The sequence below is a fragment of the Molothrus ater genome, chromosome 1, assembly GCF_012460135.2.
Source record: "Molothrus ater isolate BHLD 08-10-18 breed brown headed cowbird chromosome 1, BPBGC_Mater_1.1, whole genome shotgun sequence".
Classification (NCBI taxonomy): domain Eukaryota; kingdom Metazoa; phylum Chordata; class Aves; order Passeriformes; family Icteridae; genus Molothrus; species Molothrus ater.
The window spans coordinates 105,184,856-105,430,141 of NC_050478.2; the positions used below are offsets into that span (position 1 = coordinate 105,184,856).

General features: G+C 41.1%; 5 protein-coding genes and 3 long non-coding RNA genes across 10 annotated transcripts; 4 read left to right on the forward strand and 4 right to left on the reverse strand.

The window, feature by feature from the left end:
• The first annotated feature begins 8,124 nt into the window (after positions 1-8,124).
• LOC118684188 (uncharacterized) lies at positions 8,125-12,319 on the forward strand. The gene is made up of 3 exons (XR_004979785.1): positions 8,125-8,245; positions 8,476-8,654; positions 10,215-12,319. It is a non-coding gene; the product is annotated as an uncharacterized LOC118684188 (long non-coding RNA).
• Positions 12,320-19,739: 7,420 nt separating this feature from the next.
• On the reverse strand, positions 19,740-28,217 carry TYMS (thymidylate synthetase). Its single transcript, XM_036378949.2, has 7 exons — positions 28,011-28,217; positions 27,622-27,695; positions 26,201-26,375; positions 24,007-24,108; positions 22,632-22,807; positions 21,217-21,288; positions 19,740-20,327 (listed from the first exon to the last, which is right to left on the reverse strand). The coding sequence occupies exons 1-7, from the start codon at positions 28,180-28,182 to the stop codon at positions 20,190-20,192; spliced, it is 909 nt and encodes a 302-aa protein (XP_036234842.1). The 5' UTR covers positions 28,183-28,217; the 3' UTR covers positions 19,740-20,189.
• A 2,155-nt stretch (positions 28,218-30,372) lies between these two features.
• Positions 30,373-45,151, reverse strand: CLUL1 (clusterin like 1). Its single transcript, XM_054517085.1, has 8 exons — positions 45,049-45,151; positions 43,542-43,690; positions 41,695-41,862; positions 39,258-39,708; positions 37,862-37,999; positions 33,580-33,794; positions 32,306-32,476; positions 30,373-30,519 (listed from the first exon to the last, which is right to left on the reverse strand). Exons 1-7 carry the CDS (start codon positions 45,149-45,151, stop codon positions 32,309-32,311), a joined length of 1,392 nt encoding a protein of 463 aa, XP_054373060.1. The 3' UTR covers positions 30,373-30,519; positions 32,306-32,308.
• Positions 37,838-47,527, forward strand: LOC129046920 (uncharacterized). The gene is made up of 3 exons (XR_008508772.1): positions 37,838-39,768; positions 43,216-43,377; positions 44,896-47,527. It is a non-coding gene; the product is annotated as an uncharacterized LOC129046920 (long non-coding RNA).
• Positions 47,528-90,166: 42,639 nt separating this feature from the next.
• Positions 90,167-186,922, forward strand: COLEC12 (collectin subfamily member 12). Its single transcript, XM_036399234.2, has 10 exons — positions 90,167-90,291; positions 101,696-101,746; positions 167,643-167,765; positions 173,916-174,014; positions 176,521-177,567; positions 178,992-179,480; positions 179,604-179,740; positions 180,480-180,589; positions 182,272-182,417; positions 183,596-186,922. Exons 1-10 carry the CDS (start codon positions 90,285-90,287, stop codon positions 183,613-183,615), a joined length of 2,229 nt encoding a protein of 742 aa, XP_036255127.1. The 5' UTR covers positions 90,167-90,284; the 3' UTR covers positions 183,616-186,922.
• LOC118696887 (uncharacterized) lies at positions 170,406-204,145 on the reverse strand. Of its 2 annotated transcripts, XR_004981695.1 has the most exons (6): positions 203,999-204,145; positions 202,942-202,999; positions 192,355-195,982; positions 190,522-190,599; positions 176,244-176,374; positions 170,406-172,642 (listed from the first exon to the last, which is right to left on the reverse strand). It is a non-coding gene; the product is annotated as an uncharacterized LOC118696887 (long non-coding RNA). The 2 variants fall into 2 exon arrangements; XR_004981696.1 differs by lacking the exon at positions 192,355-195,982 and having other exon boundaries at positions 170,406-172,184.
• Positions 204,146-204,211: 66 nt separating this feature from the next.
• THOC1 (THO complex subunit 1) lies at positions 204,212-222,743 on the forward strand. Its single transcript, XM_036397236.2, has 21 exons — positions 204,212-204,293; positions 205,378-205,451; positions 205,561-205,621; positions 206,532-206,598; positions 207,659-207,777; positions 208,446-208,494; positions 208,991-209,086; positions 209,350-209,432; positions 209,923-209,996; positions 210,602-210,710; positions 211,794-211,925; positions 212,305-212,405; positions 213,664-213,730; positions 213,900-213,950; positions 214,584-214,654; positions 215,909-216,004; positions 216,283-216,348; positions 218,296-218,379; positions 218,603-218,750; positions 220,291-220,369; positions 222,291-222,743. Exons 1-21 carry the CDS (start codon positions 204,246-204,248, stop codon positions 222,584-222,586), a joined length of 1,971 nt encoding a protein of 656 aa, XP_036253129.1. The 5' UTR covers positions 204,212-204,245; the 3' UTR covers positions 222,587-222,743.
• Positions 222,744-224,466: 1,723 nt separating this feature from the next.
• USP14 (ubiquitin specific peptidase 14) lies at positions 224,467-243,389 on the reverse strand. 2 transcript variants are annotated; one of them, XM_036397249.2, is made up of 16 exons: positions 243,289-243,389; positions 240,675-240,820; positions 240,120-240,152; positions 238,565-238,669; positions 236,857-236,960; positions 234,785-234,843; positions 232,794-232,924; positions 232,419-232,505; positions 231,606-231,685; positions 229,966-230,080; positions 228,557-228,622; positions 228,180-228,272; positions 227,048-227,176; positions 226,046-226,106; positions 225,321-225,428; positions 224,467-225,192 (listed from the first exon to the last, which is right to left on the reverse strand). In XM_036397249.2, the coding sequence occupies exons 1-16, from the start codon at positions 243,302-243,304 to the stop codon at positions 225,041-225,043; spliced, it is 1,485 nt and encodes a 494-aa protein (XP_036253142.1). In that variant the 5' UTR covers positions 243,305-243,389; the 3' UTR covers positions 224,467-225,040. The 2 variants fall into 2 exon arrangements, with proteins under 2 accessions (XP_036253142.1, XP_036253151.1); XM_036397258.2 differs by having other exon boundaries at positions 232,425-232,505; positions 243,289-243,388.
• Positions 243,390-245,286: the final 1,897 nt, after the last annotated feature.

Here is a 245,286-nt window from a genome sequence, read left to right on the forward strand (position 1 = left end):
CTTCTTTCTCCCTTAGCATAGGGGAGGAAAAGGGGGTGAGTGGGATAGAAGGATGGAGGCAAGCAGCTGAAGTACCACACTTCATCACTGGGCAGAGGGAAGCAGGCTGAGGGGTGTGGCATGGCAGATGTCATATGTTCTTGTCTCTGTCATATTTTGAAAAGGAGGTAGAAATGCAGGGGAACTGAAGAGCATCTGTTCCCTTGTGCACAGTGGAAATGGAGCAAGGCTAATGCCAAGTGCTGCTTCTGTTCTCTCTGGTAACTCTGGGCAGCTCACCCTAGCTGGTTTCTAGCAGATCGACTTCATATTAGTTGAGGAGTCCCAAGCATTGTTTTGCTCTCAGAAATTTCTAAGAATGAACCTTGATCAGCTCTTAGCAAATTAAAAAAAAAAAAATCCACAAAATCAGCAAAAAGATACTGAGAGCCTGACAAGAGAGTTACTGGCCCCTGGACCCCAAATAGACAGCATATCAGACTCTGGGAGGTAGTTTAGCATTCATTTCCTAGTGAATGTATGTGAATGTAGGATTTTCTGTCAGGTTTCCCTCCTCTCCATGTCTCCTCTCCATATGGTGTGCCTAAGAACTTTACAGAGTTCAGACATTACCCATAGGACCCATGTTCTTCTCTGGTCCTGCTCTTTGAGCTTATTTTCTTTGTTAGTTCTGCATGCAAACGTGCTTTCTGTAGGTAGTACATTGATAATATTTTTTTAACATTCTCTTTAAAGGCATAGGTTTTGTCAAGTTGTAACAACCACTGTTTTTGGGGTATAAAGTATTTCTTTTTTGTGTATTTTTACAGAACACTGTCCATCTTCTCTTAGAATTTAATTTACTGTAGGCAAGGAGAAACGTGTTGGCCATTGTGTTGTTTTTGTTTTTTTCTTAAAGACAGGACAGATACCCAGTTAAACTCAGCAGGGTCTAGAAACAGACTGGAGATCTAAAAGGGAAACCTGAATACAAGCAGTCTTGATGAATTAGTCATGTACCAACTGGAAAGCTGACTGCTGTGAAAGCATTCCTTTCTTTAATCAAAAAGTTACTGCCAGTAGGAGCACTTCCTTTGTGCCCTGCTGCTAGGTTATTGAGTCTCTAGCTGAGGCTGCTGGTAAGTACATACTGGGAAATGGATAAATCTGGGCATTTTACCTTTGCTCCTGAAAATCCATCCCAGGCATGTAACGATGCACCTTTTTTCCTGCACCTCCACAGGTGCCAGCTGCTGGATTCACCATTCATTCAATACCTCTTCCCACACATTTATTAAACACATTTATTCACATTTGGGGCAGTCTTCCAGGGGCTAAATGATTGTTGATCCTTCTCTTGGCTTCAGTGTTTGGCAGTGCCAGGGGTGTATTTGCTGAAGTAAGGAAGGGTAAGGAAGCATTTCTGCTCTTTCAAAAACAATATATGATAAATCTCAGTTCAGTCTGACTGCTATGATAAAAGTACCACATGTGAAGAAAACATCTAATCATTTGACTGCTTCTTCATGAGAACAGTGAGGACTTTTCCCTGCTTCTCCAGCAAGGGTAGAAAATGCCACTCAGGGGCAGCTCATGGTGTGCTGTGGAAAAGGGAGTGACCATGTTAAATTGCAGCCCCTGTTTAGTCCTGCCAAGGGGCCAAGTCAGGGGTTCTGTCCTTCCAGAGAGTTCCCAGGAAAAGGCAAGAGTGTTGGTTCACATTCCTAAGAGTGAAAGCTGGTGACTAGATGACTTGGGTTCCTTAGGTGGCCCCTATCCACCTTCCTCTCCTCTCAGTTCTAGCCAGGGTATTTACAACCAATCAGCTTTTATTTCTCCATTGTGGCTGTGCAGTAAAAGCATGGACATATGAGAATTCACAGGTTGGTGTTTTCTCTTTTTAAGTAAAGGGTGCCTGGCAAATTAAGCAGCTTTATAAGAGCAAGGTTAGATCTGTACCCCTTCACTGGAGTTTTGATTTTGTTTTGTATTATCCTCTTCATTTCTGGAATGACTCTGTCTTTCAAAATGGCTTATGACTACCACAAATGTATATTATTTCCATTGTGCTAAAAGATTAGAAGTGCAATAGAAACAATTTCCAAATTTACATTTTAGTCTAGTGTCACTTGTTAAAGTGACTGCATCAAAATCTGTCCATTGAATTTTCTTGACATCTTTATCAAAGAACTGCCATTTGCAAGGAGAGGATTTTTTTTTTTCCACATGGAAGTGAAGTTCAATCAATTGCCTCAATGAGTTAAGGGTTATAATGAGCAGATTACAAGTAGGCTAAATATGAGCTCTGGCGCCACTGTCATTAGAATGGCCCCAGCCTGTTCAGACTGCTACTAAGTGTTCTGGAGAGCAAGTGTGTATATACTTAGCAATAGATATGCCCCTGATTTCAATTGATCAGTAAAGTAGGAAGAATGACCCCTTTTTCAACCTGGAGATGACAAAGAGCAGTCAGGAGGATAGTGGGATGGATATCCACTATGAAAGGTCAGCCTATCTTGTGGAAATGCTCTTGATCTATTGACGAAATAGCTTGGGTTTCATTTGTTCTTTGTTCCAAGACAGACACTGTTATGCCAGGCAATAAACAGAAATCTACTGAGGGGCAGCACCTCTCCCAGGGGTTTCCAAGGCAGTTACCATCTTGCCCAACAACCCTTATTGCCTAATACATAGCATTTCTCACACGCTCTCAAACAAATGAGATCAGTGTCATTATCTCTGTCATTATACTTTATCAAGAGGAAAAGGAGTGTTTTGACTCCTCCAGGGTCAAATTGAAGACCATGATCAAGCAGCATCCAGAATCTAGCATCTGATCAATTGAACATTTCCTTTCAGATGGGCAACTTTTAGCATCATCTACCGACTTTGGCCCCTGGTCCTGAGCTTGGAGAAGAAAAGCTGCAGTAATTTCCCATTATTGTTCACAATGGACACCTGAGCTACTAAAAAAAAAAAAGCCAACAAGAGAGAAACTTGTATAAAACCTGTGGGCCCAGTCCTGCACAGCAGTTTGGCTGCCACAAAGCCAGTGTACCAATTACATTATGAAGACAGCCTGGAGTGTGGATCTCTAGCCTGAGGTTTGCCCAGTGGTCCTGGATGCAGCTAGCCACCTTTCAGACAGCCCACATGTGGGTCAGTGCTGGACCTTGGCCTCTGAGAAAGGCAGTGACAATGTGTCAATGAGATCTGCCTTCCCAGGTCACTGAGCTGCCACATCTCAGACACATGACCAGGGGGCAGGAGGTTTTTGTTAGGCAGTTTGGACAGGACACAGCTTCTGTGACTGTTCCACAAGCACTGTCCAGTGAGCACATTCACGAGTTTCCCTACAGTTCTTATTGCTCCCTTCTTGTATCTTGGTGTGGGTTCCAGACATCACTGGTTTGCAGCCGTCCCCTTTCAGCCCTAGACCATAGAATGAGCACTTCCTTCTTTGCTATTCCAGTCTGTTTCACTGACACTTCAAATATGTCAAAACCCTCTAAGCACTCAGCAGAACACCCACAAAACCTCTGGCTTGATGATATCATGCCTTTTCCTCCTTCAATCTACCTCTGCAATTATTTCTCACAGAAGTAATTTCTCACAGGAATGTCTCATTTGTTGTTTGGTTTTCTAATTCACTTAGGATCTAGAAAGTACGTACTCAGTTATTTTAAGCTTCTTTAGGAACAAACCATTATCTTTAGTCATCCTAAGACTTGAGCCTGTGTATCACCTGGTTTGTTGTAAGATGCTGAAATCCCTCCCTGTTGTCACGGGTGAAATGTGCATAGTACAACCTGCCTAGATACATAAATGACCTCAGGCACTGGAGTACATGATTCATCACATCCAAGAGAAGTGGGATGGGATGTTGTTCCCAAAATGCAGGTGGGAACAGCAGAGGAACTGAGACACAGGCAAGGAAAATGTCTTAGCCAGAATCACGCAAAGTTCTCACAAAACTATTTCAGGCATCAGTTACTCGTACCTCAAGCAAATATCTTAAGCAGGGGAGAACTCACAGAGCTGGAATCACTGTCTCTTAGCTCTCAAGACTGAATATTCCATGCTGCTGAAGAAAATGATGGCTGGCACAAGGCTTATGCTCTGTCTGTTCTTTCTCTGACACTCTGCAGTTTGCTGAAGAAGATTGGCATGCGGTTTACCCTGGCAAACCCTTTGCTCAGAATAAATGTTGACATTGAGTAGTGGTATGTGGGACTGGAAAGAAACAATTCTGGTATAGCCCTGAGTCTTGGGGACTTGAAACAGCTGGAGCACAACTGCCATTACCTCACTGCCAGAAACAGAATGCCTTATGAGGAAATGAGAACTTGAACATGACTGCAAGTACCAAAACAACTCAGGGAGATGCAGCAGTGGCTGGAAAGACATGGTATGTAAAGGCTGCATAATTTGAAGAAAAGCTGTTTTCCTCACAGCCTCTGTCCCCTTAACAGTGTTTTGGACTGCCAGTCCACGGTGGCTGTTTTCTTCCTCTGTGGAGTGGGAGGTGATACAAAATAACTTTCATCTTGAAAGCCCTTTTTGACTATTATTATTTTTTGAGGAAAGGGTAAGCATCTGGAAACAGGAAGTATAAGATGAAACATGGCCACTCAGTGGCCACCCAGGTCTGGGCACAAAATGAATGGCTCCATGCTGATACTTCAACTTCAGAGACTGTCTGAAAAGGCTAATTCTCAAAGTACCAGCTGAGGAAAGGGCCCACAGTCCTTCTGTTATAGGCATTTGGATGTAATGAGGCAGTAAATTCGGCTATGTTTGGCAGTCATATGTGCTGTCAAGGCTTTCTTTATTCATGTGGTCAATAGAGACAGGGGAGAAATTGTCAACAACTTTGAAAGCTTCTCCAGAGAGCTTACCAGTAACAGGCAACTCTGCTGTAAGACACGTTTTAGGGTGCTGTTGTGAAAAGGATTGTAACAAACGTAAGTTGTGAATTTTCACAGAATAATTCCATTTGCATTCTTAGAAATTGGGAACACGTGGTTCTCAGACAAGCCAGTGTGAAAGTGACCGGGCAGAATTCTAGGGAGGTATTTTATACAAGTTGCACATTTCTTCACCTTCTCTTTTTTTTGTAATTTTTAACCAATATGAGTTGGTTTGGGTTTTTTTTCCCAGTATCAGTGACTTTTCCCCTTGCTGTGTTATCAACAGTGCAGTCTTTTAAACCATGGGGAACAAAATATCATTTAACAGAAGCTGTGAGTATCAAACCACTGAGGATGACACTGAGGGCTCAACATCTTTTTGTTCAGTAGATTGGACCAGAGAAGGGCGCTGTCCACCTGGCTATAGCTACTGTCTTGAAAGTTCTCTGGGCCAAACAAGAGGGAAAGGTGATGCCCATGGGACCTCAATGTAAGAATGCTCATTAACTGAGAGAAATCCTGGTTGCCCTCATTTGCATGTGGTCTTGATCTTGAAATAATCTATACACATGATTGGCTTTAAAATATCAAATAAAATAGTCATTGCTGAGTTCTTGGAGACTCTGCCCATGCTTAATTTTTGCAGGATGGAAAATTGAGGCCACTGCACAGTGCTTAGTGGTGGAATTGGTCAGAACATTGCAGAGTAATTTTGTAGAGCTCTGGCATTTCTGAAAGAAAATATTTTTGCTGAGTCCTGTTTCTTTGTACATCCTTCTCTTGATTTCATCTTTTTTACTCACATATTTTAATCTGAGATTTTCACCTTTTAGCCAGTTCCCTACTGAATATGCTGTTGATCTGGGAGCCAAATCTTGCATACTTAACATTTTGCTATTTATTAAAAACAGCCTTTTAGGGGAGTGTTGTGCCGTAAAGACAGCCTTGTTAGAAAGGAAAATTAGTGAACGAAAGATATGTCTGCTCAAAAAAAGACTGACATAGAAAGAGCTCCCTGGAATTGCGAGCCTGGGGTCCAACCCTGTGAACTAGTGAAAAACATCCTTGAAAAGTGCAGCTGGCCTCTTTGAAGTGCAGCTGAGGTACCTAGAAACCAGAAACACCCACAGATACCACTGATAAGCACCAAACAAGGAGACTGTAACAACAATTTGTCACGTGAAGGTGGAAAACAGTCTGAAAAAAATAATAGCTCTGAAGGAACAGATGACAGGAATCCACAATTGTCTGTGAAAAATAGAAATTAAACAGGATCTATTGGCTGCCCAATGTCCCGCTCCCCTTTATGACTATGTGCTATTAAACCACCTTACATTTATCCAAAATTGAGCCTGAGAACTTCTTGGTTGAATCCCACACAACCTTTCTATAAGCATTTGGGCTCTCCCCAGGGACAGCTGGCTAAAAAAAAAGAGTCTGTGATATGGATCATTTTGGAAATGGGACTCTATCAGTTCTCTAACTCTCTGTCTCCTCCTGTCTTTCAGGAAGGGTTGGTCCCCCAGGTTGTTCCCACATTTTTCCCTCCTGTTCCCACCAGAGATGGTTTTGCTGCTTTTGAAATCTGGCTCATTCACTTCATATCAATAGCATAAATATTAATATAAGTAATCATAAAAATTTCTGCTGTTGTGTCATTGATAAATTTGCTTCATTCATGATAAACAGTAATCTAAAATAGTATATAACTGCTTGGCTGCTGCTGTCATTGGTTGTAGCACAGTACTGATTCATGTCATTGTTAATTGATACCATGCTCTTGTTTGATAATATATATTATTGATGGCAGATATTAATTTGTAATAACTTGATATATGATATTAATTTGTAATAACTTGATATATATTCATTCTTATTCATTTTATTAACCATAGATATGTTTTCCAGTGGCAACTTTTGTCATATTTGTGGTAATCTGTAATAAAGGAAAGAAATTTAGTGGGCAAAGCTTTCATGTCCTCATGAATTACAGACTCTCACAAATCCACAGTCATTATCTCTCCACACCTTTTCTAATAATCACTCTTCCAATACTGCTTCCATAATGAAATCAGGTTAAGAAGGATACTGAATCCCTAATGATTTTCAGGAGAAAGTGTCAAATGTTCTTGCTCGGTATTGAGAACCATTTTGCTTTTGTGTCAGGAATTAACTTTGCACGCCAAATATAAATGTTACTTGCATTTTGTGATATTTCATCATGAAGAAAAAAGGTGTTATGGCACCACTGTGGCTCCAGTTATTTAATTTGTTTTGTTTTCTAGTTTATGTGAAAGTTACAGGTCGACATGGTCAGAAAGTCTAAAGGGACTGGGCCCTATTAGAAGGGTACATGTTTTACCTGGCGTCCAAACTAAAATGGTCTTACAGCTCATTTCAGAAGCTGTGTCACTGGCAGGGAGTGCTGCTTTCTGCCCAGAGAAGTCCTTCCCCTCCAACATGCCCTCTTCCAGTGTCTGCTCTCATGCAGAGATGCAAACCAGCCCCTCTCCGGGGCAGGCTCTACAGCTTGTCTTTGCCCTCCCTTGTATCACAGCCAGTGAGGACTGATGTCTGCAGCTACAGGAAGCTGAGTATTTAAAGAATGTGCTTTAATCTGTAGGTCCTTGTTTAGGGTTTGGACAAGAAGATGCTTTTCTTTAAGTCTGGATAACTGGGAGTTTGTTTTCATTTTTTTAATGGCTGGGGGCTTTTTCACAAAAGCAACTCCTTACTGAAAACTACAAACTTGGTAATTTAATTGCCTGTGCTACCATGGTCTGCTAGTAAATGCTTAGCCTTCATGTATTGATCTGTTTGCTGAAGTGATCAGTCATTCTGGGGAAGAATTCACTTCAGTATTAAGATCTAAAAGATCCTTTTCTAAAATAACTAGATATTTCCTTTTCTGAGAGCAGGAGGTATGAGAATAGGGGTGCTTCTCTGTTTAAATTTGACAGCTAAAATAGTGTGACTTGACTTTCCTGTTTAATCTTTCACTCCTGCTTGGATAGAGTTTAAAAAGAAGCTGAAAAGGGCTTTTTATCAACTACTCACAGCCATGAAATTAGGCAAACTCACATTTGGCAGCACAACACAAGCTGATGAGGGAGGGGGGTGTGAAGGTTTAGAATATCTGCTGTTTCAACTCCCTGATTGCTTCAGAAAAACGGGGAAAAGATTGACAGCCTCTCAGCTGACTAGCATTACTTAATCTTTTTTTCATCATACTGTTTTATCATGCTATGGGGATTTTTTTATTTTATATGTCATGCTTGAAGGAGGCTGCCAGCATTTGCTATTCTGCATGGAATACAGATAGATTACTGGTGTGCTACCAGAGGAGGAAGCTTGTGGTAAGTCATCTTTCCTTCAAAGCTGGAGTTTTGGTACCCTCCATTTTCCCAGTCCTGGACTTGTCTCATCAGTTTTGATGGGAGTAACCTGTCAGGAACACACCATCAGCCTGTGAGACTGACAGGCTGGAGGAACAATTGTAATGATGAAACCTGGAGTGTAAGGAGAATTTGATCCAATGTGTAATTTGATTCAGTGTAATTTGATATTCATTCTTGTTCCCCTACAGAAATACTCCAAAATAGTCTGCTTGGGAAAAAAAGAAAGGTGTGAGCTTAAATACATCTGCACCTGATGGAAACAGTTTCTTTGCATCTCTTAGAAAGTGGGAAGGGGACTGTGTGAGATGAAGCCTGTTGTTTGCTGGCATCTTCTTGTGTTTCCCAGGAGTACAGTGTCAAACAGCAGGTTTGTGCCACAGTGGTGATGTTTTGCCATGTAACTCTTTGCATTGGGTTAGCAAGGAGCTTGTGCTGATCTCAGCTTCTTCCAAGGATTTATCTGCTTTGCAGTTCTTTTGCAATAAAATAGCTAAGGAGAAGAGGGAAGGGCTTATTTGGCCAAAGCGATCTATTTGATTAAAATGCCAGGTTTTGGGAAAATGTAAAGAAGTAAAAACATCTCCAATCCTTCAGTTTTCCCAAATAACATTCTTTGATGCATTATTTAACAAAATAATATGCTGTTGACTAAAATACAGCCTGATTTATAATTATTCTTATCTGCTTCAGAACAGAAAATGTTGAAGTATGGATATCTGGCTTATTCAGGATCCTATTTCTGGCTAGAACCAGACCAGCAGTTAAAACAGGCTTGAATGTTCAATTTTACAGCCATAAGATTTTAAATAGTATGTGAAGTGGGAAATGCTAACAGATGACGATCAATTCTCACTGCTTGCTCCTAAACACTTACAAGTTTTGCTGGACTGACTGAAAATCTATCATTGGCATTTGGAGAGGTAGAAAAGTGGGCTTAATAGCATTTCAGTGATTTTCCCAGTTAGGCAGAGTGTTCATGAATGAAGATGTATCCATGGAAGTAACATAGAAATGGAAATTTCTTTGTTGGTATATTGTGTGCAACAGTGAGTTTGCACAGCTACAGCTGTTGTTGGTTTATGCAAGGGGCTTATGCACAAAGGGATTCTCAGGGGAGTGCTACAAATTAACCAAAAGTATGATCATTAGGAGTGTTAATGAAAGTACATGAAATCCGTGCTTGGATGGATACATTGAGAAGCACGGTACCCTTATCCTGTGATAACTTCATGGATGAGAAATGAGGATATCTTCTTCAGAGTCAACATGAACCTCAAAATTTGATAAGTGCTGGTTTAATCTAGAAATTCTGGTTGCCATCACTTTGAGGGATACTCTGGAACTGTCAGTAGCAGAGGGCCCTTGGCTTCCTTCATAAACAGCATCCCTATTGCCAGAGAGAGCTGCACGTGCCTGACTCCCTGTCTCAGTTCATTGGTGTCAGATCAAGTTATTATAGCTGGTATTTTTCCTTCGTAAAATATACACCTTGGTATACCTAGAAATACTGTTGCCAAGTTATGGGGTGTTCATACCTGGATTAGAAAAATGTATTATTTGTTACAGTTAGCTGGGATGAGGGGTTTGGTTCAGCTGTATGTTACTGATATATCTGATCTCATTTTCTGATAGTTTCTTCTAGCTACTTCTGAGGAAGAAATAAAAAGCCTATTCTAATTACATGTAAATTAATATTATTCTAGATGCAGTGTGGTGGAGTTATTTGGAGATGTATAATCAATTGATCTAACTTTGCTTGCAGTTGCACACACAGGCCTTGAGAGAAGGCTGGATAATGTACAGTAAATGCTTGAATTGGGTGTTCTACTTCTGTGTTTTATGCTTTGAAAGGACAAACTGGGCTTAGTCTAACTCTTGCAGGTCTGTGACACAGGCAGTGATGACTTTGCTTCTGTATCTCACCCAGACACTCCCCCCTTCCACTACTGCATAATGCTGCATTGCAGGAAAACAGGAGTGGTGCTTTTGGGAAAGCTGAGGGCTGATCACCAGTGGAGATTAACGCGCTTCCGCTGACTTACAAAACGCCATCGCCGTTTGTGTCCAGAGTAGGATGAAGCTCACTCACACGGGAGGAGAAGTACCAGGAAGTTCTTTCTGTAAGACGGTCATGCTATGATTGTAAAATCAACTTTATGGATTCCACTTTATGGCCCCATTAATCATTCAGAAGTGATCTATTTCATGTTCCCAGTATGCATATACGTTCAAAGTAAAAGTGGGTGATTATTACAGGTAGATATTTACAGACTGAGATCTATGCAAGAAATGACTGGCCAGACAAAATAATTGTGAATATCACTTTTTGCTACTATACTGTTATTTTCTATTTAAAACCTTTAGATTAAATATCTCTTAGATGCATTTATTGACAAATATTGGGTTTTTCCTTCTTCAAATCCTGAATAATGATATCAACAAATGTTGACATATTTCAACAAACAGCAATATTGGATATGACTGAAGTAGATGTATTACTATTTCAACCTGTATTTCTGTGCCAGAAATTTGAGTCTGCGGGGGAGCCCCACTACCAGGATTGTCTTCTAAAAGATTTAAAGTGGCTTTTATATCCAGAGAGGCTTCCAGAGTAAAGCCTGTTTTTTTTTAACGGATATTTGGCCAAAAATAAACTGGAAAAGAAGTTATTCAAACTAAAATATTTGAGTGAAAATGAAAAAGTAGATGGAAGTCACTCATTTTTATTTTGAAAGGTTACTTTGCTGACTGCTGTGGGTCAGATTCTTTGCCCCATATGTTCACTGACACACTACAGCTGCTGACCTACTCTGGGTGCTGCAGTGCAGCACAAAGCTTTCATGGGATGCCATAAATCATGGAATTCTGAACCAGGAACTCTGTCAATATAGAATGGCAAGGACCTGAAGAGCCTGCAGAGGAATTATGATGTAATTTTCAGATGATTCATTTTTTATAGAAAAAAAATTTCCCTTGTGTGGGAGAGAAATGCTGCTTCAAAAACTCATCTTACTTAAACTTATGCTTTTTTTTTTTTTTTGTCAGGAAGCTTTTCTGCTGAAAATTTCAGGCAGCCATGTCCATGTTTCAGGGTGCTTTACTTAAATATATGCTGCCAAAGATATACTCATTCCCACAGAAGACTGCTCTACTTCCTACAGGTCCTGATCTGCTTAGTTTGAACCTAGTCTGGATATTGACATAGTCATTGCAACACTGCATAAGTATAGCCAAAAGTACAATATAGACAGAACAGCAATTCCAACTTTTCATTTGCTTTCTATTTCCTGAATTTCTACCACTTCATAAAGATTTTGCAGTTTGTCAGGAAAAAATAGCTCTCTAGAAACCCTCACTGTATTTGATTCTTATTTTTCTTATCCCAGATGCTGAATGCAAAGCAAAATGGGAAATAAAGGAAGCAATACAGTGGGTCACTGAACCAGCTGGGTTTAAACCCTCATGTATTAAGAAGCCAACTTTTCTGAATGAGGATATACATATCCAGATGGGACATGCAACTGTTTCAAAGCTTGGAGGTTTAATATTTTATTTCAATAATACTACAGTGACTCCAGTACTGATGTAATGTTGATACTGTTCCTTCACATATTCAGAGTTCAGTTCGAACTAGTGATTCAGAATACTATTAAATGTGTTTGCTACAGGATCTTAATACATATTCTGCACCTGTATTCCCTTAAGTTTAAATAAATAGCTCCATTCTAAAAAAATGTAAAAGGACTGCATTGCTTGCATAAGGAAGGCAGCCAGCATTAAGTATGAAATGGGAATGGACTTTTTGTTTTTTAAATGTGTGGTTTCCAGTGAATTTGGAAGTTTGGTTCAGAATTTGTGTTCCCAACATGCTATACTTAGCAGCACTGTTAAAACCCCAGATCTACTGTATGTGTATTTCTTTACTGTGTGTGCTGCACACACCCTGTTATATAATTCTTTACATTGCTTGTGGAAAAGAGAAAGCAGAAAAAAAATCAATAAAAAGTTTTATAACATGTGTTACATTTTCTATGAAACACATAGAAAACAGTGTCCTGTTATTCCATCCTTTGCACTACTGAGCAACTCCACTGGGAATTTGGAAAACCAGAAGCAAGTCTGGAATGTTTATTTCCTTGAAGGTCTTAACAGTGCTAGGAATTGGTGCAGTAACCAGAGAACATGTGACTATATGTGTAAGTGCTTTGAGCTTTTTCCTAATTACTGTTTGCTTAATGAATCTACTGCATAACCGTTGGAGCAGGTGCCAAAACTCCTTTGTGTGAAGTTAAACACTAAAGCTGAAAATTACTTGGTCTCTATTTCAGCTGTTCCCTACCAAGGCTGCCTTCACCTTATCCACCTTATCTCCCTGGTTCATTCTTCCCTCGTGCAATTTCTGTGAACAACCTGGAAACATCTGGGGTTTTTTTTTCACTATTATTATGAAAGTAATTGGTAAAATTTCATATTCCTACATCAGTGAGAACATGAAAGAATGCATCCTGTGATTGCACATATGAAGGGTAGAGAAGCAAGGTACAAAGATGAAGTCCATGCTGCTCTGTGAGCAAACTGCAGGTCCATGAGACAGCCTGGATAACACCTGCAGAGCAGTGCAGGATGGACAATGTGATCTGTAGAGCACTGAAGGGCTGATGAAGCTGATATCCCCTGTAGCCCAAGGATGATTACCCAGCTCCCATTTTCATTTTGCTCTGTAGGTTTGGTGCTCCAGCCAGTGTTTGGCTGAAGCAAAACACTGCACAGCAGTGCACGTGTAGACATGACTCTGCAGTGGCTATATGAAAGAGCGGGGTTTAGAGGGGAGAGGTTCCAGGCTCCTCTAATTGCACCAACTCTATTTGTGCTGCCCTAACTCAGCTGTAAATATCAGCATTCTAGCAAATCATGCTGTCATCCTCTCAGTGGTACCAGTGGCACTGCCAGGGGTGCAGGAGGGTTGGTGAGCCAGGAGCATGGCTGGCAGGGCAGGTCTGAGGGAACAGCCAGAGCTGGGAAGGTTACCAGACAAGGTTATGCTGCCAAGACAGCTCTGAGGGCAAGCTCTGTCCCAGTGACAGGGACCAGGATCAGACAGAGCCCAGGGACTGCCAGCCTGTCCGTGGTGATGAAGTCAGGCCCAGCTCAGGCAGGGCTCAGCCTGTGGTTCAGGGCCCAGAGCAGTGAGGTCCATGGCTCTGCACAGCTGCCATCACAGCTGGGGTAGCTCAGGCAGGGACTGGGGCCATGTCCTGAGCTGAGGTGGGTCTGAGGGCAGGGTTGACAGGGGAGGGCCTTTCAGTGAGGCTGGGCAGGGCCAGCAGGGCTGCTCCTGCCTGGAACTCCCTCCCAGACAGATGTATCCGCTCATCCAAAAGAGAAGTGGGCTCTGATGAGATTCCTCTGAAGGGGAATTCAGTTGCTGTGGGGTGTAGGGGCCATTTCAGGGGACACAGAACCAGGGCAGGAACACAGAAATGGAAAAGGGATGAGGATTGTTGGAGCCAGGCAGGAGGCTCAGGCAGACCCTGTATAGCCCCAGAGCCCTAGCAGGCTTATGGGTGGGGGTCAAGTGGGGATTCTCAGATGGCCCCTGAAGATCATCAAGTGCCCCTTGTGAGGGGGTCAGTCAGACTCAGTGTTTGGGCAAGGCCTGCGCTGTGGGAGGGTGTGCTGGTTTTGGCTGTGCTGGAGTTCATTTTTTCACAGTGGCTAGGGAAGGGATGTGTTTTGGATTTGTGCTGAACACAGGGTTGATAATATAGAAATATTTTTGTTATTGCTGAGCAGGGCTTGTGCAAAGCCAAGGCCTTTTCTGCTTTTCATACTGCTATGCTGGCAAGGGAGTTGGGCCTGCCTGGGAGTTTGGGAGGAGACATGGCTGGGACAGCTGACCCAAACTGACCAAAGGGATATTCCAGACCATGTGGTGTCATGCCCAGTGTATGAAGGAGGGGAAGAAGGAGGAAGGGGAATATTTGGAATGGTGACAATTGTCTTTCCAAGAAATCATTATGTGTAATGGGGCCCTGTTCTCCTGGAGATAGCTGAACACCTGCCTACCCATGGGAAGCACTGAATTCATTCATTCCTTGTTTTGCTTTGTTTGTGTACACAGCTTTTGCTTTCCCCATTAAACTGTCTATATCGCAAACCATGAATTTTCCAGCTTTTTCCCTTCCAATCCCACCCCCGGCACTGATGGTGGGGTTGCTTGGGGCTAGGTTGCTGGCTGGGGTTAAACCCTAACAGAGGGTGAGAGCCCAGAGTCAGGCCAGGTTTGTAGGGCCAGCTCTTGTGCAGCTGCAGGCCTGGCTCTGCTGGCTTAGGGCTTGGGGCAGCCTGAGAGCCTGGCAGGCAGGATGCCACAGGGGTCAGCTGCTCCCAAGGACTGGGAGTTATCGGGGAGCCCCATGGGGGCAGCAGTCCTCCCAGCCAAGCTTGTCCCACCTCCAGGGGTGGCAGGGGACAATGAGGTGGCCCCAGCCTCCTCTCCCTGGGGATGGGGATGAGTAGAGGCCAGGAGTGAGGAGAACCATGGTCAGACATGGCCCGGGGTGTGTCCAGCCAGGATGGGGTGTAGTTCCATGGCCAGACACATCCACAGCTGTACCACAGCTGGAGGCAGGTACACCTGCCATGCAACCCAGGTAGAAACTAAGGCACATGGGCAGAAGGTGTGAGCCCCAGGTGAGACTGGTCATGGTGAGGCCTGTCAGTGCACTCAGTGCCCTGTCTGGCCTTAGGAGGAATTTGTCTGGTAGATGTGCAGCTATTTTAAAAGATGAAACCTGTCCTTTCCCCCAAGGAAACTCATTGCTAGCATTAGTAGTAAGTCACTGCCATCGGCTATATTTAAATACTTTTTGCATGGAATATTTTTAATGAGTACAAATACCAGAACTAACTCCCAGATATATCATAAATAGCAAGGTGCCAGCAGGCAGGCTGAAAGGTATCAACCTTTCAGAATACCAGTGTCCAGATTAAAGTAAATTGGTTTTTATTGCACCCATCTCTTTGTCAAGTATTGACACCAAATCTACAGAGCCAAACAATGTGAATTAACAAATTCTTGGTTCTCTGCAGCAACTGGAAGCAACAGTGATGACATTAGCATAATTTCTCTGCTGCCAGTTTCTCATGCCAAGCCCTGCTATAAAAATATTTAATCTTACTTCTCCCTCTCAGCTGTTGTCTACCAGTAAATAGGACACTTTATTTGCAGAGGGGAGTGTTTTATAATGAATATCTAGTAGCATGGGTTTGAATTACCATTTAGTATAGCCTTGCTTTACAAATTAAAGGCCAGTCCTGAATTTTGGCTCTACTGGATGTTTTCTATGGCCTTTCTCTTCTTTTCACCATAGCATCTGAGAACCACATAAACATTTAATGTATTTATCCAGAGAATTCCCATGTGAATAAGGCGAATACAATTATCTGTACTAGAAACACGGGAAATTAATATGAGGCCTGAAATGACAGAAAAACTTAGTCCAGCTCCAGACAGGAAATCTGTAGCACAGCTAGAAATTGAATCCTGACTGTTATCCAAGTGTATCCCAGCTACAAGGCCATCTCTCATCTGGCTGGACTGGTGTCCAGGAGGAAGAATGATTTCCTACAGCAGAGTAACTGCTATTTCCCTTTAGCTGCCTCAAAATGGGAATAGCTGCTCATTCACATAGGCAAGCACATCCCAAAGCTGCAGTCCCAGGCATGCTGAATCCTGTCCCCAGAGTGCCCCTAGTTCCTGCCTGTGCACACAGTTGGGTGGCCAGAGGGGTGTGAGTTGGCTCCCAAAGGAGTCTGCATGCTAAAAAGATTTTAAGGGAGTGTGTGAAGCAATTATCTGGGAGAGCTGCCCAATCAGTTTGTGTGGGCATTACATAATATTTGGGACAATGTATTTGTCTCGCTACAAGCTCGGTGTGCCCTTGTGCACGCTAAGCCCGTGTCCGTGGCCTGGAATGGAGCAGCCATTTTCACTTGGCATTTTCACTTCACTTTCACTTACAGGATTCAACATCTAGTTAAGTGGCACTAATTTCCAAACTCAGTCCAGTACAACAATGCCCTTTGGCACACACTGATTTTTATTCAGTGTACCTCAGTTCATTGTGTCAAGTGTAGTGTTCTTGACATTACAAGTATAAGCTGATTTTTAATACTGACAACATCCTTGAGGTTCATTCAAATTGTCATGTGATCTCTCATTTAAATTTAAATTATTTGGATTTATAGAGACACACAGGAGGGACACTGTACAAATGCTTTTGTATGAGTTGCCAGCAGCTCTTATAATATGTTAATTTGGGAGTCTCCAGGTCTTAACTTTCCATTTTCTCCTTTCCACCGCCACAACACAGTGATATTTAAATATCTTCTACAAGCCAGGGCCTTGAGTTGTCTCCAAATTGACAGCTGCAGGCTGGGAAGTGTGAATGAAAGCTTGTCTGTGCTGCTGATGGCCAAAAAGTTCCAGAGAAAGGCTCTGCAAAATGCAGCAGCAATGAGAAAATCTTTCTCTCCCCATGTTTCAAAGCAGTCTGATTAGTTTCTTCAGCTGTCATGACTGTGATTTCTGAGCGTAAGCTTGTGTGCACTGCTGTAATTTTTGTTGTTTCATGTTGTGCACCGAAAGGCTTTGCATGTCCCAGTGTGGCAGTCATCTCTAGTTTGGATTTGAGGGTCTTTGTCAATTAGTCCAGCACTTGATCACATTTGATCATATCCAAGTATCTGAAAGGCTTGAAAACAGGTTAGTTATATAAAAAAATTCTGGTAACAACTGACTGTGGTGATCACTCTTTTTTTTTTTTTCTTAAAAAACATCTTGCTACATGGTGGTCACAGCACGTATTGGTGTTGTTACCCCACAAGCTCACCTTCCTGTGGGTTGCAAAGGGAAGTTAGAAGGGTGGGTGAAACTTCTAGCAGGTGGATGTGAACTGTTTGTGGTTTTAATAAAAGCACTTGAAACCTGGGCTGCATTCCACATTCAGACACTTCACAGGTGCCAGTCACTATGGTGACAAACACACCAAGTCAGGCTCATTAGAAGACTTGATTTTGATGGCTGATCAGATGGATGTTTGTCTCATAAATTCAGCAGCTCTTCTTTTCTGACCCTTCATCTACCATAATCAGATAACTAATATTCTTTGTGGAACTGCAGTAAGGCAAATTTTGCAACGTACCATAACACGTCAGAAATAGAGTGGGTTACAAAACTCGTCTAAGAAGGTGGAATGTAGCAGACATTTGATCAAAGTGGTAAGACATTTCATTGCTATCTCTGAGTTGTTGAATGGCCCTTGGAAAGTGGAGAAATGATACAAGGATACATCTCTTGAAAGTATCAAGTAATGTCCCATGTTTTGTCTAAAATACTGCTCTGAATATGGCCTGTGGTCATAGCAGTCATCTTTGCAGCATGAGCAGTGTCCATATTCTGCAAATCAAAATTCCTTGAGTACCTCCTGTTTAGCTCCATATATTAAAATTATTTGAATATTCATATTTTTTCATGAAAGCCCCTAGAATTCTGATACCTACAAATTTTAAAATGTATTTTTATTTTTACTCACATTAAAGTGTGCTGTTGAAATGTTTTTTACATCTTTCTGATCTTTTGAGCACCGTAAACTTTCTTGGTCTTCAAGGTACAAGCTTTACTCCAACTGCTATTGGTAGTAAATTGTGCTGATAAAGGGAAACAGTGAAGTTGTAATTAATTCCTATACTAAAAACAAGGAACTCTTCCAGAGCTATAGAGACTGCTCTGCTTATGTATGCTATGTATGTCCATACACCTAACTCCTCTGCAATTTATGAAGTAAATGATTCCCATTCTGAATTCTTCTCTTGGCTAGGTATTCCTGTCCTGGATAACCAGTGAGACTGCTAATTCCCACTAGTAAAGCCCTGAGGCCAGCTTTATTTCACATCCTGTCTGGCTACGCTTGCTAAAATGTCCTGCAGAATCCACCTTATCTGCAGTGTTACATAAAGTGGATTCCAGCAAAAGGAACTTTCCTAGCTAAGTGTAGGCAGAACTGTTAAGTGAATGTGCAGCTTAATCTGTTTCCTTGTACTTTAGAGGGCTGTAGGAACACTCAAGAATCTTTAATTTATAAAAGTGTGCGCATGGTAAGAAGTGGCTGACAACCTATAGCTGGGACATACCATGAATGGAAAGATAACACCTGGACCATCTGAAGTAGAATAGACTAGTGTGACTTTAGAATATCAGACTAGTAGAGCTGAGATGAAGTTTATTAGGAGGAGCATGTGGCAAAGCTCTCAAGTGTGGTAACTGCTGCTACTACCTGTGAGTTCAGGAATTTGAGAGAAGACCCAAGTGTGTGTTCTACTGCAGGTTGGCTACTGAGCATCCATTTAATTCAGCCTCAGAAAAGGATGAGTTGAGGTTTGACCATTCCAAGCTTCTCACAGGATCTAAGCTGAAAGAGCTGTCTGATCATCTCTCTTCACAAATAATGCACTACAGTGTATATTAAGATACCTTTCTAATAAGCAGTGGTCGCTTTACATTTGGTGTGCTTACAACAGGAAGAGATTTTTTTTGTGCAATCTTCTTGTGTTGGGCTAAATGTCAGGAAAGGAGAATCACTTTTTGTGCTACAAAAAAATTAGTCTCAATATCAGTGATCAGTAGAAGTAAAATGATTATAATGGCATATGCAAATAATTTGTATGAAGTATGATTTTCAAAGTTTTAATGAGTTTGGTTTAAGAAAGATTCAGCGGTCCTCTTATGTGGGCCCCTGAATGAAAGCCCTGATTATTATTAAATTCTTAGAATTACCTGAAATTGTACACTTTTCCAATATTTACCAGTTTATTGACTTTAAAATTTAATTCAAAAAATTACTATGCATTTTTTACATGTTCAAATATGTACTGCCTATCCTATGAATATCAACCACGTAACTACTCACTATTAAATTGCTGAAGAGGAATTAAATGTGCTACTGCAGAAGGTACAAGGATAAGGAGACTTGAAAGCTGAATTCTGCTAGAATTTAATTCATGAACTCCATTGCTAAAAATACTATGATCTCTAGGTTTTACTGCTCCAGGCTGCAAAATTAGTCCATATGTTTGTGGGATCTGGTTTTAAATTATGACAGACAGCTGATTACTAATATTATCCGGTAACCTCTGTTTAACTGCAACTATCTTTGATTTATATCAAATTAGTAATTTATGTAGGGTTGAGGAATAAAAAAAAAAAATGCTGCTACAGAGACATTATGTAGAGATTGCAGTTCCAGCAAGGTTCCATTAAAATCTTATGTCTTCCTGATAGTTCATCTGTGAAGACTATGGGAAGTCTGTTTTTCCTGGCCAGATGTTACCCTCCAAGACATTTTGCTTTCCAACCCTTTTTTACTACTAACTATAAAAAACCACACCAGAATTAAATATGCATCATGCCTTCCAGAAGATTTTTTAAAAAAAGCTTTATTAAACATACACTCTTTAGAATATATTTAACAATTTCTTCCACCCTGAAGAAATCCTCAATCACACACAGAATTTCTTATTTTCAGCACCAAATCAAGCATGTAAGCCCATGCTACTCACACACAGTAGCTGAATGGTAACAGAAATAGCCACTGGCACCTGAAACAACGTGTAGAAAAGCAGCTCTCTAACAACTTAAAACTGGGTTAACATCTGCATGGCATATCAGGAATAATCACCTGTCCTGTACAACTACAGGGAGCAGCACTGGAAGCAAATCTGGTCTGTGACTATTTAACAATAAAGCAAATACCTTTTGAAGTATACAAAAGCCCCACCACTTCAGAGAAACTAAGTTGCTTAGGTACATTTCCACATTAATATTTAATGCTGGTTTATAGCATCAGACAGCCATCTCCATTTTAATAGGTGGATGAGGATTATAATCTTCAATCTGGAAGTCTTCTGCCTTGAAGTCGCTGATGTCTTTAATCTCACAAAGAATTCTGAGTTTGGGGAAAGGTCTTGGCTCCCTCTGAAGCTGAAATAAAAGCAAGCTTACTGTATAAAGCTAATACTTGAAAGCAGAGACTCTGTGTTCTCAATCTCAAATCAGATTACACTATGCTGGTTTTCCCTTCCCACCAAGAAGACTTACACTCAGAAAAAAAAAATTGAAGAAAATTCCAAGACACTTAGATAGAATCTACCTTAGTATTTTCACAGGGAGCAGTAGCATCAATTTCAGGTGAATTCCCTGATCATCCAAATGCACTGCAAGTACTTTCAGATGGCAAATAAATTCTGGTGGTTATAGATTATATTCGTTCCAGGGGAAATTAAATTGGAAAATCTGACCCAAACATGCAGCAAATATTCTACAGCTTCTCACTTCTCATTGTTAAGTCTGAATCAATAAATACTTTTCTGGATGGTTTTGAACCATACCAATAATGAGGACATTCAGTTCAAGCTTAGTCTAATCAAATCAAACACTGATTTTATCCTACTGCAACAAATTACTTCCTGAAGAAAATATAGCCTTTCTCAGCCAAATAGTATTACTGATTAACTCTGTGAATTTTAAGTGATCCTTTTCTGATATATTACAAAGACATTTATTTGTATTATTGGGACTAGGTGGAATTATGGAATTATTTTTGAAGTTAAAAGTGCAGATTCTGGCTCTCTAACTTGGTTTTAGAACAGTACACAGATGTACATTTCAATCATGCTTGTATTGTATTTCTGTTTGCAAACAGAAATGCAGTTGAACAGATGTTGAACAGTTGAACAGTTATTAGAATAGAAATGGGAAAAAAAGCCACAAAAATTAATATCTGCAAAAAGGATATTTAAAATATCAAGGTAATTGATATTTTAAATCAAGGCACTGTGGAAGATAATAGGATAGAGTACAAAGTACTTACTTGGACTTTTAGAGGTTCCACATGGTTCAGATATATGTGAGCATCTCCTAAGGTGTGTATGAACTCTCCAGGCTGAGAAGAATGAAGAATACATGTGGTTTTCAAACAGTCAGGTTCTAAGAAAGCAAAACATTACAATGCTTACAGTATTGATTCTCAGCACCTGGCTAGTGTGGAATTGCTGCTCCTTGAGAGATGTGAAGGGCACAAATTTCTCTGACTAATGCATAATTAATGGAAAATATAATGAAATTTCCACTAGCTTATCAAAACATTTATCTTTCAAATCCTGCTATGACAGTAGCTTTAGTAAATGAATGGAGCCATACTGATCTGCCCACTGACACAGAAACAGGTGCAGCAGTGACATCCAGCTTTTCCAGTCCACTTCTAGTAAGTACAACTCGCCAAAGCTGGCTTCAGAGCAGCTGCTTCAGCCACCACTAAACAGCAGTGGAGCTGTCAGGCACAGGCAAGCACCCAGAGCTTGCAGGTTCTTTGACTTAGCAACCCCTGAGCAATGGAATTTCACATGGGGAAGTTTCATCAGCTCTTTTACTGGCCTCTGACCAATGTTGATCAGCCCCCAGATGTGTTACACTGAAAACCACCAAAGCCATGAGAGGAAGTGGCTGAGAGGTGACAGCTGGACGTAACGTTAAACTTCACATTTTTTAGTAGCTTGGACTAATTTCTGTCGTTGCTGTGAAGTCTGATTTCTTCCCTATTGCCCTGTTTTAAGAAGTTCCACTTCATGTTGCTGGTGGCAGGAGGATTAGGCACTGAAGGCCTTTCTAGTATAATTTTTTACATGCCCTAAAGGAAAGGGGTTTTCCCTTATACAAGACCATCGTGCATTTAAGTTTCTCTGCCAAATTACAAAATACAGCTCTGAAGTCAGGGCAGGGAGCTACTTGAGCACATATTACCACTCATCTACATGTAAGCATCTACAGTAAGGAATCAAAGAAATGCACAGCTGAAGTTAGATTAGTTATAGCTGGAAGTTAGATGGACAGATTATCCAAATTAGAACCTTGACAGCAACTGCTGAGCTACTGCTCACTTCAATAAACACACACTACAAAATCTCATCACTTGTATATTACTACCCCATGAGGACAAGCACTCAGTTGAGATTTCTAAGACTAGTGAACAGGTCAGTCTTGACAGATTCGAGGAATGAAAGAATTTTCTGCTTAACCTGAATTTTACAATTCTTACCTTGCTGATTCTAACTGCCCATACAAACCAGACGCAATTCACATAATTTCACAGGGCTCTCTTTACAAGCATTTCAGCAAGATTTCAAACAGTATGCTCATTCCAGTTTTTCTTGGACAAGACATGAAGAGCCTTATCTTTTAGTCCCTCATTTCTCAGACAAGAATAAATTAAATTATTAAATAGCCTACCTTCAGCCCTGTGACATGGGCAATCATGTATGTAAGCAGTGAATAGCTGGCAATATTAAAAGGCACTCCAAGTCCCATGTCTCCAGACCTCTGATAGAGTTGGCAAGACAATTCACCATTTAGAACATAGAACTGGCAAAGGGCATGGCATGGAGGCAAAGCCATCAGGGAAATATCTAGGAATTGAAGTACAGAAGGTGAGGTGGGGGAGAAAACAGTAACAGCATTAGTGTGTTATGAATGTAGAAGATGCAAAACTTAAACAACCATGTAATGACATACAGTAGAGTGCCAACTGCACTGCCATTCTGTTGCTTTTTCTCTTGTTTATAAGCACATGCTGCTCAAGCAATTAAGTCCGTGGCATGACAAGCTGTCTCCTGGGTTGTATGACCAGAAAGTCATAAACAGATATTCCACAGAACAGACTTATGCCATAATGTTGCACAGCAGTTTGTTTCTACTCACCTTGGTTAGGCAGCTGAATTCCCTAAAGGAAGACATTAAGACTAAAATTAAGCATATACCCTAAAGCAAATTCCAACTGCTGCATCTTACTCTCTTCCCATTGCAATGTGTTTGTTGAGATATAAAAGTAATGATCATTTAAAAAAAAGCAGAAACCAGAAGATCTGATGGTTTTTCTATGCTTAAAAAGTGCAGAGAGTAAAATTACAGCTTGGCAAGGAAAACTTTCACCAGATATTTTCTGAGAATGTTTAGCCTTGAAAATAACAGCAATAGCATGTGGCATACCCTTTTCACACAACAGTGGAAAATGCTGTGTGATTTTTTTGGAGCACAGGTCTATCACTGGTGAAAGTTAAACATTCTCTTGCAGTAGCTCTTGTTTAGAAGTCCCTACAGAGTGAATGGATATCTATGTATAAATAGACCCTATCATTTGTATGATACAGGTTCACCATATGATCCCATGTTCAAGGAAAAGATTACAACACAAATAATATTTTTGTTCTCTAGTTTTAAGGGTTAAGTTTACAAGAGATTACATGACTAAAAGCCAGACACATTGCTTTAATATAGTTTTTATGGTTTGGGTTTTTTACCTTTTTAAAATAAGAGTTACTGTCTTGAATAGACTGTATGTCAAAGACACTGGTGTATCCCTCATTTTAACCAAGAGAGAAAAACTTTGAAGAAACGGTTCATTATTTTTGAGGTCTGAACATGAGGATAAAGTAGAAAGAGAATCAAGATTATAACTCCTGACCATTTTTACTGCACTCCTGGTAGTTTTATAAAGAATGAACAAGGACACAGAATGGAACTGACTGTTGACATGGGAACTGAACATAATTTAGCACACAGCAATATAATGTGCAACCCCATTCACTTTATGCCAGCTGTTGAATACCTTTGGGATTCCAAGCACACATAATGATTCTTCTGTCATCTGGATTGGTTTTGATCGTTTCAATCACTTTTTGCAACTGATCAACTCCTTGGTTGGAGTAATCTGAAGAAATAGAACAAATAAGATCTAAACCAGACAGATTCAAGCCATGATACTTTTTATCACCCAGCCCATGTCCCACTGAAAAGTGATACCCAAACGACAACCTCTGAAGATTTTATTGCAACTTTGAAACTGATCAATAAGTTGGCACCATCCAAACATAGACTGTTCTTGGTCCTTCTTAGGATGCTCCTAATTGTAAAATTGTAAAATTCTCATGATGATATTTCTGTGTGTCCCCTCAATTCTTTTGCGTGCTTTGAGTACCTTTAGCACCCACTGAAATAGGACCATTCCTATTTATTCCATTTTCAACCACTTGATTTAAGACCAACTAAAAATTCTGTATAATCACTAAACCCCAAGAAACAGAAGCTGCAATACAAAAAACTAGCAGGACAAATATTTTATCAGTCATGATGACTTGTTACCTAAATAGGACAAAAGCTGTACTGGAATGGACAAAATATTACAACCTAGTTAAGTCACAATATTTAGACTGATTTGCTTATTGCATTTCTGGATTAAAATGTCTTTCTAAACATTCAATTTGCATGCTACAGTGCTCCTTCTTATACAGAAAAAAAATTATGCCCAGACCAGTGTGCCAGCATTCTTTACACATTCAAAAGTAGAGAGTTTTTGACAGATGAATAAATGCATCCATCTAGCACTCTCAAGGTCATATATGAAAACTAAATTTACATAGCATTTAGCTCCAGAAAGGAACCTTAATCATGTGTAGCACAGGATATTACATTTCACCCAATGACACAGGCTGAATTTTAGGCTCAATACCAGTTATAGAAGACATTTTCTGAAATTAACTGACTATTAGAATGGATTTCAGAATAAAAAAGTCATTAGTTGTTAATCATTGTTCTGACTCATGCCAGTCAATCAGCATGGCTGGTAACTACTTTTTTCTAATAACTCTTTGCAGCAACACCAAATTATGGTTACAGGGAGACCCAAGCTGGCAAACAAGGTAGTAATACACAATTAGCATCTCAGGGAACTCTTCTGCCAGCAGTACCGTGCCAGAAGCCTTGTCAAATGGTTATGTTAATTCCTGAAGCCACTTACCTATCCATTAGTAATGCAACTTAAGGAAATCTGTTTGTGAGGAAAACTATGGGAATTTATCTTGTTCTTTTTTTCCATGCTATGTTGTGCCTTAGACTTTTTAAGATGAGAAACTGTAAGTTTTCAGATTTGCCAGTTCACAATTTGCATCATTTGTGTTACCATAAAAATGTATTCTGCCAGTGGCCAACGTGCCAATACTAAGTCTAATATCAGCAATTCATGTGAGCTGCAATTTGAGGCTGTATTGAAAACAAAACAAAAAACCAAGAAACCTCACCTAGATAACTAACCATGTTGTTAATCCACGTTAAAAAAGAATCCCACCAGATAGTGACAATCTGATTTTTGATACCTTTTTCTTAATGGCAAAAGCATTTTCTATAACCTCTCTTTCAGAGACTTGGAAAAGAGGAATCAATACATTTGAGAGTCAGTTTAATAAACCACTGAAAATACCAACAGGTACTGCATCACATCACAACTTGTTGCAGCTGTTCTGCCCACAGCACCATCAGCTGTGGAAACACCCTACTTTGTTCCAGATGCAGAACAGAAAAATCTTTCTCTTCACTGCCACCAGTGAATGCAGTATACTGATGCCAGTTCTTCCCAGCACAACAATTTCATGGACCCTGCACTAGTAAACAGAGATGGCAGCCTGTGTTCTGTTATCAAATGGAGCTAGCTCGGGTTTCTGGACTGCAGCACACACATCCTTCCAGCTATCAGCACCCACATCTGCTCTAGGTAACAGAGTAACAGTGTGTGCCTTGTGACTCATCTGTTCCACAAATACCAAACTATAGTATACAAAACTACATCTTTCAGGATAATTTAAGATTGAGTAAAGAAGAAAAGTTAAATTAACTCTCTCAAACACTCTTTATTCTGGCTATCAGCTTGCTCTGTATGGTTAAGAACATTCCATTCCACACAGGCTTCTGGAAGTGATGTGTCACAGCTGTCTCACTGAGCACTCAAGACTGTATTTGAATGTGATTACCTGTATGCATATCTTTGTATTCTGCTCCAAAATGCCTCCACTGGAAACCATACACTGGTCCCAAATCACCCTCCTCTCTGGTGCTGAAACCCTGCTTATCCAGGAACTCACGTGACCCATTAGCATCCCAAATCTTCACACCTTTTGCAGAGAGCTCTTTGGCATTTGTAGAACCCTACAAAACACAGTGAGAAGTCTGCATCCTAACTCCAACAGAGAGGGCATGATTTAGAACAGTTGTATTAAGTTTGCTAGTCCACAGTATTTCTCCACTCATAAAGGATGAACAGTGTAATTATTGTACTGCATGAGGTCCTTGCACACGGACAGAACTAAACTTGTGAGCAACACACTGGGATGGAGTTTGAAGTGCCATGCTGCTGTTGTTTAACTCAGGATTCTCACACTTTGTGAATGCACAAACAGCCTCAAGTTCAGCTGTGGAATGTCATTTCATATTTGCAATGAACAAGATGTTACTTTACAGATTGATGAAAATAGGCTAACAAAAAGTGTATGGCCTAAGCACAGCCTTTTCCAAGCCACCTATAATAAGCTTAAGGTCTTAAAAATCCTTTTGTTAAAATGAAAAAAATGAGAAAATAACCCAGAAAAATGTCACTGAATCCTGTAAGATGTCCAAATCAGCACACTCAAAAATCCAACACAGAAATTATGCTGGTTTGGGGAGTGTCTAGTCTTTTACATAAAAAAACAAACAATCCCCCCCCCCACCGCCAAAACAAACAAAAACAAAACCAAACAAAACTAAAAGCTTTTAAAAAATCAATTTGTATTTGAGTCCTGCTATCTAGCAAATACTTATGTAAATTCTCCCATACTTGCACAATATCACAACAGAGAAAGCAACACTTACATTGTAATGAACTAACTATAGTTGAATTTTATTATACTAGGTACAGCTATTTGCTCTATTAGATCTCATTTTTTTGCTATTAAAAAGTCTAGCATTTACATCAGTCTTACTTCACCTGTGGTTCCATACTGCTTGTTTCTGTTCAAATCAAGCTACCTCAATATTAAAAAGCAGATCATTAAATTGCTTACTAGCTGTCTCATATTATTATTTCTGATTAAAACACAAAGAAAAGAGACTGCATTAGACTTTACAGCTGTGGAGTATCTTCAAATTAGTCCAAGCCCTCACTACTTCAAATTTTCTCTCTTAAGAAGAAAAGAAACTGTTCTGATTGCACTGGTAGCAATAGTCTGTACTAAATAGCAGAATGTCTTGAAGATAATGGCCTTCCATGTGTGGTCACAGTATTAGGGAGTTGCACTTGTGTAATAGGAATAGAAGCATCTGGAGTTACCCAAATGCCTTAATCCACTGCCCAGCAGTTGGTTCTGTTTATGCCACTCTCAGGCCCACCACCCACAGAGACCCCCAAATACCGAACCTTGATGAACCACAGCAGCTCCTCCAGCACTCCCTTCCAGAACACCCTCTTCGTTGTCAGCAGTGGAAACTGATCTGGAAAAGAGTTCCACAGTGTCAGCGGGGACCAGCCATTGCCAGGGTGAACAGACTTTCCCCACACAGAGCGCAATGCCACCGCCTGACATTGTGAGGGTGGGATATGAAATAAGGAGTTAGGACGTGTAGCTCCCATGGTCAGAACCCTCTGGGAGGTGGGAGGGAGTGGGACAGGCCCGGCGTGTGAGACCCCCACACTCAGCTCGGCTCAGGGCAGGGGCAGGGAGCAGGGACAGGGAGCAGGCAGCAGGAGCAGGGGCAGGAGCACGGGGAGGGAGCAAGCTCAGGGGCCGGGGTCCCGGCGGTGCCCACCTCTGAGGCTGTACCGCGCCTGCATGCCGAACACGGAGATGGTGCCGGTGCCGGTGCGATCCTCTCTCCGGTGGCCGTGCTGCAGGATGTGCCGCACCTGCTGCAGGTACTGCTGCTCGCCGGGCTCCGGGCAGGCGGCGGAGCCGCTCAGCAGCTCCCCGTCGGCGGGCATGGCTAGCGAGCGGCTTCTGAGCTCCGGATGCGCTCCTCTCCCGAGCCCGCCAAAGCCCGGAGTTCCCGCCAAAGCAAGCTCGGAGTTCCCGCCAAACGGTGCCGAGGGGCGGGCGGGGCGGAGCGGCACCACCGCCACCTCCTCCTTCGGCCGCCCCCTTCCCTATCCCCCTCCCTTTCCACTTCCAGTCCCCGAGGGTCCTCGGCGCAGCCGTATCCGCCGCCGCCCGCCTGCTGTGGTCCTGCACGGAGCTGCTCCCCCATGAGGGAGGGCTGGCCCGAGCCAGTGCCCGAGCCCGAACCACACCGGCTCCTTTAGGTTGGATATCAGGAAGAGTTCCTTCACAGAGAGGTTGATCACATATCAGAATGGGCTGCCCTGGGGGGTGGTGGAGCCCCCGTCCCTGGAGGTGTTGAGGAAAGAGGTGGTGGCACGTAGTGCCGTGTTCTAGCAGACAGGATGGTGTTCTGTCCAAGGTTGAACCCAGTGAGCTTAGATGAGCTTAAGCCTTTTTGTACTTGATTGACTGTGTGATTCTGTGACTTTGTTTTGCTCTAGTGGCACCATAAGCTCTCTCCAGGCTCATCCCGTGCTGGAAAGTCTTGTTGACATTGTCATCTTTCTCCCTCTCTCTGCAGCCTCAGGCACCCCATTTCGGAGCTGAACAAGACCAAGGCCTTCAGCTGGGCCTGGCAGGCCACGCGCATCTGGCACTGGATCCCCCCAGCTGGGATATCCCAAAGCCCCTGTGCCAGCCTCCCTTGTCTCCCCTGCTGTGGTGGCCCTGCAGTGCCATGCCCCATGCACAGCTCACCTCCCACGTCCAGCAGTGTCACCCTGACCTGAGCTTCCAAAGCCATGTTCCTTTCATGCCATGTCATGTCATCAGCTGCCTGCTTCATATTTTATTGGCACATTTGCTGCTCACTAAGGGTACTCCTCGTCACTTGAGTTTATCGTGTCTCATCATGTTCATCTCAGCTTCTCCCATGTCCCAGTGTCATTTTGCATCCCGACCAGTGTCTGATGGCAATTGTTCCCAACATGGTGTCCTCTGAAAGCTTTCTATGTGTAATCTCTGCTAGTCAGAAGACACTGATTCTTCTCTGAATATTTAATCATTAGTATCTCCTGGAAGTCAAGAGTTTCCTAAGAGTCACTTATCTCTGAGATAAAGACCATCTTTCTGACAAGTGACATGTTTATGTTATGTTATGACTGATAATCTCTCGTGATTAGGAGCCTGAAATACAGGTATATATGATGGAAGCTAAGGACCATAGAGGACTGTGGATTAGAAAATGCTACCTTTCTTTGCAGCAGGCAGAAAATAATCTTTTCCATGAATTAAAAGAGTAAAATAATTTTTTTTCTCATATAAATTTATGTACTTGTTGTGTATGTATAGAAGTAAAGGAAAACATAAAGTGTAAGTAGGGTGTATCAGATATGAGCAGTTTTTCTCTGCTCATATCTGATAAAGATGTTTTTGTACACTTTGAAATAAGCATACTTCATTTAGCAGAGCTACAGTTGGAAACAGTGCATATACCTGTGTGCAAAAAATGGTTATAAAAGCTTTGCATGGCAAATGATACCAAATCACCTAGAGCTCTGCTTCTAGCTTAGAGATGTATCAGTACTTAACCTTTATTATAATTTACAAATACCATTGAAAGGTGATGTGTATAATTTAGGGAGAAACAAGCTTCTTTACTGATAAAGGCTTTTAATTAATTAAGAAATAAACTCCAGAGGCAGACTACTGTTTGTAAGAAATGCCAAAGGCAGAACTTACTCATTAGTGCATATTCAGATAAGTCATTTAATGTACACAATAAGCATCAAAAGCAACTGGAAGAAAAATTGAATATTTTCATTGCAAAATAATATGCTACATGCAGATGGAAATCTGGTTGATTCAGACTTAGCTGAATGTGCGACATCTGTAAGGATCAGTCTTGAAAAGGCTTGAGAATGTGCTTGAATGTAAGTATACAAATAGAAATTACTTACATGCTTACAGTTGATTATGTCCTTAAATCTTTGCATAACCAGAGCCATAGCTTGTTATCAAAGATTACCTTACTGGCAACATAAATAACATTTTATTTATATAAACTAATATTGAAATAGATTTGGTTTGGAGTTTGAGTTTAAAGATTTCTACAGTCTTTGGTTGATAGCTTATATGTCACAGTATTTACTAAGCAATATTTTATTTATATGCAACTATTTTAACCATAGAAATTTAACACTTAGCTATGTTGAGCATAGGGGTAGTTCAACTAAGGAGCATATACTTTATTTCAGGAAGAAAGAATTCACACTTCTTTCCTAGGAGGAAAAAAAAAAAGAAAGATTATACATTTTGGTTTTGAATGGAGAAAAATATGTTAGAAAAGTAAGTAGATGTGGAATGTACAGTGTCCTGCTATAGAAACATGCATAACATAAAAACCAGACAGAAAAACTTTTCTTTTTCTCTCCCTTTCTGTTCTTATAGATCTGTTCAGTTTTCTTTTATAGTTTTAACTCTTTTTTATCCATTACATTTTCATGTACTCTAAGGCTTGTGCAAACTGAATGGTGTGATTTTGAAATCAACACTGCTTACTTTTCCCAGGTATTAAATGGGTATACAAGATATGCCCACAGGAAAAATCAGACTAAGATTCAGGCTAAAAATCATCATCAAACTACAGAAATAATTATTGCCATTATCAGGTCCTGAAGATTAGTATTCCATAATCTGAAAGAGTATTTATCATTTATATTTACAACTGCATATAAATTACAGAGAATTTTGAAGAAAAAATGTAGAGAAAGTGTGGGAGAATTTATTTCAGATGTTTATAAATATCAACATGTAATTTCACCAATGTTTACCTAAGCAAAGTACATAGTTTATTCTGTCTAAATTATGCAGCCCACCTCAGCCTCTCTGGTGGGAGTGATTTCTTTCATCTGCTCAAAAAGGGTGCCTCTGACCTCAAAAGAATAAGCAGATTTAATACAAAATGCTGAAATCTTCTTCATCTACTTTGTTAACATTGAATGCTCTTTCCCTGAGACTTCTCTTTGTGTGCAGGTCATGCTTCAATTGCTCAGTTGGAGAAATCAGCTATGACCTAAAGAGAAACTATGTCCAAATCTGGTCCTTCTCAGGAGATCTGGGGACACTGCAGTGATTTGCCTGAAAGTCTCATGTGTTTTGTGGCTCAGTTCCCCTGGAAGAGACAACTCACTCACAACAGAGGCCACTAAAGCTGTGCATCCCAGAGTCCCCTTGGAAGGGAAACACAGGGAAGAGTGGTTTACAAGTTTCACAGTAGTGTGATGCCACCTAAAGCCATTCCATCTTTCCTGGAAAGTCCCTGTGGGATTAGAGAATATGAAGCATTTGTCCTCCCTGCCTCTCTGCCTGGTTCTTCCTTCCTCTTCTTGAAATGTCTTAAACAAGGAGAGAGACTTCTTGTGTGTCCTTTTTGCAAAAAGGATTGAAGCCCATGAACAGGATCTTTCTGTGCATGATCCTGCAAGTTCAACTGCAGCCTCTATTAATAAACACTGCTAATCTGAGCAGCGTGCTGCTAATGCAGAATGTTATGGCAAGACAGCCCTTCCAAGTCCTGGTGGTGATTCTCACTTTGCCCTCCTTTATCATCAAAAATAATATGAGCATGCTCTCAAACACTACTGAAAATTTAAAAAAAACCCAAAAAACATAATGAATAGTGGTAATTCCAGTCCATTCATGATGAATGAACACAAAGACATGGTTTTCAATGCCAAGACACTGGACTGTGGTTGTGAGGCAATTCTTTTGTGAAGAAATATTTATTATCACATTACCTCATCCCAGCTGTTACTTAAAGATTGGGGGTTTCACAGATATATAAGTCAAATCATGTAATATCATCGTGTCTGTGTCTTGCAGGCAAGAACATTGAGTGTTTGTTTGTGTTTTCCATAATGGTTGTATTTTTCTCAATGTGTTCTTTCTGAGAAGGCAGTCTTGTATACACCATGAATGAATCTTGTTTCAACTAAAGTTTATTGCAATGTAAACACCTCTTATGAAGAAGTGTGTTCTCTGTGAAAGCAGAAAGAATGAACTTACCACTTAAAAATTCTGCTTATACAATTGGAGTGCTTTCCCAGCTATGTATTCGATGAACTCAGGACTCTTGGGATCTAAGTTGGGAGGAACTTTAATGGTGAAAGTAGGTGAAGTCAGAACATTCACATCTACCACAGTTTCATCTTTACTGGAGGGATCCCCAGGTACCACCTAGAAGAGATCGGTGCTTTAGACACCACAAACTGCTGTGTGCTTTCAGTTTTGTTTATACCTGCTGTGCCCACTCTCTTTAACAGGGGAAAATTAAATAGGGGAATATTTTAGACTTGCCTACTTTCTTTAAATTGCTTTCTTCTGAAAAGACAGTGGGTGTCTGAATTTATGTAGGTGGTGGAAAGAGCTGACATGGCACTGCCAAGACCATATTAAAGAACTGCATGTTAATATTTATATCATGAGCTACATCTATAAAGAGCTTCTGTTCTCCTAATGAAAACTTCTGAGCTGTCCCACTAAGTTCAATACAACATTTGTATGATTGAATTTATTCATTCCTGTGTGTTTTTCTAAATCAGACTTAGTTCTGTAGCTTTATTTTCCGAGAACAGATATCTCAGACTCAGTTGGGAAAATGTGCCTGTCTCCTGTTCCTATTTTTGCTTTTTTTTGGTGGATTGTACCATCATTTTGCATAAATTTCTGGTAGTAATAGTAGTAATTCACTATATATGAGTGGATTTCTGAGTTAGAAGAGAGAAAAAGATATGTCCCTTGCCCAGGAAAATGGATTGAATTTACTTTGGATGTATCTTTGTGTGTGAGACACAATTAATCATTATGTATTTACTGAAATATTGACAAATGCTGTCAAGCGTGTGCAGCTTCCACTGCAAAAATCTGTATAACATTTGCCTTCTTTGAACTTTGGAATATGTAGGTACAGACACAGACAGCTAGACATTCATCGATCTCATGTGGATGTGTCAGTGACCGGTGCAGTGCAGTTTATCTGTGAAGGTAATCTGAGGCCAGTCAAAGCTGCTAGTGTCAATTTACTCTTACAGACAGTGATTCAGGTTAGCCTGTCAGCCATCCATCACACCAAAAGGATTTAGAGGAAAATAGTTTCTAATCTCAGGAGTTTCAGCTCATTGAGGGATTACCAAGCACACACAAATTCAAGATGAGTAGGAAAGTCATGTTGTAAAGCCAAACATTGCATATGTATCAACATCCACAGCCCCCAGGAACATAAACATGAGCAAAATGCAGTTTAAAGGCAGCAATAGCTCCCTTCAGAAGACAACCCTTACCTTTACTACGTTGAAAATGTTTTCTGGTCCAATGGTCATGTTGGATAACTCAGATACCCACCCAAACCTTTCTTTCATTTTGTTCAGCAAGTAGGAAGTGTCCTCCGTGTGATGCCGAACCACCTGGAGAATCTGCTCGTACTGTTCCCCTGAGAGATTAACCAGCTTAAAGGCTTCATCAAACTTTATGTGCAGCTCAGGAACGTTTGGGCAATCTGTTAGAAAAGACAGTGTTATGTCTTGTTCTTCATCTTTTCTGTCTGATGAAATGAAAACTGTAAAAAAAGCCTAGGGAGGAGGCGTGGTTTGGATGGGTCTTTAAATAATGCTGAAAAAAAGGGAGAATAATTTTTGCTTACTGATTATGGTAGATTTAGTTTAGACTCAATGACTAAATGAATGCATTATGCCATTTGTTGTATTAAAGTCTTTTATCAAGTTTATATCATATAATACATAAGGTTTATATAATATTTCATGACAATAGGTTTTTTGTTAATGCTAAATAAGATCTGGTAAATTTTACATATAGCAACTTCATAGTCTTCTTATATGTGATGGGTTCTTTTATTGGCTCATATTCCATTATGAATCTATCCCAGGTATATAGACTGCAAGGCAGGGGCTGAGGGAGCAAAGTTCCTTCCACTGTAAGAGATGGTTAAGTCCACATGAGGAACCTTAACCTATCTAAGTCTGTGGGACCTGATGAGTCCAGAGGGAATTGGTTGATGTAGCCACTCTCCATGATATTTGAAAAGTCATGGAAGAGCGGTGAAGTCTCTGGTGACTAGGAAAATGGAAATATTTCACTGATTTTTTGAAAAAGGGTTGTAAGAAGGACCCTGAGGACTACCACTCCATCAGCCTCACTCTGTGCCTGAAAAGATTGTGGAGCAGATCCTCAAGAAGCTCTGCTAAGGCTCATGGAAGATAGGGAGGTGATTTGGAACAGCCAGCAGAGCTTCACCAAGGGCAAGTCCTGCCTGACAAGTCAGTGGCTTCCTATGATGGAAGATGAACAGATTGAGAGCAGCCCTGCCAAGAAAGACTTTGGGGGGTGCTGGTGGATGAGAAGCTGGATATGAACTGGCCATGTGTGCTCACAGCCCAGAAAGCCAAACACATCCTGGGCTGCATCAAAAGAATCATGGTCAGCGGGTTGAGGGAGGTGATTTTGCCCCCCTACTCTTCTCTCATAAGACCCCTGAAGTACTTCATCCAGGTGTGGATCCCTGTATTGGTTTGGCACAGCCTGGTTTTAGGTAGCAGGGGGGCCACAAAGATGGCTCCTGTGAGAAGGTGCTGGAAGCTTCCCACCATGTCTGGCAGATCCAGAGTTGATGGCTCTGAAGATGGCCATAACTGGACCAACAAGAGAGGTTGTTAATGCCTCTGTGATGACATATTTAAGAAGAAAATAAAAACAAACTCACGGGATTTTCCTTCTAGTCAGAGAAGAGGAGGAGGTGAGAACATGTGAAGGAAACAACATGGAGACACCCAGGTCGGTGGAGAAGGAGGGGGAGAAGGTGCTCCAGGCGCTGGAACTGAGATTCCTTTGCAGGCTGTGGTGAGACCAAGGTAAGCAGCTGTGCCCCTGCAGCCTTGGGGATCCATGGGGGATGCAGAGATCCTCCCACAGCCTGTGGGGATCCATGGGGGATGCAGAGATCCACCCTCAGCCCTTGGGGATCCACGGGGGATACAGAGATCCACCCAAAGCCCATGGGGATCCATGGGGGATGCAGAGATCCACCACAGCCCATGGGGATCCACGGGGGATGCAGAGATCCTCCCACAGACCATGGGGATCCACAGGGGATGCAGAGATCCATCCACAGCCCATGGGGATCCATGGGGGATGCAGAGATCCACCCAGAGCCTGTGGGGATCCATGGGGGATACAGAGATCCACCTACAGCCCATGGGGATCCATGGGGGATGCAGAGATCCATCCACAGCCCATGGGGATCCACAGGGGATACAGAGATCCATCCACAGCCCATGGGGATCCATGGGGGATGCAGAGATCCATCCACAGCCCATGAGGATCCATGGGGGATACAGGGATCCACCCAGAGCCCGTGGGGGACGGTGCCCATGCTGGAGCAGGTGGATGCCTGGAGGAGGCTGTGATCCAGTGGGAGACCTGGTGGAGAGAGAAGGCCCCTGCTCCCAGTCTGGAGCAGCCTGTCCTTGGAGGACTGCACCCCGTGGGAAGAGAGCCAAGCCACAGCAGTTTTGGGAGGATTGTCTGCCCATGGGAGGAGTTCACACTGCAGCAGGTGCAGTATGGCTGCTGCTCATGAGAGTGGACCCACACCAGAGAATTTAATGGAGAACCTGTCTGCCATGGGAGGGACCCCACGGCCTCACAGGGGAAGGACTCCTCTCCCAGAGCAGAAGGAAAATCTCAGTGATGAACTAGCCAAACCCCCATGGCCTGCACTGTTGGTGGAAAGGAGGGAGGGGCTGGGGGGAGATGTTTTAAGGGCTTATTTTACTTCTCATTACCCTCCTCTGATTCTGTTAGTAATAAATTTCACTTTGCAACAAAATTTGAGCCTTTTTTGGCCTTTAAATATTTCTCCCAGTCCTTATCTCACTCATGAAACCTTCATTAATTTTCTTTTTCCTCCTTTGCCCATCCATGGCAGGGGAGGGTGAGCGAGCGACTCTCGTGGATGCCTGGCATTGGGCCATTGTCAAACCACAACAACTCCTCAGCACAGAATGGCATGGACCTGTTGGAGCAAGTCCAGAGGAGAGCCATGAAAACTGTTAGAGGCTGGGAGCACCTCTCCTATTTGTTAGGATAGGCCGAGAGAGCTGGCGTTATTCAGCCTGGAGAAGAGAAGACTCTGGGGACACTTATTGTGGCCTTTGAATAAAATCTGTGACCATCAGCTACTGATGGGTGCCTGTAAGAAAGATGGGGACAAGAGGTAATCATTTTGAATTGAAAGAGGGTGGATTTAAATGATATGTAAGCAAGAAGTTCTTACAATAAGTGTGGGGAAACACTGGAACAAGTTGCCCAGAGAGCAGGTGGATGTCCCATCCCTAGAAACATTCAAGGTCAGATTGTGTGGGGCTCTGAGCAACATGATCTAGATGAAGATGTCCCTGCTGATTTCTGGGGCGTTGGTCATCTAGACCAAGGTCCCTTTAACCCCAAAATTATTATATGATTCTATGATAGAGGTTATAACAAGAAAGCCTGTATTCTTGTTGAGTGTTAAGACCTAATATTTATCTTACAATAGCTAGATAGTACACTAGCACCGTCTGCCACAAATTCAGAACTGAAGATTGCTGGTATTTTCTTTACTAAAATATGGATTTAAACAAGAAAATTTTCTATGCAATAATTTCTCTGTAAAAATTCAGTTTCTGTTCTGTCAAATTGGATTATCAAGGGGCACCTTCAAGCTGATGGTACAGTAACAAACTGGTATCTTTAATACATGGGTGTAGATAAAAAGATAAGTGGTCAGATATTCTTTTAAAAGTGTTTCATTGTTCATTAATGTTTGCCCCACTGGAAATATTCTGAAGACATTTACGTTTAAGCATTAGGTTTAATGCTTAAATGCTCTTAGATTTTAAGATCAAAATAATTCTGGAAAGACAGGTATGTTATGCTGCAGTGGGAGTCCTGACTGGCAGTTCTAGGGGATCAGTCTGAAGGTATTTCAGGTGCCCATGGATGGTGCCGACAGAGCTCTGCCATCTCCTTATATACTGCCATGAAGTCCCTTTTTTGTCCTTCATGTCAGTTCTAGCTGCAGACAGGGTTCAACAAAAAGTAATTACAGGCTCTTCAGCACTTGCTTTCATTGCGAGGAGCTGAATGATACCTGAGGTTACACCTGCTTGTCAGCAGGAGAAGCGACTGTCAGGAGTTTGAGCTTCTCCTCACTTTCTGCTCAGCACTGCTGCACCCAGGCAGGATAGACTGCTGCCTGACATCTTGCTTCTCTGCAGGATTGCAGCTCTAACAAAATACTGATATACTTTGTTACAGGCTGTGGGACGTCTCTGGATCACCAGCGGTATGTTAAGAACTGAGCTATACTGACACTCTGTGGAGACAGTGGGGAAAGCTAATTAAATCATCTGGAATGAGGAGGAATGGTTACTGTAGCCGTGGTTACAGTATAAACTCAGTGACTATGTTAAATGTTAATTCCAGTAGAAAATTAAAACCTCAAAATCTATAAACCAGTAATCAATGCATTACAGAGAAAAAAAAAAAAAAAGGAAAATAGTTATTTACCATGCAAAAGATTGTCTTGACATTTCTGGCATCTCTCATGGAACTGCGGGCATCCAGAGGAGTTCTCCCGGAGCTCCCTGCACTGAAGTCTCTGGCGCCCTGACACAATTTTTGAAAACATGCCACTTCTTTCAGGATCTAGAATGAAGTCATAATATTTTTAGACTGCTGTTAAACTTAGTGTCTTTATAAGTATGCATTCATTACCGAGCCTGAGTGCTAGAATATAATTTCTTGTCCTTAACCCAAAGTATTTTGCATAAATCCCCTTCCCTACCCCTCCACTTCCCCTCCGCCCCAAAAAAAGGAAAAGGAATAAATTATTAAAAAGTAGAAGTCAAGAGAAGATTCAAATAATATTTTCTTTCAGGGAATTCAAGCTTTAGTATATTCCTTTATAAAGACTTAGGAGTGTATTCCTCAGACATAACCAAAAATTGCTAATACTATTACACATTATTTCTACAACATGTGAGTTCTGGTAATATCTTTTTGACCCTTAGAAGTCAAGATGTTTCATAATCACATACAGTTACATGAGAACACAGTACCAAGACTGTTTCTGAGGTAGCAGGGCTTATGATATAGAGAAAAATTTAAATTTAAAATTAAATTTAAAAACACTGTTCAAGAGTCACTTAACTTTGTATTTCCTGATGATCATGTAATGTTTATGTCACCTGCCACTCAGAGTTATGGCATGTGCTCACTTTGATTTCCCTGTAGACAAGGACCAGCATGTATTTGTCCTGTTTGCAATTGTCAAATATGAGGCTTATTTGTATTCTAAAAGTCAGCCATGATCCTTTTCCTTCACTGAGTGTCATCACCAATGGTATGCCCAGAATTTTCTGGTCACTGGAAAACCTGATGGCTAGTCTTTGATTAGCTGGTATTTGATTGTCAGATTACATTGCTGTTGTAGCCTGAAACAGCACTTGCAGCTGTCAAGCTGAAGTTAGCATCATTTGGCAAGGGCAGGGATATGCCTTGACATCTCACAGAATTACCCTAATTTTTTAGAATTGGTGACCATGTCAATAAGAGATTATACAAATCATATCTTGACAAATGCTGAGATTAAATCTGTCAGTCAGCCTTATGAAAACCTGCATCCACCCTGAATTTAAATGCTCCTGAGGAGCTCCTGCAAATGCTTTGAGAATTGCCATGAAAATCAGGCTGCATAGGACCCCTAAGTCCCCCTGCAACATTTCTCTGAGATTTCTAGGTGACTTCTATTTGTTCATTTATCTGATAGCTATCCTTGACCCATAGCCTCCAGAGTTTCCTTATGTATCTCACACTCATACTGGAAACTGCATGATTCGCTGTAGTTTAGCCATCCCAAGGGAGTTGATGTCATTGACAGTGCAGTCAATTTTCATCTTCTAACACTTGCCTTTGATTTGTTCTGGCACATCTCTTCTGTAATCTCTGTATTCATCAAACACGTCGGTGATCACCTCGCTGACACCTTCGAACACTGTCCTACTGAAATCAAAAACTATCTGTAAGAAGCCAGGCATGCCCCAGCCTCTCTGGGAGCCTTCAGTTCTGGTGGGGACCTCAGGTAAAGCTGGCATACTGGGGGACTCACTCAGCTCCAGGTCAGACATGAAATAAGTCTGAAAAGACTGGTCAAATTCTTTTTGCATGTGCTTGAAAAAAATGAAACTTCTGTCAAATATTAAGCCCACATCGGATAATAGCTGGCTAAATAAATCTTCCATCTTTACTAGCTGGGTATCCTCTTTCTCAGGCTTTTCATTATTCTGGATGTCTCTTCCTTGCTCCTCATGAAAAGTAAATATGAGTGGAGGTATTTTCCTCAAAAAATCTTCAACCTGTGTATAAGAAGGAGAGAGATGAGGAGGCAGACAAGTTATCAATTTCTCATCTCTCAGGTAAGTGTCTCTAATTTTTGTCTTTCAAATACTCAAAGAAACAATGCCCTCTTAATACCTGCCAACACAGCATATTCTCTGAAATAATTTAAGACACTAGACCCCAAAGAGGAGAAGTGTGTTCAATCTAAATCATTAGTTCCAAATCAGATCTGGAGTAAAAATCCTGCCAGTTGCCCTTTAATCTGTGGGGGCTCAAAGTTATTGTCAGCATTTGAGTTTCTTCCAACAGACAGCTTGGACTTTATGTTGTAAAGATGTGAGATGCATTTCTGTCTGCTTATGTGCGGTGTAGCGAGCAGAAGGTGATTGTTCTCACCTTGATTTGTAAAAAGCCTGCCCTGTCTCACCCCCGGGCAAATCCTCATGTCCTTGTGTGGATGGAAACCAGAAAAATCAATAAAGCAGTGGCTCTGAGTCCATGGTTTTATCATGTAAGAGGCCAGGTGTCAATTCTGCTATCACAGAGTTCCAGTTCCTGGGTCTCGGCCACTGGTTCCCTGCTCCCCACTCTGATGCACTACTTTGGCCTGAGCCAATGGAATGGCTTTTTGAGCTACACTCCATGGCATTAGAAAATGGGCAAGGGTTAAGAAGCACCTTGCTAAAACACACATATATGGATATAGATAGATATCTATAGACAGTTATGCATATAGATAAAGACAGTTAAATATATTAATTTAAAAAAAACACAAAAACAAAAAACAAATAATCAGCTTGATCTGACCACTAGTGCAGCTTAGAGGGTAGGTGAAGTGTGAAACAGCACTGCAGGAGCAGCCTAAGCCAGCATTGCTCCTGCTGTCTGTGTGTCCTCAGCTACAGCTATCATCTTTTCTTTTCTTTCTTTTTTTTTTTTTTTTGATAACTTTGGTCATAACACAGCTCTTACTTTGAGTGCTTCAAGTAAACCAAATAACTGATGGGGGACATTACCAAGAGGGTCAAAGATGGGGACAATGCAGTATATAACTTTTACTGCAGTAATTGCAGCATCTACAGACTCTTGAAAATCCAAAACATTTATATGAGCTACACATGAGTGATACCTAAAAAGCTAAAAGTATCACAAATAGTTTTAAATTTAATATCTCCCACATTTTAACCTGAATTATTTTAAGAATATGCACAAATATTAAACACCTGTGCTCTAAACCCTGCCTGAAACACCACATTTAATGTTTAAGTTATTGTATTTTTCAGTGCATGGGAGGGGTGAAAGCAAGAGAATCTGGCTGACATTTTAGTAGCAGCAATTACAGTTTTGCTTCAGAAGTTTGTTGCACTTAAAACGTATGCCCAAACAAAGAAATGTGATTACAATTGTTAAATTTTGTAGTAATAAAGGGCCCAGACAGGAAACCAGATTTTCTTTCTAGTAGAATTAGGGGAATCTCCTTTGTTGACAGATTCCTTTATTATAAGAGGTTAAGCCTTTTAAAGTTTTGTTTGTTACTTAAGGAATTTATTTAAGATAAATATAGGAAAGAATGATGTAATAATTAGGTGATTTTTTCCCCCATGTAATTTTGCTAACTACATCTACACTTTTAACTTTGCTGATTTTCAGACAGACCATAAAGAATCTATGTGATATTTTTCACAAACAGTTATCGAGCATCTTAGTGCAAGTCCCACTGTGAGAGAAAACATTTTATATCTGGAATGAGTCTGTTGGAGCCAGGGGAGTCATCAGTTTCCATGGAATCTTGCCAGGGTGCAACTGAACTCATTTTGGCTCAGCATTCTATGACCATAATCACATGTAATCTCTACCATATAACTTCATATTTCCAGACTCTCCAAATGAAATTAATTTTAGTAAGCTGATATAACTGGCAGACCTAAGTATTGAGAAAATAAGATGTGCTGTCTCTTTGGATGAACTCAAGAGTGTTCTCCAGATGCAAAGTTTCCTCCTACCTTTCTCTTAAAGGTTGACACACCATGTTTGCAAGTTGTATAATATCTCATGCAGGTACTTTCTAAACATGATTCACATTCATCCCATAGATTTTTCAAGGATACTTGACATTGTCTTTCCTCTTCTTCCAGTCTTGCCTTTACTTCATCCATGAGTCTCAAGGCTTGCTAAGTAAGGAAAAAGATTCAGTTGAGGGCAATTTTCAGATTAGCATTCTAAGTACCTAACCCAGTGTTCATCACTCATTTTGCCTATTTATGGCTCCTTTTTTTGCTAATCCCTAACCACTAGACTAGGTTGCCTTCTCAGCTGCAATCACATATGGAGGGAACTGAAAATTGAAAACCTTTTCTTTATAGGATTTTTCTGATGTTGTTCTCTCAGGGCACACAGCCTACAGAAACAAATGGATCTCTACAGACTACCAGGATTTTTGATGTTAAGAAAAAAACTCACACATCATTCTGTATAAGAATTCAGCCTCCCCCATGGTCATGTGTTCAACTCGTGTTATTTTTGCTCCATATCATCTGAACAGTATTCATCTGTCCCACAAATAGTCCTTTTCTGTTGCCTTTCTCTACCTTTAAGGGATTGATATTTCATGAGGGTAGGTCCTTGCCATAAAGTCTGTCTAATGCAGAAATATTTAAAAGTGTAGCATCTCTGCTGTTTGTGAGTGTACTAATCAAAAGGCTGTAGTAAGTGGATTTTTTCCTGCTCTTGTGGAAGTGTGAGGCACTCCTTCCATACTGAAGGGCAACAAAATGCATTTCACAATGCTGTTTCTATTTGCTTCATCAGTTAGGGCATGAAGCTGAGCAGATCAGAAGCAGCATTTTTGGAATAGACTTGACAATGGAAAGCGAAAATTTCTTTCTATTCAAAATTAATAAAGTGGATTACACATCATTATTTTCTCTCTCCAGTTGCAACATATTTCAATAGTTTTTGTTTCCAAACAATGTTCCAAGTTATCTCTAAGTATGACAGAAACCTTTTAATTGATGGGGCTTATTCCTTTTTGTCAGCATTCCAATAGGGAAGAGACTCACATAAAAGAAAACTTCCGTCAGAATGTGCTTGATGGAGAAAATAACGGCAGTTTTCATAATCTATGTTCAGTTATTTTCTGATCTTTCTAATACATTTATTCAGTGTTTTATGAACTCTCACTGTGGATTTGAGTCCTGTGTAAATGAAATCATCCAGTAAGATCTAACAAGAGTGTTGACTGTGGGAGTGCACTGGTGTTCCTTAAGATGTCAGAAAGCTATCAGGTACTTTTTTAGTTTAACTACCAGATGTTGGGCCAGGAGGGAATTTTCCTTCAACTTTGTTGAAACAAAGTTAGGATATTTATGGTATTTTTTAAATGTAGAGTAAATCTCTGTTTCTTCAGATCATCTGAGCACATGGCTCTGAGCCTAGGCATTGCACTAAGACATTGGAAATTTCCCTGATTCACTGTACTTTCTTTAGAGCACATTATCATTTGTGGCTTTGATACTCTCCTGCAGGTCTGAAGTTTGCAAAGCAAGCTGGAGAACCTCTTGTGGCCCCAGGAGTATAGAGACATGGAGGGCAGAGCTGCTGGACCTTCTGCACAGAACACTGTTCTACAGTGGCCTGCAGTTGCCTTGGTGTGAATTCAGTGAAGAAGGGGTTTTTATAAACAAGCAGTATGTGCAATTTTCCTCTGCTAGTGAGACAAAGGGGCAAAAGCAGATTGTGCCTCAATCCTGTGACTGCATGAAAAGATATACACTGCTTGTTTTGTACATAGAGTTTGGTTTACATTCTTCCCAGAATAAACATAAAACCCCCACAAATGCATTTATGTTACCTGTTTTTCTTCACTGCTCTTCTTCAAGGTTTTCATCAGATCTATGTGCTTATCTTCATTTCTTTCCATCATAATTTTCATCTGCTTAATACCAATCAAAGCTTTCTTTACCTCTTCATCTACATACTTCTCTCCAACTTCAGATAATTCTAAAAAAAGCCAAATTATACAGTGACTTAATCAGATTTTAACACTATTGCAAATTGTCATGCACTGATGATGGAGAATGAAATAGCTCTGTGTTTCCCTACAGTGGCAGAGCCAAATCTGAGATAGCGAATGCTGGGTGACGCTCAGCCAAGACAATTTCCATCAGAGAAGAATCTGGCCCAGAGCTTTTGCAAGGATCAGCTGTATGTAACTCAAAAGATATATTCAACTGTCCCACTGCTGAATACTGAATCCCAGAACAATTGGGGCTGGTACCTTTGGAGATCATTGAGTCTGCTCCCTTCCCCTCACTCAAAGCATGGTCAACTGCATCAGGTTGCACAGGACATCGCCCTGGGTTTTGAATATATCCAAGGATCAGTCATCAGTTTTCTAACGACATAACCTGTATATTTATCTTTGATTTTGTAGAAGCCTGTGACAGCTTCCCTCTACATTTTGAAATTTAGAATACAAATGCCTTCAACCTGTTTCATAAAAATACAATTCCTAAACTTCCTGTGAAGTAATGAGCATAGAGTTTTGGTGAAAACCTGGGCTGGCCCATGTGTTGCACCCTGAAGCTCTGCATGATTGCCTGTCTGTATTTGTATCTATATTTGTTTTCTTTGTAGAAGTACCCTGACTATCGCTGAAACTATAGAAAACAAGCAAAACCATATCACCTTGAGACTGCCAAAAACACATTGATCACTTCTTCCTTTATATCTTTCTTCCTCACCCCTAACTTTTTGTTTGTTTATTACAGAAATCCTGTCAACATAGACTGAAGCACAGGATTGTTTCATGGCTGATCCTTTTTCTCTCCACAAAATAAATCCATACTTAGAAGTGTGTGTGTGTGTGTGTGTATGTGTGTGTGTGTGTGTGTATGTATGTGTGGCAGAATAGCTGCTATTTTCTAAATTAAGTAATTTTTTTCAGTTGTTTGTAAAAACCACCTTTTTCAGTGAAGTATGTAAGTGTAGAGGAAATATTTTCAAAGATCATTTGAACAAACAAAATAGTTCAAAATCTGTTGAACTGAATTTTGGGTTTGGTTTCTATTCTGATGATCTACAAGGAACCAAATAACCTATAAAAATCCTGTAAATACTTTTTTCTTTTGGCAGGTGATGCTTATCTGTTAATCCCTTTGCTTTCTCATCCTGCTTGTTCTTATCTTCCTATTCTGTGTGTGTAGGCATGCAATCGACTTTATTCTGGTTTCTAAGCTCAAGACATGCAAGTGGAACTTGTTGATGGCAGTGAGTGTGGAAGTCAAGATGCCCTACCCAGCTGGAGACCCCTGGGCCCGGGGCCTTCCAGCCCACCCTGGCAGGAAAAGCTTACGTACGCTTGAGGTTGTCCCGGAGATTCATCTCCTCCTGCTTCGTCGGTGCGCACTGGTGGCCACTCAGACACAGCACATGGATCAGAAATATCCAGGAGGACTTCATGTTCTTTCTGTTCAAGGAAAAGTTCGGTGCAGTTACATGTAAACATTGTCAGGAAGCTCAGATGTCTAGGTATACTCAGTAATATAAATGCTAACTATCATACTACGTATCTCACAAGATCCCGTCAATTTTGTCTCTAACAATGGTTTCTGATATGTATAGCATGCGCCTAGGTGCTACTCTTGGTGAAAATACATGAGTGAGAAGCTTGACCTCCTTTGTAATTATCTATTTAGCTTAATTAGATGAGTTCCACTGAGTTTGCACAGTGGTTAACAGAATCAGGACGTGTATCTATAAAATCAAAAGCTTATGCTGTTCAGTCTGTCCCTTTTCTACTTTGTGAAACACACCAATTGCTGATCTCATATCATGTCCTTAGTTCATATTTTAAATACATCCATGCTAAACATTATTGCCAGTTTTAAAGAGGGAAGTTTCTGGAATGTTGTTCCCTTTCTTGTAAACATGCAATTCCTTTCAGTGTCCTTCAGAATAAGACTTAATACAAGAGACTCCACAATAGGTGTGCCAAAAAATCAGCAATTAGATCCATTTTGCAAACAAACAGATCAGCAAATGAAAGAAATACCTCCAAAATAAGGGAAAGAAATGCCATTTGCTTTATTTCCCTCCTAAGAGCAGAGCCAAAAGGTTCATTTTTCAGAAACCGTGCAACTTCACTTTATGGTTCTCATCTGATTAAGTGAACACAGTATTCAGATGCCTTGTAGTTAGCCAATATAGCCTTCTTGGAGATGCAATTATCAGCCACAAGAGCATATGTAAATTAAAAGCCTAGATTTGTTTACAGCCTGGATTTGCTTCTACAGTTACTTGCATATTGTACCTTCACATTTACAGCAAAAGACCAATTAACTGCAAAGAAATACAAACATACAACCAAAGAAAAGTAAAAAAGTATATTTACCATTAATATTTTGCACCTCTTCTGCAAAATCGCTCCCTGCTTCAGGAAGGGGCTGGGCTGTGTTCTGAACTTATTTCTGGGAGTGTCAGGGATTTTGCCATGTTCTACTTATCTGATGAGAAGGGACTTAATCCTATTAACGGGACGTTTAGTCACTAGGCTGGAGGATTTTGCATGTGTGCGACTTCATGCTCATCTCTGTGGGCAAAACCACCAGGGGGAGTGTTGGGCAGAATTGCCTGATTTAATGTAATTTGGAACTGCTACTTTTCTGTAGTCAGTAGCCTGTTGTCGTGTTAGGTGTTCCATCGTCTTACTTCTTACTTTAGGAGACACCTGCAGCTTTATGTTATTAGTGAAATTGATACCATTAGTTTGGCTAAAAATAGCTTTCAACATTTAATCTCCTCAGCATGGTTTTAGCTTGCTATAAAAACCACTTCATTATGTAAAGATCTTCTTTGTACACCTTCTGAAGGTATGGGAGTTGAAAAAATATCAGGAACCCAGATGGAGGCTAGCATATGAGCAGATCCTGGAACAAGATAAGCAATTTTTTTGGCATTTTGTTCATCATTGTACTTGCCAATGTTTTGGGGGTTGCCAATTTAATGCTATTTCCTTCAGTTTCTCCATGTCTGTGAAATATGTCTGAGATCTAACTTGGACAAAGTTTTGGATACTTTGAAATGAGATATTTAAATACTAACAGGTGCTTAATATAAAATATGGACAGGTACTGTTAGCAAATCATATCCCACCTTGTGATATTCACCAATATTACTCCCTTGTAGCCAAAGAGGAGATGGGGAGAGTATGTGTTTTTAGCCCACAGTCTGTACCAGCAACTCTAAGACATTCTGTTCTATTTTGTTTACCTAATCATTCATAAAAACCAATTGATGATTGATGGCTAAGATCTAACATGATTAATGCCGCTTAGGCAAGAGATTTCAGGGATTTAATTTTGAACACATTATCAGAAAGAGTGGAGAATCTACTGGCTCTAATGGGAATTGCAAGTCCCCAGTTTGCATTAAAAATTAGGGTAACTTCACCTTTTTTTCCTGAAAATTATGGATGGAATGGAATGTGTATTTTGTTGTAATCTATATGAATTGCTGTCTCATTGAGTTTCTGCTTAGTCCTTGACCAAGACTCATCACTGCCCAAAACATTTCAAGTTCTCTTCTGTGGAAGAGCCAAGCAGGCTCCCTTGCAGACCTTGCAACTGTTTGTTAAGGATCCCTGGATCTTGGGCTGAAGCATAAGGGGCTCTCCCTCTCTCTCTCCCCCTCTGAACTTCACACTCAGCTCAGGAGAGAGTGAAACTGGGAAATACATTTGCGCAAAGGAAGACAATCTATTACAGACACTTGTGAAACCTGTGCTATTAGCCTACATGTATAATGAATTCTAACAAAGACTTTAATCTTTCACTGCAAGGGTTTCTCCAGTCATTTTTGATGTTTCTCTTTGCTAATATTCATTTACTAGCAGCATTCATTTTCTGGTCTTTCTCAATCTGACTCTGTATAGAGAAAGCTTCACGCAACCTAGATTAAAAAGGGTTGTTTCAACACATCACTCATAGTTCACAGGAGCTTGTGAGAAAGCAGGTGGCCCCAGCCCTGGGGGAGGGAGAGCTGCACTCCTGCTCCAGGGCAAGAGGCTGGAGAATGCCTCTGGCACAGATCCCACCAGTTACTCCCAGAATTGTCTGCTTTCTGAAGGTCTCCCAGGGACTCTCTGGTCAAGCACACACTTGCACCTTGCAAAGCCAGTCCTCAAGCTGATGCTGAGACAGAGAGTTCTGGTGTGTGTTGAGCTCCTGTTCTCAATGCAGTTGATTTTGAACATTGCAAAGTGTCTTGCATCATCTTAGGTGCTACTCCTCATACTTTATTGTAACCATTATGTAACCACATGGAAAAAGGCACTACTGTATCTAGCTATTTCTTTGTACAAAACCACAAAATCCTAGTTCTTTGCTCTCATGTTATTTCATATATATCTAATGGCTGAAAGAGGAGGTGTAAGGAACCCAAGGGCAAAACTGATAGAGCTAGTATGTCTGTTAAATTCAATCTTGGGCTTAAACTTAACCTTAGAAGTATGCTTAAGAAACCAACACCCTGTTCCTGAAAGGCAGCTCTTAATCGTGCTTACTCTGAAAAGTTTTTCCTCTCTCATTTCTGTTTTGAATTTAATTAAACAAAAATCTCATCAATAATACCTTCAGGTTTCATGTGAAATATTCACTCTCTTTTCTTTTAACATTCTGAATCTGATTTGCAGTGACCTGTTATGGAGATCTCCATTTTTCATCTCAGCTGCCATGTTCAACAGTTTCCTCTCAATATTTTATTTTCCTCTGAATTTGAGGGCTTTGACCAGCTATAGTGTAGCATGTCATTGTGATGACATTTTCAATTTATTCCACTCTTATACAAGCAGATGATACAATGTTGCTGAAATTAAGGTACTCTTCTAGTACTGAATCATACTAGAGACAGTCTGAAGAAGCTGTTGGGAGTTGTTGGAAGCTAATTGAAGAAAGTGTCTCTTTTCCTACCCCAACTTCCTACCCTTGTTATTCCACTACTACTCTATTTTAATTGAAATAATATTTATCAATTGAAAAACTTTGGAAAATAGCTTGAAAAGGAGTTTAAGTTAAAATAGATTTTTTTTTGCAAGATACTGATAAATTGAAAAGTAAATAATTGTAACAAGATATATAGACATTGAGCTTGAACCAAGCTGAACTTGAGCAATGAGAGTTGTAGCTGCTTTGTGGATTTTTCTTAGGTCCTGTTGGATGACGTCCACAAATGTGTAACATTTTTTCACCATGTACTGTGACTTCTCCCTTTTTCTTGATCCATTCCACCTGGCAGGATTAAGCATCAAGAAATATGTTGAAATGGAATTTCCTGTGTTGTACATCAGCTTCAGGATTTTGTTCCAGTTAGATATTTACACAATTATTTTCTGTTTGTAAGAGTTATTTCCTACTATGCTACACATTTCCTAAGCATCTCTTTCTGAGCTAGGCCAGGCATATAATGATCAGGCTGAAAATACCTGTACATATTTAAAGAGTCTATGAGTCATGGAAAGTGCTATATACTGACATTAAATCTCTTGGTATTTGCATGAAATAGTCCCTAGTTCTACAAAATCTTAATTAGCTTTATTTGTAAGCACACTATTAGTTCTACTGCTTTCAATTGAAATTAAATCCTTGTGGGGGTTTGTGGTGTAATTATATGACTAATCTAAAGCATGCACAAAGCTTTGCTAAAAATTGGTAAGGATTTTAAGGGTATAGAATTGAACTTTTGTGCTGTAAGAGTTTGTTTTGTTTTGTTTTGATTCTTCCCTGTGCTTCAGGAGCCCCTGAGTGGCTTCTGCTTTCTCCTGTATTTCAAAGGCTCTCAAAGGCCTCCTGAAGTTCTGTATTCAGTCTTTGAGCTATACTTGGTTACCTGAAGTTAGGAACCAAGGCTCCTCTTTATCCCAGAGGGAGAGGCATGCTCCTGAGGTGCTCTCAGTCCTGCTGAAGGCCTCAGACAGAGGAGCTGAGGCTGCATTAAGCTGAATAGCTACAGTCAATCTAAGCTGCACATCCTGCAAAAATACCAGCTCAGGCCCCCAGAGTAGCACAGCTGTGTTAGCATGACAGGATCCCAAAGTTCACAAGCCCTGAAGCTCAGAGTCAGGCTGACACAATTACCCTGTCTGGAGGAGGGTCAGGCAATGCCAGGTCAGGACGCTGTGCTGTGCTCAGCACAAACAAGAAACCAGCAAAAGGCAGAAATCAGCCTGTGAAACTTAGAGCATCACACTGAGAGTTAATGTGGCTTTAGCTGGAATTATTGAGCTACAGCTTTTGGGGTCAGCAAGACCAACTTCACAAGGCTCAGCATGCTTTAAAATGCCTTTTCTGATTTCCTTTTCCTCATCTATCCATGGATGATAAGGATGATAAATCAGTGTGGAAAAAGTCTTCCACTTCACTGCTGAAATTTTTTGTTTTCCAGGCCCTTCAGGGCTTTGACACAAAGTTCTGAATACCAATCCCAGCAGTAACATGACAACTGTTGTTTCACAGGGCCATGCAAAGCTTTTTTCACACTTTATCCAGAGGCATTGCAGAAGGGTGATACCGAAGATTATGTGTGGGAAGACAAAACTGTAACAAAAATTTAATTCACTTTACAAAGCAAAAAGTTAAAACCTTTGGGCTGAATTAAAGACAACATGAAGCTGAAAGCTAAAAACTTTGCAGTTGTCTTCAGAATCTGTGCTGAGGATATCTGCTAACTATTAAACTTGGAGAAGCACTATTACTGACGTTATATTATCAGCAGGAGGTATCAAAGTCAGTGCAAGGATAACAAAATGAGCTAGAAACAATTTATTAGAAAGCTATGAAGCAAACCTGCACAGCTCAGTTACACAAACAGATTTCAGGAAGCATTTAATATTAAAATTCAGAAGTTTTGAACCAGATGTTTTGCAAGGGTTTAGTTTCAAGCTTCCCTAGGAACATTAAAACAAAAACGTTTTATTGCATGCAGACATGTAATATATCAGCTTTCAGCCTGCAACTGAAAGGAACAGGGTTCCTTCTGTGTATTCATCTGGTTTGTTTAAGCATATTTTTGTCATTCAGCTTGCATCACCTAGTTAAAAGAGTGACTGATTATTGAAACCAACTCCAGAATTTATTGAAATTGGGAGGACTGAGTTACCAGTTTGTGAGGTGCAGAACAACTCCTGAAGATGGTAGCTGCCATAAACTGCTGGAAAGGGATTGGGGGCACTCCGGACAGGGCCTTGGTAATATTCAATGAAGAAACTGGAAATTGCTTTGTTGGGGAATAACCCTCTGCCTGGTAGCTTTTTCTGCTGCATTTAAAGTGGACCATGCTCCAGTGCCTATGGGACAGCAAGCCCAAAGAAGGATGTCTGAATGATCAGACCCTATCTGATCATTGATAAAGCTTCCCCATGTAGTTGATAATCAGACACACACAGTCCCCTTGCTTGCAGTAGCACAGAAGTGGATTCCAGCAAAGCTGGAATGCTGCCTGAAGCTGACATTTTCTCCATTTCAAATATTAAGGACAATTTCTAAGAAGACCCTTATTGCAATTACGATTAATGACCTCATGCTTCTAAGAGTTCTTCTTGATTGCCGTTGCACATGTTTTTACAGCTGTCCTTTTACATAACTGGTACCCTGCCTTGTGCATCTGCCTCAATACTCAAAGCTTTTTAAAGCACTGTGAAAAAAAACCCCAATAGTTACAGAGACTTGAGAAATTGGAGGAGAATTAAAAAAAAAAAAAGAAAAAAAGAAAAATTGAGTTCAGAACAAATGAGAATTATGAGTGAAGTAAGTGAAGTAAAAAGGCAGAAAGGAAAAGGAAGGTGAAATAGGAAAGACCATGAAGTACAAAACATCAGGGGAGACACAGACAAGAATAATGTTTCCAACTAGAAGTATATGAATTCATATCCATGTCCTCTATCAACAGCCACAAAATTGCACACAAAAATAATGTAGGAATCCCATGAAGACATGCATATGGCAGAACAAGATAACTCTTGAAATCTTTTATTGCTCCTCATATTTTCTTTGGCTCTGGTATGAAGCCCTTCTGGGAAAGATGGGGGGTCTTGCCCACACTTCAGTACATTTTCAGGTACAGTGAAATGCTAAATACCAAGAAAATAATTGTGGAATTCACCAGCCCAGATTTGTGTGTGCACAGGGAGTGTGTGCACCTCAGCTAGCAGGAAGCAACCTGATCTATAGGAAGATATCCCCTACCTGTGACAGGGAGGTTCAATTAGATTATTTTTTATGGTCCCTTCCAACCCAAAACATTCTATGATTCTATGATTCTGTGACATGTATGATACAGGTCAAAATGGGAGATTTGGATATCCTGCTGAGTATGGATTTTTGCAACATCTCTCATGCATGGAAGCCGACAGGGTCTGATCATTCATACTTATGGCACAACAAATATAGAAATTATTTCAACTTGTAAAAAATCCTGTCTGCAATTTCCTAGCACAACTTGCAGTCAGCTGAGATGGCAGCTACCACATTTAAATCATCATCATCTTTCTGAAAACTTCAATCAAAGTGTTAAACTCATAAAAGATGAAGGCAAACTCCTACAGAGCACAATAATATACTTAGCATTAGCCTCTTAACACTTCAAAGTCATGCTAGATTTCCACTTAGGTTTTGGGTCAGCTACATTATAGTGTCCAGCACGATATCACACATCCTACTTTATGGACAGTGGTTTGTAGGGATTCTTTGTTCCTTATTCCTTATGTTTTTATTTTGTTCCTGCAGACAAAGTATGTTTTAAAAAAATCCTAGAAGATAGGCTCATTGTGAATATTTAGCACAATGTAAAAAATGCTCTCGCCAAATGAAGAAATCTGTGAAATTTCACCTGCTGGAAGGATATTTGGGGTATGCAAATCTGGAGTATTGGGGTAGTACTGTATTTTAAGGAGTAATCTCATTGTATATTCTCACCACCTTGTAACAGGGGCTTGGCCCTGAATCTTATCAACAGAACCGATACAGAAATCTTCAGAAAATAATTGAAACCATGAGCTGGGTAATACTTAATTTGCAAGCCTGACTGATCTGAAATGGCTGCTTCACAATGTTTGCAAAAGCAGACAGAACCCCTGATCACATGCATGTAGGGCACAAGAATGGTCAGTGACTATTACTAAAAATCATCAATAATTCAGTTGCATTTGAAACACCTTAGGTGCTAGAAAACTTTCAAATGTCCATGGGACAGGTATAATTATGTTGCAAATATTATTCAGAAGTATTTTGCTATTGGTACTGGGGGACAATACCACATTATGCATTTCCATACCTGACCTCAGGAAGAAATGAACTTTCATTTCAGCCTTTGCCCTCGTGCCTCCAATATTATATCTCATATTCCAAGAGCAGATGTTTGAAGGTCTGTTCCTCTGCCTGGGTCTTACATATTTAACTGCACACATAGACACATTTATATATTAAAACAGCAGACAACAGGTCAGATCGCTAGCTGATGTAAATAAGCAAAGCTCCCCTGTCTCTGCAGACAGCTCTGATTCATACCAGCTGAAGACCAGCGCATTTTCACTAGGTCTGGATTCAGTAAACCACACACATGCAGAGTGCAAAGCAGCCTATTGTTTGAAGGGAACCTTTCTTGTTTAGGGCACTGCTGAACAAATAAACTAGGCAGCAGAGGGAATTAGCAGGAATGAAGAGCATTACATCCTCAGAGAAAATAACATCAAGAGAAGCCCTTGGTATCCATCAGTCAGAATTCCTTCAGTGCTAGACAAAAGCTGCAATGGAAATTGCTGTGTTGTAACCTATGTGATCCCATACTGAATAATTTACTGGAAACACTGTGCTTCCAACACTGTGCAGATCAAGTAGCATGAGCAAGGAAAGAAAGTAAAGGAGAAATTAGAAAGAACTTAAATACTATTCAAGCAAAGCACTTAACCATGCATTTAACTTTTAACCTGAGAGCAGTCCCATGGAAGTCAATGGGATTACTTCTGTGCTTAAGTAAATCATGCGATTAAGTGGTCCAGTGGATCAGGATTTTAAAAATCTGCATGGCTGTTACTTAAAAATGGATACAGTACAACAGAGGAAGGAAAGGAGAAAAATCTCTTTTCCATCCTCAGTTTCAAGTGTCCTGACAAAGGCATGATAAGATCTAGCACTAGGAAGTTAGAGTTGGAAAAATCCAGCCTTGAAATAAGACATTTCCTCGTAGCTGTGAGGAGAATATTGAGACAGCTTACGAGAAGGGAGTGGATTTACCCTGACACAGAGTTTTTATGATGGGGTTAAACATATTAAAAGAAGAAGGGGATTAATCCAGATTCTGAGAGTAAACTCAAGGAGTTAAAAAAAATTAAATTGCGCAGTTCCTGGAGAAGAGACACCTCCACCAGTTTATTGCAGCATGCTGGCCCACATCCAACCTCCAACCCAAAAGATTCCTAAACCACTGATTATGAGACAGATGATTTTATATTGCTCTGCTTTTTGTATCTCTTGTAATCATCTGCTCCTTTGGAAGTACTACTTGGCTGGATGTATTTCTGATTTAACCTAGTACAACCATATTTCTTTTCAATCCTGTACATACACACACATCATGAGAGGATTAAGCTGGCTGGTATTTGCAGTCTTTCCTGGCCCTATAGTATGTCAGCCTGACTTGTGCTTACCCCCTTTGTTCATGAGTTTGATAGGAAACAGCATTGATTAAATTTCCTGGCACCATTTGACAATCCTGAGCTTCCTTCAGGATTTGGGAAGGAAGTGAGTACTGTGCTGCACAGTTGTCTGTGACTCAGTGGCTGTCAATGGAGCTGGAGTCATCTGGGAGCTTCTCTCCTGAGCAAGTCCCAGCAGCCAGGGTGCCACACTGTGACAGAGGCACCTCCCTTTCTCAGCTCCATGGCACACACTTTCTAATCTCCTAAGGCAAAAAAAAATGTTATTTCAATACTGTCATATCTGGATTAAACTTGCATATCCTGTGGTTAGCTAGAGACCAGACCAGATGACCTCACTCAGTTTTTTCTGGCTCCAAATGCTGTAAACTCTTGTCCTGGGCTAGGGCCCATCAAAGCCCATCTGAGCCCCTGGAAATACTTGTATTGACTTCACTCTGCATGAACAAGACTTCAACTCAATGTACAGACTATGCCCGAGTCAACAGGGGTCCAAAAAGAATGTGGCTCAGCTTGCAGTAAATACGTACACCAAAATGACCACAAGCAGAGCTATTCAGAAAGGACTAGTAACAGCATCCTCACAGAAATTTAATGTGTGAAAGCTCAATTAGCAATAGATATCAGCAGGAGATAGTCTTCTCAGCTTTCTGTATGAAATGCCTGCTGAAGTTAAGAGTATTTATAGTTACTTATGGGGCAAAAATTTAGGATGGACTATAGGACCCTACAGGATTCAGCCACTGGAGAAAAGCTGTTTCACCACTGTTTGTCCACTTCCCAAAATGAAACTTTGGGAAGCCCACATAATTTAAAGGGTTCTAAATTAGAAAAGACTCGTGCTTTAGGCCAGAAGCACATCTGGTATAGCCCTAAGGATCTAGTTCATAGCAGTAATATTTTTCTGCAGTTTTAAGCCAGAGCTTCTGCAGGTTTCACTATGAAAGTTCTTAGCTTTAGACCTAAGACATGCCAGAGTGCTGGGAGCAATTAACTGTGCACTTTTACCCTAAATACCAAAGTTAAATATGCCTACATCTCTCATGGCAGAGGGGTGATCCCAGTTTAAATGTTGGGCTTTTTGTTAAATACTGAGCTGTGATTTTCCTGTTCTTCTTTATGCAGTGATATAGAACCATTGAGAGATAGATGCATCTTTGCAGATAAATGCAAGTCATCATTGTCTTAAGAGAGGTGTTTATAAAGCAGTTATTTTTGTGCCATTAAAATAACCTCACTTATATAATAAGATATTTAGGAATGTTAGTTGGGTAATAAGGAATATTTCACTTTGTGCAAGTTACAATAACACACCTTTTCAGCCTGGCATTATTATTATCTTTATGTATAGTCACAGTAAGGGAGATTTGCATATGGTAGGTTTGTGTCTTTGTGGGTAGATTTGCCTTCTACACCTTCCATCTGTGGCATATAAAAGCTCAGGACTTTATGAGGTAAAGGAAATTTGAGACATAACCCTGTTCTACTCGGCAATTCAAAATTCCCACATGAGACCAAAAATTTTAAAGAGTATAAAGATTAGGGTGTGTTTTCTCAAAGTGGGTATATTAAATTAGGGAGGTAGATGGTTAGGCAGGCGTGATAACAAAGACCCCTTGCAGAGCACAAGTGAGAGCCCAAGGTCTGGCTCAGCCTCAAGCACTGTCAGGCAGAGGAGACTACATTCCTGGACACTGGGTGTGATAGAGAAGCATTAGAAAACATGAAGCACTAATTATGTACATGTGAGCAAAAAATGTGGTAGCAGGTCAGGACTGTGTGTGTTTGAGAGCGATGACTAACCTGGAAAATTTACTTGTGGCTGATAAAACAACATATTTTCATAAGACAGGGATTTTTTTCCTCTGCTTGTTTGTGAGTTATGTGTTATTTGCATTTGTTTTCAATTCTATTATTTGTAATTGTTGCATTTTCCTGAAAAGTTATAACTTTGGCACATACAGATGAAAATTATCTTGGCAAAAAAAAAAATCCAGTGAAGGCTGCCTTTGTTATAGGATATATTTTAGAAATGTCTTAGAATTCTCTAAACTACAAAAATGCTGCCTGTCATTTCACAACACTCTGAGGAAAGACAGCTGAATCTCACTTTTAATTGTGAAATGATAGGCACAGTTTCATGCATTTGAAGGAATGTAAAATATTTCCATTATCATTTCTTGTTTTTCTGCTTATCCCTGACTCCTCTGTCTCTCCTTTCCCCCTCACCACTCAAAGTAATATTTGAGAGGGGAGAGACATTTATCAGGAATTCACAAGCATTCCCACACAGTTTCACAGAAAATAGATATTGATTAGAGGAAGGGGGAACAGGCTTTTTCAAGAACAGGCTTAGCAGGAGATATTGAGCATTTGATACAGGAGCGTGGAGAGAAATTCTGGACCATCGCCACAGGGGCTGAGAGCCAAGGAGAGAACAGAACAGTGTGGTCAACAACAGTGTTATCTTGACCAAAAAGAGGTCAAAATAAAAAAAAAATAGCCTAAATATAATATCCCAGCACTGTTAGACTGGAATAGAGTCCAAAGGGCAAGCTTGGTGTTTGAAGACAGAGACTGGACATCGAATCTGAAATGCTTCCTGGGCAAGAACACTGCACTGACAGAGAAATGGATGCATGTCCATCAGCTCAAATACCAGAACCAGAGACACAGGACTGGTCATGAGCTAGCAGCTTCCACATGGTGATACCACGAGGCTGCAGCACTCACACTGCCTGTTACAAACCCCCTGTGAAGAAGCAGGGTACCCAAGAAAGATGAGAAAGATGTTTAGCACATGGACAGAGAGATGGGAGACCTGACTTCCATATATCTCAATACCACATCCTTCCTGGTTGTCTTATTTGCTCAGATGCTGAGTTTCCTCTGGAGACAGTTCCATGGAGGCATCTCAATTATGTAGATCAGCAAATCACAGCTGTTTCTAGATCCAGATGTTAGAAACTGCCTCCAGCAAGCTTCTCCCAGGAGCTGGGTTGCCTGTGGGTGATTGCACAGACATCTCCTCCTCTGCCCTCCTCCCTGTACCACCAGATCTGAAAGCAGGTCAGTGCCACCCCTGCTCCTCTGTGCCGCCTCACAGGGCTGGTTGTCATTACACGCCAGGACAGGTAAGATTCAGTCTGACATTTCAGAGCTGTGGCTTAAAGAGGACTGGATCATTGAGGAGCTGTGTGTCTTTCAGACTCATAACTAATGATTTCATTGCAGATGAGGACGCTTAGGCAATGTGTAAGTTATCAGAGCTGTCTTCACTTCCAGTTTCTGGGTCCAGGCTGTGCTGTTTCCAGATTGATGTTAGGCACTGATGTGCACCAGCCAGGTATCTCCTCTGTTCACCCAACCCTGCACAGTCTACTCAGCCTACACAGCCAAGGTACAGGCTTTAGGATCCATGCATGGGTGCAACCTCAAACACACATGGAGAAGCATGACTTGATGTATCTTTCACTAATTAGGTGATGAGACCAAGAGAGATGAAGAACAGCTGTAGGAGCTGTACAGGAACTCATCTGCAGCTTTTTAAGAGCCATAGCTCCAGGGGAACTGTTGTTCTGCCAGCCACTGTTATGCATTACCAAATAAAAGGGCTCCTGTCCTCTCCTGCCTCAGTGACATTCCTCCATTAAGGGCTTAATTGTCCCCTTGGCTGTCACTGTCCCACTGTCCGAGGAAAGGGGACATAGCAGAGAAACAGTCCTAGGGAAAGTGGTGGAAAACAAGGTATCTAGCCAGCACATTTAATTCAGTAGGTAAATTCAGTAGGGTTGGATTTCTTAAATGTCTTCTGTGCATCTGACCTGGGCTAACATTTAGACTTTCAGTTTCTTCAAGATCAATTTAATTGAATTTACTATCTAGAATTTAATTAAGTTTACTATATAGAGTTGCAACTCATCGTTTCCTAGTAGTAATGCAGCTCCTTCCATTAAATTGCATTTTTAAGACTAAATAACACTCATCCTTTTATCTATAAATGTATTAAATAGTATTTCTTGCTCACTTGCAACAAAGGAATTTGATGCTGGATTGTCTCCTGTCATTAAATGGGTTGAATACTTTCACAACATCTGAAGAAACAAACCAAACAGGGGTCACCCCCATTGCAAAGTATACTTTAAAATGTTTATTTTACTCCTTTGAGCTATTTATTTCTTTTCACTGCTATTACAGAAAAAATATGGGTTTATACTTAATAAACATCAGTTAGAAGCTTTCTATGCTTGTTTAAATGGAAGTAAACTCAAAGACCTTGTCAAAATAAGTAGGTTAAGCTTGACTAATCAGCTGAACTCATTCTATTAATAGCCAAGGTGGCATCATTATTCCATTAAATTTTGTCTGGAATATTGGGGGCAGGTAAATATATCTATACAGAAGACATTAAATCAGATTAATCTTTCCAAAATGAAAATACAGTAATGGTCATTTACTCTCTATTTCTTCAGTCTGGGGAGGAGTATTGTGCCTGGCTAAAAAAAGTAAGCATCAATGAAATTGAGACTTTTTCAGAAAACTTCATTAGGGATTGATTAGGTGGAGTTTGAAGTGATGTTGACATTCTCATGGAATATGGCCCCAACTGGAGTTAAACTATCTGCCAGTGGAGACATTAAATGCAATCTGATGCAATTAAGATTGCTGGGAAACACAGATGCACTTTTGATTTCTGTCAGTCCTGTGGTAGGATATAAAATTGCAAAAGAGTTACATTAACATAGGTTAACTAAATGCAAATTTATCAACCTCATCCAAACCATGATTGATGGGAACTCACACTTTGCCATTATTCACCATTTCCTACAGCCATAACATGAGTCTCTTAATCTTACAGTGGCTTGTGTAAAGAACCTAAGTCCACTTAAGGCATCCACTGACAGCATTTGGTATAATTTTCTTTTTTTGTGATGAATTCCTCTCCAGCTCTTTTGGATGTTTGTCTATGGAGATGCCTTAAGTTTTAGCTTTTATATTTTTCAAATTCTATACTGCTTTAATGTGTAGTTGTGAGCTTCATATTAGGGGATAGTAAGCTCTCTTCGCAGAGTAGGTAGACAAAACAATTCCTTTTCTAGCTTGGGAGCAAGGACAACTGACCCAAATTTCAGCCCCAAGAGCATAAACATTGTGGACTGAAGAGAGAAAAATAAGAAGGATGGGACTTCATAACCTAAAGCTATAATTGGACAATTAACTCCAATCTGCTAATGCACCAGAACTTATAAAAGCGAGAGACCTTGTGATTGGTTGTCCATTTTGTGACCATTTTGGGTTCATCTTGGATGTAGCCCTGGATGGGCTCTTGTACTGCCCAAGGTGTATCCATTGAGGCCTACTAATAAATACCTACTTTATTCTTTAACTCCATCTAGCCTCTGTACCAGGTCAGCCTTGACAAGGCATCAATGGCTCCAAGAGGGAGCCAGTTTAGATATTTCTGCATAAAGTTTCTCTAGGTGATAGTCAGCAGTACTGAGAAATCCAGGCACTTATTCATGAAAACTTCCCTAGCAGAAGTTTTTACCTCTGAGATCTCTTAAGAAACCATTTCAATCTGTGAATCTTTAGCCCAACAAACAAAAATGCAACAAAATCTTTACCTAAGAGGAAAGGCCTAACATTCATTTTAGACATTGCTTTTAGCCACCAGCCAAAGCAACAAACTGCAGCTGAAAGCTGCTATCTGTATCCTGCTGGAACCATAGAGATAAGCAACTAAGAGAAGCATTCCCAAGGTCCCAAGTATCTGGATTTTAGATAAGAGCTGTGTGAGCCAACCAGAGTACAAGGGTCTAAGAGAAAAACCCATGGTTTAGCTTGCACACCTCCAAAATATTAACAATATCACTGAAATATTTTTCTCATGTTAGGAATGTGAAAACAGCAAATGGACAAATGATCCCTATTTCCTCCACAATTGTCATAATACTGTGGAGCTATAGAGCAGTCAGATCTCACTGTTTCAATAAAATCATTTAATTGAGTTGCCACAGTCCTTTGTTGCCATCTCATGGCATCTATACTTTCTCATTAGAAGTATAATCTTCTACTGCAATGGTTTCTTACAGGTGTACATAGCCGTGGCTTGAGACCTGGAGAAAATCAAATCTGTCCCATTATTTATGGGGGCATTAATGAGAAAAAAAAATACACTGCAATTCCCCATCTGCCTGAAATGTGTGTGTTAAAAGAGCTGCATGAGAAAGGGCACAGCAGTTTAATAAGATGCTCTCATGTATGTAAGTAGCAGGGGCTCCCTACTTTTCTTACAGGTCATGGAGTTAACAAAGGGCTTACACCACTGCAATCATAGCTAATCTCTGTTCTTGCTACACATGACAAGGATTGTGGTGTCTAAGTCAGGCTTCAGTTCTTATATATACAAACAGATTTAGGACCTTTTGTCACCTGGGAAGTGCACAAACTCACATGTAATTCAGAATGGAACAACTTCCAAAGAAATGATGATAAAAAGTCCTGTTCTGTGACACAGCAGTGTTAGAAAATAGTGATTGTTTTAATTGTCAGATTGTGTCCAAAACCCACTTCCAGTTTTCTTCAAGAACAGAAGTGGGTTTGCAAATGAACGATATGTGCTTAATTTTGCTGATAGCTACTGTCTTTATTTCCTCCTTGTAATTTCACATGGGGAAGTACTCTTTCCATGCCTTTCAGCTCAAGGAAGTGCTTCCTTCCTGTTCTAGCTTCAGAGCTAATACATGATATTTCCTTTTTTTGTTCAGAGACATGAGTATAGATAAATTTCAACTGAAACTTCTTCAATGGAATGCTTTCACTTCTGCTGTGAGAAACCAATATGAGTGGTTGCCAGAAGAATCTTCACATGTGTAACCTCATCAGAAGCATCCTCTTCTGGCAATCCAGCAAACATTATCAAGGACTGAAATAGTCATGGAAAGTGCTCTCTTATCCCTCATACATCTTGACTTACCTGTTGTCAGAGCAGGAAGCAGTTTAGAGAATAAAGCCTTAGGATCTACTTATTTCAGCACTAGTCAATATTAAAGAGAAAGAAATAGCAACAGTCTTCCAAGTGGAAGCAACCAAGGAGTTGTATTCACTCTGTTATGTGCACTTAAGGTCGTTGCTCTTTGCACAAAGAAACCCCAAACAAACAAAGCAGTATGCTTTACTCAATGATTGTATTGCTTTCTTGTGGTTAAAGAGCATCTGCTATCCTTGGTGTTTGGACTTACTGCAGAAATAGAAAAGGGATTTTTCATGTCGTGGATAAAACAGAAAAAAATTACTTTTGTCAACTCACAACATTTATTCATATCATGTGAAAAGTCCACTTAAATGAGGACATTTGTTAGAAATACCAAGTCTATGTCCTTAGCACATATATTTTTTATTTCTTACTTTGTCACTGGATCCTCCAAGATCTTGCTCTGCCATTTCTTATTCATTGTGTTCCAAGTAGCCAAGAAGCTGACAGTAAAATGAAAGAGAATTATTACTAGACAGGTCCCATTTTGTGATTATATGATAACCCTATATGCAGTTGAGGGCATTTATATTAGGAACCCAGTTATGTGGCTGCTTTTTTCACTCCAAGTTTTCCACGATAGCCCCAGAGCCTCCCTAATCAAAAGCTTTTTATGAATGTTTTCTATAAACCATCCTGCAGTTTCACTGGCAGGATTATTCACCCCAAGACCTGCAGCTAACCCCTCCATGCCAAAGGAAGCTGTGTTGGCCCTGTCTGTATGGCAAAGACGGAACTTCCCAGGGAGGAAGACTTCCCTGGGGAAATCCTAGGGCTGGGAGAAGTGCTCATGGGATTTTATACCTTTTCTATCCCTCTTAGAATGCTTTGAGTCAAGGTGGCAGCGTGGTAGTGAATGGCATTGGGCTGCAATAGTGACATTACCCACTGCTGAGAGACTGCCATGCTCCACCCATGAAGGAGTACTCTGTCTTCACACAGGGTAAAGAGTTTTGACCACATGTCATTATGAGGTAAATCTATCCCTCTTGCCTAGCTCTTTGGGTTCCTTTCACAAAACAGTGTGTTTTGTTCACCATCCTGTCTCTAAATTCTTTGGTGTTGATAATAGCAAGCTGCAGTCAATGTCTGCATATTGCCAATGCAATCACAATAAGGTAGATGCTTTTTATTCCTTGAGAGCACTTTGTATATGGTGCATTATCTTGCATTTCAATTTTATTTAATCCTACACCATCAAAACACCAAGCATAACAAATCTGAGAAAAGACTAGAGGAATTTACCCCACCAGGAAGTGCCTATTCTAAGTAAATGCCTCCTCCTATCTGATGATGTACAAAGGCTAAACTGGAGAAGAACAGAGCCATTCACTGTATTCTTTAGTTTCTTCTTCAAGTAACCCAGAATATTTGCAGAGATGAGGCCTGCTCTGCTTTCCCTGGAGTATTGGCTCTAATACAGCAAAAACTGCTTGGTACACCCAGATCACAGTTAATATTAGCTTCTTACTAGTTAGTCAGGACAGGAAAATTTACATTGCCTAACATGCCGGAAATAAAGGTATTTCTGCTCGTTGTTACATTTTCCATAACTCCAAGTCTAAGGCCACCTGCTTCACTGCTTTCCTCATCATGTTTTCTGAATGTGCTTTCTTTCCATCTATTTAGATCATGTTTAATATATGCTTAATATATGTTTTCTGAAAGCTTTTGGGCTGCTTTTCCAAAAACTAGAATCTGCTTTTCCATCTTTTCAGCGTACATATCATTAACTAGAGCAACCTCTTAGGGAAGTCTCAGGGACTTAATCCTAGTGCCTGTGTAACCAGCTGTACAAAAGGGAGTATTTAGAGATGGAAAGTACCCATTCTACAGGCTCAGGCTTGGATTTCAATACATTGAGCAATGAACATTATTAGTTCAGAGTCTGGGGAATCTCCTGATGGAGATTTCTGTGGGATTTGTCTGAAACCATGGAGTTGCATAAAAGTAGCCCTGCTGTAAAAGGACAGGTGTTTGCAGAGTGATGGCTCATCTGCTGACAGATAACCTGCTTTGCTAGGGGAGATAGTACTTCTGCCCACTAAGGGATCCTAGGAAAAATCAGGTGTGGTAAGTTCAGTCTGTTTTTGGATGATTTCGGTGGTATTTCCACTGAGGAAAGCAAACAGTCCCACTGACAAGCCTTGGGGAGAAAATTTGGCTTGCAGAGTACATCCTGTAGGACCACCTGATCCCAGGCAGTGGCCTCCCAAAGAAACCTGAGATGCTGCTCTTAGGTTTGGTCACAAACTAAGTGGTGTTTTCCCTGGATAACTTTGCTCCTTCTTTTTTTTTTTTTTTTTTTTTTTTTAATCCCTTCCTGACAATTTTGTACGATTTTACTAATTCCTTGTTATTCACCAAACAATTGTCAAAACTACTTGGTGTCTCTCAGCATTTTGTTCTGTACATGGGGATGGAAGTGAGAAAGATTGCTTTGCTGCTGTCCCAAGCAGTCCTTGCAAAAACAGCCACTGTGATGTCAAAAGAAACAGTAAATCTCTGGCATAACAAAAGAGAATCAGAGTGTCTTACAAAGAAATGTTAAAGCAGCATTTTTTTCCCAACACACACACACACCACAGTATTGTAGAAAATTCCTTAAGCAACAGAAGTGGAAAGAGAAACAAAGTTTAACATTTCAGTGTCTTACTCAGCAAAGGTTTCTGAGGAAAACAGATCCATTGAAATTGTAACCTTTGTTAGTTTTTCCATATACTTTATTCAAATAAAGATATGCGAGCTACATGTGTTCCTGTTTAATCCCAAGACTTTATTCTAAATGCCTTGGATTGTACATTAACTTGGTATTTTTATTTATTAGCTATCGAAAAGAGTGGCACACAGGGATAATGTTGAATGCGCTGTAAATCAGTGTAGTATTTAGCTTGTAGAGATTTAATCAGAAAACGTAGATTTGTAGAGGGAGGAAGTATCTTTTATTAGCCTAGCTGCCAGAGTGGGGGAAAAAGGAGAGAAATCTAAAAGCTCTGCTCATTTTTCTAATTAGGTCCTTCAGGCTTATAAAATAAAACAGTACTCTTAAACCACAAAAGTTACAGCAACACCAGTATGATAATACAAAAGATGAATCATTTATGCAGACATGGCCACAAACCTCTGTAACCTCATTGTCCACATCCTCCCTTCTGCCCAAATATAAAATGTGGCTATTACACTCAGAGCTAATGATTTTGTTAGAAAAGGGGAGTCTGTATTTGATGCATTTCATGAGGGAAATGATTTCAAGAAGATAAGAATAGCCTGTCTCAGCCCACGGAGCAGGCAAGAGAATGGTGTGTGCAGGACAGCTGCAGAGTAACACAGACTTACCAGCAGCAAACTCTCCATTTCAATCACTGAGCACTTGCAGCAAAACAAAAATAAAGCCCAGCTCTGTGATCCTTGTTTGAGTATTGCTCAGGCTCATCAAAAGATGCAGGATTGAGTTTGAGTGACAAGTTTAGCCTCCTCTTAGGGCAAAGGTTTGAAATTCCTTTACTTAATGAGTAATTGTATCATACAGCGCCTGCTGAGCTGCTAATGGCAAATGAGAGACATTTTGGGACAGAAGGAAGCTAGGAGTCCTTTCTAATTAAGTGTGCCCCTTTCTGAGTCTCTAGATAAATTCCACAACCATTTTCAGTCCATGCTTGCATACTACACCTTTTTCTTCTTTCCCTGTTTGTCCTGCGTGCTCTGTCCACTGCTCTGCAGGCAGAAAATTCCTCTTGAATTCCTTTTGTGTCTGGTCATTCCATAGATTAAATCAGAGTGCCTTGGTTTATTATAAGAATGCAGCCCTTACTGCTATTAACATGTCTCTGGACCCTTCCTATTACTATTTCCAATCTGAAGGTTCCTTGGGGTCCTTTTTTTATCAAAAGTCCTGTTTCCTAAATCTTCTTGAACTTTGCTCCATGAATTTATGCATCATCTGGTTTATAGCCAGTGCTCTGGTGAGTCCATTTGGCACAAAATAGCAAAAAATGTGCTCAGTTCTACTCTGGAGGTATCACCACTTGTCTCACACTTGAGCTGGATGTGTGCCAGGTCGTGCTGAGCCCAGGAGCCATGGAATGACTGAGGTGCTCTGTAGGGAGCCTCGCCTCAGATTTGCACTCTGGAAGGGCCTCAGCTCAGATTTGCATCCCATAGCCTGTATGCCTCTTGGTGAATCACCCCAATTCCTCTCTGTGTCTTCATGAACAGGATGTTTCCATTCCCCTCACATCCTACATGCTTCCACCATTGCAATATGGATACCCCCTCCAGCACATTTCAGTGTCCCTAAATAATCTGGGCAGCAGAAGTTGTGGCTGGCTGGGACGTGCCTGCATACCAGCTGGCCAGCCTAAAGTGCACGTGGGCATGGGTTGGGTGGCCACTTCCAGCCTGAACAAAGGCTGAGCTCTGTCTGCATTCCCATCAGGAACAGATGCTCCTCTGGCTCTTGTTTTCCTTTGTGGACAAATGGTTCAATCAAATGTTTGGGAGCCAAGCGACTTTGAGCCTGTGTCTTTCAGCTAAATCCAATTGAAATGGGTGAATTGCAGGGCAAAGTTCTAAGGAAAGATGACACACTGGTCTTGAGAGTTGACACAGAGATTCTTGTACAAACAGGCTGCAAAAGTCACGTAGGAATCGTTTTCTTAAGAAATAAGGCTAACAATGTAATAGCCTGGGTGGAGAATGATATCAGGGAAGCTGGATTTGACTTCCTGATTCTGAGACTCAGCCTGTGCAGTCCCATAAATAATGTTGCTGACAGGCAGTTTTAAATTGCACAACAAATGGACCAGGGCAGGGCTACCTGATGGAGCAGAGCAAAACACATCCCCTGTACTTTCCTGCTTTTCAGCTCCTTGCTGCCCACTGCCTCCTTCTCCCCCTTCCCTCACACAAGCAAGTGTAAAGAAGAGATCTGCACTAACAGGCTTTTCCTTTCCTGAAGGGAAAATAACCCCTGATGGTTATTGTACCCCCAGATCTCCTCATGTGAAATAGAGCTGGCTCATGTGAGTGGATCTCAGGCAGCAGTGTTGAGCCCCTCTCATCTACAGCCAGCTCTGGTGCTGGCCTGGGTCTGGTTCTTGTGTGTGGTTTGGTTCTGGTGCATGCACCTGAAATTTCACATGCTCAAGGTGGTAGACAATGTGTACTTGCAAATTCTGAAGAATAGATAATAAAGTACTGGAGGCACAAACCACATAAATGGGGAAGACTAGAAAGGGAGGGAGTATGATGGTGAAGCAAAGTTCATGGCACATGGGCTCTTTGCAAAAAGCTTAACAGAAACTAGGGGGAATTGTCTTAGGCCTCTGTTGTATACCATCTTCCCAAAACCTCCTCCGTGATGTGAAATGAAGCTGTTTTGGCATTGGAATCTTGTCACTCTTCAGATATTCTAATTATCTGCCCTAACAGGAGCCTGGTTTCCTAGTTCACTGTTTCTTTTTCCTCCCTTGAGACTATTTCTGGCATGCGTTTCCACATCATTATGCGAACACACAGTGCAAAAAATGTCTTTAATGTTTCAGCAAGACTGTACCTAGCTTATCAAGTGAATACAAATGTGTAAATGGGTAAGAAAATCTGCTGTCTTTTTCACCCACCCTTTTACCCTTCAGGATCAACTTGAAAAGAGATTTGTAACATACATGAAAAAATTCTGATTTCTTCTTCCTTTTGCACTTCCTTACCTGACACACCTGATGTGAAGCATTGCTGTCTGACACATTTATCTGCTCTCCTCCATTTGGAGCCAAGTTCTCACTGATTGTGATGGATATAGAAAGGGAAGGAATGAGGTTCCTCACAGAATTCATCACTAAGAGGTAAATGAGAAATAATGAAGCTATCTTGAAGTTAGATTTTAAATATCAGGCAAATTTTGAAAAGACCAAGTAAAACTTACTGGGATGTTATAACTAGACTTGAGGGATTTGAAGGAGTATTTTTGATGAAGCTGAAAAATAGTGGCAATGTCCAGAATACTGATTATATATGGAGCCTCTCATACAACAAATACAGCCTCCTGACTCTGCAGAGAAAATTAAAGAGTGGTGGTATGGGTAGATAAGCAGAGGCCCTGAGGGATTTGTGAGATGGCCACAAAAAAAGAGAGGCCAAGGATAGTCTCAAAGAGGAGGCAGGAGAAGCAGGGCTGCTGTGGGGAGCAAGGGGACAGCAGGGCAGAGGAGGGCAGGGACAAAGGTCTCACCAGGTATCCCTGGGAATGTTGGCCCTGCCAAAACTGCTGCTCTGATGGCTGTAGCAGAAGCAGCAGCGAGTCTGTGTGTCCTGAGCAGTGGCCCAGGCAAGGGAGGCACCCAAGTCACTGTCATTTTCCCATGCAGATGCTCTGCCCCAGTAGCTCTCCATTTGCTGTCTGCTGCTCTCCCTGGCACTGGAAGAGAGCTCTCCACGTCTGCTTTGCCTTTGCTCTGTTGGGTTGTGCTAAATCAAAAGCCAGCCCCTCAATGTGTGTGTCAAAGATGTCCACACACCCATTTTTTAACTCCCAAGTGGGCTTTGCAGCTTCTCTGTTGTCCCTGCCCTTCTTTACAAGTATGTGCTGAACTACACTGTGTCCACAAACATGCCAGTTTAGCAAAGATAATTAAAATTTTATTGAAAACATACACCAGGAAGAATTTCTGCTTAAAAGCTGCCTCTCTGCATGTAACTATAGGCTCTACCTTTCTGTTTTCAGCTCAGAAATGAACAAACCACAGAGCTAGGACTTACAAGGAATGCTTATTAAGAAAAAGCAGTTTCAAAGAAGAGTCTGAACTGAGAGATGCAAAATTACTGGTGGTGACCTGAAGCAGGTTGGAGCTGCAAACAGACTGTCCCTTCGTGTTCAGTAATTTCACTCCTGGCAGCTGCTTCAGTTACAGCTGATTCCCTGTTCTGCCCTGCCCTGCCCTGCCCAAGAGCTGTGTAGGTATTTTTCATCCTTCTTTTTTTTTCCTTACGTCAAAGGAAAAAAAAAGAAGGATGAAAAATACTTTGTTCTAAATGGGAAAATATCCATCTCACAAGGTTTAAAATGGAGAGCTTTTTTCCTCACAAAATGGAAACCCTTTAAAATGTAGATATGTGTAAAATAGCCTCCCCAAAAAAACTTTGAAGAACAAATTAGCGGGTTCTGTGGCATCTCACCAGGCTGTGGAATTTATGAAAACCACATTCCTCGGATTCTAAAACACTGGCCATCCCGCTGCTCTTTCAAATAATGTTGATTTTGCTGACTAGTCTCTCTGAAAGCCAGCACAGTTGTCTAATTGTAAGTAAATAATCTCAGAACAAATCCATGTTTGACATACTAGCATTTACTGTTTTGCAAAAGGGATTTACTTCAAGGATATTGAAAAATTCCATTGCTGTTTAAGGGGAGTAGCAACTGCGACCCTCTATAAATTAAAATACTTGACCCTGCTATATGATATAGAAGATCCAAAGTATTTCACAGGTTCAGGTCAGCGAAGGCAGAAAACAAGCCCTGCTCCTGAAGGCGCCGGTATTGTGTTCGCACAAACATCCGCCAGCACCGTGAAGGTTTACAAGGGTGAGGTATTTCAAGCTCAGCCTCTTAGGCTCATGTGCAGCCCCCTATACCTTCTTTGGGAATGTCTAAGGTTGATTATAAAGGAATACCCTTACAGATCATGTTGCTAGGAAGGGACATGCTGGCCACGCTCAGAGCTGCTGTGAAGTGCTAAAGGGGGACACTGGTGCCACTGTGATGTCAAAGTTCAAGAGCCTCACAAGTCCTGTGGACCACCTACAACCTGAGGCTGCCAAATCCTAGCATCCTCTATATTCAAGGGAAGATGAAGCCATGAAATACAGTCTAAAAGCCTGGAATGGTCAGCTTGAGTGTCACCCACCACTGCTCTTCTGAGACCCTTTCAGGGCAGGCTGGGATAACACAGGGACTGGAGCACCAATGCCTCACTGCTCTTGAATGCAATGCCATAGTGGTAGCTGTAGTAGTGGCACTACCACAAGTGCCCGTAGAGAAGGGTTTTCTTGGCTGAGATGTCACAACTCTCCTTCTCTATCCATACAAGCCAGGACCTGGCAACTTGGCATATGAGCAAGCTCTGAAGAGCTCATCATGGTCTCAGATGATGATGCCACAGCAGCAACATGGGCACAGCAGACTGCATGGCCTGTGGTGCCTGGGAGCCCCAGCCCTGCCAGCTTGGAGCCTTGCCCAGAGCTAAAAACTGCCAGGACAAGGCAGATGATGAGGGAAATCTGAAGTGCAGGATCACCCCCAGGAATTACATACCCACACACGTATATTGAATATTGTGGCCAGAAATGGGAAGGATGCTGGACTGAATTTCCATCTGTCATTCTTCAATTGAACATAAGAAGCTACATGGTGTGTTGGGGGTTTTTCCATCACCAGTATGAAGATACAGATCTATATCTCCCTTTGTGGAATTCTTTAAGAGCTGATATTTATGATGTCATCATTGTAGTTGCTGTTTTCATTTGTGTTAGCACTACTTACTGTAGCCCTTGTTTAATATGAGTATAGAAAAAATGCATCCTTTTGTAGCACAGCCACTGTAATATCACAGTCACTGTATAACTGCTCGAAAAGGGGTGCAGAGCTCCTTACAAGTTCCAGTGATTCCAGATTTACCCCAGCACCATACCCCATTAAACCTGTGAGCCTTATTGAGGCCAAAACCAAATTCTGAGCATGATGCAGAATTCCCAATGATGTGTGCTTTGGTTTGTTAGGTGTAGGCTGCTGTTTGAGGTTTTTTAAGAAGAACACTTTCCAGGTTCTCCCAGTCTGTCACTGTGCTGAATTCAATGTGCCTTGTACCATTAAGTGTTTTAAGACAAAAAGGTGACAGATCAAGAGCAATCAGTTTTTCGCATCCTATTTTTTACATGGCTGAATACTTTTTCTTTTTACTATGTGTTTGGTGTACATGGAGTAAAGAGTTTTAGCCTGGGACATATTTTAGTTCTAACCCCTTTAATATTCCCATTATAATGAAGAGACAAAACTGGCTTATTGTGAACTAATTTAATAGAAATATTCATAAGAAACAACAAAAATGTTTTGTGACTAATGAAAGCATTCAAATTAGCTATCCAGTTGTTTAAAAGGTCCTGCTAATAACAAGTTTGTATTTGTCTGAAAAGTTAAACTGTTGAAGTACAGTCAGTGTGATGGAAGCATATAAAGTTTTGTTTAAATTTTTGGCTCCTACAGAGAAAACTGTCTCTTTGGATTTGTGTGCATCTGTTTCTGTCTGAAACTAAAATCCAATGAATCAGGAGCTGGAACAGTTTTTGGTGTTGATTCAAGTGGTGCATGAGAATTCAGGTCAGTTTTCTTACTGGATCAGTACCAATTTCACTATTTCCAGTCAAAGAAGTTACGATACTTGTTCTTAAAATGTTCTTGAATGGGACTGCATAAAAAACTCCAGCATGTCAAGCCAGTTCTTCTGGACTTGTGGACTGCTCATGGGCAGATCACTCATAAATGCTGCTAACAAATTTGCCCTTTGTGACCTCATGCTGTGAAGTTACCTCAATAATTAAAAGAGTTCCTATATCAAATAACAAAGCGCCTTTTTTGACAGTGGAATGTGTAATGTTTGTAGATTTTCCTCTCCAGTAAGCTGTCAACATTTTCAAAGGAAAACAGGAAGATGTCTAGCAGGGAGATCACAAGGTAGGGAGCCAGGAGGTCTAGGTTTATTCCCGGCCCTGCCACCATCACATTACATGATGCACAGCTCCTCTCTGCTTTGTTTTCATTATTTCCCACACAACAGTGCTGTTCCTGATGGACTCTGGGCTGTGCTCTTGGTGCTGGGGACCATTGGGGAAGCTCTGGTAGCAGAAGATGTTCACAGAACTCCTGGGTACATACAGCAGTGTGATTTTTCAGAAAACATCGACTGCCTCTGAAACAATTTTTTGTCTCTCTGAAAAGTTCAACTGCTTTGTAGGAATATTAACCACTTTCCCATGAATACACGCACTGGCCACGAAGGTGCCATTATAATAGTTGTCATTTAATCCAATGTTTGTCTTAAGCAATAAATTTTCAGCAACAATCCAATAATATTTCCCTGGGATCCCAAATGGCTTCTTTTTTTTTTCTTTTCTTCTTTTTGAGGCTGAATTAACAGTTACGTAATATAAGGAGTTTTTTGTTGGTTTTTTTTTTGCTTTTGCTTCATAAATGATTTTTTGTTAGGCACAGTGGAAAAAGAACACTATATAACAATTCAAAATGAAGTCATCTGGCTTTGTGTCCATCTAACAATGTTAACAAATATCCCACATCTAAAGGAAACAAGAAGCACTATTTCTGTGCCATGTTCATTAACTGCACTTTGAAGAAGCACAACACAAAGATGCCTTTATTAAACCAAGCATGCATCTTCTTTTCTATTTCCCATGGCATTTCATTACTTTTTTGCCTGTGTTTCAGTGATGTTGCTTCCACTGTGGTGCACCTTAAAAAATCAGAAACAAATTCTCAAAGCCATGATCTTGCTGTTCCACTTCGGTGTGGGTTCCTACCTTGCAGCCCAGCAGAAGGGAGCTTGTCCAGCTGGGACTGCAGATAAACTACTCCACACAAAGGGAAAATAGAAGGCAACTGCAGTTATCACCAGCACACAGCCTTAAAGTTACTTCAGAGTAACTCATTGGCTTGTCCCATGCTCTAATGGGTTTTTGCTTCCAGCATGTGAGTATATTGGATGATGCAAGATAAATATGAAAAATGAAAATATTAGAAATGTCTCCCTGCTTGTTGGCATTTCCATATTGCTTCTGGGAAGAAAAATAAAAGAGTAGAAGGGTTTTCAAGCTTAGATTCATGCTACTAGGAAAGTCTTACAATTAGTCTACTCCCAGTCTTCCTTAATGTGTGGTCTCCAAGACATCAGAAGGGAGACTGTGAAATGATTGCGAAAAAATTTAATAAACACACACATGCACACATATTCCCAGAGATTCAAACAAGCAAGAAGGAAAAGCAGGAGAAAATAAAACTAAAACTATAAAACTAAATAAAAATCCTGTATGGAGTCTAACCTTAGTATTTGACCATAGTGAGAACTACCTTGGTAAGGTAATCCTTGGATTTCTTTTTTCTTCCCTCACCTCATTAGGTGGTACTTCAGTAAGGAGGAGTGATAACACTGGCAAACACCTTGAGTGAAGGCACAAATTTCACCACTGAATGGAGTTTGTGCTCACACAGTAAAAGGACTTCACAGAAAAAACATCACAAATAGACACAGAATTTGTATGGACAAGCGTGTCAGTTTGGAGTCTTTATTTTAATCCTCCTTTCTCTAAAGCCATAGGCCAACACAACGGCTCTGGCCCTTCCACCATAAGGAAGTAGGACAGACTTGATGAGATAGCTCTGCTTGGAAGTGAAGATGGATGCCTCTGTAGCTGCAACTTATTTAGGTAAGGAGGGAATTGCATCTCTCTTGGATTCTCCTCCAGAAGCTGGTACCTTTCTGGTATATTGTACAATGAACTCTCCCTCTTGGGGGCACAGAAGAGATGAGCAATGGCCAAGGACCTGTGCTGTTGCAGATCTCTTTGTCCCTCCTCTCCCACCACTGACCAAAACTGCAGGTGCCAGATAGAAGAAAACTCAAAAGAGCTCCTGCAGGGCAGCTGTCTTGGTCGCTGCACCTCTTCAGGCCCAGGACAAGCACAACTGAGTAAGCAAATCCATAGGATGGCCAAGGTAAATGAATAAATTAGTTAATTAAATGTTGATATAATTAACTCCTAATTTTTATATAGCACCCAAAAATTATCATTTGAGCCTCTCAAAAGATGACAACAGTTTGGCATATTCATTAGAAATTGCATTATGTTTTTTCTGTTTCTAAAAAAAAGAAGTCCAAGGAGCCTCTTGCCTTCCAAGAGAGGAGCTTGGGCACCACCAGCAGTGGTGGGACTCCAGCAGATGTGAACGGGCTCTGCAATAGGGTATGGGCTCTTTTCCTGGAAGTCCAGATCTTTGCATGCACACACACACATGCTCAGCTAAGGCAACTCTGCTGATACTATCAACAGCTCTTCTTCTTCTTTTTCATGACCATGTGTGGTTTTGACTTGATTATTCCAAAACTGTGCAGCTAAGTCTGCCCAGCTATCTAAAATTAAAGATCTTAGCTGGCTTTTCCTTTTTTTCCCCTCCTTTCTTCTTTTAAGGTGGTTTCATTACAATCTGTCCTCTGTTATGACTGAAAGGAGATCATTTAGGTGTCCTAAGACAGGGGAGAAGAGTTCAGAAATCCTGTGTGGTATCATCTTCATGTAGGGGAGTGTGTCTGAGAGAGCATTTAAATCTTCTGTGTCCAGGCTGAAGACTTTCTCTTTTTCCTGGTGACACAAGTGTTTTCTTTGCCATTAGCTCACCATGTGGGAATCAGTGTTTTAGCATGCATAACAGCATGGCAAAAGTTTAGAATATGCTACAAAGCTTAATGACAAAAATATGTGTAGAATCAAATAAATCAAAATCTTGCTTTTGGACTGGGTTCTGTGGGTGGAAGGTTGTTCTTATATTTCATTTTAAAGCCTTCATTCATTCCTGCAATAGAATGCTATCTGTTTTGTTTTTAATTTGGTCAACTTCACACAGTTTTTCACATGCAATAGATATAAGATACCTCTTTACTCTCTTGTTTCTTTATCCAATATATGTTTTAAAGTATGTAATATTTACAGTTTGACAAAAAGTAATGCCTTTTACTCATCTTGGAGGGCTTAGCACCAGGGGCCTCATCAAATGAGTGTCTCTTGATTACAAAGCCAAGCATTAAGGCTCAAAGAGATGATTCTTTCTAGCATAAACTCACAAAAATATGTCTTGTTGAGACCTCTCAATATGATGTAATATAAAAAACATATATAAACACAGGAATTATTCAGAGAGGTTTTGCAATCTTGACAAACGACCCATTAAAAGATGGATTTTTTCTCTGAAAGGGAAAGTTATTCTTAGCATCAGAACATTGCCACTTTCAAAGTAAAGTAAGTGAAAGGGGGTTGTATCTGTTCACAAGTAGTTCAATTTTGTACAGACCTTGAAAAAATTGCAAACAAAAAAAAAGTCTGTTGAATTTTGCATCAACATGTAGAGAATGCAGTAAAAACCTTAGAAGTGTTATGAGCAGAGCAGGACTGGAAAAGTCAGGGTGGGCAACCACCCTAAGAAGCAGCAGGGGAAGGTTTATGAGTGCAATATCTGCTGACAATACCTGAATTGGTGGCACATGAAGTACCCGTGGACTGCGTGCAGCTTCCCAGGACACCCAGACTGGGAGACACAGAGGTGCCCAGGCTGAATAACTGATGACCTGATTTCTAGATGGTATGAAAGAGGCACATACAAACCCACATCACTGCCACCAACCCAAGGAGAAACCAGGACCTGTGGGGAGGACTTCACAGGAGGCATCCCTTGTCCTACCTGCCAAGGAGTCCCAGGCAGACTGGCTGGGTACTCATATCTGGATGCCTGAATGCATTTATTTGGGTATATACCCCTCCTGAAGCTTGTCAGCATATGGGCACAAGAGTGTGAATGAAATTTACTCCATTTTACCAATAGAATCACCTTCCCCTCTCTAAAGTGATCTTTGATAAATCAAAGTAGTGTAGTGTTGCAACATTATTTCTTACAGATGTATGGGGAATTCTGGCTTTCAAAGAACTTTGTGTGCTGTTATGAAACAGCAATTGCTCTGCCGCCTGCTTGCAGTGAGAGCATGGGCAGGTTCCAGCACAATTTGCCTCTAATAGCATAAAATAGGAGTTACACATCCAAACCCATCAGATCTTTGTTTAACTGGATTGGTTTTGCACGGCTTTCCTTTCTGCCAAGAAAATAAATAAATAGAAAAAGGTAATCTTCTCAACATGCAGGGAAATCCTGACTCTGCTGAAGCCAGTGGCACATATCCCATTGATTTCAGGAAGGCCAAGTTTTCAGTGATAGCTTCTGGTCTTCCAAGCTGTTGAATGTGAAAGCTGAAGGCAAAGGACATCTGTAAAGGTTCCTCCTTACCAGACTGTCTAGAGTTAGCACCATCAGAAAGAGCAAAAGCAGTAGGACTACTCTAAAATGAACATATCCAAATATCATTTGAAGTTCAAGCAGATATTTAATCGCTTTTAAAGAACTAAACAATACCCACTCCTGTACGAGATGAAAAGTAAATAGCATCTTTCCCATTAGGTTAATGGCAGCTTGCTCCATCCCTCAGGAAACAAGCAGCAATATTTACATCCACGCCTGCACATGTCCTTGAAATGTGTTCATTTCCTTCCTATGCAGGTTTTATTAAACTACCATCCTGTCTTAGAACAGGTCCTAAAACACAGGCTGACTTTTTCATCAAAATACTTGCCAATGCAGTAGTGCTCACTTCATCAAAATTTGAAACATTTTAAAATATGTTGATAAAAATCAACTCCACTCCAAAGTCTTTCAGTGCAAATGTTTCAAGAAAAGCACTATTTCAAGAAAATAGATTTCAGCATACATTATGAAACTTCATTTCAGCATTCTGAAATTATGTTTCTATTTGTCTTGAGTTAATTTTAAAATAAATTTTATAACATGGCAATTTATACAATACTGCAGTTAGCAGATGACAACAGCGTAATGCAATAAAAACTATCATCACAGCTGAAATATTTTATTCTCATCCTGGGTTTTACTATCTTTTAAAATCATTACTGTGTGCTGCTTTCTATCACTGAATGAAACCTCTTTCCTTGATCACAGTGTCTCCTGTTTTTTGCGAAGATCTGGTATGTCACTCCTATCCAAGTATTTCCTGTTTGTTTTGGAACTAAAGAGTCTGATAAATTCTTTCAATGCAACAGAAATTGGAGACAGCTACATTGAGAAGATAAAATGCTTTAATGTCAATAAACAGAAGCCAGACTTTAAAATTATTTAAAGTAATATAATGAAATATAGCTGCTCTGAAGTCATAAACTGATTTCAAAGCAATGAAAGTGGCATAAAGTAATATCAAAATGTAAAAACATAAAATAAATACAGCATACATTTAAAAATTTTTAACCCAGAATTTCAAACTCCAACCCATAATTTACAGTCTTCCAAATAGATAGCATTTAATTTTTTTTTTTTGGCACTGTGGAGTATAGGAAAAATAGGTTCAAATGTCATTTATCCTTTAATTCAGAATAAAAACAAATTTTCAACAGCAAAATTTCCTGAGCACATACATCCCATGTTTTGATCAGGACTGATATTTAGACAAACAAGTTAAAAGAGAATTCCTCTTTCCAAAAAGTGCCACATGTTATAGAACAGCATGAGCCTGAGAGAGCATTTAATCAAAACTGTTTAAATTTGGAGTGCTATTCATAAACCATGAAGGAATTCAGTCATTGTTCCAATATCAATCCATATATCATCACCATGTACATTGTAAGATTATATATCGTTTTCTTATTAGCCAAAAATGCTGCCCATCAGCGTAACCAGGAAATCCATGTAAAGCTGTGCAATTATATACAAACTGTTTCAGCTCACCCTTGCCAAGAAAAAACATCAACAGAAGTGTTGTCTGCATGACCAATTAATTCCTGCAGAAGGCTGAGAGCGTCGGGCCATGCACGAGGCTCTTCACCTGCAATACTTGGTGATACAGGCGTCTACAACTGGGTGAACACATCTGAATGTATCATTTGTAACAGTGTTTTGCCTGACTAGAACGAACTTGCCCTAAAACAAGCAACAGAGACTCTAATGAATAATTTAGAATTTACTTTTATAAAGAATCACTTAGGTTGGAAAAGACCTCCAAGATCATCGAGTCCAGCCGTTAACCCAGCACTGCCAAGTCCACCACTAATCCATGTCCCCAAGAGCCACATCTACACAACTTTTAAACATCTTCAAGGATGGTGATGCTACCAGTTCCCTGGGTTGAAAATGCAACAAAACAATCCGCTCAATAGGGCTCACCTGGACACATACAGGTTTTGAGCTTTCATCTTTCTTGCTCATTCTTTGCAATTATTAGTTGCAGTCTTATTTCACAAGACTATTAAAATTCAAAGTTTTGGTAAGAGCAATCCATTACAAGGACTGCCACCACCCTGAAAAAAGCTTCCAGTGGTATAAAATGCTGGTGCCTACTTAGTTAGCAGAGCAGATCATGTCCCAAGGTTTCATTCTTCACATTTCAACCCCACCATAAAAGAAATCCAATCCAAGATTTCTTGTTTGGTGACCAGATGCCCACATAGCTATGGCAGTGGATGAATTCATCTCCATCATTATCACCTTCTACAGCAGTTGTTTTTCTGGAGCAACTACCAAAGTCAGAAAAGAAGCTCCAAAGTGCAGCAAATGAAGGGCTCACAGGAGCACTCTGCTTCCAACTGGATGAAAGAAGCTTGAGCATGGCCATGCCATTTAACATAGGACCATGTATTGTACCTCCTATCAATGTGGAGGACTTTCATATTTCACTGATTCAAAGTTGAATTGGGACTGGAATACATTCTGAGAAGACATAATGAGGGTTATAGACTCCATAGTTTCCCAAATAAGTTATGTAAAATTCATGTTTATGCTTTAGCTTAGCCCCAGTAATTCACCACAGGCACGAGAGGAGGGTGATATGGAAGACCACAGAGCTGGAGCACCTCTCCTATGAAGACAGGCTGAGCTGGGGTTGTTCAGCCTGGAGAAGAGAAGGCTCTGGGAAGACCTTATGGCAGCCTTCCAGTGCCTGAAGGGGGCAAGGGTTAGGCAAGAAGAAATAGAGAGGGACTTTCTACATGCACATGTAGTGATAGGACAAAGGAGAAGGCTTTTAAACTGACAGAGGGTAAGTTTATATTAGATATTAGGAATAAATTCTTTACGGTGAGGGTGGTGAGGCACTGGAACAGCTTGCCCAGAGAAACTGTGCATGTCCTATCCCTGGAAGTTTTCAAGGCCAGGTTGGATGGGGCTTTGGGCAGCCTGGTCCAGTGGAAGTTGTCCCTGCCCATGGCTGGGGGGTTGGAACAGGATGATCTTTGATGTCACCTCCAACCCAGACCATTCTGTGATTCTATGACTCTATGTTGAACACTTTTTCTGAAATTGGAGGCTGCACTTTCACATCCCCTTTCTTCACCCCAAGGCCGCAAAGAGGTTAGGAAGAGTTACCAGAAAACACTCTTAATCACAAGGAGCTCATTCCCTGTAGGAGGGGGAAGTGAGAGGTGGCTGCAGTCACGCCCAAGGCTCTGCTAACCCAGTCTGTTTTCTGGCAGCAGCTCAGCCAGTCTCTCTGAGGCAAGGTAATGCTTGTTCCTGTAGCCAGCAAATGCAGCCAGTTCTCACCCTCATCCCGAGGCACCGAGCTGCTGCTGCTGAATCAGGGCTGCACAAAGACGAACGAGCCCAACGGGAAAGGGCAGGGAAATGGAGACAGCTCACACTCATAAAATGAGAAACACAGAGTTAGAAGAATTACAGAAACTATAAAAATCCTCTGCACTTTGGAATGTCCTTCTACCAGCAAAGCCTGAGAAGTCCTTTCCCCACAGTAATTCCTCTTCTGTGTCATCCAAACCTCAAATTCCTCTCTGGAAATGAATGTGGATGGGACTATATTTCCCTGTGGTTGTTGCTGAATGACTCAAAACTTTTCCCTCCCTTTTCCTGTGAGACCGAGGGGCCACATCAACCAGCAGCAAAATATTGCACTCTGCATTTTAAGTCTGTGAAAAAAGTAGTATCTGGGCCAACAGAACAGGAAAATTGGTTACAAGTTCAGGTTTCTTTAATTGCAAACACAAATATTATCAATATGTAAAATGAAAGATGATAACATAAAGTTAGGCTGCTTGGTTGGGTCTACAGAGGCTTGCAGGCGTGGACAGAAAGTGGCTCCAGATGTCCTGCCTTGAGGACAATATACACTACTGCTCCTATGAGCTGGGCCAAGGCAAACTGCCTCAAAGCATCCTAGCTTGCCACAAACACCCCACTCCTGGCCATATCTCCAGCAGGTTCTTCTTGAGTCTTGTCTGGAAAGGTCAAGGGGGAGAAGACCACTGCCAGGAGCAGCTTGTACCCTCCACTGCTGAATGCAGCAGCACCAGCAACTGCAAGGCTGAGAAATGGCTTCTGTGCCTTGGTCTTCAGCAACAAGGTGTCTCAGACCTTTATGCCTAGAAGTGATGGTCAGGGAGAGAGAGAAACTAAAAAAAAAAAAAAAAAAAGGAAAAAGAACTGAGTCAGAGGTTCCTTGGGAAACTTTGATCTATGTCGATGGAACTAGATAGGGTTTGTGCAAGGGCTCCAAAAGGTTCAAAGGATAGTGGTTAATGATTCCTGCCACCTTGTCTGGTGACCAGTTACAAGCAAGATCTGTCCTGTCTTATACCTATATTTCTGATCTGAAGGAGGGGATGGGGTGCACTTTATTAAATCTACAGATGAAACAAAATTGGGGAGTGCATTCACTGGGCTAGAAAGCAGCCCTATATCTAGGCAGGCTGGAGGACTGGGCCAACAGAAATGTTTTGAATTGAAGAGCAAGTTCAATTTTCTGCTCCTGGGATGGACCAACTTACTGGAATGGGACAGGCTGGAGACTGGGAGCATGGGGAGCAGCTCCACAGGAAGGGCTGTGGGGCTGTGGGGGACAGCAAGCTGAACATGAACCAGAGGTGCACCCCAGCAGGTGACAGCAGCTCCTGCTGGGAGGCTGGGGAGGAGATGGAGCTGGGCTCTACACTGTGCTCCACGCTGGGAGGATGAGAGACAAGCATGCATTGAAACAAGGGAGATTCAGACAAGATACAAGAAGAAACTTGTTCAGCCTGAGTGATCAGTCCCACCCAGGCAGGGGTGCAGGTTGCCCAGAGAGGCTGTGCAGTCTCTGCCTTTGGAGCTTCCAAGATCCAAATGGGAAAAGTACTAAGCAACCTGGTCTGGTCTCACAGCTGACCCTACTTGGAACAGGAGGCTGGACCAGAGATCTCCTCATGGTTCCTTCCAGTGTAAATGACTCTGTGTTGCAATTTTGCTATTCCAGTGAATTTTGTTCTCTGATGCTTCTGCATATATTTGGATATTCCTTTCTTTGCAAGTACCTTGACTATGTTCATTTAATAAATTAAAAAATGGAATTTATTACACAGGCAAGTATCTCAAGGGGGAAAAAAAGGAACATTGTGAGCAGACTAGCTGCCTGTTACCAATTTTGAAGTCTATTTTCTGAAATCTAATACAAAGCAAAACCAGTAACACTCCAAAACTCAGAAAAATACATGGTAACAGAAGAAGCAAACTCTTCCATACTTAAACTTATGAACATCCCCCAGGAACAATGGTCAGGTGGTGCCTCTGGTGCCTTGCTTCATTTTCATTCCTCATGAAGATTTTTTTTTGCATGTATTACATGTGGCTCATGGACTGAACACAGTGCTGCTCCATGCTTCACAGTTCTCCCTGCCCTTGCAGTTATCCATTGCCCAAGAAACCCCAGAGATCTCCAGGTCCTAAGGGAAAAGTTTGAACAAACAGGTGTATGTACATACTTGTTCTGCAGTTCATGCTGAGTTTGACAGATTTTGACTGTCAACAGGCACGCCTGGTCTCTTTCCATGAAGAAAACAGCATGACAAATGACAGCATGAAAAACTCTGCACTTCAAAGGGTTATTTTATAAGTGTGTGACAGAACTCTTTCCTCTCCATCCCAAGTGTCCTGCAGGAACAACAAAGCTGGTGAATAATGTGGAGCTTTGCTCCTGATCTCTGTGCTGCTCCCTTTCTGGGAGGCAGAGCTGGAGACCTCACTGAGCTCTGTCAGCCACAGCAGATATGCCTCTGCCAGAGCAGGAGGGAGTTTTTTCCAATCTCAATACTCTGCTCTAGCACCTGCACTGAAATGGGCTAATAACAGCACTTCTTTCCTGAACTTTAACCTGAAATGTTTGGAATACCCTTTACACAATACTCTGAAGCCAGCTGCATGCTGAGCAGCCATCTTTAAAGTAGAGAAAAGAGGTCTAGACTCTACCTGAGGGTGTATGAGTGGCTGATGCTGAGTCTGGAAGCCAAGGGCTGTAACTCATTGCTCAGCTGGGCTTGTAGGTAGTTTTATGTGGATCTGTAAGAGGCATGGATGCATGTGTTTCATTCCTCACAAATATCTCAAGTAGAGAAATTGACTTTTCTAATGTGGGAGAAAGCTTTGTAGAGCTTTCAAAAGACCTGACAGCCTGGACTGACACAAGAAAGATCAAAATCAGCTTGTTCCCCTGCGTCCTCTCCACAGATACCTCCAAACACATTTTGGGTTATGTCTTCCCTTTATAGGGTTGCATGGTAGATGAAAGATTAAAATCTCTGGCCACCATGGTCATTCTTTCTTCATTCCTGAACTGGTTTTGGCCTTTCTTTAAAGTTACCCAATACTTTCCATTATAAGGACCTTACAGCCTTGCCAGAATTCAGTCATCCTAGCTGTAATTTCTCCTGCTGGCCGGATGCCTCTGGCTGATTTTGTTTGGACTTCTTTTGATAATTTTTTTGGAAAATTTTCAGTCATTTCCAAGAAAGAACTTAAGGGAAAATGTATATATTGTCGTCTATGTCAAAATCCTGTAGATGTTTTCCTTTAAAAACTCTCATTTCCCAGGCTTTGCATCAAAATCCTGAAATCTGGAGGATAGGTGATCTTTGTGCCTGGAATAACATTTTCTCTTTCCCAGTGGGAGTCTGCACAGCATAGAAGCAAGATGTCAACCCCAGGTTTGTACAGTGAGGAAAACTTTAAGTCTTTTAAGAGTTCTACCTCACTTATTGTAAAGGTCAGAGAAGAGGCAGGGAAAAAGAAATTTCTGATTTTCAAAGCTGAAACTAGAGAACAAGACTCTGACTCTGCCAGGCAGTGCCCATGTGATTGGAGCAGCTACACTGGGTCTGGGTGGGGTGGAGGTGACTTTCTTCAAGTGGCCAGCACAGTGCTGTGGTTTAGATTTGTGACCAAAAGAGTGCAGATAACACATCCATGTTTTTGCTGTTGCTGAGCAGTGCTTTCACAGCACCAAGGCCTTCTCTGTTTCCAGTTTGAATAGGCTGGGAGTAGGCAAAAGGCTGGGAGGGGGCAGCTGACCCAAACTGCCCAGGGATGTTTCACACTAGATACAGCATGCTCATCAATGAAACTGCAACTTTTTGTGCTCAGCTGCTGCTTGAAGACTGACTGGACATAGGACTGCTGGTGGGAGGTGATGAGTGATTGCCTTTGCATCAGTTGGGATCTCTTTTCCCCATTCACTTATTAAACTGCTTTCATCTTCACCCATGAGTTTCTCTCACTTTTGGCTTTCCAACTCTCTCCCCCGTCTCTCTGGGGGAAAGTGAGTGAGCAACTGGGTGGGGGCTGAGCTGCCACCAGCTGGCCTCAACCCATCCCAGCAACTCACCAACATCCAGCTCATCCCTGTCTGTCACTACCCATGTTTTTCTCAACAATCCTGACAGGAACCCTATGGCTTCATTTACAGAAGGGCTGAGCACTGCCCCCTGACTTGGAAGTCAGTGGGATGTAGCCTTCAAGCTTGGAAACACTGGGCATGACTGTAGCTGGATTGCTGGTCCTCTGCAATCAGCAGTACCCCTCATGTCCCAGTGAGACACTCGTGGGGTTTCACTCAGAGCTTGCCAGGGCTGCTCTTTGCAGGTTTCACACGCATGGAAAGATGGGAGAGAAAGGTCAGAGGCAGCACTGTGTGTAGCTGAGCCTTGTGGGGCTGTCACTGGGACTTTCAGCCAGGCTTGGAAAGTAGAAAGTGGAAGGTGCCCTCAGGTGTATAGTGTAAACATCAACAACAACACTGGGTAGCTCAAGAAATCATTGCACTTCAAGGGACTCACTTCTTAGGAGAGAATAGCTTTAATCTTACTGTCTTTCAGCCCTATAAAACAGAGGTATTAATACTACTTATTGCTTGCAAAGTTGAATTAAGATTTGTGAAATGCTACCCTGATGACAGACATAGAGGAAATCAATAATTTTACCTTCAGTGAGGAGCACGAACATTGCAGTGAATGGGACCTATAGGAACAATGAAGAAAAGATAAAATATTGAAGGGGTGCTCCCTAAATGAGTTCAGCCCTCCTCTGTACCAGATAAATGGAATTATGAGAGAAAAAAATTAACACACCATTATGAACTAGTATTCATATTGATACCTTTTGTCAGTAGGAATGTATGTCTTGTCAATAATTCCAAACATAGGCAAGTGAGCTGAAGTCCCATGGGAAATCTTTCTCCTGGCATTTCCTATTGTGAGTGCTCAATTTCACCACCTCAATAATGTTTTTTGACCACAACTATTTGCGCATGCCTAACAAAATGAAAAAGCCACAGTATCTCTTTATAGCCTTCATTAATATTCCCAGTGAGTATCTCATGCTCTGTAATCTACCTGAAAGAAGACAGAAGCAGAACACCAGTTGCACCAGAAGCAACTGTTGATAATAGGTCTCAGAAGAAATCACTTCCTATCTTTTGGTACATTTGCTCCTTTTGAAGTCCATTTGCTGTAAAAAAAATATCTATGTAAACCTGGTAAATTCTACTAAAAATACTAATCAGAGTGGCCATCTTTTATTTTCAGTATGTTCCAAAAAGCAAAACTTCAAAGGTTCAACACTCTCCATAAATATTAATTTACATAATTTACAGATGTGTTCTACATAGCGTGCAAAATACTTTACAATTGCAGTCATGATGTTCCCTGATTTTCAAAGGGTTTTTTTCTCTCTTTGGGCCAAAGTCAGAGCTGAAGGGTTGTAATTTAATATTCCCCTGGACCTACTTACACCCACTTGTTGAAGCATCAGGGAGTCCTAATGGGTGGAACTCACAGGCTGAGGAGCCAAAATACATTGCAATAATGTTAACTTAATATAGGGAGGATTCACTGTATTTTTATTTGCTTTTCTTGCTGGGATCCTCTCCTGTGACCAAGCAATATACAACCACACTCAGTCCCTGTTTGACTCTGAGATCTGCACTGCCAGGCAAGGGGTCAAGAAGACCACATATGGTATTCCAGTACCTGAAGAGATCCTACAAGAAAGATGGAGAGGGACTTTTCACAGGAGCTCACAGTGACAGGACAAGGAGGAAGGGGGGTTCAAACTGAAAGACAATAGATTTAGATTAGATAATAGGAAATAATTCTTTACTGTGAGGGTGGTGAGGCACTGCAACATTTCCCAGAGAAGTGGTGGATGTCCCATCCCTGGAGGTGTATAAGGCCATGTAGGATAGAGCTCTGAGCAACCTGGTCCAGTGGAAGATGTCCTTATGCACAGGAGGGAGGTGGAACTAGATGATCTTGGAAGTTCTTCCAACCCAGGCCATTATATGATTGTATGATTGTGTCATGCATTTGGACTTACCATGTGAATCTCTATTGACATAACCAGCAAATCTGGGGAGTGGACACAGCTGAACTACGCTGCTGTGTTGGTGTCTGTGAGTAGCCTACACCAGCTTCCACTCCCTCTAGTGCCAGGTGCGCCTACAGAGACAGCTCTGTGCACCACTTTGCCTCTGGGAGAAGTTGCACAGCCAGGCTGGGGCGTGCAGAACACACCCAGCTCATGCCCAGATGTGTGGCACGTAAATGACAGCAGACTGATGCTTCTCTGGGCTGACACAGCCCAATTCTGGGTTCCTGCTGGCTTGCTCCCACTAAAGATAGCCATAAACTGAATGTCATTGGCATTTGGACAGTCTCAAAACGTGGAGAGACCTTTGCTGCTTTCTATCCACATAAATCAAACTCTGGCCAGTATCATTTTTATATACTCCAGCTGAAGAGAGAGCTGACCTGGTTAGACCTCAGGCAATAAGAATCTATTCCTGAGGCAATCAGAATTATTTTTCTGTGTGTTGAAAGAAACACATTCTATGAGCAAACAAAATGTCATAAGTAATGTATAAAAATCTGCTTCTGCAAGGATCCTAATTAAATTGGCACAAATTATTTGGTCTTGGTTTTAGTGTCTTCAGCATTTTAGCACTCTAGCAGTAATGGAATTACTTTTCATTATGGAAATTTTGGAGTGCAAATGTCAAATATTTCATTGGTTTGGATATTCAGCAGATACAATGGCTACAATTGTTTTAGACAACTTTGACAAAAAACTGTGCAAGGAAATTGGTCTGTAAATTGCCAGAATAAAATTTCACAAACTTTCTGAACTGTAAACAATCTCTCTTCATTCAAAATATGAAAAAACACCACAATGATGTGTTTTACCAAATATCAAAAATATTAAACAGTGGTCCCTCAATCTCACCCGCAGATGATCGTAATAGCTGTACTTTTACTTGCATTCCAGCATTTTGCTTTTATTTAAATTTAGTGCAATGTGACTGTCCAGCCTATTCTAGAGCTATCTTCCTTTTTTTCCTTCCAAGATAAAAAGTTCACAGCAATTGAAAGACAAGAGAACTGGCACATGAGCCTTTGCAGGATCAACATCCAAACCATGGCTAGAACAAGTTTGTATCTCTGAGTAATTCTGGCATACCTGAAAAGACAACCAGGTGTTTTGCTACTTTCAGAATCCCCCTCAGTCTCACAGTTAATCAAAAAATAGGAAAGGAAAAACAAAAATCAACCTCACTTGCCAGGGACAAGTCTAGATAACTAAATACTTTCAAATTATGATGCTAATTACCCAGATTAAGAAAAGGCTCATCTGTAGATTTAACAAAAAATTTTAGCAAATAGCTTCACCATTTGTTCAGGATCATTTACAAACTCATTACCCAGATCCAAGGATAATGTCTTCACTCTGGGCAGAGCTCCAAAATGGTCATTAACAACAATATGAAATTGTTGTGCAGAAAAAGATTTATCATTAAAATATGTTATAATACTCAACTCTTACTTTTCAAATGAACATTTTGTATGGAACCCAAATGGTACTTACTTCAGACAAATGATCCTCCACATATGGTTCCCGTGTCACATGCAGTTCTCCTCAATGATGCATGCAATTTTTTTTTTTGAGACTTTTTTAAATTCAATTGCTGCCCTTTGTATTGTATGGGAGTTCAGGCTATGAGAAAGCTGCCGATCAAAAGAGAATGCCACACATGACTCCATGTGCAAGGAGCAAGGCTTCCAGGATCTCCAAGACTTGCCAAAGAGCACAAATTTTGTAGGTTAGGCTCTGGGAATGAGCCAGGTGAGGGTAATGGTCCGTTTTGAAGTGGAATCAAAGTGAACAAGAACTGAGCCCATTACCTTGGGTTTAAATCACTTTAGCACAGCCTGCACAATTTATTCTAAAGTGCACACGGGGAGATTAAACACTGACATCTTTCTCTTTTGGATTACTGCTGAATTTCAACACATTTTGCAGAGCAAAAGTGAGTGAGACTCGTTATAAACAAACTTCCTTTATATTCAAGAGGAGACTGTAACAAGAAAAAAAAATAAACAATGTGCATGTGGTTGGTAAGTGCTTAAAGTCACACCGTGCCACAGCAACTGCAAAGCACTCACATGGGCACCTTATTTCAGCATTTGATGAATAAATTGTAATAGTTCCATATAAACAAGCCATATTAAGGCAATATGTAAACATTTCTGAAGAAGGATGATTTGTTTAGATCCTTTAGCCCTTCTCTGAGTCTGAATCTGGCTGCAACATGGGATGGCTTTGTGACAGGCAGCCCGTTGTGGTAGTAAGCTGCTGTTATATTGTTATTGTTGGATGAAAAAACAGGCTTCATAATTTATGGCCTGAACTAGGGTAACAAAGAAGCCCCTAAAATGAAGCATTTCTGTGAAATTAGTTTCCCTAGAACATGGTCTAAAGTTTCCTAAAAATAAAAGAATATGAAAATACACTTGAAACTTTTTCTGAGAAGATCAGTGGTTTTCTGCGGAAAAGCAAAGTAACCATGTTTGGCAAATTTCACCATAGATTTAAATGAAACTTGAAAAATATGAAAGAGTGTATAAAAAGCTAAAGTTTGTGAAGGCCTGTGACTGAGCAACACAGTATTATGTTTCCTAGCATAATACAAACCTGTATTATATAGTGTACTGCACCCTAAATATGTATGTATTCAGCTGAACATATACAATAATGTATATGCTCCATAATATCAATTATCCACTTATGTTTGTCAAGTGTGCTTGATCAATTACCCCATCTCCATGATCCATCAACAATCTGTCCTCCCCTTTGTTAATCCCAGGATTGCTAAGGGTGGTGATGGTGTCTAACACCTACACCCTCCTCTGGTGGACAGACATGGATTTGTGGGAAGGAAAAAAGAATGCTCACTTTAGAAGCTAAAACATAAAATACTTGGGTTTAAAGGAAAGATTTGACGTGTGAAACAGTTCATGAGTTTCCTGCATTTCTTTACTAACACTAGATTTTTATAGCAGTGTTAGCAGAAGCTCATCAGCCATTTAAATTAACATATTTTTACCTATACTTTCTCACACATTCCTAACATACGTATAGGAAATCCAGTATGGAATACAACTTACATGATTAAAAGCCCATATGGAAGCTTATTCCAGAAATATGAAGTGTCCCACTGTGTTCACAAATTAATAAATATTTTCAAGCCACAAGAATGAAGGTAGACCCCAGGCCTACTAAATCAATCATAAGCTCTGTATGAATTCAAAATATGAATAATTTTTCTTTCAATTAATAAGGAACATATTTTCCTCAGATGCAGAAATTAACTCATCAGGCTCTGCAGCTTTGGTTGCTACTCTTCAGTTCATTAAGGTTACTGTATAAAAAATTAGAAAAGTGTTATCTTTACTGCTTTTGAGGAATTTTCTAAATTCCTGCACAGTCCTACTCCTTGCACGTCACCTGATGACACAGGTTTAAGGCCATATTCTTCTTTCCCTATCTTTTTTTAAAGCACTTCTTCTGCACTGTGTTTTCAAACAGAGGTACCCTCCTATGGAGAAATGGGGCTTCATTTACTGCTTCCATACAATCAATGAAAAGTGGTGGAAAGGTTTCTTTTTGCAAACATACTCATGGGCTTTGGATCAGAGTTTCGATGGCTTTCAGTTTTGAAAACAGAATTTTATTGATTCTTTAAAATAAAAATTGTAAATTAACTTTGGAACCTCACACCACCAAGGAAGCATGAGCGTGTCTCATAAACATTGCAGTCCTAATCCAACACAGCACTACAGGGACCCCGCAATTACCTGATGACTGTATTCAGATTTAAGTGTTTTACTCATGATATTCCAACTGCTAGAGTGTAAACTAAAAGCTGAATCAAGTCTCTTTGATATCTGAGCCCTGCTTTAAAGCAGCAAATGGCTGCTGCAGCTGGTATTCCAATATTTTCATCAGTCCCAAACTAAAGGTACTGCCTCCAAGTCAGTGAAACATGCTCAAGCTGATGTCAACTCAAGTAATCAGAACAACTGAAGGACTTCAGATGTCTGAATCTGTTCTTTCATTTTTGCTCCAGAATGACTACTTTTAGTGGATTTAATCCTCCATTCCTTGCTGATATGAGATCCTACTTGATAGGTTTCCAATGTTTTTTGACCTGGTGTTAAATTAATGCAGTGACCCTGAGCCATGACCTTTCTGGTACACTCCGGTCCTTAATGGAGGTATAGACCCTCTGGAAAGACCAAGCAGTATAATCATTTCTTTGGGCATCCCTACATTCAACAGGCTGTGGTACCTCTAATTGCAAAGGCAAAATCGTGTGCATCTTCTCACTGAATCAGGAGGGTCTCTGGTGCCTCCACTACTCCCTGCCTCCACTACTTCATTCCTCCCCAGACCGAACTGGGGCACACTGCACCTGCCCTGCCTCATCAGCACTGATGTTAACACTCAAAGCTGGATCATAAACATTTATCACCATCTTCGATTGCCTAAAAACTGGTAGCTTTGCAGAAAAACAAACTATGCCTTTCATGAAAACAGGAGCCTGGAAACGATCCCTTATTCCTGGCAACATCCAGAACTAGAAAAATAAAAGATGACTGGCCGTTATATCCCTAATCCCACAAATATTTACACACACTCTCCAGTGCCTGTAGTGCACGCAGTCCCATTGAATCCAACAGGACAATTCGTGGCCCTTCATTCAGCACCAGGGTGAATTTGGCACATCCTGCAGCAGTCAGCTATGCACCCCCGCTCCAGGGTCCCTCCATCGGCGTGCCGCGAGTGAGGCGCGCTGCTGTGGGGAGCCTGGAGACATCACACTGGCGAGGAATCCCCCGGGTGCCTGCACGGCCGTGGGGAGTGCAGAGCCGGGACCGTTCTCCTGCCGGGAGCACCACATCCCGCCTGAGCTCCCGCGTTCCCTGACGGGTGCCCTGTAACTCCCGTCCGGGGCTGCTCCCCACGGGCACCCCGGGCTGCCCACGGCCCCGCACCCCGGGAGCCCCGCGGTCCCGCAGGACGCGGCGGACGGGGCGTGACACCCCCGGGGCGCGACACCCGCAGCCCCATCCTCCGGCGGGACCCCGAGCCCGCCCCCGCCGCCCGGCCCCGGCCGCGGCCCCTTCCCCGGGGCGGAGGGAGGGAGGCGGGGCCGGGCCGGGCTCCGCGGGGCTGGCGGCGAGGGCTGGGTGCCGGCGGCTGCTGAGCAGCGAGGCGAGCGGCGGTCATGGCCCGGCAGTAGGCAGGGAGCGCCCCGCCGCCCGCCGCTCCCGGCGGCAGCCCCGCCGCGCCCCGACCGTCCTATGCGAGCCGCCCCGGCGCCAAGATGAAAGGTAGGGACGGAGCGGGGAGCCCGCACACGTGCACCGGGCACCGGGCAGCGCGGATGGACCGGCGGCGTGCGGGAATGCCGTGCGGGAATGCCGTGCGGGAATGCCGTGCGGGAACGGGGCGGGAGCGCGGACAGTCTCAGCAAGGGGACACTGCGGGCACGGCGGTCTTGGGGACCGTGCCCGCGGGACACGGTGCGGGCAGGTGGCGGGCACGGGCTGCCGGTGCCGGGAGAGGCAGAGCGGGGTCTGACCGCGACGCCGGGGTGCGGGGTCTGCGCCGCCGCCGCGGCTCGGAGCGTGTCCGTCAGTCCCGGTCCGGGAGCGGGCTGTCCCTGCGCGAGTGTGTGAGTGAGCGGCATGTGTGCTCTCCCCCCGGCACGGTTTCCCTCGGCACCCAACTTTTGTCTTCCCCCTGGCCGGTGCCCCGAGAAGAAGAGTTGTGTTTCTCCCTGGTTGATTTGTTTATTTTTTGCCAGCGTTTTGCGATGTTCTTGGTGTTGCTTCTAAACATCTGGCAGTGATTAGGTGCCAGTAGAAGCTTAACTGGCTTGTGAAATGTATTTGGCGTATTTCTCCTCTGCATCCACCGCCTGGAAAATTTTTGGTCTTTACTTTGCATCTGTTCAAACTGAAACTTTGTTTCTTTTCCTTTTTCTCTCTTTTCCTCCCTTCCTTCTCTTTTTGTTTTAAATGAGTGGAATGTCCCTGTCCTACATAGCTGTGACTGAGAGGCATCACAATCTTTAAAATGAAATAAAGAAGCAGATTGCCAAATTGCTACTCTGTAACCTAGTAAAGATGTATGGGAGGTGCAAGAAAGCCTTCTGTTTATGAAAATTGATAGCCTTACTGCAAAAGGCAGAGGCTTTACACACTGGGGAATACATACAATGAAAACATCAAAGGACATTATGGAAAGTTTAGGAGTTGGTTGGGACGTTGTGAGAGTTTAATTCAGTTTTTCTTCAGAGGCAAAAATAAGCTTAAGGAAAAGACATACATATATGAAAATTGCTTTTGGGCACCACTGTGCCTGTTCTTGGACTGTAGAGTTTTATTCCAGATGCCAGGAGGCCCGTAAACATCATGATAGTTACACTGAGTTTCCAAAGTCTAAGATACCAAATGATGTGATTATTTATTCACTTGCCAGAGTAGCTGCCTGAAGGGAGGAAAAACTTTTGGGGGGCATTTATTTTGCAAGCCCACACACACACTATTTAAGTGACTTCTGACACTGTGGCATGGTGCCTCTCCAGGGCTGTGCAACATATGACAAATAATGTATTTACAATGTTCTTTTTTTATAGGCTGCTCATGCCAAAAATTTTGTCATCAGCTTGTCATTATCAGCATAAGTGTAAGGGCAGGAACAAACCAAAATAATGGGGATCTGATAGTAGATAGAACAAACCTGTTACCACTGAAAGCCTTACACTGCATTCTTTGGGGTTTTGGGGAGAGGTGGGATGCAAAGGAACAAGGATAGGAATAACATATAATGCAACTTGTGTCTCCTTCCATTCTGCTTCCACCACTCTTTGCAAAGCAGAGCAGTGGCGTTCAAAGGGAGGATGTAATTCCTGCTCCTGGGAGCACTCCCTGCTGCCCCACACTCCATCAAGAGGGAGTGCTAGTCCTTACCATTTGGCTTCCCTAAGAGTGATCACAGCCAACTTATTTCTTTCCCCCAGAGAGTTACAGAAATCAGTCACAAAACATGCAAAGAAGAACATTTGAATGACTGTGCTAATAGCAAAAGAAAAGAATCAAACAAATCATCACATCAAGTGCTTCTGCCAGTGTAAGAGAAGTCAGAGAGTCAAACCAAATTTTGACTCGGTCATTTCCTTTTCTGGGTATGGAGTTGGATTTTCATGTTTTCTCTATAAACTTGATGGTAGTGATAATTGTAGGACTGTAGAACTTTGTATAGTTTTGTATTTGTTTTTGTTCTCAATAAAAACAAAAAGATCTGTTGATTGCAGCTGTCTCTGTATCTACCCTCTCTAGAGAATGGAGGAATATCTAAATAATTACATCACTAAATATCTGTAAGGAATAAATTATATTTCCATTGCTAGTATTTGTAATGTGTTATGTTTTAAATCAGTAAAACAAATTGAAGTTTATGTTCAATATGCTGGCAGTTTTATTTCCAGAAAACAACACTGAGCTCACAAACTTTGTCATATTTTTTAGCAATAATTCATATGATTTATATAGGGATTTGTCTGCTCTAAGGTCAGATATATCTTTATCAAATGATACTTCTAAGTTATAGTTATTTATTGGGGTATGAAAGAGCACTCGTTGCCTGGGAAACAAATGAAAACAGCTTCCTCACAGTCAAACACCACCACATGTTCAAAACCATTGGCCCTAATTTAAGACAGGGACAAGCATTGTTACAACTGAGAGCTTCTTCCCATATAGCTGCAATATATTGTGTAATTGCTACTTTAAACTCTACCTGTAATCACAACTGTCATGGCAGTGCTGGTGATAAGTATTTTCCTCTGAAATATGGATACTGTTTGGATAACCACCTAATACTAATGCCCAAAATCAGGCAATGACAAAGCCAAAGTGGTCATTTTGGGACTGTTGCTCCAGGATGCCAGAGAAGCTCTTAATTAATGATGCTTAAAGTAGCTTAGCTGCTTCTTTTCATTCCTTCTCCTCCTCCCTCTCTGCCATGACAAGCACCTTGCTGTGTACCGCTTGTATAATGGTGCTGGAGGACAAATCATCTGGGATCCTGTGGACCAAATATTCTGTCTTGTGCTGTTGCTCTCATTCTACACAAAAGGATGCACGGGGGAGAAGCAGGTGTGGCCTTGGTTGTGTTGCACTGGAGCAATGAAGCCCTTGGTGCCTGGGGACCAGCCTGGCCTGAACGCCTGCCCTGCTCATCCTCAGCCCCTCTGCCTCAGAGGCGCTCAGTGCGCTCCGTGCACAGGAGAGGAGAGCACACCCAGCTCCCATCTCATGGGGCATGCCACTTCAGCTGGCCCCAAGTTTGCCTTACACAGTGAACACTTTAGCAGACAATTAATTACCATATCAGCCTGTATTGCTAAAATTGTCCCTTCTGTGGGACTTAGAGCCGGGATGTAATTTGCAAATAATGCTTACAGTAGCAAAAGCTGATTGTGTATGCAAGATCACTTCTTTCTTGACTACCTTGAAAAATTTTAAATCATCTATTTATGTGATGGTTACCTTCTTGAGAGGTTTTGTCTTTCTCTCAGTTTTGATGCCACTGCTAATTTTAAAGAATAAAGGAATAAAAGTTATAATTTTGTAACACTGCAGAAAACTCTCTCTCTCTCTCTCTCCCTCTCTCCTTTGTGTGCACAAAATCAAATGAACAGTCATCTGCAAATAGGTCTTTCCTGGATAGAAACTTCAAACCAAGAATTTTTTTAAAAATCTGGTCCAGAGCATTTTGCAGAAGCCAGAAAGCATCTGAAAACCAAGGATTAGAAGTGGAGTGATCCAGTAACCTTTCCTTAGTCCATTTATAACAGAGCTTATATGAATATAGTGACATGAACATGAAACATATGCAGGAGGTCTGAGTGGTGTGTGTTGGACATGTCACAGGACCCTACAGCAGAAGTTCAAAGGCACGAGCAGTTATAATAAATGTGTGATAAAACACAGAACAAATCCTGAGCAATGCTACTATACAGTCAGTGTGTGTCCTGAATTGATTGGTAGCACAGAGGATTTTAAACATATGGATGAGAAAGATGCAAGTGTGTGTCAAAGCATGTTCTTACTAATACAGAGGAAAACAGAGCTATGAAATTATAAGAGAAATTTGTTCCTGTACAGATAGAAATATTACTATACAACTGCAAAGGATATTGAGCAGAATTAGCATATAAGCGATTTATGACAGGAGCATTTTCAGTAAGAACTTGTAATGTTTGTTATTGCTTCAATTCTACTTTTCCCAGCCACACAGGACTAAGAATAGCAACTAAGAATAGCACAGACAAACCTCCCTATGAAGAAAGGAGTTGTTTAAAATATACTTTTTCTTCTTCTTTGGATAACGTAGATTCATTTTAGTCTGATTTTGCTACAGCTGGGGGCTGAACAGAGCCCTTTTTTTGTCACAACCACTAAACAGTTTACTTAGATCCACACTGAAAGACTGTTGTGCCCAGAGGTACAGACACTTCTGCCTGCTAGGATAAGGGGGGAAAGGTAATCTTGCAGAGAGATAGAGCTGATCAGGCCTTGCAGAGATAAAACAGAGTAAAATAAAGAGAGCTGGGACAAATGTCAAGGATGAAAGCAGCTCAGTACTGCAAAAGATGCATACCCAGTTATCTTCAGCTTCACAAAACCTTCCTTATCCTGAGGTTCTGTATGTCAGAACAGAGAATCTCTCCTTCCAGCCCTCCCCCTTGGAAAGCAAAATAAAGACACTTTTTACAAGGCATGGAAAGTGAACCTGATCCTCCTCATAATGTGAGTGTGGTCTGTGCGAGCGAGGGAGCAACCTAAGATGAATTGTCTTTGGAGTTTCACTGCTTCCTCCTAAAACTGCAATCCCTTTTGGTGCATAAATTTGAGGTGCAGACTGGGACATCACTGGGGAACAAAGTGAATGAGTTATGGGAGGTAATAGAGACGTGTTGTTAGGAATGTGTATGCCATTTTAATACAGCTGTTAATTGCCTCCTCTGACATACAGACAGGGAGGCACAATTTTTCAGTGCACTAATGAGAACATATCTGTTTGCTCTTAAATCATTATTCTGAAATACGATATGATTTAAACTTTTAACTTCTAAGGTTGATCCTCCACACCATGCAGCTGCTCCTGACCCCGGTAAGGTAATGACATTCTGTGGCACTTATGGGCTAACAAGTCTTGTTCAAAACTCCCTATTTACTGTCTTCATCTTGTGGCTAAAAAGCAAAACCAGAGTGATTGTTTTTATACCTCTAAATTTCACAATCTTCTGTCTTTTTGTGTGTGTTCCTAATGTAAGTGCTCACATTTTTTGGGCACAGCAGTAGGGGAATAGATGAAGGCCAAGACATTAAAGTGCACCCATTTGTCACGATTACTGGTTTTGTTTGTTTTATGCATGTGTTAAGTGATGGGAGACACTATTCAAGTCATAGGATAGTACCAAGGGAGGATCTCTGATCTAGGACATTGCCTCTTTCAGTCACTAAGATAAGCAGAAAAATTCCCAGATCATCAGTCTCGGTTGGACAGAGCTGAGGAAAAGCCTCAGTTTTGCTGCCAAAATCCAAGCTCAAACAACATCCCAAAGGATGTTTTGGGATGTAGGGAGGTGGTCTCTCTTCCAGGACAGCCTCAGCTGAACTTCTGCCATGGCTGCCCTAAAGACCAGGTACTCTGCAAGTGCAGAATCCATGCCATCCCTGTCCAAGAGAGTCTGCTGCCTGACAAGCCAGACAAAGGAAGGGTTGGATAATATGGCAACACTCAGCCAACAGCAGTGACTGTTAGTGTGACGTGTCAGCTTGGGATCCTCCCAGTCAGGAAGTGCTTCAAGTGTGGGGTAGGATTTTGTGAGGGAGAGCTTATCAAAATAGAGGCTGAGAGAGAGACTTGACTATGAAAGGGGCCTATAATGGAAAAGTAGTGGAGAAAGGCAGAACAAGAGGACAAGTAAATAAAGCATCTGTGAAGAGAGCTGGGAATGAGCAGCCCATTAGCACAAGCAGGAGACTGTCCAAAATAAAAGCTATGAAAACCAGTGGAAACCAATTAGACTGATGAAGTCATCAACATCTGAAGGCCACAGCTGCTTGCTGTGCTTCTGCTGGCTCCATTTCACCTCTAGGTCAGCAGTTTGAATGTAGACCCAGTTAATAGTGAGCAGAAATGCATATAAATCTGGTGGCAGCTCAAAAAGCTTTTGAAATGTGATATGAGAAAGATATTGGTCTCGCTGTTCTTGTCTGCCTGAACAGTTGTTAATATTACAGAAACCTCACAAGTGGACGAGTTTTGCCTTTCAGTGAAAGTGCTGAGAGGGAGAGAGCAGGCAGAAGCAGCTTTTTGACACTGCAAGCAGTCTCTCATGAAGGAGAGGCACTTGTTAGACAGTTCTGAGTAGAGTTCTTCATCCATGCTGATGGGTTAAAGAGTGGAATACTGTGATTTTCAACTAATGGGCACAGCTTCTTTCCAAAAGGTACAAGTAAAAATCTCTCCTTGATAATATTAGAATGAGCTTTACAGAGTTGCACTGAGATGTAGCTCTATAGTTCCCATTAAGTCAGCAGGAAAGGCAGGGCTCTAACCATTAAAGCCCTTTGAAAGAGAGATTTATTTTAGAGGAAACTCATGCACTGGACGTCATTTTTACTACAAATTAATCTTACAGCCTGACTTCCCAGCCTGGTACTTAGGGGTAAGTTCTAATGTACTGTAATTTGAGTTTTCAGGGGGTTATAAAGGAACTTCTAAAATCTGGGGTGAAACTTGGCATGACAATTTTCAGCCCAGATGCCTCATTCTCTCCCGGAATAGATTTTCCCAGATTTTGAAATGCAATGTAGAATATTGGTTTGTTTTCTTTATTTAAGACTTCAGACGAGGTCTTTAAAGAAGGATTTTGTATCCATGTTTGCAGCACACAAGTGCTCTTGAAATTATTGGATACCACATGTCTGCAGCCACCATATGACCCAGCATCTCTAATGGTTCTGAGGTCTTGTTTGCCTCGCTAGTTAATTAGGTTTAAATGGCTGAGCAAGGTGTACTGTTAAAAGGAGACAGCTGGACATGTACATTAGCAGGTTTCTTTAACACCTTCCATATGCCAACAATGACACCCATGAAAGGAAGGGGCTAAAATGGAAACAACTTCCCTAAAATCACCTTGCACCAAAGGCTCCTCAGATCTGGTGCTGTGGTTTTATGCCCTGTATTGTCTCAGGGGCAGATTTAGCATCCATTTTGGCTCCAGGCCAGCTCTTTCTTGACCTCAGAGTGACTCATAAGTGATCCATGATTAATTTATTTAAGGTTTAAGAACAAGAAATTAAACAGTTCTACTCCACAGATTTGCTTTGCCACTAGCAAATTAATCAAATGAGAGTCTAATTTGTTTTAGATTAAATGAATTCCCTCTGTTCGCTGTGCTAATCCCCAGCTGAACTGCCTTTTCATAACTCCCACTCCCTTGAAGCGTTGTACTGTAACTTATTTAACTCTACAACTGAAATTACTAGAGGTGTTGCAGTAATAGCTTATAACTGGAGGGCAAGTGGAATTTGGCATTGGTACTCAATTGGGCATGGATATTGCCAAAATCTCTCAAAGGGTTTGTTTTTTTACTTTTTTGGACCAGAACTCTTACTTTGCACTGACTTCCTAGAATATTTGATGTATTGCTGTTCAGCCTCAGTGAGACAGTGATTTGTAGCAGTCTGCTGTAATCTCCCCATGACAATCTGTTCTAGCATCCAAGGAGTCTCTTGTAAACCCAATAAAACAGGAGATCTCTGATGGCCCTTCCCTTACATGGTTAAATACAATTGGTTGTTCACATATGTTTCTGTTCTGCCCAAAGTTCACCTTTTTTATGGACCTTCCTGCTGCCAGAGTTCTGTACAAGTCAGTGGAATAAGAGACCAACTTTTCATGTTTCTTCATCTTTCTTATTCTGGATTTGCAGTTCACAGCTGAGAGCTCAGTTGGGTGTCTTATAACTGAGTTAGGGCTGGTCTTCCCCCTACTAAAGAGTTAATTCTTGTGACCAGGACATAACAACAAATTCTACTTGATTGTCTGCTTCAAGGAGGAGTCTGCCCTTCATATTTTTCACCTATGAAAATAAGCCTTGCCTGCATATTAATGCATGTGTATGTAACAGAAATACTGTGTTCATTCCAGTTCTCTTTGTAACTGAGGACTGGATTTAAACTAAAGTAAAATATTTCTAACTTAAGGCTTCCACAGTGTCCAGCAAACTCCTCCTACACCAGCTGCAGCCTCACTCAAGTGTGGGCACCGCTGATGTGAAAATGCAGAATTTCCATTTCTAAGATCAGTCACTGGTGCTCAAAGCTCATGAATTTCTGCCACAACAATTTCTGATATTACCTTTAAAACCATAAGTCATTAAAATATACTGGAGGTGTTCATAGTATTTGACTTCTTACTTGGTGTATATTTTCTTAACCTCTGTAATTCATAACAGATCACATTTTCATAGTTTTCACTAGAAAAGCTGTTACCTTTTAAATGAAAACTTAGGTTCTCCTGTATTTTGCTGATTTGAAGATATCAGGAAACTTTGAGATTTTTGTAGAACTTGTGACAAAATTTTAATATTTTCAGCACTGAAACAGGGAGCTGAGGATCAAGTTTCTGCTGCCTCCAGTGAGGACAATACTGCCCAACAGACATGGGAGGAGCAGGCTGGGTGTAGGGCTTTGCCTTGGGACTTAAATTTATAGGCTTGTTTGTCAACTGCATTTTTAATATTTCAAACATAGACTTCTTCTGAGGTAGGACTTTCAACCCATCTTAGTCTCTTTTTCCAAAGTGCTGTAATTTCTGAATGTTTAGTCTAAGCTTGCTTTATTAATTTCCTCCATCTTTTTTTTTTCCTTAAACTTGTTACACTACAGTTAATATTTTAAAGTACTATATTTGCACATGATTTCAGCAAAGTTGCAGTTGTGACTGAAAGAACATTGAGCTTTGTCTGTTAAATAATTTTTAAAGATTTCTCCTAAAATTACATTGATTGCCTATTGCAAGATCAGCTCACAGAGATGATGTTTGAGATTTTACTGATCAGGGAAACGAGTCACCACTTGACATAACTGCCCTTGCCCATCTCCACTTCTTTGTTTCAAATATCACAAGTGCTCTTCAAAATTAGGACATGAATGATTAATTATAATGTATCCAAAGCTTAAGGAAAAAGCCCATCCCTAGAAAGAATAACATGCAGCATTGCAAATACTGAAAAGCATATATATATATAGATACTTAAAAGTATATGTGTGTATAGAAATGTATCATATGTACATATATAAACATGTTGCATATACCAAAATGGCCAAAGAAACAAAAATGTTGCAAAAGCCAATGTTATTGGTCTAAGCATGAAAAACAAGAAAACAAGAAGGGGCTGTCAGCCCAGGAGGAAGGACTTGGAGATGTGGTGTGGGATGAAGCTGCAGGATTTAAAGGTGGCCTGGCTGTATAGATCAGCTGCGGGTCAGATAAGCCAGGTTACACTCCTGAAAAACAAAGGAGGCAATTGTGTTGCAGCCTGATAGCAGGAGAGGGCAGGAAGCTAAGGTCTCTGGAGCTGTTATCTTATTTTGTGCAGCATTTTATCTTTCGTGCAAAAGGGGAAGATCTTTCCTGTGTAGCTCACTACTGGGATGAGAAGTTGGTTGCTGACTGTTTATGGTTTATTAGTACTTGTCATGTTTAGCTGGGGGGCCTTGTCTTCAGATAACATTTGGGACAATTGTGAGGGTTTGTTTGGCTTGGTTTTTTTAAAGGTTTCTTTCTGTCTTCAAAACCAGGATGTGTTTGTTTTGCCTAAGGAGCTTCCACTGACTCTTCCACTTCTTAAATGCATATCTGAGTTGAGGGTCTAGCTAAAGATATGGACAGGAGCACTGCTGGCAATAAGCAAAATGTCTTACCTGGTGAAGAATATGTTTTTAGCTGTTTAATCAATTGTTCTGTCTGAGTAAAGGGTGATGTTCTGCAAAATGATGCATTTCATGGACTCTGCTTCTGCTTCAGGCAAAGTGTCCTGAGACTTCTGTCTGTGGCACCTCACAGGTCAGAAGGAAGAACAAGTCAGATTTCCTGCTGGAGACATGCACACAAATTGTTTAGGCTTTGTTGAGCCTGGATGCAGACTGTATCTTTGCCTTTGAATTCATCCCCCCAAGGCTCTGTGCTGTCCCAAGTTAGCTGTGGCACCAGTTAGCCCAGTTTCATGATGCCAAGCAGCCCAATCATGTGCAGCAAGTCTGTGGGCAAAAAAGATCTAACTAAACACAGACTTCTCACACCATCACACGTGTTTATCTGCTTTGAGCTTGCTTTTCCTCCACCAGTCATTAAATGTTCCCTCTGGGAAATATAGAGGTGGGAGAAGAACAGCCTGGGTTATGCTGCCCTCCCAGCAGTTGATGCAGAGGCTGGGGCTGGTGACAAGGCAGAGCTTTTGCCTTTCCTGGCTCAGCAGAATGAGAGGTTGTTTTGGTGGAAGCAGGCTGAACACATGAACACAAACATATTCTTTTTTTAATAAAGAGTCATGGGTGTATTTCTTTTTTGCTGATGCCAGCCTTTTCCTTTGCTGACGGAAGGAAATGGAGAGAAATTCCGCTTCTGACAAAATAACCTTGTGATTATTAGCATATTACTGCTTGCTTACTGTAAAGATGAGAACAAAAGGCATGATGGAATCATCAAATGATAGAATATCCTGAGTTGGAAGGGACACTCAAGGATCATCAAATCCAACTCCTGTCCCTGCACAGGCCAGCCCCAAGAATCACACTGTGTGTGTGAAACCATTGTCCTAACACTTCTAGAACTCAGGCAGGCTGATGCTGTGACCCCTTCCCTGAGGAGCCTGATATTCTCCTAACAGCCAACCTAAACCTCCCCACAACTTCCCTTCCCTCGGGTCCTATCATCAGTGTTTGCCCCTCCACTTCCCCTCACGAGGAAGTTGTAGATTGTTGTGAGGTGTGCCCACGGTCTCCTCTTCTCCAGGCTGAACCAACCAATTGACCTCAGCCATTCCCCTCTAGACCTTTCACAATCTTCACCATCTCCGTTTTTATTTTTCTTCTCTGAGTGTCTCTGCTCTGTTTCCCATGTTTTATGGGATGTGACATTTTCAGGCCAAGCTAGTGTGCATGGGAGGTGATTGGATGGATGGATGGATGGATAGATGGATGGATGGATGGATGGATGGATGGATGGATGGATGGATGGATGGATGGATGGATGGATGGACAACCATCCCCTCAGACTCCTGTGGCCCGGGCAAGCTTGATCAGGTGGCACACTGGTGACAATTGTGGCTGTCATTGTGATGAGGAACATATATCTGCTCTGCTCTGCACTTAGCTGGCCAAGCAGGCCTCAGGATGGCTGCCAGTGACAAATCTGCACAGTTTGTAATCCAGAGTTCTGCTGGGGATTCTCACTGGGGGAAAGGTTCTGAACTGCCTTCTGCACTTGGAGACAAAGGTGGGATAGGAGCAGCAGAGGGGAAGAGCAGTAGCATGCCTAACAAACCAAGTAAACTTACATTATTTGAACATGCACCTGTAAAAACTTCTTCTCATCTTTTTCCAGTGGTAGTTGTAATAATCTGCTGCTGTGTCTTTCTTTCTCCAGACGACTTTGCAGAGGAGGAGGAGGTGCAGTCCTTCGGCTACAAGAGGTTTGGTAAGTGACAGCAGTCTTTCAGCTTGCTTTTGCATAGTGCTTAGGGTAAATCAAACACTTGCTATGAAAAACTTTCTTGCTGGCAGCATCGAAACATACAGGTACAGTCCCATCATCCACATCCAATATCCTCCCAGAGGAAGGTGTGATGTTTAGACTTGGTTTATTTTCTTGGCAAACATAAGGCTTCCGAAGTAGTTCTTTCATTAGGAAACTGAAGCCCACACCTGAAGAGGAATGAATGTGCTGGCTGTGAAAAAAAGGGGCCATGCCTCTTACATGTCCTCTGCCCAGCTGGGCACTGCTTCAGCCCCCATCTGCTGATGTGCAGCAGCGTTTGTAGGTTTTCCCCAGAGTGGTTTCATGGCATCTCCTCTAGACATGGCTCAGTTGTACCAGTAGCTGAGCCACAACACAGGCTGTGCACTCCTCTCAGAGGAAAAGTATATGGTATGAATGCATTCTGATGTCAAAAATTATTAAAATGAGGTTGCTTACTTTCTTTCCTTTTTCCTCTTTCCTCTTTTTTTTTTTAATGTTTGTTCACCCAAAATGGTCTTCTCCTGTGAGGAGGGTAGTACCACGCACAGGGTTAGCAGCCTTCATGGCCCCTGTTTCCAAGGCTCTTGTGATCTCTTTCTGTTGGGAAAACAGTCTCTGCAGTAAACAGTTTCACCCAGGGCAGGAGAATGCCTGTCCCTGTGGCAAGGGGACGGTTACATGGTGGCCTCTGAGCTCCCACACTGCCAGCTCAGCACAGCCAAAGGGGCTCATCATCAAAGCTGCTGGTGCCTTTTCACCTATAAGCCATCAGAATAGTTCACCTCATTTTTTCTGTCATGGGAAAGTAGCTGCAGCAAGAGTCACTTTCAATGACCCCAGTTGGCAAATGGATAAAAAAGGCAGGCTGAAAATAAAAATGAAAAGTAAAAAATTCCTTCCATCCCAAAAGGAGCAGGAGGAGGCAGCGTAAGGAGATGTGGAGTTTGGGAGGTGAGGATCACATTCGCATGACCTTTTCTACCCCCTGAACTACTCCATTGCTCCCTGCTGCTGAGCTTTATTTTGGATAGACCAGCCAACCACAGAGCCAGCATCTGTGGCTTGGAAAGTCCTCCATAAGGCTGCACACAGGGTTTTTTCCTTTTTTGTTTGTTGTTTTCCTTTTGTTTGTTTCCATTTGTTGTTGTTGTTCTGGATTAAGCCCTGGAATAGCAAAAAGGCAAAGAAAATCTTGAGAAATAGGAAGAAATGCTAACTGTTGATTTCTGTCACCTTCAAATAAGTAAAAATTACTGATATTCATTAACAGCTATAAAAATAGATTCCTTTGGTGTTATCCTCTACCTGGCTATCCCTGGTCAGCACTCTTGCAGTGAACAAGATTTTAGGGAGGAGTGGGCACTCCATTATCCTTACTGTCCCAATAGTAAGTACACTGTTGTGACGGGATGGGATTTTTGCCTACTAACTTGCTGTCATTTCTTTCCTTCTCCTGGGTATTGTGATGCTACCAAGGTGAGTTATTTCTCCCCTTAGAAATACAGACCATTTCTAGAAATGCTTGTGCTGTTGTGCTTGGTGGGGCAGCATGGAGAGAGGAGAGGACTTACAATCTGGAAGTGGTAGGAGGAGATTTCACCACAAGAGGAGGAGTCAGGGTAGTACCACCCTTAGGAACCAACCCTGAGTGCCTTATGCCTCAGGAAAACAACATTGCTGTGGTCAGGAAGGTATCCCAAATATCTGCAGTACAGAAGAGCCCTGACTAAAGGGGGAATGGGATGATGAAGCCATAGCATTGACACGGGTGAGAGCTGTGTAATTCAGTAGGGTCCCAATCCAAGAAGCCACCTTTGTCCATACTATTTTCGAGCCCAAACTTCCTTCCATACCCTTCTCATCTTTCCCAGCATCATGGGGCAGCTCAGGGAGGAGCTAGGCTGGCCTGGTTTCCACACACCCCTGCACCAGCATACATGGTGTTTGACTGTAGGTGCTCATGCTTTTATGTCCCTTAAAGGGTTTATTTCCCCTTCTTCAGGAAACCTGACTCAGTGAGTTCCCACCTCTACAGTCTCTGCTGCATTTCCAGGCAGCCTCTGAGCAGCCTCTGGAGAGAGTGGGAGCCTCATTCCTTCAGCAGTGCTGGCTGCTTCCTCATCTGGCACTGGGGTCCTCCAGACAGAAAGGTGACCTGCACGACTTTTAAAGACTCCAGACTCAGTGGACAGCTGGGTCAGCATTTCAAGTGAAGCACCAGAGGTTGCTCTTGGGGCCAAAATGCAACTGAGCTCCTGCCTGACCAGTAGGAAATGTTACTCCTGCTGTCTTGGTGTTCCCTCTTGGCCCTGTGTCCTTCCTGGTAAAAGAAGGCAAGAAGGGGGAATCTCAAGGCAAGAACCAAGTTTTATTACACAAACCTTGATAAAAGGTAATTTTGAAAGAAGTGCTGTCTGTCTGCTAGCTGGCACTGTAGAACTGTTCCTGTACAGCCTGTTGGTGTAGGCATGGATGAAAACAGCAGTGGGGATTTTGTTTGAGGAGTCATAGTGCAAGAGCAGTTGTGTCAATATATTGTGATTGGAGAAGTCCCTGTATGCTCCACGGACACGAGGCATAGTAGGTGGACCTTGAGACAAGTACCTTTGACTCCATCATTTGGAATTGGGAGGTCTTGTTTGGAGCAAAATGTGCTCTGAGGGGCAGAAGGCTGAAGTATAACTGGTTTAAAAAATGTGGCTAGCAGTCAGTCACTGCTGGCAGCTGGGAACATGTGTTGGTCAGCATTTGGCAGGCAAAGCCTTGACCAAGCTGCTTTCCTAGACTTCAGCTGAGGAGTTTATTATTAGCTGCCTTGTTCCCAGAGCACGTAGTTTGGTTCAAAGAAGGAAGAGATCAGCAGAAGGAGGGAAGGAGGGAAGAGGGAGGCATTCTCCAGCAATTCTCATTTTGGGGAAGAAGTTTTTGAAAAGAGGACTGAATACGCACTGTCTTGCACCACTTCCCCTTTTTCTGAATCATTCTGTCCTTCCTTCTCAAATAAGTTAATTTCTGAGAATTTGTCAAGCTACTGTATTTTTTAGTCAATAGAACATTAACTGGTCATAGTAAGCCAAACATACTAAGCATAACACACTAACATATTAAAGAGTAACGAATACAGATGCAGACAACTCCTAGGAAAATACACATCAGATTTTTTTCTCCTTTGAGGTTGGGACAGATTTGCTGCAGGGGGTCAGTAAGGAAAACAGTCTTTCCAGCTCACTGATGCTGTTTACTTCTTTTCAATGAATGCTACAGATGTGCAGGGATGCTGCCAGAAGTTGCTCAGCTGCAATGCCTCCAGATTGCTGCACTGGAAAAGTGAGGAAGCATATTTCTTATTCCAGTTACTTCATCTTCAATCCCATTTCTCAGGCTGTTTTAAAGTTATCTGCTCCAGATTGCAAGCTAAGTCTCTCCACTGGTTTTCCTCTACCAGATTGCCACCAATATTAACTCTTTCATCAATCAGTGTCACTGGTTTGTACCACCTCATGCACAACTCACTTTGGGAAACAATGAATCAGGAAAGGGCAAAACTTCCTTTCCAATATGATACACTTTGGGGATGCTAAATCTCAAGCATTAGAACTAAGACTAGTTTCTAAATGGTAGGCAGAATGATGAGATCTCTTTCTGGGAGGGTTTGACTCTTTCCTCTGAGATTTGGGCTCTGGGCATCTCCACAGGCAAGGGAATTGAGGGGATGAAATGGACTCCAAGGTAGAAGATCTGATCTTCCTAATTCATGGCACTCTGAGGTAATATATGTAGAATTCATTATGCTTTTTTTTATTTTATTTTAATGTTTAAGAACTTAATATCTCTGCTTTAATAGAGTCTTTGAAGTAGAAATTTCCTGTTAAATTACTGGTTGCATAGTGCGGAGCAATGGTACAATATGGAATTGCTGAAAGCAGAGAAGATTGTCTTTGACCTGTTGCAAAGCACACTTGCAGTGTTTAGAAAACAGGCTTCAAATAAATGAGCTGAAAGCCCTGCTGATGAAGAGAAGCTTCCCATGGAATCATAAGATAGGACCAGTACACTATAGATAAGTGGAAGACTAAACAGCTTGTGCAAGATAATTGCCCTTTGCCCTTGACAAATACAGCCAGAATTACAGACTGTGAGCCTGTTCTCCACAGAAACACCCATCTTGGCCACCTCCATGCTCTAGATGGTGGGTCAGGATACTCCTCACCATCCCCTCTCCTCTTCCTGCTGAGCTGTCAGTAGGGGACAGTCTCTCATGTCCCCAGGGGGGAGGTCCAGTGCACACCAAGCCACTGATCCTCCAACCTTCCCTGCACCCCTTAGGTCAAGAGCTGCCAGGGAAGGGGAGATAAAAATTACCATGGGCCCCCCTCAAGGAAGGCAGGTACTTCTTTAGGTATCTTTAGTGGGGTATGTAAGATTTGACTGGGTTAGGATACCTCTTCCGTGCAGTTACAACCATCTAGCTCCTAAGCATGATTCCAGGTGTAAGAATAAAACCTAGGAATTTGTGGACCAGGAATGGATGAATCATCCTGCCATGGAGTAATGAAATCTGCTATACTAAAAAAAGGTGAGGGGGAAAAATATGTTTAAAAACATATTTGTAAAACAGGGTTGGTTTTTTTTTCTTGATGAGTGGTCTGGAACAGCTGAACAAGATCCATTTAACTGTTTTCTTGCTGTGCACTTTTTATAGTATTTTGTACAGTAAGAAGTTATATATTCTTTCTTCACCTTTGATAACATATAACTAGGGAGTTTTAGGAGTGTACAACTGATAAAAGTGTTGTGAATGGATTACAGCAAAAATGAAAACTTTAAGATACAAAGCTTTTTCTGAAAAGGATTTTAAAAAATACAGGGTAGTTTGTGCCTATAAATAACTGTTCAAACATTATCAAAATTCATGGCTCAGAATTTTGTGATAGTTCAGGAACAGCATTTATTCATTAACACTGCACAGATGGAATAATTTTAGTCCTTGTCTCTGAATAAATCCAGGCCATTGTTCATATCTCTAATAACAAGCAGCAAAACAATGTCTGGCATCAGCCTGGTGGTATGCTATATCCACACAAACCTTAAGCCCCTATGAAAAAAAAAATTCTAAGCTTTAGGAATTTGTCGACTTTTCTTTATGGTTTGTAAACGACCAGTGAGGGATTTCAGGTGCCACAACCACATACCTCCCTGGACATTCTTTCACTTGTATGCCTGCAGTGTGTAATCATATGGCTTAATAAAAAGTCACAGGGTCACTCACACTCACAAAGGCAGAGGAAAGTCAGGCACTGTTGCTTCCAGTTCACTGATCTGGCCATATTTGACAGATGAGGATTTTGCCTGCGTGTGTCCTGGGGTATGAAATCCCCCCTGAATGGCGATGCCCGTGTGGCTGTTCATTTCAGGCCAAGAAATTTCATTTGAAATGACCCTTTTAATTGCCATGGCCAGTAAGGTGGGAGGGGATCGAGCCTGCCCTCTCCTAGGGTGAGCCCTGAGCAGCTGAGAGAATCCAGCACCCTCAGGGGTCCTGGGTTTGTGCTGGGGCTTCAATCCCAGCATCAGGGGCTGCACAAGGAGGGACCACCTATGTACGGTTTCTTTGTCTTGCTTTTCTTTTCCAGTAGATACTCCCAGTACTGGAGCAGTTGTCAGGGAATTGAAGTCTCAATAAATAAATAAAGGATGCTGACATGTATTGCCACTGCAGAGGAATGTGCTCAGGAACTGTCAAGGTGCTCCTGTGCCACCATTGTCTGTCCCTCCTCTGTCAGTACCTTCTGCCTTTTGCAATGTAATTGCACATGTGATAGATGGGATATCCAAACAACAAATTTGAAACCACCTGTCTTCATAAAGATAGAGAATAGTTGGTGGACCCTGAGAAATCCATCAGTGTCAGGCAGTAATAGCAAGATCCAAAAAGTTATCAGGTCTATGTGCCCTGTGCTAACTTAGTCAGGAGCTGAAAGAGCCAAGATGTTCAGGTCTGTGGGTTTGAGGCTGCCCCTATCCAACCTGTCCTGCTGTGCCTGGCTAAAGGCACTTCTAATCCAAGCCCATAAAGAGGCCTCTTAGCAGTGCCGTGGGGCTAAAGTCATTCCAGCTGTGTGTTGTTATGTAGGCAATCTATTTTCTCTTAGTTACGGGTTTTTCCTATTTAGTACAATTAAAATTCTTGACATGCTTCTTCATATATTGCATTCGCATGCTTGGAGCAATACCTGCTTGATCAATCTCTGTCTTTTACAGGGGTGAATTGAAAGGCAGTGTGGTCACCATGATGTGTGAATTTTGCTCTGTCTTTTTCATTAGAGCTATAAAATAGGTGTGTGGGCTGAACAGCACGTTGTATTTACAAGAGGAATGAAAAACATTGGCAACACTGTAAGCAACACCTGGGGATTTTGTTTTTATTTCCCTGTAAACTAGCTGGACAAATAATGATGTTTGGTAACATCAGCTTGCTGCCAGAACATCTAGGCTGCATTTTGGACTGTTCAGCTTTGTAGCAAAATTACCTGTGAAATTACTATTTTGGAAGGAAACTGTGCACTGTGTTTTCAGTGCTTGGTACCATTATGTTTCCATGCAGAAGAGTAACACAGGAAAACTGTGGCAGAAATGAAAACTTCAGATATGAAGCCATCACAAGATGGAAGGAAAAAATAATGGAAAATACACATTAGTGGACTCTCCCAGCATGGCCGTGGGATTGTAGAATGCACCAGCATTACTCTTGAGCTCCTCTTAAGCTTTATTCCAAATACAAATCTGCATTTGTAGCCAGCTGCTACTATAGCCAGCTGAACTTTAGCTTTCAAGTGCTCACATGTCTGCAGTTGATCTTTGGCTTTTCTGTACCTTCTTCATAATGATTTTATCTGAAAGTGACACAGGGACACTGGTCTTTCCATGAGAAAGGGGATGCTGTATTCCCTTGAGGCTATTTTTTTGGATGAACCTAACAACACACACAAACACATACCTGTGTGTGTGCTGCTTACTTTGATATCCTGGATTCTTTTTATTTCTTAGGAATTTCTTCAACCTGTACTGTAGCTCTTTGCATGGTTGGTGCCTGGTTTTCCATGCTCCTGGGGGAGCCACTGCAGAGAAGGTGTGACAATTACCCAGCTTCACCCAGACCTGAATGTGGGACCTGGACCTAGACCCAGACCTAAATATCTCTGCTGTCCTCTGCCATCACACTCAGCAGCCCCGAGCCTGGCTAGTGTCCTGGCAAGGTAACACTCTGAATGCAGCTACATCACGTTGCTGTACTTGGCAAATTTCTTGATAATTTTCAGAGAGAAAATTTTCTGCCTGAAGGTTGACTTCCATATAAAATCTGAATATAGGATTTAGGGTAGGAGTTATGTCATCTACTTTTAGGGATCTGTGGAAACTGCCTCTTTGAAGACACCTGTCCTTAAAATAGCAATAGCAAGGAAAGGCCAGTGCTGCCAGAAAGGACTTCCATGCTGAGCAAGAGCATCACCATCCTGATCATTTTGAGTTACTACATAAATAATACTGTCAACTCCAGATCTCTGTAATATGTCTTATATAAAAGCTGGGGAAAGCCTAAAGAAGCCTGTGAGAGAGAACAGTATAAGGGATAGCACAAATGAAGAACAGGCTAAGTGTTTTAGGATGATTTGTCCTGTTGCAAACACTAACAAGGAAGCAGGATTCTGCTTTGCTAAGTCAAAACCAATCCAAATTCCACTGTTCTGCACTACAGAATATTAGCCAAAATAAAGCTTGGATTAAAATTTTACCCAGTCTCAATTAGCCTTCTATGGGTAAATCTTAGGTGAAGCAGCCAAGAGCCAAAAAATTTCCATTTCTCCTGTTCCAGCCTGGGCTAAGTGAGTGGGCTGAGATTCTGGAGAGTGGAGAGAGGTTGGGAGAGAGGTGTGAGTGGGAAGGAGTCTTGCTTGGTGCCCAAACCTGGCACGGACGAGAGTTGTGCAGTGGGTGTGTGGAGAGCTTTGTGTCCTGCAGACACTCTTCAGCTTGGTCAGGACTGCATCTGGAAAATCCACCCACTCAGCCAGAGAGAGAGATTGATGCCTTAAATAAATAAGATGTGAATGTGTTTTTGTGATTCAGCTTGTGACTCTTAATAGAAACAGCTGAACTTTCTGTAGTAGAGGGAGGGTGAGACCCAGGGATCCACTTTGCTTCAGCCCAACTGAGGCTTGTAAGGAGATTTTGTATTTAAGGTTGTGTGCAGACATTCAGGCCTAGCATAGCAGGACTTTATGTCTTCTCTGGCAGCTGTTTCATAATGCCACAAAGAGGCAGAGCAGAATTGTTTTCCCTTAAGGATATCTGGGCATCAGGGTCTGCTTAACAGGGCTTCACTGCATATTTTTCAAAACCTAACATTTTAAATATTTGGAAAATGCATCTTGATTTGCATTACATAGCCTGTGTCTGTGAGCTTGTTTTTCAAGGTCTTGGTCAGGGAAGATTGAGAACTCTACCCATTTTTAAATTTTTAATTAGTCCAGGAATGGACATGGAAGCTTTTACCTCCCAGGCTTGTTATGATCAATATACCCTACATTTGGTAGTGCTCAATGGCAGGAAAAAACCTTCCCTTTTGTGTTTTCTTAGTGGGTGAAGGTATGATTTCAGACCATCTGTGTATGTAGTGACAACCACTGACTGAAAGATTCTTTACATATATTTCTGCTTTATCATATGATAGGAGACAGTCTGGTTCCAAGAAATAATAATACATAGAGCCAAAAAATATTTTTTTTCCTTCTTCATTTGTTTCCAGAGGTTATTTGCTTCAGGTGGAAATCTGTTTTATAATGCCCCACATTTATTTCATTTTAGATTTGACCTGTGAGTCTTGATTTGGGAGTGGGAGAGATCTTGTCTTTAATTAAGACTGCACAGTCTGAAGCCAATTAATCCAGACACACACTGTCCAGGTTTCAGCACAGCAGCTGTGCACAGCTAAACTCACTTGTCCCCAGAAGTTGCCACACGTCCCTTCTTGCATGCACAGATGTTTATATTTAAACCTGTGTGCTTTGTGTGAATACATCCAAGCTGGATTTGGCTCAGTGTGTAGGACTACCTAACAGCACAACTTCAGAAACAGACCTGTAGGACCAGATTGCATGTAGGTTCCATCTGGAAATTTATGCTCCAAATATTGTTTCCTAGATCTGGAAAGCCAAAAATCTGAGAGGTGCTTGTGCTCACTGTATTCCAAGGCCCCATTCAGGAGTATTCTGGCTGCCTCAAACAAAGTGACTTGTCTCCTTAAGAAAACAGGCTTTTTCTCATTTAATGATGCTACATGTTAAACTTCTTTAGCAAATTTATAAAAATAACCATGTGCAGATTTCAGATTTTTACAAAATTTCTTTACTCAGGGTGCCTTGCAGAAAGCAGCAGCATAGCTTAGTTTTAAGGGAAGGCAAATAAACCCACATCATGTTCTTCTGCTCATTACACAGGAGCTAAAAAAACTTTCCAGAATATTGACAATTTTAATACTAATACGGATTTAAATAGTTAATCAAGGGTAGCTAAAATTAGGAGCAAACTTGGGGGGTTCAAAGTAATGAGTTTGGTATGCATAAGGGTCGGAATCAGCTGAAATACTGCAGGAGGAAGAAGAAGATTAAACATGTCTTCATTGTCTTTCTCTTGCCTCATCAAAGAGAACCAAAGTAAAGATCATTTTTCAGAGACCTGTCATTCAACCCTCGGAGACCATCTCTGCTGGTCTCAGATCAGAACCATCCATTCTGCAAAGGTCCAAAGCAGCACATGAAGCCACATCTGTGAAAGATCTCTGTGCTTTGTGTGGTGGTCACAGCTCAAGTTCATCATGCTTCAGAAAACTGCAGGCTCTGTGGAGATGATGGTTTGTGGTGCCGTGGTCTGCTTTGGCTTTTTTAGAGGTGATAGGAGCACGGCATATGTGGCTCCTGTCCTTTCCATGTTTAGCTGCAACTCTGTCCTTTATTCCCCCTGCCCATATCAGTTAGGTCTGGAGTGGTCCAGCAGAAGGTAGAAAGCTCATTTCAGTACTCAGCCCATCAAGAGGATGCAGGAGGGAAGTTTGGTAGCTGCAGGAAATGCCTGCCCTTGTCAGAGGGCGATTGGCACCCCATAAACCCCATAAACTTCACAGCTGCCTCTTGCTTCAGCAGGCCTTGACTCTGGGCCAGGAGCAGATGAGACTCAGCATGAGTTTGAGCCCCTTTGCCCAGCGTGTGACCACCGTGCGTGCTGACCCACAGGACGGGAGGGTGCTGGCAGGGGCCCACCTCTGCAGCAATAGCCACATCTGCTCCTCTGCTGCAGCTCTGACTCCTGAGAAACTCGTGCTCTTGGCAAGCTGCTGTGTGAAATACAACATGGTGAAGCTGTTTTTATTCTCAGTTGTCCTGCAAAAGGTTACTGTGAGTAGTTCTGTGCTTTAATAAAAAGAAATAGAGCTGTGTTCTTCACAACAAGCCCTTTTTATTACAGCTGGTTTGAATAGCAATTGGCCTCTAATCATGTCTCAAATGGAAAGAAGACCCCTTATGAAAGCCATTCATTTACTACAAAGAATGAACTTTCCCATGCATGAAACCAGATTACCAAAACAAACCCACCAAATAAGCAAAAGAGCTACCAAGAATTTGTATATGTGGGTATTCAAGGTGACTTAGAAGACATTAAGTGGAAGTGTCTTTGTAAAAGGAAGCAGAACAGCTGACTGTGAAATTAAAAAGCATTTTACGTCAAAGGAATACTTAGATCACTGTAGCCTTCTTCATTTTGAGCTTGACGATTGTGCTGATGTGGCACTATAATAATTTACTTTATTTTTCTCCCTTCTGGGAGGTTTCTAAAACAATATTTTTAAAAGAAAAATAAATAATGTCTAATGTCTTTTCAGTTGTTCTTCTGGGAAGTCTTGTGGTGAGTTAAAAGAAAATACTTGGTGAAGCTGTGAATGGGAGACATTTCCAGGGTGGGAGTGTTTTGAGGTTTGTTTGGGTTTTTGTATTACTCTACCCCTATGTGTTTTGGGGTTTTTTTAATAGTTTTCATAAGCTTTTAATACAGGGGAAATTAAATTGAGAAACTCTTCCTTATTCCACCAGTTTTGGGAGCTTTGCAGGACGATGAGTTATGGGGCCATTACCCTCTTTGAAGTCCTGATGGAGGGAAGCCATGATACCACCCTAGTCCTGCAACCTTCTCTCAGGCAAATTCCCAGCAAGGTTTTTTTGGTGGTCACTTCTCTCTCCTTTTGCTATCAGATCTGTATATGAAAAGGTTTCGTAGCCTCCAGGTGACCATGTTTCACCTTTCAAGACTGCTGTTTCTAGAACATCAGAGTTCCCAGAGGGAACCAAAGGTAGTGCTGTGGTCATTATGATCTCATGAGAAATGTCTTCTTTTCCCCCAAACACCTTCAGTTTGGAGATTGCAAAGCTTGTTCCCCTGCTCCTCTGCTCTGAGCAGCACTTCACATCACAGGTTCCTAAGCATCCTCCCTCAAAGTGAAAAAAACACCACCTGAAATCAGATCAGTACTTGAGAGAATAGGTAATGTGTTCATATAATTTCCTTTGAGATTTTTAAAATAAAATACAGCCCTGCAGAGTTGACTGGTTTTATGAAAGACATCCCCTTTCTGATGGACACATTGCATCAACTCAGCCACCAAAACTATGAAGTTGAGGGCACAACTATTTTTTTTGTACTGGAATTACTAAAGCTGCATGAAGTCAGATGGGGTTTTCCTCCTGTCCTGTGCTGGCAGTGCAGTGCTGAGAGCAAGAGCAGGAGAGCTAGGCTCAAGATGACAGAGATGCTCTGCGACTGTGGGGAGGCAAAGCCACACAGAGCTGGCAGGGATCAGCAGGGAGGGGGGTCATCCCAAAACTCTGCCAAGGGACTCTGTTATTGCAGTCTGGTTACTCTGATTTGACCACTGCTCAGCAGGGTTCATATTTCTGTGCCCATTCATAAAAAGCAGTGTAAAGACCTTTTAACCTCTCTGACTGATGCCTGTTGGGGCCATTCCTCTGCTGCCTTGATTTGCTTTTATTTTATGTACCAGGCTTGACTTCACCAGAGCAGAGCATGCCACACAGGCGCGTTTCAGACAGTGTTAAAACAATCTGCAGTCTGGAAACCAGCAGGGTCCCCAGAGAGGGAGTTAAACCCAGGGAGTACTGATCTGTTTCCTGCCTTTGTTATGATTTCTGCCATGTAACCCAATCTCGCCCACCAACCAGCCTGAGTGAGCCCGGCCAGCTGAGTCAGCAGGGCATGGGCTGCTGCTGCTCACCTCACGTCAGCACAGCCAGCCTCCAAAATCCCTGGCAGGTTTTCAGGTTAATCCTGCCCCAAAATAGGTGGGTGCTCACCACCTTCACCCCCAAGCATCAAACAGAGCAGAGAGGAGGTGGGCAGGGTACAGGGTGTGCTCCCCAGTCAGCTGCCATTGTGTGCCTGTCTAGAAGGGATATCCAGGGCTATGAACCCAACCCTCTGCTCTTATATGGGTCTCAACACAGCCCTTTAGGAAAATCCCACAGAAAATGGGTATGGCATTTAAGACTCTTGGGTGGGGACTCTTCTTTCATGTCAACCTCCAAAATGTTTAAAAGACTTTATGTTCTTAAAGAAAATAGAGCATTATCTGCACATTTTTAGCCCAGCACAGTGTGTGTAATCTTGCAAATGCAAACAGGTAAAATGGGACGTAGTGTAGCGAGGGCAGGGAAGGAGATGGTGCCATGATCTGGCACTGCTCACAAATCCAGGGAGTTTCACCTCCCACTCCCAGAGAGAGCCAGGCCCTGTGAGGGCAACCACTGCCTGCCTGTGAGCAGGGCTGTCGTCACCCTGAACCCTTTCACTGTTCAATGTCAAATCAAACCAGCACCCAGGATTCTTACCTTCTCCAGGACTGCCAGCCCAGTGAGGAGGAGCACTGGGAGGAAAGTCCTGGTGCTGCCAGGTTAAAGGCTGATCAGTTCTTTGGGGAGAGGAGTGGGGCAGTGCTGGACAGCACAATCCCAGTCATGCTGTGGGTCCAGGTCTCCTGGCAGAAATGCTGCGCTGTGCCCAGGAGCCCTTGTGTGCAGATGGGGAACCTAGAGTGATGCGTCGCAAGAAAAAATCATCTTCTCACTTTGTTTTTTCCTCTTTCTTGCATGACTGGCATGAGCTGGAGCTGACATCTGATCTGCTTTTGATCTTTTTCTATCATGGGCTGTATGTTTTTTGAAGCATTTCGCTGCCAGAGCTGACCACTACTGAGAGACAGAAAAAGCAGTCAGCAAACATCCCCTTTTAAAACTGTGCTGGTTTTAAAGCTTTGCAGATTACTTTGCTTGTTTTTCAGCCAACTCCTAAGATGTTGCCAGCAGATTTCCAGTAAATTAGACATTTAAGTCAAAGTAGCTTATTTGAAATATTTGAACAGTGGCATGAGGAAAGCTTAGGTGAAAGACAGAGCTGGGAGGAGGATGATCTGTAATTTGTCTGCAGCTTTGCCTGGTGCAGATGAGATACTCACAGCAGACCATCTTTCTCGTCAGGTTATGGTTTGTTACAAGGATTTGTGATTTTCTGTGCTGATTTCCCAGGCCTTAAAATTCTGATTATTCATTTCAGCTGTAGTACAGTAAGCAAAACATTGTGCATTTTTTCGGGGATTTCTTGCTTCAGGCTCTTTTTGAAATTCATGGAAGCTATCTGTAACATAATTTTCTCATAATGATTTTAAATGTCTTTTAGAAATCTGAGGGGAGTGGAGAATTTTGTGACTATCTCTCAGGAGTTACATTCTTAGGTCACAGACAATTCTTTTGCAAATAAGTACAGCTCCACTGATTAAAGCAGTGTTGTCCCTGACAGTGTTGAAGTGTGAAATGATTTGGGTAGATTTGTGTCATCCCACTGTTAAAAGACAGAGAGTTAAACAATACTTGTGCAGGCAGCTGAAAGGCCTAAATAAGTATGTTGCTTTAAATCACAATAAAATCCATCATTTATTTTCATTGTATTTAGTGAATTAGAGCCAGGAACTCAGTGAGCAAGACTAGTTTCCTCTGTAGTTGCTTGCACCATGCAGTCCTTTAACGCTTGTCAGAGGAGCATAAAGAAGTTTGTTAACATCAAAGAATTATTGCATCTCACTGTGAAGTTCTTAAAGTTTTGCAGTAGTAAAGTTAGTTCTGCCATGAAGTTTTGCATAAGGTTGGTATGGGATTTATAAAAATAACACTTTGTTCAATACTGGGTCTCCTCACTAACTGATAGTATTAAGAGACTCTTACTTTCCTTCTACTTAACTGGTAAGTTGGTCTTTACTACAGGCTGATTTGAGATTCCAACATTGTCATTGCTGTATTCTTAATATTTAGTAAATATTGTCCTAGATGACTGGGTGATAAAACAGCTAATAGCTAAATTTGATTTTATGATAATTTATGTTCTGAAGCCATGACCATCTCCTCCATGTATAGAATATATATTATTCCAGTATCTATGATTCTGATATTTTCTTCTCTTTTAATGGGGAAAACGTTGTCAGAAGCAGATTGAAAACTCAGGGCCATGCCCCAACTGTCCCGCAGATTTATGCCAAAGGAGAAATAGCAAGGACCAGGAATAAGCAATATCTTACTTCCTCTGTTTTGTTCAAAAAAGCTTCAATGTTCCTCAGTTCCCTTGAGGCAGTCCTCTGTCCTCATCTTGATTCTGGAAAAGTGTTTCTTGCTGTTTTTATGTATCTGGCCCACTGGGCCGTACACATGTCCCTGCTCTGTAGATGAGCTGCCTGCCACAGCTATGTTCAACCCTCCCATCCAAGCAGAAGCAGCCCTCTTGCTCTGAGAGGTGGGGTTTCATTCATGAGATTACTTGGAACAATGCCTAAAACACAGAGACCAAAAAAAAAAAAAATTAAAAAAAAAAACAGTTGAGCAAAAGAGGAAGGCCAAGCCTTCCTTTTATCACGAAATTCAGTCATGGGTATCACCAGCCTCTGTGGAGGGCAAGCTCATACTCATTCCCTCAATGGCATTTCCACTCCAGGCAGAGGGAGTGACCAGGAGGAGACAAAGCACCTGCTTTGTATCCTATGCTGGCTGCTGCAGCATCACTGTGGCCTGAACTAATCATTATGGACAGCAATTAAGAGTAATTGAGGTAGTCTTTCTAGCCCAGTGCTTTCTCTGTAGCTTTTAATAAGGAGAAATTAGAAGGGGAAACAAATGTTGTTTTTCACTAAGCTCTCATGAGCAGTTTCTGATTGTCTCAGGATTCAACAACTCATTAGGTGGAGAATTGGCAGTGCCTGGTTTGAGTAACACCAGTTTTCTGCATGTCTGTGTGATGACGCTGTTTACATTCTTGAAACATGTGGAATGTTAATTTTTCTGTTCGTTTCTTCCCCCCTGGTATGGGGTTCTTGGTCTATTTTGAGCCTGAGCTTGTTTTCCTCTATTATGTAAGAAGAATATAGGAAGTGATGTGCTTTCCTCTAGTGATACTGCAATTAAAGAAACTATGAAAACAGGACTGGCCAAATAGAATCTTTGTCACAATAAATCACTGGGTTTGGAAAATATAATGATAATGATATGATTTTGTTTGGGGTTTTTTTTGTAATATTTCCGGTGTTTGGTGAGATGAGGACGAGTACCAAATGGATTGCAAAAGAGCAGCATGTTTGTAGCGGTAACAGCCCTGGCTGAAACAGCTGCCTCACCTGCAGCCTCCGGCTGGGCAGTCTCTGCTGGGACCATGTCTGACATACCAAACTTGTGAGCAGTGTCCAGTGCCTGCCAATGAAAAGAGAAAATGTCTAGGGAAAGTTTATCTCCCTTATCCCCCATCCCAAAATGTGGATTAGTTTTTTTTTCTCCCCATTTGTTTTGGCCTAAATTCAGGACCCCAGAGCAAGAACTGCAAATGGTTGGTGAGAAGGAGCAAAGAAGATTCGGTGCTCATCCTGCTGCCTGCACAGCAGGATGCCCATTCATCCGCATGCCCACGGCTCTGTGGATGCCCTTGCCACACCATACCTGTGGGAAGACATCTCCATGCATGCCTACAAATTGGGGTCCTCAATAGCCTCTATTCATAGCATGCAACTAAAAGGGTGAATCTTCCACCAAATTTTTCTCGTAAATACCACACATTTTTTACAATCGGGCCATTTGAGCATAACTTGGGGTCAGCCAACTGTGGTAGAGAGTGCTGTAACAAATGGGAAACCTGTGCTTGTAAATGCATAAGCTTTTCAGAGGCAACTGCTGATAAATTCTTTCAGTTTACCACAGTTTCTCCAAGGAGATTTGCATTTTTCACTTTCTTGTCATCAGGGCTTCAAAAATAAAGGCATATAGGCTGATGTCTTCATCAGACACCCTTCAGGCAACGCAGGTCTTGTTTTGGAGGGTCTGTATGCTCTCAGGCTATCTGTAAACAAAATGCATATATTTATGACATGTTCTAGAGAAAGCAGACAGAATCAGAGGTCTTTACTTCTGGTTAGCTTCTACTTTGAAAATATTTTCACAAATGCAGTTTTCACATTTAAATAATAAAATGTCACGTTCCTCCTTCTCACATACCCCTTGCCTTACAAAGATGTTAATGTGCATTATTCCTGTCATCTGTGCAGTAACCCTCATCTTTGTTCATTACATGCTTGGATCTTGTTTTTCCAAAGCCTGACTGAAACAATCTTGTGGCTTCCTGTAAAGCTGGGAAAATCAGAGATTCTTCTTGACTGACCAATCAAATACATGAAGAAAACTGTAGATAGTGATTGATGGTCTGAAAGAAGTTTGCACCCAAAAGCTAAGTCTGCGGCCATGATGGCACAAAATATCCAAGTAATGAAAATCCCTCTGGATCCTCACTCTCTCAGTGCTTGGATTTCTTTTTGGATGTCTAAAATCATAGAAACAGAATCAAAGAATGTTTTGGGTTGGAAGATGCATTAAAGATCATTTAGTTCAACCCCCATGCCCTGGGCAGGGACATCTTTCACTAGATCAGGTTGCTCAAAGCCCTGTCCAACCTGACTTTGAACACATCCCATAATGAGAAATTTATGTTGTCTCTGGGAAACCTGTCCCAATGTCTCACCACCCTCATAATAAAAAATTTCTTCCTGGTATCCAATCTAAATCTACCCTCTGACAGTTTAAAACTGTTTCCCCTTGTCCTGTCACTATAGGCCCTGCTAAAAAGTCTCATTTCATCTTTCTTATAAGCCCTTTGTAAGTACTAGAATGCTTCTATAATGAGTCCCCAGAGCCTTCTCTCCTGAACAACTCCAGCTCTCTCAGTCTGCCTTCATAGGAGAGGTGCTTCAGTCCTCTGACCATTTTTTTAGCCCTCCTCTGGATCTGCCCCAACAGGTCCATGTCTTTTTGTACTGTGGAAACTGGATGGACATACAGAACCGGATGCAGTATTCCAGATGGGGTTTCATGAGAAAGGAGTCTTGTATTTGTGGGGTGCCCCATGTCAGGAAGGAATGATGCATCTGACTCCATGTTCTTAGAAGGCTAATTTATTATTTTAAGACACTATATTATAAAGAATACTATACTAAGCTATACTAAAGAATAGAGAAAGGATACTTACAGAAGGCTAAAAGATAATAATGAAAACTTTCCAGAGTCCCAACACAGCTGGACGGTGATTGGTCATTGAGTCAAAACAACTCACATGAAACCAAAGAACAATCACCTATTGAATAAACAGTCTCCAAACCACATTCCAAAGCAGCAAAACACAGGAGAAGCAAACGAGATCATATTGTTTTCCTTTTTCTCTGAGACTTCTCACAGCTTCCCAAGGGAAGAATCCTGGGCAAGGGGATTTTTCCAGAAAATATGACGGTGACAGAGCTGGCAGAGTGACCTGCTGGCCATGTGTCTTTAATGCAGCCCAGGGTGTGGTTCTTGCTGGTTCATGCCAAATTTTTCATGCACCGGTATCCCCAAATCCTTCTCTGCAGGGCTGCTCACCTATCCATTCGCCTCCCAGTCTGTACGGATACTGGGGATTGCCCAGACCTACATGGAGGATGTTGCACTTGGTCTTACTGAAGTTCATGAAGTTCACGTGGGTCTGTTCCTTAGTCTTTGTCATGGTCCCTCTGGATGGTGTCCCTTCGCTATGATGAGGGACCACCAATGCAGTCATTCCATCATAGAATTCCACCAGATTATCAGGCGTGATTTGCCCTTGGTGAAGGCATGCTGGTTGTCTCTAATCACCTCCCTCTCTTCCATATTTTTCAATGTAACTTCCAGGATGATCAGTTCTTACCAGGCATGGAGGGGAGGCTGACTGGTTGGTAATGATATCTAGCAGTGAATTAGGAGTTTATTGAAAGACTGGGAAGAAAAGTATTTTTTCTGCCTGTTGTCACCATGATTCATGGCCCATCTATTTGTGATATGGAAGTTTCAAAACATGAAATGCTTCTTTCTTATAGATTTCACATGTGGGATTACATACTGCAAGTAGGACTGCATTGCATGAGGCTGAATTTGGTGTTAAATTCCAAGTATATAAGTTTGTTTTTGTACGGAAATACCTCTGTTCAGAATTAGTGCAGTGCTGATGTATTGCTCTAATATTAGAGCTTGTCAAAAACTTTCGACTCTTTTGTCCCAGAAAAAAAGTGCTGGCATTTCATTTTTTTATTTTCTTGTTCTGAATAAAGGCACCATATGATTCCCACCCACCTTCCCCCACCAACACAGGACAGTTGCAGAAAGGATCATCTTGGAAAAGCTTATACAGCTTTATTTTGAGGTCTTCAGCTGAAGAGCAGCTTCAGAATTCTGAGCAACTGAAGTATTCTACTTTATTCTGGTGTGATTTTAAATTTTGTTCTTCTGTTTTATGGGCAAAATAGATCAGATGAATTAGTCTCAGTTTTCACTAGGAGGCTGGGCTTCCAATCTAGAAATGCATCGGGTGTCACAGTGGTTTATTTAGGAATACTGTCCAGTGTTTCCTTTTTGCTACCTCAAAATAAACACATTTCAATTGAGTAGTGCAATTTTTCACTTTTGCAGAATGTTTTGAGGCTTGTTCATTATGCTTTGTCCAGAATCTAAACATTACCCACAGCTTATTTTAGCTTTCATTAAAGAAAAATCTGAAAGTTTTTGTAAATACTAAATCTTTCAAATGGAACTGCCTTCTTCCATAGACGCATTATTCTACTAAAAACTTCTACTGGGTTTAATTTCCCAAAAAAAAGTGTCAGATTTTTCACTGTGGTTTCTTCATCAGTGCCCGACTCAAAAATATATTGCAAACTACTCCTCCTTTTATAGAAACTATAGAAACTATGTATTTATTATCTGCAGAAAATCTGAGAAGATCTGACTAAAATGTTTCGTGCTTGCAGTGAACAACTGCTCCCTTTCCAGGGTCTAAATGATGGGCTGCTGCTGTTACTCATGGTGCTTATTTCATAGCATCTGAAATTCATCAACAAAAAATTCATAGTAAGAATCGTGCAAGATCTTGTGGTCTCAGCAGGTGAGATGAAGAAAGAGTGGGTAATAAGCTGCAGGCTAAGGGAAGGATGTGACAACAGGAATTCACACATCTGCTGTGTTGGCTTCTAGGCTTGAGATCCAAAGAGTAAAAATAATAGACTGTAGTAGCATTTTAGGAGCATCCGTGATTCCAAGAGAACCTTCCCCACTGGATGACTAAGTCCTCAAGTCTTTATGAGCAATAAATAAATTAGTTCATCTGTTAGCTGTCATATAAAAGCATATTTTCATCTATATTGCCTTCCACAAAAATTATTGAGAACAGGCAAAGGTTTCTAGCCCTGTTTATAACCAGCTAGTAAACATGAGGCTGAACTATTCTCCAATTCATAAATGTTTGGGTTTTTTTACTTTTAAAAGTCATTTCATCTTAACACCTCTGGATCTTTTGGTACAGGGCAGGGAGAGTCTTTATATGTCAATCATCTTTATCTCATTTCAACTTCTTAATCTGGAACTACCACAGGGACATTTTACTAAGGGATTTCCAGTTGGTTTTGGGTTTTTTTTCACTTTGAGTATCAGAATGCAATGTGAGTTTAATGAACACAGTCTAATAAAATCACCAAGAGAATATGTAGTAGAGCTCAAATTACGATTTCTAGATGCATCCAGATTATGCTTTAGAGAATAAAAACCTCTCTAAAACTTGCAGAATAGGGCACAGAGATGAAGGATGGGAGGGATGTAGCACTCCCATTCTTCTGCTCAGTTCGGCAGAGGTTTATCATCAAGTGATGTGTTGCGGCTATAAAACTGCTCAGTGTCCCACTCAGATCAGGGCTCTATTTGCCTGGAGTGTTCTATGCTGAAAAAGGACTTGTTGACAGACTCCTTGCAGCAGCAGCATCACGGAAGGTATTACAGCTAATTCAACATGTCTCTGGCAGGAGTTAGGTAAGTTTGAGGCTTCTGTGGTAACACTGGGCTTCCACATCAGCATTTGTGAGAGTTAACTCAGTTCCTTGTAAGCAAATATAAACAGACCAGTTCAGGTTGTACAAATTCCAGGGGTGGAACCAGTGCTCACAGCTGTGACAAAACAGGAGTGTGACGTGTCCAGAACAGAAGGATACTGTTTCTTCCTGAAACACTCTAAAGGCAAGGAAGATGGAATCTGCTGAAAATGTATTTTTGATGAAAAACAACCTTGAAGTTATAGTGTTTTCTGATATTTAACTTATTCTGTTTGTCATCTGAAATGATAGCACAGACCATTTTTTATTACTGTAGTACATGTACCAAGTCTCATGTAATTAGACTGTTTTCAGCAGAAATAAGCAAACTGAAGAAGCAAGTGAGATTTTCCTGACAGAAATCCATGATAAGCAATCAAATGTTTGTCTTGTCACTGTGGAGAAAGTCAGGCTGCCTGCTCAATCTGATGAAAGTTTTCCCTTGGATTATTCAAGCAGCTGAATCCATCAGCTCTGCCTAGTTTGGGGTGTTTTTTGTCTGAGTTAGGTTGAATGTGACATGGAGGTATGTAAGAAAACCCACTGGACAGATCATGCTTCTGTATGATGCAGAATTTTTCATACTGTTATTCAGAAAGCTTTTTGAGAATTGCAGCCCACCCTGTTGGGTGTTTTCAGGTGGAAGCTGAATGCGTTCACTTTCTCTCAGCATTGAGGGCTCCACATTAGAAAATGGTCCAGGAATTGGCTGCAAACTGTCCATAAGCTGCATTGTTCTGGCTGAGGTGGTGTGCACCCCAGCTCCCAAAACATGTGATGTAAACAGGATGAGTGTTTTGCTTTTTCTGGTCGAGTGTGGAAAGAGTCTGGCTGACTTGTTGTGCTCCTCTCCAAAATCTTTTGGATGACTTAGAGGAGCTAGGGAATCACCAAGGGGATCAGGGGTTGAATCATAAGGAAGGATAGTGGAGTTTAGTGTGTGCTCACTGCTAAGCACTAATGAAGCGAAGCTGTCCTTGGCTGTGCACGCCAAGGGGTGATACTGAGTTATGTAGCCCATGGTCCAATTCTGTGTTAATTAAGCCCTTGTTGACACCTAATTGGGTTTGAGTGGGTGGCATGCACCATTTCCTTTTCTATCCAGAGCATTTTTGGGTGGTCACAGCACTTCAGACACTTACACTGTGTATACCTCAGGCATCCTGACCTATGGCCCACTGTCCTCTGCTCAGGACAGTGTGGTGACAGGGTGGGCAGCAGACTGCTGTCTCCCATGCCTGGGTTCAACAGCAGTGGCTTTGAAGCTGTGCTTTTGGGGCTGCCCCCACATTTCACCACAGCTCTGTCAAACTGAGGAATTTTCACTTGATCCATCTCACCAATCTAAAAGGTATCACACTTTTTATGCCTATTGACAACGTCTGTCATGGCTAACCAAACTAAGTCGGTATTGATGGAAGAGAATTTGGTGTCCTGGATCTACCATTAACTATTACTCAAGAATGACCGTGAGCTGCAAACTTCTTCATGTCTTCCCCAGTTTTCATGAGGATAAATCCATGATGAGAATAAATCAGGATGCAGTAAATGGTGTAAAGGAAACAGTCATTTGGAAAGAAGGATAGAGCAGCCTGGATGGGTATGTTAACCTGGGCACTGAGAGAAACTCTAGATTCTTGAAAATGTTTTGCAGGGGCTATCCCAAAGTCCATGTAGCTTCAGTAATCCAGTGATCTGTTCCAGCTGTTATCATGAGCACCACAGCATAATAATCACCTCCGTGTGCATTACTCATTCTGCATTTTGTGGTATGTCTCAGTACTTATTGGATCATTGACAGGGGAAACAAGCCATCCATTGAAGGAGACCTGGATGTAATTAAGCATTGTTCAACTGAATCCTATTAGTGTTGAATAACAAAAGATGTTCCACGTAATCTGAATTAGTAAACTACATGGAGGAGTACAGCAGAGTCACGAAGGCAAGGAGTGATGCTCAGCAGAGACTGCTGCTCTGGGAGATATAGCCTTAGTGACATATTAGCCACAATGCCTGTTAGCCATGTGTCATTAATTCTGGCTTAACATTCTCCAGATATGAGAGGGAAGTGCTGAGGTTATGCAGGCGTTGACTAATGACAAATAAAACCTGGCCTGGCACGGAAGAACAGGAGATTTTTGTAGTCTATAGTGAGCACATGCCCAATATAAGAGAAGACAGAAAATATTTCAGGATGGTGCTTCTGCTTTGTCACAGGAATGGATGTGAAGTCCTGGGGAATCTGCTGACCCTGTGTAACAAAACAATAGGATCCAGAAAGACCGCTATTAGCAGACCCCAGTAGGATCTCCTTGCCCTGCAGGTGGCTGATGCTGCACTACAAGTCTGCTTGTGTAACTGTGATGCAGTGCAGAGACACACAATACATAGTAAACAGTACCATCAGCATCCAGGGGAGAGATGCTCAGTTTCTGCAGCAGAGTCCAAGGCAGGCTGGGTAATCCCAATCCCCAACCCTACCAAGCACCAAGCCCATGTTCTGACTGACTTGCATCCAGTGTGTGGCTTGCACTCTGGCTCAGATTGCTAATAAATTTAGTCTGCTGAGGTGCTCAGGGATCAGTTTTTAGGCTCTAGCTAGGTGTGAGTCTTGCCAACGTAACCATGCTCAAGTACTTAATTTTAGACAGATTTCCTCTTAGCACCTGGAAACCTATAAATGTGTAAGCTGAAATGCAGAGAGAGAAAATACCTCAGAAACTCAGCACTACATTTGGCACTTTTAATGTTCTTGATATCAGTGCAATGCACTGGGTGAAATGTACAAGTTTTATTCCACCATAAAAATGATGAAAAGGATGCAGTTTTCAGGTTTCTTTCAGTCAATTGTGTGAGCTTTCCTTGTTGATATGGTTGTTAAAAGAAGCTTCCTGTTCTTTTTAGTAAGTGTTGTGGCTTAACCCCAGGTGGTAGCTAAGCCCCACACAGGCACTCATTCACTTCCCCACTAGCAGGATCAGGTAGAGAATCAGAAAAGTAAAAGTGAGAAGACTTGTGGGTGGAGATGAAGACAGTTTAATAGGGAAAGCAGAAGCTGTGCACAAGCAAAGCAAAACGAAGAATTCATGCACCACCTGATACTAGGTCAGTAGGTTACAGCATGGTGCTAATAACACCAACGTTGCATGTTTGATCACTATCCAGGCCATTCACTTGAGAGTTGGACTCAATGATCCTTGCAGGTGCCTTCCAACTTGGAATATTCTGTGAAATATCTGGGAGATAATTTATTTCCCCTGGTCAGGCAAGTATTCAATCATCTCCAGAAAAGGTGAGCTCCATCACATCAGTGACTTGGGGAGACAAGCACCATCACTCTAAATGTCCCCATCTTCCCCCAGCTCTGTATGCTGAGCATGATGCCATATTTTATGGAATATCCCAGTGGTCTGTTGGGATCAGCTCTCCTGGCTGTGTTCTCTCCCAGTTCCTTGTGCACCCCCAGTCTGCTCACTGGTGAGGGGACGTGAGGAGCAGAAAAGGCCTCGACTCTGCATAAGAGCTGTTCAGCAATAAGGAAAATGTCCCTGTGTTATCAGCACTGTCTCCAGCACAAACCCACAGCATAGCCCCATATCAGCTACTAGGAAGAAAATTAACTCTACCCCATTGCAAACCAGCACAATAAGCAAGAAACAGCTGTGGACTTTAGTTTATACCTCATGTGTTCCAACACAGCAAAATGTTGTAGGAATTAAGTCCAACAGGCACAAGTACTGAATGCAATGATGGAAATAATACTGGTAGAATTAGGGAAATACATGGATTATTATTATTTTTGTTATTACTGTTTCATCAGAGGCCATTATCCTACAATTTTTCTTTTGGAACCGGATTTCAAAGCTGATTAAGGAATTTTCTTTAACCAACCATATTTCAGAAAATTCTCACCAGAGGAAGATGTTCAGTTACATCTTGTACATCCATTCGATTTACTAAAGACATCTGAGGCCAAAGAAAAATTTTGCTAGTCACTTCTCTTTTTTATTAGAAAAAGAGAAATCACACTCTCTTCAGCACAATTATGTTGGTTTCTTGTGTATCATGTCATGGATAAGCTGCATATTCATCAACAAAGTGAGGAGATGTGAAGAGTTTTTATGAAAGTATTTTCCTTAACAACAGTAGGAATTCACTGGTCACTTCTCAGTCATCACTGATCTTTTCAATAAGGGAAAGATGTGTCACCATCCTTCTGGTACAGGAGGTGAGACTGAAACCAAGGTAAGAAATTTGCTTGTGGTCATGCAGATCAGCATTTCTGAGGAACATGTAGAGCAATTAGCAATTAATTTGTGCTCTGATACAAGACAGGAGGAAAGTCCTAGTGGTCTTCCAGCTCTAGTGCAAATGCCTGTGTTGTGCTGGAAAATTCACATCAACTCCATTTGAAAAATGGAGATGGAGAAGGAGAAAACATGCTTTACAGATGGTGTGGTTCTTTGCCTCTGAGAACAGCAGAGCATGGACATCAAGAGAAAGCGAGGCAGCTGGAGACAAAGCAAGGCTGGTGAGGGGCACCCAGGTCACTTTACTCAACTGCATTTCAGATCCACGATCCCAGCATGGATATAAAATGCAAGATACATTGAACAAGTGATTTATAACTGAAGAGGTACGTGCCAAAAAATTTTTGACACTTCTTAAAAGTTTAGTGTTACTGTGGGAGATTCTTAAATTGCAGCAATGGTAGGAAGTGGCACTGTTAGGAAAATTTATAGACATTTCTAGAGCACCTAAAATTATTGGATAAAAAGTAGCAAGGCCACGCAAACTCAGTTGCAAGTGCAAATTATCAGTCATATAAATTCTCTTTCCACGTGTAGGTGTAAGGAATGAGAGAAGTAACTATGTGGCCAGGTTGTGGTATGGCTAAGAAACTTGACATAACTAAACAAATCATACAGCCTTCCCTGTAGAAGAATTCCACATTTAGAAAGAGCAGATGCCAGTTGTTATCAGTGCCAGAGATGAGTTGCATCCAGCCAGAACCAGTAGGAATGCAAGCTCCAATATGTTTCAGGAAAGAAAGATGAGAATTCAATTTTAGGTCAAATTTGACTATGTGATCTTGGTTCTCAAGTGGTTTCATGTCTGGGAGAAATCTATAGTTTGTAAAAAGTTAACACCTTAAAATGGAAATTGTGGTCAGGAGGTTTCTTCCATTCAAAGTAAATGAGAATATTTTGGAGCATGTAAATAAGAACCTAATTTATTTGTCACAATGTCAAGTTTTCCAATCTCCTCTGGTAGCTCTGAAATGAAGGAGATTTTCTACTGGAGGAAGTAAATGTAGCTGGGTCTTCTTTTGCTTTTCTTTTTTTTTTTTTTAGGAAACTGCAGAACAACTAAATACAAATGCTACACCAACTACAGAAGTCTGTAAAGAAATCACCCAAGGGGTGTTTGCTGTTGTTTTCACAAAATCTATAATGCTATTTTTAGATAAGAAGTTAAACTATAGGAAATAAACACAAGCCTCCCAAGCCATGTGTTTGAGAGGTATCCAAATTGAAGGCCAGTCTGTTAGAAGACAAATCTACCATGGAAGCCCACAGATTTGTCCTGTATCTGTGTGGTACTTTTCTTGGGGGTTGAGACAAGTAGTGGCTCACAAACAGCTCCTGTTTTGTTTCAAAGCCACATTGTAGTAGGCAAGTGTTTGTGCAAACTGAGTTAGGGGCAGCTTTCAGCTGGTATGAGTACCTGCTGACAGGGAGAAAATTACATTTGCAAATGTTTTATCAACAATATTTTATGTAGAACCTTTTGTAATGAAAACAGTAATATGCTGTAATACTTGTTTACTGCAATGCTGAGTTTTTGATACATCACTCTCCCTCCTAACCATATCACAATTCATGGATTTGGAGAAGCTGAGTTCACATGGGTCAGGAAAGCTATTTTGAACCATGCTCTTGGTGAAGCAGAAATAATGTCTGGTAGCCCACCCCTCTCTCATTTTGCTAGTTTGTGCTGATCCCCAGTCCCTTCCCAGGATTGCTGAGACTGCCATACCCGTAGGATGGGAGTAGTCTAGCACTCCAGATCAATGAAACCACCCACCAAGAAGGTATATACAGGATTTAGGATTAAAAATCCATAGCTTCAGGCAGCAAGGGAAGTGCAACTCTTCTGGCCCTGGTTGCTGAGAGAATATAGAGTAAAAATCTGTCTTTAGACTGACAAGGATGAGATCCAAGCTCCTTGGCTTCTCTTTAACAAGGGGTACTCCCCCTATTTTTGGTGTTCACAATTCTCCTTAGCCTTGGAGAAGTGAAGACAAACTTTAAATGAGTGTTCCATCTGACGAAATGCTTGCTTGCTGAGCTGGCTGAGCAATATTTCATGCTTGTTAAGCTCAAGATACATCTTAGCACTTCATGAACTATTGAAAAAAAATCCCTTACTGATGCTCAGCCAAGGTGGCCATGGAAAAGCAGCATGGCTTGAAGGGCTGTCGTAATTCCTAAAATTGCTTTAAACACCCTGTGCTACTGTGGGAGAAGCAACTTTCGAAATAATGTGAGTCCCTTGTGGTCATGTTACCTAGGGAGTCTCTGCTGCAAAATGTTCTGGAGGCTGCATTTCTGCTGGAGAGGACCCTGTGGTCTGCCAGGGCTTGGCGCTGCTGTTGGCTGAGCAGGAATGTCGCTGTCTGTGATGCCAACGCAGAGCCCAAGGGCTCGTTCTCCTCTTTGAACTCAGGACCCCGGAGCAGAGTTCCTTGGTTACACAATAAAATAATAAAAATGCTAGTTTAAAATTTGAATTAGTAAATAACTATTTTTGGCTTTCTCAGAGACAGCATCTGTAAATAATCAGGCAGAAGCCTTTCCATAAAACAACACAGAAAAACCTCAAAGAGCATTTAGATTCTGCAACATTTAAACAAAATTTTTAACTCATGGGGAAGCCAACATCAACACAATGCTTCCTGCACATAAAAGCATGGAATTTCTTAGCAGTGTGGGGGCAATAAATGACTATCACATTTCCCTCCTTCTAAAACCTAAATATTTTTCAATGGAAATAGTAATATTGATGGAAAAAGAAAAGAGGACCTTGAGTTATGTAAGAATTTATTTAAGCTCTGAATCTCCATACACTACAGACTGGAGGCTAATTAAAGAAAAACTTAAGCTGTTCAGTTTTGCTCTAATTGTCCTCCAAGCTCAGGAGATCAAATATGCTAGCTGAGATCCTTCTTCTAATCATTTACATTTGTGACCTAAGTTTTGAGTTCATTCCTGCTGCTCTCAGCCAGGTCCTTCCTTAATTCAAACAAAAGAGATGAATGATATACTCTTAATTTTGTCCTCTGCAGAGGTAGGAGGACATGATGACAAACAGCTATACACATTTATGCTCCTAGCAACCTCTGACCACAGGGTTTGCCCACAGGGTTTGTGAAATCAGAAATTCATAGCCAAGTACATATGCATGGGTTATTTGTTAGGGAAAATGTGAACATTTACCAGTGTAAAAAAATTTAATACTTTATTCAAGATGCTGTTACCTTGATTTCTTAGCTCTTTTAGGAGGTTTGCTGTTATCTCAAGGGGCTGCCTAGTCAGGCTCTTGTGCTTTTGAGTGGGAAATTGTTTATGAATAACTGGCTAAATTTCTAGTCATTAGACCTGACTGAAACCTATGGATCTCCAAGCTGTGGATGAATGAACCAGCACGTAGCAAGTTTCTGGGAGGGATGACTGTTGCAGGCAATCAAAACTGGGAAGTGTTACAAATTTAACATGGCTCCACAAGCAAGCTCTGTGGTTTCACAAACCACCCCTGGTTTGTGAACTGCTGCTAGAGAAGGGCTGAATTAAGCATTTATTTAATCTGTGTGAATCTCTGAGTAAAGAAGCAAAAATCAGTCTTGCGTTTCCTGTTTACCAGGCTGGTTAGCTTTCAGCTATAGTTTGTAAGTTGTCATTTAGAGTGTCTAATTATCTAGCTTCCCACAAGCAACAGATTTGTGACTTTTCCCAGATGAGGCACAGTTATGAAAAGTTATACAGTGGAGGAGTCAGGATAATGGTATGCAAAGTTGTGCCTAGATTTGTTTTTCTCTGCTAAATGATTTACTCATTTTGATAGTCTGACAAACGCCAAAGCAATTTCCCAAAAAAAGCTAATGTTTGCTTCATCAGCAGCTTTCAGAGAAAACAAAATGTTGTGGTTTAGACATGGGAATAAGAGATCAGAGAGTATCACAGAGATACTGAGCTTACCAAAGTGCACCCACTATGAGTTCTCAGAGCCCTCAGAAAGAGGTCACTCAGTGTTGGTGGCACCTGGGAGCCTGGCACAATTGTAGTTCCTGGCTGAACCATCTCCTGGCCACCTCCTGCCTTCTGGCTGCTCCCAGCAGGTAGTGCTGGGCCACAGGCACATAAAGCAGTGCCCAGGCTCTCTGCAACTCATCGCTGACCTTCTCAAATGAACAAAGGACAGCTAAGCTGGTTTGCAGCTTTGAAAATCCTGGTTGGGTCTACTACCACATGAAAATGCTTTGATGAAGGTAAAACCTGAAAAAAGACAAGACTCCATCCTCTGGAAAGATTTTAAACTCTATCCCACAGTAAGACTTTCTTTGGGTTTTTTGTTTGTTTGTTAGGGCTTTTCGTTTGTTTTGTTCTGCTTGTTTTGTTCTGTTTTGTTTTTTAACTGTTAAATTTGGGAACAGAGCAGAGATTGGCACTTCTGTTATGGAACCATGAGAAAACCAAAGGTTTGTTCTGTAATTACTTTTTCAGTGTAGCTTTCTTTTCACAGAATTACAGGATGGGTAATGTTGGAGAGGACCACATCTGGTCTAGCCTCTCTGCTCAGGCAGGGCCATCCTAGAGCACATTGCATCCATACGATTCTTGAATATGTCCAGTCAGGGAGACTCCACAGCCTTTTAAGGCAATCTGTTCCAGTGCATGGTCCCTCCAAAATCAATCTAAGCTGCTCTCAGGAGAACAAAAAGCTGGTGTGGAGTTTGTTACCAGCAGTCTGACAGACCTGCAGTGATGAAACTGCGTGCCAACCCTTAAGTGTTGTTTGCACATTATTTTGTTTGCTTGTTAATATGACCTGTGGCTTTTAACATTTTTCTTTGACTACAGCACTTACAGTTTAAGAAAGATACTCTGTGAGTTTCTCCTGAGAAAGGTACCCTTAAGAAAAGTTTCCCTGCAAGCAGGAAGGATGCTGAGCAGAGAAACTCAGACAGGAGATAACTGTCAAATGGCAATTCTGCAACTCTTCAAAGTAGAGCAAGAAAGTGTTACTTAGCTACCATGTGGTTGACAAAAAGATTTATTAACTTGGTTAACACATCTCTTCAATTTACCAATTTTTAGGTAGGGTAAACTGATGACAATAGATTTTTAGTACATAAATTGAAGACATAAAAAGCAGGTGCATTTCCCCAGGTTACTTGACCTTACAAGTACTGGCTTATGCTGCTGCATTTTCATACAGGCACTCCAATTTTTCACATTATATCTAGTATCCATACATTATATCTAGTATCCATACCCCATACCATGACTTCTTATGGTACTTTCCAGGTACAGAGAGTTAAGTCAGGAACTGGGTTGATATAGTCTCACAGATCAAAAAACCAATTTTTTGAGATTGTGCTGTTTAGGTATTGTGAAACATTTCTGTCATCCTAGTTCAATAGGTAATGAATGCAGCATGATCAGCACCAACACAGAAGTAATAATCTACAATATGTTTTTGAACTTTTTGTTCCTATCTTCCCCATTCACTCTTTTCATGCCATGTGGGTAGCTAACAGATGTGTTACATTATACTGCATTAAATCCTGTAGAGGCAATAGTCTTAAGTGCTGTGTCAAATATTTATAATGTGGAATTATTTTAGGATGGGATCCAAGTGCAATATGGCATCCTTCATAGTGTCTCTCTTGTTTTTGCATGAAGTGGAAGCTCAGCTACTTACAATTACAACTTTACTTCTTTAGTCTTCAGCAACCCTTTTCATTTGCCACCATTTGAATATGTCTTAATTATTACCATACATTAGAGCCACTGTTGCTTTCTTTATTAGCTCTCTTATTTAGGCTGGGAAGGGCCAAGTTTTCAAGATTCCCATTCTAGCCCTACTGCTCATCTGGCTGGGTTCCTTGGGCCCCTGAGGCTCAGCACACATGCAGGTACTGACGGTGCCCTCCAACAAGCCCATGGCTACAGACCCAGCACTGGGAAGGGCCAGCCTGGAAGTCATCAGTGCAAGGCTGGCTGCGAGGTGATGCCATCATGAGGGGCCCAGGATTTGGCTGATTGGTGCTTCTGGCCTGAGGGTCAGGGCGTGGGGTGGGGAGCCCACGGGGGGCAAATAAGCCTGGCACATCCTGCCAGCTGTTTTGCACCTTTTGCATTGCAGGGAGGTTATGCTTTTTGATTATTATGTTCTCCTTGGTGTTCAAGACACTAATAGTTTTAATAGCAAGAGGAATTTTCACTCCTTAATCTGCTTTATCTGCAAAATGCCGTGTTTATGTTCAATATCTTGCTCTTTTTTTTATACTTTGCAAAGATAAGGACCCTAACCATAGCAGCCTGTTCTGAAATCATCTAAAATACTTGCAGCTATTTTCTCTTTAGAAAACCAGCATGTTAAGGGAGTTTGTTGTTCATCTAAGGCCACATGTCTTCCACTTATGAATCTGCTTAAATACCAAACTTCTGCGTCCTTCTTTTACTTCCTTTGACTTCCAAGCTTATCTAAGTCTTTTTTAAATTGAACTAATTTACAGGTTAAGTTAGTAATTAGAGATTCTCTACTCAGAAATGTTGACAATATTTTTACTCCTTATTCAGAAATATTTCTCTCTGAAGGCATTTGTTACTCAACCTGTATGATTGACTCCATAATTGAATTGTTCAGTTCCTTTTGATTGTTTTATTAATTTACCCACACATGCAGGATCCTAGCTTCATAGTTTGATATTCATCAGGAAAATATTTTTTTTTGTTGGTAGACAATTTTCTAATGACTTCAAAATTGTTTTGTCATTTAGATAGTTTAGAAGCATCGTTCTCGGCTACTGTAATTCATAGGGTCTGAGTTTTTTTGAGACCGAGTCTGTTCCAGTTTGTTTGTCCATTAGGCTGTGGGCATGGCTAATGTAGCATGGAGAATGCCCAGACAGTTCCATGTCAGTCTCACGTAGTGACACATAAATAGGACTGTTTGCTATCACTCTATCACTTGAAGTGAGAATTTACAGTGATCATCATTGGTATGGCTGTAGCTGAAATACAAGCAAAGATGGATGAGATGATCAGATGAGATGAGATTAAATGAGATGTAGAGAGCACAGAGCTGAAAGATGAAATATTTTGTATAACAAACATGTGTCCTCTGCCAGACATTTTCTGAGCAGTGCCAGTCCTTACCTCTGCACAAGTGGTATACATTCATTTCAGTGTTATCACTTTTACTGGAAATTTTTCTCCACATTTAGGACTTTAGAGAATGTATTCTACTATATCTTCTTGGTATTTTGTTGATATTTGTTTGGTTTCCAAACTAAAACCAACAGCTTCTCTATTGTAATAATTATTGTATTACAAAGGGGGGCAGCTATGAACAGTGTGTAGCAGGAAAAATGAGGGTAGGCCCCAAGTTTCTCTGCCTTCTTTTAATACTTTCAATCCCAAATCCTAGTGTAAAAGTAACATAATTTTTATCATACTATCTTGACAACTTTAATCTTCTCTGTTGGCACAGGCTGTAACTCACTCTTCAGACCCTTTCTCCTGTTTGCAAATGGCCTTGAGGAAAATGGAAACTATCTGCTGTTCCATTAAAAAAGAATTGAAACAAACATAAAGATCTTGGCGCAGAAGCCCAAGTCAATCTTAGTTTCTCAGTTCAGTGCGGCATTTTCTCATTCCATAAGAAAGGAACACTGTCTGAGGTTTTCAGCTATTCTGGGTGGGCTCATGAGCCAGCAAAATGAAGGGGTGGTTTCTACCAAACTTGGCTCGGGTCTTGTGTAGCAGCTCATAAACACCATGATTTGCATAACCTCTCCAGCATCTGCACAAAAACGACTGTCAGTCAACACTTCTGGCATGTCAGGGTCATTCTTAACACATTAGATGTGAAAGGGCACCAACAGGGTGAACTTAATATCCTTCCACTGATGTGACCCACATACCATCCAAGACAGGGAAGGATGTTTTCAATCAGGTCAAAATGAAGATGACTACAAGCTGGGACCATTCAGTCTCTGAGCTGTTTATCAATCAAATATATGATATTCTTCTTATGGGATATTCTTGAAACTATCTAAATTTTCAGGTCTCATTGAGACATAAAATAGCCAGACTGTCAGTCTGGTTTTCATTTGTGCTCTTTTCAGCTTGGCTGTAATTGAGAGCAGCCTCATGCAGTTTATCTATAACTTCCATATACTTTTAGGCCTGTGTGCTTCCTGCTTTCACACAGGGTCCATTAGAATAGCAACAAGAGAGAAGTTTGGGGAAAAATAAAGAAAATGTGCAGAATACATTTTGCTTTGACAGACTATTTGACTACAGGACTCTGAAGAAATTTTTCATTTTTAATTCATGCTTGCTTTCAGAGTCACAGGGTGGTGGGTTTTGTTTGCCCTTTAGTCCCTCTTTGAGTTCAACAAGATTTAGTTGCTAAGGCCCTTTTTAAAGTCACAGGAGGTTTGCACCTGCATCTTTAGATGATATTGTGCCCTAAAGTAGCCTATGCCTGCATGACTTGCTCTGAGCCCCAGAAACAGCCAATGAAAGGACATTGTCCATTCCAGGCCAACATCCTGGCTCCTGGACTCTTTTTCCTTGACTATGTCAAGGAAGATAGGTAAGGTACAAGAGGTCAGTGGGACAACTTAAACTTTCTATGAAAAAAATTAATGAGGCAAATGAATTTGTGAAAATTGTCACACCTGGGTCTCAATCTTTCCTTAAGCCACCCAACTTTTCTCAGGGCACTTAAGAGTCGTGTCAACCCCTGAATAACTGAAATTCCTGCTTTCATGCTCAGCATGTTCCTAAGTGCAATCCCCTTCCTTCAGCAGACTTGAAGGCAGGAATTCTTTCAGTCAGGCCTTCTGAGGGTTTACCCACTGACCTATGCAATGTCTGTTATGGCAAACAAATCAGCTTCATTCTTTACATATTTCCTCACCATTGTCCTGTCATTGTTCATAAGGGGCTTTTTCTAGTTCACTCAAGACATAACCAGTTGTTGGATGCTCTGCTTTATCTTGTTATATATTATCCTTGAAATCCATTTAGTGCCTAGTATTTTTTGAAGCATTTTTCTTTAAATCATTCAGAGTCTGCCTATGATTTTGATTTCCATCTTGCACATCCACATATGATGACAAAAATAATGTCTGAGTTGGAGATTTGTACTGTGGTCTTTTAGTAATAGATGTTTGCTGACCAAATATTATTTGAGATGGTAAATGTGGCTGTTGCCCTGTGAACTGATATCCTGTCAAAGAAGTTGGCATCATCTCCTTTTCTGCATCTCCAGGGGGATAATATGTTGTTTCCAAGGTATGGAAATTATTTAATATCTGGTATTCATGCTTATTTCCAAGCAGTATTGGCACTAAAATGTCACTGAGGATAACTTTACTTTGTTGGGGTTTTTTCATGACAGACTATTAGTACTTTGGTTTTGTGAAGCTGAATGCTTCACTTGCATACTGGCTGGGCTGTCACTTAAAAGAAAAAGACTATCAGCAAACTCAGCTTAACTGGTGATAAACTTTGTGGTAACTTTATGGTAGACCACCACATTTCTCTTTCCTCGAAACTGAGTACAAGTCAACAAATGGAGATGGATACAGGGATTTTGCTCTAGAAAGAGCCAAGGATCTGGGTTTTAGCGGGGCGAGGGACTGTGTGCACTATCCGGGGAGCGCGCCCTGCTTTGCACTTTGTCGTGGCTTTTTTGGGGAAACACTGTTGTCCCAAAACATTTAGTATGATCTGTAATAAACATTGGAAAGGGTGTTAGAAGAGTGTGCTCGTAAAATTAAAGCCAGGTCCAGCTTTGAGTCACTCTATGATAATGCCTGCCTTTTTCAGGCTCGCTTGTATTAATCAGTTTCAAAAGAGGCTGAAATGCTGTGATGATGAACATCATTTGGAGAGAAACAAATTAAAGTAGAAGGGAGTTCAAATGCACATCCTTCCTCTTCTTCATTTTAAAGAACTTCTTATGAATAAGTTCCAAATTACACAATCAATCAGATTCATTTGCTGGTGCTTTTTGTCAATTGATTTTACTTCTTTTTGACAGCTGCATCCCTGCGCAAATGTAAAATCTGAGCTCCCCACTGAGCCCTGAGTTTGGAACAATTCAAACCTCATCTGAAACTCTTTATCCAAGCTTCAGTACTGCCCTTCTGTGTGTGTGTGTGTATGTGTATATATATGAAGTTCAAGTCTTTTTCTTACATGAAAATGATTGAAAGAAATGTTTTTTTCACTGATGACTGGTTGAATAATGTTTAGTGTATTTAATTCCCAACAATCAGTTCCATGTGTGATTATAAAATGCTTTTCTTTCCAAAATAATGTGGGCATCTCTTTATTACTGTTCTATAATGCCAGTACCTGTTTCTTTCCTAAGTCTCGAAGACTATATGCAGCTAGTAAGAGTACTAAAAAAGGTCCATTTATAGAATATGTGTGTGTGTTTGTGTATACATACACTTAAAACATGCATGGCTGTTACACATGCTTACTTTAGGGAGTATCCTACTGAGTTCTAGGTACATCATTTACCACAAATGTATTGCTTAAGGTGATGGTAGGTTTTCAATCGTACTCCGCTTTGTCACACTGAGAAACAATGAGAGCTTTCCAAAATAGTTTACATGCCATATAATTATTTTAGCAGCTGTGGTTTCAGTTACCTTTAATTAGTTCCCCCTGCAGCTCTAAATAAAGAGAGGCTTCTGTTAAATGCAGTTATTTTCTTCTGCAGATGGCATGATGAAGTGTGGCTACTCATAAAAGGAGACTACCGAACACCACATGGCAAACTTGAGGATCTAAAGCAATGTGATTATGAGTTAAGGACCATGGATTTCTCCATCGATTATTTACAATTTCCAGTCAATATGTTTTTATATCAGAATGTTCAGCGCTAAATTTTATGTCAGCTGGCATTGTTGAAAATTTTGGCTTAGATGCTTGAGAGCTGGTGAGATAACCCTCCACCATAATGAAATGGTGTTTTGACATTGTCCTGTATTTTCCCCATATCCCCACATTTACTTGGTTCAGCAGCCCCGACCCTCCTAGAAAGCATGGCTTGATCTCTATGAACATCTGTTAAACAGATGAAAAAGCCTCCTAAAGACAATTTCCTTCTCTTATTCATGAGAGAAATTTTCAGACCCCGTTCAGGCCTATATGGTTTTAAACATTCCAGTTGGAAACTGTAGGGCTGCATTCTGTTTTGTGGGACTCAATGGTACATGCCCTGCTGCCATCCATAGCAGCAAGCAAACACACTACTTCTTTCCAATTAGGATTTCATATAATAACTTCTTACAGAATTCTTCAGATATATCAAGTTCATCAACTTTGTGACTCTTCAGCTGTATAAACAAAAGCCACATGAAGCAAAGTAAGGGTTCACAATGACACAACTTGAGTTTTAAGTGGTAATTTTAGTGAATTTTTTTTAGAGGTAAAAACAAATATACATAAATAAAGATGTTTGACTTGTATTGCTGCTGACTGACAAGGAGGGATGTATCAGAGTCATGACTTCATTCCATGAGAGTGAACTTCAGCGTGGAAGGCGATGTAAGACATCGTGAAGCAGGTCCCAGCAGGCAGGAGAACCCTGCTGGCTTCCTTCTGCAACTGCTGGATTGTTTAATTGATTTAAAAAGTGTTTCTGTTGCAATCACAAATGTTCCAGTTTGCGCTGTTACCCAAGGTCAGAGCCCACCTGACCTCCCTGGCAGAGGAAGAGAAGGGTAAGGAAATCGGGAAAAAAGAGAGTAAGCAAATCACTCTAAGGAAGCCTTGTTTCTTTTACCCCAAACCCAGCAGAGCAAGAAAGGCTGAATTGAAAGGGAAAAGGGCTAAGACTGAGATTGATTAAGAGAGGTCCAACCCGAAGAAAAGGCAAAGAACAAAACAACTAAGACAGAGAAAAATAAACTACATTAAGATTGAGCTCAGATGAGGCAGTCGGCCGCTGGCCAGGAGGGAGCAGCTGCGGCAGGAAGGCCCGGGTCCCATTGAAACAGAAAAGGGGCCATCTTTCTGCTGGAATGAAAGGGAAACAAAAAAATAATTCACCTTTAAAGGCACAGAAATGGGATTTGAGGCTAGGGGAAGGGCAGAGAGGAATAAGAATTTGTGAGTTATTTTTTTCCTCAGAACAAGGCAATGGCTGTTCAGATGCTCCCAGAGAGCTGTGGGATGGTGCAGATTAATCAGACTGGCAAGAACGGGTAGGCCACTCCAAGCAGCTTCGGACTCATCAATGAATGCTTGAAAATCAAGCAAATTTTCTCATTTTTACCAGGGGAGATGAGGCAGATGACATATTATACTGATGACATCATGCCTCACTCCAGATGTGAACAGAGAGGAAAGAAAGTATAGGATGGATATTTCCCCACAAGCCAGTGAAATCCTCGATACTGAAGGGGAGCACGAAGTTGCAAATCTCAGCACACTGAGGCTCCACAAAATAAAGGGCAGAAGGAGGCAAGGCCAAACCCTGTGCAATTCTGAGTTAAATTTCCAGGTTCAGGCAATAGAGAACAGATATAATAAATTAAATATTCATGCATTTTAGAAAATACACCATGCACACTAAGTTAATGTCATCAGTGAAACAGCAAAAAGTTGTCTGTGTTGTGTAAATATAAAATTTAGGCTGGATCAAAGTGTATGGAGGGAGCATCTCACCTGAAAGAATTCACAAAGTTATTTAGAAAAATCCTGTGGTTTGGTATGTCTCAGAGCACTTATCTACTGTTAAAAGAAACATGTCCCACTTGAAGAATTGTCCCAGTTTCATAGTACCAGAATTATATATTTTAGGGCCCTGCATCAGAAGGAAAGGAAAATTTTCAAATTTATGTATCTAGTGAATGTAGAAGCAAAATACCCTCTTCAAATTCTGCTGGACTGGAGTTCCTGACTCTCATAGAGCTCCTCAAACTCCCTGTTCCTAAACTGTCCTACTGATTCTTGCTAAATTAGGTGCCAGACCCTTGCTTCTTCAAGTGAATGGGTCTAGTGCCAACCAGACAATGAAAAGGTTGAGATTCTTTATCTTGATGTATCGGTAAGACTGACAAATCCTGGGAAAAGGGACACTTTTGGAATATATGTACTAAAGCATGAGAAACACAACATATGGACTCAACTCAGGACATTTTCAGAAAACCCATTTGTGTTGGGGAAAAAAAGAGAATGTAATGCTGCTGTAAGTCCTTTATTCATGCAAATACTATGTGGGGACATAACAGGAGGGTGGTGTCACATCCTGGTTTTATTTTTCCTTTTTTTTTTTCAGAATTGTTTTTATGGATTTTTGATTATGGTAGATATTAATTAATTGTGAACTTGTTTGAAACTCCTGGGAGTGTTTCCATCATCTTTGAGTAGGTGATTTATCTTGTCTGTCTGCAAAAACTTACAGCTGTACCAGAAGTAGCTGTTTCTCAGCACTGCATAAATTGTCCCCAGATTTGTACTGACAAACTATGCAAAGACATGCTGGGGTTTTGCAATATTATAATGCATGTTGAAGTCCTCCTAGAAACTATAAACATTAGATTAAAGAATGACTGCCATGTTTGCTATTTGAAACTTTTGCAACATTTTCCCAAACTTTGGAGTACTGCTGTAAACAAATAAACAAAGCCACAGGAATTACTACAATTAAGCAGTATAAACAGGCTGTGTCCTGATCAAAACAAGGGCTAGCTAAATTCAGTTATGGTTGCATTCTTATGCAAAAGAGGTTGGTTTGTAGTCAGAATGACCCTACCCCTGCGTGGCTATGCCAGGCTTTCCATTATGGTGTTTCCTATTAGGAGCTGCAGTTAAGGTGACCTGGAGGTTAGAGTGCAGCCCTGAGAAGCTGTGGCTCTGCTTTGGCTCTCTGGTTCTGGCACAGCACCTTACAGATAACCACATCCCAGCTCTTGAGGTGGTAACTGAATACCTGAGGCACTGCTCAGTCCAGTGCCTTGTCCGAGCTGTATCCCAATTTCCCAAGGTGAGTAACATACCCAGCCTGGGTTACAGGGTGCCAGCTCCTGCCCAGTCCAAGGAGACACAGGACCAAGCAGAGCACTGGACAGATAGCCAGCTCTGCAGGGGCATTGGCTTGTAGCTCCTCCTGGTGTGGCAGGGATACAGCAAAGCACACAGGGGCAAGGCAGAGGGGTACCAGAGGAGATTGCTGATGAGGTGACACCAAGATGATCCTGGAGTAAAGAACCAGCAAAGGACTGGACAAAAGCAGTGAGGTCCATCTTTAAAAGGCCTGGAAATATATTGGACCCTAATCTTTGTGTGAGCCAAGCCCTTGGTTTCCCAGCCTCAGCAAGCTAGCACAGTGGTGCCAGCTTCCCCATGTCTCTGCTAATCCAGATGAATGCAACTTTGAACATGAGAAATGCAAATCTGTACAGTGTGTTGAAAGAGTTGTTGTGACATGTCGCCTGTGGTGAGCAATTCCTAGCAAGTGGGAAGCCACAGTGTGTGGCAGCTGTTGCCTCTGACTGATCTTTAAGGGTAGCTCCAAGGCTGAGTGCATTGCAGTAATTACATCTTGAAGAAAAAATAAATGGAAGTGGAAAGCTTTGGCTAACTGTGCCAGGCCTGAACAAAAGGTTCTAAAGCCTTCAGTGAAGCAAATACTGTGTTGGGACCTAACCAGGAGATTAGTGTCACCTCAAAATCATGAGCTTCTTGCATGAGAAGAGAATGGCAGCCTTCAGCAACAGAAGAAACAACTCCTTCCAGTGTATCTCTGTCTTTCCCTCCTGTGTGTCAGTGATGTAGACATCTGGAGTTGAATCCTAAGTCAAGCTATGCTTCAGCAAAAAGAGTCAGGTCCAGTCCAAATGTGAGCCAGAAACTGGAGAAACAGAGGAAACTGAACTGCACTGCTTAAATGAGGGCAGATTTGAAATACACATTTCACCTCTGAGTAATGTAGCAAGCTCCTCACACTTCGCGAATTGGACCTATGGCACTAGGATGTTCAAAATAAATGGCATAAATAGTTTTCATTTCTGGTTTGATTTCTTCAAAGATTCTGTCAAACCACTATGAAATATTAACTAAACTTTTAATATCTATTTAGAGGGCAGAACAGATATGTTGTATACACTTACATATTTTTTATTTTTTTTCCAGAGTCACATTGCAATGCATTTGAAGCTTTTTTTTTTTTTCAACCCCAAGTTTCCATGGTTTTCTCAAGATAAAGCCAGAAATGTTAAGTCTAGTCAAATTTTATACTGGTTTGGTGACAGCAACACAAGGAATAGAGGCATAGTTAGGTTAGACATAGCTTTGGTTTGGACCTAGCTGTAGCCAAGTGCTTTCTCTTTAAATTTTCCCAGTTCTGTATATTATGTGATTAAAGAGCATAAGGCATGTGAGTGGATATATAAACATCCCCCCAACAGCGTGGAACAAGGCAGCCTGCAGAACGTGCGGTTGAAGTTGTCAGCTGCAGATACTTACCCACATGCAGGAATGGAAATACTGGTGACATTCAGCTGGTTTTGGTCTGCTGAAGTATTTTTGTTTGGGGTTGGGGTATTTTATTATTGGTTTTGGGTTTAGTTTAATTAAGAAGATGACAGACACCATACAACTTCTGCACGGAATTTATAATGGATGGCTCTGTCTGTACTTGGTACTTCACACAGATTTACCACAGCAAGTAGCTTCAGGCAAGTTTTCACATGTAAGATTTGGACTTTGGCATTGTAGGTCACTTCTGTGTATGTCCCCTCACAGAGACATTCTCTGAAAGCAGCCAAAGCTGCAGCATCCCTGTCTGATGTTGTTATCTTTCCAAAAGATTCTTTAGCAAAATGACATGACGAGGCGGTCTTGGGATTCTTACGTTTCTGAAGTGCTGCGAAGGCTTTAGAAAGAACTTTTTTAACTTATTGAAACAGTTCTAGCCCAAAAAAAATTAAAAATATGGCTCACTGCTGAAATTACTCAATGAAAAGCAAAAAAACATAGGGCTCTGTTTTGATTCAAAATCATGAAAAATTACATGTGGGGCTAGCCCTGTCCAGATTTTCAAGAGGGTTAAGAAGAATTGTATGAAGAGATTTCTGCTCTTTGCACAAGGAGGAACCAATATTCTTAGCCTTTTGTACCAGGGTGGCAAAGGTCTGGGTTTGATGTTGCAGATTTTCCCTGTGGTGTAGTAAGGAGAACTTGCAAACTGGACACTGGCTGTAGGAACAGACCTTTAAATGGTTTTCTTGAATATTGAAAATACTGAGCAAAACTGCTGACTCTCAACAGTCAGAGGAAGTGCAGACTTGCATGAACCTTCATGTCCCACAAAAAAAGTTGGCTTATTTTGAGTATCTTGTAGTGACATAGTTATTTACCCTTGTGCTAAGACAAATGTAAGGTTTGCCTGGCCATCTAAACAGAAAGGCTCTGGAGAGGTTTGTGTGCACAATGTCTTGGGAGAAGCACATTTTGTCTCAGAAGGACATATCATCCTTCCACATTACTAAACAATCAGTGTTTTCATTTTTAGATTTAAATGCACTTGCCCAAGACTGTTGGCATCTCTTTCTAGCCCCTCATTGCTTTTAACTTCACTCCACAATTGTAAAATGATGCAGCTTTGAAGTTGCCTGCACAGGAAAGTGAAAGCCTTTTTATTCTTCTGAGTAAGAGTAACCACATGAGGACTTAACGTGCTTTAAGTCACATGCAACGTGCTTCATATGTCTAATTGATTTATCTCAGCTTTCCCACATGTCCTCACACAGGCATGCCTCAATGCAGCTTGAAAGGAGGGAGTGCAGCCTCCTGGCTGAAAGCTGATGGTAAGTAATTAAACCTAGCAGCAGTGAGAACCCCTGAGACAAAATCTTTGGCAGTTTTCTACACCATGTAGTGAGCTTGGGTCACCAAGGGCCTGTAAATAGCATCATAATGACTGGTTCCTCAGCAGGGATAAACATGTGCTTTGAGTTTTCTAAATGATTCAGAGGCATGCTGTGAGATAACTACTGATAACAAGCAGATGTGAAGTTTGCTTTTCAAGACAGGGAGGCTGAGGGGGAAAGTCAAGTAGATTTTGGCTTATGGACCTTAGAAAGCCTGATATTTGAACATCATTAAAGCCTTTTTTTGTTCCTCAGAGGAGGAACTCAGTTGTATCTGATGAAGGTAGTGCTGTTTTAAACCAGATCTTGTCAAGGCTAGTGGAATAACTGTAGACAAAGCTTTCTCTGAATTTAAACCCAAAGATAAAAGTGGCACCTCACCTTTCAGGATTAGGAATGTTGTATAATTTCAAAATCTATTTTACATTTTGCCAGTGCCTTTCTGAAAGCTTTTTCAAAACTTGCATATGGATTAGTCTTTTTTTTTGTTTGGTTTGGTTTTTATTTGAGGGTGCCCAATTGTTGAAGGATGTATTTCGTCATACCAGACAGGAGGACACAAAACAAAGGTGCTGAGCTGATGTGCCTGTACTCAGTGGGACAGGTGCAGGCTGGGAGTGCAGGGAGAGGCTCAGTGCTAACTTGGGGCTCCCAGCCCTGTGTTTCACATCACCAGCAGTGATACACGAGCACTAGGACGGTGCATTTGTGAGGCATCAAAGGAAATCTGTCAGTGTCCCCAGTCAGGTTCTCCATTCTTTCTCAGGGAGGTTTGGAGTTTTGGTAATTCTGCACAAGTGAAGTAATGTAAAGAAACTGCATCTCTTGGCATTATTTAAAGAGCCAAAGACCATGTCAATATTCTTTCCTTAATTACAAGAGTTCACAGCAAACTGAAAGGTGAGATCAAAGCTGTTTCAGTGTTCAAGGAGAGAGTGAACTATTTAGTTAGAAAAGTGTTTGCAGACATCATTAATCCACAGTGACTTCTTTGAAACATGTTGGAATAGTTGTGGGGATGGATTTTTTTAAAAACAATTTTTTGGTATGTTTAGGAGTTTGCTTTTAAATGGCTCACAGTACTTTAAACCCCCTTTTTTTTTCCCTGAAACAGCAGTAGAAGAGGAAAAGTTTCTCCCTATCCTTCCTTGAGGGGCCAGACAGAGAGGGAGAGAAATGAAAAGAGTTCTCCAAAGCATACTGGGGCTCATCAGTTGCTATACCTGTCTGGTGCCTCTTCAGTTTCTGCTGTGTCCCAGATTTCCCAACAGAAATGCACTTGTTCCTCCTGTGATGTGAGCTCCCAGGCTGAAGCTGCCCCCTGGGGATGCACATGCCTGTGTGGCAGCTCAGCCCTTGTCTGAGGCTGGAAGGAGCCAGGTCTTCAGGCACTGTGGGGCACAGTTTGGGCATAGCTGGCCTGACACCCCTCATTTCACAGGCACACGTTCCAGCTGAAGCACAGGTACTACAAGCAAGAGAGAGGTACATGGGGTGACTTTCCTGGTGCAACGGGAAAACTGAATTCAGATAAACATCTCTTCAAATGCAGTAAGGGAACAAGCATGGCATATTATTACTGCTTTCCTTTCTGGTCTTCTACAGAAAGAATATCCCAGCATAGGATCTTGGGCAGCCTCTGTGTATTCAGGAAGTTATCCATAGGGCATCTGTATATTTGCTCTTTGCTGTTGAGTTGGTTTCCATGAGCACGAGCACAGTTACTGGCTGTTGTGAGCTACCTTCTTCAGCCTGTCCATCAAAACTCCTTTTTATGGTCATATAGTTTGGTGCAATTAATGGTTTTCAAGAGCCTAGAATGCTTTAAAAATGCATAGGCTCAGAGCTTTACAATTAGAGGGGACCATCATGATAATGAAACCTGACCTTTTTACAAAATACAAGACAGCAGAATTGCTGAACAATTCCCATCATTCTTTTTTCCTGTAGCTAAAGCATATCTTAATAAAAGACATGAGACCTAATTTTAACATTTCATGCAGCACAAAATCCCTTTTATGTATTTTTCATTGTTTCCCTTTGTTAATCATCATCTCTTACAAGAATTATCAGCTTGTGTCTACTTGGAATATATTTAACTTCACTGTCCACTACATTGGCTTTTATCATGGTTTGTTTCTTTGAAAGCCATGCATTGTCAGAAAGGGTTTCATTTATGAACAAAACAAGAATAAGTCAGCTTAGTCTCATCTTTGATAAACTCAGTAAAATTATATTTTCTTTAACCCCTCATTTTAAGAAAAGTTTTTATCATCCTTTCATCTGTACTGTCCAATTCTTTATTACGTTTCAGTTGCTCAATAAATGGATGCAGAAACAGCATAAACTATTCCAGTACCATGACCAGACACAGTTATACCACATCTCTAATTTTGCTTACAGACTTAGCCATTGCATTTTCTCTCTCCTCATTTACTCTCTCCTCAGTTACAGGGTTTCCTACTGTCAGGCTCTGGTGGTGACCCACACTGCCTTCCCTGCTTGCTAAAACACAGTCACCTATCCCTCCTACATGACTGGGCTCTTGCCTTATATATTTAGTTTGCAATATATTAAAAGAAGACAGTATTGGATGAGCAAATCCAATTGCCTCACAGCTGCTTTGTAGTTCTGACCCCTCTGTGTTTTCCAAAGTTTGTGTCCTCTGGTGGGGTTTTCAGCCATGATCCACAGACTGGTGAATGCACTACAATTGCCAGATATTTTATGCCATACACACATATTCTCCATATCCTCATGCATCTTTCTGGAGATTATATTGCCATTTGCAAGGATGTGGTGCTGAATATGGGCTTCATGTCAGGCTGTTTTTGGCTTTGCGCCTCTTTGATGTGTCCTCATTCAATGGCCAGGTGGGCTTGCAGTCTGCACAAAACTTCTGACAGCTGCAGCCTTCAGATAACAAGTGAATCAGCATGGTGGTAGCCTCCTTTTGGTATACAGTCAACATCCATTTCTGTCACAGCTTCCTTACATGACACAATGTTATGTGGGGAAGGCAGATACTCCTCTGAACCTTTGTTGAAGTGGTATTGCCATGAAAATGGGTGGATTAACTGTATCTCCTGCTTTTTGGGGGGATTGAGAGAGGAGGAAGTTTAGAGGGGTGGGTTTTTTGCAAACTTTGTTCTGTAGTGTATCAACAGCCCTCACTGCCAGACTTCAGGCAAAGTAGCTATAAATATTGTACTACCAAGTCATTTGTAATACATTTTAGGTCACACCATTCAAACAGTAACATATTCAGTGCAGTTCCTGTCCAAAATCACTTCCAGGTTAAGGACAGGGCTGTAAGGACATAAGCTGACCCATCAGGCAGCCAGGTGGCAGACTCATGTGCAGTCACTGAATCCTAAAGCCACCAGGGATTTCTGCAGGGGAGTCAGAAGGAGAAGAACGTGATGGAGCAGGTCTGGGGCTCTTTGCATGAGGACCAGGTGCTGCTTGGCTCTTGAGAAATGGAGAGATTCCCTTGTGCATAAGAAGTTTTACAAGTGAGAGGAGGGAAGGGAAGGCCAGGGTATGAAAAGAGAGACATTAGGGTAGGATGACTCCCCAGGACATCTGGAGTTACTGACAGACCCATGTGTGTGCTGTGGAGATGGGGAAGTGGGACATAGCAGAGGGATGCAGGAAATATGAAGGAGTCACGTGGGGGAAAGGGGGGTAGCAGCTGCTTTGGAGCTCTTCTGGAAGAGGTCAGAAAAAAAATGTAAGGAATCCAGGGGCAAAGGGATTTTAATCATTGAGTCTAGGGGTGGCCAACCTCGGGTTCAAAATTTCAGTAGTAAAAATGTGGAGAAAGCTAACTGTAGAAACTTCTAAAGAAAGAACCTGTGTGACTTCATGAGAGCTTCAGCCTGAATTACAAATCTGAGATGTATATATAAACCAGCAAGGAATGAGCTGATGATATGCACCCTTTTGAAACAATGTGGGAAATTAAGACTTTGTTTTAAGTGCCTATAGGAAGGCTTTCTGGCAGTTTTAACCTCACATTCCATAAGTTTTCACAGGGACAGCTGGAACTGCTGAGCAGGTGGGGTACCAGCAGGAACTGTGGTATATCTAGCTGTGTATGTGTTCATCCAGGGGCGCTTTGGTGTGTGATAGGCATGGCAGGTAAGGTGTCAGAGCCTGCAAATCTCTCAAGGTGTTTGTGAGAGGGGAGATAGGGATGTGTGGAGAAGGCTGGAGATAACTGAATAGTGAGTTGTTGCACAACACGAGTCACGCGGTTGTTACCTCGTCTGGCTAAAATTTAAGTTGGTTTCAGAGGGCTAATTTATTCCAGCCTGGTTCCTAAGTGTCTGGTATCTACCAAGCTGACTAGGTGAATTAGAAGAGAGGCCTGGGACAGGAGAAGGAGGGAAGATAAGTCAGGATGAAGGCATGTGAGCCAGAATCCCATTATTCTTCAGCCTTGGGTAAATGATGTGGTATTAATTATGAGATGTTCTGAATGCAAATCACTTCCTAAAACTCTTCAATGAGCTTTTAGATTTTCCTCATATACCACTTTCATAAAGCAGGAATTTTATGTACAGGAGATATTCCAGTTGTGCGTTTTGAATTTGCAAAAAGATGCTCTTTTGCATTAGTTTCTTCTAATGATATTTTCTCCACAGCGCAGGCTTTATATTGATATTTTCAGAGTTTCTTAGGGTGTTCCTGGAAGCACTGCCTTGACAGGGAAGCAGGAAAGGGTACAGAAAGCCTGAGTCCTGGGAAGATATAAGCTGATTTTTAACATAGTTCTTGTTCTGAATTGGTGACCTCTTTTTTGAAGTCCTTTTGAATATCCCACAAAATATATTAAAGCAACAAAACCAGAAATTTTTTGACATGGCTTCTACAGTCTATTTCAACCAGTAATATTTTAATTGAAGTATCATATCCTAGGGCTGTTCTGTTTTCACTTGTACTAATTTAGATCTAGAGTTACTACACTGAACTTATCCTGGATTCACATTGATGTTAGAGTTGAAATTTTGGTTAAGAAATAAAAAAATTTGCTCAGAAAGACAGCAAGTTCCATGAAAACCTGTAATTAGGACTTTATTCAGTGTATCTCAGCAATGGAGGGACCACATATTTCAAACTATTACCTGATGGGAGTCAAATTTTGTTTCTGTGCAATTTAAGGAGGACAGCATGACTGGCAGTTTATATTTAAGGACAAAGGTGTAAATACAAAATAAAATAGTCAAAATTTTGCCATCAAGCTTAACAAAATGGCCAATGTGGCATATTTTAGGGCTGAAAATTGGATTATGCTAAGAATCAAAATCTGAGGAAATGAGTTATTGTGAATAAAGAATTTTCAATTGGCAAAAAAATGTCATAATTATAGAAAAAAAATCTTCTGTTTTCTGTGCTCACTGAATCACAGTATATTATGGTTTTTGTGAGTTCTGTGTTCATACCAGACATGTAGGGGACAAACTTCTTTTTCTAGAGTTTTTGGTTTGATTCCATCTGGTCAGCCAAAATCAGGATCTCAGCCACTTTTTGATTGACAAAAATAAGAAAGTAACTGGGATTAGTCTAGAGTCTTCAAAACTGGGACCTTTGGCTTTATAGTAATAATAAACCAAATTTCAGAAGAGCTGAACCACCAGCAACTTCAGTTAACCTCCTACCCAGGTATTTAATTTTAAACTCTCTCTTTGATGAATGTTCCCAATTTCAGCAGGAGTTCCCAGGTAATTTTGAAATGTAAGCTGTTTATTTAGTAACTCCCCTGGACCTGGAAGTTCTTTGCATTCCTGTGGGGCAAAATGAACCCTTTTCCATGTTTGACATAGAGCTGAATGGTGTGTCAATACTGAAGAAATGCTTGTCCTGCTGACCAGCACGTTGGAGGCAGAGGAACATATATTTGAAAAACTGCAGTACAGGCAGAACTAGGAAAACCCTTTAATTCCCACTGTCTCCTCATTTTTACCAGCAGTGGTGTTTTAGACTAGATATCCTGAAATTCTGTATTAGAAAACATCTTCCAATAGTCTGTTCACTTGAAAGTCAAAATATATTCATTTTGTCATCAAACAATTGCAGATTTAGGGACAAATTCTGCAGCTTTCTGAGTGCCTACAGCTGCAAGTTGAGTTGGCGCATCTGTGCTGCCATATGAATACCAGACTTGATTTATGAGGTGAATTTCCACTACAGAAAATTGTCTCAATTTATGGTAATAGTCTTTTAGAGCTGAATTTCAGTCTGTAATAGCTGCTAAGCAAATTCAATCTGTTAAAATAAATGTACATTCACTAAAGAGTCTTCAGTCAAGCAAAGTAAAAAATATAAATTTTGGAACTTATGTCTTTGCTAGTTTTCACGCACAGCTGAAGGATGGGCTGTTTTCCTTTGATAAAGGGTGGAAAACCAGGGAATGGACATCAGTCAGCACACCAGATTTTGGGCTGAGTTTTATCTGTGTGATGACATTAACTCTGTGAGGCTCCACCGGAGTTGGTACAAGGGTAATTTGGCCTCAGTGCTGTATGAAAGTAAAATAGATTAGTCTGCAACTTATCTTGAAGACAGGGTGAGTCAATGTCAACTGGCACTGAATCCAAACACTGAGCCTTAGTGAAAATTCAAGGCAATGGAGTTTTTTTTCACTTTGTAAGATTGCCAGGTACTGTTCAGATGAACTAAGAAGACACAGGCCCTCATTCTTCCTTTTTGCAATACATTAAGCATCCTTGTTGAAGTTTAACAGTGTTCAATTAAGAAGCACCCTCAGTATTACAGTGGCATTTTCCCTGTTAATAAGTGTCAGACTGGAGAATAGAGGATATCTAGGGGCTCAGCCTTCCACAGTTTGCTGCCTGATGGAAAAAGGTGCTAAAACACTAACACACCTACAGGCTTCAGAGAAACCCAGAGTAAGTGTGAACATCCCTCAGGCAGTGCCCTGACACGAAGGTGGCCACACATTCCCTGCAATGGCTGTCCCCCTTCCGTGACAGAGTCACTGCAGTTCCCAAAAGCTTCCCTAGAGATTCCCTTACTCCTTCCCCAGCGTGGCAGCCGTGGCTGGAAGCAGAGCAAAGCCGCCCCCAGCTGTGACTAACACAGGGAATGATTCAAGGCTCAGCACACAGGGAGGCAGTTTTCTTGGCTGTAAAAGGCTGATGTGTTGATTGCCTGTTATGCCATGAAAAGCTGTCAAAAGTCCCCCATTTCTGTCTCTGTTCTTTTGCAAGTTCCAGGAGCCTTCCCAGCACGTGTGGATTAAGGAAAGTTTGCAAGAAAACAAGTTTTAATGCTTAAGCTTTTGTGCATGGTTGTCCAGTACTTCCACCAATCTTCCAGGGTTTGATTTATTGTGTCATTCATCATCCTTTTTTGGTTGTAACTAAATTGTCCCAAAATGCAGCGTTTAATTTCTTTCTCAAAGCAATGGGCAAATACAACAGAAGGGATGCTCAGGATAGGGACTGCAGGGACCAGCTGGATCTCAGAAGTTTTCTGTGAATGTCAAGTGAGCTTCATCTTATGTAGTACTTCAGTAAACAGCTTCTACAAGCCTGTACAAGTTAGCCCTTTTCAGTTTTCTAGATAATTCTTCTGTTTCATATCCTGGTCCTAAATCCTTACTTTCCATACTGTGTTTTTTTAGTAGTCACTAGCATTATCAGCAAATTTTCATTGGTTTAAATAGTAACTCATTCTAGTAAAAGTAGTAAAAATTTAGTATAATTATGTTTTCCAAAACTGTTTTAATTGACTGAAATACTGTTGTTCCCTTGTACTTTTCCATACTCACTTCTATACCCTTCAAGGAAAAAGTTGGACTTCAGCAAGAAGAGTTTTCCTCCGGAATTTGGCTGAGAGCTCTAAAGAAGGTCCAGCAGACTGGAAGAACCAGCTTTAAAGAAAAAAAAAGGGGTCAAGATGAGAAATGTGTCCTTTCACCCCTACATAAGAGACATATACTTGACTCGGTTGTTGCCTCCCAATGTGGATATCTGTGCCCTCTCTGGGGAAAAGCAACGACACGGTAGTTTTGTCTAACAAACCAGGTCAAAGATAACTCACCAAAGCTCTTAGCATTTGCTGGCAGTATTAGAGGGCCATTATTCAACATAATGAACTATCCTGGAGCAGTTTCTTCCCCTCTCTTAATACAAGTAGGCTTTTAATTAGCTTCTAGCTTTTATTCCTTTGGATAATTTTTTTTTTTTTTCTTGAACCGACTTATTACCTGCTTTATAAGAAAAAAACTAAACCTCCTTGTGTTCCAGCATACACTGAACCTTATCACCTGCTGTCTCCATCCAGTGCCATAAAACATCTGGGAAAGTTATCTGTTTTAATTCTGAGCTCAGTTGGATCTGAAAGACACATCTCCCTTGGGGCAGTGAGGCGTCTTGTCATCACCATGAACTTCCCCTAGAGACATATTTTCTGTGCAGCAGGCCAGAGCACAGCCACACGTATTTCCATCTGTAGGGATTAGAGCCAAGGCACTTAACTACTCTGACCTCTTGTGTGTGATAGGCTGTGCACTTCTATCCAGTTACTCCTGTACAAAGTCCAATGACTTTGTTTTTGGCTAAAGCATATCTTTTAAATGAGGAGTCAAGCTTGATCTAAAGGCATTAAAGTACAGGGAATCCCCTGTGATGGTAATTTGTTCCAGTTGTAATCACCCCCACTGCTTCAATTTCTGCTTTTTTTCCAAGGAGAGTTTCTACCTCCAGCTTGTAGCCAGGAACATATGTTACTCCTACCTCAACATCAGAGTGCCCTTTAGTGACAGTGCTCCATTAAAGCACCCAAGTTTGCAGCCAAGACTTCTGGTTTTCTTTTAATTACTGTTTTCTTCCAAGTATGAAAAGCATCTGGCTCAATTTAAGGCTCTCACTGTAAACCCAGACTCCTGGTAAGACTCGTAGTGGTGGAAACACCTGGTGTGACTTGCAGCCTACCCATAAGGGACACCAGGGTCATGAGCTCAGTGGCAGCTCCCTCCAGTGTGTGCTGCCTTGGAGGCAGTGGCTCTCAAGACTCCTGACCCCATCAGAAGCTGCCCTTGGCCACCAGCTCCAGGAGATTTTCTCTCAGCCTTTGAATGACTGGTGTGGCCCTGGAGCTGTAGAGCTGGTCCAAGGTTGTCCAGCCTCCAAGTGCTGTCTCCAGCACAAGAAGCTGGAAGCCACAGCAGTGAGTTGGGCTTTCCCAGTCCGTGTGTTGAGCTGAGTTCTCATCAGTGCTGTGGTGGCCAAGGCTGGTCCAGCTGCCAGCTTCCTGCAGCAAGCCAAGGAGCTGGCTCTGCCCTTTTGTCCTCAACATCACAGTGGGAACAGTTTGGTGGCCTTCCTGTCATCTCACTTGTTATCTTCTTTGGGGCCACTGCTCTCCACACACAGCACACAGGATTTGTGATTTTGTTTCCACCATTCTCCTAGATACCCTGATATTCACTTTCCTGTATGTGGTCCCAGTTCAGCTTGTGACTCAGCTTGCTTGAATGGCTGCCCTGTATTCATCATTATGTTTAGTTATGCAGTAAGTTTTGTGCTCCCTTGGGAAACCTATAAGGTTTGTGTCTGCAACTGAGAGTGGCCAAAGAAGGATTTCCTGCAAAGCTGTGTGCCATTTTCAGACAATCCAAAATATTATGGAGCAGCTAAGCAGTTTACTAACTAATGAAATAATGATTAAAAATTAAGTGCTCTTCTGTCCTCTGGCTTCTGTCCATGTACAGTAAAATTTTGACCTGAGTTTGCTCATGCACCTTGGCAGAACACTTAGAGGAAATTTCTGTGAGTTCATTTGAATTTCTTTAACAAAGCACTCAGCAAAACAAGGAGTGGAAGAGAGAAGAACCTGCATAACAAATTATACTACCCAGTTTCTGCAGGAGTGTAACACTTTTTGCTGGGCATATCCTCTCTCATCTTATGGCACAAGAACTACCAGGGCATTTGTCAAGCAGTTTAATCTATTTTAACTGTGCAACACAGTTCATCTAAAATTTTAGACATTGATCTCACCAGTAAAAAATAGTATTCATATAGTAGTAGAATATGAAGAAACTGAATACATTAATTCTCCTTAAAAATATTTTTTGAACTCTTAGTTTTCACAGCTTTGAAGTCTGTCTAAACTATTTAAATAGAGTGATGCATTGTTCAAATGAGATGGCAAACAAGATGCCATCTTTTCTTGTGGATCAGGAAAGAAGTGGAGAACAAGAGGAACATGCAAAGTAGTGAAAACTCTTAGTCTCTTAAGTGAAAAAGCTACAGCAAATGTGTTCAAATAATTCTTCCTTTTGGAGATTGGAGTAAGATTCAAAGTATGAGGAGGTACAAAGTGTACTTAACAAACAAAGTCCATATTTCATTGAAAAAGAAGGTTCTGCTCACACTGAGAACTCTGCTTTTTGTGATGTGTGCCTTTAGCTATAGTTTATGGTTTTCAACATTTCCAGCTCTGCTTTTCAGGAGGACATAGTTCAGCCATGGAAAAAATTTGTACTGGACTGAAACCTACCATACAAGGAACTAGCCAAGAAATAAATGTAGTAAGTCAAATAAAACTGCGGAGAAACAGAATTTTTAGAAAATATTTTTACTCTTAATACATGAAAATTATTCTTCAGCCTATTACATATAAACCCCAGAGCACTACTGGGACTTTGTGCCTGAGGATTCCAAAGACACAAGGAAGAGTTATTTTGTATTTTATTGGATTTTCCCTAAATAGGTTACAGTACCATGTGTTAATTTTTTTAATGCAGAGTTTCCACTGAGCTGCCAATTTGGCTGCTTCACCTGCTCTTCTGTTTTATGCTTTTAGCTTGTCATGGAACAAAAACCATTTTCCAGCTCCCTGGCTGAGTGATACACCTGCACTGGTGTAAATTGCATGTAAGTCTGTGGAAGCCAGAGAGGTTGCACTTGTGTAACTGGAGCTGTGATAGGGAACAAGAGTGTTTAGTGCAGTTTAGTGCTAAAATCATTTGACACTTGCTTTGAACAAATAAATTACAGTGTTTCCACACTTAGTTGGAAAGGCTGTGGGTCAAGGGTGTGATGTATTTCTCTGCTGGAGTTCAAAAGAGCAGCTGCAGAGTATGGCATAAATAACACCAGATATGGACCTCTTTGAGAGTGAAAAGGCAAGATATATTGACCTTGAAGTCAAATATTGACCCCAGATTTGTTTCAGTCTTTTTTTTTCTCTTCAAGGACCAATAAATCTTGGTATTTGGCAAAAAACCCCAAGAATGGAAATGCAAATTCAGGTTGGACACAAATATGATCAATTCTATTAGCTTTCTAAGTTCTTGCCATCTTTTACAGAAAGTACAGAAAGGGACTATTTTCTTTGTATTTTTAGTGGTATATCATATCAAAACAAGGAAACTGATAATTACAGCCATTATTTGAGAACTTCAGCATTCCTCAGAGAGTTAAAAGTGTGGTAAAGTTACAAGTGTAGAAGAACACTGGAAATCAGTGAGAAAGTTCTACAGCAGATATGTAGATTTGCAGTCCAAAAGTCTTTGGCATTAACTTCAGGCAGAATAATTTTTCAAAATGAGCTTAGACATCTTGACTGAGTTCACTCAGCTTTCTTCTTCCCTCCTCTCTGAATAGTTGTCCTCCCAAGTTTTAGTTACCTTGGGATTGCTTTCACTGAAACACAAGCTAATATTTGGTTTGGGGTTTATTATTGCACAGGGTTGTACCTGTCACAAGAACTTTTAATAATATATTTATGCATCAACTAGGGAAAAAAAAACCCCAAGGTCTCTTTTACAATTTTTTGTCTGAATTAAAATTTACCAATTCCCACTTGTAACTATATATTTATATTATGCCTTCTGCCTCTTAATTAAAGTGCTCTGGGATTTTCTCTCCATTAAAGAACATACCTTTTGTAGTGAAAAGTTCTAAGTTTTTCATTTAGTCTTTTGGGTAAGAAAATTATTTTCTTCAATTTAAGCCTTTTACTGTCAGCCTAAATCCCCTGACAAAGCTTGTAGCGATAAGCCTGAAAAGCACAGTAAGATTTGAGTCTTACCAGACTAAAGACTTGTAAGTTTGACTTAAGTCAAACTTTAAATCAAACTTAAAAGGCTTGTAAGTCCTATGAGGCATGGCTGAGGGAGCTGGAGTTGTTAGCCTGGAGAAAAGGAGGCTCAGGGGTGACCTTATCACTCTCTACAACCACTGAAAGGAGGCTGGAGGCACCTGGGGGTCGGCCTCTTCTCCCAGGCAACAAGTGACAGGACAAGGGGACATAGCCTCAAGCTATGACCCCTGCCAAGGGAGGTTTAGGCTGGACATCAGGAGGAATTTCTTAATGGAAAGGGTTGTCAAGTATTGGAATGGACTGCCAAGGGAGGTAGTGGAGTCACCAGTCCTGGAGGTCCTCAAGAAACAACTGGATGTGGCACTCAGTGCCATGGTGTAGGTGACAAAGTGGAGATGGGTCAAAGGCTGGACTTAATGAACTTGGAGGTCTTTTCTAACCAAAATGATTCTGTGATTCTGAGATTCTTAGTCCTCCATCTGCAGATGTGGAATCTCAGGAGAACCTGGCCTCATGGCAGCTGCCTTCCCCTTGTACTGCTCTGAAGACAGGGATCCTAAAACTGCCAGGCTTTGTTAAAAAATATTTTGCAAAGACTTGGATCTCCATGATTTCATAGGCTATCAGGGAAAGGATTATAGTAAGGAATGTATGTTTCAGGAAGATAATTATTTTTGCAGGTATTATTATCGTTGCTGTTGCTGTTGAAAGTATAGCAATTTTTTCATGTTTAATGGATTTGTCAGCTTCTGTATTTTCGTGATTGCAGTGGAGTTTTCACCTACTTACTACAGTGATGGCATTGACATTAGGAAGGCAGCAGGGTAGGTGCTATGTAGGCAGGTCATATGTTTGTTGTCTAATTGTTGGCTAATTCCTTATCTTTCTGACTGCAGTGTTCTGGATGTCCTGCATGCCTTTTCCTCACTTGTAGATTTAATTCATAATTTCCCAGCATTTTTCAAGAAAGTGCAGATTTGCTTATTGTTTTATTAGGAGGGAAAACACCAATTATGTTCACCAACCATACTCCCACCTCAGTACAGAAGATTTCTTGTAGTAGTTTACAGAATAAAAATTTCCTCTGTAGATAAAGGTGAATATTAACCAGGGAAAAATCCCAGAAATTGTGACAATATTAGGTGGAAAAAATCCATTTTTCGGGGCTGTTTGCTCCTTTCATTGCACAGTCATTACACATTGACACAGGCGTTTGAAAAAAATGTTCTGGTCGCCTGAGGAATTCATTCTAAGTCTGCTTTTTATCCAGGAAATTAGATGCTAGTGAGGTGTGAATGAACCAGGAGACCTTAGAAGTCAGAGATGCTACAGGACATAAGGAGACAGGAGAGTGGGAAGAGGGAAGAACAGAATGAGAAAATTGAAAGATGGGAGCTGCACTGGGACATAATCATTCCTTAACCTAGAGATCCAGCTTCACAGGGGAAAAGTTCCACTTTGAAAAGATAAAATTCTGGAAAAGGAGGCAGAGGGGGAGGTTGGTTATATTGGAGGGTGGAAATAAGATTTATTGTGTCTGCCATCAAGCCTGCAATATTTCTGTAGAAAAAGCCCTACCTTTAGAAAGTGGTTTTAGAAGGGCAGTGAGGTGGAAAATAAATCCAGGCCCTGACAGCTCCTCTCCTTTGGAGGTGATTTAATGCAGAGTCTCAATTCAGCTGAGGGGAGTAAGGCAGCACACTTCCAGAGGAGCAGTGCTTATACCTCGACATAATTTCTCTCCTGTAGTTGAGCATGTAGCCTCAGGAGACTGGGAATGAATTTACAGCCAGTGGATTTGTGACCATGAGCTACGTTCAGTGCAGTGCCTATGGGGATCCTTTCTTCTCAGCTCAGTGTTGGTATCTCAGCCAAGCATTCTTGATGTCACAGGGCAAAGGCTAATCAGAAGTGGCAATTTGCATAATTAAAAGAGTAGAGCAGTCTTCTTTATACCTACTGTTTTCTGAACTCACTTTTTTTTGAGGTCCTACATTCTTCCTTGTGGCCCTCTTCATTATTGTGGTCACCTTCCAAATAACAGGTCTATGTAACTGCTAAGTACCCAGCATGGATAGAAACACTTTTACCTCTTCTTTTTTCATGCACATGAATCTTTTAAATTCCAAATAATGTCCTCAGAGAGACTTTTCATTTGGAAAAGAGGAGATTTTTATATTAGAATGGTTCTTAATGAAGGCAACAGAACCATTACCACTAAATCCAGAAGAGTGTATAAAGGTATATATATTAATTTGAGGCATCAAATCTTGGTTAATTTTTTTCAATTCTGTTAATGTCAGCATTTATTGCAGCATTTCAACTGGGACATAACAAAACCTGTAGTTGCAGATATATCTGCAGGTTTGATTTTCTGGGTATACTTGTTCAGTCTCAGGCAACAATTTTTTCCTGCTGAAAACCTCATCAAGTATCTCTGTATTTTTCCCTAACAAAAAAAACCCCATAAATATGGTTTTTATGCTATTAAATATGGTTGAAACTCTATTTTGTTCAGTTCCACCATGTAGTAGATGAGAGAAAAAATCCTGATGAGGAGGGCATGCTGGTTGTACTTCTGACTACTGAGTGAAAATTGGTTTAGATTCATACGAGCTACAAGAGTTTAAAAGCACACTTTGCTGTAACACGTGGTATTTTACAATGCTCTTAAATGAATGACCTGCCTCAGCCATGTCAGGGGTGCATGTGTGCACAGAAACTTCCATGGAACAGATGGCTGCCAAATACTTCCACTTAACTTGTGAAGGCACATAAAAAATTTAATTTCTGTAGTTAAATGGAATAGCTTTTGTGGCAACATCAGTGGATACAGAAATGTTGCTTTGTTGTGCATGGCTGGAGTTCCCATTGTTTCTTGTTCTTTAAAACAGTGATCCAATGTTTTTAGCATTGCCCTTAAATTCAAAAGTTGCAGAACTGGTAAAAGAACAGGTGAAAGCTTTCTGTGAAGAGCATCATCTTTGCATCTGTGCCCTGGATGACTTCATCATGTCCTTGGTGAGTGGCCCTGCAGCACATGTGGCACTGCTGTGGTTTTGGCACCTACCACACTCACAGCCATGGAGGGGATAATGTTGCCCTCTTCAAGAAATGTGTCAAAAGCCACAAAGCATGGAGTTAACCACTTTTTCTGGCTACCATTTAGCACCATTACTAGGGTCACTAACACCTAAGTACTGTATTATAAAATTAGAGAATCTTAGGGAAAATACACACTTTGGGTGTATATTATATGATACCTCTTTTCATCCTTTCAGTCAAATGTAAATTGAATTAAGGTGAAAAATCAGTTACATTAGTCATCAAATTATATAATCTTAATTAGGATCTATGTTTCATTAGGAAGCATATTTATTTCAGAATGGAAGGCCAGGACTTTTACAAAAATGGCATTACTTTGCCATCTGGCACAACTCTGAGGCACAGATCCCTTCCTTGACTTTGCTAATACTTTGTTACCTCTGGTTTTATCTAAATCATTGAATGGAATATCTTCAGGTTGTCTTAGGAAACTGTTTCACAAACCAAAAATCTGGCTTTGATCTCCCTATAGATCTGGCTATATTTCTTCTTGCAAGTCAGTCTAAATTCTTCTGTATTGAGACAGAGTTTGAGAGAGGCTCTTTATTGTCATGTATCATGGCTGTCTTGCCTGTCATTGAACAGGTCTTTAATTCATACATCATTTCTATCTTCCTTTAACTGTTCTAGTTTTTCTCTCATCTTTTGAACAGCTTAATTAGATTTTTGGGTTTAGTTCCAGAGACATGCACTGAGTGATCCGTTACTTGATTTTCAGTAACTGAGGACAGACACATCTCTCTTATTCCAGACAGTTATTAAAAAGCACCAGCACTTTCTGAGGTTTGTTCTGGTTTGAGTTTGTCTTTAAATCTAATAGCCTGTGGGATGCTGGACCCTCTGCTGGTGTGATATTCTTACCACATTGTTATGGCTGGACCTTAAGCTAGTGCAAATCCATGATTTTTCATAAAATTTACCACACTGGTTCTTCAGCTCTGTTTGTAATATTTGCCTAACATACAGTTCGGATACGCAGCAGTCTTTGCTTACCCTGTGTTGTGGTTGGGCTTTTTGTATCCTTTCAATTAAAATATTTAGTGTTTAATCACAGTAGGACATTGTTTGGTAATACTATATAATTAAATGGTGGTGGTTGTTGAAGTGTATAATTAGGATTTCTGACAATTCATTGTGATTCTCTGGACTGCTGCAAAGAAGAACAAAGCCAGAGAGAAAATGCTGCCTGGGTTATATAAATAAGTGAGAGATGATGGTCAGGCTGAAAATGAGGGTTCTCCCCTCCTTTAATGAAAGGGTTTGTGTACATTACATAGAATAAAGTATTTCTTAGGCTGAAAGCTTTCCAGAGATAATAGTGTTGGCCCTCTGAGACTCTTTATTATGTCAGATGTGGGATTCTGATTTATGGGAAGTGGCCGCTGCCTCCAACAGGCTCAATCTGGTGTGTGGAGGAGAATTTGCTTGATGGCCCCTTTGTGCAGAGCTTTGAGCTGCAGTGTGCAGATCATTAAGAGCTGGGTTTTCCCAAAGTGTCCCAGAGAAGGAAATCCCTCATGTTTACTGAAATACCCTGGGCTTTTGGGACAAAATGCCCCCCTTCCACTTCAGGGGATGCAGGGACAGGGTGAGCCCTGCCAGGGCCAGCATTGCTCCCTCAGTGTTGAGAGTTGCTCTGCAGAGGTGGGATTGTGAAAGTCCTGGTGGAGTCTTCAATTCTCTTAAGCATTAATGAACAACTCCTCCCCATTTCTATTTTTTAGGAGTCTGGGAATCTGTTCTCCTAGAATGCAAGCTGAAAGTCCCACATAATTACATATCTGCAAGAATTGTAGAACAGTTTGGGTTGCAAGGGACCCTTAAAGTTAGTCATCTAGTCCAAATGCTCTGCAGTGATCAAGGACATGTTCCTCAAGATCAGTTTGCTCAGAGCCCTGCTCACCCTGACCTTGAATGTTACCAGGGATGGGATATCTCCCACCTCTCTGAGCAACCTGTTCCTGTTTCACCACACTCAATGTAAAAAAGTCTTTGTTTTATTTAATCTGAATCTACCTTCTTTTGGTTTAAAGCCATTTCCTCTTGTTAGGACAAGAGGCCTGCTAAAAAGTTTGTCCTCATCTTTCTTAGCAGCCCCCTTTAAGTACTGAAAGGCCACAATAAAGTTCCTTTGAAGCCTCCTCTTCTCCAGGTTGAACAGTCCCAACTCTGTCATCCTGTCTTCATAGAAGAGATGCTCCAGCCCTTCTGATCATCATGTTCCTCCCCTGGACCCACTCCAGCAGGTCCATGTCTTTCCTGTGCTGGGGACCCCAGAACTGTACACAGATGGGGTCTCACCAGAGCAGAATAGAGGGGCAGATTGCCTCCCTCCACTGCTGGCTACACTGCTTTTGACACAGCCCAGGATGTGTTTGGCTTTCTGGGCTGCAAGAGCACATTGCCAACCCATGTCCAGCTTTTGTACACCAGCATCCCCAAGTCCTTCTTGGCAGTGCTGCTCTTGATCTGTTGATGCCACAGCCAACCTTGTACATGGAAAGAAAGGAGCACCAGGTGAATAGGAAATCTCGAATGTGAAGCTCAGGATAAAACCACAGGAACTGGTACCACTGGCCCTGGCAGAGGTTGTACAGCCTCGCAAGGCACAAATTCTCAGACTGGGCTTTTGAGGTGTGTTTTCTTCTCTCCAGAGGTTATTGGCACCGCTGCCAGCTGTGTAGCAGGGCAATGAGATTATGCTGAACACTGTAGAAACCTGTGGAGATGGAGTGGTTTGGGTTGGGTCCATTTATTTATTAATTTTGGAAGAAAGAAGCTCTGTGTCTTGCAGTGTTTACTTGAAATCTAGAGTGGCTGTTTCAGCCTGTGTCTTGCTGCCATGCTTCATAATTTTCCACCTGGCATAGGAAAACTGGCACGAGTTTGGTGGATACGTACCCACTGCTTAGATTTCAAGTTTAGCTGCCCAAATTGCTTCCTAATAAATAACCAGAAACTTTTCCAAAGCAAGCATGCTTGCATTTATCCCTATTTGATTACAAAACCAGAAGCAAAACTAGCAAATTCCGGAACAAATGACAGCATGTTTGTGCTAAATATTTTTTCCAATGGCATTGTAAAAATCTGATGATTAAGTTAAGCAGGCTGTTGCAATCCACCTGCCCACAAGCCAGCACTGCACTATTTGGGTGAGCAGGACCATTGCCATTGTGGAGACAGGGCTTGCCAAAACTGTGGAACGGGAGGAGGTGTGGACCTTTATGTATTAGCTAGGAAATATGTAGGGCATCTGTTTACATGTAGCTCAAATTATAGCTTTTACAGTGTAAGAATAGACTCTAAACTGAAGAAATTAGTTTTATCTCAAAGCAATAATTTAAAAAGGCATGAAGCAGTTTCAATTTTTGCCATTATAAAGAACAATTGCTTTCTGAAGTAGGCCAGCATATGGAACTATCAAATCATCAGTTTTGTTCACTGCAACAAAACCATTCCTGAAGGATCATGGGAATTGTTTTTGTGAGAGGTAGGTTAATAACCTGTGGCACAATACAAAAGAGAAGTCAAAAATCTCACTGTGAATTTTGTGGCTGGCTGGATCCAGTAATCTCAAACCTATACAAAGTTATTGTTGTCAAAGATGCCATTGCCTGCTTTTTCTTAGTGTGCTGATATAATATGCTGGGGTTTTGTCATTACCAAAGCTTCTCTGTAAAAAAAAATACACACACACATATTTTCCCATATATTTGAATATAAATGTGTTTGTGCGTATGTGTATATGAAAACACTTATATGCCTGAACTTAAAATCCTCTCTGTCCTGTGAGACAAACTTACTTTCATAAGTGCTAGTCATGCATATTAGTAAACACCTACTGTTGTACACTTGGGTGCCTGAATTTAAGCACTTTAAACCAGTTTTTTTCAAAATATTTAGATATTTAAACCTAGAGATGGATTCCTCATGGGATCACCTACTTTTGCTAGTGAGATAGACACCACTGGGAGCTTGTTGCAACTCTGCAAAGTTAATTACCTCTCAGTATTTAAATCCTAATTACACACTGAATCACAGAATGGTTCATGTTGGAAGGGAATCCAAAGATCATGTAGTTTCTGCCTCCCTGCCATGGGGAGGAGGCCTGAATTAGATGTATATAGTTTGCTCAAGTCCCTTTAAATATAGATATTAGATCCACTGCTGTTTTGAAAATATTAACTTTGAGAAAACAATCATTTGAAGGCTGCAAAGTAGGCTTGCAGTCTTCCTTTTGAAATTCAAGGGATGTTATCTCTTTTCAGTGAATCACACTGGGGAAACCCCCTCCAAACTAATGTATTTTCATTTCCTGCACTACTTTTTTTATCTTATCATTATTATTCTTATTTCTTGTCAGGGTTATGAAGGAAACCTTGCAATCTTTGTCAAAATTGATTTGCTAGCAGAAATATTATGAGGCCACCTATGATCTTGCAGCCAGAGCCAAGAAAAGAACAGAGAGGCAAATACTTGTAAAAGAATTATTCAGGAGAAAAAAAAAAGTGTGCATGTCTTATTCAAAGATGTGCTCCCGAAGTGTAATACACTTGAGGAGTCAGGCATTTTGTAAGGTGGTTATAAAGAGCAAAGCTATTTAGTCTCCCATTAAAACCATGGAAGAAAATAACAACAACAACAACAACAACAACAACAAAAATCCCCCCCAAACAAATAAAACCCAAAAAAACCGGGTCCTCCTTCAGCAAAACCTCTTCTTGGAGCCCAAAAGGAATCTGCAGATGTATACCCCCTGCGTGAGAACAAAGTCTTCAGTCACTGGAATGCAATGCTATAAAAACAAATACTACAAAGCCTGGTAACAGGGGGATGTCTCACTTGCATATTTTTTTGTAAGCATTTTGGTTTGCAGAGAAGGGGGTCCCCAAAGCATGTGAGCCAGCAGGATCTCTTTGTACTAGGTTGCTCTCTGTTTGGCCAGATGTCTTCCCAACAGTGAGGCAGAAAAACCAGAGCTCTTATTAAAATAAGTCAGGGAAAGGAATGGAAAAAGGCATATGTCCAGTGAAACGAGGCACATTGTGTCCCATCTGATATTTATTAAACATTGATCAAATCAGCAGTGAGAAATGCACGTCATGCGGAAGTGACCCCAGCTCCCTGGGTTTGGAAGGCAGTGACAAATGTCTGGGAGCAGAGCAGCATTGAAAACACGTGTACAGGACACAGACAGGAGTGTGCTGCACTGGGAGCATCATTAACAAATGGAGAAGAGCTGACTTCAGCTGAGAACGCCCTTTTGCAGGTTTTACATTTGTTCTGTCAGTGGGATGTGTATGTAGAGTCCTTCCCTTTCCATATAGTCTGCAGCTTTCTAGATGAAATGTGATACATGTCCTGGAAGAATTCTGCATTTTATGTCAGTCATAACAGCAAGCAGTCTCATGGATAAAATTGGGGGAGTTCTGCCAAATTAAAGCCCGAGCATGGGCTCCTTCAAAAATCAACTCACAGCTTTTGTGGTAAACCTGCATGATTTCATGCCAGCCTGCTGGGTTTTGTGTAATCACAGTAAGCATTTTTAATTGACTCACATTTGTTGTTGCTTAATATTTTGGCTATCACATCTTTTGAGAACCACCTTTGAATAAAAATGTGTCCTCACAACATGAACTAAATGTATCGCCTATGTCAGAACAATCTTATTTGGGCATGATCCTTAAGTGAGGTAGTGGGGATGAATAACAGGGCAAGCTGAAGTCAGGGTGTGTGCTTGGGAATTTGGGGAGCTCTGATTATACTGGAGTTCATCCCTACACAGAGAAGGTTGCATTCATGGCTTTTGCATATAGCCTGATGTATTTAATTGCTCAGAAAGACATCAGAATGACTCTTCCAAATCAGGAAGAGTACCTGTATCTTTGGTATTTTTGTAGTAGTTTTTATATGTTTAGTAAACTAGAAAGTCCTGTGTTACTAGCAGCAGAGTTAAGCACTACATGTTTGTAATTAAGAGCAAATATGATTGTTCTGAAAGACTTTACTGTATCCCAGGTAAAAGAAAACAAAGGAGTCTGTTAGAGCTCCCTGGCTTTTCACTCCAGCCCGGGACTCGGGTCATGTTAGATGAGGGTAGCAGGGGTTCATTGGCAATCAGAAGTAGTTTTAGGCTGACAGGCAGAAAGCCCCAGTAAGGAATGCAGTACACAGTTCCAGGCCAGTTAGTTAATGGAATCACTCCAGCCTGTATGATTGTTTTAGTATGATGTCCCTGTGTTATTGATACCAACCGTGCTGGGCTGTAAAAGGATGGAGAGGTCTGGCTTTTGTTGGGGTGCTGTTCTGGTGTCAGTTTGAAATACACAGAAATGAAAAGTTCTGAAAAGCTGAAGTGCTGTTTTATTGAACCAGAGGTAGAGAGGGTTGAGACAAGTGAAACTGGATCCCTGTGAAGTGCTGGAACATACATGATGCTTGATGCTGAACTGCAATGCACCCAGTGACATCGGTGAAGTTTCAGCTCGTTACACTACCCAGGAAGCTGGAGTACAGTGACAGAAAGCAGGTCATGTCATAAAATGAGTAATCTGACTATGAGACACTTATCAAGTGAAACTTTTCATTGTGCAATTGCTGCCAAAGGCTTTGTTTTTACTTCTGCCTTTCTCTGTGTTTTGTACCTCTGCAGTCCATCATTTTTCCCAGATTAAGATCTAGGCCTGTTTCAATTAACATTAAAATAAGAAGGATCAAGCTTTCTGTTTGTCTGTGTATTTAGAAAGTGAATGTGACGTGAGTTTTGCCCCAAATTTGTTTTTGGATATGTGGAACTTTTAAAGACAACCAAATTGGAATTTTAAACCCTTCCATGAGAAGGAGCCTTGCATTTAGGGCACAGGGGCTCAATGACCCCATTAGTACTGGCTAAGGCCAGCAATATGGTATTCCAGACACCACCAAAGTTCCCACTGTGAGATCATTTCAGTCTCTAAATACCTATTGCAAACCTTTAGAAAACTGCACTTTCCCTTTCCTGCTTTTTCAGCAGTTAGAGCTTCCTCACCAGCAAACTCCTTGAGACCAAAGAAAGCAAGTCAGCCCATGCATCAGGATCCACAAGCAAACCTGACTACTGAATTATGGACCCTTCACCTTTTCTTTTGTGGCACAGGAGTTACCACCCTTCCAAATCCAAGTCACCAATAACTGGGCTATGGAGCTGCCTGTCTCTGTGCCAGCTCCCTCCCTTCCCACCCCACGGGCAGAAGAGAAGCCTTTACCCTCTGGAATTTCTGTTCTTGAGTTTATGCTTATAAGCCTTTGTCTCGTTTTCCCATAATGTTCTTGAAAAAAGAACCACATGTTCCCAGCTGGTCTTATGCCTAAACCACAAAGAACCCAAATCTATGACATCACTTTCATCACATGGCAACAGAATGTGATGTCACACCTGAAAAGTTTAGAAAAAACATATGATGATGTAATGTGGAAAAGACCTGAAAAATATGCATTTCTGCCTTACCCACAGCAAGTATATGTGCAGAGAGGATTGAAGAAAATGTCTTGTCAAATAAACTGTATAAATCCTCTTCCTCCATTGCTCCAATATGGTAATCCTTCCTTCTTCAAGTACCTTAGGTTTAAAGGAAGCCATTGGAAAATGTCATTGGAGAGAGAAATGCAGTTGACTTAATTCATTATGTTGGTCACCCATCCTTCTTGAACCCAGGGGAAGTGGCCTGTGCTTTTCTCTTAAAAAAAAAATGAAAAATAGAAAAACACTCTGCAGAAGGTAATGAGTTTGGAAAAGTAAAATCATCTGTGTGTTAGGCCTCAGGGGAAATATAAGTTATTCATAAAAAGCTACAGAGCAAGTTTTGATTAGTTAAGTAATCTGGTACATAGAATTTATTAGAGCTTAAAGCTTTCCTGTGGGACTCCCCTAATAGTACACAAGTAGAGTGAAATATCAAAGAAATGCATTTTCTGACAGACACAGAAATTTCGGTTAATCCTGGCCTGCTTAGCGCACCTTGGAAAGATGGATAAATCCCGTCTGTTTCTTCCAGCACATTGCTCCAGTTTTCAGGTTTTTACACATTTGTGCTTCTGATTAATAACCCATGCTCCCAACACTCTTGAGCTATTCCCAAGGAGCACAAAAGAGGAAAATAGGAAAATTGCTTCCATAATAGACTCAAAGATATCAAGCTGTTCTGGAAAAAAGTTTAAATATAGAATAGTAAAGCTCTGGTTTCTTTCATCAATTTGAGGCCATTTTTCTTAAGCTTGCCCACAAAGAGAAATTCACCAGAACTTTTTCTGTGGATGAACAGATCACTGTATCAGTAATGCATCCCTTCTTTTCTGTGGAAATAGTGTTCTCCAAAACCCCTCAAAAATATGCAAAATTCTCGTGGAAAGAAAGTGTTTGCACGGTAACTTTCTGTGGTGCTTGTTACAAAGCAGAACTACTCCTACCAGATTTTCACAATGCTCTTCTTTTTCTGTGGTTTTTTTTTCTGCCAGAACATTTCTTGTGTCCTATTGCCCCCATAGGGATATCAAATGCTAAGAAAGAGCTGCTGCGGTGTGATGCCTGACAGAGGAGATGCTAATAAAGGTTTTATTTCCAAAACTCACCAGAATCTTGTTAGCACAATCAGAAAATAGCCACCTCTCAGGAGAGCCAGAGGTTGTCCAGTGAAGCAGAACCTACTTCTCTTACACATGCTAAAATCCCAAAGTGATTGTTTCACTGAGCAGATGTTCTAACCACTGTGAATTTTTATCCTGGCAGCACAGGCAAATAGGAACCCCATATGTAAACATCACCTGCTGAGATAAATAATTTCCACTTTAGAAAACAGAGGAAAGGAGATGGGGAGACAAACCCAGCAATGTGTTCTTTGCCATTGTTTTAAATTTCTTTAAATTTTCTGTTGCAGGTATTCAGGAGGGGAGCCAATGTACCAAGTGTAAAAATAACTGGGCACTGAAGTTCTCCATCATCTTATTATACATTTTATGTGCACTGTTAACAATCACAGTAGCCATTCTGGGATACAAAGGTATGTATGTATGCATTGAGACCAACATTTCACTTTCAGGCAAGCATCCAAACACATTGTCACTTATTAGCTAGCCAGGCAATTTGTCACGTTTTAGCCTAAATGTCAGTACTCGGGCAATGTTGGCTTTTTGTATGTACATACCAACAAACTACAACCTTAGAATTTCACTTTCAAATAACTATGAAATTTTGAAACCAGACTAGACATTTGAAAGGGAAGTTGAAACAAAATGATCATTCCTCCACCAAGAAGGAGTACTGGAAGACACAAAGCTGTGTAACATGTGCAACAGCCAGGAATATCTTACTAATATAATATTTATCACAGGAACAAAATGTAGTATCAATATTACTTTGAAATATCTAGAAGAAAAATTAAACCAGGAGGTACCAGTGTATTGACTATCCACAATAATTGTGATGAACAAAGACACTTAGATGCTTTTAACAGTAATTTCAAAGATTCTGGTAGTTGAGCAACCCAGTAATGGACAGAATTTCATTTGTGCAAGTCATTGGTTGGGCACATTGGGAAACATGGCTTAAAACTCCCATAAATCCTTATCACAAATTAACTGTAGCCACTTAGGCATTTATAAAAATGTTTTGATGTAAATACCTGCTTATTGTGCAGTTACATCTATAATAAGTTAAATAAATAAGATGTCGATTTCTGGCATGAAAAGGAAAGTGAACAACATCATTGTGAGCATTGTAACAGGGCATCACAGCTTGTTGCAGAGAAAACCAAGCTAGTTCTAAACTACCTGTCTGAGTATGGCTCTGAGAGTAGCTTCAAAACCCCTCTAAGGAGCTGAGTAAATATCCATGTGATTAGCATGCAGTGTGTCCTGTGCTGCCAACAGCTGCACTCATAGCAGAGCTGACATCACCTCTGGTCCTTTGCCAGGGAAAGAAAAGGAAATTGTAGAAATAGAAAGGATAAATAATTATTTAAGAGGATTTGGCACAGTTTGAGTAGGAGAAAAATAAATCTGTTTTGTTTAGAGCGAAGATTTGTCCAGGGAAAAGAGAGAATGTGAGGAACAGATAGAAAGACTTAGGTAATCTTGTTTCATGATAGACCAGACAGAAGGTGGCAAATTAACATCAAATGTAAAAAAAATGCAGTACATCTATGTGGATACATCTCCTGAAGTAACTGGTCTCTGGAAGTCAGATTTTGAGGGACAAAAAGCCTTCCAGGATTCAAAAATTTATTCTTGATCTAAGATGATTTGGTCAAATGGATTGGGGGAGGCCTTTGCAGATATAAATCTGCAAAATCTGCTCACATCAGATGACAATGGGGTCTTTCCCAACTTAACCCAGCCACTAAACGACTGGAATTTAGCAGAATTTCCCTCAAGAGTTTTACATAAAACTATCATTTCTGGGGCTTCCCAGAAGACTGAGCCCTCACTCAGCATCAGATGCAGCATACCAAGTTGGATACTGTTCTTTATCTTGCTTTGGCAAATGATTTACATGTGTGGAGGAAGCAGTATCAATAAGGAAACTGTCCAGCAGACTTTGGGAGAAGGATTTTGTCTTCCTCATTTCAATCTAGTTTTCAAGTTTCTTTCTCTATGGGGGCTGCTAGCACCATCTTTTCCCCAGACTTTGCTCTTTACTTGAGGCCCAAACTTTGCTTCACTCATTTCTAAACTTCCTTCTTTGAATGAGCAGTCACTCATCAGGGATGAGTCTTTCTGTCATAGCAGTACCAAATCACAGCTATCCAGGACAAGGACAAAAGAATTCCCTCTTCAAAAAATAAATGGAAAAGGGATTGTAGGAGGGTGAATAATGCATATCTTGCTCGCAGACCCTAAGACATTTTGGTGACCACTGCTCACCAGCTTGGTGGTTGCAACATTTGAATGCCAAGGAAAAGAGGCAGAAACAAAAGTCTTGTTGAATCCAAGTATTCCTTCTGTAACACCAAGCAGCAAATGGTCATGTGTGAGACACTAATTCTGCCCTTTGTACCTGCAGTTTCAGAGCTTTGTCTTCAGTGTACCTACATGCTAATTTGCAGAAAACATAAGTTAGATAAGCATAAGTTAGATAAAACCCCAGCTGACAGTACATATTCAAATTAATTACTGCAATAGTTTTGATTGTGGAGAAGGGATTAGGCCTTAAAGGAAGAACAAAATTCAGAATAAAAGTATATTGTTCTTGAACTCTCCTCTCTGTATCAGAATTTGGCTTCTCTTTTTTACTGCAATATTACACTGGAAGAAGGAATTCTGCTGGCATCAGGGATTATTTCAGTCTCTTAGCTAAGTTTCCATTACATTTGCCTCCCACACTTATGTTTATAAAGCCCAAAACTACTTTTAAAACTTTCATTTCCTACGTCGCATTTAAATATCCTTTGTGATTTAAAATGTTAAAACTACTAATCAGTGGATTAAATATGGCAAGCAAAAAAGTAACTCAATGGGAGGCAAAGTCAACACAGAACAAACCTCCAAACTAGTGGTAGAAATTATATAGTATGTTGGAGAACCCTGAAACCGAAACATGAATGAATAACAAGGAAGCAAAACATGAAGGAATAACGAGGCAAGTTTAGTATTCTTCTCCTTTGAGAAGACAAATTGTTGTTTAAAACACTAATAAAGCAATCTGCAATTTTTTGCACATACTTTATTAAATTAAATTAAAAATACAAAGTTATAATTTTTCTGGCACCAGCCGGTGTCAGATTAGTCTATTGAGGATGACTGATCTTCCTGTGGCTCGTTCCAGTAAGGGAATGCTTGTGGCTTGAATTTCTGGTAGTTTTTATTCTCTAGTCAGTCCTTGTTTTTAAGTTTCTTGAGTAATGCCCACCATGACTTTCATCTGATTCTTTTATCTGTCTCCCAGACATAGTTTGCCTGCCATTACCTGGGGCCAACACATCCTGGTGAAATGGCACATTTTGTCATAGTGGCTTAGATGCAGACAGTCCTCACTGTTCTGGTCAGCAACTACTTGAAATTTTGGCTTTCTTTAGAGGATCTTTACCACATTTTCCACTGTGATTTTGTCAGGAATTGAGATGATAATGCAGAGAGACCAAGCTGAATTCAAACCAAAGAATTAAGGTGAAAGTTAAAACCTGAATTAAGGTGAAGTTAACCAATATCAAGTTAAGACATACACAGCTTTGCCTTTTTAAGAGCAGGCAGATTGTTGGGAGCAGCAGAGTGACCTTTTGTGTGGGATATTACAGCTGATCTGCCTGTTTGCCTTTTTCTGGAGAAGGTGGAAAGTGGCTGTTCAAGTCTGGGGCACTCACTAGAGGCTGACTTCCACTTCTGAGAGTGTTCCACATGCTCACCTACCACTGAAGGCTCCATCCAGAGATGGTGGTGGGAGCTACTACCAGAGAAGGAAAGACGTTCCCAATAACAGGACATGAGCCATATAACCTCTTTTGACATCAAGAGCAACAAAACCCAACACTGGCCTCTCGATACTCAGTCTCTCCCAAATTCTTATATTCCACTTGCAGGGCAATAGCAAGAAAAGCAAATAAGCTACAACTTGCTTTGGGCAGGGGATCAAGCTCCCCAAATCCATGATTTATTTGACCATGGAGGCTAAGATCCTACCCCAATATAAAGCAAATACATGCATTGGTTTATCTATGGGATGGCAGCTTAGCCCTTGAGCTAACCCTGCAGTCAGGTTTGCAGAGACCAGCAGGTTTGTTTCTGCTGCTGGAGTTCAGTGGTTTGGGGTTTTTTTCACTTTGAACAATGAAAATACCAAATGCTGTTATATAATTACTTCGGTTCAGTCTCATTTAACTGCCAGACAACTACTTATTGATAGGATTACTACTGTTTTGTTTACATTTGCTTTGGACTCTTCAGGGTTAAATTTTAACTCAAGCTTCCAGTGTTAGATTTCATTCAACCGAGAAAACATACTTCTTATATGATAGTTTAATTTTACAAACTTCAGATCTGAAGTACAAACTAGCATTCATTTGGACAGCAAAAGGAAGAAATTACATTTTTCTTTTAATTACTGATAATATATATTCATTTTCCAACTCCAAGTGTGTTGTATAACTGGGGAAATAGTTCAATATTACACTAAAACTGAATTAACAAGAACCATAGGTAACGTGACATTGCTAGTCAAGGCACAGGTTCAGCAGAAACACTTGAATTAGGCCTGCTTTTTAAATACAGATGATTTCATAAGGTCCCTCTAAGTGCCCAGAGTGAGCCATGCCCTGGCAGTGACTCTCTCTAGACAAAGGAGAACACCACAGACTGAACAAGGAGCTGCCTAGAGCCAGAAGGAAAAGCCAAGTCCTCACTCTCTCTGCAAGTGATGCACCGGTGTATACATGCATCAGTGGAGTGTCAGAAGTAGCTGAAGGACCTTTGTTGATCTGGGCTCCAGCCTGGAAGACAGCAGGGCAGGACAAACAGAGCGTCAACTCTGGTTTCATTTAGGAAAAATGGCATATAGCATTTTGACAACTTTAATGGGCAGAAGAACCAGTGAAAAATTAGTGCTATAATGGGGAGAAAAATGCTTTCGAAAGCTGAAGATATTGAGCAACTGTCCCTCTGAAAAAGCAAAGCCTTTATTGTAGTCTGGGTCTGGTGTTTAGCAAGCAATCTGTCATCATCTCAAACACAGAAAGCCACACTCTGCACAGACAGTAGAGTCTCTTTTTTACTGGCTTTTTAGCAGCCTAGAAAGGAGCAGGCAGGTAATTCACCAAAGGGTGTATGGTCTCTCTGAAGACCCTGAGACTTTTTCTCTATTGTAACTCCTCAGTGATGTTCCATCAGATAGTCTTGGTCTGTTTTTCTCATGCTGGTTTTGGGGAAGCAGTAAAAGCCTCCAGTGTAACTGTGGTACCCAGAATCAGAAAAACAAATGCAAACGTTAATAAAGAAGGAGCACAAGATGGACTACACTTTAAAGGTCTGGGGTTCGTGTGGTTGCTCATGAGCAGCAAAAGATTCCTAAATTTCACTTCTTGTGAAAACCCAAACCTTTACATAGCAACATTTTTATGAGACTCTTTCCTAGCTGCAGATCATTTCACAGACAGAAAGAGTTAGAGGTACCCCTATCCCACACATGTTTACAGAACCTCAAAAGATGGAAAACACTTTATTTCTTCTGTTTGAAAAAAAGGAGCTGGCACAATAACTTGTGTAGCCTCTCCCAAGGTTGTTACAGACCCATTCTGCTCCCAGTGTAGCAAAAGGACTAAATAATCTCATGATGAGAAGCAATTTCTATCCCTAGTTGTGAATGCAAAAGGCTGTTAGACAAAGTCTAGTGTGAAATCTGTAGGCTACCCCTAGCCTTGCAAGAATTTCACATTTTTGCCACTGGTTGCCACCCCGGGCTGTTTATTTGTTGCTCTGCTTTTTCCATTCCCATATTAATTTCATCAAATAATTGAATGTCTCAGTGACAATAAAAGTACTCTGGCATTACAAAATAAAGGGCACATCAGTCATAAATCTGCACTTCCTGAATGACCATCCTTTCAATCTTAATGAGGCAGAACCATTTCAAGACTGCTTTGAGTGATCTGTACCATTATCAATATGTTTAAACCCCCCAAAACATTTAGTGATTACTATCTCAGTCCTAAATTTACTATCCAGGTGGCAACTTTTAATGATGAAAAGGCACAAGGCAAAAAAGAATTCTTTTTAAGGAGAAATGGCTCATAGCAAAATTAAAGGAAGTTTCATTCACACATCTGAGCCTTTAGCAATCAGTTTTCCTTTGCCACACAGCACTGTGCTGGAAGCATGGAAATACTGTTAAAAGAAAATTACTTTGTTTGTGAGGAAAACCCACAAAGAGGGATTTCCTCATTCAGGAGAGAGATTTCTCATGGGCAAAAAAAAATCATTAGGGACTGCTGGCAGACTGAAGAAGTAGAAGAATTCTGGGTCCACCAGCAAATAGGAGCTAATCCTTCCAAGATTTCACAGAGCAATAGCAGTGTGTAATGGCAAGCAAGGCGATTTTAAGATGTTTTCTTTTTTTTACTGTTTGGTGATAATGGTGGGGGGTTTTGTTTGCTTTATTGTTCACTAGTCTTTTTTCATAATTTCCCTTTTCTTCTTTTCATAACACACTGTTCTCTCTCCCCTAGTTGTAGAAAAAATGGACAATGTGACAGGTGGCCTGGAAACATCCCACAGAAGATACACAGAAAAGCTCACAGAAGTGGAGAGTGATCTGAAGAAATTAGGTAATCTACACACTAGCAAAGCCCCTTTGTATTATGGACCTGGGATGTTCTCCTGGCAGATTGAGGCAGGAAATTTGTCTGAAAAATCTCTGCCTATGACAAGATACAGCACTTCCATTCCACTTTCTCAAGTACTTGGGAAAGTACTTAAAAATAGTTCAGATCAGCTCCACTTAGAAGAGCATTTTAAGAATACTTTAAAATTTACAGTTCCCACTGAAGTCACTCTGAAACATTTATACTTAATACTTAAATAAACAGACACTTAAATGTTGTCCTCAGGAGAAAATCTTCTCCGAGGTAGAGATCTAAAACATAACAGAAGTTGTTCTACAGCACAAAAGATTCTACATAAAATGAGCACCTGTCACCCAGTCATCTTGATGCTGTTTTAGCAATTAAGATTCAAAACTGTAGACCACTTTTCAAGGTACACAAATAATCAGCTATTCAAAATTCTTATGTCTGAGGCAAGTGTATTACTTCCGTAAATTGTTTCTTGATCATCTCAGGGAATACAGGACGTAAGATTGTTATGTGTTTGAGCCTCCCAAGCACTATCAAAGTTTTTAGTTTTCAGGAAGATGTAAAAAAAATCATGGATAAAGATTCTACTCTCTAAGTGTACATTTTTACTTTTCTTCTTATACATATAGTTTTTATTGTAGATGTATTAATATACACATACATGCATGTGATTCTTGAAATAAATTTTGTCTAGTTTTGTAAACCATATATTGTGACATGTATTTCTAGGAAAACTTCCTTGCTTGCAGCTTGATTGTAAATTTTTACAACTTTTTTCCCTGAAAAAGGAGCTGGCTTCCAAAGTATTTGTACACTACATTTAGTTCAAAAACATGGGGTAATTCAGTGAGAGGTGCTTTTACTGACACATCTACAGAAGTAAAAGTTATACTTTACTTCTGTAAAGGTTGCTTGTGCAACCTTTTGGGTTCTATTTGGGTTATTATATTATGCTGACAAAATTTTCATGACTTAGAGCACTTTTGCTTCTTTTATGGCCACACATTTTTACACACTGCTAGATGGATGCTCAGGGTCATCCATTCCCATTTAAGTGGGCTTGCCATGGAGGAAGTTAGGAAAGTTCTGGAGCAGTTTGAGTAGGAGACATAAAAGTAAGAGAAGTGCTGTAGGGCCAGAAGGATAAAAGCGTGTGGTGAATGGAAGGCAGGCCTTCAGGGATTAGCTGTATGTGGACCTGGGAGTTGTCAGAGCTGTGTGAGGAGCACAGTATAATTTGAGCTACAGCCAAGAGGTAAACATGGAGTCAGAGCTGAGAAGATCTGGGAGTGAGAGAAATGGCAGGGAGAGGAACTGTGCTCAGGAAGATGTCAATCTGCAAAAGACTCCATAAACACTTCAGGCTGAAGTCTCACAAGCCATCATTTGACATTTACATCATGACTCATTCAATCACACCAGACAAAAGCACCATACACAGCTGTACGCACTATAATTTATGAAAACCATACTGCTCTCTCTTGGCATCATCTGAAATTATGGACTTGAGACTGTCTAATTCATAAATATAGCTACACGTAGATGAGGACAAAAATATATGGACTGTGAGCAGGATAGTGAAGTGACTGAGGTCAAGCAAGAGAGTCTTCCCTGAGAGCAAGTGTTGACTGCTTATTTCTTTGGTTTCTATGTCCTGGATGATAGGCTGTGCAGTCTCAAATGCTTCATCATACTTGGACAAGCTTCCAGAAGTATTCTGTAGGGCAATGTAAGCACAGGCAGAGATGTTCCTCAAAGATTAAAGGTTTTACCTTCCTCAAACTCAAAACATGAGGAAACAATAATGGCAAAATAAATGTCATTAAAAGCAATAGTAATATATTAGAGAGAAAACCAGAAATATATCTTATCCTGACATATCTGAAGTAGCCTGCTGGCAAAGCTTTTGTCTCTAATCCAGATTGCTTTAAAATAAGTATGAGAACTTATTTAAAGCTAAACCCAAGATTTTAAAAATTGGAACTATATGTACTAAATCACAATGAGGGTATTCCGCTTGCAATAAAAAGAAAGAAGAAAACATGAACAGATAAAATAAACTTCTGATCTTTCAGCAAAATCCAGTTGTAACTTCAAAACCTACACTTGCTGGTACCTGTTTAATGTTTTGAATTCTGTTTCCCATTCAGTTTTCATTCAGAACACAGCATTCTTGACTGCATGTACTCATCAGTTTCTTACCATAGTTTTTCCCATTTGTGATGACAGAATCACCATTTTGTTCTCCTCAGCAAGACACCAGGTCTCCATCAATTCCTCTTTGCTTTTTTTCTCTGTCTAGAGGCAGAACTTTGCTTAGTGGTTTCTCTTTTCTGGAAGAGATAGCATAAAAGTTCTACTGAACAGTTTGACAACCTGACTGTTCTTAAAATGCACTGTGCTGTTTTATACTGTGTTAAAAAAAAAAAAAAAACCTAAAGCCTTTCCTTTTTTTTTTTTCTTTTTTCCTGTACAACAGATGACCAAGCTGGACAAAAAGCCTTGAATACTAACACTGAACTGTCCAGCTTCAGATCTGACATTCTGGCTCTTCGTCAGCAACTTCATGACATTGTAGAGAAAACTAGCAGAAACAAAGACACACTGGAGAAGCTGCAAGAGTCTGGAAATTTATTAGATGATAGGCAGAACCAAATGAAAAGTGCCTTAGATAGTAACACTTTCACGATCATCAGTGTCAATAAGACTCTTCAGGCATATACTGGCTATATCAACAATCTCCAACAAGACACAAGTAATATACAAGCAAACCTGCAAAGCCAAGAGCATTCTCACAATGTGGTTATCATGAGCCTTAACAACTTAAATCTGACTCAAATACAGCAAAGAAATCTTATCAGTGTCTTACAGAAGTCGATGGAAGATACAAGCTCGGCTGTTCTAAGAATCAAGAATGACTTTCAAAATCTGCAGCAGGTTGTCCTTCAGGCCCGGAAGGACACTGACTGGCTTAAGGAGAAAGTACACAATTTACAGGCCTTGGCTGCCAACAACTCAGCAATGGCAAAAGCCAACAATGATACACTTGAAGACATGAACAGTCAGCTCAGCTCTTTCAGTGGGCAGATGGAGAACATCACCACAATTGCCCAAGCCAATGAACAAAGTCTAAAGGATCTCCAGGAACAGCATAAAGGAGATGAAAACAGAACTGCTGCCAAATTCACCAATCTAGAAGAAAGGTTCCAGGTCTTTGAAACTGATATAGTCAATATCATCAGCAACATCAGCTACACTGCTCATCACCTACGGACACTGACAAGCAATCTCAATGAGGTCAGGACAACTTGTACAGACACCTTAAGTAAACACTCGGATGAGTTGATTTTTATGAACAGCACACTAGCCAATATTCGCATAGACTCTGCATCTCTCAAGGTGCAACAGGATTTGATGAGGTCAAGGTTAGATGTTGAAGTTGCCAATTTGTCAGTGATCATGGAAGAAATGAAGCTGGTGGATTCCAAACATGGCCAGCTCATCAAGAACTTCACTATCCTACAAGGTATGCAGCTTCCCTAATGATGGTGTGTGTGCTGAATTCCTGCTTGCATTACTTCTTTAGTTCTGTGGAAGTTATTGCGTGCTGGTACAGAGTCCTGGGGTTTTCCATTATCTAATCCTAAACTTTGGAAATGAACATGTAGCTTGAATTTTCCGTACTAATTTTTCTATGCCTTTTTTACATAGCTAAAATGGGGATGTTATGAAAGAAAGTTCTGACTTAGCAGAATTTTACTCTGTCTGACTGACTGACTGACTGGATCTGCTTTTGATTTAGTTTCTAAAATAAGTGAGTGAAGGTGTGGAACCTCAAGAAACCAATCCTCAGTAAGGAGGAAATGGCTAAAAAATATATGTTGGACCATTCCCAGAAAGGTCCACCCTTACTGAAAAACAAGTTACTATTTCACTTTAAGCCAGTTGTTAATCTGCCAGAAAACATCCTACTTTGCTTAGTTTTTAATCCTGGGATACTCTATTTTCTCCAGAAATAAATAGCATCAGGTTTAGGAGGTTTCTCCCAGCCAAATATTATCCCAAATGAAAAGAACACTCATATTTCCAACCAAATGTGAATCAGCCTAAACCTCTAATCACAAATATAAATCCATTGCTCCAAATAAACTAAGGCTGCATTAGAGCCAAGATTACGTGTCAGTAACCTTAACCATTCTCATTTCAACCAGGCCTAAATGATTCCAGCCTGGAAATCTGTCTCTGGAGGAGTTTGAATTATGTAGATTAGTGCCGGGGGTGGGAAGGTATTGACAAGGGATTTGCTCATCCATGAACAGAATCCCAAACTGTTTTGTTGTTTATTGCTCTCACAGTATTGCCATTTCCTGTTGTGGGTTATCGTTCCCTGTCTTGTTAGAGCTGGCCATTTTGCAACTTCTGGTCTTTCCCACAGTTGGCCTTTTGCTCACTATCCATCATTTTGTCTCTTTTTGACACCCTGTTATTGACAGACCAACAACGAGGATCAGGAGAAAGAGTCCTGGGACTAAGAGCAGAGAGATGAGACTAGAAGGAGAAGGGAGCGGGGCAGAGTGAGGGAACAGGACCAAAAACACACAGCTCTAGTGCATAAACTAGTACAGACAAGTGCACAGAGTTTTGCAGGGACTGGCACCTTGCCTGGTCACCTGGGGCATGGTGTCACTGTCCAGTTCACATGGCTGGGTGTATCAGAGTATTTTCTGTATCTTGTATTTTGTGGAGGTCAAGGAAAGGACGACAGTATACAGGACCTGGAAAGCAGCTGCACTATTACAAGCACTGATGAAAGCAGCTGTTAGCCCGGTTTCTGTGTTTTTAAATATCCAGTGGTGCTGGTCTGAGATGTATTAAACAAGCCCACCCGACGTGGGCTTCTTGTTTTGTTTTCTGTGCATATCCCCACTTTGTACGCTTGCATTGTTTCAGGCCCTCCTGGTCCAAGGGGACCTAAAGGTGACAGAGGCCCTCAAGGTCCTCTTGGCCCCGCTGGCCTAAAAGGACAAAAAGGAGAGAAAGGAGAGCCTGGACCACCTGGACCTGCAGGTGAGAAGGGCCCACCTGGGCCAGCCGGGCCACCAGGAGAAAAAGGAGGGAAAGGTTCAAGAGGATCGCCTGGTTCCAAAGGTCAGAGAGGTTCTCCTGGCAAGACTGGTCTGCCCGGACCAAATGGAGACCCAGGGCCACCAGGGCCACCAGGCAAGGACGGTCCACCAGGGCCCCAAGGCCCACCTGGATTTCAAGGCCTGCAAGGAACGGTGGGAAGCCCAGGGTTACCAGGACCACGAGGAATAACTGGGCTCCCTGGGGTCCCTGGGCTGCCTGGTCCGAAGGGCCCACCTGGCCCACCGGGGCCGCCGGGCCCAGGGATGCCAATGGCGCTACAGAGTCAGCCTACGCCCGTGCCCGAGGCTAATGGTAAGCTATCACCACACTGCATGGTGTGCAGGGGAATGGCTTTCTCCATTTATTACTGGCCCTATCACTGCTCCCTTGAGTTAATAATAACAGGCTTAACACAAAAAAAAATTCATATCACAGGTTGTTTCCCCCGTTGGAAGAACTATACGGAAAAGTGCTACTACTTTTCAACTGAAAGAGAAATTTTTGAAGATGCAAAGTTATTCTGTGAAGAGAAAGAATCACGCTTGGTTATCATCAACGACAAAGAGGAGCAGGTAATTACCTTCTCTTGCTGGTTTTCAAAGAGGAAGTTTGAAGCTGTTTAAGATGCAGAAACCACAAGATAGTGGGAAGCTGAGAGCACCATGAATTCATATAGTAGAAGTAAACACATTGATTGACTCATTAGAATTTTGTCCACCCTGTGCCTGATCAGCAGCTTCTCCCTGTGCAGAAGAGTAGTGTGAGCAGAACTGATGCTGACCCTGAAGGTGGTGGGAACAGAGCAGTCAGAAAAGCTGCTGAGAATTGTAGGAGTTTTGAACCTTTAAAGATGAAATCCATTACGCCTTGTGTACTATCAAAGTATTTTTTGCAGCAGTGAATATAATTTAATTTTAAATTATCTGATTTAATACAAGCAGCTTAGGACTAGTATGACCCAAAAGTATCTTTAATCTAACTATGTTTTTAATACTATTCAACATGGCAGTGGAGGTGTCAAGATACAATTTCTTACTCTTAGGGTTTTTTTCAATTTGTGTTGTAAGATATTAGCTGTGGCTTTATGTCAAGCCAATTTTCATGCCTAGCTCTCTCTACCTCATTGCAAACAATGAAAGGGATTCTAGTCTGGGCAAGGGGTCCAAAGGCCAACTCCTGAAACATATCTTCAGCTTAGAAAAATTTCTCTGGCCCACCGTATTCTAATAACAAGAGGCTTATGAAACCAGTGTAGTTTATTGGTGCCAAAAACCATTGTCCTTGTTATGGACTAAGCTCTTTCTTTCACAGCAATGGATAAAAAGGCAGATTATTGGGAAAGGCAGCTTCTGGATTGGACTAACAGATACAGAGAAGGAAAATGAATGGAGATGGTTGGATGGATCCTTACCAGTTTACACGTACGTAAATAAAAAGCAATGCTGTCACCCTTGCTGACACTTCTAAAAGCAGCATCTAGAAATTATCTAATGAATCCAGATGGTTGTAGATGCCAATAATTTAGTTTCTTACTGAGAGTGCTGGGGTTCTTTCTCTCTGCCTTCTCCATGCACAAGGATTCCTTTCCTTGCCAGAAAGAAAACTGAATGTTGAATGAAAGAATCACATAACTATGCAGCGCAGTGTTTCTTGCCAAAACTTTTGCTTCTGACTTTTATTACAAAGTTGAGATGGAAAGCACAGTTTTACTGTTTTGGTTTGAATTTTCCTTATTTGCATTACAACTGGCTATAAATAGAGTACTCGTTCTAATAAAAAATGACCAGTCTTTAGATAAAGCCCAAATCCAAGTGGAAAGCATTCAACATAAGGAAAATGCATGAAATGAGGGTGTCTATGCTTTGGCCAGCTGAGAACTGAATTGGCAGCTTTCCAGGAATCCTAGGGCTACACCTAATTTGTCCTAAATGGAACAGATTGCAACCACCCAAATTTTTAATACTGAGGAGTAGACTAAAGAGTTTATAGATCTTAACATGCTGTGCTTCAGAAAAACAGGCTACACAGTCAGTCAGATGTTACGAAATGATTAGCTGTGATCTCATTGGTGTTCATTTAGATGAAAAACATGGAAAAAGTCAGATTCATTTCAAATGAGCCGTAATATTTTCCCCTTTTTCTCCTTTCCCATTTTCATCTTTCTTCCTCTTCATGGCAGCACTGTGACTGATCCTACTTAAGGTTCTGCTTTTAGTAGATTTCCACTGCACCATGGTTTTAGGTGCTCTGTCATAACCTCAAAGCTGTTGGTTACAGATTTTTGGAGTATTTCATTACTTCTGGAAAGCTGTGTGTCCTCCCAGGTGCCTGGTTGGATGCTCTATGTCAGGCAGGCATGTTTTTTAGCTGAGCATGGACTGTGCCAGCCAGCAATCACAAGCTCCCTTCAACAACCTGTTTCTTCAGGAAAATTGAGCTTTTAAATCCTGAGTTTGGAAGCATTTCTCACTCGTTAAACAAAAACAGGATGAGGAAACACTTGCTGCAAGATTTTTTGCTTGCTACCTTCACTTTCGCCATCAAAGCTAACGATCTCAAAAGATGTGTGTAAATATACTGTGTGCACTTCTTAAAAGTCAGTAGAATTCCCTTCCCACCTGAGCATGTGTCCCTAAAACACATGGATCTTTGCTGTTCCTCCCAAGATGCCCACTTTTGGTGCAGTCAGAGAGCTTTGCAGTGAGCGAGGGCAGACTGTTACCATCTTGGCATTACCTCTGAGCCCGTGGGCTCTTCTGAGTCCCATCTGCCAGCGGGAATGCGGTGTGCAGGTTTTGCAGGCTTGGAGCAATGCACTTGGAGCACGGAGCACTCCCACTGTGTGTGCATGTACACTCAGAAACTAAAATAAAGTTCATTGGTCTAAATTTAGGTCTCTGAGTTTTGGCAGCCTGAGGCTGAATAGATTCCCTTCTCTGTAATACATCTGTTTTCCATTTTCAGCAAGAGTCATGTATTGTTTGTTTCAATGTGTGTTTCCCGTTCAGAACAGATCTCATGATGTTTTCGTTAATTTCTTGTGGTGAAAACCTGCCATGTGTGCTGTGTTGTGCAATCATATCTCTTGCTTTTTTGTGGAAAGGAACTGGAAACCTGGGCAGCCTGATAACTGGGATCACGATCACGGGCCAGGGGAAGATTGTGCTGGGTTGATCTATGCTGGGCTCTGGAATGACTTCTACTGTGAAGATGTTAACAATTTCATTTGTGAAAAAGACATGGACAAAGGTAAGCCAGGCCCTTGGTTTGATTATTCCATCTTGCCCATAGTAAATGTCCTGCAGCTAGAGGTGAGATCTTGGCTAAATGCTACAGCAGTGCCTTGTTGAGGAAGAGGGGGAATCACATGTGGGGCACTTCTACTCAAATACAGATTCAAATGCTGGATTTATTTCACTTGGAAAAAGCAGCCTCGAAGCTGGCTATAGCCCTGGAATGCCCAGAATCTTGACCATTTCCTGTAGGCTTTACACATGCCTAAAATTTTGGGCAAGATTTGGCACATGCTCCAGATCCTACACACACTGGAAGCTGCCTTTACAGGCTCACACAGCAGGGAAAGCTGGCCTTAGAGTGGCTCAGGAGCCAGTCTTCAAAAACCAGAAAGTCTTTATTTTGAAAGTTTGTGCAATAGGAGGCAGTTGGTGAGTGCTGAGGAGATCTAAAAATTCCTATCACAGCTAGGAGATGTCCCATGGGACTGAGAAGCTGGGTCCATAGGCCATCAGCAGCTCATCCTGCAGCTGGAGTGAAGGACTCATAAACTGCTGGTGTGGCCAGCAGACAGCCAGGTGCTTGCCACAGGGCATCTCTCTCTGTTGACACAGGCATTTCTGCAGGAGCAGAGGGCAGGTGGTTCCCATGGCCGCTTAGAGCCCGGCCCCATCACCACAGAACGTGGTCAAACGTGGCACAAAAGTGTTTGTGTTCATGGTGGGGCTCTGCCTGAAACATTATCTCCTCCATACAACCTGTTTAAACATTGCTCTGCCAAGGGTGCCTGGCCCCTCCAACTGGAAACCTGTTGGTTAAATTTCAGTGAAGGCAGACATAAATGTCAGCTAGAGCCAAAATTACATCCCATCCATAGTCCCCTAAGACAAAACTAAGTGCTGAACAAGCTTTGTGTGTGTAATTCTGTTTGGATGTCCAGAGTGAAGGACCATGTTAAAGTAACAATATGATTTACCCTGATTTTCCTACATACATTTGTTATTTTAAGAAAACTTAAAGGTTTACAAATATTTATCCTCCAGGACTTACAGGATCCGAGTACAAGTCTGCTCAAATTTTTTCCATACCTTGATCTCTGTAAGTTTTCCTTTTGGAAATTTGTTTAATCTTCACAGGCTTTTTACAGGGATTTCTTTTTCTCTTTGTTTTTCTTGTTTTCTCTCATACTGTAGGGCAACTTCTTGGAGTGTAATAGGCTGTAACTTTACAGATACCTTCGTATTAAGGAAATTTATGTAAAGAAGAAGAAAATCCTGGGAAAGAGCAACACTGACTTCCAAAATTGAAAAAAAATATGAAAACAGAAAAAAGCAAGCACTGAAAACTGATTTAAAAGCATCATGGAATTCAGCAATAACTCTTCTACAGCATCCTGTAATTATTTAAGGCCTTTTGACCCTCAGCATCAGGAAATACTGTTGGACTAATTCTGTTTTAGATTTTCTTCCCAACCAGTAACCACATCCATAAGCAGCTTGTGTCTTCTGAGAAAAGACATTCTATCAATCTGAGTAAGACTGTTGGTCACTTATATCGAAAAACATAATGCAGCTGTGTAAACAGTTGCTTAATTTGCTAAAATCCCAAATGTAGGAAAATTATACAGATACACGAATATATAGATTTTATATAAATATATATATATAGTCCAACTCTTATCAGTAATATGGAATATACTTTTAAGAGCTTTTAAAACTTTGTATTTTTGTACAAAATATTTGCTTTTTACAATTGTTCTCTTTTTTACTGACTTTTTTTACAAATATAGTGCACAGGGGCCAAAGAAAACAATAAAGGTACTAATAATTCATTAAGGTTTGCTGTCAGGCCTAGCTCAGCTATAGAGAAATATTTTTCCAGTTAGAAATATTTTTACTTTCCCAGATGATTTGTTCTGGTTAAATAACTTTTAAAGCAGATTTTAGATAGTGTTTTCCTTACTGTATGCAGTCTAGTCTGCATGTGTAACAATTAAGTTGACTAAGGACTAGATACTCATTATAGCTCTGATCACAGCCAGTGTTTCATTGGGGTACTATGGAAAGACCATTTTAATAAAAGACCAACCTTCCTTCCTTCCTTCCTTCCTTCCTTCCTTCCTTCCTTCCTTCCTTCCTTCCTTCCTTCCTTCCTTCCTTCCTTCCTTCCTTCCTTCCTTCCTTCCTTCCTTCCTTCCTTCCTTCCTTCCTTCCTTCCTTCCTTCCTTCCTTCCTTCCTTCCTCCCTCCTTCCCTCCCTCCCTCTCAGGAGAAAATTCCATGGAAGTAAATCTCCAATTTTTAACAATCATTTAGAAATGTTTTCATTCCTTCTCCCTTCTTGTAAGGAATTCTACCCCAGTAGTTGCCACACATACTGCAGGTCAATCCCAGATGAGAGACTTTATGAAAAGAGAAACAAAGAAGCTGCACACACTGAAATATGTTTAAGGCAGATTTCAAGATTTGGTGAGAAAAACACGCCATACCCAGAAAGTCTAATAAACTTGCACTTCTCCAAAGTGCTTTGTAAATCGATCTGTCTGTTTCTTGGACTGGTACTTCTCTCCCAGACATAATAGAAAATAAAATATGCTGCAAAGCAGAAAGAGATTATACCATTGCCCAGCCAGTTTCCTCCACAGTCCCATGAGCCATTGTCTAGGCAGTTTATCAGGAATTTTAAAAATTAGTGGGTTAATTCATTAGCAGAAACCTTGGTATTTGTTTCCAATTTTTATGCCCTTCTCATAGCCACATGCTCTACAATGAAGGAAATTGTTTTGGCTTCTTGGGAAGGAGAGCTGTTTTTCCATTCCCTCCTGACCTGCCATTTACCTTGGCCAAATGCAGATATGTTTGTTGAAATACTCCAGCTCTGTTGGAAAGAGACAAGATTCTGTACTTCAGATTTTCAAATATTGCTCCTAAGATAAATCAATTAAAGACTGCTGTTTCCCTACATCTCCCAGTCCTTCCAGTGTTTTAAATTTCAATTATAATTTTTTTTAAAAATACAAAAATGTTACATTTGAGAATCTGTCCTGTGGGTACAAATTAGATACGAGACAGGAATAACACAAAAATTGATTTATGTATTGCATAAAAGGGTTTATGTATTACAGCTGCAGAAACCCTGTGTCACCATTGTGGAGGCAGGGCTTGTCTTCAGACAGTCTGAATTTTGTGAGCCTTTTCTTTTCACAAGGTTTTGAACAGAACTTGATTCTGCCATGCACTGTCATGCTGTACCAAGGAGCTGTGTGTAGGCACATGCATAGTGTTTACATATGTATTTACACATTGTCTGTGGAGATAATGTTAAACTGCTATTTTTGGGATAATGAGGTACAGAACTAGTATTTTGTGTGCCCAGAGAGCCTCACAAACCCTGGTGAGTGGAGACTTGAAGAGCCCCACTGAAGTGGAAGGACTGCTACCTTTGTTTTGAATGTTGGCTTATTTGGGTGAAATAAGCCTGTTTTGAGCATCTACCACATTAAATTACATCCTTTATGCTTTTTATTGATGTCACAGACTTCTGTCACCAAAAGAAGTGAATGAGAAATGTCTGTTTAAGCCCAAGCTGTATTGCTTCCTTGCCCAGATTTCATCCCTCTCTTCCTTCAGCAACAGCAGTGATGGTACATACACAAGATCAGGTTATCCAAGAATTATCAAGTGTCCCCCAGCCAGAGGAATGACAAGCTGAGGACACTGAGAAATGAGATGTGACTGGGCTCACACCCTCTGTTCACACACTTGAATCAAACACTGCAGCTGTTAGACAAAACTGGATGAAGAGGGATGCTGCAGTTGCATGCCTGACGTAGCCAGTCAACCTTAAAATATGGCCTGAGCAGCCAGGCGTGCTGAGACAGACCATCCTTTTGACCTAGTATTCCTGCAGGAAGGAAACAGAGGTGTCCAATGGCAACAAGAATTGAAATCACTGGGAGGACCAAGAGTGTTAAAACAGCTCAGGAACACATCACAGAAAGGACAGATTGGCAGGAGCGCAAGCAGGACACCAGAATGGGCCAAGAAATTGTCATGAAAGTCACACCTGCCACTCCTTAATGGGAAAACATCCCCATCAAATCTTTCTGTATGGTTTGAGCAAAAATGCAGGTTTTATAGAAATTTTTGAGTGATAGCAAATTATTATGTCCCAGCTTGAGTTTTGCTTCCTTCTTATACCTAAGTATTGTAACTTATCATACTGAGCACACATTCCCATCATCCTTCTTGTTTTACATAAAAATTAAATACAAGTTCATATACCCTGGCAAGCACTGGGACTGTTGGAAGAAAAAGAGGGAAAGGCAGAGAAGGTACAAAGTCATTGTGATTTACATTAAGTTCTGGATTTGTTAATGTCATTTCTGACTAGTTTCATTAATTTATTTGGAAATGCCTTCAGCTGATTAGAGCTTATAAATCTCAACTCTCATTTCCTTTGTTGTCTATGATTAATACTTGCAAATGTTCCAATAAAGGAATCACTAAGTGGAGACAGAAATTAATGTTGTTAACTCTGTGCATGTGTGTGTAACCAAGAGGGATGTGGAGATCAGAGGTATGTGGACCCAGAGCATTCACAGGTATTAAAAATCAAACTGATGAAGCTTTTTTCCATTAAAGCCTTCTTTTCACTTACACCACCCTGGTTCTGAGCATGGCTGGGGCTATCTTATCCTGTAATTGCAGGTTTAGTGCCTTGTTCTTGCAGCACATAGGGGATAGGAACATGGTTTGGAAGGTCTGATCTGAACAAGACCTTTAAGAAGGGCTGAAGCCCTTTGCTGCTTACTGTCCTAGCACACCAAACACCTCAGATGAGCCTCCAGGTGAGGGATGTCCTGAACTATGTTGCATCAGTCCCACATTAGCCATTATGATGGCTTTAATTGTCTGTTTATAATGGCTGATCTGGTCTTTCTCTCTCAGACAGCTGACCTCCTCTTATAATTTTTTGTTCCTGGCAAGTAGCTACCCTGCTTTTAGCAAGTAGCAGGAACTGGTGTCTGATCAGTGGCAAGGCAAGGAGCTGGTCAGAGGGCAGCCACTGGCTGTGGGAAGAAACTGATCCACAAGGAGCAGGGGAAAGGTGGCTGAGTCGATTCACATGTGAGAAAACAAAACCACTTTTCCCCAGTGCAGGCTCCTTGCCCAAGAGCACAGCAGCTCGCACATCTGTGGCATCCAAAGGGAACAAGCAGTCTCCAGCCTTGCTTTGTTTTTCCTCCCTCACTGCTGTGGATGTCGGTGTTCCCCAGAGCTCTTCCATGGCTCTTCCATGAGCTGTCCCGGAGCAGGCTCTGCACTGCCCTGTGCAGGTGCTGGGGCTCACCCAGGTGAGAGGCCAGCAGTGGGACAGCTGCCCATGCCTGGCACTGCCCCCAGCTGGGACACCCTGGGCTCCCCAGGGCTTGGGCAGGAGCTGGAGAAGGAAGTTCCCAGTGCTTACCCACACTCAGAGATACCTTGGGCATCTATAAATGGGATAGTAAACTGCCTTACAGACAAAACCCTTGCTTGCCAGAAACCAGGCCTTCCTAAAACCAGAGCCTATTTGTTCATTCACGATCTCCACTGCATTTTTTCCATGTTGTTTACGGGAAAAAAAATTCTAAAAAACTTGGCTAAAATTTTTGTTAAAGTTCTCATCTGTTTTCTTTCATATGGTAGAATACGTTTGGTTTTTCTTCCCATCTGGCTCAGAGATGAAAAAACTTTCTTCGATTTCTTTTTCAAAATAAACTCAGTGTAATGCTATGAAGTTTGTGTGGAGATGTTTTGGGATTTTTTTAGACCAAAACAATAAAAGCAAATTACCAGGCAAATAATGCCCTTTTTGGAGAAGATCTTGCATGCCATGATGGTTTTCTTACCCAAGGAACTTCCCAGAAGCAAGTAAGTATTGCCAGCCCCATTTTGTGACTGGAAGAAAAAGGAGATTTTCAAGAATGTGACTCATTTTGATGTCTCATTTTAAAGATTTGTTTATCAGGTAGGTGGTTTTTAGAAGTGACTTTTTCCAGTGAAACCAACATTGACATACAGCAAATTATTTTTCATACACCTTAGTAAGGAGGGTGGGCTTTACAATGCTAAATTAAACAGAGGGGTATCCTTCCCTCATCACCCTGCACACGGGGGGCAACCATTTCTGCTGCTGTTTTGGAGAGCAGAGCTCAGTGTGATCACAGCAGAGGAACACCAGCAGAGTGTTGTGGTGTGATGTCCATCCTGTCCATCCCGGTTCTTTCCCCAGGTGTGCCAATACCCTCTCCCTTCCCCTCCCCTTGCCCCCTTGCTAAGTGCTGTCTGTCAATCATCAATCTTGGCATTCCAGCAAGGGTATCGTGTGATTGGCGAAGCTCAAAAGATGCCTCTCAGCCCTGGGGACATCGGGCCATCCAGGTGTCACTTGTCCCCTGAGACTCCCCCCACCTTACCTGGTTGGTGGGATCCCTACCCCTTCCCTCCCCCTCTCCCTGGGGTTAAAAGACACAGCGACCACGCGGTTCGTTGTTCTGTTGGAGCTGTTGCTGCATTCAGAGGCCTGTGTGCCAGGAATAAAGCTCTGGATCAAAACCCTCCAGCAGAACCCGACTCCTTTTTCCTTCACCTCGCCTTGAGGCCTCTCTGCCAGAGGTAAACGTGAGCTCCTGCATGCCTGGACTTGTCCCAAGCGCCCAGCTGCAGCATCCAGCCAGCCAAAGGTGTCTCTGAGGTTGAAACCACCACAGCTGCCACCTTTGGTCAAGCAGCAAGGGCCAGACGAGCCCAGGCACGTTCCATCTGGCAATATTGGTATTTAATTCCAATAGCTGAGTATAGCAATGTTCTGTGTGGGTAAGAGTTAACACCTGACATTAAATTACCAAGAGACCCCTTAGTCAGAAACAAGAAGGTTAAAGGACTACTGAGACCTCTGACTCCTCTGCAACTTCAATAATCTTCCCAAAACCATACCAACTTATATTTTAAAAATAATTAGGGGTTGCTTTATCCCTTTAATAATTTTGGCTGCTCTTCAAAAACTTTATTAGGAATCTTCTTTTAATAACCACTGTGAATGCAATTATGTCCAGTTTAGACACATTTGTTCTGGTTCCAGTGGTGTCCTTTAGCTTAAACAGCATCTCTCCTGGGACTCTCAAGTAATTGTAGTGGTCAGTGTGGAGCCATTCATCTTGAGACACAGTACGGGGTGGTTGGGAACAAACACATCCCTCTGACCAGCTGGGGAGCCCTGATGACAGAGCCTGGCTCTGATCCCACCATCCAGCCCACAAGGGATTATCTGAGGACACTCTGGGCATCTTGATGAATGGTGGAAGTTTCCATACTCATTTTTTGTTAGTGTTGCAAGAGAGCAGAGAGCAACAACACGGGTATAAAGGGTGGTTTCCCGCTGAATTAGAGCAGGTTACAAGTGCCTGTCTTTTTATAAGGCAGTAACACATTTTATAAGGCATTTGAAAGATCAGTCTGTGTATCTGAGCTTAAGCACACTTATTCTGGGTTTACACCAGAGCAGAATCTAAGTTCAAGTTATACCTAGGTCCTTGTTCTTCAAGAGATTGAAATCTCTAATTCAGAGATTAGTGTGTGACTTCTACTTTTTCTATCTGTCCTGCCAAGCACAAATATCCAGCTCAGGCATCAGTGTGATTCCAAGCTCAAAGGATTGCTTCCAAACTTCCCGTGTTTGCAGTCATGCTCCTGCCAGCCCTGCCAGAGGTCCTGCTGATGGAAACTAGAAGTCTGAAATGTGACTTTGGAAGGATTTTGTTTAGGAATCCTTCTCATTCAGAAGTCTGGGCATATTGCGAAGATGACATTTCTTTAATTCCATCTCTATTACTCACACTCATATAAAACAGATGATGAAACATTTTTCTGAATGGCAACAATGTATTTTTGTCCACTTTGGTTTATTATGTCAAAATAAAAGACTGGAAATTAGAATCAGACAAAGTATCCTTGGCATTGCAGTATCTCACTGTAGCAGGCAAATAATGTTCCTGGATTATTGCCTGTGAGAACAGCACAAACTGCTATCTGAACAACAGACAGCTTCATGCTATCTGCTGGCAGAAGCAAACTTACCTACAGGCACAGCCTTGTCACTGGCCCATCATCTGGCAGACTGGGGCAATCCTGCTTTCCTGCTGTGCTTCAAAGAAACTGTAGGAAACAAGAAAGAGAAAAGGTCAAGTGAGAAGAGCTGACGACAGAAGGGGAACAGAATAAAATAGAAAGGGACAGCTCAGGGAGTAGTAGAAAAAAATACAGAGAATGATTGAGGAGTATAATGAACCCTGATGTCCTCATTGTGGTTTCTAGTAAGATCGACCACAGAGGAGCTCTCTTCTCAGAAACAACATAACAGGGGCAGTGTCGTGGTTCTCGTAATTCCCACTCTCAGCTGTGAAAAGAACACATCCCTGCCTTGCAAGAGAGGCATGTCATTCAGTTGGTGCCTGAAGTCATGTTATACTTTCCCAGCACAAACAAAAATTCCTGGTGGCTCCAGGTCTTCTGGGAGCTGGGTTGAGGCTTTTGTTTTGGTGGTTGGTTGGTTTTTCCTACGTGTCCTTTTCCTCCTACACAAGTTTTGAAACACAGAATATTTTCTAGTTTTCCATCTGTATTAGAAGTACAAAACTCAACTTTGAAAGAAAGAACAAAAGCAAGAACTTACAGTAGGTCTCCAAGCAACAAAACACTGTCTGCAGTGGAAAACATGTCCACAGCAGTATTTGCAGCTCTCATTTTTATACTAAATTCTCATTGGTATCAACATTTGAACAGGTGCACTTTGTGAAATCAAACATGGATCTTTAATAAACAAGAGCTGCAGAAATGTACATATGCTGAAAAAGGGGATACAAAGAGGAGGTACCTTCATTTTTAAAAACAGACAGTTGCTGAATTTGAACACCGGAGACACTTCAATTCTAAATACCCTTGAATTTGCTTTAATGGTAGCATTTTTAAATGACCAATCACTGCTTATCCCCAATTTTTAACTTTAAGATGCAGAAGTTGGGGACTCTCAGCAGTCACCAGCTGATGATTTCATAGAAAAAAAAAAAAAATAATTTCAAAGGCAGATTGGATCTCTGGATACCATTTTATCCAGATTAGCCATGTTAGGAGAGGGAAGGTGGTCAAAAGTCCAGGTCAGGAGTCTCCACCAGGTGAATTAACTCTTTTTGTGGCGAAGGAGAGCACTTTATTTATTTCAGGTCTTATGAGGTCTCCCAGTCTGCATCCATCTTGTGACATCTTACATATGAGGAAATTCTAAAAATAAAATAAGGCAAGAAAAACCACAGGCAGAACAGCTGTTGTTCTACCCAGACAAAGCTTTGAATTAAAGCCATTATGAAGGACCAGACTCTGCAATTGAAAAGCCATTTACATTTCCAAGTCTGATTCCAACTGCAAATCTTCAGTTATATATATGACAGATTAAAAGACTCTGGCCTCACTGCACTTCTCCCTGGCAAGAGAAAAACCATCTGTACAGCATAGCTTGTGGTTGCTTCAACTCTGTAGGTACAATTTTCTAAAGGACATGGTGATATATTTTTTCATTTCCCTTCCCTTTATTTTAGCATGCAGCAAAATCACGTGCATGGCATTTTTCCCAACCCTGTGGTAGCTGGGACTCTGGCTCAGGAGACTGATTTGTTTTGATTTGCTCTTTTCCCTTAATCTGAGAGGCTACTGCACTATTTCCTTTGTGATCATACCAGCCAGGGTAAAAACTTTGTATGAATATGTGGCTGTGAAAGCAGGAAAAAGAGCCAGGAATACTGCTTTCTTTCCAAGCACAGAGAGACAGTGAAAATGAGTGTACACCATGTAATAGGCTGCACAAACCCATCTGGAACTGGCTCCCGCCGCACTCTGGCCATGCTCTGGGCTACTCACACCACAGGTATGGGATGAAGAATGACAGTCCTTCCACATGGAATGCCAAGAACGAGCTTCCTGGAGCCCAGGCAAGCCTTGTTTTGACACTTCAATCTCCATTTGAGAAGTACATGGCTCTTGTACCACAGTTGATGGAGGCAGCTCTCCCCTTTCACTGCTGATGCTGCAGCCAGAGGTGTTCCCGTGCTCAAAGACCCCAGATAACACTGGGTCAAGCTTTTTTCCAATGCACATGCAGCATCTTGCAAGGTACAGCCCTAATTATTGAACATTTTGAAAAAGAAGTTGAAGAAATCAGGTGAAGAAGCTGAAGTTCTGCTGGGAAAACAAAAACAAAAATAGAAACTACACCAAACCTAGAACAGGTAAATTATTTTATCATTAGCTAAAAATATAAGTAGAGATTAGGGAAAACAAAGTATTTGTTGTAATTTATTGTCAGTGTGACCAGGGCTGTCAGGCACTGGAAGGGACTGCACACCACATGCTTCTCCTTCACATGAGATGACACATCTGAGAAGACACCAAGTATAATACCTGTGGGAGGACAGAATCAGATCCATTGCTTCTGTTCAAAAGGGATTGCTGCCTGAGAATGAAAAACCAAGAGGAAGGGATTTATTCAGACATTTACTCTTGGTGCTTTACTGCTCAGGGCTATCTTCTCCCACTGCCAAGGGCGTGGTTGCCAGCTGTGTCAGATATGCCACCCTGTGTGAACACCTCAGCCACCCCACAGAACCTGTGACAGCAGGGTGCTCACCAGCACTCCACCAATGCCATCCAGCGTCACATACAACCTGGACCTCATTTGGTGTGGTTCATATAATAACAACTATATAATGGCACAAACATGAAATTCTAGAGCATGAAGTGTGTGCACTTGAAAAATATATTATTTGAAACATCAGCTAAAGGACTTTTGAGTTGCCTTCTAATCCTAATATATCAGAGCAAATTATGTCATTTATGTGCCAACCAGAAAGAGAAGGAAAAAATCTTAGAGAGCATTGTGGTGAGTATAACACTTAACTTCAGAATTTGAATTTAATGAAGCAGCAGTTTTTTCTAGTAGTACTCATATCATGGTTGTGAGATTTAAAATAGACTGTCCCATGCCCTTATCTGAATGCCATTGTAATTTAGGTTACAGAAGTTAGAGGTATCTCAATGTTTTTCCAGGAAATTAGGTGGAATTTGCCCTGTGCTTTAAAAACTCAATAGCCTGGCAACAGAGGATTTACCCAGCAGATGTCCATCCCTCTATTCACAGATTCTCTGCAAACACACTCAGGCTGTAGAGTCCTTTCTCCAGGGGAGTCAACCAGATTAAATCCTGCCACTGTCATGCAAGGTTTCTATGTGTAGCGGTCTGTCACAAAAACAGTTCATTTTTCTTCCTTGCTTGTCAGATTTCTTTTTTACTAAATAAAACAGTATTTTGCTGTAAAGTCTGAGGCTGGCAGGGTTGTAGGAGATATGAGTACTACCATCAGTTTTCTTGATGACATTTGGCAAAGATCTAACGACCTGGGGTGGTAAATCACTTAAATTTTTGCTTGGCTTTAAACAGATCATTGGTCCTATTCATCAATGTCTAAGACTCTTCACCCCGGTTTCTCTCACCATTCACTAGAGATGCTGATGATTTTTTTCAACCAAAGAACAGTTCTGTGAGCATTCCCACAGAAACACTTGCAAAATACTTTAAGAAAGTTGGCTGAAAGATGGAGTAGAAGTATAAACACACAGAAAAGATGCACTAGTTCACAAGATATTTGTAACTGACTAAGGAAAACAACCCTTTGCCTCCTTTACAAAACAGACAGCAGCTGACCAAAGCAATTACTGCTTCTCCTTACATGAAAGGCCTATACTGAGTAGACAGAATTTAGGGGGTTATATTTAAGTACAGGACTCTCTGAGGTCGACTCTATCCCTCCTTTTGTAAAAGCAGCAAAAATGTTGTACTATATCTGTAGAGAAAAATATGAACTTGCACTGTTGCCATATATACTACAAAACTAAGGTCTACCAGCCCCTACCTGTGAGAACAGGGGCACAGGTAGTGAGATATGGCAACACTGACTAGCTGCAAGCAACATCACCACTGCTCCAGGAAGATTGATCCCACCACCAGCACCTCCCAATTTCCCCTTTGCCAAATGCCCCCAGCTCAAAAAGCTGGGATAAGATTTGTGTGTACTGCTTGCTCTGCTTCAGATGGCTTTTCTTGCGACACATCTTTCTCTGATTTACACTTTTCTCATGTGAAGAAGCCACAGAAGTTTTAAAGCATTTTTAGATCTACAGCTTCATCAAGAAAATGGCCCTGCTGCCTGCTCTTGAAAGAGAAATTAATCTTCCAGACATGGATTTTAAAGGAAGACTCCATGTGGTTATATTTAGTCTCTCTAGAGTCTAATAGATACCTGAATAATCTTAGGAACCTTCAGTGAATACTTTGGAAAATTATTACTGTTCCCTTAGGTAACCCAGGGAAGTAATTTATATGTGAAACTTAAGTAGGTGAGTTATATATAATATGAAACAATGTGATTGATAGAAAGCTGTAGTCAGGTGTTATATTTTGTCATTTGGGTATTTTATCTTCAGGTTAGAAACCACACTGTTACCTGAGCATCCCTACTTCTGTGAAGTACAGTGGCACCTCAGATTACTAACCCTACCTAAAAATTTAGGGGGAAATATATTTTGTTTGGTGGACTGACTTTGTGTGTTAGGCAACTCTTTGCACATATTTCTCCACAAAATGAGTTCTCTTTTTTTTGTCCCACCTGCTCTTAAGGAGTGCAGAACAACATGAAAACAAGGAGAAAATGTACCACAGTGTCACTTAAACCAGCACTTAGAGTCAAGGGAAAGTAAAGAAAGGAAAACTAATTCCAGAGTCTCCTTCCCCTTCAACTTCTTCCCCAAGAGTCAGGGGAAATTTTGTGTGGTAGTGAATGCTCTCCTTCAGCTGTTTGCCCAGATCCCAAAGTTCAGGAAAGCACAGGAACTTGCCTAGGAATTTTTCTTTGGAGCTACCTCCATGCTTAAAATATATGCTAGCAGACTGTATAATTGACAATGATCTAGTGAAATCTTGATCCTGAATTGTTTTCACAAATCTGTTGCTGTCACACCTCTGAGCACAAGCTCCAACCACTGATTTTAAAATCCAAAACCATAGCTCAGGGGCTCAGTTTCTTATGCTGCCATACTAACACTCTTGTTTTAATCACATAATTGTGAAATTCCTCAACAATAAAAAGGCCAGTGGCCAGTAACTATGCCAAACTATTAGAAAGTTAGAGAATTTAAGTCTCATTATGAAGAATTCAATACCAAATGTAGTGAGGAAACTGAAATTTTTAATATAATGATTGTGAATACACAAAGAATCCAGACTTGTGAGAGTCTGAGGAACCAGCTAACTAAGGAGAGGAATCACAGTGACATTGCAGGTACTTCAGTGTTAGATGTATCTCTTGATACATGCAGTTTGCAATCAGGTTTCATGGTTCTCTGTCTCAGGACCATTACCAAGTCCCAGAAAAAGCAAGAGGGTTGATCAAATTTTTCTTCAGTTTTGTAAGAAGCATCTAAGGTCAGCAGACATCTGGAAAAGCAACAGGTGTGAGATTATCTTGAGCAAGTCAATTTAGCCATTACTCCTAGGCTGTAGCCTGCTGAAGGGTGGGTGTGTGCAAGCATCCTGCCAGTATGCTGGTCTGCTCCACTTGCCAGAACACAGCACAAGTGAAGTAAGGGAGATCATTAAGTTATTTCTGTCACTGAGATCCATCCCATCTAATTTATGGTACTTAACCGAGTGCCTAAGAGATAAGAATACTTGTCCTAGGCTCTCTGTAAGGGCAACAGACCACCACAGTGACACTTTCTCACCTAAATCCTGAAACACTGCTTTATTTTATCAGAAGATGTGTTTATGAAGGCTGGGATCCTCACTTAGTTCCACACATGACAGGGATCTGGCCTTATTGAAGGAACAGAGCTATTTATGAGATCTAAAACTGAATACAAATTAGTAGGTCTTCTAGCCCTCACCTTTCATTTCAATGCATCAGAGCCTGCCATTCCTACATCTTTTGCAGGAGTGATGTTCCAGAGCTTAGCTTCAAGGCTCTTCATCTAGGAGGTACCCAAGAAAAAAACAGCCTTACCATTCTACCCAGTGATGACTAGGGACATCTTTTGAGCAGTCTCAGAGCCTAAGAGGGCTCTGCTATCAACCAATACCATTTTGCCATCGTGGGTATTAATTTTTTTGTTTGTTGTCGCTTGGGTTGATTCTCCTGCTGGAAAACTAAAGAAGACTTTCCATGAGTTGCAGCAACCTGCTTGCCACGTGTTATGGTCACACAGGATATGAGGAGCCCTTGGAGAGGAGTATCACCATAGTGGGTTGCACCATGGCAACAACACTTGATCTTCTGGACCTGCACTGTCTTCTTCTACCTAGAGAAACAGCTCACCTTGGCAAAGGTGTGGATGAATATGCATGTGAGAGTGAGGGTAAACAGCTTTAGGTTTGCTACAAATTGCAATGTTCAAGAACACTGGATCTCTCCATGAGCTTTCTCCAGTACTGTATGACAAGCAAGGCTGCCTGGAAAAAGACAGCTTCTAATAGCAGCAAGCACTTGGAGAAAACTGACAAAAATGTTAACACTCCACTGATTCCAAGTCTGTTCAGATGTTTTGATTGAACAAGCTATACTTCCAAATGCCTCTCCATACTTCAGTAGGTGAACTGTGTTTTTGTAGTTAGATAGTTGCAGTAAGGGAATGTTCAAAACAAGAAAACCTCTGGGCATTTATATCATGGGGAGGCATATTGATATTGCAGGGATTTTAAAGTGACTGGTTTCTCTAAAGCAATAAGAGTGACTAATTTCCCTTTCAATGAATCCACATATGCTCAGTTCTCAGGTTTTGAAAGGCAGCCAAAGCAACATTCTTTCAGGCTTTAAGTTGATACAAACAAAGTATAACAGAGAGCCCCAATAGCAAAGTTTATCAATGACACATGCCTTAGTTAGAATTTACACACAGACATGGCTGGATTTTTTCACTTTGTTTTCAGATAGTTCTTAAAGAATGTCATCAGTTGCCATAGGCTGGCAGTTTCCAGCCACAATCCATCTGAGAGGGGGACACAAAACCCCCTTGCATGGACAATCTAAAATGACATTTAGAGAGCAGGAGGCTGAGGTGAAACACAGGTCCCCAAAGAGCAAGGTACTTTACAAACTTCAGTTTGGGTATGGAGAACTTATGGGTTATGCAGTGTTGAAAAAAACCAACCCAAAGCAAAATCCAAACACAGATTTACTAAAAAGGAACATATTCATAAAGTGAGCTGGGAGATGTAACGTGTACAATTTGCTGCTCGTCCTCCCTATGCTTTTTGGGGTTTTTTTCAAGTATCTTAATAAAATTGTTACCTGTTGACCTTACATATTTTAAGATACTATACTGAATTTCACTACATTTTTTAAAACATTTTCCCATTCTTTCTTTATTCTTTGTCAAGGAGAACCAACATGTGAGAGCAATGCATGGTGATCATGCAGCAACTGCTCCAGAGGATCCCCTCTTGTAAATTATACCCTGTGCTGAAGTACAGAAGAGATACAGAGTGCAATAACTTCTGATATAAAAACTTCACCCAGATAGTTTTCCTCGTTTGGGGAGATTTTTGGATGAATTCCTGCTATGCAGCCTCAGCAGGGCTTTTCTTGATTGCATCTCTGTAGCTTGAAATACAAGAGTTGATTCCTTTTTTTCCTCTTGCCTATGCATGTCAGAGGTTATTTGGACTGGACTAAACACTGGTGAGGACCATTTCCTCATTAACCAAGCCCCACACAGAGAACAATTTGGCACACAAATTAAAACAATTGCAGCATGGTGGATTTCTTCCAAAGCAGGCTGAACATTTGAGTTAAGATAGGCTCTCCCTGCTTTAGCTTATTTTATTCCTCCAAGGGTGCCTTCTCTCCCTCTCCACTGAGACCAAGCTCACCTTCCAACACTCATAATTCTGACCTCTTCTTACCCTTTACTCCCACTTCCTTCCCCTTAAGGATGGGTCATCACACTCCCTCCATTCACCTATCTTTCTGGGATTCTCCCTCTCTTGTCTTCTTATTCTAACTTTCTTGACTTCTTCCTTTACCCCAGTCCTGGATTGCTGGGTATCTTTGCTCTCTTTTTTCAAATTTATAGTCAAAGAAAAGCTTGTTTTCAAAAGTTTACGATCAGAATTAGTTGCCTACCTCTTCCACTGGCTTTTGTATGGTTTTTTATGTTTATGTTTGAACTAGAAGTTCTTTGGGGCAGAGCTGTATTTTTTCTGAATATTAACAAGGAAGGTCAAAAAGAAGATGACAAGGAGGTAGGAATGAGCTTCAGAAGTGCAATCCACAGGAACTGAATTTGCAAAAATGGTATCATTTTTCAGTCATATATCATTTTCATATCATTTTCAGCATAATCACAAAATAACAACATTCATACCAGAATTCATTCAGAATTCATACCATTGGCAGATGTGAAAGCAACCCCAGGCACTTGTGGTATAGAAGCATAGATATCTGGTCCAGAAGATGTCTTCCTGCATTCTTTAATAACTAAGTTTGACATTATAATGCACTCATGAATTCAGTTAAAGGGGTTCCATGTCAGAGTATGCTCAAAATGAGAGGCACATTGTAAGGAAATTCCAGCTTAAAAAATGTCCAACTAATCCAAGTTCTCTGCTGAAATCACAGTAGCATTGTTAGGTTAGAATCCAAAAAATATTGCTATGTGATGGGAAGAGTTGTTGATAGCATGGTTTTTGTGAGTACCATCCATATTGTGAGACCTTGCTCTTGAAAAAAATGCCAGATTTCCATAGTCCTAGTAGCACACAGACAGGAATTTTAGTAAATTCTTTTGGCACCCCCCCCCCTCCCACACACACACATTCTCTACACTGGGATAAAAAAAAACAATATACAGTAAACACTTTTGCAAGTTTTTGACTCTAGGGTCAAATCCCTGGTCTTGGTCCTTTAAGTCCTTAGTGGGCCATTTGACAATCATTGCTGTTTGTGACCATACTTCCACCTACCTGTAGATATAAATTGATATAAATAAAGTATAATACCTGGCAGAATTCCAGGTGTTGTATGCCAGCAAGTCCCATGTCCCACATAAAAGATGAGGAGCAGAAAAATCAGTCATTCTCAGATTCACATGTGAAGCAGTCTTCTAGGTGAAACCAGGTAAATGAACCCTTCTTAGGCACCCTTACCAAATTATTTGAAAAATGCCACCAAAATACAAAATATATCAGTAAAACATTTCTGCTGTAACTGGTATGAGAGAATGGGATCATATGGTATATAATCCCCAGCAATTTATCCAATAAATCAAGAGGAAACCCTGAAAGTATTCAATGCACCAGAAAATCACCATGAGATTCAACAAACATAAAACTTATATGTATATTCTGGTGAAAAGTGTAATACACTAATAAAATGCAGAAAGATTCTCTATTATTCACTTTATTAAAATGTTATTTAAATTTTCCTGAGGGGCTGTGCTTTGTGTTAATCTAGCTTCTCCTTCGTCAGTCCACACATTATTAATTGTATCTCACAGTCAGTAACAAGCTACAGTGGCTGGCAGGATGCCACCTTAAAATTAAGTGCCTAAGGTGGGACACCTTGTATTCATCAATGTTTAAAAGATAAAACTGCCTTGTGCAACTTCCCATGACTGGTGTGGAAATAACAGGTAAGCTATTTAAAGCAGGTTCCTAAGGCAATTTATCCACCTTTCATGCCTGTAGTTCTACACTGGAGGGTGTGCAAGGCAGTGGGGAAGGAAGTGGGTTGAGAAGAAAAGCACTTAAGCATGAGGGTTGGCAACAAGGAGTGAGAACAAAGCACTAAGCCCTCGTGCCATCAGAGATGGGAAGCTGAGGAGTCTCCATTCTGCAGGAATGGTAACAGAAATTAAAATGGAAACTCAGATTGGTCTTGGAACAGGATTTTACTCCAAAGGACAGCTTCTGGGTGAAGTTTTTGTAATTCCATCTACACAGCCTCTTGACACAAGAAGATAGAACACCTGTTCTATCAACTGACCTCTGACTACAGTGGTGTCCTGAGATACTGTTGCTGTTGATTGCTTTCATCCGTCTGAGCTTTCAGCTGCTAATAGGTTTAAATTTGGGCTGAAAAATTATTTTGCTTATAATACTTTTACAGAAAGCAATATTTACTTCTTTTTTCCCCCCTTAGCTTCCCACCTAGCACATACTAGAAGACACAGCTTTTTCTAACATACTGCTATCGAATTCATAATTAGCTACATTAATAATATCACTCAGTCCTCTTTATATCCAGGATAACTGTGGCATTTTAATTTACAGGTATGCAGCACTACTCTCTGATTGAGTTTCTGACCCCCAAACCAGATTTTGCCTGGCAGCCCAGAGCAGAGTTTGGCACCTCTGTTAAGGAGGTGATGAGGATGGCCCCAAGCGATGCTGTCAGATGTTGCACGGTGACTCCACCACGTGGCAAGCAGAAGTGCCACGCTGCTGAGCTTTTCTTTGACCATAAATTGCCGTGGAAGGGGCGGTCTCTGCCCGGGGCGTGCAGCAGCTGCTGGGGTGAGAACTTCTTCAGGCACTGCAGCCTCATCTGTCCACAACCCAACACGAGCACTAACAGCCCCGCGTTCATCTCCACCTCTCCAGGAGAAAGTAACTAACACCGTTCCAAACGGGAAAAACTCGGTATAGAACAAGAGGTGGCTATAAATCACCATTAAATCACACTGTTCTTCCTCTTTATCTGTTCCTACCCCAAGAAAAAAAAACTCCTCAGTCATGTCGTATTCATTAACAAACATACTGCACTGCTTTTTTCCAGTATGTTGGCAGTTCTTCTCTCTGTTCATCTAAAACCTTAGTTTTGGAATATTTCTAGTCAAAAAAGACTATTTTCTTTAGCAGTATTTTCTACTTTCACTTTCTACCATAATTTTAAAGTTTAAAGCTTTTTTTATAACCAATTCAGAGAGCTCTTCTTGGGTTCTCTTTCTTACAGCAAGAGATGGGGGCTAGAATAATCTCACATTATTCATTTAGAGTGGCCCTTTATTCAGCTGATAATATGATTTAATTTATATAAAGTAAGAGATGAGAAATGGGTGGGGGGGGGAAGTCAACTTTCTCCCAAGCCTGAATGAACAACATCAGCAAGTCTCATAGCACACGCAGGTGACTCAGACAGACAGACAGACAGATCATGTGGAGCCTGTTTTCAATGTTATGGAGCCCCTTCCCCATGGTCTGACATGAATTGGCATGGCTCTGGCATAGCCCACGTTTTTCAGGCCGTGTCAAACAATGGTTTCAGTTACAGGTGAGGTGACAAGCTCTGGGCTGGCAGGGTGCCTCCACCACCCCAGCAGCGGAGCAGCGCCTGGAACCGGCCCCCCAAGCGCGGCTCAAGCTGCCCCTCCCGCTGCACCTTCCTTTTCTGGGCAAACACTTCCCTCTCCCGGTACAAAAGCTAACTACAGCCACACCATTAAAAAAAACCCCACATATTTCCATCTCTCCTTTCATGCGTTACTTTAAATATTTGCATTTAATTTAATAAATTTAATTTTAAAATTACTCGCCTCTTCCCATATGAATGCATGTTTGAGCTTTTTCCCCACCTATGAACAAGAGTCTGGCAGCACCTGTGCTTTTGGCCAGACACCAACATCCCTTCTAACCCAAACAATTCCATGATTCTGATCCTATGATCATGATAAATGTAATTTCCGCTGGAAATATTTCTGTCACCCAGGAGGTATCTGTAGAATATTGCTCAACCTGTAAATTGTCAGCACTGAGGTGATTTTACTGATGACATAAACAAGTCCCTAATAATTTTTACTTCAGTGATAGTTTGAAAATGGTGGCAGACTGTGGTCTAGGGCTGTTTATCAGGAAAAAGAATAACCAACAGCTACAGCTGTAGAGTCATTTCTACTTTAGCAATAGTGAAATGTGAAAGGTCTGGGCACAAGTCTGATGAGGAGAGGCTGAGGGAGCTGGGGTTGCTTAGCCTGGAGAAAAGGAGGCTCAGGTTGTTGTTCTAAATAGGTTATTTCACCCGATATTCAAGAAGCCAATCCACAAGCTGAGTCGAGGTATTTTATTTTTTTACAGCCCCAAGCAGACAGGGCTGCTGAGTGGCAAATCCACAAAGCCTGCACGCTGACTACCAGGATGTTTCACTATTTATACATTTTAGCAAACAAAGGTACTAATGCTCACTGGCTACAAGTTACATAGTTCTCTTATTAATTTGTATTCTATCTCCTGTTGGTTAAATAATTCCCTTATTCTCATGCTAATTAGTCTGTATGGTCAGGCCTTCTCCTAAATTGGTGGGTTTCTCAATTCCATGAGCCACAATCTCCCTGTCAGAATTTTTTACCCAGCTCCAGCCAATTCCAGCACAGCTGCAGAGTTGGTTTTGGTAATTCCATCCTTACCTCGGGAGTTCTGCCAAACGTTCTGGTGGCTTGTAAATTCTGCATCCTTTTGTGTCCACTGTGAAAAACACCAATCACTTGCTTTAAAAATTTTAAAAGTTTAATAGTAATAAAATGGTTATAATTATATGAGTAATATAATTAGAATAATAAAAATGTGGAAAATTGTGATTAGGACAATACGAGACAATAAGAACAAAGAGTTACGCACGGTCCAGGTACCTTTTCTGGGCAAAATAAGCCCAAAAAAGGACACACGTTAACAGAGGACTAACCCTTAAAAACAATAGCTTGTTGCATATTCATACACCTCATACATGATGCATAAATTCCATTCAAACAAGGGATTCTATCTGGTCAGTGTCAGCTTCTTCCTATTAATCCTGGCGGCGTGGCGTCTGCAGAGCTGAGCGAGGCAGGAAGAGTTTGTTTCTTCTGAAAATGGAGCAATAAATTCTTTTTTCTCTGAAAGATTTAAGGTGTCCTGTGGCTGCTATCTGGTGCGAGTACCTCATTCCTTTCTTAAAAAAACATCTCACATATATAGGTTCTATTTTAACATTATGTTATAACCTAAAGCTATATTTAACGCAGTACTTTAAAAAATTAATACGGCATAACTTTCTAACATAACACATATAATATTCATTTTAATATTTGCGAAAAGCCAATCATATAATACACGTTTTTCACATCCACTCTCAGTGCTATCTCCTTCTCCCCAAGCTTTGTTAACCTCCCTGCATCCGAGATCATTGAAACATGTCAAATACTAAACTTTATCACGCCAATTCTGCCGACAAATATTAAATGCAAATATTTATCCTTCTAACACCTGCACACCGAGGGAAGCGCTCATCACCCCTACAACACCTCAGAGGAGGCTGTGGCCAGCTGGGGTCGGCCTCTCCTCCCCGACAACAAGTGACAGGACAAGAGCAATGGCCTCAGGTTGTGCCAGGAGAGGTTCAGGCCGGATATCAGGAACAATCGCCTCACAGGAAGGGCTGCCAAGCATTGGAACAGCCTGCCCGAGGAAGCGGTGGAGCCACCATACCTGGATGTTTGGGTGGCGGGCCTGGCAGCTCCGGGTTAGCGGTTGGACCCGGCCATCACGGAGGTGTTTCCCGACCCAAAGCCCGGCACAACCCGGTATTCCCAGGACCGTCCCGCTCCCTGAGCCGACGGCGCCCCCGCTCCTCCCGCTTCCCGCTGGGGGGGGCGGGGCCACGGCGTCATCGGCGCGCGCCCGCAGCGCCGCTCTCCCTCCCTCCCTCCCTCCCTGCCGCCCGCCGGCCGGGATCATGTCGCCGCCGCTCTTCAGCCTGCCCGAGGCGCGGCTCCGCTTTACGGTGAGCCTCCCCCCTGCCTTCCCCCCGTCCTTCCAGCCTTCCCTTCATCCCTGCCGCTCGGACTGGAAGCTGCGGGGCCGGCCTGTGCCTCGGCGGCTCCGGGCCCGCGGCCCGGCCGGGGCTGCTGCCGGGAGCGGCCCGGGCGCTGCTTTATGGAGCGCTGAGTGCGGCCGGGGTGCGGCGGAGTGAGAGTGGGAGTGAGGGCAGGCTGTGCGCTGGTTCGGCCAAGCGGGGGAGGAGGAAATCAGTCTTCAGGTTAGCGAAAATTAACGTGAAAGACAACGAAAGTGTAGCGTGCCCCCCGAGTAAAACGTCCGGGCGTATTGCACTTTCTGTCTCTGCTGAGGGATGCTTTTCCTTTCCCAGAGCTGGGGGGCTCCGTGTGTTGCCGGCCTCTGGATCCCCTCAGGTTGTCAGACGAGAGGATGGGATTTGCACAGGAGTGCTCGAGGCACAAGCACTCGATCCCTTAGAGCGATTTTGTAGCAGGAAGCAGTCATTTTTAGACCACCTTCTTAGCAGGAGTCATGTGCTTTTTAACATCTTCATAAACGTAGGACTTGCAGGGATCCCATGCGACTTTGTAGGTGGTAGAAAATTGGGAGGAGCTGTTAAGTCCCTTGAAGACAGGGAGAGGCTCTCAGGCCCACGATGCCGTTCTTGGGGCTGTCCTTGTAGGGCCAGGAGTTGGGCTCGATGATCCTTGTGGGTCCCTTCCGACTCAGAGTGTTCCCTGATCTGTGTCCCAAAGCATCATAACCACCTGAAGCTGTGAGTGTGGCAACTGAGACAATGATAGGTCCAGTGTTGGTCACAAGAGCCTGATCCTCTGTGTATCCTTTAGAAATGCTGTTTTCACCAGGCTGCTAGCCCACGTTTGAGGTGAGATGCTCTAACAGCTCATGTGCCTAATTTCCCATGTGCTTGTTATTTGCCCTTCCTGTTACAAAGGTCTCTCTGTAAACTAACACATGGTGTGTGGCAGGAAGATTCCTTCTTATTTCTGTCCACTGTCAGAGGAAGGAGGGAAGATCCTTTTAGTTTTGTACTGGTGTTGTAGCTTTTCTCTCTTTGCATTTGGTAGACATCCACCAGAGAGGCTCTGATTAACAAAAGCATCAAGCCGTTGTTGAATGCATTTAACCAGGTTCCTGGAAGGTAAGTGAAGGTCACTTGTTTTTTTTTTTAAATTGCCTGTTTAGATAAGTTTTAGTAATCTTGTGCCTGAGGGTAGTTACTAACTAAGGTGGAATGTTTGCATTTGCAGTGAAAATGAAAAGAAGTGTACCTTGGATCAAGCTTTTAGAGTTGTTGTAGAAGAAGAAATAGTAAGTATTTTAAACTGCTGAAGCTTATCTCTTGTTGAACCTCACGTTTCTATTAGCAGGCTAGTATATTAATGTAACAGCAATGTACTTTAGTGTAAGAAAACACTTCATTAAAAACAGGAGCTATGTAATGGTGAGGTAATTGAGATTAAAGACAGATGATTCAAGGAGGTAGGTAGAATCTTGTATTTGAGAGATATCACACTGTAGTGAGAGCTGTTGTCTGAGCCTTTTCTAGCAGTTCTTTGTAATGTTTATGAAAGTCTGCTGCATCTTAAAATTCTAATTCATAAACATGCATTGTTCAATAATTGTACTTTAAAAGTGGGTGGAAAGGGGAGGATTGGAGTAGATGTCAGAAAGAAATTCTTCACTGTGAGGGTGGTGAGGCACTGGAACAAGTTGTCCCAAGATGTTGTGGATGCCCCATCCCTGGAAGTGATCAAGGTCAGGTTGGATGGGGCTTTCAGCAACCTGGGTTAGTGAAAGGTGTCTCTGCCCCTGGCAGGAGAGTTTGAGCAATGAGATATTTTGGCCTCCCCAGATCAAAACTATTTTGTGATTTGTTACTTATGTAACAAAGCTGCCCTATCAGCTGAAAAGACTGATGAAAGGAGTCAAATAGTGTATGATCAAATAATATTTGAATGAAGTCTGGATGTGGGATATTAATTTTCAGAGGCAAATGACTGTGCATTTGGGTCTCTAGTGGCTGGAAGCAGCCAGGAATGGTTTAATTCTCAATAAAAAACTTACTACAGTTAACTGATAGGTCAGATTTCATAGATTGTTTTGGGAAGTTGAATGTCAGTATTTGTTTTAAATATACCTACTTGGAAACAAGAATTTTAGTTTTGTTAGATACATTGTGGTCAGACTGGAGAATTTCAACAGTGTTTTCTTTCTTTAGATAAACAAAGCTCCATGTGAGAATCTCCTGGCAATTATTTCTCTTGCTATTAATGGAGTCACAGAAGGTGAGCATTGAAAGAGCATCTCTCTTTCAAATTTATTGGCAGTTTTAGGGACCATTTAGGGGAATTTTAAAATCTTGATTTCTGTAAATCATCTACTGTGGTTATCTTTGGTGATATATGGTTCTTATGCTAGTGTTTAGTTTCAGAAGAGAAATTAAGTATAATATAATTAAATTTGGTTATATATGTGACATTTGTGTTGGAATCTTTTTCTTTTTTTTTTTTTTTTTTTTTTGTTAAGAAAGAAAGATGGATGGATTTGGTTGCAGCATGATTAGCAGTTTCTTTGTCCAGCACTCTAAAATGATAGAAGTTTCCCATCATAATTTCAGAGATGAGACCAGTGAGGCAGAGAGGTAAAATGACTCGGCAGAGGCAGAAATAACATCTCCTGTGTATCTGTGCTCATCTCCTGTCAGGATATGGCTGGGTTTTAGATACCTGGATCTGTTTCAATAACAGATTGTGTCAGAAATCAGTGTGCTGTTCTCTGAAGTGGCTTTTGCTCTCTTCCTTTTGTTTATTTGTTCACATTATTCATCAAGAATTGTTTGTTTCAGTAAGTACAGGTGAATTACATGTATGTTTTATGAGCTGTAGGAATAACAAGAGCTGTGCTGTGAGGAATGCAGGCATTGCCTGCAGAGCATGGGTGGATGGACTTGGAGGACTGTTTTAGTGGTGCTTGAAAAGGCTCTCAGCCTTCATGGATGTGTGTAGTGGGACTAACTGTGGATATAGAAGCCTGAAAAAGTTCACTTGCAGTCTGCAGAAAGATGTGACATTGTTTCAGATTTTGAGGTCGTTATAACAGTGATTGTTTTAATATTTGTTTTATGTTAGTGCAAAGCTTTTACAAATCTCGTTTGAGTATGTGTAGAAATAACTTTAGTGAAAGTTCACATTTTAGCCCAAGTTTTCTGTTAGGATTTGTAGGAACCCAGAAGAACTTCTTTCTTCTACTTTTTTTAATAAAATGTCCCTCAAGTGTAATGCATCTCTTTGTTTTGTATTTCAGTTCAAATTTGTTGAGTAAAAAAATTCCCTGTTTTCCTTATAGGTATCTGCACTGCGTCAACTCCTTTTGTGCTTTTGGGGGATGTTCTGGATTGCCTCCCTTTGGATCAGTGTGACAAAATTTTCACTTTTGTGGAGAAAAATGTTGCTACATGGAAATCGGTAGGTATTTCTGCAAATCTTCCATAGTTTGGCCAAAGCTTTTGTCTACAAGAACCATTGTGATGAACAGAATTTTACTGTCCTTGTGGCTGACACATTAGTGTCAGGAACTCCAGAGATAGCACCTGAAAAGCATTCTACTGTCTCAGTGTTTTCCTTATCTGGATTTTCTAACTAGAACCTCCTCCCATAGTCATTCAGGCTGCTTTGTTTCAGATTACATTATGGCCCCTGACATATTCACAAACTGTTGTTTATTGTCGATTCAGGTATCTCCCAGTTTCTTCTTCCAGATCACCAGTATTGTGAACACTCTAAATCTTTTTTGTGTGCTCTTTGCTTATTTGTACAAATCATACATGGAGTAATAAAGGAAATGAGTGTAAAAATTAGTGCATTCCAAGAAAAAAAAAAAGGATGGTGTTCTTACAGTTCATTGTCACACGTGGTTTTTTCTTTATGAAGGCTGGATGTAAATGTATTTCATGCTTTCTTGGAATTTGTGGGACTTGCCTTTTTGTGAAACCTGCCTGTTATGTAAGGGAAGACTCAAATTTAGAGTTATCTGTAGGAGTGACTCATACTTACTCATATCTTGTGATTGGATTAATCTGCTCAGGAAGGTTTTATGATCTTCTAATGTCCTAAATACCTTTACTCTGTTTCAGATCACATTTTACTCTGCAGGGAAGAATTACTTGCTGCGCATGTGCAATGGTGAGTAGTAGTTTTTCAGGCAGGGGAGAGCAGCATTAAAGAACTTCCTATCTCAGGAAATGAAAATTAGTTTAATAACTTGATTTAAATTCAGATGTGTTCAGTAAGTTATAAAGTTAAAAGGTGCATCACTCTGAACAGATACACATTCTTGGTTATTAATGTAAAAGTCATTCAGGCCTCAGGGAGCTCTTCATCAGTGGAGATAGTTTTAGAAGAATGTCATTCCTCAGCAATGACAGCGCCTGTATCCAAGGCTATATTTGAGTAGGATTCATTCAAATTTATTTTTTATTGGTGTTGAAGGTGTTAGGAGAATTGGCAGAATGCATTTGGAACAAGTATGTCTGGTCAGAGGGAGTCACTGGCATTTGAATTTACAATTATGAGCTTCCTTAGCTCTGTAGATCATGTGATTAGCAAGTCTTGAATTCTGTTGCATGAGAAATTAAAAGAGGGATAAATACTAATCTTATTTACTTTTTACAATATTTAGATCTCCTAAGAAGATTATCTAAGTCACAAAACACAGTCTTTTGTGGAAGAATTCAGCTGTTCTTGGCTAGGTTATTTCCACTTTCAGAAAAGTCAGGTGAGATTTTTTGCATTTCATCACACTTAACATTGAGACTAAATAAGCTGAACCTTTAAAGTCTGTGATGGTTGCAGACCAAATCCAGTTGGACCAAATCACTTTGCATTTGCATCCTAGTTCTTGTGCCTTTCCTTGATGTTGTGACTTTTATTTGCTTTGGTTCCTGATGTAAGTTTTTGCTCTGAGAATTGAGTATCGGTATTTCATAAACAGACTTGGGAACTTCACAGCTTTTAAGACTTTCTCTTTGTTTTTCACAGGACTTAACCTACAGAGTCAGTTCAACCTGGAAAATGTCACTGTTTTCAATACCAATGAACATGAGAGCACTCTGGGACAGAAGGTGAAAATTCCAATGTAATTTTTCACTGATTCTGCAGTTAACGTGTAAGATTGTTTGCACAAAAAGTGTTTGGGACTGTAGGTTCATAATTTGGTTGTCCCTCTGCCAGACCAAGCTGTTGTTTTGGGAATAGGCATTCCCAGGTGTCTGTTAGGTTACCTGGAATCTTAAACTGTGCACTCTGAGGGAGAAAAAGACAGGTTTGATTGTGAGGAATGAGTACTGTCACTTACTGTGCAAAGTTTTCCCCACAGTATGCAGAGGACAGAGCTGTCTCTTCAGCTTTTTTCAGGAGAAATGAGGCTACCATTGCATTAAGACAGAAATTTTTTACACATATTACAGTAATAATACTTCAGAGATTTGAGTTACCAGCTTAAGCTTTCTGATCTAATATATAATTGAATGTTTACAGTAAACAACACTGTGAGAGCTCTGTGCAAACTGTAGTGGCATTTATATAAATTTTAAATATTTTTTTCCTATTTAGCACACTGAGGAGAGGGAAGAAGGAATGGATGTGGAAGAAGGTGAAATGGGAGATGATGAAGCACCAACGAGTTGGTGAGCTGACAGAAATTTAAAAGCTGAAGCAAAGCATTATAAAGTGAAAGGAAAAATGCTGTTTGGGAAATATCTTTAAATGTTGAGATCCAAATTCTCCTCATCTTCTGCCCTCTGAAGATTAGATCTATCTAATCAGTGAAGGCTCCTGCCAATGTCTTAATTGTTTAAGTTGTCTGGGAAACAGAAATGTACAGATTTGAAAAAGTTGTATACCCTGGCTGAGAACCACTCTGGTTTTGACAGTTTTACAAATTCCCTTCACAAAACTCGTGATAAGATGTATTCAGGGATTTTGAGTATATGCTTAAGGAGAAAAAGCTGTGTTCCCCTTCATGCCACAGATAGTAAAAAAACTCCTAAGATCCCTTTTGTGTACTTTTTTACTTCTATGGTGAGAAAGTAACAACAGACTGAATGGAAAGCTCTTACAAGGACAAATTTTGAGTTACAGATTCCTCTGTGACGGTTCACTACTGACTCACTAATTTACTTCCAAAGTGAATAATGTTTTCTGGGGTTGTACATTCCTGAGTGAACTTGAATATAGTATATTGCTTTTCAATGTGGTTTTTTTTTTTTTTTTTTCATTATTTCTTCCACAGTTCCATTCCAATAGATTATAACCTGTATAGAAAATTCTGGTCACTTCAAGATTATTTTAGAAATCCTGTGCAGTGTTATGAGAAGGTGTCATGGAAAACATTTCTTAAGGTAATCTGAGTTCATGCTTTCAACCATTCAGCCTAAGTAAAGGTCATTGTTTACATGAGTAGCAGTGACTGCATAAGCATGGAACAGTTCAAAGGCTCAGGCTGCTGGAAAATGATAGTGCATTAGGAAATGCATTTTGACGTTTTCTTAAGTGAGCCTTTTTCAGTAAACTAATATATTGTGTTAAAATGTACAATAAGTTTCCTACTGTATGTCAATACCAGAAGTACTTCACATGTTGCAACAGTGCCAGAAGTACTTTTTTTTTTGTGGTTTATCAGCTGCAACAAGCAGAAGTTGTGCGTTTGGGTGGGTTTTTTTACCCAGAGAAGATAAATAGCTCTATCTAGTCCTTACTGTTATTTTTGAGTAGTTATACTGATGCCAGTGGCATCCTAAAGATTACTGGTTTCTAACAAAGCAAATCTCTTTGTAGAAGCAATGACTTGAATGTCCCCTTCAGCCAGCTGTTTCAGTTTTGCTTAGTATGAATATTGATGAGGATTTATTGCCAAGGTACAGTTTCTTCAAAATTTGTCACCCAGTATTTATTTAATTTAAAGAAGCTTAGTTATTTTTTAATCTTCATTCTCTGTGTTCTGGTAATAAGAGGTGACATCTGCTCAGACATCCTAGTATAAATCTAATTTATGATATCTACTCATGGGGCCAAAAAAAAAAAAAAAAACAAACCCACAGAAAACCACCACAGGTGCAGTTCAGAAACTGATCAAAGACTTAGGTCTTTCAGATGAAATTTTTTACTGTGATCATGTGAACCTTTCTTCTTCATGATGTCTAAACAACAACGCATTGTTCAGAACCTAAAATGTTTTTTTTCTTAGCATACTTTAAATATTCTGTATGATTAAATGTTCTGACATGATAACATTTTCACTTCATTTGTGGTGTTCAGAGCAGTCCTGCACATCAGTAACAAATGTTTCACATTTGTTCACATTTCTAACAATTGTTTCAATGGGCTGATAGCCGATCTACCAAGTATTTTACTTGCTTGGCTTTAGGTCTGCAAAGGTTCAGTATTGTTTTCATGTGGTAAATAAAAAAACCTCTCTTTTATAGTACTCAGAAGAAGTTTTGGCTGTTTTCAAAAGTTACAAATTGGATGACACTCAGGCTTCCCGAAAAAAGTTGGAAGAACTAAAAACAGGAGGAGAACATGTGTATTTTGCAAAGTTCCTAACTAGTGAAAAGGTACGTGGCTTCCCTTCCAGAATTTCAGGCTCGTTGAGGTTGGAAGGAACCTATGTCTGGTTCAGCTTCCCTGCTCAAAGCTCTCAGCTGGAGCAGTTGATCAGCACTATGTCCAGTTGAGACTCCACAGTTTCTCTGGATATCCCATTACAATGTTTGGCCATTTTATTTAGATAGATGTATTCTATTCCTTTTTGTATTCTATTCTTTGTGGGTTGTCTCTGTTAATTAATGACTCAGAGGCTTCTATTTCTGGAATAAGAGTCTTCAATAACGCTGCCATTTGTTTATTGGATTTCATTTCTAATGTTGCCTTTACAAAGATAAATTAAAAGAGAGTAAATATTTAAAGATCTTTTGCTTTTTTATTGTTGTTTAGCTAATGGATTTACAGCTGAGTGACAGTAACTTCCGTCGTCACATCTTGTTGCAGTACCTAATACTATTTCAGTATCTAAAGGGACAAGTCAAATTTAAAAGGTAATGTGAAAATACTTTGTGTTTTGGGGATGGGGAACTAGGAACTTGGAGATAAACCAAAATATTTTAAAATAGTTTGCCTACTTATTCTGAGTTTGTGGAACTTGGAGCCTTGGATTGGTAAATACAGGGTATGGCTGAAGTTATTTTACAGCTGGAAAGCAGAGGTCTCAATTAATTTCTCTGTTCCTCTGCCTGATTCTTTGCCCTCCTGTGCTCTCATGTTGGTTGGACTTGCTTAAAATTGTGCCATTTACTATACAGACAGAAATGCAATCTGCTCATCTTTGCAGAGTAAGTTTTCTGCCAAGTTGGTGAGTTGTGGGGTCTCAGAGAAGTAGAGGCCATTAAAACTTGCTTACAGTGAGTGCCAGCCATGAGAGGGAAGGAGACTCTCCTTGGCAGCACCCAGTTGTTAAGACCAGTGCAAGGTACTTGTGTGTGGCATCATTTTGAATCTATACTGGCTTTGCAAAGTGGCATTGGTTGCTGATTTGTTTTTTCTTAGTGTACTGCAGAACTCTGTCTAAAATGGCAAGAAATAGCAATGGTGATTATTGCTTTTATAAATTCATGGGATAGAACCAAACTCCATCTGTTCCTAGTCTCTTAACATTATTCTGAAGAAAAACCCATCTCATTTCCTGTGCCCTGGGCCATATTTGCACGTAATAATTAATATCCTTAACAAGGCAGGTGTCTCCCACCTGCTATATATTGTTTTTTGTAAACAGCTCTCAAAGAACTTTGTAATCTAGGATCATTATCCTAATTCTATAGATCATTTATAAAGGCAGTCTAGTGGCTGAGAAGGAATGGAATTCAGGTCTTCTGAATTCCAGTTCAGTCCTTTTGAGGTGGCAGTCATTCAATGTCATTGCATGAAAATGTTCATTATAAATGGTCACTTATTGGTGGTCAAGGATGGCATGAGATACAAATGGTGGTATAACACTTGGTGAGTGTTTTTGAGGTAAATCTTTTCATTGTGCCCATTTGCTGTATTTTGGGTCCAGTATCGAGGTTTGATCTTGAATCACTCAAATGGGCTTCCTATTGGGTGAATTCTACACCTTGAAAGTGTAGTCCCCAAGCACATCTAATTAATTCCACAAACTAGTAAATGCCCTGGGACCATAGCAGATCACATTCAAAGCACATTCCTCAGATCTCCTCTTAACACCCCTCACAAGGTATGTAGTATAAATTATATGTCCTCAGCACACTTTCTGATGTGTTGTTTTTTTTTCAATTCCAGTTCAAACTATGTTCTAACAGATGAACAGTCTCTTTGGATTGAAGATACTACAAAAGCAGTCTACCAGGTTGGTACAGTATCTACTCTCATAAAAATTACATGGAAGAATATTGAGCATGTAATATTGTATCAACCACCTTTAAAGCAGTAGCCACCATTTTCTCTGGAGTTCTTTTCCTACATGTTCTGCAACAGATACAATACAAAAAGTTCACCTTCTTTTCTCTCATTCATAGCTTCTTTCAGAAAATCCTCCAGATGGGGAAAGATTCTCAAAAATGGTAGAGGTGAGTATTTTGATGCCTGCCTGAACAAAGTCTATAGCACATAAAAAAGCAGTTTCAGCTTATACTAGCTTTTAGAACACACCTATTATATCTGAGAACTTTTACCTCATCCTAGTAAAAATTCGTCCTATAGTGTCTTATTATTTTGTAGTCATATTTTATCCCGTGTTTTCATTAATGTCTTTCTTCCTTCTTCAGGGGAGAAATGGAGATATGCCTGTATGTGCATGTGTACACATGCACATTGGAAAGCAAAAAATATTCCAAAGTTTTTGCAGATAGGAGTCCTGTGCCCAAAGACATGGAAATGAAATACAAGTGAAATTAATCAAAACCCAAGAAATTGTCTTTTTGCTATCCTTTTTTCCTTTACTGTTACCACATCTATTTTCTTGACTAGACCAGGGGAGATAAAGCTTTTCCCACAAGTTTTTGAAGAGAGGAGTTACACTATTTTTGCATATCAATCCAGTTGCCTAAGATTATACTGATGATCTTCAAGATAGTGACTGAAACACACAACCTAGAACAAAGTTTTCCCCTTAATTTTAATAGCTCAATTTAAAACTTTGGGGTCAACTCTGAACGTGCTTATGACCCTAATAATGTGCAATACTTTCTGTCTTTCTGCAGCATATATTAAATACTGAAGAAAACTGGAACTCATGGAAAAATGAGGGCTGCCCAAGCTTTGTGAAAGAAAGGTAACTGTGTTATGGAACAGAAGCTTTCTGCTGCTTGTTTGAAATGGTGGTTCCACTTCAGAGTCTGCTACCCATGGTGTATATTGACCACTCACACAACTTGGATATCTGTACAGTTGCCTGTCCCTTCAGTGAGTGCAGGCTCTTAGATTTCTGCCAAAAGTCATAAGGCTTGCAGTATGTCAGGGAAGAGGTGTTTATGGGTGTGTCTGATCTCAGGAGAGCATTCTTCATTGTCTCAGGGCAATATTTTGTGGTACTGGTACTGGTCCAGGAGACTGGAGCAGGTTTTGCTGCCTCCTGCTTTCAGCAGACCCTAGGTTGAAGTGGTTAGTGCCTGACTTTTCCATTTATCCCTTTGGACTGCCTCTAATGAAGCCTTTGGCATTATGGCTTTGGGCAGGGCAGCATACCTGGAGTTTGTGTAACAGTTCTCTTACACAATTTATTTGTTTGCCACTTGATGGTGATCACTTACCTTAAAGGGAATGACAATTAGATGGCTTTCACCACTGAAAGTTTCCTGTGTTACTAACTAGTGGCAAAACTTGAACTTTGACTCCATGTGTCTACTTGACTGTCTTGAGGGGATGACCAAACATTTGTCTTCCACCCTACTTCATTGTACACACAGAATGGCCTCTTTGTGGTAAGGAACATGTGGGTCATTATATCTTTGGAGATTCCCTTTTATTGGAGAGATGATGTGCAGCCACCTCTTCATGACTTAAGCTGTTTGTAAATAAAAGGGAGGGGGGCTGTTAGAAGAGAGAAATTACTGTTGCAGGGGGATTGTGAGGAAGTAAAATTATGAAATTTGACTTTTATAAATATTCTGTCTCCTTTAGATCTCATCCAGAGTTTCAGCTTGGGTAGGTTTTGCCCTAACCTCAGTCCTCTGGGATCTCCAATCTCTAATCCCATGAAATCAGGTGCAGCTGGGGAAAGAGACCTTGCAACCATGATCCCAGCAGCAGGGTAGATCATGTCCTGCTGGCACAATTGTGATTTGCTTCCTTCTGTTTTTGGGACTCTGGTAGATCTTTATATTTTTGAGTGAACTAATTTTGGTGTCTGGCAGAATCCTTTATCTCTACTTTGCCTCCTCTCTCCTTTTCCCCACTGCCTCCTTCCACCCTTAGACTCGCTGTCCCTCAGTTCTCATCTCAGGTGAAAGGTGAAGGTGAAACAGCTTCTTTTGTTCTTGAGATATTACTGGTTTGACACTAAAGAGCTTTTTTTTTTTTTCTTTAGACCTCCTGATTCTAAGCCAATGAGGCCTGTGCGGAAGAGGCCAGCTCCAGAGGACTTCTTAGGAAAAGGATCAAACAAAAAAATCCTTATGGGGAAGTATGTTGGTTTCTCTTTCCTTTACAAAATTTCTGGGTTTGGCTTGGTTAATTGGTTTGGGGGATTTTATGTTTGGGGTTTTTTCCTCCCACTGTTTTTTCTATACATCAATTTTCAAACATCCTTATTTTGGAGCTGCCAAAGGATATATCACTCTTTTAAAACTTGCAGTAGCCTTTCTTATAACCATCTTTTACAGATCCCTTTAAGACAGTCCATGAGTGTGGCATGGTAGGATGATGAACATAAACAATGTGTGTTTATGCTTTTCTTTTCAGTGAGGAGCTGACCCGCCTTTGGAATTTATGTCCTGATAACATGGAAGCCTGTAAATCTGAGAGTAGGTAGGTAAAAAATGGGTGTGTCATTGTTTAAAGCTAACTAATTAGCACTCTAATTAGAGAGTTACAAAGTTGGCATAAGGAAGATGTACAAGATGATCTCAGGAAGTGTGCATTTCACACCTTTAGAGAAGGTGGTTGTATGAATTTTTGCCCTGAAACCTCTTTACAGTTTTCCTCACTTCTTCGAGTGTTTATGCTGCCAGTAATTTTCATTGCTTACTAAAGTAAAATCTAAGCTGAAAACCAGATGAAAACTTTCCTTTTGTAGAACATGATTGTATAATTAATTACCTTATATAATGAAGGAAGATTGCCAAGTCTGTCTCTGATGAAGTTAGCATGCTGCTTGGCTATGATTTTCGAGCAGGCCTGTGCTTTAAACAATGCTAGATAAGAGGAAATTGGCTACCAGGCATTGTTCCAGCACATACCATGTCTGTTCGTGGGGCAGATACAGAAAAATTATTAGTTGTCCCTTCTGCTTGCACAATTGTAGGAAATGCTTAAAATATACTCTGCTACACAACTTTCTTTGTTACAGGTGCCAAAATCTCTTTTACTGTGCAGACATGATGCAGAGTAAGAAAATTTGGAGAAGGAATGGGACAGTTCCCGAAGAGAACTCTGCTAGTAGTGGCTGTAAAGTCTGGTTCTGTGGGGAGAGGTGCTAGCTGTGCAGATTTCCTGGGTGGAGGGATTGCTTTTCTAGAGTTTCAGAGCTTTGCAGAGGAAGTGCCCTCCTTTCTTGTGAGGCTGGGATATACAGGAAGGCCTTTGACAGGATGCTTGCCTTTACTAGGCCAAGGGATGAAGGTGGAGTTGTGTTTGGAACCAAAGCTTTTGGTTCCATGTGTGTGATTGTATTGTGCTGCAATGCCTTTAAATAAAAATAAATAAATAAAGCCCTTAACAAATGTACATAAACAAAGAAAATGCATGCCATGGTAAACAGGAAACTGATCCCATGGTGTCAAGATTCAGTTGCAAGTTTTTGTCATGGGCTTTGTGACTGTATGTGGTCAAGTAAAAGCTTTTTGCTTTGGTTCTTCACATCTCCATTCAAATGGGGTAATACTTCCTTAGCTGTCCCCTTTTTAGATGGTTGTTTTGGGGATAATGTGGCAGGACTCAGATGGGTTTTCAAGGTGCTGGCTTTTTCCAGTAATCAGTGATGATGCATGGGGCACTGCTGCCCTGAGCAAAATGCCTTTTTCAAAACAAATTTGAGATGAATGTATAGACCAGTGTGCTTCACCCCCTGCTCCAGCCCTTTGCTAGACTCCCTTACAGAAGCAGGTGTGTCTCCTGTCAGCATTGGGTAGGAGAAATACAGATCATTATGAGCTTGCTTTGCTCCACTGAGAGTCTTGGCTCTCAGTAACCTACAGCTCTCACACAATCTGTGTTTCTTGGGTAGAGTCTTCTCAGCAGCAAACCATCCTGATGGTGTGAAATTTCATTTCTGTTCTTTTTTTAGGTCAGGGTTCCTTTTGTGCTGCTTTGAGTACCTGTCAGAACCCACCCCAAGCAGTTCTGAGAGCAGATGGAGCTGAGGTGGGGGGTGGCAGGGACAGCCATGTTTTGCTGCTGTCAAATGGCACAAAACTAGCAACCATTTTAGACTTCTGAGCGCTTGTGAGCTGTGCAAATGCTGCTGACAGATGTTGACATCACCTCTTTGTATGGCAGGAGGTTTAAATGTGTATAATAGGCAGTGCTAGCAACTGCTGGCACACTCTAGTGGTTTTGCAGTTAATAATTTTATAGCAATATGTATCAAGCACTTTCTTTGCTTGTTTAAAATTGTTAAATTTGAGTGGGTTGGTTTGGGATTTGTATTTTTCTCCTCAGTGGATGAGCTTGAGATGTGTCAAAAGAAACAAAGACTGTCCATTTTAGAGAAGTTTGTGAAGCATATTTAAGCTCTTTATTTGATTTTTTTTTTAGGGAATATATGCCAACACTGGAGGAATTTTTTGAGGAAGCTATTGAACAAGCAGACCCTGAAAACATGGTTGAAAATAAATATAAGTATGTCCATCTCTGCTGTGTTTCACTTGATTTTAGTCTGTTTCATGTTTGGACTGTTAAAGAAAACAGACTGTTCTCAGCATTACTAGTATCTGTGTAGGACTCCAGAAATGTACAAAAATTGATTAAATTTGGACAGAATTATATTACTAAATGTCTCAAATCTTTCTCTGTGTTTTTATAGATGCCAGACTTTAATAATCAAACTTGTGTTTTATTGTAGGGCTGTGAACAATTCTAACTATGGCTGGAGAGCACTGAGACTTCTGGCACGCAGAAGTCCCCACTTCTTCCAGCCAACAAACCAACAGTTCAAGAGTTTACCTGAATATCTAGAAAACATGGTAATCAAATTAGCCAAGGAGCTGCCTGTAAGTAATATTATCCTATAATAATAAATGCTGAATTCATTCACTTTCTGGTTGTCCCTCTGCAGTCCATTTGGTACAGAGAGGGAGAAAAAAAAAAGCCAGGAAAAAAGTTTGTACACTGAAATAAAAATTACAAATAAAATTAGTCTAATCTCTGAACATCCCCTAACAATAAACTGAGTAACACTGATTAACCTAGTAACTGTTGAACTCTGCCTTGTACTCTGAAAAAAACCAGCTGTGGCAATCCTGTTGGTAGGTGGGAGTGTGTATATATATATATATATATATATATATATATATATATATATATATATATATATATATATATATATATGTGTGTGTGTGTGTGAATATATACACATATATATCTTAACCCAGCTGCTTGGGTTCCATGTTGCAGTGCAGACCAATTTTATGGAAGCCAGAATTTTATAAGCCAGAATCATGGCTCATGAATATACTGGGATGGCAGGAAAAGAGGCAGTGTGTGCAGCTGATGGTGCTGTGCTTACCAGAACTTTACAGCAAGGTTTGCCAGAGGTCTTCTATCAGCTCCCTGACTTCTAAAATATGCAAAACAATAATAAACCTTGTGGAGCTGTAAAATTAAGGCATTAACCCTTTGCTTGGTCAACAGTACAAATTTGAGTCCAGGTGGGGCCTTTCAGATGGCTTTATACACAGTGATAAGAGAGGCTGCCAGTGGGGAAGGGGTGCTTTCTACACCTCTGAATTGGCACAAAACCCAGCAATGTCTTGCAGATACAAACCCTTGCTTCTCTACTGAGACTTTCCTTCTCTGTAATGTGAGGTCTCAAGGTTGGAGTTTAATATATGGCTGTTTTGTTTGTCCAGCCATCAGAGTTAACTGTAAGCTAAGAGCAAGTTTAAAAAAAATGTGGGGATTGTAATTTGTTGAATGTATTAAGGTATGGCTGCATGCAGTATTCCTGGTACTACTGTCATGTGCCAAAAGCAATGGCAAGAAACAACTTGTGTACCTAAGGCCCGTGGCTGAAATATAGAAAAAGATGAAACCTTTTGGCTGATCAGTACCTGAATGAGGGAGTGAAAAGTTTGTTGTTTGTGTATTTGATTGCCACCTTCCAGAAGTCTGAAAGTACATAAACTTTGAGGAATTCCCAAGTGTGGAATAAAATTAATGAATAACAATAATCATGATTTTTTTAAAAAATGTTCATCAGTAGTGATCTTAAATTTGGTTGGCTGGGGTTTTTTTTTTTTTAAGCAAGTGATAAAGCTTGCTTATGGAATGCTTAGTTGTTGTTACTATGAAAAGGAAAAATCCTATTTAATCAGTGGATGCTTTGATGAGTTTTTTTTTTAGTTAGTAATATATTTTATTAGAACTTACTGGTGTTACTGGTGTTTAGGAAACTCTGGGGGATTTTTGATTCTCATGTGGGATTGTGTCAGACTTTCCATTCTAACACACATTCCAGAGACAAGCACAGAGCTGTAGAATTTCTCTTTGAAAACAAAATGCATCCAGTGATGTTTAGTTCTTTCATTGTAGCCTCCTTCTGAAGAAATAAAAACAGGTGAAGATGAAGATGAGGAAGATAATGATGCTTTATTAAAGGAAAACAATGAAAGTAAGACTTGCATATTCTTAGTCTTTCCAGTTTTTCTCTTGATATGTGTTGCAGAATCTGTGTTTTAACATAGTTTCCACTGAGGGCCATCAGTCCTGCTTACCCCAGTGCATTAGCACCAACAAGCACAGCCTTTTTGGGACACAGGAGCAGCCTCCCAGTGTCCTGGCCTGCAATGCTGAAAGCTTCCAACCTGTTGGATTAGCACTTTCACTAGGAGCCTCTTTCACCTTTTCTGCTATGTAGTCTGTGTTGACAGTGTCACTGGGTGTTCAGGGCTGAAATGTCAGCTGTGTAAAAGCCTGTGTGAGTGCTCCTCTCCCACTTTCCTGTTCTCTCTGCCCTTTAATCACTGGGGTAAGCACTTTCCCCTAGCCCTCCTGGGGTAGTAACTGTGGAACTTTCAAAAATGGGTATATTCCAGCTCTGAGATCTTTACTTCTTCATTTAAAATACCTTAGAGGCAAAAGTTTCTCTGGAAGAAGAGCAACCTTCCTGACAAACATCATCTCACTCATTGTTCTCCACAATCTGTCTCTTGCCTTTAATCCTGGCATGTCCTGCTCCTAGGTGTCCTTCCCTATCTCCTTTGTCTGTGAATCTGCCATCTTTCATCCTCATTCGTGCCTTCATCTCACAGCACCCTTGTGGGTTATAACCCTGTATCCCAGCTCCTGGATCCAGCACAGGCAGATGGGATGCACAGGGCATGGAAGCCAAACACTGGGTACCTCTGGCAGCTTTGTTGCAAGCTGTTTTCTGTCAGTGGAAAGACACCTGTGGGCTTCTGTGAATCTCTCTCATGTTGCCCTTTTCCATCCAGCACTTGACCTTCTCTACAGTCTCCTTTGCAATAGTAGAGAACTTCTTTCCTCTTTAGCTTAATGCTAATGCACACAGCCTTTGTGGTGTCACTGTGTGGGATTTACATCTTTCTTTAAATCTTGTCTTAAAGCAATGATGGCAGAGCCATGGTCTGCTGTGCTTAGACATAAGAGAAATGATCTGAGGGCTTTTATTGTTTTGTTGTTCTGCATCTTTTGTCCTTTTCCTCTGTGTGACTTTAGTTCAGATAAATGACTGTGACTGATAAGCGCTGGAGAGACTTGAATTTCTACTCTGTGCCACCTCTCTTCAGGTGGCACAAGAAGGGACTAATTCTTAATAAGAGATTATTTTTTAATAAAATAAATTTTATTTAAAAGTAGGAGTATGATTAATTTCTCTATGTATTTCAATTTTTGGTGTTTTTTTCTTTAAAATTGTGAAATAAACAGGGATGGTAAGCCACAGACTGTAGACTGTGATAAGCTATGAATGTGCAAACCCATCTGTAATCTCGTAGCACTTGGCTTCCCAGCAGAGCCTAGTGTTCCATGGTTTTTATGTCAATGCCAGAATGATAGAAAATTCCTTGAAGTACTGACTACACATGAAATTTACTGTCATAGGCCTGTCGTGTTGCCAATAGGAACATGAGAAAAAAATGAATGAATACTGAGTTTGTTTGTTTGGATTTTTTTACCTGGGTTGACTTTGAGTAAGGTGGCTAAAAAATTCCAAAACACAGCTAAATGTTAAAGATCACTCTGTATTTTAATGTTATAATTGACTTGTGTTGAAGTCTGTCAAAATCCTTGTTTTCATTTGGAGGAGGCAGTTCTGATGTATTTAAGACTTAGGCACTTCTCTCAATATTAAAGGAGATACAGATAATCTTGCTTTTTATGTTATTTATGGGCATTAAGGGACATAGCTCTTGAAACCCAGGTAAACACCTGTAAAAATCTGCTCTTGGAGCTAGAGTAGGTGTAAGTCAGTCTGTCAGTAAATAAACAGAGGATTTAAAATAGGGAGGATTCATTTGCAGTGTCTGGAGGTGTTCCCCGTGTCTCACTGATTCCTTCTCTGTTTTCCCCAGGTCCAGAGGTGCAACGGGACAAAGCCATGACGGGCGAGCAGATCGAGTCCTTTGCCAACAGGCTGGGGGAGCAGTGGAAGGCCTTGGCCCCCTACTTGGAGATGAAGGAGTCTGACATCCGGCAGATCGAGCTGGACAGCGAGGATGTGAAGATGAGAGCCAAGCAGCTGCTGGTGGCCTGGCAGGATCAGGAGGGCTCTCACGCCACCCCCGAGAACCTGATCACGGCGCTGACCAAGGCCGGCCTCGGGGAGCTGGCCGAAAGCCTCTCCAACGACACCGAAGGCAGCAGCTAACTCGCCTCAGATGCCAACTGACTGACTTGGGGCTGGGGGGTTGGTAATTGTGACTCTTCTGGTGCTTGCCATTGATAATTGTTACTTTTGTCGCTAGGCAATAGATTTTTGATAGGTATTTTATGTTCGGTAAATGATATAAAGCTTTTTAATATTACTGTTGGATTGTCCAGAGTGTCTGAGAAAAGGATTAGTTGCTGTAGCCTGGAACTAGGAAGCTGTATCTTTGGTGGTAGAACATGAAAGGGAGGATGGAGAGTCCTCGCAGCTTTTGGGGCAGGCTCTGGGAGTTTGGCACCAGCAGAACTCGGGTTGCTCCTGCTGGACAGAGAATTGGCAGGCTCGTTCCTCACAGCAGGGAAGAACTGTGTGTGAAGGACTTTGGAGTCACTCTTTGGGGTCATGGGAGCTGGGGACTGTCAAAAGAGGTAAAATGAGAGAGTTGTGATGGTACTCCAAGGCACAGCACTGCCTTCCAGTGAAGAAGTGCTGTCCTGCTCTCCCACTGAAGCACTGGTTCAGTCAGTGATCAAGGGATTTCCATGCTGGTTTTTGTTAGTGATTACTTTTAGCTTCTCATTCTTTGGCTGTGTAGGAACACCCCTGAGTACTGGTAAACAAAGAAGTTTTTTTTGCCACAGGTAATTGTGAAGGTTTCATTTTAAGGCCATGGTTGTCTGTAGATGGGTACAAGCTGTTTTCCCTCAAAATGTGAGAGGTTTTTGTGGTGTTAAGTGGCAGCTGGCTACAACTTGTTCTGTGGCTAGTTTGTGTAGTGCTTCTGTCACTGAAATCTGGATTTCTTCAGCTATTCACTCATAGCTGTGAATTTCCAGCATGATTAGCTACTACCTCAAAGGAGAGTTCCTGCCTGCAGAGCCATTGATTTTGTGTCTGCCCCACTCCAGACTTAAATGTGATTAGGAATTTGATTAGGGTACTTCAGTGAAGGTTGGTAGGGGCAGAGATACAGAAAATTGTTGGAAATAACAGCCCAGGTCTGCAGCTCCTGCTGCAGGTAGGGGCTGGTAGAAGGTATGAACTTCAACAGTTGCAACTGGTTAAGGGACTTGAGCATATTGTGAGTGGAGCTGTGCAGGTGTGACTGACAACTTCAGTGCTGGGAAAACTGAGGATGACAGTGGGAGGATGTAGTTCCATAAAGCAGTAACCACACCATCTCTCCTTCCCCTGTAACAGGATCCAGAACAAGAATTTAACCCTGGAAGTGTTTCTGTGGGACCTGCAGGAACAGAGCCAGTACTGCCTTGGGGGCTTCCTTAATGGGAAGAACGTGCCACTTAAAATAGAGCCCCAGGCCTTTGGTGTGCTCCCAGGTGAAGCTGTGCAGGAAGGTGGCACTGGAGTAACAATTGCAAGGCAGAAGAGCTGAGTGTGATGGCCACAGCTTATGCCAGGTCCCAGGGAAGGGTAAAAGGACCCTTTCTGATCAAGTGAGGCACAAGCAAACTCACCACCCTGCCAACAGAAGTGAAAGTATTTGATATGAATATGGACCAGCTCTTCAGAAGGCACTGGGACACATCAACACTGGGAACCTGTACATCAAGGGGTGAGGGGGTTGATGACCTTGATAGTGCTTTTTAGGCTGTAGCCTGAAAGCCTGAAGTGCTTTTTAGCCTGTAGTGCTGAAAGGCTTTTTTTACAACAGTCACACACATCCAGTTACTGCAGGAGGTCCTGTAAAAAAGCAAAGCCCAGTTTTGCAGCCACCACACTGGACTTAGCTACTGAATAATGAGTAACAGGACAGGAGACACATCCCTACAGCTTAAAAAAAAAAAAGTGACTTTATTCCATGACTGCTTTGAGACATTCGTCAGTGGTGGCCCAAGAAGTGAAAACAAACGCATACTGACTACAGTACCAGGACAGGAGCTGTTTTTAATGGAGACACATTGTTGATCACAATTTATTCTGAAATCATGAGATGCCAGCAACAGAACAGACTGAATCAGCAGGTCAGGCTGGACAAATACTTGATTGTAGCCACAGCTGTTGGCTACGGGCAGCAGCACTGAGTTACACAACAAGGCAACGCTTTCTCTTCTACCTTCCTAACAGAACTGCCAGGTAAGGCAAAGGATGGACAGCTACTGAACTGTGGTATAAACCATGCAAGAGTAACAAATGTGAGAGTAGGTGTGTAATAAATACTTGATGACATTAGAGAAGAAGGAGGAGGAGAGGCTCATTAAAAAAAAATTATCTTCTGCAAGACATTAAAGCTATTTTAAGTATTGTCACCACCACAGTGGGCAGTCCAGTCCCATAGTGACTAATTGGTACATGGATCAGTTTTAAAACAATATCCCTCTGCACATGAGAAGGTTTGAACAAATTATTTATCCACTTGCTAAAGCTCTGGGGTTAAAGAAGTGATCAGTAATCAACATTTATTTCACACCTAGGCAGAATGGCTAGAATGGAAGACTATTGTTCAGCTGCTTCTTCAACAACTTCAATCCTGCGAGGCCCGTAGAGTAGAACATAAGCTATATGCCAGTCTCCACCCCCAGATAACCTCAAAATGTCTTCAGGTGTAACAATGCTGACTTTGTCGTCATCAAATTTAATCCATTCATCTGCAAGGAAAACAAGAGGATCATTTGTAACTTAGGTGCATAAAATCTAAGCTTGCTTAACAGCCCCTTTGCTGAAAGGAGCTGTGATGAGTGGTTAACAGGGCTGCAATTTGTTTATTATTTTTTACCTTGTTTCCTTTTAACCCAAGACACATAATGCCCAGAGGAACTTGATCTGCCTTGATGAGTTAGCACTGCCTGCAGGTCATAATAGCCGCAATTGTTAGAGCCAATATCTGAAGGGGAAAGAAAAAGTAACCTTGAGTCTTACTTGATGCATCAGCCAGGCCACAGCACCACAGGTGTGTGTGTGTGTGCAAAAGCCCAGCTACAGCACAGCACGAAACCATTGTGAACTAAAGCAGCAGCTCTCAGCCAGGAGAATCTCAGGAAACTGAAGATGTTGTGCATTCTTATGAAATAAATATGTACCCCAAAGTACTACTTATGTAGTTAATACACAGGCTGAGTGCTTTGGGCCTTCAGGCTCCAAGCCTCCCCAAAACTGAGGCAACACCAGCACCACCACAGCACTTTTAGAAGTCCAGTTTAAGTTTTTGTTTGGATTTCAGCCTTCTACCACCCACTGACAAGTCAGTGTGCACATTACATGCAAATGTCTTTTGATGTGCCTGTCTTCTATTATCACCAGCTTGTCAGATGGATGGCAGTTATGCCTTTCACTAGCTCAATGTTTTGGTTTACCTAATCTTTCCATTCCTGTCAGTCTTTCAAGATTAATTTTCAAAAGCATTAAAGAGACAGGGTTCTCAAAATAGTGCTACCATCAGGTACACTTAAGCACAAGTAAATAGGAAGTTACTTTAAAGTAGATTTGCCTCCCTGTACTCACCATCAGGAAAAGAAAATGGTTCATATTTAACTTCTTTCTGTGCACCATCACTTTTACTAGACTAAAAAAGAGAGTAAGTTGAATTAATGTGGAGCAGTTTAATAAAAGCTCTAGCACAATCACATCAAATCCCAAGTCTCCATTAATTAAAGTACATTTCTAAGTCTAAACATTTTTGTTCAACTTGAAAGAAATTCATTATTGTATTTTTTAGGTGGACATACAAAACCCTTATCTGAAGAAGATCAGTTTTAAAGCAAATACATTTTAGCACATACTGCCTGCAGTGTTCACCCACGAGATTTATGGGTTTGTTTATGAAACAATTCTGCAATTGCAGATTTATTCCTTGGTGGGGGCTTGCTAGCAGCAGAAGTGACAATAAGAAAATACCAGAGACAGACTCTCAGTGCCAATACATTCTGTTCAAAAATAGCACTCTTTTCTTGCTCCCATCTGTGTAAGAGGGGATGCAAGCCTTATCCAAATGCTTAGAAGAATTTGCAATGAGTTAGGCCAGGAAAAATACCAGCAAACTTTAAAAAATGGCTAAAACATGACAGTTTTAGCTCATTTACTTTTGTCTTCAATAAAGACAGGGAAGTCAGCATTATGTAGACAGGATAAGACATGAGACCATTTTCCAAGTTTTTACAGTGCTGACTTTAAGCTTACTAGTACACGTACTGTAATTTTTACCAGTCAGGCACATGACAGTGCCTTGTACAACCCCTTCCAGCTGCTGAGCAGGGAATGGCTTCCTACACTCCACTGAAGAAGGGAGCAGCCACCTAACAGTAATATTTGAAGAGAATAATTCTGTGTAACTTACAGCAAACTTTTGGGCATAGCTGAAAATACAGGATAAAAAGATCTAAAGCTCAATACCAAGGAGTTTGCTATGTAAGAAAATAATATGTTTAGGGACAGCAAGTTTTCTCTAGTCCTTATTAGTACCCCAATTTCAGATGTATGAGTTAGTGAAAGCATCAGGAGACTTACATTCTTTGGCTGTTGATTTACTTTTTTGTCTTCTAGATCTTTGAATTTTGATCGATAAGAAACCATTTTTTCCTGCAGGTCAGGCGTACACAGCTCATACACATCCAACATAAGAGGAAATTTGACATCCTAGGAAGTAAAAGACAAAGGTTTATTAGCATGATTTGGTACTCCACATTAAAGCTTTCTCCCATGGGAAGACAACACAATCAAATTAAATGAAACCCTCTTCAAATTGATGGCAACCTGACCTACTGGGATTCTTTTAGTATTTACCAAAAGAGCTACAATGCTTTCACTGAAGAATGTCTAATTCAGTACAAACAAACCACTTTATATTATTACATTCAGCATAGACTAACAATAAATCAGATTCTTTATTGCTAGCTGTCATACTTTCACACTATGGAAATACCTGTACAGGCCTAAGGGAAAAGAAAAAAAGAGGCAAGCATGTAGAATGACTGTACCCTGGCAAAAATGTTATTTTGTGCTATCCAAACTACCTTCTGAAACAGTTAACATGTACCTTTAATCCTTATTTCATTTCCTCCTCTTGTAAGGAAAGAGCACCTGTCATGATGCTCCTGGGTAGCCTGCGAGGCCTGTTGGCCATGGCCAACAGAAAGCAAAACAGAACATTCAGCTGTTGGCAGCTGGTTCCTCCATTTGTCCATCAGAAAGCCAGACAATTAAAATAACTAATGCAGGAAGTGTCTGACAGCATAAACATCTCCCATCAACATTAGAACATTAGTGTTCAGAGTTTGAAAGCATGGCCCTCTCCTTAGTTAAACATTCTTCTCAGAACCACTGGTGAGAAAAGACCAAAAAACATATTGTATTGTGTCATGATGTAATATTAGCAGTACTGGGACAAATTCACTTTTGCCCCTCACCTCCTTCCTCAGTCTATTTTGGGTAGTGTAGTTTGCCATACACCATCACAACTGGGAACAAAACTATTTGGCACTTGAGCAAAGAAACTGCACTCTTTAATGTTTTTAAATGCAATTTAAAGGCGAACAATTAACAATTAAGAAAGTAGTCTTCAAGTCCTCATTGTCTACCCTTAATAAAAACTCACAGAAAACATAAAGAGGAATTGAATTTCAATATGCAAAAAACTTACCTTAAGAACTTTTGCATTCACAGATTCTTTCTCTTTGTAAAAAAATCTAACCATCTGAATAGTCAGGTACGCTGGCAAGCGACTAATTTTGGACTACAAAAAAAAAATTAGAAAAAGGTATTACTTTAAATATTCACAGATCTTTTTTACCTTAAACACTGGTCATCCTAAACTACTGTCTATTCTGGGAATGTATTTGTACACAAACCCACAGGAATAAAATGAAGTCTCCTTTATTGAAGCTCTGTCTTAAATTTCTTGGTAGTGGATACTCAGATGCTTTATAAACATAAATCACATGGTGTTGCAGCAATAACTGTGTGGTTTGGAACAGAAAACTGAAAAGAATTGTGAAGAGCAAGGAAAGTGCCACTCACAGATTTGATATAGAGTGCATTTCTCTGCAGTGTTGGAGAAAGTTTGGTGATTTCCTCCTGAAGACGCTGTTGCAAGAGAAAGAAGTAACACATGTTCATCAGAAAACACAGCTTAGAGAAAAGCACAACAGGGGTAAACAAACCATAAACTAAATCTTGTTCTGCCAGTCTTGTGTTGCTGTCAGCCATTACAACACGTAAGATTTTGAAATTCCTTGGCAGAAAGGACTATGCCCATTCATTCCTTCAGCTCCAGGCTCATTCCTGAGCCCTGACAACAGTGAGTTGCTCTCTGCAGAAAATTTTGCTCCACAGGAGTAGAACTCACAATTGGATTTTATTATGAATTGTATCTGGACTTGGTTACAAATGTATCATATGCTTAGAGCACAACTGAAGAAAATCTGAAGTTTCCTGTGAGAAGAATATTTGCACATTTCTCAGCTCTCAGTCTCAAGCAGCCAGAGCTGCATCTAAATTGACAGCTGGTGTCTCCTAACAAAATTCTGGGAAAGACTAGCTTGGTTCTTAGTGTTGCAATTCTCTTGCTCCAGGCAATCTAGCATAAGTTGCAGATTTTTTTTGGCCTGAAAGTGAAATTTCTTTTTTTATAGTTTTTTTTTTTCATTTGTGAGCATTAGCTATTTTATCCTACTTTTCCTTCTAAACTCTGTTAGGAAAAAGAAAAAAAAAGAAAGCAGAGATATACAAAGATTATCTGAGAATCATACAACTTGGTTTTAGTCCTGTACAAACCAGATCACTGCCCTAGTCTTACACAGTTACTACAAAGGTTTTGCAGTAGCTCCTCTCCTTTCTATTTCAGTCTCCCCAAAAAGCCCTTACAATTTCAAAATACATACATAACCTAAAAATCACAGACAACCTTAAGGAGTTCTACTTAAAAAAAGCTGGAGAATAATGTTGTCTGATGGAAAATAACACCCCCTTTAAACTCTGCCACATCAAATTTAGTTGTTACATCATCTGGTGGGGTTTTAATTAGGAACCAAAATGCCAGCCTACTTCCAAGTTGACTTTTGGACCTTCTGGGAACTGATTGCTGCATAAATCATGATACTGCTCAGTCTGGAGTGAAACCCAGCTGAAGAAACAAAGAGGAAACTCTCTTGCACTTGGTTACCTGCATGGGGAACACCATGTCAGGGTCAAGATAATGCTCTGCTGAAGTCTGTTTGACATTAACATGCAATTCCCTTTCACAGCCATCTTCCCAATGAACACCAAAAAGATTCCTGAAACTTCATAATGTTTGGACAGCAGACATCAATTCCAAGTCACAGATTAAATGCACTTAGAACTAAGTGCATTTAGCTCACTTAGAATTTCAACTGAGAAATATGCAGACCATTTAGAATTTCAATTCAATAAAAGTTGCAATAGCTTACCAATTTTAGTCCTGTAAACAGGTATTTCACTTCTTGATTGATAAAGCAGCTAAGCTGAAGGAGATTCTCCTTTCCTTTAGTTACTTCTTCTTCTTCGGCTTCTGTACATTTCATGCTTCACAAAATTAAGGAAAACCATCATGCACCAAGAGCTGAACTACTCCTCTAGTGAAAAGAACATGCCAAGCAGCACAGCAATTTAGGTAATTCTGTGCTTGTGTAGACAGTACTTTTACTTCTCATAGTACAAAAAAGATTTGAAGGAGCCCTTCCTTCAGACCAATCTGTTCCTTCGTGGCTAAGGACAAGGGGCAGCAGGGGCAGACAGCACACCAAAAAAAAAGGAAAATAAGTCTTTGATCACCATTTAACCTAAGGCCTGCTTTTTCTTTTTTCTTCCCAATCACCACCCAACCCCCAGGACACAGAACACACAAACTGGCTGCCAACACCCAGTTACAAAGCCCTCCTGCAACACTGCACTCCATTGTTGCTTATGATTAATAAAGTTCTTCTACTGCTGCTGCTGGCCAGACTTCCTGCTTCTTTCAACATGCAGAGCCTCCTTTCTCTGCCTTGTATCTGTCCTCTTCACTGAAATGAAATTAATTCCTTCGTTATTTTCTACACATTCCTTTTAACTGTTCTGTCTGTTCCTCTCCTCTTCTCATAGTTCTAGCCCAATGCTTTTCTCTCATCTATCTCCTTCCAAGCAGGTATTTTTCTGACTGCAGCTATTCTACAAATGCTGCTGTAATCACACTTTGAAAGTCTGCAACTCTTCTAACAAGTCTTCTTGCTGATACTGGCCTATGCATCATTCCTCTTAGCTACACATTCCAAAACTCCCAACGATTTTAAGGACAACAAACATCAAAGAAGAGGGAGAGAGACACATGATTCTTACCTAGAAAAAGGTAAGAATCATTAGTCATTACTACCAAACCATGAGATACAGTACCTCATCTAAGGGGATGTTTCCTTATTTCAGACAAGCAAAATGCACAGTGTATAATTCTTTCTAAAAGTGGTGCTCAGTTTGATGACAGCCAGGCTTTTGGGGTGGAGAAATGGGAAAAGAGTAATACTTGCCATGAGACGTGTGCCCCATGTGGTCATATTCTCTTTTTCCTGCTATAAAGAACCCACTAGAAAGTTGTCAGCTGCATTTGTTCCTTACTCATACAACTGTGGACACCTAATTTATTTCTTAAGAAATCAATCAGGCTACCTTTTGTGCATCTTTAGTACACCAGGTATGTCAGCAACACACTCTTACAAGCCAAAAAAGCCTATTTAGGACAACAATTACTTTTAGTTAGATAAAGCATGTCAGCATCCTTGAAGCTGGTAAGGACCAATCTTCTCTGGGGAGGAAATGTGCTATTGAAATTCAACAAGGGTTTTTTTCTCTGTAAATTTTCATTACCATTCTTTCTCCCCACATCATCCTCTCTCTCAAAGCATATCCAATCTTAAAGTTAAGTTCTGTGTACTCCTGCACAACATCATGATCCCATTCCCCAACCTACACCTTCATTTTCCATAGTGTTCTGAACAATGCTTTTCATCCTCCCTGAACTCAACTGCTAAAGTGTGAAATCACCGTTGTTTATGTCTTGCCTTAGTCTTTAGGATACGCTGTTTCAAATTCAATGCTGAAGAATTGATCAATTAAACTCTTCTTTTTAGAGGATGCTGCTGTAGCTCCAGAGTCTGCCTGTAAAACAAAATCTCTTATGATGTAACTTTAAACAGAATGTAAATACAGTCTTCTCTACAGACAAAATTACCCCATTTATTTAAATTCTTTAAAGCCTATTCCTTTATCTTTCTATAGGTGCATTTTCTCCTAGTCAGTCAATCTTCTAACACAGCATAAAAGTTTCAAAACAAATATGCTTATAACATGCTGTTAAAACCAACTTGAAGCCCATTAACAAGGAAGATCAAAAATTCATAAATCCCTAGCCCCCCAACTTAAATTTATCTTAAGTTTCAGGATAGTCTTCCAAGGCCCTGCCAAGAGTCTCCAGAAAACAGTTTACAGAGAAAAGAGAAAGCTGTTCTGGTAAAATCTGGGGAAAAACTTTCAGCAATTTCTTGTATCAGATTAACCATTCAAGTTAAAACTGTAGCACACTTTTTTCAGAAAAAAAAGAAAGTTCTTATGTGCTGAATTCACAGGTTATCAGGGCCAGCTACCACATACATGAGAAGGTGTCACCACCAGCTTGGTGCAACACTGCCCCTTACACAGCCCAAAGGGAAGGGTTTCCTTTAGCACACTCCACAGCACCACTGACAGGACCATGGTAGCATTATGCTGATCAGAAACATCAGAAAGTAACTTCACAATTCCAGACATACGTTAAAGAACTCACAAACAGATAATACTTAACAAAACATATGTGAAATACTATAAATCCTTCTTCTGGTTAGAGTAAGACTACAATTACCTCCATAATTGTATCACCTTCTATGCCTTCCAGCTTCTGCTGTAGTACCCTCATCATCTGCACCCAGCACTCATTGGCATCCTAGGAAGGGAGCACAGCATTAAATCTGACTACAAGCATTATGATTTAGTAACATTAAACCCATCAATTATAAAGCCAAATGTGAGGATTCCTTAACTAAGAATTTCTCCCAATTCCACCATGCATTCTCAGAACTAGCACTTGATATTACATTCAACTTCTATACAACTTTTCTACAGAAAAAGCACCCCTTATTTTCACAGGAGAAGGAAAGTCTTTAAATGTTCTTGTTCTCAACTTCCAACATACTATAGAATTTTAAACAATAAGCTAATAATTGGTCTTTACCTGTTGAAGGTACTGGCCTTGATCACCTTTCTCTGCAAACTGTGGGAAGGCCATATGCAAAAACTGCAGGAGAATGATAGGTGGGATACTGGAGGAAGTTTTATCCATGGAATCAAACAAGTCTCTAAGAGCTTGAAGAAAAAGTGAATGCTTTGAGAAGCGAAAAAAACAATTCAAACATGGCAGGAAGTGTAAAAAGAACAGTAAAACAGCAATAACATTTAAAGACTGATCATTTAACAGTGTCCAAATTGATCTTTCCAAAGCAGGACCAAATTTTCCAGGTGGCATAACAGGTGCACCTATGATCTCCTTTCTGAACACAACTTTGAAAGCATAAAGATGGCAATTCTGAGAATTTGGCACATATTGCCTTGTCTTTCCTGGCTGCTAACAGGGGAAAAAAATTTTGAGCAATTAAGATTTCATTTGGAACACATCAGAGGAACAACATTTTCACAAGAGAAACCAGGAGGCATTCACAATCTATCCTCTAGAGCAACTTAAGTTTCACCAGCTACTAGGAAAAAAAACTTTAATAAAATATCTAGGAAATACCCATGCTTAAAACCCAGGAAAACAAGTATGTGTATGCGTATGTGCAGAGAGCTATATGTACATAACTATGTGCAATCCAATGAATGATACTGACTGCATGACAACACACATGGCTTTCTTTTTTGTTCCACACTCTAGCATATGTTTTATCTATCCAAGTTACAGCATTTTAAATCCACAGATCCCTTCAAAGGTACCTGTTAATCCTCACAACAACCCTGTGAGGTAGGCAACAATCTGCATGGTCACTAATTTACAAGTGAAGAGACTAATGAATTGTTCTCTCCAGTAAGTGAACATAAGCAAGATTACAGGGAACCAAGGTCAGTTGCTTCCTCTTTCAGAAATGTCTTCACTGACCTTGATAAGAGGTGCAACTGATATGACACAGCAATTTTAAAAAAATGCCGTAAGTGTCATGCAGGAGTTCCTTAACAGCTCAGCACCCAAGAATTAACTACAAATTACTTAAACTATTAAAATTCCTAAGAAGCAGAGCTGTCACCTTAAAAAGAAAACAAGGGACACGAAGTAAAGGCAGTGAAAAGGGGAGGGGCAGGCATGGCTGTATAGAGTAACCATTGAACTTACCACCCCAAAATTCGATCAGCAGGCATACCCACAAACTGGACCTTTCCTTCCTTATATTGTTTTGTTTTTCCTTAAATGGACTGGTAGAAATCCCAGTGTCCTGGCCCAGCATCTTAGTGGGGCAATGAAATAGAGTAAAAAAAGAAAAAGTGGACAAGTAGTACCCTTGTTCAAGTGTAAGGGGTCTAACTAGAGCTCTAGTTAGAGCTTGAAGACACAGGGCCACCATGAGCTCCCACAGTGTGAGCACCCACACCACCACAACAAAGAGTAACTTCTGTTTTGAAGACTCTCCTTTCCACTCCAGTTATGAAATCTGGATATTTAGGGCAAAGACTAAGACCACTGGTAAAGCATCATTTTCCACTGTAACAATAATGCTCAGGCAATAAATCATATTAAAAACCACCAGTGACATACATATCCCAGGAGGATGGTGTTAGCCTACCACTATGTGAAATAAAGAACTAAAGTATTTCTGCACAAAGTGATCAAACCAATAGATGGATGGATGGATGGAATCTGCTTTAGGAAGTTCCAATTACTTCATGCCTACATGTAAAACAATTTAGAGATACAAGTTGTTTCTATCTAAGCCTAGATCACTCTGAAGTATCTTTTCCTTAGCCTGCAGCCTGACAATGTGCAGAGATAAATGCCTTGCAGGCAGGGGCAGAATAGCCTTTAAAGACAAAATGAATCCTCCAGTGCCAGAAGATCTGACATTCCTAAGGCATATGCACTAAAGAACAATACACAGAGTTTTAGCTGCAAATTTCATCTGCAGTTAGCAAGAAATCACACACTTGCCTAAACCCCTGTTTTCTACTCTAAACACCAACCTGCAGTAATGTATTGAGCAGAGGCCATTTCTCCTGAAGCTCTTAAGGCACCACCATACCTAAAAGGGAAGAAAAATAATTTGCATGCAATTAAACACAAACAGGAAGGACAGTCGGGTTTTTGAAGCAGGCAGCAACTGGATTCATTTAAAGGAAATCTATCACCAAGCCAGAAGTAACCAAAGGTAAGATTCACTCACATTTACCTCAAAGTTTCAGCTATTTTGCAAGCATGGAAGCAAAGGAACTGGCATCTTTCAGAGAGTAAGTAAAGGTAGACCAAGAAGTCTGGCTACATCACTGCTGTTTCTCTAATCCTTTTGCCTCAAAGACTTGTTTTATTTTTAAAGAAACTGAGAAAGTCTGAACAAAAGCTACCCCATTTCTGAAACATTTGCCATGGCTTCTTCAGATACATGTGAAAAAAAACCACCTTCAGGGATAGATGTCAGATAAAATGCACAGAGATGGAGGGCAAGCTTGCTTCCTCCCTCCACAGCAGAAGCAAAACAGTGAGAGGTGAGATGTTTTCTTGGGGAAGTATTTTCTAGACTGAAAAGGAATGGGAGTCTACCTATATGACAAGAACCTACCACTCTTCTTTAAATTCCTAATTTAGCAGCTGGATGAGGAACAGACTCCCCAAAGCCTTCAAGCAAAAGGAGGGTCTCACACATTCTCTAATCTCAGACTGGACTTTTGAAATTCTGACCATTGCTAGATGACAAGCAGGAAAATTTCCCCTGGCATGCTACAGAACAGGGAGGAGTTCCTTGGGGAGAGCAGGCCTCAGGAAAGAAGCTGTAACAGCTTTCCCAAATGAGTCCTTTCACACCTTCCCACTGCCATGTACCCTATAGCCTGCCATGCTGTCATCAAGCAAGGAAGACCAAAAAAAGGCTAAATCTCCAAAGAAAAACAGAGCTTGAATCCGAGTGTGAATCTGACTTCCCACAGACAATACGGCCACATCTTGTATTGCAGTCTGCCAGTTTCACGGGCTACATTTTGCTTTTGAGTATGTTAAATTTGTCCAATATTCAGATTCAGTGTCATAACTCAAGAGTCCTTCACATGGAAATAAAGACTTCGCAAAAATGATAACACCGATAGCCGATAAAAACCCTGAAATCAAATTTCTGTACTTCACGAGTAGTTCTCAGTGCTTAATAATAAAGGTTCACCTGCTAACAGAATGAAAAACTGTTTATAACTACTTAAATAACAAGTGATTACAGTAATACAGAATATCCAGCTGGGAATCAAGAAAGCAGGGGAAAAGGAATTAAATTAACTCTAAGATGGCAATAATGTTCTACCTAATTCTCACTTTTTAGAAATACTCATTGTTTTCTCATTACAATTCATCTGGAGGACAAATTCAGGTCACATTGGCAGGTATTCTTTTTTCCTTCAACATTCATGACTTTCAATTTTCTTGTATATTTCTTACAAAAAAAAAAAAAACCAACCAACCACAAAAAACCACTAGCAATTTTCACATTTCAGTCTAGAATAACAAAAACAAACAAACAAAAATCAGAAAAGTTATCCTACAATCAGAACAAATTAGCAAAAACAAAATTCCATGAAGACATGCCTTAGAACTTCCTGCTGTATCTCCAAGTTGCAAATGTCAGAATTTCACAGCTGAAAATACTGTGCAATGGAACCATTGCAGGAAATATTCCTCAAAGGAACAGGACTCCCATATGGTTCTTTTATGCAGAACAGGACCATAAAAACTAACAGCAAAAAAACAGGGTTAAGAGTTCAGTAGCTTATTTTAGAATTTTAAACTGGTCTTGATAGGAACTACTTTCTAGCTAAGCAAAACACATTCTCTCTATTAAAAGCCAGTTCCAAGAAACACAAAGTCTTAACTTTTTTATTAAAGTACAGACTAACACAGCCATAGGATAAACTTTAATTAATCATTCTCTTAATCTTGAATAGACCTAAAGAGTAATAGATTGTCATGATAATCCATACCAGTATGAAGATGACCATTCTGCAAAATATCATCTTCATAAGCTAAAGGAAACATTTTAGTCACGGTATTTTTGTCCTACCTTTTAAGGGCCTCTTTCACTTCTGGCACGGAGCGGATACACTGAACCGTAGCATTCATGTAGCAAGTGTTGCCAAGGTTTGTCAATCCACATGGCAATTCCATCTACCAAAAAAATTCACAAGGGTGCTTGAAGGTCAGAAAGAAGTGGCAACCATTTTTGTACAAACACTATAATGTGACATCGACTTCTAAGCACATGGATTATGCATAAAACCGGGAATATTCCATCAAATGTTATGAGGCTTCCCAGATCCACTTTATATTTATCATTACACTATTTGATACTTTTAGGGAACATTCAGGAATGCTTTGGGGGTTTTTCTCGGCATGTTTAGTTTAATGAATATATTCTTCAAGCATGCAATCATTCAGAAAGTTCAACTATAATCCCATTCAAGTTTTGACCTTAAAATTCTATTTCCATGAAATTTCCACATGAATACATTTGTACAAAACACTGATGTTTTAATTAAAATCAGTTTTCAGTAAAACTCTGAAAATGATGGAGTTCATAGTTGGAAACAAAAGCATTGTTTAAACTTCTCTCCAGAAATTTGCAACAGATCATTAACTTGATCTTTTCAGACAACTTGTGAATTTCTGAAGTTTTGACCAATGCAAAGGCCAACTAATAGTAAGCTAACCAGTTTCAGAAATAACTATAAATCACCACGTAATAGAATTTTTCTTTCTTTTTCTGTAATCCTGAATACTTAGGTATTTGTCAGGGAAAAACACATCGTTTAATGTACTGCATACCAATACAAATAGATTATTTTAGGAAGAGAGAACTCATTCAGCATATCTCAGAAGTGAACACATGCACTGCAAATGACTGAATTTTGATGTGTAAAAAAATTTCCATGTGACCAACTTTTTTGAAATGTTATCTGATAGTGAAATCACCTCCTTGCTTGCCTCTCAGTTATCTCAATGTCTGTGTATGGGGTTACTCTAAAATCCATAAATACCCTTCACCTGCAGGTGGCCTGGAAAGCCCTAAATCCTGAAGCACACAAACCCAGTCATGAACTATAGATCCTTTTTCATACAGACATGCACCAAAGTATTTCTATTCTGCATGCACAGTTGACAAAAATCATGCAACTGTTAAGTATGAAAAAGCTTGCAGTTCAAATGATTGGTGAGAAAATTAAGCCTTTCAAGCTGTAAAAAAGGGAACTCAGGAGTTTCTTCATTAAGAAAATAATAGATTATTTATGCTTTACTTCCACAAAGCAAAACACGTGTCAAACTTATTTTCATTTTTCACAAAGTTGACCTAATACTAGTAACAAATCCCCAAATACACCCCACCCTAAAACAAACCCTAGTTTCTCCTCACAGATATGAAAGAGGCAGGAAATAATTCTGCATATCTAAGAAGCCTTGTTTAGGCAAAATACAGGACACTGATGCAGTAAGGGCAATACAACTTCATCTTTAAAAACATCACAATGCTATTTTTAGAAAATCTACTAAGCTGCATGCTCAAAGGAAAAACAGCACTAATTGTACGATTTTTAAATTAAATCCCAGATTTCTTTTTACTGCTCCCAGTTTGGTCATCAATGTAAATTTGTGATTCTTGGTGAAGATGCTAAACAGACACTACAGCTTCAAAACCCACTTTTAAGCAACTGCAAGCATTTAAGAACTTGCCATGACGAAGGTTTACAAGAAACTGAAGTTGGAAACATGCTTACAGCCGAGGCCAACTGCTCCTCTGTCATGTCCTCCACGAAGATGGGGCGAGCAACCGGCTCTTCTGGAAGCGCATCGGCGGAACCCATCATTAGTAAGGTCATGCCCTGGAAACACAGCAAAAAACAGCAATCAATGTCTAAGGACACTTATTTCCACTCAAACCCTCAAGCTCCTAACGTACTTCAGCAATTTCCCCAAAAATAAACAGAGTTTATTTATTTATTTATTTATTTATCTCTTAGTTTAACAGAAACCAATACTGCACTACTGTGACTTTAGGGTGTACCTCAATTCCTCTTATCTAGGAAGTACCTACTGAGAACAACTCCACAGAATTATCCATGCTAAATGTTTCCACTGAAACATCTGGTGAGCTTTCCTGGCAAGTTCTGGGTTAAACTAGTTGAAAAGTGAAAAATAACCTAAACTACCACATCAGTTTAGACATGAGAACTAACACTTAAGGTGTAAAAAAAAAAAAGTCAATCAGGTTTCCATGCTTGCTGAACTAGCATAATATGAAAAGGAATCTTTCAGCATTCAACAGGAGCACATCTACACAATAAGATCTGTCAAATGAGGAGAAAATTACTATCTGGAGTCTTGAAACATACAGTGCTAAGGAAAAGGATGAACAACAGAATGAAGAGAAACTGCTTTGACAGTGTAAATAAATCCCTAGAACTTGTATATAACATTATTAAAATGAATAAAAGCAGCTATTAGCACAACCACATGCAGAAAAAGACAAGAATATTATGTACTGCATTTTTGCTGAATAATTTTGCTACAATAGCTGCAGCTACAGGCTGCTAACTAGTTACAAGGGTAAGAGCAACGCTACCTAATTCAATCTGCCTAGTGAAGAACTGGAGTAAAGCTGTTACAAGAGGTTACAAGAGATGCACAGTAACAAAAATGACACAAAAAAAACCCCAAGAAAAATCTGTGGGATCCCCTGATGCAATATTATACAGGCAAGCAACACAAACACTTTCTGTTTTCTTTTTGAACTAGCCAAATGTATCAATTATCATTACTAATGCTTTCTTTAAAAACAGCAGCTATTTAACACAGGAGAGCACATTTCAGCAGGTTGGTAAAAAAGGACATAAGTAGAGGTGTAACTTCGGCATCACCAACACATTTGTCTGTGCTGGAGACGTGCAAGGACAAGGGTCTACAGACAGTACCTAGGTTCACCAGATCTCTCTAAACAGCATCACTTATTTTTATGATCACAGATAAGACAGCACTGCTCTGATCCAGAACATTTCTTGTATGGAATAAATAAATATATGCACTCAACTACTCCAGAAAAGATAGTATGAGCTCCCTATTGATGCAAAAAAAAAAAAAAAAAAAGTTTTTCATACATCAATGGTGAGACCTTTCTAAGCATGCTTACATATGACATCTATAAAATTATTTTTCAAGGTATAACTTTTTGAGATAGCACTGTCCATTCAAACAGAAACAGCAAGCACTTTCAAGCCTTTCTTCATATGCTAAAATAAAAAATTAGAATAGTAAAATTTACTGCTCAGAACTTACATTCTTTATTTTTAGGTTTCCCCAGTCATCATCCTGTGAAATAAAATAAAAGACAAGTTAGTTATCTTGTAGCAAGATACTTGTAGCAAATATTTTCATTAATATTAATCACATTTCTAAATATACAATTGTGTTTCATCCAAGGTTACACAATATTAACTATTTACATGTTATCAAGTCTCATCTGACAAAAATAAAAAGCAGCCAAGCTGTGTGTTCAATTAGGTTTCCCATGCATTGTTCAACACTGCCTAAATGTAAACAACTTTTTGCAGCAAAACTGCCCACATCTCGTTAAACCAGTAACTCTCCAGTAGAGAAGCACCCAAGAAACTTCTCTTAAACAAGCTAGAAAGAAAAAAATTGCATTCAGATTCTGAACATAAAAAAGTAACAAGAAGTCTCCCACCAAGCTGTTTTGTACAAATGAGTAAAGAAGTACAGTCAGTTTAACACATACAACCAAAGATCTTCCAGAGGAACACCCAGAAACATCGTCATTGTTCATGTTAACACATAACAAAGTTAGACATAATATAAAAAACTGATTTCTACCTTCAGAGTTCCTCCTTTAACCATAACTTTCTGTCTGGCTGGCTGAACTCCGGTCAGTGCAAATAACTGGGCTTTGAAGACCATCGGAGGTTCATCAGTGTTCAGCTCCACGCCATCGAATTTCTCTTTTCCCCATTTCACATTCACTGCAAACAAAATGTTTTGAAACTTGATTATTTCCTAATACTCAAGAATGCAATTACCAAGATTACCAAGACTTCACACAGTCTCAAAACATTCTGTTTTCGGCTCTTAAAATTGTCAGTAATGAAGGTAGGGAACACCTTTACTATATGGCACCTCATCCATCAGAACATACCACCTCCAGCAGGTCTAAAAATATCCTACAAAACAAGTGAAAAGTAAGATACAGAGAAACTCTGTAAACGATAAGTTTGTCTAACAGCATGAGAAATCCTTCTGCAGGTCTTCAGAAAAGCAGTTTGGAACTAACTCTCCCATTCTCCTGGCACTGCTTGTGGCAAACAACTGAACTTTCTGAGGGAAGTTCAGAGGTGCGATTCCAGCTCAGTTATCCGCAGCACTTCCGTCCTCCTTCAGAGGAAAACAATACAGCGTTCTTTAAAAGCAAGGCTATTGACCCCAGTAAGGTGCAGGACTGGAATTAAGAAGCAAAGTGAAATTTGGTCACCAAAAATGTAAACCTCGACGCTGGAAACGAGATCATTAGCAGAAACAGGAGGCAGAATGGCACAATGGAATGTTAACTTCACTGTGGTGAGGTCAGTAATGACCAAGAGCAGACACAAAATGCCTGGAATAAGCTGTGTGCCTCTACAGTGAACAGAACAGTGACACAACTTTGACCACTTCCAAGAACTAACATAGGTACATAAGGCTTCCTTAGCAAGCTGAGATTTTACTGAACCTGTAAAATAGAGCACACAGCAATATCCTCAATGCATAGTAAGTGGCTGAAATACCAGACTTTAGGAAAGCCACATCCTTCTACCTCTGGTTTGGTTTTACATAAGTATATTACAGCAACCATACCTTTTCAAAACACAAAACTCCTAGAAGTCATAATTTTAAAAACCCTTCCAAAAAGGTTCAGATTTCAGATGTATGCAATGCTTGTGATGTGTAGTATTACAGAATAATCAAAAGCAAGTCTAAATGAGTTAGACTAAATTAGTCTACAAAGGAAGTCAAAATGACCAACTTTTCAGTATTTCTAATAGAAAGCATATATATTTTGCCCAATGTTTCGATTTTTTAAAAAACACATTTATTATTTTGCATATTTAAGACCTATGAAGCACAAGGCTTTTCCCATTTTCCAGGAAGACAACCCACTCAGTCACTGATCAATTCAGCTGCACTGAGAGTCTGCAAGTCAGACTTTTGATTTTGAATTTTTGAACAGTCATGCTTCCACTGCTAAATATGCAGAAGAGTTAGCAATTATTAATCTGTAGTGTCGCTGGTTTTGACAATGCAGCACTCAAGAGGAAGAACAGAAGAGCATGACTGTCTTCTCTTCAGGGACTGCAACCAAGACTTTGTGCAAAACGAAAGAGAAACTAGTTAATGTGAAAACAATGTAAAGTAAGAAAGAGAAGAATGTATTTTCCCTGCTGATCAGAAAACACAGCACATACACATCACAGAACAGGTCAGGTTGGAAGGGAACACAGAGGCTCATCTCATCCAACCTTGCTGCTCGAGGGGGCCATCCCAGAGCACAAACCACAGGACTGTGCCCAAACCATTCCTGAGTATCTCCAATGAGGGAGACTCCACTAGATTTGGATGAATTCAGGAAAAATCATTACAATGACATAAGGATCTCAATTTGCTAACCACAGCCAAAACAGTGGACAAGCTGTGTGCTGAGGCTGCATACTACCTAAAAAACTGAAGGCCCAAACAGGCCAAATCTGTGAGATATCATCAAGGCAGTAACTGGTCCCAGAAGTGTCACTGGCGGCTTTGTTCTTGAAGTCTTCCACGGAAACCTTTCCTCACAGCAAGAAGGGCCAGGAGGATGAGGTACAATTTAAGAAAGCTTTAATTTCAGGTTTAGGCTAGACATTAGGAAGAATTTCTTCACAGAAAGGGTGATTAGACACTGGAATATTCTGCCCAGGAAGGCGGTGAAGTCACCATGCCTGGCGGTGTTTAAGAGAGGGCTGGATGTGCCATTCAGTGCCCTGGTCTAGTTGACATAGTGGTGCCTGGTCAAAGGTTGGACTTGGGCTTTTCCAACCCATCGGAGCCTGTAGGATAGAATGGAATTTCAAAGAGCGGAGGCAGACGCACCAGGAAGGCGCAGATGCAGCGTTCTGGCTCACCACAGGGACAGCACCACTTCTCTTTTAGCAGGAGCCCAGAGCAAACCGAGACAGGGCAGTGCCGAGGCACGGCGGCCCGCGACTGACACCCGCCCTCCCGCCAGCAGGGCCAGGCCAGCGCTGCCTCCCCGCTTCCCTTCCCTCCCTCCTCACGGCCCGGGCCGCGCCTCCCGGGGCGCTCCCGCCGCCGGCCCGGCCGGGATGGGCGCGCACGTGCGAGGCGCCTCCCGCCGCCGGGGCCGGGGCCGAGGCAGCGCTCCCGGGCCGGGCCCGGCGGGAGGGGCGGGCGCCGCGCTCACCTGAGAAGAGCGGCATGGCGGAGCGGCGCGGCCCGGGCGCACGGCGGGGCGGGCGGGCGCAGGGCGGCGGGGCGCGGCGCGGGCGGGCGCGGGCGGGCGGCGGCGGTGGCGACGGTGGCGGGTCCCGGCCCCGCTCGGGGTCTCATTCAAACCAGCCCCCGGGATGACGCTGCAAGCGCGGCCGGGGGCGGCGGAAGCGGGGCGGGAGCAGTGCGCGCGCAGCGCCGGAACGGGCGGGGCCGGCGGCGGGAGCGGGCCCGGCCTGGATCCCGTTTGTCCTGCGAGCCCTGGGCAGAGCGGGCCGGAGCGGGCCCGGTCTGGATCCCGTTAATCCTGCGAGCCCTGGGCAGAGCGGGCCGGGAGCGGGCCCGGTCTGCATCCCGTTAATCCTGCGAGCCCTAGGCAGAGCGGGCCGGCCTGGAGTGTGGAACGGGCCCGACCGCCAGAATGAGGGGCAGGCGGTGCTGGTGCCGCGGGCAGGGAACGTCGGTGTGGAGGGCGCAGGGCTGAGGCGAGAGTGTGTCCAGTTCTGGGATCGCCAGTGCAACAGAGACAGGGAGCTCCTGGAGCTCCTGAGTCTAGGGAAGGGCGACAAAGACGATTAAGGGACAGGAGCATCTCTGTCACAATGACACGCTGAGAGCTGGGCCTGTTCAGCCTCGAGAAGAGAGGACTGAGAGAGGGCCTCATCAATGTGTGTAAATATCTAAAGGGAGGGTGGAGCCAGGCTCTCCTCAGTGGTGACAAGCAATAGGACAAGAGGCAACTAGTGGCAGCCAGTGCACAGAAAATTCCACCTGAACACAAGAAGAATGTCTTTAATGTGTGGGTGACCCTGCACTGGAACAGATTTCACAGACAGTTGTGGAGTCTCTCTCACTGGAGATACTCAAGAACCAGCTGGATGCAATTCTGTGCAATGTGCTTTAGGATGACTCTGCTTGAGAAGGGAGGTTGGATGAAATTGGAGGTTGGACCCGCTGTGCTCCCTCCCAGCCTGACCCATTCTGTGACGCTGCGATTCTCTGAGAGCTGAGCTGGGCTTTTGCACCCCCAGGCGTCTGCCAAAAGCTGTGATTGCTCAAGGCAGGGGAAGGGAGGCAGAAAAAATAAAAAAGCTCTTGTGTGATGAAATAGGTTTAGTTTATAGGAAAGGGTGAAGTAGGAGCTAAAATTACCAACAGAAGAACTTCATTGGGAGGAAAGGAGATGAGTACAACCAGCAATATATTTTAGGCTCAAGTGATAGATAAGAAGCATTGAAGGATGGGTGTGATGGCAACAGCCAGGAGCCTTCAGTGTGATAAACCCCAAGTTGTAAACATTAAAACCAGTAGACATGGAGACCCAAATCTCAACTGCTTCTACAAAAACTCTTGGTATTCAGATGTGCTTAAAGAAACCAAAGCAGTGCTTTAAGATGCAAGGGAGAGAATGAGACGAGAGAAGCATCTCTTCCTTGGACCCCTCCTAGCTCCCACCTCTGGAAACCCAACACTTCTCTGCTGCTTACAGGTGCAGCTGCGAAGAGCTTCTGCCACAGCTTATACAATGTCTGGTTGTTGGCATGTGCACTTCTGGCCATACTTTTGCCAGAGTTGATATCCTCAACAAGAAGGATCTTTTCCTTGCTGTCCCCCAAATGTGATTTTCAGTTTGAAACAGTTGAAGAATGAAATATAAAATGGCCATAAAAGTAACCAGGGTTTGAACGTAAGCCTTAACATGAAAGATTTAGAAATTTCTGTCTTTTCAGTTTGTCATGGAGAAGAAGAGCAAAAGTTGATTTTTTGTTCAGTGTAGGCTCCTAGATGGGACAAGGAGGTTTGGGGGAGCAAGGATTACATTTCACAGAGAAGCTTCAGAGGGTGTTATGCTGAGATTTTGCTGGATTATGCTGGTCTTGAATAAAGATGGAGTTTACCATTTACTAAAGTGATTTAATTGTTAAAATTGACTAGCAAAAGTGATGAAATCTTTTGTTACTTGGACCTGCTG

What these genes read in the sequence shown, in the direction of transcription:
- TYMS (XM_036378949.2), bottom strand. Translation starts at nt 28,182, where the DNA reads ATGCCCGCCGACGGGGAGCTGCTGAGCGGCTCCGCCGCCTGCCCGGAG. An exon ending in GGCGCGGTACAGCCTCAGAG is followed by an intron (nt 27,696 to 28,010) that starts GTGGGCACCGCC and finishes ACTCTTTTCCAG; the next exon opens with ATCAGTTTCCACTGCTGACA. An exon ending in GTGTGCTTGGAATCCCAAAG is followed by an intron (nt 22,808 to 24,006) that starts GTATTCAACAGC and finishes TTCAATTCCTAG; the next exon opens with ATATTTCCCTGATGGCTTTG.
- CLUL1 (XM_054517085.1), bottom strand. Translation starts at nt 45,151, where the DNA reads ATGAAGTCCTCCTGGATATTTCTGATCCATGTGCTGTGTCTGAGTGGC. An exon ending in TCAAGACAATCTTTTGCATG is followed by an intron (nt 33,795 to 37,861) that starts GTAAATAACTAT and finishes CTTTTCTAACAG; the next exon opens with ATTGCCCAAACGTTCCTGAG. An exon ending in ACATTTTCAACGTAGTAAAG is followed by an intron (nt 32,477 to 33,579) that starts GTAAGGGTTGTC and finishes GATCTCTTCTAG; the next exon opens with GTGGTACCTGGGGATCCCTC.
- COLEC12 (XM_036399234.2), top strand. An exon ending in GAACTTCACTATCCTACAAG is followed by an intron (nt 177,568 to 178,991) that starts GTATGCAGCTTC and finishes GCATTGTTTCAG; the next exon opens with GCCCTCCTGGTCCAAGGGGA. An exon ending in TGAAAAAGACATGGACAAAG is followed by an intron (nt 182,418 to 183,595) that starts GTAAGCCAGGCC and finishes CTCATACTGTAG; the next exon opens with GGCAACTTCTTGGAGTGTAA.
- THOC1 (XM_036397236.2), top strand. Translation starts at nt 204,246, where the DNA reads ATGTCGCCGCCGCTCTTCAGCCTGCCCGAGGCGCGGCTCCGCTTTACG. An exon ending in GATTCTCAAAAATGGTAGAG is followed by an intron (nt 213,951 to 214,583) that starts GTGAGTATTTTG and finishes GTCTTTCTGCAG; the next exon opens with CATATATTAAATACTGAAGA. An exon ending in AAAAAAATCCTTATGGGGAA is followed by an intron (nt 216,005 to 216,282) that starts GTATGTTGGTTT and finishes TTTTCTTTTCAG; the next exon opens with TGAGGAGCTGACCCGCCTTT.
- USP14 (XM_036397249.2), bottom strand. An exon ending in TGTTTACAGGACTAAAATTG is followed by an intron (nt 228,623 to 229,965) that starts GTAAGCTATTGC and finishes CTCTTGCAACAG; the next exon opens with CGTCTTCAGGAGGAAATCAC. An exon ending in TAAATCAACAGCCAAAGAAT is followed by an intron (nt 226,107 to 227,047) that starts GTAAGTCTCCTG and finishes TCTCTTTTTTAG; the next exon opens with TCTAGTAAAAGTGATGGTGC.